The sequence below is a fragment of the Anopheles marshallii genome, chromosome 3 (assembly GCF_943734725.1).
Source record: "Anopheles marshallii chromosome 3, idAnoMarsDA_429_01, whole genome shotgun sequence".
Classification (NCBI taxonomy): domain Eukaryota; kingdom Metazoa; phylum Arthropoda; class Insecta; order Diptera; family Culicidae; genus Anopheles; species Anopheles marshallii.
Window position 1 is genome coordinate 38,392,439 of NC_071327.1, and position 255,320 is coordinate 38,647,758.

Genomic DNA, 255,320 nt, shown 5'->3' on the forward strand with positions numbered 1-255,320 from the left:
TTATCATACCTGTTCGATATCAGTATTGAACCTACTTATCAATTGGAGCTTCTGCCGCACGTTAGGTCGGGAAATGCTTCGCACACCCTTTTCCTCACCCTAAGCCCCTCACTCTACTGGATAGTGACAGTTTGGTGAAAAGAAGACGAAGAAGCAAATCTTAATCACACACACACACACACACACATACAACCTTCGTGTGGATGAGCCTGCTGGACACTGTCAGTTGTCTTTTTTTTGCACCCTCTTGGTAATTTGCTAATGATCATCGAACGTGACTAGCGCTGAACGGGCCAACGCCGTTGCAAAAGGTGCAATGGAAATAATTCCGAAGCAATACGCTGGATGTGGATTCCCCGTTGACCGCTATCGCATCGGTTGCGCGTAAAAGAAAACTGAAACAGCAAACAAAAACACCGAAAAGGCGAAAAACAAACTATTAACTGTTAGTGATTACATTGCAACGCGAACGCTGTCGTAACCACTTCGTACCACCACACCTCGCGATCAGTTCGTTCGGAAGTGAGTGGTTGTTGCTGGCGAACGGATCGGGATGACGTTACCTGTCCATGTGTCCCTGGTCCTGCCGGCTACTCATGGAGAGCCTCGATGGGCTCTCCAACGTACTCCCCATTCCGTAGTGCTACACCAAAGCTACACGCAAACACAACCCTCAATGACGCGGTGATAAGATAAACGGGGTTGCGCTGATAAACGGGATCTGGTGCTGCATGGTGCTACTAAAATCGTTCTACCTATTCTCATTTGTGCCAGGTTGATGCAGTACTGTTAGAAAGTGGACGGTGTGGTCATCAAACGTGGTGCTAGTGGCTTGGGGTTCAGGTGCAAACGCGCCATAAAGGTGGCCGGTTAGGGGTCGATTAGTTTAGCGATACGGTGCTGTGTAGTTTTTTCGTATACTTGTTTGCGAATACCGGCAGCACGACCAGCAAACATCGTGTCCAGCAACCAACAACCTAAAAGGAAACGTAAAATTGTCGAGACCTCCAAAAAAAAAACGTTATGCGCATGACATCATCCACATCCGCTTGGTGTCAGTGAATTCCAACGTGCGTCTTTCAAAATGACCAATCTCGCCCGGTATCATCCGCAGCAGGGAAACGGGTTTGGATCCGGTTGCTCCATCCACGACTATCCAGAGCATCTGAATCCATTCTACGAAGATGAAAATCATAAGCGGTTACGCTTTCTGGATCGTAAAACCCATCGGCGCGGCAGCTTGTCCAGTTTGCGCGATGGTCTCCGCGAGTTGTGGTAAGTGTGTGTTTGTGGGCGAGGTAATCGCGAGGAGTTCCAATGGGACCGTTGCCACTGTGGCATCCTCTAATTAGCTTATTTATTGTCGTTGAATGAGAATGGTAATTCGGCTGTGGTTATGGAACAAGACATTCCAAGTTGCTATTCACATTCGCACACCTACGTAGCATACGTTCTGTCTTTCACTCGTTCTGTTTCAATTCTGTCCACGCTCCGAATTACATCATCACGAGCTACGAAAAGACACTCGAACGCAAATGGTGAAGTGATAGAAATGAGTTTTTTTACTCTGAGTCTGTTTTTTACGGAGTCTGTTAGCGCAAAACACCGAATAATCGTATCGTTATTAAGCGCCAAATGCTACTATAATAATAGCACGCACTAGGATTTCTACTTGCAACTGATTTTCTTCAAGGGCGCAGTCTTGGAAGCTTACTGCTTTCGACTTCCATAGCACTATGAAAACATTCGAGAGTAGCTCTGCGGTTGATAATTGATGTTGATATGCTTACGTACAATACTTCCGCGAAAGTTGCTAAAACAATCGACACCAGTGTCACCTGAGCAGAAGCTAACATATAGGCGTGGTATACACCTTTTGCCAACCAATTTACACCTCGCTTGTTGTGTTGTGAATCAACCATGCCAGAATAATGCCAATGGTTTTGTTTTTTTTTTTTTGCTGTACCACAACTATGTGCTAACAGATGCTGCTGGCTTCTAAGGCGTAGTCTAGAAACCCCAGCATATTAATTACTTGCTGGCCCTGTCTGCACACCAGAGTTCCACGGTACACAATTAAATCATTATGCATCAATTGAAACGCCTGCACAAGATGAAACTGAGTCGCAAGTACACAATTAACCATATTGCTCCCCCATTTTCTGCTTAGTTTAGATCTATTCTCTCACAATGATCAACAATCGATCTTATGTAGGAGTGTAGACATTTACATACAAAGAAACATTGGCTTCCCCGTATGGTCTATGTAATGGGAGCAGGCTGAACCCCACCCATAAGCAGTTCTTAAGAGAAGATTGACATCACTGGGGGAGAGATCACTTCTAAATTTAGCGTTTCCCGAACCCGGTTCATTTTTGCACGCCGGCTTAAGTGGCCGCAAAATCTTGACTTTTACATTATTATTTCGAACGCTTTCATAGATAAGCGGAACGTGTTGAAGTGGGAGGTATTTGTACAATGTCTAATACACAATTGTTTATAATAATTCTGCTTTTCGAGGGCAAGAAGCAAAAATCGGAATATTTTTTCATCAATTTTGCTACCATAAATAATGCAAATGTTCGGCTTGATCTTCATACAGCACAGTTAAACTATCATTTTTTTAATCAGGAATGTAATTTAAGTGCATTTTAAAAGAATTGCACTTGCTCGCTCTCTTTGCCAATCGGCTTCGATGCAATGAGGACACATAAATCAACATTCGCATTGATGCACTGTACCGCCGGCACTTCCTCGTCGGGTTTATTAAGTGCCATTGAATGCTACTTTGCATAACCCTTGTCCATGTCAATTGTCGCATGACTTATGGACGATGATCCGACTCTTTGGACCAACTTGAATATATAATACAACCGAAAAATTGTATAAAATGTCATTCTATTCTAGTGTAAGAAAGTTGTTCACAATATTCATATATAACCGCGAAATCAACATTTGCGTTGTTTTCGTCATTGATAATTTTATAGGTCATTTTGAAAGCATCCCACCTTACTGCTACTTTGTGTGATAGTTAAACAAATTTTCTGTTCAGTTTGCCTACCGATCACCTAGATCCGGAGTCTCGGGTCTATCGCCTAGGGTCATAATACCCGTTCGGTACGGGTATGTGTGGCGTTTTACACTAATTGAAATGCGACCTCCATTCGGTTTACTTCGTACGACCGCACGTCATGGCGAGACAGAACTGCGTCAAGTTCACTTCATCTGACAATGCGGCATGTAAGAGGTTTGAAGGTCTACGGCGACAGGAACGTAAGCCACACCGAGCGCACCAGAGAACATTTTAATTGAACCGCATGTTGGACTGACCGACTAATTGAGATCGTTAGACCGCTTCGGTCCGGAGGCTATGGTGGTTTGAAGTTCAATAAATAACGTAGACAATCGGCTGTTAAACAAAGTCCATCAAGACATCGTCATCATTTCGCCCGATAAGAACGTCTTCTGCGTTTACAGTTGTCCTCAATCGATGCTACTAATGCTTACATCCGATGTTAATCTTCCTCGACAGGCAATTTTCATCAATTCGATTCGGAAAGAAACGTTCTTCGACGCTGGGAGTAAACAAAACTTCTGAAAGCCCTCCTCCGTTGAGAAGGGATGCGTATGAAGTCGACCCATACGCCGGAACAAGCGGATACCGTAACACTGTGAATGTTTCGGGTTATGGAACAACACGCGAAAGCCAATCGTACACCACAACACCTCTGTTTGTACGGCACACGCGTTACCGCAGCTCCTTACAAGATCAGCCAAAGGTACGCGGCCACTGTGTATGTAGCCGGACATCAAAATGCATTGCTGCATTGTCAGGCTCAACGTTCGCTTTGTTGATTTAACAACAATAATACTGATAACTTTAATTTGATCTCGCTCTCCCGCCACTCGTCTACACAGGACAACCACAACGCTGAAATTGGATTTACGAGGAACGATCGCTACCGAAGTACAATTCAAAATGGGTTCGCCACGTACAACTCTGGGATGGTAACGTCCACACCGAGAAAAAAGCAAGCTCCACCGAAACCGTACGGGTAAGCAGAGTCGTAAAACCGTTTCGCAAATGCAAGAAACAACAGCGGATCATTTCTCTTCTTTGCAGCACAACACCACGAGTTCCGCAACAGGAGTATAATAATATCAATCCTTTCGATGTAGATGTGGAGCCGGAGGGGGACACTTTGTCTACGGTTAGCGTGGATAGTAGTTACAGCAGCACTCTACGATCGCGCACATCTGGAACAAGAACTCGCAACAAACGACGAGCTCCTCCCCCTCCTCCGGTGACTGTGGTGAGTATCCGCATTTGATCCCTTACGGACGATTAAACAATTGTTCTTCAAACGTTTAATTGATCTCATACAGGCACCCGCAAACCGTATTGTTACTACACCCGAGGAACCATCTGTAGAAGACGTTCCAAACGAGGATCTCCGCAATCTAACCGCCGAAATTGAAAGCTTCGTGCGTATTTCATCGATAAACGGTGATGGTTCTGTAAAGGATACATCCGATGCGCGATCAAAGGTAAACGCAGAAACGACTGTGCATCAACAGCACGATGTAAATAATAATAGTGCCCATGCTGAGATTCCTACAACTATATCAACGATAGAGCGTGAAATTGTGGCCGAAAACCGTGATGTAGAGACAGTTGTCAAGGAATCGACGGAGGTTCAGAAATTAAACAACATAGAACAGCAAACCACACCGAAAGAATGCAATATTGCATTGGTGGACGAACCCAAACCTACCGTGGTACAACCTGGCACAGTGATTACGGTAGAAACTACTGTTGTATCTGATCCTATCGAAACGAATCCGACACCTTCGCCGAGGAAAAAGGTTGACAAAAATCAATCAGAGGTTTCCAGGAACCAGGAAGCAGTTTCTTGCCAAGCTGATGTCGATTTCGAAAATTTGGCCCTTCCAGAAACCCCTGTTCCCACACGAAGATCAAATCGGGAAAATCGTGAGAAGTACATTACCCAACATGTTACCACAGCGAACAAGTTGATACACGAAAAACCAACCGTACCCAAAAAACTTCCACCAACTACCGAGGAGGCAGATGACGAAGGGCCAACGACGACGATTATTGTGGATAATTTGCAGTACAAGCACAAGGTGGCTCCAATTCATACTGAGATTAGTAGCAAAATCGAAACGGCGCGTATGAAGATAAGTGAATCGACCGGCAACATACCAACGGTTGCGGGTGAAAACAGTAACAACGAAAGGCGTCGTTCGGTTCGAGATATTATCGAGTCCATCAATAAGAGCCAGAGTATGCTCAAGGTGAACCACGAACAGTCAACCAATAGTTTGCACGAGACACAATCGACCGACAGCATGGTGCGGAATATACATGAGCTTAACGAACGAGAAAAGGAGATTCAGAACTTGTTGCAGGACATTGATGCACGCCACGGTGCAAATAATGTTCAATCTGTTGATGCCCTTAGCGCAACCGCTTCAACCAGCGAACATGTAGTATCTCCAGGTCGCGGATCATACTATGATAACTTAACCGATGACAACATCAACGACAATCTGGATGAAAAAAACAACATGTATGCTGCATCGGGCTTTAGGATTAAGAAAAGCCCTACCAAAACGGTAATCATTGCGGAAGGGGATGATCAAGCGTTTCAGGATTGCATCAATTGGAATCCACTACCAAAACCTAGACGTAGCCATATATTGGTGGAAAACGGAGCAGATGTTGAGCAATCCGTAACGGTTCCTACCGCACCCTCCTAATGTGTGTAGCTAGTTCGTTTATCCGTTTTAACGTTGGTTTACTTTAGTGATTGGTACGCGTGCTCGTACTCTAGTGACGAAAGTAGAATACAATTCATGTTGTATGATTATTTATAAATTATCCCTAAACTTATGCTCCACGTGTTGAACACATTGCTTATTTAAAAAACTTTGAGAAATTTGGTCATTAGGTGCAATAGAAGTTATAGATTTTTAAACGGCAATAATTTGTATGTATTGTATGTTCAATATTTGATATAAATAGATCCTTCATCCTTTTTCTTATTTTCATTCACTTGCACAACATAAAAGATAATTTAACATCACTATAAATATCTATACTTCGAAGATTTCTTTCCTTATTATAAAAAACTGAATCATTTCTCTATGCGTTGCTATTAATTTTATTTACGCTACAATAACGTATGCAAATATGACAAACTGATAGCTGTACTTCGAAAAACAAAATAGGACCATCTATTGAAAAACTTAGGATTCCGATACAATGATGATTATAAATGCAATCGCTAGTTTAATTATAGTTTTGATGAAACAATACAACAAATACGCAAACAAACGCAAAAATGAATAGGATCCCGGAATGATCCTCTATAGATCATGATAGCTCATCTATAGATATAGATAAAAAAAAACTATAACCTCTGGCATGTTAAACGTTCACGCTTGAAGCATTCTACGATTCCATGTTTGGCTTGAAATTTTTCAATTCCGTTTCTAGATATTTACAAAATCGACTCAAATTTGTACGTACCGTAGAAACAGCAGGAAATCGGTCGCCGAGTTGACGCTTGTCTCGTTTCAGTTTCTCCCTCATGATGCGATCCAGTTGCTTACACTTCGCTATCATACCTAGTTCATGCATTATCGAATGCCAATCGTTGTCGACGAAAATGTCCATCATTGAATCGAGTGCCTCCGCCAAAACCCACACATCCGCTTCGTTGGCGCAAGTGGTCAGCACGAAATCGATGATCACCTTCACATGCGACTCCGGCAACAAACATCCCAAAATTCCCAGCATTCGCAGCCAGTTTGCACGTATCTCTATATCTTCACATTCGGTCACACCGTTCAACATAAGCTGCAAATCAGTTTCGGTCATTTGCTGGAATAGTTCCGGGCTCTTGCGTAGATGCTCCAGTGCGGCACGCATCAATGATGTCGATGCTTCCAGCAACTTCCCGTTGCGCTGTCCCTGAAACACTTGCTGGCCTAAATCGATCCAAACATTGTAAACGGCAGCAGGTCCACCGAGATCATCCGTAGAGATGTTGTTGCACAGATTGTGAAGGCACAGCATGGCCGAAATACGGAGTGCATCCAGTTTCTTCAAGGTGTTCTGTTCCGACTCGACCAACATTTGGTACACATTCTCGGCGACCGGTTGCGCTTTCTGCCATAGCTTTTCAACCAACGCAAGCGACTTGATGGCTTCCAACACTTCCACAGATATTTTGTCCGTATTTTCGACGCTTTCATTCAATCCGTTCGTATCGTAATCGTATACGCTCTCCGCATCTGAACCTCCATTATTATCGTTGTCGTTGTTTTCGCTCTGCCAGTCGTCTTCCGAAGAGCAAATGTTTGTCAGTATTTCAGCCACTATTCGTTGCGCTTGCAGCAACCTTCCCACGTCACGTACTTCCACCTCTCCTTCGGTGGGCAAATCAGCCTTTCGGCGACGCTGATGAGACTGGGCCTCGGTTTCATCGTCAAAAACAACGTCATCAGTTACTTCTAAATCCACCAAATCTTTCTGCTGCTCTAATGGTAACATACTGGTTAAGTTACCTAGCGCCGATCGATGGTTCGTCTCAAGTGTTTTGGAAACACATATCAAAACTTTACTCGTATGACTGCTCAACAGTACAGGAACATTACCGATGATGCCTGCAGCGAGGGCACGCAGCATTAATGTTGCATTGTCCACAACCTGAATTGTAAGCAGTGATAATAATTCCGAACTATGGTTGGCTAGTACGCGCCAGGATGAAGCATTATCTTCAGAAACCACCAGAAGACATTGGGCTACTGCAATCGCTGTAGATTCGAAAAATTTAGAGTAAATAATAGTTCTCATACATGAGATTAGTGTAGTGCCATACTTACCAATCTCTTGCCCATATACGTTATAATCCAGGAAAGTTACAAAATTCTCCAGCAACTGGGACTGATTGAACGCATTCAACGCATCGGAAGTACTTTCACACAAATTCCACAGCAGATTCACTGCATGCAAAAATGTGTCCGAATGCTCATCCATTTGATTCTGCAAATTCTTGTCGAAGGTGGGTGTCCACTGCCCATTGCTTGGGAAGCGGATCAGCAAGGCCAGTAGCGGCGTCAACACGTCCTGATCCACCATGAATTCGCATAGCTCCACACTGATCACCGACAAATTCCGCAATGCCCCAGCAGTGGCATGGCGTACGCTCTGATCCGGATCCACCAACAGGGACGCAGCTATCCGAATCACATTGTTCCGCACCAGTTCGCCTACGTTGGCCTCTCCCTGACAGATGGTGGCTAATGATTGCAAACCACAGATTTTTTCCTCGACAACGGCTGATTCCAACTGCTCAACGATGGCTTCCACTGGAGTGCCGGATTTTGCGCTTTCTGCCAACCCTTGTTCAATCAACTCGTTCACGTCCATCAACCCGGTGGGGTTGGTTTTATTCCGGTGTAATTTCAATTTCTTGGCTTTCCCCATTTTGCAAATTATTTGGAAACAGGGAGCGAGTGCCGGACCACCACGCGCAACAAACGACACGAAAACAATCACACGTGCTTATGTCAACTGTCAACGTAACGGCAGTGTTGCCAAAGCAAACGAATGTTCGATTCACACTGGTCGCGAAGCATATCGTACTTGGCCATTTTATGCAGTACCAAACACACTCGCCATGTGCTTTTATGCTATGTGCCATGTGTTTGTTCTGTTTGGATTTGCTATTTACATAAATTTTCATCCAATCTCACGATGTGCAAGGAATTAATCAAAAACAAATTGTGGAATCCATCAAATTCAAATCTTTTATATTTTATTTGCTAAAAGCGAACAAAAGTAATACGCCCTAGCCGTTCCACTTGAATGAAAAAAAACAAGCAAGATAAAAGTAAAAAGTTTTTGGTAATCCATTTTTTAATCTCCTTTTTTTCTAAATGAGTGTCTAAATTTATATGAAATATCTTCTTCATCAGCACAAAAACCTCAGTGGTCTGGGCCTGCTATTTCTGGCTTTTTTTGACTCTATTTACCCGTAGCCGGATAGTCATCTGTCGTGTGAAGCCCGGCGCCGCAATCAATACACCATAGGTAGCCCCTTTTTTGTATGAAGTATATGAACTCGTAATAATAATAATAACTACATATTACTTTTAATGACTAAAACATTCACTCTCAAAATATTTCAAGATAAAATAAGCTATGAAACATTATTGAATGCCTTAAGTTCACCAACAGAAAACATAAAAATCTATGTGATACTTTCATGATAAGTGATATCTTTGTTTTTCCATGATGATCTTTAGCTTTATTTCATTTAGTAAAAAAAACAACACTACAACACAACAACTGTACTACTGCATTCACCCTTTTATTAACATTATGATATATTCAACAACATCTCGTGATAGTGCATGGATAATATCCAACTAAATTTAAACCTTTCAATAACAAGTAACAATGTATACCCTAGTTCGCATACATGCAATAGATCCTAACCTCACGATCAACAATCCATGGCTGTATACGATTTTTGCACTTTGATCTTGAGGGCACTACATGCTTTATTATGTTAACTTATCGACTTTCTTGATTGATAGCGCATGGACGCCCTTTGAAAGATATACTTCCCCCGCTGTTGCCATGCAGATTTTCTAGCTCAAACGCATATTCAACAATACTATAATCGCCAGTTTTTGTTTTGTACATACAGGCTCATTTCAAAACACACGTTTTCGCTTAGAATAACAGCAGTACATCGTACATTTTTTTTTTTGAAAGCACAGGGTGTTATTTTGCATGGGTGGTACTATATCCTAAACTGTCTGGCGTATATGATTGTTATTTGTTAATTCCTTTATGGCTTTTGAAGATGCTTTTGAAGATGAAGATGATCCTTCATTCGCAAACGCATCTTGTGCACAATCTTCTGTAATTGATAGCATTGATACACGATATAAATATTGCTGGTACTTTGTCTCATTTTACGTATGTTTGTATCTGTATTCGCGTTTATGATAATTACGCCCAATACTAAGGTCTCCACGATACACGATCGCAATCCATTTCACTGGCGAAAAGGTAAGAGACCTAAATCGAGGACTTCCTGTGGTAGTTCTACGTTTACCCTTTTGCCTACACTGATTGCGACGGGCGATTGAATCTAATTTAAAACATGATTACCATAAGCGAACCTCGAACGGTGCGTTGACGCGCTTCACACTAGTTGGGTCGGTCACGGATCGACCTGGTTCGAATCATTTACACATTTATGCTGCTACTTCTGTAGTGTTTGTGATAAATTTAACAATCGCATTTGTCCGAATTTGATTTTTTTAGTAGCTATCAACTTCACGCAGCTGACGGTTGCCTAGCTCCAGCGGCGGACGGAAATTATTAATCACCTTGCCGTATTCGAACTGCTTGTTAAGCGTTTCATCACATGGACACTCCTCGGCAGCATCGTAGCAGCGCATTTCGCGGAACAGCTCCAGCTGCTCGTGCGAAACTTCGATCGGTTCCTTGAACAGAATCCAGGTGACAGATTCCGAGCACGGAGGTGTGGTCAGAGATCCCAAGTAGGTCCAGTAAGCTTTGCCCTCCGGTAACAACCGTGCCGGATCAAGTGGCTTGTTTAGTGTAACCTGAGGAAGAAATAAACAAAATAATGATGGATATATTACAAAATAGTTTTCAATAGTTTACATAATAGGTTCGACAACGATTAGCAAAATATTATAGTTATTATTATTTAAAATTTTCGTTCAACGGACTACGGACTCGTTCAACATCTAATTGAATAAATAAAATATTATCCTAACTTGTTCTGTTTGTATATCCAACAACTATCGTATTTTTTTAACTTAAAATAATGGTGTAATAGTGGTATATATTGAAATAATAATGAATCGATTGCATCATTACTAGAAAAATATTCAAACAGCATTAATTTATTCAATAATACATAAATTTCACATCATTATGAAGGCATCCGATACATCTATCAATGCACTTTTTCGATTAATCCGTCTGGAACGTTCCTTGTTCCAGTTGGTCGGGCAACAACACCTCGATCAAGTGATCCCCACCATCAATGATTCATTCTGCTTCCCCACACGCTTCAGACGTGTTGACGCTGGAGAATCTCATCTCATTCAAACTGATCGCGACGGGTTCACGGACAGTCATCCGCGTTGAACAAATTATGTGAAGCACAAATTGAGCCCCAGCTTGGTGGCTGGTCGCATTCGTACAGTGCACCTTTTTTGTTGCTGCACTAATCCTCCCCTCGGGCAATGGTGCCGGTGGAAATCAGAAACACTCTCATTTCCTGCCTCAAGGTTACCGACATGGGACAGAATAATTCGAATCACGGCCCTAGATGGAGATATGCATGTAGTTACGGTATGAATCAGAACGTTAACTGTTGTTTACGGGCTGTTAGCGTCAATGTCGGTCGTGTAACTTCAATTTATTACAGTAGGTAATATGATTGATTACTTTCGAAAGTTTAAAGTTTTTAAATTAATTTAATTAATTGTGACTTGAACGTTTCATTGAACCTACAGGGAAGCGTCTTCTAAATTGAACCTTATCGGACTTGCAGTATAAATCAATACCTTCATTATCACTTAAGCAACACTTAAATCGCTTAATTCATAACCGCTCATCCGTCAACGCCTAATATCCGGATACAAGCAGAAGCAACGTTCATATGGTTCCCTTCCCGATGAACAATACATCTTCACCTTGTCTCATTGAAGAAGAGCTGTTGATCAACACTTGAACAAACAAGGATCAAGTTTACTATCCGTCTTGTAAATAGCTTGATTGTCCCGAGCCACACTCGAGGCGATGCGCGTCAGTGTACGTATATTGCTCCACTACTTGACCTATCTGGTTGGAAATAATCAGATAACCCCCGGTTCCGCACCTGAGATCGACCAAGACCAAGCCAACGATGCATATGTGCTCCACATACACCGCTTGCTAGGACCAGCCAGACAAACAAGCTTGTTCAACGATGACCTATGAAGGAGAAAAGCGGAAAACATAACCTGTCCATCATGCAGTAAGCAGCGAGCAGTACAATCGCTCGTTGTTTACTGAACCCTCGTCACTTATCGCACGTGAAGCCACTAACACCCTTTCGGAACGGCAGGGGTAAGAATGCGTAGCAATGTTTGAACGGCGTTGGGTCACCGCACTACGATTAAATGACGAAGTGCATCGTTCTTAGTTTGATTGAACGAGCAGTCCCATTGTCGCTGGCGAACAAACGAATACGCTGCGCTGTGGATTGTTTCTGTAAACAAACAAGTAGAAACAATTTAACTAAAACATTTCAACCCTTGTGGTCTCCCCGTACATGGACGGATGGAATGCTCGCCGGATGCAGTCTGATTGCAGTACGGTTGGATTACATTTTCTAGAATTGTATCACGTAACAACACCTTTAATGTAATGTGAATATTTTATCCCAACCACCACCTCCCACCGGTTGGTCAATGCGTGTGCATTGTGTCGGTGTCTGCACATAGGGCATGCATAGAGATTCTACAAATAGTCGCACATCCGCCGTCCGATACTTACGCGATCGCCCTTGTGAGTGATGAACGGAAGCAAACGAGCGATAATATCCAGCTCCGGGTGCGGCTTGCCAACCTATGAATGCATAAAAAGATAGTCTATTAGTTCATTGCTGTGGCCTTTTTTTTGCTTAGTATTTAGCGCTGAATTGCGTTTCATCTTGAATGTAATCTGACGCGTTCGACGACATTCCGCCACCGGAAGAGTGTTTGCTAGGTTTTGCTGGTAATAGAATACGAAAAACCTTGGGTATTTTTATAAACAAAACTTATCAGTTTTAAATCAGTTTTAAAAATACAGTCCTCTTGCAAAATAAAGAACCATACCACACATTTAAACGATCAGTTACATTTTTACACGATAAAAAGCGAGTAGAAAATATGTTCTTCCAATCAATAACATTGAAAGCATCAAGTAGAAATAACGATTTTGAACGTATGAATCACATTATTAAAAATCACATTATTATTTTAATTTGCTTAAATCTTCAGGAAGAGGTCAACAATGTAGGATAATCTACAAAATCAAGTCATTCTTTAACCTTTTTTTTTATTCAATATGGACGGCCAAGCCGTATTGCTATTCTTTAACCTTTAATCGTTGATGAAAATTGATAAAATTGCATGGATCCTTCAAGTAGCAAATGGAATATATGCATTATTTATTTATGTCTTTTTTGCATAATTTGAAATATATGCAAACGAATGTAATAATTATTTAACAGGTATCACTCGACGATTTATTTATCACTCGCTAAGCTTTATCTAAACTTTTAATATCGGGTTAGATTAAATGTAAAGAACCAATCAAGACTTCCGATTCAATTTGTTATTCTTTACAAACTACCGTACAAACTATCATTCAAACATCCCCGTCTGGCTATAATGATTTTTCATGCAAATATCTAACCGAAGCAAGTACAACGATCAGGTTGAGATTGCTACGCGAGATTGATCTTGATCGTAGACAAGGTGAGATATAATCATCGTACAAAGTTTCTCTCATTTTCTTCGACACGCAACGATGAATTTGTGCTAAGGGCGCGATACTTGCCACGTCCGAAGGGTTAATTTCAGTCATACCAATAATTGAAGGGAATCTCGTAAGAGAGTGCATAGAATGGAAACTTTACGCGGCGCTTAGCAAACTAGTACACCGATACCGTAGGCCTGCAATCGGTCTATGAACGCAAAGAAAAGGAGATTTGTCGTTCCACTCAACAAACCACACCGTAACCAATTCGCATAAAGAAATCGATTCTTGTTTGCTGCTCAATGTTACCTAACTGATGAAGTCCACAAGCGAAGTACAAATTAGATTAGACCGTTTCGTAAGTACACTGAGTAGAAATCTTATTCGCTCCGGTGACACAAAACCGTCGGAAAGGAATATTCTTGCATTTTATAAACAAGTGCAGTAAAACAATAGGCTTAATTTCCACATACCTTCAAAAACACACCCAACACCGCCAAACCATCGGGATGGCCAGCGGCTTCGGCGAAGCTCTTGTACTTGCTCTGGTTCCAATGGACCAGGTGCAGCTCACCGGCAAACGATTCTCCATCAACCGTATGCTCCGATCCGCGCGAGTCCGAACATCCCCAGTGACAGTGGAACTGTTCCAGTATGAACTGCTCCTTGTTGAGCGGTCCTCCGGTCAGCAATGAGCCCTTGCCGTTCACATCCACTCGCCAGCAGTATCCAGGATTGACCAGACTGCGCGTGTTCTCTGGCACGTACGTCCAGCGCAACGGATTCTCCTGCAGATCACCCGAGTTTTGGGTTTTGGTGGTAACGATATCGACCGGTGACTGGCGTTGTCCGCGAGCCTGCGGAAACATTTCCGGCCATTTCTGTGGTCCTGCGGAGTGTAGAAAGAGATGCGGACAAAACGTGTAAACAATTTGTGTAATAGCTCTAATGTATAGCGTATGTGCAACAGGAGCAAAGTGTTGATTAATTTTGGTTCGTTTATTTATTGACGAGGTCATTCATCATGTTTCGTTCATCAATTGTCCAACAAATTGAGTTTGCTTTAACAGAAAAGAGATAAGAGCGAAGCAAATAAAGTACTTATAGCGTTATAACGATAATGACCGCTATTCGTGTGCCATAATGCGTGTGTGTAATCACAAAAAAGGGATGATTTTTTTCTGACATCCCGCCCAATCACTTAGTTGCTGCGACATCGTTGAACAATATTGTTTTCAATCTCAATAATTGCTGTTCCTACAGTCCAATCAACTACACTAATTACTAACGCTAAAGTTCTGGTATCAGTTCTAGCGGCTAAAGTTCTGCTAGAACTAGGTCTGGTAGTCTTTTTGTAGGAAAACAACGCTAAACTAATTTTCTTTAGTGGTTGTATAGGAATATAAGCACTTGGGCACGATTTTGCTTACAATTCCGAGAATAGAAATCTCAAAGCATACCGCTGGAGGCCTATTGGAACGCATAACCCAGTATATTACCGATAAACAATTAAGTGCAACCGATCACGATGCATCTGGGGAAGCAAAAATTCGTTGACCGACCAATACAACATCTACCCTGACATCGTGACCGACTGTACACGGAATGCATCACAAAGAGAAGATGGGATAAGATGACACTGAATTACCGTATGCTTATGGAGACACTTTATGCCTTTTGTAACCAATGGAAGCTGTTTCTTAGAGGGATTTTTTTTCTCTTTCGCGCTTTTGAACGACCACTTGAGTGGCCTTAATTTGAGCCGGATTTAACTCTCGGCCTCGCGCTTTGTTCTACGGAGTGGCAAAATGAATGCCACTTACCAACGTTCTGCTACTAACGGAAATTTTTACCCTTACTGACTTTACCATGAATGATGCAATAAAGCATGATAAGAGAGCAGCACAGCGTAATAACTTGCCACTTTATAGCATGTATTAATTTTAACATGCACTCACAGTTAACTTCACAAAATCATTTCATTTCTCTTCTACATTTCATTTCAACAAACTTACTGTTAACAATACTTCGCGAACAGAAAATCCCTCTACTGCCGTAGACTCGTTTCGTTGACTTATTCTATTATTTTCAACTATTTATTTGCTTTCCTCTCAGCAATCATGGCATCCGATCAAAGAAATTTCACATTCGCGTTTTGTGATGAAAGGCGATGATGACTATGTTTTGATCCTCCGTCACTGAACGATGTGATTAATCTTTCCACACAGTTTGAGACGTGATATTGAGGTTTCCTGTGATCAATGAAGCCAACGTAAAAAAAAACCGCGACCTACTCGCTTCACTAGAAGCTGACGTCAATCAAATATTGTGAAGTCAAACGGTTCACTTGATCTGTGTGAGCCACTTACAACTGCCATGCAATTATTGTCGAGGCGATCTCTGCTCACTTAAGACAGGCGTTATTGGTATGAAAGAAAAAAAAAAAAAGACATCGCGTTACGTTAGGTTTGCCACTGCCAGTGTTCGTGACAGTGCAGATTAAATCGAATTTAACCAATTTATTTGACGCGCTGGATAATAGCTAAAGCTACCCTTTTGCTAGCCGAAGAAACTCGAAACGAAAACGAAGAAACTAACTCACTGTGAGTTATAATTAGTGATTTTTGAATTTAATTGATATATGACAGGTTTTAAAACCAATTAACCAAACCCTGATTCTTCATTACTGTTTGTATTTAATTTGTTTATGTTACTTACAGTGACATCTCTATATTGAAGGTGACAACGAGCCTACATGTATTCTGATTGAATATATGTATGTATTGAAATTGATCGTGTTAAACATGTGAATGAGAAAAATAACGCATAAGTTCAAAAGACGTCTTCAGAAAATCAACTTCAACATGATGACATCAATCAATATGGCATCATCCCAGGCATGAGGCGCCTCCAAGAAATATTTATTGCCAGGTAGCTTTAAAATTTTCAAGATCTCCGATTAACTGTGTTGGGATAAGAGCACTCACAGCAATGCGCACGTATTCGAATAAACAATCTTAAACTTTACAGTATAGGAATTTATTTCCAATGCAACGGAATATTAATCTCGTATAATCCATACAGTTTTGCAATTATTAATTCGACACTTGAACATAACACTCTATCGAGAGTACACTTTTAAGCAAATGTCCGGCACGCTCCAGACGCTGTATTTCTTGATTTCTCAACAACTTTGAGCTGTCTAGTTTTTACTCTGCCTCTGTTCGCTCCCTCACTCAACTTGCTGTACAACATTCTTATCACGTGTATTCGCGTAGTGCATTGTAAATGTCACAAGACCGCTTAATCAGCCGCGACAGTCCCGTGAGTAATGGCCGTACAATTTCCAACCGTGGGCGATAGTGTTTGAGGATCGTTAAAACCGTCCCGTTCTACCTAATAATTTTCATTTACCAAGCACATCGTATATCACTCGGAGATGGACACTGTAATTTTGTAGGATTGGCATAGGACTGGGTACGTGGTGGTTGGGGAAAAGTGTACAGCACAAGCAAACTACAAATGCGTCACGGGTTTATCATTTGGGAGCTATTTGGATGATTACCATCATACGTGTAAGGCAATCAGAAGCATTGTTATGATGCTACAAAAAATAACTTGCTTGCGCATTACGGTAGATAGGAGTAAACACTTGAAATTTGCTGGATAGGTCAGAAAAAGATAAACGGAGGTGCAAAAAAAAAACGATTATTTTGACAATTTTATTTTTTAAAGTGACGCTTTTTTACTGTAATATTGTTGAAAATTTGTCGGTTGCACAAAGGAAGTAATAAAAATCTCGTCTCATATGTGACCATAATTTTAGAGTGGAATAATTACTTAATAATAACTTTATTACCCATTAAAACTTGCCCCACTGGAACAAACCGATGCGTCGAGACAACAATAAGGTCTGAAATAGAGCCACCGCGCGGTGTGCAAAAATAAATGACCTTTTGCTCTATTGTGAACAGGCCAACGTCACCATTAAAGCCCAAAACTGCTCGTACGCTTCCTCGATCTTTCGATTTTAGACATCGGCTCTGGTCGTCAAAACATATCTTCCCCCAAACGACACAACTGCCCAAGAGCACGTGCTGCAAAGTGTGGTACAAATCATCAACGAGATAGTGATGGAAGCGCGTTTGGAAGGGGAAACACACGGGTTTACGATAGAGAACAGCAGAAAAGCACCGCCCGTCTCTAATAGCAAGTGCTGTGCCTGGTGGTCCATGGAATTTCTTATCACGTGACTAAGCGCGACAAACCGGTCTGTCGCGTTGCACGATCGTTGCCGAAACCGGCGCTGGGAGTTTTACGGGTGCGGAATTTACGCGAACCGGTTTTAGTTACCTTTTTGCATCAGCGTCACCGATCGTTTCCATGGCAGTGACTTTACAATATCCCTTGCCCGGTACGAGATCCTCCAATGGAGCGAGCAGACATCGTTCGTTTTTGTTTATATTTTCTTCAGTTCCTCGTACCGGTTCCGCAGTGTAGAAGATCGCACACACACAGTTTTACGTCCGGCTAACGGCGGATCTGCAGCATCCGACGTTCAAGAGTGATCGTATAAGGGTGCAAGGATGATCTCCATACCGATCCATTCACACAAACACGAACTAAAGCTGCTAAAGGGAGCCCAGCTGAAAGTATTGGCTGAGTGGCGTTAATTGAAGCAATTAGAAAGTTTAAGGCCGCGTACTGATTGATTGAGCCTGCTGCGGATCATAGCTTCGTACGTGCCAAGATGTGCCATTTGAAGAAAGTTTTCCGTTGGAAGCTGCAAGTTAATTGAAGCCCTAAGCAGGGAAAAGGTAAACATTATTTTCAGACCGTTCGCAAAAGTAAACATACTGTTTGTTAAGCTTTTATCCAAAAGATCAGTCGTATACTGTTAGGCGAGTAAAAAACTCTCTGCAAACTGTCTGCAAATGTTATTTATTTCGAAACGACATCACGACAGCCTAGTGCAGGCAACGGGGGTTCTGCAAAACATTATCTTGATGCAGTAGAGTAGAAAGAGCCTGACCAGCGTTAATTGCAACTTGTTTTACCATATACACCATTTCTGTTCATAAGAACAATATATAACTGAAATACACTCTCCCTATAACGTGGGTTTACAAAAAAATTGTAATACGTATCTAAAACGGCAGTTAGCTTAGAAACTATTAGCCTCTGAAAAGAGGAGTATAGAAGAAGAGGAGTATAGCCTGGATTGCTTAATTTGCTATGATGATAGTAAAACGTATTTTTGAAAACACTTCCACAAATGTCTTCAAAAATGCCCAATAAAAAGTCAATGATTATCGAAAAAATAGTACAATTTAAAAAGTAGATTTTGCGTTGTAAGCTTTAACAACTTTTAAAATTAAAATGGTATTATCCTATTACAAGTTGCGTTAGTTAGTAGCACCCGCCAATACCCAACCGATACGTAATATGCTTTAGATCATATAAAATACTCAAATTGAAAAATAAGAACAAAACCTCCCACATACATTTACTTACGGTTACATAAGTGCTGACCTTTGCGATAGCATGCACATTGTTTTAAAATTGGTTTGTATCTGCCGAGATACATGCACCCTCATCACCATATTAATCGATCGTATCTCAGTGGGAACAATTTATTGTTATTGTTTTCATCGACCACCAAACAATAACCTCCCAAATCGTTTTAGCAAGACGCTGATGATCGAGAACACTCTGCCCAAATCATCATCGCACCATCTATACCACGTGATAGCAAAAAGAAAAAGCGTGAAACATCGTTCCAATGCTATCACAACGCCCAATGTCGAAACGTTCGATTGTCTTCGTATTCGCAATCGCTACGAAATTCAGCTTCCAATCGCATGATCACTGTGGACAGAACGCGTTCGCAACACGCTTCAACCAATTATACCAATCAACATCCGGCCGGTTGAAACAAGTTCTGTGCGGGCACTAGATGGGTGGAACGATTGAGAAAGATTTAAATTGTTTGATGTCAAATTGACAGTCTTGTTTGTGTTCAATTGGATGCAGTTTTTGGATTGCGTTATCAATCCAATTATTATCAGCAGTATTTGTTGTCTGCTTTGATAAACGTGTTTTGACTGGCAAATTACACGACGAATTGCAGAAATACACCCCCATGTGTTATTATTTGAGGATCCTCGCATCCATCTTCAAAATTTGCCACGATATCTTCAAACATAGATCGACAGTTGACAGTTATATCGCGATACTGAAACAAAAGAATTTCAGCTAAAAATAGCTTTTTCACGTAATTAAAAAAACGAGTATTACACAACAAACGTGAAAATATTGTTCATATTTACATTAAATATTGTCATGCATTCTATTTTGGCGTTAACATGCCGCTTGCCAATAAAGAAGACACTATTTACCATCCATCATGCTCAACTCGTCGTAGTAAATTCAATGCTCAGCGTGTCAATGGAAGTTTCGAGACACATAACGCAAACAACATCAAAAACGTGCAAACACTCCACTCGTGTCGCACTGAATTCCGTTTATCATACGGTGTTCGTTCATATTTCGGTAAAAAAACCTTGTGCACTTCCGCTAAACAAAACCAAAACAACCGTTGACGCAGGCCTCGTATGCTTCTACTTTTGGAAAATTGGGAAGCATGGTTTATGGCATCACTGATAACAGGTGTGTGATTGATTTAATGACCCTTGCTTGATAACTGTGGCACCATGCCGTCGAGGCCATTTCTCACGCGGTTTCCACTGGCGATTCCGACAACAATGTGATCTCTGATAGTGATGCATCACACAAGATCTATAATCGGAAGGCATTGAAGGATCACAAAGCAAGTCATGTAGATCGTGGTAACATCCTTGCGCTGTTCGGATTATAGGGAACATATAAAGAGCATTCCTAGTTTTTTTTTTTAATATTCCAATGTAGTTTCCTCGTGACTTACCATTCGTTTGTGTATATCCCCATGAGACGGACATGTCGACAAGTTTTGTTCGGTTTCCCTCACTACTACATAAACAGCAACAGAAGCACAACAAACACGCTCCTTCACTGCACTTGGACGTTGGTAACTATTAATTCTCTTCCGTTTTACGGAACAATTGTGCACAAATACAATAATGCGTTGGAATACCACTCCTACAAAAAATCAACTACTGGTATCCGTTGTTATCAACAATCCAAAACCACTGTCCAGCACAGTACGCGTATTCGATCGTGCGTATCGACCCGCCAGCCACGCAGTAATTTCACCGACTTAACGAAAAACTGGACAACATCAACAAATTCCAGCTGACACGAATACTTTCCGTCCACTGCCAGTAACGAACAAGTGAAACCAGCGGAATGGATCGACGGATGGTACTGATTATAGCGCAACGACGCGGCACAACACAACCTGCTCGTCCAATTGGCACTTGCGGAATGAATGTTTGAATGAACGACCACGACGTCGGGGGCCACTATTCATCTGGAGAAGGCGCTCCAGTGCGTCACCCATATATATGCACGGCCAGCAACAACCGAACCGCACCACTACACCGAGCCCTCGAAGACGCACGTTGCATCTCTCGTGTGGTGGGCCACGGCTCATGGCTGCGACGAATGCGGAAAATTAATGAAAACTCACGCAACGAACGAACCGCGATTCGCTCTCTCCTTCTCTCTCTTCTCTTTCCTTTTTTACCCCTTCTTGGACTAGCGATCGTTGTTGATCACGTGTGATCACTGGAAGTTTTCTTTTCAGAGTGTTGATATGTACATTACTGCAATTCACATTTTCACTACCAATTGCAACTGTTGTACAGCATTCTATTGCCACCTGGTAATGATTGTCACCGTTCGTACCGTCGGTGTTTGGGCGGTAATTGAAAAACACATTTGTCGTCTTTTCTCTGGTTACAGTGAGGGAACCTTACTCGGCAGCGAAAAACAGTAATTATCTTTCAAATTACCTGTCTATAGAACAGATTGCATTGCATTGCATTGCAGATTGCAAAAATTCTCCACCATAATTATTCGACGTATTACCAACCCTTACGATTTAATTGTATAACTTTGGTAATAAAAAACAAGATTCTTCATATTTTTAGAATCGTTCACTTCATTTTACTGTTTACGATTCCTTTAAATCCATGTGTTGAAAGAAATTAACATAATTGAAATAAAAACCATGATCGTACGGTTTCAGCTTTTACGACCCATTTGCTGCGTATTCTCCGAATGTAAACATTCCAGTTCAACCTATAAAGGAGACGTTAAATTGGCCATAAAATTTGCCGATTAAGTGACTGCCGAAACTGTTCCAGTGGTGTTCAAAAAGAAATAAATATACCAATTTAAACACAACAGCTATTCATTTACACATGCCCAATTGTGATGTATTCATTTTGGCTCAAGAAGCATGTGAAATAAAAAAGAAACAAAAGATTTTGTGTCAAACAAAATGTTAAAGTAAACTGATAATCTACATAAAAGTGTATCAATAATCTAGAACATACTTACAATAAATCTATCAGTACTTTTCCATACAATACCTCTGATACGAAGCACAGAAACACATACAACATATGACTGTTCTTTCGTAGTTAAGCTGCTGATAACGATATCTACGGCAACGTTATTGATGGCGCTCGGCCATTGATAAATCCCTATAATCCTTCAATCACTCGAAAACAATCCAAAAACAATAATTACTATTAATCGTCGATTTAAAATGACTGTTCACACTGTTCTGGTCATGTGATAAATTGAGAGTTTACGTTATCTATTTGATACATTTTCAAACAGGGTTCTTTGTAGCTGTATTGTGCTGACAATAGATTTCACAATTTTTATCAAAGCTCAAAGGTGTCTGACTACCTGTATGATAACTGATGTCGTATGTTGCTTAATCCACTAATCTATTATAATCGTTTCAAGCGTTCAAGATTACCCAAAGTAGTCATAAATTTAAAAACTTGAAATACTATTCCGTTTTATGGTTTTTGATTCACAAATTTATCAAGGGTATACTTTTTGAATGAACAACAATTAAAGATCAAACTCGACGGAACTTTTAAGCCTTTTCAACAGAAATCGGCTAATGTAGCAACATCTCAAATATTTGTTGACTTATGTAAGCTCTGTAACAGTTCTTTTAAAGTTAGCTAGATAATGAGTTCCGCCATTATTCTAAATGCTACAGATGGTAGTGTGATGGTGAAAATTATCCTCAATAATGAAAAAATAAAAAATTAGCTCAATAATGATAGGGCTATATCAAGAAATAAATAATGTTATGCACAAATAAACAAGACATACAAAAACTATCTGCATTGTATGCGCATTATCTCGTTCAACCTCAATTTTATCAGTTAGATCGGGCAGTGCGCTGTTACAACGTTATCTCGGAACATGTTCAGTATTCACCTCGTCAAACAATTTTTATTGTTTGACATATTGCGTGGTAGAAACATGTTTGCAACACACTTCAAAGATGCTCACAAGATAATTTGGACCACCCATGAAAACAATTTATCACTGAGAATATGCGCTATGAAGACCGCTTGCCTATTTGAACGATTACAGAACAGAAATGAAGATATCACAATACCAACAACCTCTGCAATACTTGATGCTTCATGTTAATCAAATGTGTTACCTTTCCTTCCCATTCTCAATGTTATATTTACCGATGCGATACTTGTGACTGTTGATAGTAATAATGGATGATTGATTGACTGACTTTTCATTATCATATGCGTCCTAATTCTTAGCTTTTATACAGACTGACACTCTGAAGGCTGCAATTTCTAGCAAGATGATGAATGTATGCGACATAAATGCAACAGTATGTAACAATATGCTGATTCCAATGATGATCTCAATCGTCAGTTTCCGGTCTAATACAGAGGTGGCCGATGATCGAATTTTATCTACATAGGTCTGCGCTGCTAGAATAACCTTTAATTGGGCTAGATGATAATGATAAATTTTGAGGAAGGTGATACAGATCTTTATTGCACAGAACATTGTTAAGAAAGAAAAATAAATAAGGTGTTGTCTATTTGCGCTAGAAGCATTAATAGTTCAATCTGGTTATTTGTGATTGGTGACTAGATTAATGACGTAGTTGGACATTCCTTGTTACAAGATACGATGACAAAACAAACAATGACATAAGTCGGGCACGTTTCATCCTTTAGTTGGACGGGGGTTGAAAGGCATTGTGTATGTATAACGTCACTGATAACAGGTGCGTGATTGATTTAATGACCCTTGGTTGATAACTGTGCCATCATGCTGTGGAGGGCATTTCGCACGCGGTCTCCACTACCGATTCCGACAAAAGTCAGATTCAACTGATAGTGATGCATCACACGAGATCTATGAAGGAGAGCGATCGCAGTATCAAGAAAGCTGATTCGTTGATTGTAATAACGTCCTTACACATTAGAACCCCCTGGATCTCCTACATAAACGCACAGGTCAGGTCCAGCGATCACACACAGAGCACTGAGGTTGTCTTCTTAACATCTATTAGTTTTCACGAGACTTACCATTCGTTTGTGTGTATCCCCATGAGACGGACATGTCGACAAGCTTTGATCGGTTTGCCTCTTTTCTATACAAACACAGCAGCAACGCGGGAATCGTCACACCGTAACAACAAACTGCTTTCAACGAAACAACAAACACGTTGCTACTCAGCACATGTACGCAGCTAGCTACAAGCTCTCTTTCTGATTCTCTTTCGTTTTACGGAACAATTGTGCACAAATACAATAATGCGTTGGAATGCCACTCCTCCAACTAGCCACCTTCTGTTATCCGCTGTTAACAACAGTCCCAACAACACTGTTCAACACTACATGCGTATTCGATCGTGCGTATCGACCCGCCAGCCACGCAGTAATTTCACCGACTTAACGAAAAACTGGACAACATCAACAAATTCCAGCTGACACGAATTCTTTCCGTCCACTGCCAGTAACGAACAAGTGAAACCAGCGGAATGGATCGACGGATGGTACTGATTATAGCGCAACGACGCGGCACAACACAACCTGCTCGTCCAATTGGCACTTGCGGAATGAATGTTTGAATGAACGACCACGACGTCGGGGGCCACTATTCATCTGGAGAAGGCGCTCCAGTGCGTCACCCATATATATGCACAGCCAGCAACAACCGAACCGCACCACTACACCGAGCCCTCAAAGACGCACGTTGCATCTCTCGTGTGGTGGGCCACGGCTCATGGCTGCGACGAATGCGGAAAATTAATGAAAACTCACGCAACGAACGAACCGCGATTCGCTCTCTCCTTCTCTCCGTCGCCCTCCTTTCTTTTACTCTCGTGTCGACAAGTGATCGTTGTTGATCAAGTGCGACCATTGGAAGTTTCGAGTTGAGTGTATTGGTGTAGTGCAAACTGCGTTTTTTGTTTACACTACCAACTGTTACTGTTATACGACGTTCTATTACCAACTGGAAAGAATTACTTAAGAAAGAGTTAACTTAAGAATTAACGTTTTTTTATTTGTTTTGTTTCGGCAACTGTTGAGTAGACTTTTCGGACCATTGTTCGGAAAATTCTCCATCTTCTGACTAAAATTCCTCAGATTTGATGATCTGAACCGAACAGATACAACGTATACGTGATCAATTTATAAACAAAAGACAGCTAATTTTGTTGATGGTTGCCGAAAAGTTTTCTGGGAAAAGTGTGTGTGGAACATTTGATGATGCGGGTTTCTTTATTAGAAGCAATAACTATCGTCATTTGCTAAATATTGCTTGACCAAGAGAGAACTATTTTTTTTTTATTGCTACCAAGAGAGAACTAATTGATCGCATTTATTAATAAACATTTATAGCCACGTTTCTTTACGTTAGTTAAACGGTTTTATCTTTGACTAAAATCTTTAGGGCTATTGCCTATATCGACGTTACGGTGTTTATATCGCACAATAGCCATAAATACATCCCATCCAGACCATTCATGATTGATTTGATCATGAAACAATTTATTTTTTATCAACACGTTATAGATTGTAACTGTACACGAACCAAGATAGGGAGGGCAGTTGGTCACATCGAATGAGTTGTCTGCAAAATGGTTGGTGGCTGAGGGCTAGTATTTTATTCTGAAAACTTATCAGGACGCATTGACGGAACAACTAGCAAGAGCAACACCAAACATAAACAACTATGACGTACAATATGTATCTTTCTGTTACGTTTGATCTATCGTCGGCCGTGACTGGTTCGATCTGATTAGTACCTGTAGGCAAAAGAATTCATCCGTATGTTGTTATCATTTACAACCGCACTGTTTCATTCCTAAATTTACACGTTCACCAAAACATCGGTATGATTTGTTTAACATTAGTTTCTAAGTGAATTATCATGTTTTGGTGCGCTAGAATATCTTAAACAAACACAAATATCACGTTTTCATTTGATGGTAACCTCCAGAGAGATGTTATAGACAAATTCTTTGGAAGATTTGAAGTCACAAAAAAGATGATTTATGATTATTTTAAGATGAAAGATGATTTATGCATTTCTTTTGATCAGTTTCAGAAGTTTTGGAATTTTGAAAATTAAAAAAGTGAAAATCAATATGTCTTAATATGAATGAATAAATCAAATAAACATAAACAACAACAAAAAATGCTTTAAAGTATGTATTTTTGTTACTTTCTTGGATTTCCTATTGCAGAGATTTTAGTGATTATGGAACTGAAAGAATATACATAATGCAAAAAGGTAACACTGAGTGCACATAATGCAGGGCAGTATTTATCATAGTGATTACTTATTTATTCGGCTATAATTAATTTGTTCAACTGAAGTAAAAATGAAGTAAAACAACTATTAAAATCTATTATTTAAAAACTGTAGTTACAATCCTTCTACGGACTGGTTTGTTTGACTCCTGACATTGCCTGACAAATCCAAATAATCCTGATCAACCCACTGATCGTCATTTGGAAGTTGCTCTGGTTTTAAGGTCCATGTACCGGTCAATGGTGTGGTATTTTTATCCAGAGAGAGATAGTTTAATATTGCACTATTAAGGAAGTGGGTATCCAGCGGCAACGCGTTCCCAGCTACCGGTATGTCGTCGGTAATAGTCCAAATAGATATTTTGGAAGTTTTGAAGTTCTGCAAGTGTGTAAAATTAAAGGCAATAGTATCATTTATCTTATGTACTGTGTGTAGTTACTTACCTCCGGCAAACAGTGATGCTGCTGGCAGTAGTACTTCGTTCCCATTTCCTGGTGACACAACGTCCCGTCGGGAAAGTATGAATCGACACCTAAATCATTCAGATCGAAACGAGGCGCGTAATATGCGTCGTTGTCGGCCCGTTTGCAGTAGATAGCACAGCTCATCCACAAACGCTTTGAATCGTACGGACCCTGAATACCACGACCTTCGGGATCCAGACGAGGGAGCAATTGGCTGAACTCTCTGCATCGTCGATTGGCGTAGAACTGAACCGGTTCGCGGTTCAAATTGCAAAGCTTCCCATCGTCACAAATCGCAATATCCAGAGCGACACCTTCGCAACCTTGATCGGTATTCACCGGTGCAGGATTATCACAGTGGCGGGTTCGTCGCTTGTATCCTTTCGATTGCTCCAAGCAGCCAGAAACACACTCTTCATCCTTCCATTCGCTCCATCCACCTGGAACAATGTAGGATGGTTTTTTCTTTTGTTTCAAGCAAATACCCCCTATACACCACTAACAAAGAAGATCATGAAAGTAAGAAAATAAGAGGGGATTAATAAAACAATGTTTAAATAATTTGTGTTCCTATTTATGTAGTAGTTAATTGATTTATGTAGTAGTTAAGTTAATTAACATCTTCAAATATGTTTCGCCAACAAGACTCTTCGCTTTAATAATTACTCAAATTTATAATTGTCTTAGCTGTTCTGAACACTTTACTTCGAAGAATGCTACAACGACCCCTGCTTCTTTGTATCATCCCAAAAGTATGCAATGCGCATTACACGCAAAATATTCAGAACAGTTCATTGGTACAAAAAATGCTTGAAGTTGGAATTGTTGTAAATTATCAAAAAAATTCCTTACCCATAACCGAATAAAAATATTACCTTATTGTCCCCACAATCAGTACCTTCCAGTGCTGGACCAGCAAAATAAAATCCAGTTCGATGAGGAGTGCGGCACCTTAAGTTCTGGCAAATTGCTGACAATTCAGAAGACGCAAGGATGGCATCCATATCGCTAGACAAAACACATCACTGTAATGCTGTAACCACTGTAATGGAACGCGACACAAAACTTACGTCAGAAGCACCTCACACTGTTTCTTAGCGGTCCAGGCCTGTCCTGGGTGATCGTAGTATTTCGTGGTATCATATTCTGTAGCTACTTTCGAATCCGTTTCGAACAGACAGCCAGCCCAACTGGAAAAAGTTATAACAAATTACAGTCAGGTATTTCCAGAATTCTATCATTTTCATATAATTACTTTAATTGTGAGATCACATCGGCACTACACGTAGACCACGTGGTTTCTCCCTGTGTTCCTCTTGAGGGAGACATTACAAATCCATCCTTTGGGCATCTATTGCCTATGGAGTCATGGTGCATTCCTAGACTAAATGGTGTCATTATTATTTCATTATTGAATTATTGATTTTCATGAAATCATTATTTGCATCACAACAATTGTATCATCTTGCAATCTTACTTGTGACCGATCTCGTGAGCTGCGATAAAGATGGATGTAAAGCCGGATGAAGGATACGGTTTGCCGAATACATTCCGCGCACCGAACTCCGCAATGACGCATGAGTACTCACTTAAACACACTCCACCGACCGTTGCCAGGCCCATGGTTCCTCCGTTACGTCGACCGTTTTCGATCGCGTAGAAATCCAACCCGGACAGGTACAATGCCATATCCCATCGGCCCCGGTTTAAGCTGTCCTGATAGGAACAGAACGAATCTAGCAGCAAATTTCGTTCCCCGTTGTAGTGTGGCATAGCAGAAGGTTGGGTACGCATGAGTTCAAGGTACACTAGCGCAATATCAATGCCTTGTCCTAGTGACGGATGATGATACAGCGCCTGGATGCCGTTGATGTACGCCAGCAGAAAGTCTCGCAACTGTGCATCGTTGTAGTTGAAGTAGGGCGCAAATGTTTTGTAGGCTGCTTCGTCAAAAAATACCGCCAGTTCTATCACTGGTTTGCCACTTCGGGACAGAGCGCTTCGATTGCGACCATCTCTGGCGTCCAGTTCTTCCAGCTCGGATGAGGAATAATTCATTTGTCCTAGTGTATCACCCAGCAGATGAATTTCGGAGTGTGTACGACGGCGAACGAGCTCATACGACACATCGGAGGAAGCTGTTGGAAGCTGAAGAGCTTTGATCAAATGTGGTCTTCGCACATATGATGACGGCGGCAAGGATAGTATATGATGATCCAAAGGAAGGATTTCTAGTGGCCCAGTTGTGTGAAATATTACACCCGCCTAAAAAGGAATATGAATAGTAAATGATAAGTTATAATCATTATCACTACGAGAAAGTGATTTTTTTTAAATAAAATGAATTTAACTAAAATAAGAGGAAATTATAGATTCACAACTTTAATTTATAGTCAAACTTGCAGCAGTAGAAGACAATACAAATTTGTAACGTGCTATGCATTATTGGTGCAGATATTTTCGACTAATTTTCCATCTTTTCCCTCGATTTTGTGCTATAAACTAACTCAGCAGTCAAATTTCCAAAAGCCGCGTATATAACAATCCGTATATAACATATACGTATATAACAAAATTTGTAACGTGCTATGCATTATTGGTGCAGATATTTTCGACTAATTTTCCATCTTTTCCCTCGATTTTGTGCTATAAACTAACTCAGCAGTCAAATTTCCAAAAGCCGCGTATATGACAATCCTGTAAATCACATCCTTTAAATGAAATCATCTTAAGCGTCTGGCGCTTTGTACTTACAAATTGATTGTCCCCCTTGCTCGAAAGAGCAGCCGTGTAGTTTTCATCATTATGCACAAAATGCTCGACGGTCTCTGGTTGATCCTTATTCAGCACTTTCGTGACACGTCCCTGCTCCGTTGAGTACACAGTCATCGGCGTAGTTAGCACCTTGTTCGGTCTAAGGTGTAGCACGAACGATTCATTCCGAAAGGGGAAACTTAAATCGAAGTCATTCACGTTCACCACGCCGTCCGGACGAACCAACTCAAGATTCACCACCTCATAGTAAGGCCAATCACTTTCCCTCTCACTGCCAAAATATTTTATACGTTCCACGCGCGAAAGTCCATCCTCGAACAGCTGTTTCATTTGTTGATCATGAGATTGAACAGCGATCGCATTAATTATCAGAACGACAACAATTCCACCGATGCACTGCGTTCGCCCCATGTTTTGCGTGGTTTACTAGCTTACGATCACTTCACAATCACGTCACACCAAACTACCGATCCGTTAGCTACCGGCGCCTGATCCCAACTGCAGGAGAAATTCTGCCCTTCCGAAGGTTTTAAATGGATTTCGGGTGGAATTTGGCATTCTGCTTGAGTGACGCAATTATACGGCTATCGTTACAACTTCCCAGCCGAGATGGCGAATGAGATCAGTGGCACAGATGCATGGTGTGGAATCGGACAGGAACGACAACGCGACAACTACACTGCGGTAGAAATTAAATGACAAAAATAAAAAAAAAACCCGCACGCACTGCTGCCACTCAACCGCGTAGCAAAACGGATGTCGTCCGAAGGAAGAGGATGGTGCGACGGGTGAAAAGGTGACTGCAATTGCGAGTACCGTGGAATGGATGTTTGCCGAAGGTATTCAAATTCAGCTCGCGATGCGGGTACCAAGCAGCGGGTGCACGTTGGTGCGAGTTGTCGGGAAGTTCTGGAGCCACCGTGCAGCTTCGATTTATCGTAATTGCATCCATTTGTATGACACGCGCTTTTGTGCGCCGGATGGTTGTGAGTGGTGTGTCAAGTGCAGTGTGTTTTTGATCCATGGCTTTTTCCGGCGCATGGATCCTTGACCTGGCAATTATCTAATTAGCAGAAGATAAAAAAAACTACTGCGGCAGTCGAATTGTCGTGTAGCATACTGGTTTACTATGTTTGTATCATTTCGTTACTGTAACCGTAAATTTATGTTGCATTCCACCATTGACGATCATGGTTGATCTAGTTGTTCAATCGGAGTATGTTGATGGGGTATCATATAAAGTGCATTATTTGTTGGAATTTGAATAACTTGCACAATATGAGTTACGAAATCCAATAATAATGACACAAACATGCAGGCTGGAATAACAATGGAGCATGCAGTGAACAGTATGTAGCTATGAGCATATTAGGGACATCAAACTAGGACGAACAACAGTAATCCCACGGAAAAAATCCTTTTCTTGTTTCCAAGTTTAATTTTAACGGTTAACGGATACAAAATATCAAAACTACATGTACAAAATATAAAAATGTTATAAAGAAATATACAACAAAATGTAAACTGTGCAAATGTTCTACAAAACTATAAGAAATAACAAAATATATTTGAAAAAATAAAGATAATCTTTATAAATTTTTACCTTCTTTTACCTATCACAATACTAATTAATGAGTAATTTAATAACAACTGTGAGTAATTTAGGGGCGTCAAACTAGGACCAACCAGGACAGTAATCACACGGGAAATAATTTTTCTTGTCTCCAAGGTTAACTTTAACGGTTAACGGAAACAAAATATTAAAACTACACGTACACAATATAAAAATGTTACAAAAAAAGATTCAACAAAATGTAAAATGTACAAATGTTAAAAAAAACTGTAAGGAATAATAAAATATATTTGCAAAAATAAAGATAAATTTTTTGAATTTTTCTTTCCAAATTATTTCGCCTATCACAATACTAATGAATGAGTCATTTATTTTTTTTACGTAATCACACTGAAAATCATTTTATTTGGTTAACTTTAAATGATCAACGAAACTCCTAGATGACGGGCTGTGATCTATCAAAACATAACTTACTCATGTTTATGAAAACCAACTCTGATGTTTAGTGATGATTTTAGCTCTGATGCTTTCTTCGGTCAGTAGATTCCCAATTTATTGATATTGAACAAGTAGAAATGAGAAAAGAATTATGTCTCTGCATGCAGAATTTAATTTTTTAATTGCAAATATCAAAAATACGTTACAATTCATTATTATAATAATTATTTTCATAACATTTTATTGTAATTCTTAAAATAAACACATAAATATTAATTTTGAATGTGCTTTATAACGTATAAATAAGTATTCGACCCCTTAATACAACATATAAATGATATTTTAGAGGATTCTCGAGGTACGCGGATTTCTCTGGAACGCATTAACCGAGTGTTGACCAGGTATTGACTGTATTTATAACAGTTTACAGCATTCAGTTTAGAATGTTACATCCCAGAATAAACCGTTTGATGCAACAGATACCAATTAAGGGATATTCCTTTTCGCACGAATTACCCAATGCCTCGCATGGTGTTCTGTACAAATAATTTGTCTTTGTCAAGATTGCAGCCTTAAATAGGGATATAAACTGAACGCATCCTATTGTAACCAATTGCTTTTCAGCACTTCATCAACGAAAGATCTCTAAGATGTTTTGTGTGGAAAGGGAAAGTGTTTGCACAAACAGTAATTAACACTGGGTAACGACTCCTTGCGAAATAAAGCGGATCGGATCTCGATCTTTCGCTTCAGTCCTATCGCCTCTTTGTCTGAAGCGTACGTAGCGGAAATATGATGTTCGCCAATGGAAATGAATCGCGATAGCAGTATTATTATTTTCTTTCATTTCTTCATCATCCCATGACAACTCAGTCGCACCCTTTTCTGCATTCAAATGCATTCGCTTCTTTGTTTGGCGGATATTCGCAACGCATGGATTTCTTTGCCCGAGCATCGCACTCCAGTTCAACAGCAGATCTGCAAAAGAGTCGCCTGTTCTTCCAACCCTGCCCCGCAGCAAGTAGTCTCCTTCTTGCGCGTCACGAACATTCCTCTCACATGTTTAATAGAACTGCAACCGGCAGAATGAGCGACCGTGCCCTCGCGACATACGATCGCGGTTAGCATATTTTTCAACGTCTGTTTCATTCCAAACCATAAACAAAACGCTACTGCCGCCTAATCGCACGCTGCTCACACCACTAACACCATCATCATCGACACTCGGGACCGTTTTCGTCGGTGGGATTTGGGAACTCCTGCTCACTGGAAGCCGCCCGCTGGTTGTAGGGGATATAAATAAATGTGTGACAAATGTATGTTTATGGTTAATTGAAGCATGCCACTCCGAGGCTCACGGCAAGAACCAGACAACATAACGACAGAGCGCAGCTATCTCGCATTTCTTCATCCTGCTTCTGTCTGTTCTCATGTTCTTGACGTGAAACGATGAAGATCAGCCCGCCCGACCGATCGAAGCTTCTTAACACCGCGCTCTTTATGACGCGCTCGGGGTTTGATTCTTGTGCTTTATGGTGTACGACTGAACGGCTTGGGTAAACAGTGCGTTAGCTTGTGGCTTAGTTTCAATTCAAATGTGCCTGCGTACGGATCGCACGCGTCCAATCACACGATCCTGGTTTACTGGGCTAGTTTTGCATCGTATCGAATCGCGTTTAATAGGTAGTAGACATAATGGATGACGATTACACGTCGGTCGAAGATTATCTTAGCAACGAAGTGTTCACAACGCATACGAACGATTACGAAGATCTCCTGAGCAACACATCATTTTCGGAGGTAACTGTTCGAGATCCCGTCGAGCTGATAGTACTGTACGCCTTTAATACGGTGATCGTGGCGGCGGGAATTGTTCTTAATCTCGTACTCATAAAAGGCATTGTCGGCGCCAAAGCTAGTGGTAAGCACGCTTAATCACAAAGCATAAATAAACCGCTTACGTTGATTACACAGCCTAATCATCATTACCCGTGCGGTGTCTTCCTTCAGGGGCGCTCTGTTTTGTACTACAGATAGCGCTTGTCGATGTGTTGACTCTACTCGCAAGCAACTGGGAAATGTACTACACACTTCGGCAGACGTGGATTTTTACGAGCGAGCACTGCACATTATACAGTGGACTTGAGTCGTTCACCAGCATCGCGATCGTTTACTTCATCGTTGGACTGAATTTCCACTCCATCTCCTCATACAATCTGGCAGTAAACGTGGCCAAAAATGCACTGACCACACCGGACGCCGAAAGTGCAACCGAATCGCTGACAGAGGAAAACAGTTACGAAGTAGCAACCGACACAATCTCCCAGAAACGATCCTTAACGATCGACTACCGGTACAAGAAACGGCGCATCTGCGTACGGTTTCCGATTCTGCTCGTGTGGTTCATAGCAGCATCCGAATCATTACCACTGTTCCTGTTTGCCGATATCCTAGCGATCACACCAATGAGTGCCGGACAGCAGCCCAAACAGTATTGCACGGAACTGACCAACGGAATGGTTAATCACCACATCGTCAGCTTCTTGGTCATCGTCATTCGCATCATCTTACCGACCGTTGCACTGGTGATAACACTCATCCAGGCGGTGGTCAAGTTTTACAGAGGCAAACATTTCACCCAACCAGACGAGATTGAGGAAAATGTGGCATTTGCGCTGAAAGTATCGATCTTTCTCTCACTGTCCTATATCATATTTTCTCTACAGCGGTTATTCGGATCTGTTTTACAGGAAATTCTGTTACAGCCTGGTGTAGTACCAAAGTATCCGGGTTTTGGTCCAAGCCTTAGCCTAGCACTAATCGTACTTCACTATTCAGCTTCATTTATTCGACCGTTGGTAGTAATAGTAATGTGCAAGCAAAAGAACAATAATGTCGACATCATTTTTACATGCCAAATCAGATCAAACCAGGATGGAACGGACTAAAAGAAAAGTCGGTAATGTAAGACTCAACAAAACGCTCGATCTAGGATCAAATCTCTTCAGAGTCAGAGATCAGATGGGTCATTCAAATCGATTACCATTCATAAGGTATAGCACACCTATAGAGGAGATTGAAAATTTCAAAACCGGAGTGGTAAAGTTAATTTTTGAATTCTTTTGAGATTGAAGAGGATTGTGTTGAGGGTACTGTGTAGAGTTAATGCAGTACACAACTTAACAGGCAAAGTATTTGTAAGAAATCAAGTGTGTTTCGTGTATAATTCATTTCTTTAATTTTACAGTCTACAGTATCTAGTCAAATATAAATACAACAAGAACGATTATAAAATGAACAGAAATTGTTAAGAAACAATAGTACTATTTTGGAATCTACATTAGGATTACTTCATAAAGAATTAACATACGAAATGTTTTGCTTACAAGCAGAAATTATGCATTCTAAAGCAAAGTCATATATCGTTGTTCGTTTTAGTAGTAAAATTAACAAATAATAGTACATAACATTGGGGCGGCCCGGTGGCATGATGGTAGCGGCGCCGGTCTTCACACGAACGGACTGGACCAAAATCCCATCCGGGCCAATCCCCCGTAGCAAGGACTGAGCCATAAGTCGATACGGCCAGGCCGTTCTAACGAAAAAAAAAAAATAAATAAATAAAGTACATAACATTATCAAAATTGTAGTATCGATGTTTCCAACCGTAGTAATGCGACAAGCCTTGGGACATGCGCCAGCACATTCGAGTGAGATCAAAACGTTGAGATCGAAAATGAATTCTGCACCATTAGCATATCAACAGCGTCAACGCGTTAGAAGCATCGACGCAGTTGAATCGCCAGCCCGCCCGCGAAGCCTCCCCCGCTACGATTGAACGAAATTAAAAGAATAGTATATACCCGGCATTCCGAACGATCGGTTGTGTCTCCTTTCCTTTCCATCCTTTTTTAAAGTGAGAAGACCCGTTTGTAACTTCAATAGCTACCGATTTTTATAATAGCAAAGACACAAACCAGTACACCATCCTGCTTTTCCTGTTTCTTGTTTCCTGTTCTTGTTTCCTACATTTCGCATAGGTCCTTTTTGTTTCTAGTTTACTCACGGTGTAGAACATGTCAACACAGCCAAAGCAAACTTACAATTGCAAAACAATTACTTTACAATCATTATCAACAAGCAACAACAAACAATAAAGGTATAATTAAACCTTTAATTCTGTAATACTTTCCGTCTCTGGTCATCAAATACCAAAACTTAAACTTACATCGGTAATAACTTAAAAAAATTAAACAAAGTATGTTATTTATTATAAAAACGAAAATTACTAGCACACGTAATAAATACATGTGTTTGCTATTGGTATAATTTTTTGCTAACCAAAATTACTGCTAGAATTCTACGAAATTAAATTCAAAATATTTTCGAGCTGAACCGGTTCGATTGTTGCTTGGGAAGCGAAATGTCTACCCGAATCGGTAATCGCGGATTTTCTGCCTTCAACAGCTGTCAAACGCTGAACTGTCAAAATAGTTCTTACCAAAACGAAAAAAAACAACAATGGAAAGCCGTAACGAAATGCACATTTGTTTCGCCTGATTTTGCTTGTTTTAAAACGAAAAACAAGCTAGCCAGTGTCTTATTTCGGTTCACAAATGTCGTGAGTAAGTGTAGCATTTAACAGTGAAGTGAATGTGCGTGATAGTGCTTTGTGTGTGTGAGAGAGTGACGAAAAGCGTTTACCATAGAAGAACTCGCGGTGCATCAAAATGAATGAAGAAATTTTAAAAGAGATGGTGAAAGCCGAAATTCCTCCATTAAATGATATTCTGGAATGGTTTCTACAGTACTTTAAGGTAAGTGCCCCATGATTTTCCTTTGGCTATTGATCAAATTGTTAAAGGGGTTTGTGCATCGCAAAAAACGTAAACAAACGTTGTTTTGACAGCTAAAAACGCATGCGTTATTTTGAGTTGGGCACAGATCGTTTTACAGTACTGGTCGTTATAATATGTTTCTTTGGAAGCAGATAATTTTTTTGTGTAAACCTCCAATATTTCGTTAAATGCTTTGAGTCAGGAAGGCTAAATTTATCGCAGTACATTTTATGCGGGATCTGGCAATTAGGAATAATACTGATATTCCGTTATCAGTTTTACCGGTCGAAATGATTCAATGCAACTTTTAACCAAAAATCTGTCACAAGGCGAAAATTAGCTAAGTTTTCTGCCATTTTTTATCGGACAACAATCATAGAAAATATATTATACAGTTTATGAAAAAACAGACAAAATGTTGCAATCTTTGCAAATGAGTAAAATTAAACACACTATCTCAAGGAAAACCTCCATCAACTCAAAGCCGCTTTCCAACACGGTTTTTCTGAATCGGACGGCTAAAACACATCCAATGTATTTCGCCAGACAGCCGCCTGGCCGACCGGCGACGAATTATTGTTTTACATTGTTTAGTTGCCACAGTGTGGAAACGTGAGCGCATTCGAACTCAACAATCCGTACCGGGCATTCCGTGGGAGAAAAGCGCACAAGTTTCGATTCTCCATCCGGCAAACTCGTCGCTTCGCTCGCGGAAGAGCAGATGCTCCGGATATCTTTTTTTTTCTGTGTGCTCCGTTTCGGACCAAATGCTGGATGGTTGCAGCGAAGGAGAAATGATTACCATCAGCGTGCCCGCGTACCGCCCATGCTTGCCATGCCCAGGTTCCCGGTGCTCCGGAGCGCTTTTGCTTTTATTATGCATACTGCCCGGCGATCGTGTCTACCGATTGCAAGGACGCATGTGCAATGGCGCGCATGGCCGGCGTTTTGTCTGTCCGCTGTTGGTAGTGTGCAGGCCGCTGCACAGACAAAGCGCGACGGAGATGCAACGGAAAACACCACCAACACCAGCAAATGCCAGCACCATCACAGCGCGCAGCACAGTCTGGGCCGGGCCAGCCAGAATACCCGATACCCAGACGGTGATGGTAACGTTTCTACACCGCCAGCATCGTCGTCAAGCGTGCTCTGGGGTGCATTCGCGCGATTGCAAAACCCCAACCCACGACGAACAACTGGTTCTGGCGAAATGGCACTACGACGAAGGTCGGTTGTGTTTTGCATCGATGATAGCACCGACGCTGATCATCCCCCAAAAAACGATGCAAGATGAAAGCATTTGTGCGGTGCATAAAACCCAAGGTGGAGAGGTTCGCTTTTGCTCAACATTCGTTTGGTGACCGGGGGTTTTTCGTTCCTTTTTTTCGTTCACCTGCAGACGATCGGGTTGCAGGCAGCTTGCAAACCGATTACCGGTCCACGGATCGATTGGTTGATCCTTTGTCAAATAGCGTTCTTTCCTGCGATGCAAGCGGAGGGCATTAAACGAACGGACATCATCATAAAAAGCGTGCATCTAACGTGGCAAACGATTGTGTATGAGAAATAAGAAAGAGCTCCACCAAACTCTCGGCTGATTTGACGAGGCGGTTTCGCTATGGAGCGAACGGCGAGAACCGGAACGATGAAGTATTCCCGCACAAACGCGACACACTAGCAGGGTGGTCGCGCACTGCTCCGTTGCTGCTGGGCGACGTGACGTGATGCACATGCATTTTGTATCGTCATCCATTTGCGCGCGTCGGTACCGGGTTCGGGCTGTAGCTGCAGACGGTCGACATCGACTGAAGGCCATCGCTTGTGCTGGAAACTGAAACAATCAACAATGTTTGTAGGTTAGACTGGCACTGGTGCCGCTTGCAAATTTGCAATAGTTGCGCTACGCGCCCGGCGAGTAAGACGCAAAGGTGCACTGTACTTATTATGCTTATGGCTGCAAATGCACTCAAACAATCAAATCAAACTGTCGCCTCTGTAATTGTCCCGTTCCAGTTGTTTTTTCATCGCTGCAGGTAATCAAATTTTAGCCCACAATTACGTTCCTGTTTTGAATTTCATCAAAAAACATCAATCATTTGAAATGCTATTAGTTTGCTATGCAGCAAGTAACTGGAAAATCCTTGAGACTCCCTCGCTCTCGTCTACATTCCCAGTTATATATTCCACACCTGGAACCTTGAGCGGGGGACCCGGGAACTTCACAGTGGATTTCACTTTTGCCGATGGGTCTCTCCCTGCAACACATGCATAGTCTCTTTCTCTCTCTCTCTCTCTCTCTCTCTCTCTCTCTCTCTCTTTCTCTCTCTCGCTTCATTTTTCAATTTCCCTGGTACGCGACGGTGGCGTTTCAACATCGAAACCTTCCGGTCAGCAAAATTTTATGTGAGTCACATCGACGAAACACCGGATTCATGGTGGACGCCATCATCATCAGAACGAACTTCCCTTCCCCGACTCCATTGACACATACCGGGCAACCGGAAGTGATTTATCGATCATCAGCAACGTTGTTTGTTTCGGCGTGCTGCGATGCAGTACCATCGTCCACCCACACCCCACGCGGTAATGGGACACTTGGACATTACCCTGCACTGCACATTACGCATTATGCATGCAAAAATGCAAAACAATCTTCTTCTGCTGCGACGCTGAGTGGGAATTAATACCCATGCCCGTGGTGCGACTCCCGCCGGAAACCGACTGCAACCGAGAATGTTGTCTTCCGTGAAGGTGATTTCGATTGGTTATGGTCGGTTGCGCAAAGTATAGTGCAGACAGGCTAGTACCGGCGCAAAGGGGAAGAAGAAGAAATGTGTCGGCAGACACCGGCTCGGCCAAAGACGACGGCGACTAGCGTTCTTTTAAGGGGGTTAGCCCGGGGATCGCTCTGGATGGAAAATTACTATGCCATCCCCGACCCGCAATGGTGCTGCTTGGTCGTAAAGCAATAATGCTTTCCATGAAGCAACCAACTGATGACTGAAGTCCTTGAAATAAATTAACGTTTCGCCAATTCGTTCCATTGCTTCATGTGCAACGGTCACTGTGATGCATCCTTAACCGTCCGCTGTACTATGGTTTAATGCTTTAGTGCACTGCACAAATCATGTACGGTGGTATTGATGGGTTACATCGGTTACATGTGATATGTTAAACAGCTCAACAAATCTGTACAAGCATAAAAGCATGTTGTTGTGTTTTTTTTCACATTCTCATTTTCACATAAAAAGTTTGTACTTCGGTTGAATGTGTTCAGTTGTGTTATGGTTGTCAGACATAAGGTAACATAAGGTTATAATGTAACAGGCTCTGCTGAACCTTTTCATTTGTTTTGAGATCATTTATTGTGATGATATTTTCTTGAGCATAAATTAAATTTTCCATGCAACTTCAACGCATTTACCTCAATGGCAAAGTTATTTATCTTCTGGGTTAGCTTATTTTCTGTAAACAACATCATGGGGCCCTTTCCTATTTTTCGCTGAAAATTTCCGATATGAAAATCAAGCCTGGTTTTGGGTGTGTTGACGCACGAGAATCACCACCCTCGGTCGCGTTTAGTCGAAAACCAGAAATGAAAAATGCTCACAGTATCATAACTTTGCTGCTAAATATCCTCTGCAGTAATTAACAACCGTTGACGACGATATTCTGGCGCAGTTTTGAAACGACGATTCGATTTCAACTTCTGCTTGCTAGCTTGGTTGTGTTACAGTCGCAGCAGCTGTGGCCCGTTTTTTCCTGCGGCTAAATATAAGGATATTCGCGAAAGCCACCCTCGCTATTCTCGCACCCCAAATTGTTGATGGATACTGCTGTATTGCTCATCAAACATCACAGGACGATTCAGCCTAATGCTTCGTTCGTTCCTTCATCTGCTATCTCGCTCGCTTTCATTCGGCCGGGACACCCGTGTGCCATGGCACACGTTCAGTGTCTACCCTTATCGAAATTGCCGTTGCTATAACCGCTGTCAAATCACCCGGCCCAGGAGCGGGAAAGGAAAGGTTATTCACCTCAGTATCCAGGCCCAAAAGTACTCTCTCCCCACTAGAACCGGCCGTATCAGCCCCGACCGCGACCGGTGTGAGCAAACCCCCCAAAAAATGTGTGTGTCTGCTTTTCGTAAAAGTTTCGGAAAATTTCCACCACCTTCCAACGCTCGCTGATGCGGAGTGCGTCTGTTTGGCCGGGGCTGCTTGCCGGTTAGCTATTAGCTGGCCAAGAAAGCACCCTCGTTCGGTTAGTACATGCTGTCACCGTTATGGCGCCCATTTTGGACGAGGTTTTTCCGACGGGTTTTCCACTCAATAAGCCACCCCTAATCGAATGGCGGAGCAGACGACGAACCTTAACAACAAGCGGCAACACCACAACTACACTGTTACACGTCACCAGGCCGGGGGCCTGGTAGTAGTGGGATGAAGGTGGAAAACTGTACATAAGTGTGTATGTACTGCACAGTGTTCTGATTTTCCCTGCCAAGTTGTGTCGTGCCAGTCATATCCGGCCAGTCAGCGGAAGATCCCAAAAGGGGACGCAACGGAAAGACTTAAAATGTAATATAGAGGAGGCTTGTCGGACAGTAACGTAGAACGACCGAACGAGCGCCGGGTTCGTTTCGCGTTTTGGCGTTTGTGCGAAGGTTTTCTTCTGTCTTGCCTTCTTCGCGTCATTTTCATTCATCAAATTTTTGAAACACAAACGTACCAACATACTGAAGGGGACCGGCTCACACAAGAACGCACCACAGGTTAGGGCGTCCCGCGTGAACCGAAGGAAAAACGTTTTCGCTACAACTTTTGCTCATCAACCCCATGTTCTTTGCCGGCAAATAGCGCTGTTCCTTGCGGCACGGTGACACATTGGGCTCCCCAGTTGTTTCGGAAACAGTGTTTATTGCTTTTGCTAAACCTCCCGGTATGACTCATTGGAGGCGTACACGATATCGGTACACCAGGAGCAACAGAGGTGAGACGGAAAGAACGGAAAATATATTCACCATGTTTTAGAAGCACTCGTCGAGGTTGACGGTGCCGTTGGGCCGGTATCCGTTTTTTTTTATCCTTTTCCATCCCGACCCGGTTGTTGCGACACTGTGGTTGGGTGCCTTATTGAAGAATCCTGTGAAAATGTGTTTTTATTTTCAACGAGACCTACCATCCATCTCGGTTCGGGTTGGGCGATTTGCCCACCCACCGCTTCATTCGTCCGCAACGGTGTTAATGTATTGCTCTCGTTGTCCGAGGATTAAACCGATGGTGCCGAACTAACCGTACCGGCGAAAATCTGTAAACGGTAGCTTACGGATATGCTTCAGACAGCTGGATAAATGGGCACATTATGATTAAAATCAGGCTGCTTTCATCCCACGGTTATTGCTTTTCTGTTGTCTTTTCTCTTTTTTTTTTTTGGTACATATTAATCAATTCAGTATGTGTGTGTGTGTATGTGTGGTTATGCAGTGTGGAAGGTGACGCACCTGAAATATGAGTGGTTTGTCTTACAGCTGCAGGATATTTTCGGAACGTTTCCGAACGTTCACGCAGAAGTTTGCCCAAAGCCATCTTTTGGGTTTCAAAAATGTTGATGAGTGTTAATGATGTTTATTCAGTGTATTAAAAGAGGCTTTTGCTTACAGTGAGGGGATGATGATAATGAACCGGTGTCAACATTTGCTATCAAGGCATTTAAACATTTTTAAGTTGCTGATTTTTCTAGGATGCCGATCCATGTTCTAGATATTAAACTTTAACCTGCACAATAGAGTAATTCTTAAAGGTGAAAATGTTATTTTTCACACAAAATGAATATTCAAGTTAAAATATTTTAAGAAATAGGCCTATAATAGATGAATAATAGATGTAATCTTGGCATTCTGCAATGGTCTGTCGCAAGAAACGAACGATACCAAATTCCATTTGAATTTCCTCCTTCTGTGTGCAGCTACGGGTAAATGACAATCAAATGAAAGGTCCTAAGAGGTTGTTGTGCACCGAAGCGGTAAGAGATTTAATTATTGATTCTTTCGTATAGTAAGCACAATAATTTAATGTTAGTTTAGTTTACAAATTTGTTAAGTGGAGTTTTTCAGTTTACAGTTCGAAATTTAAATTTACAGAATTTGTCGGGGACCTACGAACCGATTTACTGGAAATTTTCGTATTACTTCAAAATATTCTACAATTTTTGAAATCCAATAAGTTTGACGAAACTTCACTAGGAACCGCAAACTTGGATTTTTATTTTATTTTTTTGGTATAGTTACTCGCAGTATTTTCGCAAAATGAGATTGTGGGATTCTTATACATAAAGCCATAACTTTCGGATAAATAAATTACAGTATTGACCAGTCTACATTTTAGACGCTAAGCCTAAATTATAGTTTTAATTATAATTAATAGTAATGAAAATTGTCAAAATTGTGTGTGTGTGTGCGAGTGTAATAATCCAAAACATAAGTGTTATAGGAAAAAAAATATTATTTTCAATCTTTCATATGCGGAAAATAAAAGATTTTTGTTCAATGGCGTGGTCCCTTGTAATACAGGTTGTTAAATATTTAATTATAAAGCGAGCGAAAAATAATAAATTTTACGTATTCTTTGAAGAGTATACTTTTAACTGAAAACACGTCTCCTCCAATTTATTTGCTAGTTTTCTTGTTGAAAATTCCAGAATCCCTAGCCGCTTCTAAGTGTATATTCTCCTTCCAGAAGTGTATAATTTTTTTTTTCTTACAATTGAGGTGTGATTCGTTAACGTATTTGGTATCAAAAATAGAGATTGTAAAACGTGAACTACTTTTTTTTACCTACTTTTTCATCAGCAAACCGTGTTTGTTTTGATGACTAGCATTATTCCCTGACTAACAGAACACCGTGCCGCTTTGTTCATGGTGCAAGCAGCACAAGGAAAAGTGCATCTCTACTGGAATCATTGTCATGTTCATCCCTAGATAGGGTCAAAGTACCATTAAACTAAAGCGAAACCATTTCAGTCTTGGCTGATCCGGGCTGTGCTCACAAACAAGCCTTGTTTTACGCCGGCTGGGGTCACGCAATGGTCATTTAAGCTGGGAGTGCGGCAACTAACTAATGCGAATGCAAAAGGCGACGTCCATCACCATCAGCTCGCAGACGACGGTACGACCAACCGCACTGCACTGTCTCCGCGACATCAACACCCAACACCACACCACAAAAACTGTGCTTGCGAACTGCAGTAAAATCTAAAGCAAACCTCGGAAACATAAAATTGAGCAAGAGTAAATTGGGTGTAGAATCCGGCGGGTTGAGAGTATAAGCGCGGAAAGGCAGAAAGAAGAACAGAACAGTCCATGCTACTGCTAATCAACGGAAGTGGCCCGTCAGTCGCGTTTCGCGTTATTCTGCGCGGGGTCCCTGACTCGCCGGCAACGCCAAAAGACGCATTTCCAAGAACTGGCAAGATTAATGTGTGCCGCTCACAATTTTTGCCCACAGGATGGCAATCTGGGAAGAAGAAGATGCCGCCACAACATGTTTCCTCCCCGGGGGCTATGCGAAATATGCGGCAGGACGACGAGCCCCGTGCTGCACAGTGTGCCCCTTGTATCGTTCGGCCAGTGGCGTTACGATCGTTGTTCGTTCGCCCATTCGCATCGTTCGGTTCTTCGACGAAATCGCACATCAAATGTTTCTCGTGCGATGCGATGCACCGTTCTGTGCGAAGGAAGTGGAAGTAAACAGTGAGAAACAGACAGACTGCGAACAGTCAACGCGCCGTGCAAGTGCAATGTACCCACAGAGGACGGTATGCCGCTCGATGAAGTGCGACCGATCGAACGGCGAACGGTCCCGGCTCGCGCTTCTAGATCAGAATTGTCGGTGCTGCCTTATACTGCTCGTGAAACACGTCCAAAACGCATTTCAACATTATAATTCGAAGTTGTTAAATTTTGGAAGTTCGAAGGCATCTTAAAATAAGTACGGTCTTCATAATGGAGTATCGCTTATCATTGGGTCTGAAACACTGCGAATTTTGGTACCTGCGAGCATATCTATAGTTCTGCGTAAGAAGACGCACGACTTAGTCGATATTTGAACTCAAACCGAGCATGTTGCTTTACCTAGATGGCTGTGAATGGCTATTTGGAATGGCGATAGGATCACTATTTGACTGATCCTGCCTTTGTCTAGTAGTCTGGTATAAAAGCAGGCTTGTCGTTACTAGATCTTTAAGTTTCAAAAGGGGTACATCAATAAGCTTTGATGTGCATTGAGTTTGATACGATTCTGAAATGTTGTGCTTATTACATAATACATCGTATTTTAATGTAATAATTTGTGGCAAGAAGATTAAATCCTTTCAGTTTCAAAAAAAATGTCCCCCATCTCTTATCTCATCATCTTCCCATCTCGGGTTACAGTAGATTGCAGTAAAGAAATAATTGATTACATATTGTGTGTGTTCATTAATCCTAACCCATTCACGTTACTACACCGATCTACACCAGCTTTGCGGTGAAGGATTCGGTGTTCGATCAATCGACGGACTTAGAATTTCGTGTTACTCTGGTGCAGTTGCTACGCGCTCATTTAGCATTTCCGATTGCAGCTACAGAGCTTATGAATAACAAAAAACATCCACCAGGCAGTGTTCAGAATAGCACATATCGATTCAATTCTTTCCTTTGTTTTGAGTTACAAGCTCCCCGGCCGTTGCACAGCGAAAGAAAAACAAAGAAAACGCACACTAGAACCGGTTTATAGCAGACTGTGGTACGCCTGGAATTCCTTCTTTTCCCCAAGATGTCTGTGCGTTTGGAGGACCGTTTTGCGGCAGCGAAACACACCGACGGAGAAGACGGTGGTAAACACGTAAAAGGATAAAATCTCTGTACCATGAATGGAACTCGTGGGAGTGCAATGGCACTTGGTTGACTAAGTTGGTTGGTTGGCTAAGAAACAAAGCACACTAATGATGACAACGACGACAATCCTTGCCGGTCGTGATGTTCAAACAGGCTGAATGCAAGCGAACCCATGAACATATCGCGAATGTCGGAGTGCTAGTGTAAATTCACCAAAGCCCGTTCGTGCATCAGCTCCCTCTTAATACGTATGTGTGTGTTTGATATTTTCGTAAGGTTTACCTTTGGTTCTTTCAAGTTCAAATTGCACTCAAAGCAAAGCTGTGGTTGCTGCGGGCTTTGAACCGGCAACTTCAGAATGAAAGATCCAACGCTGAGCAATCCTGTGCGCTTGACCTTCTGCGGGAAAGGATCGTCTACCGAAAGCCTTTGTTCGCCTACCTGCAAAGATTAACAAAACCGGCAATCTGTTTCTTCATCGCCGTCCTGTGTGATGCTGGATGTTCGGAAATATTTAACATATTTCTCACAAATTCACTATGTACCTGCGTTCACTGTTTCACTGAACTAATCCATCTGATACGTGCAACGTTTTTGTTACAAACTTATATCCACAAAGGAAACGATTCGCAAATTCAACATGAAATCAAAATTCAAACTTAATTTATTTGAACCATTTCGTTATTTATACACGAACTGATTGGAAAACGGAACCGGCTTTGAATGCCGCACTACTGATTCATCGATAAAGATCGTGTGAGTGTCCGCTTTTCTTCCGACCTCCAGGTTTGAGAGATATGGATGTCATAAAAGTATGACATTTTAACGAGTATTATGTCATTTTCAATGCACAGTCCATTCATGAGTTGTACAAAACTATCTGCAATGAGATTGGTGAAATGAAAGACCTTAATAATTCTGATTCTGGGCCTTGATCCAAGAATCTATCACTGTTCATTCCATTGTTTTATTTAAATAAAAAGTTACATTAGTGAATCGGTTGCATATGTATATTACAATTTAATGACGGTTTGGAAATAAACCTGTCTTTCTAATCTTTCACTAAAAGTTCCGTACGACATAATGGCTTTTCAATAACACTGGTGGCATTTTGAAAGTTTTGCACAGAGCTGGGGAACATGTTTTACAACGGTTTAGTTGCCATGGTTTATGCATTATCATCCTTTAGTAATCCGTTCCACTTCTCCGATCCAGTAAAAAAAAAAATGAGCACAGAATCGGAAAATAAGATGGTTGATGAATTTCAGGAGGCTTCTAGCCACCTTTTACACGTCAGGAAGTGTGTGTGTGCTTTGAATGTTTGGTTTATTTTTTGGCTTTACTATCGTCATCCTTCGTGGTAGGTACATTTATGGGTCGGTGTCCTGTGCGCGTGTGTGTGTGTATGGGTTTATTTTTTTAAGCGCTACCTCAAAGAACTTTTAACCCACTCCCATTTACCTGTTTATCGTTTTTACGAGATGCTACCACCATCCAGCCAGCCTTCCGAGAGTATGGTTTTAAATTTTAAATAATACATTTATACGTTCCTCCGCACACTTTTACGCCCCTTAAGCAGTTGGTGGGGAGTATTTTGCGGACACCAGCAGCCAGTAAAACACAGGAAATATGATCCTTTTTATCGGTCGACCGAAGCGGTGAACTGTCAACTCATGGCTTTTTGAGAGAAAATATACGCAAAAAAATGAAAACGGTCGTCGCTCTTTTTGATCACCTTATCGGATGTTTCGTTCTGAAGCGTTAAGCGTGAAACATAGCACAGCGCTGAGCAACCTCTTGATCCTTCAGCAAAAACTGGAGAATATACAACTACAAAAAAAAACATTGCAAAGATATTCCAAACCCCAGCGACGTGATTGGTACTGGTATAGTTCTCTACCTGAGCGACGTTATACCGATTTCTGGGTGGTCATAAATATCCTGCACCCTAATTAGACCAATAAATCCTTGCTAGTGACCTGAGGATTGCTAATGTATTGTTCAGTTTCAATGTTCAGGTCGCCCAGAACGGATGACAGGTTTTTCCTACCATTCGAGGAAATGATGAAATCGTGTCAAAGAGTTTAACATATAATAGGGATCTTTGATTGGTGCAATTGTACTGACGAATTGTACTGAAACAAAGTTGTTCTAAGAATCATAAAAAAGCAATGCAAGGATGCAAAATGAAATTCCAATAAACAAGAAATCTAAAAAAAAAACACATTTTAACACACTTAACACATCATTTAACCTGGATAGTTAGATAGCCAGTCTTGTAACAGCTACAAATTATTGCGATCGCTGCGATCGGAACTGCGCGTTGCAGCTCGCTTTGCAGATGGTGCCGTTTTGTTCACTTTGTTCCATTTCGGTTGATAATTTGGGCCTTCCTTTTTGTACCACTGCTGTCCGCAACAAAGGATTGTGGCTGCATTCTGTTGCAAAGCCTTGTTCGGTCCGCATGTGAGATCGTTAAAATTGTGCTTTTTTCTCGTTTTTATGTCGATGGTTTTGTTTCTCTTTTGCTGGATTAGTGTGTGCTTGGCCAAAATTAACCAAATCTCCACGGTCGTTGCGATCCTTTGGAGCTTATAGCACGGCACCAAACACTGCACAATCGATCGCCATGATCGGTGCGCCAAGACCTGGGTAGCAGCACGAACTCGCTTCGTCTCCGGCGGCAGATGGTACCCATTTTTGAGATCGGATATTGCGGGATTGTAGACGGTCCTTCCCGAAAAAATAAAAAAAAATAAATGAACCACTATAACGAGTGGCGATGGTGGTATCATTTAACATTTTGTTTTTATGTATTTTTTTCCTTACTGCATTATTATTTTTGCTGCTCTCTATCATCCACCGCTTTTGGGCCCGCTGGAGTTTGCCCACTTCTTGGAAGTAATATTTGCTCTGGCTCGCTTCTGTCTATCAAAATACCTACTACAAACCCCCGGAACGAAAAACTAAAACCCAAAATGTTCATCTCCTCCAGACAAAGGCCGGGCACATTGTTTCGCCTTGCTCGGCTTAGGTTTCAACTTCCAAATGGTTGTTTTTTTTTTGTTTTCGGTTTGTCTCGTTTCTCAACCCAACGCAGGATACGGCTTCATTTCGTCCGCTGCACCGATGACGATGGATTGTTCTACGCTCTAAAAAGGTTTCCTTAAGATCAGCTTCGATACCAAGTCTCCTTTCGTGTGTGTCGGTGTGTGATTGATACATCCTTTTTTTTCCTTGCACACGGTAGAACATTTTGTTAGGTTTGAGTGTCGCTGTGCTGAAAAATGTACCTGTATCTTCCACCTGATTGAAGTTCGTTAAATTCCCGCTATGAAGTTTCGCTACGGGATAGGTACGAAAGGATGTGTCGAATTTCTTTTACGATTACCGTTGCTGTAAAACTTTCGTTTCTATTATCATGGAGCTTTCATCGCATTTCTAACTTCTAATTCATCCATTCCTAATCTTAAGCAACGTTCGCAGCATAGCTGGACGCAAGTAGCACTGAACTAATATCCTAAAATATAAAACCGTTTGGCTAGAATTACCTTCCAGTTACCATGTTTGGGAATACGACTAACTTGAACAAAAATTCAGGGGCATTAAATGTTCGCGCAGTGACTTTACGAATGGCATGGGGTATTGTTCTTCGGATTGCTGGGCGTGCAGGAGGTTTGGGCGTTCTCTGGCTATGTATTTTTTGTCCTTTCATGCGTAGACGCACATATTGGGCTCAGGATAAGAGTTGTATAAAAAGGGTCCTATGTGATTCGTCAACGTCATAAGCTAGAACGAGAACTTTTGAACGTGCAATAAAGATAGCATTCAAACGGGGGAACACTCATATGTCGGTTTATCTTCTAGTACCAACCATACTGTAATCATAAGGTTTAATTGATAAGTTTGTAGCATTTAACAGCGAAGGTCACAGCTGTGTTTACATTCGCCCAAGAGAATGACGAAAGACGAGCATTGACAAGGGTTGCTACAACATGAAACTAAGTTAGAAGTCATAGCCTGTTTTTTAAGTTACCTAACGAGGAGAAGGTCAGTATTTTTGACGGTTTTAAATTTATATGAAATATGTATGCATGCCGGTTGTCATAAAACAAAAAACTGTAATGAATCATTTGGTAGTAACTAGTGCTGACTGAGTCCCTTCTGCGCAGGACCGACTTTCCAGTTACGGGTAAATAAAGTCACAGAAATCCAGAAATGGCAGGCCTCTTGAGGTTGTTGTGCCGATAAATAAAAAGAAGTGTTGAGTGAATGGGACTCATATGTAAGAATCTCAAATTATTCTGCATGAATGACATTAATGTATTCTCATCCATTCATTATTGTTCAAGGAATCAAAATTTTAAGCATTTTGAAAAATCATTCATGATTCTTGATTCCTTAAATTCGTGGGTATTTAAAATATAATGATTCTTTGCAGAATCATGAGCCTTTGAGAAACCGGGAAGTTATGAGATTTTATTAATCGTCGAGGAAATTACGAAATATTAAAAGAAAATATTATAAATCTTAAAGGACTCATGAATCCTTTAAGAGTATTCTCATGCTTTGAGTGATTCCTTATTGAAGATACATCTAAATAACATTTAACATTTGGAACACATCAATTTTGTTTTTTTTTTTTATAATTTTTAGTGTTTCAAATCTTAAATTTATTTTCTTAAATAAAAATAATTACGTTTCAAAAATAAATAACAAATTTACCGTTTGAAAGGCGTCTATTCGAAATGTAAGATAACCTTCACCAAAGCCTGTTTGGGACTTATCAATCCGCTTCCCTTAACGAACGCACCCCTTTTCGAAGAGGTGACCGATCATTATGCTGCTTGTGCACCCTCTAGATTCCCTTTTCCGATTGCGCAAGAACTAGAACGCACATACACGACGAATGGGACACCCTGCGTACGGAGCCAACCACGCCGGCAGGGGAGAAGCGTTTGTCGCCGCACGCAGCATAAAAGCGAATGCAAACGGCAGATGTGCACTTGAGCAGTAAAGGCAGGCTGGCAGGCAAACCAGACCCCGCAAGCATAAAAGCCACGATTCGATGGTAGCAGCAGGCAGACACCGAATGGGCCCGCTCGTTTGTCGTTTTGTTGATCGGCATGCTCGAGGTGCACCCATACATCGATGAGTGTGGTTCCCTACATTGCTCGTTGGCCAGAGTGAAGCATAGAGCGTCGCCAAAAATCCAACCATCGCGCCAGCGGTCTGTTCCCGTTCCCTATCTGAATCACTCTCATTCTCTCCTGTTCCGTGTTCCTTCTTCTATTATCATGGTGTTTTTTTTCTCTTCATTTAATAACTCAGAATGAAGCAGGGGGTGCCCCGGTATAGGGTCATATGTTTCTGCGCCCGAATACGAAGCGGAACAGTTCTGTGGACACACATTTGCGTTAGATTATGCGGTGGCCATCAATCATATGCGTATTTTGCGTTGGACTGTGAATGCATGCGATAATGTGAAACTTTGCCGTGGACCAGCGGCAGTAGCAGCAGTAGGCGAAACACAATTGATATTGGATGTCTACTGGATGGGCGACAGCACTCGACATGGTGAAGGATTTACGTGTCATTAACGCTTGGCATCAATTGGTGCCATTTTTTTTCTGTTCTCACTAGCGCCCTGCACGAATCATTTACGCCAGTAGCACAGCAGGAAGGCAATGTTGCTTTAGGGACATGTAGAGCAGCTGATGATGTTGTACATTTGCATGTATACAGTGCTGTATCCAGACCGATCCGATCTGTCAATATATATTTCCGAAACAATCGCCATACAGTTATGTTTCATTATTTCTGGCAAGCTTTAATGATTTGGTTTCATCCCCTTTACACATGTAACTGAACATGAAGAAATACAAATTACGTAAATATTCGCTTTTCCTTTTCGATGCGTCTGCGTCGCTACTAAACGTAGTGCAACTTAGTTTGTGCCATATCGCTACTCAGCTGAAGTAATGGGATAATTTAAATTCTAACGAATTGACGCAAACGCTTATTGCGACTCACTTCGCTAGCACACGACATGACGATAGGGATAATACGCACTACATTCCTGAAAGTTCATTGTCTCTCCAGGTGGTGAACAATTTCGCTTATCCTTCGTTCGTGATGGTTTGTTGGTCGTTCATGTGCTGTTTTCCCATATGTGTGTTACCTTTATTTTTTAGTTCTGTTTTTGGTTTAGCATGTAATTTCGTTTTGTTTTGCTCTTTAACATCCAACGCGCTTGGACGGTCTTTGCACCCGCAAGATGACTAACACATAAGTCCATTCTCGCGGTCCTGCTCGCCGTATGGCCAACCGGTGACTGTGATGCGGACTGTTGTGCTATTGATACACACCGAGTTTTGCGGTTCGCTACCGCATTTCCATTCCTTTGCTCAATGGTCTTTCAAGTCTTTCGTTTAGCCGTATCATGATGGTGGTGTAACTGTTGGTTTCGTTTGCTCCAGCTTTCATTTCTACTTATCCCGAGCTGTTTGGTGTTTATTCTTCTACTGGGCAAAACTACCGGATTGAGCAGTAACTGGAATGATTGTAATGATTGTAATGCTTTTGGCCTAAAAGGCTTGGGTGTTGAGACTTTAATTTATTTTGCATTAAAATTGAATAAATGTTGCAAAAATTTACGGTTGGTATATTATTTATTATTTTTATTTTAGAGGACTAGTAGGGTTGGCATTGAACTTTATGTTTACCCTTTATTCTTGGGTTTACTTACACTCTACGTTTCTTCACTGTACTTCACTGTTGTACCTTATACCGACCATACACCCATGCTATATTCCGGTGGATTATCAATGCTTAAGACCCGTGGTGATGTGATGTTACAACCGCGAGAACAACTACCGACCAAAGACATCGCGGTCCGGCGAACGAAGATATGAAGCGGACAGAACCAAAGCTGTTCGTGCCACCAACAGCCACGACCAACGACCGCAATGAAGAGCGTAAAATTACGAAGATGTATTGCGGGCAAAGGCTCAACAGCAAACCCGGTATGGTGCGGGAGCAAGACAGACAGAGCCCTGGTGGAGAGCCCTGGCCCGGGCCCGGGTGGGAGTCTGGCTTTTTTTTATTACCTTTTTACGGGAAAAGAAGAACTGGAAGATCGATGAGCTTTCCCAGGGTCAAGAGTCGATGGTTGGCATGTGGACGATGGAATGTTTTCATTGCGTCAAAATGGATTTCGAAAAACACCCAGCAACTCATGTGCAAACAGGGAATTCGCAGTGTGCGGAAGCCCATTCGAAGCTTAATCGCTTTTGCAAATTCCATTATGATGGCTTGAATTCTGCATATTGTCAAAACACGATTTATCTTATCATTTAATTGTCAAAATCGAGCGTTTCTTTCTTCAATCAATGTTTGAGTGTATTGTTTTCAATGGGATCACTTGTTTTTAAGTGGAAGATTTAACAAAACTTCAAGATTTGCCTTTAACGACGCTTTAGACATCATTAAGAAATTTTGTTCAAATCAAGCACGATTCTTCAACATATGGCATACAAGTTATGCAAAGCAACATTTTACCACCAAAATTGTAATTGGTGAAACAATTCTGGGCAATGTGCCTTTGCGCAATTCGTATAGCGAGGCAGTTGTGTTGGTGTACGGTTTTGACTGTGTGCCGCCTGCGCGTGTTCGTTGTGTCGTTTGCTCGGTTTGTCTGACTTGTTTTCTGATCCCCCTTTATGTTGTGCCGGCCGGTATGTGGATTGCTTTTGTTGTCTGTAACGGAAGTAGCGCATGCAGACACAAACAAAAACGTTCAAAAATCTGCGCACATTAAAAATCGGCATCGCGAAAAATGAGCAAAACCAAACCGGGTATCGTACCCGGCACAAAGTGCTGGTGATGTCTAATGCTACGGAGGATATTCTGGAAGGAATATGTTTTATTCAACTGATGGAGACTATTGAGCGTATTTCAAATTCTACCAATAACACAACATTGCAATGGTGAATTAAGCCGGAAAAAATATGTTAAAACTGATTGTAGTTTTATTGGAAAATGTATAAAAACAACTCAAATCAAAATGTCCTCATAAATACAGTTATTAAACGAATAATTTATGCATTTAAAATAATGTGCTGACCTTTCATAAGAATTGTACAATCGGTTGGTGTGATGCAGCCGAGGGCGTGTCTGATCGGTTGCTAGTGTCAGCAAACTGCTACCATCCTCGGTGACGGTGACTCACATCAGTGCACCTCGTCCCCGGTAGATGGAGTTTGGAGGGACTGCAGCATCTCTATCCCGGAAACTGGAGACCATGTGGTCGCCATACCCACAGCATCTGCGACAAAAACACACACTCACTCACAGTCGCGCGTCAAGCGTAGACGGTTGTGCCGAACAAAGAGCTCGTATCGGTGATGCTGCAGCAGCATAGCCGGCATCCATCGCGTGGATCTCGGCGTGGGTATCTATCTGAATGGACTTTTTTTTTCGGGTGGAAAGACTGCGAGTCGATTCTCCGTCCGCCTGGCAACCAGGACTTATTGCCAGCCAGCCAGACGACGGCTCGATGGAAGGGTTGTGGCGATCAAAGCAAGGTGAAGGAGCGAATGGAAAGTGCATGGATGGGATGTATTATTTTGCTGCCGTTCCGAAACCAAAACGAAATGGCCAGTATGTTTGTTGTTGCAGACTGAACAGCCAAAACCATGGCCAGACGATAACAAATGTTCATCCGATCGATCGAACGATGAAAGAGTTATGTTTCGCAGTCAATATTTATAAAGGAAATAGTGCACATTTGCTCAGCACTTGCTTCAGCTTTATTGGGGAAATTATTCTTAGCATGTGCAGAAAGAATTGGGTTGTTTTAGGAATTTTCGAAGCAATTCTAAGCTATTGATAAATAGCGATTTGAACATTTGTCTCAGTTTGGTTTGGTCTTTTTTAAATGGAATTCACTTCCAGTCAGCTGGTAGTCTCGAGAATGTCCCATTATGAAGCATGCATAGTCGTACATTTAAAAACAAAGCAAGTTTCCATGGAGCAATGTCTTGAACCGAACTGTTCCAGCCCATATGCTATCCAGTGCTAGGGAAAATGTGCATCAACGTTTCCCCCTTGCTAAAAGATCACGCATTATATGGTGCACTCCCATTCTAGCCGTATGCTATTTGTCTCGCTTTCCCCCTCGAACTCACGTAGATGCAAACAAAACTACGTGAAAACGTATTCCTTCCTTGGCGACGCCTCGACAAACGACAGTGCACACAAGCGTGTCTAGAGTTTTCCATTGCTTCTAATTTCTTCCCCATTGCAATAAAGAGGCGCGTGGTCCCGGTCCCAGACCAACAGTGGCGCACTGTACATAGCAGTAGGGAAATGGAAAACCTCACCGGGAAACCGGGAGCTAACCTTCAACCGGATGGCCGCTTCTGCAAACCCCGGGTGAGGCCAACACACAGCAGCCATGCACGCATACCAGCTACGATGTGAAATGCATTTTACGGTAGTTTTGAATGTGTGCGTTGCGGTGTTCGCTCTCCCTTTCGTATAAAGCAGCATAAATCGGTCTGCCTGTGGCCGGGGATTCGAATAAGAAATTCTTCAGTGCTGCTCCTGCTGCTGATCAAATTGAACCATTGAAACGCATACACACAAACGTTGCTACAGGACAGGGAGTGTTTCACAAAACGATCCTTACCTCCGGTTCAGACGGGGACGCTTGTATCGAGACGACACACAATGGCATTACTCAATCGAGAGAAGGAAATAAAATATCGAGCATATTTTTGAAGGGAAACAGAACATGGTAGAGTTGAAAACATCGATTAAACAATTATACATCGTCACTTTTTTCACCGTAGCAAAAGTTTTTTTGTTATAGCGGAAAGTATACCGGATGTCGTTTGGAAAAAAAAACACCGGAACCCATCCTTGCTGCCGCTGTTGAGGCACAGACAGAAGTGCAGCAGACTAAAGGGAAGGGCCGAGAACATAGTTAAAATACACAGGCAAATGCAGTAGGTAATAAATGTAATGCAAGTTCATAGAGTTTCTAATTACAAACACATTGAAAGGGGATGTTTCTTCTCCAAACGAATTTGTACAAAACTTTACAAACGAACTTACACACGCACACACCGACACACCCTCGCCCATGAGCATAGTTTGCCAAAGAAAATTGGAAGCATGATGAGCACTAGAGAGGAAAAGTAAAAGAGAAGCAATGAAAACGACAACCACAAAGCGAAGAAACGGGGCATAAAAACATAGAAGAGTGGAAAGGGAAACGGCTAACGCAACTGGAACGATCATAATACACACGGTAACGAGAAAGAATCAAAACACTTAAGAACAGGATGAGAAAATCGAAGAAGACACACCGAAGTAAACAAAGACCGTACGTAGGGCTGAAGGAGAAAAAGAAAATCCGAAACGTTAACACCATACAGCAGCAAAGATGAAAAGAGAAAGATAAAGAATATTTCGATCGAAGGCGAAAGCAAGCGAAAATGGTGTAGGAAAAAGGACTGCGCAAGACATTGCCCGGTAAAGAAGCAATAAAGCAACCAAGAAATGGTTTGTCGTGCGCAACGCAATAACCTTATGCACGATCGAGAACACCACAGGTGTGTTCCAAGAGAGGGAGGGGGTGGAGGGAGGATGTTATTCCAAGGGGCAGGTACAGAAGGAACGCATTTTCTCCGCAACGACTCTGGCCACTGTACCAGCCAGTGCACCACAGTGAAGTTGAGAACAACAAGAGAATTATCGTACGATACTGGTGTTTATGTAGCACTGTTACCTGGTTACATGCGGCCGTAATTCTTCCGCGCTGTATGGTAAGAAGCGTAGGCTCTATTTTATTGCTTGCATCGTTGAAATTTGTCCTTTATCGGCATAGCACATCTTGACTTTGTTCTGCCGCAAGACGCTGTTTTATTGACTCCAGTTGTACCATACAGAGAGGAGTACTTTTTCGCACCCTTGCAGATGCGTTAATTTGTGTAAAAATGAACGAAACAGCAACAGAAACGCTGCAACCGCGTTCTATTCGTTTCATCTAATCCCGCACCAAACGGGGTGGAAAAATGTTATGCAGCATAAGAGGTAAAGACAGCAGGCAAACACAACTTCCTCTCATTCGGCTTTGCTGCGTGCTGTAGAAAGTAGTGCACGGTTTGTTTTTGTTTAGATCTAGAAGTTTCGTTTTCTTTGTTTTCGTTTTTCATCTGCATGCTGCCCTCTTTTCCGGCGGGTATACGGGAGGCGGCGTTCCAAGAACAGTGCAATGCACAAGAACTGTTCTATTTTCTACCATCGTTCAAGCACTGTGGGTTTGTACTCTCTATAGGGGGTGCAAATTCAAGACGTTACAAATGTGATGAGCATTCTTTGTTTCAAAACCTGAATCGTCGGAATCGTCTATATTGATATTATCTTATTTATTAGTTAAATCAACATAAAAGACAGTGTGCAGCGCTTAGTTTCGGCGATTTGTTAAAATCAGGTCCTCAACCCAAAAAATGGCATTACCTGACACGAAACGTGCTAGGACTCGGGCAACCCATGATTGAGTTTCGTCGTAAATGTCGATAAAACCCTAGCAATATTCGTCCAGGAGCTAGAGATCAACATTAAAACAGTTTTAAACCTTTTGGACCAAATTTCAATCTCGAAAGCAGCATGTTTTATTAGTTGCCGCTCACCAATTGGCATTAAATATACAAAATAACTCGAATTTCCATATGCGATGTTTTGACCAAACAGCATAAAACCGCCCTGGTTCTTAAACGGATTATCGCTGCAGATGAGTAATGGGTGAAATAAGTCAATATTGTATGAAAACGCACATGATGGAAGTGCAGTAAAGTAGCTTGATCCAGAACTAACGGCTTACAAGATTCTACTATGTATTTGGTGGGACTGGAAGTGAACGTGTTATTATGAGTGGCTTCCGCTATTGTCAAACACAAAATTCACATCTCTGCTATTAATAAAAGGACCGTTTGAAGCTAGCGTTTGACCAAAAACTATCAGAATTGGCCATTAGAAGAAGTATTTTTTATTCCAACGCGATTCTCACTCGCAGAGTTGGGTTGAGATGCTTTCAGGCATCTACTCTGTAATCCATGTATATAAATATCACATTGCTATTTAACGACATTAATATAATGAACATTCGCATAACAAAAATTGAACCGGTTTTTTAAAGTTCGTACATGTTCAATTTGTATATTAATTACCCTGTTGGCCCTGTTATGTAATAATAACAATACATAGCCCAGGCTTCATTAGCCTTCGTCAATGCCCTACAATTGATTCTGATACCGTTAGAGCTTCCCGAGAAAGTATTTATAAATCGAGAAAGGACATTTAAATGTGTATCCTAATTTGATTTTCTCACATACACTTGAGTATAGTGTCGAACCTAACGGCTGTTTGGTGAAAAGGAGCTATAGGATCGATACTGTTGCTTGAAAAGGATACGCTGGCGAAGCGTCTTTCTTCGGCTTCTTCGCTTATTTCTTCCTCTGTGGGTTTCCTGTCCCTACGTAACGCTTTTTTCACATTCTTCATTTTCATTTACCATCATCAAACACTTGAAACTGTTCACCCTGGGTGAGTGACGCGACCGTGTCCTTATCGGGTCGGCTCTTCCTAAAGCGGGTTTTTTCCCATTTCAGATTCCTTTTTGCTTTTGTCGTTGAATCCTCCGTGCTTCGTATTTCACATCCTGGCAGGGGCTCTGTTGTGCATACACACGCACACTATTGCACACGTTTCCGGGACGGATTCGGCATGCCAGTGAGTCCATTTTGCCTGAGTCCTAGCACGTTTCGTGTCAGGTAATGCCATTTCGTTTGTGTTGTTTTTATTCCTACGTCTCGGTTGGCTGTCTCTGTATCGAATCTTTACAGCTCAGTGAAGGATAAGATGGGTGGTAAATTTAGCTCAAATTTGTTTACTATTCCCACATAAACGATGCATATTTTGAGAATTAGCACATGTGAAATTGGACACACACTCTGTTAGAATCGGAAAGGTTTCTGTATAAGTTTATAAAGGATACTCAGTAAGTTATCAGTCATCATATAAACAGTATCCTGAAGGATCTGCTAAGCTGTTCCAGAAGGTAATGCCTTTATGGTCATGATATATTTCTTATCGTAACTGCATGTATCGGGCGGAATTAGTGAATGTATGATAATTTTAAACTATGTATGGTAGTTCTTAAATGTCCCCAATATAAAATTAAATAACTACATTCTGTTATATTTCATCCAAAGTTGCTTTTACCAATCGTATACACTGTTTGATCAACATCATTCGACATGTGAATCGCATTAAAAGACGTTAATGTTATTGCCTCTTATCAAGAGATTAATTCTAACCGTATCCAATATGTCACCGTGTCTTGATGGCAGAAGCAGTGTTAAAAGCTCCCACCTTCGAACCGGCACCATCTCCGTTGTTGTGTTGTCGGAGCCACAGATATCGTTCCAACGCCGTAACGCTGGTATCGGTACGTGCAACAAACGTGCATCTTGGTGGTGCTAAAGAACAATTCGCTCACTCGTTCGCGAGCTTGAACTCTCTGTCAAGTTCTTCTGCCCTCAAGGCGAACTGTTCCGGGTGCCGGGTGCCAGGTTGTGGACGATTGAAGTTCACTGAACCCGAGCCCCGGTCCGAAGACGTAGCATCGAGCATCCATTCGAAAGGCGACCAGCAACAGCAGCGGCAATTCCCGACCATGCTGTGGAGGGTTTTCCCTGCAACACCACGGCGCAACGGTGTAGCACATGATGCTGCGCGGTCCGGGAAGAATCCAAGGATCGAAGGGGGACAGATGATGGCATGGGGGTGGAGTTTTTGCCATGCGAATTGTTCTTTGTCTGGACGCACTAACACATGCTTCGGTCGGTCTCTCAGTCTCTGGCGTTCCTACGGTTCGTTCGGTTCTTCCCCACATCGTCGTGGTCGTCGTCGTCGTCGCCGACGTCGTTCTCGACTTGTTCGTTGTGGGGTTCGATTCGTTTCATCCCCCGTTTATACTGCCATTTTGCTCTACCCAACCATCAGCGCCAGCATCCAGACCGCTTCCTGGAAGCGTACAGAACGCGCGATCCTGTAGCATGAACGATTTTAGAAGTCTTGCCGCGCTGCTTACCATTCCCGTACCGTCGAACCGCACAACAGAGGTTCATTTCGAGAGCAGCTAAAAAAAAACCATCCATATCGAGCAAACGTGAGGAAAAATGTATCGAATGAAACGTTTGGGGAAAGAGAACGTACGGTGAATAAATGTGGTGGAGAGTGGAGGATATTCTTCGGCGAAAATCGTGATTCGTTCAAATGGAATACTGCTTTAGTTGCGAGGGGAAAGGCCCCGGTCAGTATGATGAAGACAACTACCAGAGACAGCAAGGCAGAAGGTGGAGGTCCTGCTGTCTGCTGCGTGAAAGGAATGTCTTCCCGGTCGAGACCTCGAAATGTCGGTATCAACTGGTTGAAAATGGCCACAGTTCTGCCGCATCCTCCACCGTATAGTTGAAGGATGTAGAATACACGATGATGGTCAGTATAGGGTCGTCTATTTGCCACGAATCCTGAACTGAATTCAAACCCCAAACACAGTCGCAGGACTGAATTGGATCTGAAAGATGCTGATGATGATCATTTTGTCCTTCTAGACAGGAGAATGATTCCTTTTTTTCCTTCAATCGTGCTTTCCTGCGTCATCGCTAATCGGTGGAGACAAAGCAAAATGTTAGGCCTGTGGAGCTGCCTCATCTACGCCGGCAGTGATTGGTGTGATGTGACACCGCATACGAAAGCAGCTTATTTTTCCATTTGGCTTAATGAATTAGCTGAGCTCGTTTGTAACCATTGGCCATCATTCTTTCGTCGATGTGGCGGTTTCCTTTGCGTGGAGAAATTGTTTTTGAAAGAACCTTTGGCAATGCTACGACAGCAGTTCATCATTGGCACGTTAGTCGCAAATAATAAGGGTGTCTGATGAAATGAAGTCACATGATTTTTATTATTTTGGTTTTGTTACAGCAAAATAAAAACCTCAGCAACAATGCTGCGATTCATAAAGACATTGTTCGTTCTTGGAATTTCCAAGAAAAAATAATTTCAAATTGACGTCTTTTATGTGCATTTTGCGCTCACTGATTCTATTTATTGCACGAATGCCGGTATACAGAAGTATATTTATAGAAGTAAAAGGAATACATCAAAAGTAAAATGATTATAAACAGATTGTAATTTTAACAACCCCAAACTATTATTTTAGTAATCCCATTAGCAGAATAGCTTCTGGTGAATCCATCTAACTACAAATCATTAATGGATGTCGGAACTGGAGGTGCTTTAAAATTATCCTACGAAACCATCGCTCTCTGTTCCTACACAATGATTTCATTTTCGAACGTTGATCTGTCGCACAACAGATGTTTTCATGCTTTTGTGTATAGTTAATGCTGATGGTTGAGCATTAAACTGCACGATGAGACGTCCATTTTCGAATGGAAACTGTACTGGGGTTTTGTTTTTTCCGTATTTTTTGTATTCGATTTGCTTGTAGCCATGATCGAACTGGACCCGATGTTTAATATTCCTTTCCACGAACGAACGTGCGGTGCTGCCACAGGACACGCAGATGGCGGTATGGTGTACATCAGCTTTGGCTTTGACTTATGAAAGATGTTGCCTTCTCGGTGCGACGGCAATAACAACAGCAGCAGCAGAGGCAGCTGAATTTATATCGACAGCCTCACGGCAGCTTGTAGCAAACGAGAAAGCGGTGGCATAAAGGAACGAACGTTTTTAATGATACCATCCCAAAAATACATTCCGTGTCAAACTCACTCACTTACACTAGCGCACACACACACGTGCCCACGCTCCGACACGCTCTGTCCAATAATAATAACAACACGTGCCTCAAGATGGCACCGACAGATGCTGCGCTCAAGGATATGGTAGGATCTACGCGTGAACCACCGACCAGAAACACAGTGGTGGCTATAGCGAGCTATAGCGAACTAAGCTCGGGAGTTGTGCGGGTGATGGAGCTTGAGTATTCATCAAGTCCGACGGTATTGAGGCAAGGGGATGGTAGTGCCATTTGGTATCATTGGGTATGTGTTTTAAGAGCTAAATTTTATCATAAGGATAAAAACACATGTCTCTGGGTCAATGGAACCGCCGAATGTGTTGTACATTTTCGGAACCATGATCGTACTATACGCCTCAATGATGATGTAAGATCACTGTAGGACCAACAATTGAGAGCTAGATGATAGTTGTGCAAGCATGGAAGATGGTAAGATTCTATGGTCGATACCATTACAGGTACGTAATGTTTGTTTGGTAAAGTATAGTTCTGTCAACAACTTGTAACACTTTTCACGACCAAATTTGCACTTGTATAATTTAGTTGAATATATTTCGATGAAAATAGAAAACTTTGCTCTTCTGAATGAAAGCTTTTCTGTGATGTAAGAATACCAAATTCTTACTATAGGTCTGTGTCTCGTCAAATGTTGGAAGTATCCCGTTCCTGCAAGGTTAGAAGTACTGCTGAAAATAAACGCGACTAAATGAGTAACTGACGTTTAATTAATGAAATTGAATTGCTTATCGTCTCTCTGTCTGGCATTTCGTAACTGTCCAACTACGAGATAGCCATTACTACCCACTGCTACTGTCGGCATGGTACCATTTGGAGCTCAGTAATGCCGAGAATGTGATTATCGTTTAAAGCTGTCAAGGCTTTTTAATCATGTAACACGAAACAAGTTGAACGAAACAACTCGATTTACGCTTGCATTTCACTGAGCTGACACCAGGTACTAAAACGATTCCCGCTAAGGGCAGCGTGACAAGAAAGTGATTTCATTGTTGGAGAGTTGAGATTTTTAAGGCATATCGAGCGATTAGTGTTATTGTTGTTGAACGCAACCTAACATCTGTTTGCTATGCTTACTAAATTGATTACATCAAATCCAACTTCACGTTTATCATATTCGGCAAAAATAACTAAAAATGCTGACTTCGCCAGAAGTAGTATCATTTTCGTTATGTTTCCTATTTGTATGATAACAGGACGAAGAAAAAAATAATAGAAAATAGATAGCAGAACAAGTCGGCCGTCATGAGGCATTTTCGGTGTGTTGATGCGCGCCGTTTAGTGGCAATTTCTGCGTGTGTTGCTAAGATACCGTGACATATGTTTTGAGCGACAGAAGATTTGACAGCTTTTGTTTGTAGGTTTACCGAAACACGGAGATGAGAGGGAGTTGACCGACCACAGACCACCACCGAGCGGCGTATTGGATCGCGGAGCATACAGGCAATCAACGTATCGTATTTTCCATATGTTAATATCAGTGTGGTGTATCAGTAGATAGCAAAAGAACGGAGGTCTCATCAAAAGAGTCATTCGTTCCTTTCTTGGTGTATTTTGAACATTTCGAATGATAGCTAACGGTTTACAGGGGTTGGGTTTTGCAGTTTGCCTGCGCTCTGCTCGCTCCCTATCTGATGTATCGAGTTAAAAAATAACTTATGTATGTATAATTTCGTACACACGCACATTTACACGCACACGTTCAAAAAATGGCCGCATATACAATCAAACATTCACCCTCTGCCATCGCCATCAGGCGGTGAATAGCGCCAGGTTTACGGAAAGGGGTGCAAAATTCGTCCTGTTCGGAAAACTCGGCACTCTTCTCATTCGGTAGGGATTTTACAGGGACTATTGAAGGGGATGTAGCATGATCCTGGCCCAAAGGGTGGTTCTTGGTATTGGTGTCTGATCCTGAACGACGCAGCCGGCGGCCGAGAGGGGTAGCGCATAATCCATTCGGAATGAATAATGTATTCCCCCAAACCAATAGCGGGCTCAAACCAAGGGTTTGAGCATGGTTTTAACCGTTGTTGTTCGTGGTAGTTGGTTGTCATGGAGGTAGAATGCAGATGTACGCGTGTATTTGTGCGTGGGGCTGCTTCTGCGATTTTCATTTTGCCGGTTTGTTGAATGTTTTTCAATTTTTTTTTTGCTCAACTCAAAGCCTTAGAACTCATTGATCCTTGATTTTCCACCCATCTCTACCCCAGCGGATTCGGTTGAAGATTTCGTATGCCACAATTGCCACACTGTGTGCCAAAAGCGTTTCATTGAGCTCGTATATCGTGCCAAGACGGAACAGAGCGCGTGAATGAAAGAGATAACAGCAAGGCGACTTCGGTGCCGACGAATTGTGTTTTGTTTTGTTTTTCTTTTCTTTTTCCGTTTTGTTTGTTTGTTTTGTGGGGGCGAGAAGAATGAAAAAAAGGAATATGGTTCCCCCGGAAGAGAATGAATGGTGAATTATCAAGGGTGGAACGTCGATTGTGTATGTCATGTTTGGGTGAAGGAAGAGCGAAATTAAAGGGAGTTTATTTTTCATTCGTTTTTTTAGTTATTAAAAACTATAAAGCAAAGAAAATTATTTTGCAATAAAAGGAGAAGTGTTGTAAGTATTTACGAACAGTTGGATTTTCTATCATTTAATAGTTGTTGGCTTATATTTTGTATGGTCAGGGCGAGAAAATATACATATAGAACAAAAACCATAATGAATATTAAAATGGTTTGAAAAAAATTTCCACACACCCAGCCGCTCGGATACACGCGCGGCAAGAGTAAAAGATGCGTGAAAAGTTCGTGAGGAGGAGACCAGACGAGCCAGAAGTATTTTATTTCGGAAATTCTTTGTTTAACTGCGTCTGCTGGAAATGTTTTTGAACCCTAGCGCGTATACGCTGGTGTTGGTGATGCAAACGTACACGCACACATCCCCAAACGGTCTTGCTCAGTAAACACCGTACGGGGCTATAAACAAACAAATTCAACACCAACACTAACAGCATCTACTACGCATGCCCACAGCACGAACGATGGCGCTAACAAACACAGCTGCCCGCATCGCGTTGTTCGAAGGGATGCCGGCTTGGGATGCGCGTGGACGACGTTGTTGGACGTATGGAAAGAGAAGAAAACAACAGTGGAACAAGAAAAACACGCGTAGAGGAAATTTGTTTGCCCTGTAAATGTTTCATTCGTACGGTGCGGTAAACGAAAGACATTGCGTAGGACATATCTTTCCTGACGTTTCCATTGAACATAAAATGTAAAGTTAACAAAACTTGCATTTCAAAAACATGCTGGAAACGCGTTCGATTGATGCCAAACCGGGCGTATAAACGCAATGAAGCGGCGATGGCGTTTGGTAGTGTTGGAGGTGTGCGTGCATGTGTGCTCGGGCGTACTAGTGTTCATGAAATAAGCGTACAGAATCGCGCTTAAGGCTCATTTACACGCCTTGATGCGTGTAAAATTTTTGTCATTTTTGGTTGGAGAAAGAATTGGTTACGACCAAACAGATACATTTTTTGCACGCATTACACATTGCAACAGTTTGATAAGTTTCATGATACTTTAATTTGATGTTTTAAATGTCTGAATGTTGCTGGTTGAGCGAAAGTGTAACCGCACATTCAGCCGTCTGGGAGAGCGTCGATGAGAGCGCGTACCCACATATATGTTCGGTTGTGTTGGTGAAGAGCTGAAACCGTTCGATGGTTTGAGCGCGTTTCTCAGATACTTCGGTTCCAAACGGTTGTCCACTTTTCAACACCGTCACTCAGTTTTGAGAGCCCGTCGAGCTAAGAGCAAGAGTGAGTTTTCGCTGCGTGCGTGTGCGGTTCAAGGAAACAGGTCCAGCTAGGAAGCGCCTGCTGAGCATGTTTCTTGCAAATAATTTTTGCTTTGTTGGACTTTATTGTATCGCCTTTTGAATCTGCCGTTTGCTTATCCGTCGATATCGTTTTCCGTGTGGGATAAATTGCCGACGATGATGACGTTATCATTCCGGATTTCATGCGTGTGCTGCAAAAGGAATAGTTGTGCAGAATTAGTTGTGTCTGTGGACAAGGACGCAGTGTGTGAAATGATGAACAAAGGTGCATGTGTGATAACGTGCGGAAGTATTAGTTTCTCTGGGCAAACGGAGACCGGATCAGTGGCCGTCGTGAACCTTATCAATTATTAAAAAAAGGCATGCTAGTGCAAAAGACCGCAATGAGGACAATTTTGCTGTCGGAACACCACCATACTCCACATTCGCGAATATTAGGCGCATATTTGCGTTCGATAAAAAGTACCAGGACAGTATCTGGACTTACAACATCTCTGATCTCTGTCTGGCCTGGTATCAAATTGTTTTAGTGACCTGTTAGACCTTTGAATCTCCACCGCAATACCTACGGTCAAGCCATATGTTTCGAGCACCATTTTTCAATCTTCTTCTGCCTGTTCGGCAACGCACCACTCTTCTCCATCATAATATGGTCACCTTGGGTGAGGTAAAACAAAGAGACACACACTGCTTTCGTTTGGCAGGGCCTGAATTTGCCGCATCGTCCGCGTACTGAAATATCCTTGAAAAAGAGCGCAACAGGAAGCGAAACAGAGTGGGAAATTTGAAGCGCAGCCGCTCGGTTTTGTAGTATTTGTTGCTGGAAAAACGGCCAGACGTAGGGTGAGAGCGAGATGGATAGAGATAGATAGGTGCCGATATAAATTTCCGCCCTATGATTGCAGTGCAAGACGCAGTTTTCTTGTGTGTATAAATGGGTACGAATATACCGCCTATAGAATGTTTTGTGTTTGATAACAAAAAAGTATGCTTACAGTTAAAAGTTATTCAAGCATTGGTTAAACATTGTTCATAATAAGGATCTAAGTGTATTAAATACATGGTAGAATATTAATTTAAGTTAGTATCTTTTCTAAAAGTACAGAAAAATACTAGCAATACTAGTGATTCACAAGCACAGTTGTCCAGTGAATTATAAGGGACATTCAAAAGTGTATTAGTTGGCGAGCCCTAAACTTTAAATATGAAAACTGTTTATTAGTATCTTTTCGTGAGTGTTATTCGAGATGGACTTTGGACGTAGAATTAAAACTTTTGTTAGAAATGGTGCGCTCCATTTTTAGTGCAGTTTCTATTTAATATTTTTTCCTGGTGTATTTATTTATGACTGCCATACCTATTTTAAAGGTTTTGCTTTCCATCTCAATCATTTCGCACTCAATGACCCATTAAGTATACCAACGATACTATATGGTGCCATTGTTACAAAACGAAACAATGAAATATTCACGTGTGCTAACTTTCATTTTGTTTTAGAGTATTGATTAGAAATAAACGACAAACAAAACAAACAGCTATGACTTAATGCAACATGCTTTGAATGTGACAAGCCAAGCAGTGGTAAAAGAACGTGCAAGTTACATTTGTGATAAAGTGCGATAAAAGTAATGCTTCATTGCTGACCAAGTGTGTGTATGTGTATATGTGCAAAGCATTAAGCGAAACCAACAAAAAGTTAACGTGATGGAATAATTCAAACACCCCCTCCCGTGGCAAGAAAGTGAGATTCGCAGCGAAAGCAGCAGGAATCATTACGCACCATCTCAATTACGCATCGAATCTCAACATCTAGAACGGGAAAACGGCAAGAAAGGTTGAGACACATTCACGTACTTCTCCAAAAGCGCCCAACCAAAAAAACCAACAAAAAAAAAACAACCCTCGATCGTTGTCAAGGTGATATATGGTACTGGATGATTTTTGGACGCGTGTACTAATGCGCTTGTAAGTTACACGTGCGTGAATGTAAGTGCTGTGTGTGGGTGCTCTATGTTGATTATCTATTCGCAAGGAACAATTTAGTAAAGAGCCGCAGGAAGTAGCGAATTGTTCGTTGGAATTATCCTTGCTGCTGTTTCATTGAAGTCTCGATTGTGTGCGTGTGTTTGTGTAAAATATTGTGTGTCCTGAGAGTGTATGTTGGGAGTGCCGAGTGCAAAATTGAATTTGATGTGCAAAAAGGTTGATAAAATTTGATAGAGTGAATCGTTACGAAGCACAATTTTAACCGGCATTTTGACGATGGGTGTGTAAACGCCAGGAATAATACAAGCGCACTCCAGCAGTGCGATACGGCCAGGCAATACAATTTGTGTCAGTGAACAGTGACAGAAAACCACCGCATAAGAAAACTCCCGGCACGTGTAAACTAGTTAACGAACCAGCAAGTGTGAATATCTAATGATTGTTGCAATATGGCCACATCACCCACACCATCCTTAGACTCATTACCGGGTGCATCGAATTCAATCGGTTCGTTTGGTGAACCGGCGGATTATTTGTCCGATTCGCCGCTAACCACGCTGAGCGGTGGCTCGGGTACGACGGGATCCTCTCCACCGGCTAGCGATTCCGCAATCTGTGACGATTTCGCGACCTCGTCCAGTCTTGAGTCCGCCCAGTCGAACAACGGCTCGTCCGAGTCGCTGTTTCCACGCTGCACCGGCTGCAAAAGCAAGCAATCGGATGCGGTGGCCAAATGCATGGACTGCGATAACTTCCTGTGCGCCAACTGCGTCACTGCACATCAGTTTATGCACTGCTTCGACGGTCACTCGGTGTATCGCATTACAGGTGCGGGAAGTGTTGGTGGTGGAGGGAACACGTTCGGGTCGATTGGATCCCTTGCGAATGGAACCATGGCAACGGCCAACACGGTCACTACGACTGCTCCAGCCACACCGACGCTGGGCGGATTGCTGGGAGGTTGCTTTGAATTGCCAAGTCCGCTAACCAGCGGCCTTCTGGGCGGTGGATCGGTCGGTGCAACGAAAATGCTACAGGTTGGAAGCTTTGAATCTACCCATCCGCGACTCAGCTCGCTCAATCTGACCATCAAGGACGATGCCAGCAGTCTGGTGAAATCAATCATGAATAACGTGATCACACCTCCGACATCGAACGGTACCGGTGCGCCCGGCAGTGGCAGTAACATCGGCAATGGAAACGGCAACAGCAGCAGTAACAGCAGCACCAGCAGTAGTAGCAGCAGCAGCACTAGCAGCAGCAGCAACGGTGGCAATGGCAACAGTCTGCTGAATCAGGTCAACAGTCAGCTTTCGGGCGTAATGCAGCAATCCACCGGTTTGGGATCAGATTTGCTGCTCTCGAATGGGCTCGGTGGTGGAGGTCTTGGCAGTTTGCTAAGCAACGGCAATGTTGGTACCGGCCTCGGAGGTGGTGGGCTGCTTGGTGGAAGCAACAAACCGAACTATTTCTGCAAGCGCCATACGAGCGAACTGCTCAAGTTCTTCTGCCGCACCTGCAGCGTGCCGGTGTGCAAGGAATGCATGCTGGACCACCCAAATGGTTTGCACGAATGCGAGCACAACAGTGACACTACGCCGAAACAGATCGAAAGTTTACTGCACACCGTGTCGGAAGTTCGCGCCAAAGCTCAGGATTTGCGCTCACTGATCAAGAATGTGGAACACATCAACCAGCGCATCCAGGTACAGTATCACAAGGCCCAGAACGAGATTGAAGACACGCATCAGTTCTATCGCTCAATGGTAGATGAGCGTAAAGCCGAACTGCAGAAGGAACTGGAGAACTTTTACAACGCGAAAACGGTCTCCCAGTCGGAGCTGCTGAATCGTAGTCAGGATCACGTCGACAAGATGTTGCAGAGTTGCGAATTCGTCGAACGGCTGACAAAATGTGCCGGCCCATCGGAAACGATCATGCTACGCAAGTTCATGGAGAACAAGCTGATGCTCTTCCCGGCCATCACGCACGATCTGCAGGCATCGTACGAGCTAGAATTTGTATCTAACTACCAAGCGATACAGATTGGGGTCCGCAACACCTACGGTTATATTCGCTCGAATGTGGATCTGAGCGTTGTCACGACAAAGCAACCACCCATAGCGCGCCCAACGTCCACCACCAATGGAGGATCTCTTCTTGGGGGCACCGGTAATCGTAGCGTCAGCCCGTCAAACAGTAGCACTGGCAGTCTGAACTTAATGTCTCATCATCACATCAGGGGTGGTGACAGTATCATGAACGGTGGCAATGGTGGCGGAGGACCCCATCTGCTCGATCACCATTCGCACCAGCGCCATCAGCAGCATCAGCAACATCAGCAACAGCATCAGCAGCGCTCGTTCGGCAGTTCGTTGGTGAATGGCGGTGGACATGGTGTCAATGGTGGATTGTCTACATCTCCACTGAGCGGTGCCAGCATGGTTAACGGTTTATCGACGGCCTTCGACACCGCGAACCTGATCACTAAACGGTTCAATAGCGCCAACAGTCTTGGTCCATTCGTTGGTGAGCCTTCGATCGGTCAGCCTATTGGTAATGCGTACGAGAAGTGGAGCAACGGTGGTACGGCGGATCTGTTCAACAACCTCGCTGACCAATACACGATCCCACTGAACCCCATTGGCGGAGGCGGAGGTGGTGGCGGTGGAGGAGGCGGCGGTGGTAACGGTAACTCCGGTGCTGGTGGCCAAGGAGATCCTTCCACAGCCATGATCGACCTGACTGCGAAGCTGATGTCAAGTTCAATGTTCCCACCGAAGAGTCAAATTAAGCGTCAGAAGATGATCTACCACTGTAAGTTCGGTGAATTCGGTGTAATGGAGGGCCAGTTCACGGAACCGAGTGGAGTGGCAGTAAATGCACAGAACGACATCATCGTCGCGGACACTAACAATCATCGGATACAGATCTTCGATAAGGAGGGACGCTTCAAGTTCCAATTCGGGGAGTGCGGCAAGCGGGATGGCCAGTTGCTCTACCCGAATCGAGTGGCCGTCGTGCGTAATTCCGGCGACATTATCGTAACCGAGCGTTCACCAACGCACCAAATACAAATCTACAACCAGTACGGACAGTTTGTGCGCAAGTTCGGTGCCAACATTCTGCAGCATCCGCGCGGTGTCACTGTGGACAGTAAGGGTCGCATCGTGGTCGTCGAGTGCAAGGTGATGCGTGTCATCATTTTCGACCAGTCCGGCAACGTTCTGCAGAAATTCGGCTGCAGCAAACATCTCGAGTTCCCGAACGGGGTCGTTGTCAACGACAAGCAGGAGATCTTCATCAGCGACAATCGAGCGCACTGCGTCAAGGTGTTCAACTACGAGGGCCAGTTCCTGCGACAGATCGGTGGCGAGGGCGTTACCAACTACCCGATCGGTGTGGGCATTAATGCCAGCGGCGAAATTCTTATCGCGGACAATCACAACAACTTCAACCTGACCATCTTCACCCAAGATGGGCAGTTGGTATCGGCCATGGAGAGTAAGGTGAAGCACGCGCAGTGTTTCGATGTGGCCCTTATGGACGACGGTAGCGTGGTGCTAGCGAGCAAGGACTATCGGCTATACATCTACCGGTATGTTCAGGTACCTCCGATTGGACTGTAAATGCACTCGCGCCGGTAAACTCAACGCAGACATCTTCCACGACGGCCTCCGCAAGAAATAGCGTGCTGCAGAATTCCTGAGGCATTTATCTGACAAACACGCGCGTCAAGGGTGGGGAAACACAAGATGAATGTAACTGTATGTCGCTGTATGTGTTGTTTTGTACTAGCCGTAAGACAAGTTTGATATTTAACAAGCAAACACACACACACACAAACTCCTCTACCGACACCACTCTGGCGCTGCTGTGTCCTGGTCGGAGACCATCTGTAGCGCGCTGTCCTCGTACTGTACAAGCGGAATGATGTTTGAATTGAAAAACCCACGACATGTTTTGTGATAGTGCGTTAACTACTGAAACTGTGCTGGTTGTCTTATCGGAGCCAGTGCCACAAGCGAGAAATGGTCATGTTTTTACATATTAGTGTAAAACATAAACAACAACAAGAAAGTGCAAGGTTTAAGGTGTCCGTCAATAGGAAGCGCTCAATATCGTCTGCGTAGCGGGACAAGCGGGACAAGACAACAGATTAAACGGCAATTGTGTAACGTTTGACAGCGACAAGGATGTGGGGTGAAAAACTGGCTAAAATTTGCATGCATGTATATGAGTATATATATGCTAGTTTATATATATGTACGTATCAATGTATGTGAGCAGGCGTGCGCGTGCTTGTGTATTTTGAAGCTATCGAGTTCAACACTATGCTCAGAAGGATATGCATCGAACAATCAGACTTGTACTGAATCAAACAGGTAAGCCTAAATGATGTATATAGGGCAAGCTTTATCAAATTGATGCGTTAGCTTTGCTAGCTTTGTAAGAAAACTTAAAACATTATGTAAATAAGTAAAGCTAGTTTTGAATGTTTGAATTTTATCATTAAAGTAATTAGCTGCATTTTGAATGTTTTTATTTTTTTATACAAGATAAGCGGATGCGAAGTTGTATGTTTGCTAGCTAATATATGAATATCTCATTGAAAGCAAAGCGTCAATATTGAAAGCAAATGCCGCCAGAAGTTTCGACCTTTCCAAAAACACAATAATTAACAAATTTTTCTCAATTCTCGCTTTGGTAAAATTTCAGATCTCCAAAAAACAAAACAGTCAACTGCAAACGAAAAGATTGTGTTAGTATCGTTAAACTTAAGAATCTTTGTCAAATGTAGAAAAAAGTTAGTTGACGGATGTGGGCGCAGTTACATTGATGAGCGAGCATAAATCGACGAATTGGGGAAGAAGTACCAAGATGGCAGATAGCAAGAGCATGCACGAGGTAATACTGGTCATCATGCGCTTCCTAAAATTTGCAAGATTGTTGTTGACATATCGAATTTAGCACAAAACTAGTGTGCCAGCTGTGCTGCTACTATACTACGATAAAATAGCACACGAACACGTACAGACACGCATACACATACCCCACACGCAGGGCGCATATACGATTGAGAAGAAACAGCGAATTGACCTACAACATGCCGGCGAGACACAGCGTCTGTTCTTCGCGTCCACGATCCTTAGGTGCACTCGCACTAAGGATCTTCGTGCAACATGTGCGTCGGAGCTGCGGATACGATCAACAAAAGAAGCTGGTTGCGATTGTACGTAGTATTCGTCAAGTAAGATGTTTGTTTGACCTGTTGATAAGATCCCACCCAGGTTCAAATGTAGTAGATAATGTGTTTTTTAATTGCGCTGTAAATCTAAGTTTTTGTTTGTTTTTTTTTTTTTGTGACTATTTTTATGTTTATTATTATTGCATAATTATTATGTTAACTCTGCGACAAACAAAACAAGGAAAAAAAAATATTCGAACACTACTTGTAAAGTTTTGCGCGAGGTAAACAGGTTGCTGGTTACCTTTTGCAACGTCATAACGAAGTTAAAACGGAAACAACTCTGTACACGTCATGGGGTTATGGCTTTTTTAAACAGTGAAAACGTGGCGAACATAATCGCCTGAAAAAAACCGAGATATCGAAATGTGAGACTGACTGGATCAAATTTGCAATAGGGGCAACTTTGATTACAGTTCCACGAGAAGAGAGTCGCAACTAAGCTACTATAAATTTGACTGAATCGCTTTGCGTAGAAAACTATTGTTGAAATGTTTTAGTCCTTGCTTAATATTATAATGGTTAGTCTTTAATTTTACGTGTTCCGTATACGTGTTCTTTTATCTGTAACATTCGTAAACAAAATAATCACCGCTCGAAAGAATTGGACAAACTTCCGCATCGTTTTGATCAGACGGGCTCTTCCGACTTTAGGAGGGACTAGCTCTCAATGGTGCTGAGAGAATACATGTTTAAGGAATAGCGCAAATGAAATGTGTTGTTTTTTCGCAAAACGTTTTAAAACGCATCCATGCAAGAGTCAACGGATTGAATCGACACAATTAAACACTGACACTGGCGATCAATCTTAAACTCAGCGTAATCTTTAAGCAGATCGAAATAGAAAAATAGTATGATTTGTTTCTGTCCGGTAACACAGTCCGGAGTAAAGATGCTCTCTCGATTTTCCTGAGCAAAACTACTTAAAACAAAGACAACAAATTACCAAAATTGCTTCTAGAAATTATTATTCCAACGAGGCGGTGGTCTCTACCTCCTTGCACGATTCTCTTATTCTGAGTGGTTCAGCAACCTTTGCCGGTTCGGGCCTGAGGCCCCAATAGGCTTTTATATGTCTTAAGTATTGTATTACCCCATCCGTCGTATGGGCGGGCCACAGTTCCGTCATGCATTACTGTTTATGCTATTTAACATCGGCACTGCTCGGTGTATTTTTAAACATTTTTGTTATGTGAAGTACTTTAGCTCTGTTCTTGAGTTTTTTTTTGTTCCATTTCGATATAACTTTTAGCACCAATTATTTCAATTGCTGCTAGTTTACTATCGGATAACATCAATCAGGTATTAAAACAAAACTCAATAATGAAATTTGTTCGAAAGGTACCGTCACTGTAAGTCATTTGCTCATCAATGTCCCTTCCCGGAATGAATCACAACTAAACAAATTGGTTGCTTAAATATACTAGAAAAAAAGAAAACTAAAAAAACACGGTAAACTAGCTGAAAACGGTGGATCAACATAAATTTCTTAACTCAACGTTAGTAGGTATATTTAAAATGAAATATTTAGATAAATTGTTACATCAGTGTTTCCTTTCAAATAAGCAATCAACGAAACGCTGGCATGAAGATTCAGACGGCACGGAACCTTTACTTCTAGCGGTTTCTTGGTTATCTTTTCCTAATTGCAACGAACGAGTACACTAATAGAATGCAATATGCTCTTTACCAACAATCGGACCGCCTGGTCGTCAGGATCCTTTCGTTGGTATGAAAACCCGCTCTACACGATGGACAGGGATCAAAGAATTGCGCTGCCCAAATCCGTGCATATTCCTATTTGTTTGTAGTTGATCATACTATTAGCTCTATATGTTGCATTGTTTTATCCCATTCTAAGTCTATTATTTATAAAACGTTTGCTCTTTATAGCTCTCTTTTTTTATTGTATTTGGTCCCATCCGAATGCGTTTTTTTTTGTTTCAAATAATTTGTGTGCTCTCTGTAATTTGTGACCCATTCACGCATGATGCAGTTTTATAAAAAAAATGCTTTACGTTCGTTGCCTATTGCCCAAAGTACGCGTACGGTAGACTGAGTACAGATTCAGTCTGGTTTGCAACGAACAACTCTAATCAGTAGTTTTATGACGGAATCCTATCAGCATTGAACAGCTCTGTTTAAAAAAATAGTAAACAATAGTACCAAGACATAGGGTCGGTCGGTCTTAGGAAAGGCGGTGGCGAAGATGGAATAAGCCAAATATGGCAAAATTCGTAGCTTTTTTTTTAATGGAAAGCTACCCACGGCGAATAACAAAACGCTCGACCGCTCCTCATATACAGTGCAGTATTAAGATATGTTTTATCTTGCGTTTCAAGAGTTTTCGTGTAATCAATTTTCTGTTGTATTTTGTTTGTGTATTAGGACAAAGAATAGGACCACATACGCTTGTCGATGATCGTTTGTTACATTATTTTTAAAAAACCCATTTTCGTGTGCTTAACGTAAGAGTTCAGTATTTTTATACACATTAAACATCTAGTTATTTAGCGTAAGATGTTCCATATCCATTTCCGTGTTTTATTATTATTATAATTATTATAACATTTAAGTCATGTCCGTTCAGGTGTGAGCTAAATGTGTGTTTTTTTGTAATTTGTCTCTGCCGTAGAGCCGTAGAGTATTTTTCCTAGTTTACATTAGCATTTCAACTGTATTATTTTTTTACCGAACCAGACGTCTACTTACTGCATTTAAAACGGGATGATTCGATGTGCGTCATCGAAGCTATTTGCCCGGTTTTTTAAGCTCTAGTATTAGTTATATTACAGAAGTTTGTTGGTTATGTTGATCTTTGTGTTGTTAAATTATAATGCTTAAGTTTTTGTGTTTGATGAGTTTGCTTAATTAAATGTGGAAAGATCGAGAAGTAAATATTGACATGCAGTTGAATATCCCAGGCTCGATTATGTGCAACATATATGGATTGCAAACAGCAATAGATCACGCTTGCCAGATAAATATTTAATGAACATCGGCTGAAACAATGTTTTATTACGTGCAGGCGATCAAAAACCTTTCCATCCAGCCGAAGGGATCCGTTCGTGCCGTACGTGCATACTAATAGTGCTCCTAGAACTATGCTCTTTGTGCACGCTTCTGGTGCAATCGACTGAAACTGTTGATAATGAAAGGGAACAAGGACTACAGTTTTTATATATACACACACACAACAAAAAAAGCGTACATCAGAAAGGTAAACACTGATGCGCGATTCTTTCGAACTTGTTTCGCTGTTTCGTGCCCGACTCGCATCTCGCAATGACGTTTTTTATTACACATAGACCGAAAACCGGAAATCTACTGTTAGGAAGTTATAATGATTATTATTATTTTTTTAAGCATATCTTTTTTGATGATTTATAAAGATAATTTAAAAAGTAAATAAAAGTGTTGTTTAGTCAAATTTCATCTTTGGTTTTGTTTTATTTATTTACCTTATTTATTCTTGTGCATACAACAATTACTAACATTTCTTTATGCATCTAACAAACTAACTAATTGACTAACTCATCCTCAAAAACACATCTGGGTTTCGTGCCAAACAGATGTAATTTTCATTATTATTTAATGTTTTTATGCAAACCACCGTCACATGAAGATCGATAACTTACCAACGACTCCACTATTGTAACAACAAACATGTTTTATTAATTGCTTTTTACTGCTACAAGCTTTCTTTCTGTTTTTATTAGCTACATGCATGCTTATTAGTGGTAGTTGATAATATGCCGTCAGAATGGGGTACAAGCAATGTAACAATAATTTATTTCTCTAAAACCATAATGCACTAACTACTCGCCCGGTGTATGCATAAGGAAAAGATGACACTAGAAACCAGCAAAGGCGTTGTGAAGATGTTACCGCAATCGAAAAACAAGAAAACCGATAAGTCTGCTACACGGGAATCGTCGTCGTCGGTTTTCCTATCGATACCATAATGCCAGTGTGTAATTGCAAGGAGCTAAATTAAAAAGTATTACTATATTCTTTGTGGTCGTATTTATTCATACCATAATTGTATTGCGCTGTGCTTGCTCTTGTCCATGTATAAAAAATGCAACAATAACAACAACAAAAAAACACTAATTTGTTCTATTATGCTATTTTTGCTGAACGTTTAGATTGAATTCTCTTATTATCTCCTAGAGACATGATCGTACTATACAATATAGAGGCAAATGCTTTCACGCCAGTATGTTCTGTAACATAATTTTACGCAGCAAACGATAGTTTACCTAAGACATTAAAAGAAATGAAAAAAAAAAACCAAGGGATGCAAATACTCTACTAAAAGACTGTCATTCTTTGTATGTTTGAAGAATTTAGCAATTAGAACTGTACGAGTTATGAGAACTTACTTATTTTTGGGTGGGATAAACAGCATTACTTGTTGTACGGGAAATAATAAATATCTGCTGGATGAGGCGGATGTTTGAAAAGTTGTTCCAAGATGTAATATTTTGGAAACATATACACTTACTAACATAGAAAAACAAACCCCCCTAGCAACACGCAGTCGAACGAATTGCATAGATGAACCGGGTGTGTGTATTCATCTATGCCAACCTTGGGATTGAATGAATGTCGCAGATTAGAGATCCTGTTAAAGAGTAACAGTACAGTACAGGGACCGTACACAGAGTGAAAAGAAAACAAAACAAAAACACAGTTAAAAGCAGCTTGCAGGAGAATCCCTCTTTGTCATCAAGAACGATTTCAATGCGCACACAAACCACAACACAATTGCAATCGAATTTACGCAAAACACGCACATGGTTCCCAATTGCGTTGTGTGTTAGGGCAAAAAAAGATAAGGGAATCATTGCGAATATGTTTCTTGGGCGCAGGGAGTGTAGACAGAGAGCGGTATGATAAGAGTATTGATCGTGCTGCTATCACAGTTTACGAAGTCGTTGTAAGGTGTCTAACTAGAAGGCAGTGTGTATTGCCATGGCTAAAAGGTTACGGTGACCGATTTGGAAAGATCGTAGTGTTAAGTAAACGAGAAATGTCAGTTTCTTTGCAGTAAATCACATAAATGACAGAGGCGCCACATAATTGCAGTATTTCAGCATAACATGAAACAGCGCATAACGATATAAAACAGAAACTTTCGAAAACATTTTACGTCCTTCGCCGGGGAACAACAACATGGAATATTGAAGAAGAAAAGAGAGAAACAAGCACACATTCTACAGTCTGATAAAGTAGGTGCCAGCGGACTCAGATAGGGTCAGCAGTACACACGAGTGCGACCAACATTGACGATCATGAACCGTGGGTACATGACAAACAGAGAAATTATTTGCAAATATGACAACAACAAAAGAAAAACTGTACGTTAGAATGCTAAACATGCCAAATATCTGTAACTATTACTATTCTAGTAGTTACTCGTGAAAGTTAAAGGAGAAAAAGAGGGGAGGAAAAAACACAAACTAAACATAATCACAATCATAACAATTTTCTCGTTTTATGGATGAACGGTATTACGAATATTATTATTATTATTATTATTATTATTCCTATTGCTATTATAATTGTACTTATTATTGATAATGAATATTATGAACCGGACATGTGTTGTGTAAGCCGGTGGCTGATGTAAAAGCAAGGTTTGTTCGTCTTTTTACGACAAAAAAAAATAGAAAACCCACGACACTTGTATGTGAGAGAGGGGTAGAGTTACTGTTAAAAACCCAAAGTAAACTGATGACACCTTGAAAAAATATAAAGTAGAAAAGAAAGACGAAAAAAAAAAATCGCAGATGAAACTACATTATAAGACAGCAAGTAAGACCAGCTAGTGGGAAGTTTGTTTGATAACGCATTTAGTAGGAATATTTTCCAGTGTTTACTATTTTACTCGTCAAGGAAATCAGTGCGCAAAGAAGGTTGAAAGACTAAAGGGTGAAAACAGTCACACCGACTGAGTCTGCCGGAGCGAGGTGTCTACCGGAGGGAATAGTTTGTTTTGAGAATGTAAAACATTAACTAATCTAGTCTTATCGCCATCCATATGAATATCGCCAGTATGGTTTTTTAGGTAGTAGTGTCATTATCATTATATCGTAACCATTCTTTGTCATCTTGAGCATGCAGTAATCATCATCATCATCATCTCATGCCCATCTTTACCATGCCACCAAATAAAATCGCACATTGTCAACATTTGTAAGCTCGCGCCTCATTGCTAGTATATCATCATCATCTTCATCATCATACATACCACACACACACACATACCACACTCGCACACATCTATCACAGGATTGATTTGTTCTTCCCGTTAAAATGCGTATTGTGCATCGAGACGATTCCAACTTCATACATATAACTCCTAGCCATCACACCACTCATAAATCATCGTTCCGATCACATAAATGTTGCACTTGTTTTTTTGTCGAATGAATAATTGTTACGGAAGTTGCTACTTTCCACGGGTAGTGGGGCGATGTCGGAAACATGAAGGATGTGTGTGGTAACCAAAGACTTTCCTGTTAAAAGTTGCAGTAAGGAGCACACAATTTAGCCCTGCGTCTTCAACCAGTCGGAAAAAAGAACATATTCATTCGCGAACCAGTCGTTGGGGTCGGTTTGGAGGTAAAAGGAAAAACAAATTGTTGATGTAGTTAGGTTTCTTTCGAATAATTCTTAACATGCTGTTTGGATGTTAAATTAACGTAACCACCTGCCCGTTGTCTTTCTCCAGTACTATAATGTTTCATTCAAGAAAGCACAAAAGCCCCGGCAAAATATTTTTTTGGTTTTAATTCTACTGAATTTTGCACAGTGACCTTTTTGCAAATAGACAGCAGTATTAACCATTAAGTTTGTTCCGTTCAACTGTATCTTCCGGTCGGGGACATCGAATGAAAAATCGTAATTAAAACAATGTTCAACCAATTATACCGTGGAAAATGTCAATGATAGAACTGCGAAGGAAGCGTTAAAAGACGTGTTCCATTCGAACGTGCATGGTATACAGTAGTAGCATTACGACATGCTCTTAAGGTTTGATTTTGTGAAACGTCTCCATCCAGCCGCCACAAGAAAAGTAATGTTATACGCTTGATACATGGGATCTAGCTTTGGACCGTCATGTACGTTAGCTTATTTTGTTGCTGCTATCACAGCTATATACCCAATTGTGTGGATGCAATAAGCCCAAGCGGATTGGAAGCGAACCATCGTTTCAAAGCCCCAATCCTGTAACATGTTTGTTCAGTAGTCGGTAGAGAGACAAATCGTTGGTAAGCCGTAATGAGATGATAAGCACACGAAACAATCACATTATTAAAAGAAAAATGCAGTATAGAGACAGTATGTAACCTATCCAAAAAGATGTAGTAAGGAATGTTTTCCTATGTTTTTTGTTTTGTTTTATTTGTTTGCGTAAAAGGCTGAACAAATTAAGAAAAAAATCAATAATACATGTGCAAACAATACGAAGCCAATGATCGTTGAAAGGATCGTTTATGGGATGAGGTGTTTTTAGTTTAGCAAAACTCTGTCTGGTTTTATTGGACGGCAGGAGTGAGTTGTACGAAGTTGCGATAGAAACAAGCACATTTGGGGTTAGTACTCATGGCACAACTATAACTGTTCCTAAGGTGGCAGCCATTTGGCGGGATTGTGAATATGAACGCTGTGGGAATGTGAAGAAGAAACCAACATTATACTAAAGAAGTAAACAACATATAAAACATTATATGATATATACAACGTACATATATTTTTGTATTCAAGATTTCAAAAAAAAAGCAACATGGAACGAAAACATTATAGGATGGGGTAAACTTTGTGCGCAGATCTAGAAACCTCTCCTCATCTCTGTCTATTGCATATAAAAGCCAAAACTAGAATTTTCAAACAAAGAAAAAAAAACACACACACGCAGATAACAATAACGAACAGAAGACAAAAAGAAACTCGCAAATGTGGAAACATAAGTTCTTTTTTTACATCAGTAGTTAAATGCTTGGTGCATTAAGGTGAACAGCGTAGAATTGTGAACAATATTTAACTAAAACCAGGCGCATACAATGGACATGAGAAGGAAAAGCCAAAATGGGAATCAGAAATGTTTGTATGATAATTTTTATTGGTTATACAGCAATTTATATTGTTTTACACAAAATCGTCGAGTGTTGAGGATATTCGTAACAAGGGGGTGATGAAAATAGACACACATACACACACACTCCAACATTGAGTTATCGGTGTTAAACTGTTGTATAAATGACCATGTAGAAAATTCTATTGAATGCCATCCAACAGACGGTTGAAAACACGGATTCGCCCGCAACAGAACCCTGGATGATACAGCGATAGTGTCTTTGGCCCTGTTTTTTCGCTCACCCCACAGATACACCGTTTGATTGAGTTAAAATCGATCAACTCACATAGATTGGGAGGGTGGGACAAAGCAAATAAAATGATTGCTCTGATAACTTATTTAGGGAATTTAACTACTTGACTAAGTGCTAAAGTGTAAGGCATTCCACCAGTTAAAACCACAAACATGATACTCTCGAGAGTGGACGGCTGTAAAGTAAGATAGTAGGCAGGCAGGCAAACAATCTATCATATTCTAACAAGAACGCTAGGGAAACATACACGATCGTACACCAAATGCACACATTCTGAGGTTGAGTTAATGTTTATTTGGAATAAATCAGAAATACTCGGCACCTCATAACTGTGCGTCTCGTTAGTTTCGTGCCTCACCATGAAATATGAGCACATGCACTGTATCCTTCCAACATGCGATTATTTAAGTGCACTTTTTTGCCTCCCCGGCATCTTCGTTGGGGGCACCAACAGCAGACATGCGTGTGTGCGCGAGCTTTCGGTTTCATCTAGCCGAGTTTTAGCGGTAGACACGCAGGCAGGCTGTCAGGCCATGGCCCCAGACTTGCTCTCGTAACATTATGTAATTGCGAATTGCATGAGCCTCCGTTGCCCAGCATAAGCGAGAGAAGAGACCCAGTTCCAGGCGAAAGAAAGCACAGACATTTCTTCGATATATGTGTCATGATATCACTTTCCTCTTTCTCAAATTTTCTCGTCTCGCCTTTCGCCTGATTTCCGTGGTGTTTTTTTTTCGGGTGAAGACGGAGAAGAAGAAACACTCGGCAGTGCTGAGGGGTTTCCTGCCACAGCACCACCACCCTGCGATACTCGAGGTTCGTCGCTTGGTACCCTATGCGCGAAACGATAAGTTTATAGTACACACAGTTGATGGACGGAATTCAATTATCGGTACCGTCGTGGAAATTGTTTGCTATTCTGTCAGAAAATAAATATCTCGCATGTGTAGTGGTGCCACCCTTGTTCCGATCTGCTATCTCAATGGCGCATAGTCAGTGGTATTTGACAGAGTTAGAATCTCTATGGGGGGTTAAGATTGTGCTTCACTTATCAATCCTCACACGACGAACGCGCTTCAATGTGTTCTTGTGTTTTCTCTTTGATAACTTTTTTCGCTTTCTTTCGCTGATGTTCGAAGCAGAACGTAAAACCTCTTTCCGCCTCATCATCATCTTAGCGCAGCTGAGATAGATTGAAAAGAGGTATTGGGGCCAAACGAGCGAAGGGAGCTGCGGTATCTGCAACAAGTTAAACTACATTTCGTTTCACCACCTTCCTGATATCCTCCCCTCCCTGGCAAATCATAACCCAACACCCACGGTCAGCTCATCATCATCCATCCATCCCCCAAGTAGGGGTTGCGAGCTGGAGGTGGACTATTCTGTCTGTTTGAGGGGGTTTTCTTTCTCTCTCCTTTTCGATGTTCCTTTTCTTCACGTAATGCTCGCACACCTCGCAGCACACTGTTACTGTTGACCACATTTCACTTTCTTCCCGATTGCTTTCTTCGCTTTTGGGTCCTTCCGTAGACTATACGTTTGTTTACTTTGGGTTTTCAATTTATTCTACCTTTAGGTTCTGTTCTTCTGCTCTAAGCGTCTGAACTTGGTATTTCGCCGTTTAGATGGACGTTTTTTTCTCTTTGGATCTTGGAAATTGGACACTCTCCATGGAAATGGTTGGGAGAACGCAAAGGGGTTAAATAAGGCAGCATACAAAACGACATCCGAATGCGTGTCAGCCTCAGCTCTAGTGAGTTTTTAGGCCAAAATGATTGAAATTTTATTTTATTCATTTGTTTTTTATTGTAAAATTTATTTCGAACGACTTCTTCGAGCGTCCTATATTTCCTACGAAAGGGCGTTTAGGTCGCGGTTCGCCCACCAGCACCAACCAAAAGTTGTTGCAATGTGCGATATAAGTGTAAAATTTCCGCATCAGCAAAAGGGCGTTGTGTCGCGCACCCAGTTGGCCTTCTTAGCCTTTTCCGCATGGTCCATTCTTTTCGCGTCCGTTCGAACAGTATGCGTTCGGCACCATGGCCAGGGCTTTCATGATCGCTTCTAACGGGTAACGTTAGACTCCTTGTGTGTGTGTGTTTTTCCACCATTACCAGCACCTCTCCCGAATGCACGGTTTGCCAGTTTGTTGATGAAACCGAAATCTGTTACCAAGGCGTGTAACAGGCGGCGAATCTTTTTTTGCCTTTCCGTGTTGTGGCCATTCTTTGTGTATGACCGATGCTTTGAAAAAAAAAAAAAACAGTACATATTACGTACACGAGTTGCCAAACAGCAAACTGCCTGGGTACGTATGACTGTCGTCCATTTGGATTATTATTTGCACACGAGACACACCTCCCCGTCTTGCAGTGCTCCAACAACCTCACGTCTTATGCGCCATGGATCGCGGGGGCGCCTTAAGCTCTGTCGTATGAAGTTGCACTTGGAACTGTTGTTGCGTGGTTGCATTTGGCATATCAATTTAAAGGAAAAGCAATAACAAATAAATAAACCAAATCGTGTTTCATGCCAGGGTTTTGGTTTTGTCGCAAACGAGAACATTGGGAGAGAGAACGAGAGAGAGGGAGAGAGATTTTTTTTCCTCATAAAATTTCTTTACCAACTCATATGCTGGCTCTTGGGTAGTTATTTTGCGATCATGTGCGATCATGTAAGTTTTTTAGTGAAATAATCGGATACGTCTGATTCAAGCGCGTTGTGCTCTTTCGGTTTTCAAACTTTCAAACAAATTTTTAAAGTGTGACAACAGAATGACACCCCCGAAAGGTAGCTGAATATGAATGAAATGTGATCAATAGTGTACATATAAAAATGCGAACATAGTGTTAGCATAAATATGTTGGCCAAACCCGTTCCTGCAAGTTTTCATTGATAGAGAAAAAGCATCAACAACAAAAACTTGAGACCGATCAGCTGGTTCAGATCCGTTTCGGCTTTGGAGCAACGTTGGGAAAAGAACTTGTGGAAGATCCAAGTAAACCGGTTTTTAAACACGAAACATGTTAATAAAGTTGATTGTGCGTGTGTGCGTTCGTGAACGTTTCCGGACGCTACAAGAAGCTCGTGCCGGATGTTATATCCAAGCATAAGTAACATATTATACGATATTTAGAGTTTTGGGATAGCATGTGAATTTGACCGTCGATCGGACAATGTCTGCCCGATTAGGAAGAAAACCAAACCTTAACTGTGTCAACACAGTACGTTACGTGAACTTGAACTACCCGGTTTACATTCGTACGTTCGTTGCGCGCGCATTTTGCACACGCGCGCACTCACCCCTTACACCGCAGCTCGATATTTCCGCTTCGCGCGGTTTTTTCGCGCGCTTTTGTGTGTACGGGCGGTTTTTTTTTTTTTTGTCTTGCTTCTCTCCACATCTGCCAAGCTGTGTCGCACTGTATGCGTGTGCTTAGAGCGGCACTAACCGCACCACACGGTGTGCCGTTCGTGTTGCCCTATTCACAGCGTGTGAGAGTGACTGCGGCCGCACGTTCACGGGAACACGCTGTCAACCATAAGCGGTGTGCGTGTGGCAGCTCCATAGTGTTCATGATCCACCGAACGGCGTACCACCGGCGTCCTCATGGTCACCCGGTTTCGTTTGTTGTCACCTTGCCATATACGCGCATCTCGTCGAAATGCGACTGACCGGAATCGGCCCTGGGTCGCATGGGTTGCGCTTTTGTTACGAACTTGCTACCGGGGACAGTTGGAGGCAAGACTTCCAATTCTTGTCATCCCGTCTACCGGGAGTCTGTCGCTATTTCGAATTACGTTTTTGTTTTTACTGTTTGAGTAATACCCCCGGACAGAGTCGTCCAGTGTTTCTGTGGCAAACATTCAACGCGCACCTTATTAATTGCATAAATACACATACACATACCCATCTGGCTAGATGGAATCATTCACCTTCGATCGGTACACGCGCGTGTCGCTGACCTGCATCAAGTCTGGTGACCGCGTACATAGAGACCACGCTATGCACCCTTTTCTCTCGCGCATCCGCGTCACCGCGTGCGCGAAGTTCATTCTGGTTCGCTTGTTCGGCGGACGGGGAGGACTGTTTGGTGATTCTTGGTGATTTTTTTTTATTGCCCCCCATCCGACGCATCCGATGCGGAAGAGTGATCACAGTTTGAATGGTCAGGGACCGGAGTGTTTTGGGGGGAGTGTGTACGATACCCGATGGGGGTTAAAGAGGCGAGGGACATGGGAGGTCCGTTTAAGAGTACACGTTTGGAATTATTTTCCCATCGCTAGCGGCGGACCAGTGTAGGAGAGTGAGTGATCGCGGCTTCTAAGATCACAGTGAACTTCTCTCTTTTCTCTCTCTCTCTCTCTCTCTCTTCCTCTCTTTATCTCTCTCTCTCTCTCTCTTTCTTTATATCTTTGGTACGCACTAACCATGCGGTTCTGCGTACGATACGATCAAACTTCGGAATGGGAGGCAGAATGGACCAGAACCAGAATAATCCATAACAGAGATCATCGCACTGTGTGAAATCGAAATGAAAGGAAGCAGCGTGTTTTATCCTCACCATCCCCCTGTTCTACGCATTCTCCGGCACCGGCCACATATTTTGAACGAACCCAAACACACACACGCAGCCACACTCCGTGGTGTGTGAGCTAGTTGGATTACATGTTGCTAGCTCTAGCAACACCATCACCATATCCCCTTCCAGTACGCTCCATCACATTCGTTCCAGGCAAGTTGATTTGATTCACCCTTCCTTTCTGAACGACTCTTCGCATATTTCCTTTTTATGTGGCTAACGACTTTACCAGCCCATTTGGCCGCAAGCGCAGGTCTTCTTGCCCGGTGCGGTCATCGAGAACTTCATGCGCATGGGAAGCGATGGAGCGATGGAGGAGGTTTGCTTGTTGATCGTCCGCCCGGGTGCTGCTGTGTGGAGCGAGAATGATCGAGTGTAAATTTTTGATGGAATACATTCCTCGAGGGTTGTTCTCCCTTTCCAACGCCCCCTCCCGTCCAGTGGTTTGTTGTATCCGCTTTCGCTTGAACCTCCATTTTGAGCACGATCGTGACGAAAGAAATGAAGATGAGTTTTATGGCTTGGCAGTAGGCGAATGAGTGGAGGTAAAGAACGCCACCGTGTTTGGGACTGATGGCAACAAACCGACTTTTTGATTTACGGGAAGTATCGTTCTGAATGTGAAGAATATTAATTTCTTTGGGAGTTACGATTTTTGCCAGCCAATATCATTGGCTTTCTCCTGGCACTAGTAGGGCAACGCCTGAGCGAGGGAATTTGGAAATCTAATTTCGCTTTCACAGAAGTTTTAATCGCAGTACTACTTCCTGTCTTAGTTTGCAGAAGGTCGCATACCGAGATTTAAGTGTGGGCTGGGACGTATGTCGGGAGGAAACCTATTCTCACCCCGCTCCCACGGTAGGCAGACGAGAAATACATATACCCTGTTGTGTATAAAAGGGATAGAATGCACACACCAAATAAGAAAAAAAACTGTCTAACATCGCGATGTACTTACCACATGGGATGGAATATTTTCTATTTTTGGCCATATCTTGGTGCTAATGCTGCGCGACACAGCCAGCCGACCGCCGCGACGAACTAAAGTCGAAGAAACACACATTCACACTTGCCTTGTCTGCTCTCGTATGATGATTTGGATAAACTTATACTGCATGCTGCGGTGTTTATTGCTTTGCGATCAAACAATGTTGAGTTGGGTCGTACATTGGGTGCAATGGATTGACATAACGGAGCGAAACAGTGTTGCCAGCTGCATTATCGTCAATGTAATTCCTCCAAACAGAAGACAGTATATCTTGCAACGCCCTAAGCATTGCACCAGGCTGCTAATCAAAACACACACTACACATAGCTACACTTAATGGAAGAAATCAAACGAAACTCACAACACCAACACCAAATCATCGCGCACATCATTTCTTGATGAGTAAAAACAAAACAAATGGTATGTTTCTCGCGTTGCTTTTATCAGGTGACTCTTATAGGCGTATAGTTGAAAACACATTTTGAAGATATTAAAATTCTACCAGAAAACAACACCAGTCACGAGGGGAAAGGAGGACGATGGCGATTAGCCGTATAATTATTAGGGAATCTGGCGTGTCGCTGATGTGCCAGAAACGCGAGGGAGCAAACGCAAATGGAATGCAAAACACTGAAATAAATCAACAATGTAATTCCGATGGTCAATTATATTTACTCTAGTAACGTTTTAAAATAAAATTCCATAATCCGTGAAACATTGAGGTGAAAGGTGTTAGGGAGAGTCTAAATAACAGGAGATCCATTGGAACTCTCGCTGCAACTGGACGTTCGCTGGGAGTATGGGCTAGAATTAATCGATCGGATCTTTAACTATTAGATGCGTTGATCCGCACAGGCGTGTATACACATACAATTCGATTTACCGATTGTTCGTTGACAGAATCTTGACTAGCGGGGTTCTTCTTTTAAGGGATAACCTGTAATGTGAACTCTTAATCTAGACAAATCCGCATGATACTCTTGGCTTGATACCACTCATGACGTCGTGTGCTCGCAGAGTTCTTCGCCGATGACAAGTGCGAGCCGGTCACACGTACTGCTTAACATATTTAGTGTTGAAACCAAAATGTCATACAGATCCCATACAAAAGTCATACAAACACTCACACACACACACACACACGCAGTAGAGGATTGATGAAGTTCCGCTTACAATTTTAATCGAACATAACATGGTAGGAGTCAAACTTTCGGAACGAACTTGTCACGTTAGGGACATACATTCTGCATTCTAACATTATACAATCAATCAATAACTCTGTGTAAAATAGCATTGTTAAATTTTGAAACAAACCCAAAAAAATCGAAAAATATAAGCTGGTAAAATAAAATACATATCTTGTGGATCACTTGTTGAACATTTACATTCATGTTGTTACTAAAAGAAGAAACCAAAAAAAATAAATAATGAAAATCATTGATGGAAAAAATACAAGTAGTGCAGTGTAGTAGTAGAGCAGTGAAGAGGTCTTGTAGTGGAACAATTGGAAAACCGAACGCTGGTTAACTCCGTGTGCTAGTAACGGGCAAATTAAGGCAAACGAGTAAAAAAATGGCCGACAAGATGTTATGCTTTTGTTTACAAATGCGAACTCATCATCGATTGTTGTTGTTGTTTGAAAGTAATGCATAATAACATTCGTACAGGTCAGATGTAACCCCCTAGAGCAGTTGTACAGCACTGTACCAAACCTAATCTTATGTTCATCGGGATGAGCGAAAGGTTAGACAGGGTGGCTATCAAATGCAATGCTGGAAGATGATGGTCCACATGATCACTCCAATAATAATTGGCCACAATCGGTATCGTACTGATTTACATGCAATGTAGATAGATATGTAGCATTGTTTATGGTTTGTTTCTAAACGGGTCTCGAACGTCATTTAGTATGTTTTGTATTGGGTTTTCAGTACATGGTGTTGAAATTACATTTTTGGATTAAGGTTGTAAACAGAGAACATGACCACGAGTAAAAATCGCAACTCCCGAACAACTAAAGGGAACTCTTGCAAACAGAAAACCACCTTTTTAAGATTGAAAACTTACCCCGCCAATGAACGACTTAACGCACACACGCAGGGAGAAGAAGTAGTGTATATAGAGTGAACACAAAACTGAATGATATAAAACATGACGCAAAACCAATTCTCAACCATTATGCAAAACCCAGAAAGTTATACACGATGCATTTCAAATGATCCATGTGACTTCCGTTTTCTATTCTTCCACCAAGAGACGATACAATTATCAATACAAACATATTCTCGAACCGTAACGTTGCAAAAATATTCAATATTCGATTCACATAACAAACGATGCGGAATCATTGTGTTGAACGCAGAACGCGATTGATGAGACCGGTGCGTGTTGGGTGGCCGTGCGTACATATGGAATGCAGAACGTTTGACAAGCTACTAACCGAAGTCGATTTAAGCATTTTATAGCATATTGTGAAGAATTCAACATTCAATCTTTCTCTACTCTCACTAGCAAAGAACCAGTAAAGAAGATACACGGCAATAAGGGAAAAGGGAAAGAGATCTACACACAACTATTGCATTTCGAGCGCGATACCGCGAACGGTCAGTAAACATCAAAAAGACATGTTACACACTGTCATTTAACGGAAATGGGTGTTTGAATTGATATTGACTCTGAACGAATTGTTACAAACATGTATTTACCTAATAATATTAAACACTATTGACTAGAACTTCTCGTCTGGGAACAATTTTTTAAAACAATGGCAACAAAATTTAAAAAAAAAACACAAGCAAAAAAAAAAGGAAAAGCGGTGAAAAATAATCAACCGAAAATATGGAATTAATTGAGAGAACATTGAAAGCAAAACGTGTAATTTAACTGAAAAAATCCAAACAATGTTATCTGGTAATATTGCAGAATATGAATGTAGGAAGCCAATCAGTTTTGAGACAATTGGAAGCACTTGGAATAACAGCGTACTTGCACGAAGTATGGTATGCGGAAAGGGTTACAGCGGTTTTGGATTGTTTCACTATGTTAAGCACTCCTTGCTTCGGCGGTGAATTCTTGAGCTGCTCAGCCCAGCTACTTAGAAGTTTAGGGAATTTTGTAGGTCTTTCCAAAAAAAAAAACAAAAACCGTTGATCAATGTTTTAGTGAAGGTTAAACAGAAAGAGGTGAGAGGTATAAAACATCTCATTCGATTTGCTTATTGTGGCAGCTGATAGTAATGAAGTCGTCGCCATCCATTCTAATCACGCAGTAGTACGGAGAGTGGAAAATCGGTTATTGTAGAGGTATGAGAGAGGGTACATTTTTAATTCTCCAATAATAGACTTACAGCATAGACAGTAGATGGACGATACGTGCTCATCTAGCTAACACCTCTTGCGAATTAAACTCTTCTAGTGTGAGATCACATTTGTAGCATTAATGCACAGTTTGCTAGCATATTTCGAGCATTAAGTTTTTGTCTGCTTTTCCTGGCCAGGTTTATGCATGTGTGAAGATGAAAGTGAATGCAATGTTTCGTAGCCCTCGTAGTGTTGAATCGCGCGTGTTTTTCTTATGCTTCCTGTGAAGCACACTGCAATGTGTAAGGGCCAGGAGTGTTGACGCTGGTTTAAGTACGATTTTGTCCGTCATATGGCATGTGTCTTTTGGAGCTGATTAAAAGATTAAAAAAAACACTACATGAGTGCCCTCTCGCGAAACAAAACGCAGCATATGATAAAGTACAGAAACGTACAGTGAAGCTCTTTTCGTAAATATTCATAAGTGTGTTGCAAAGGAAGAGAAAAAAAAATACTGTCAATTACTAAACACATGTATTGATGTCCAACAGTGGTGTAGGGAATTAATGTAGGTCCTAATATTTAACATATAACTATGTATGTACACACACAGCACATAATATCAAACCATTCAATAACCACTTCTACATGCCATGTTACTGTACACGGAATGAATCGATGCCAGTACAAGAGGACAAGACTATTTTTTTATTGTATGGTACGAAAAGTTCCAAAAACTTTTCGAGTATAAGCCGAACCAAAAAATCGGCAAATCAAAAATGGATTTCTGTTTGGCTGCATTTTTTTTATACTGCCAAGATCGTTACCGATCTTCAGTGGATCGATCAATCATCAAACCCGTTCAAAATGGGGTCGTTCTTTGAAAGAATGGGTTTTTTTTTTGTGTTTGTTGCTCATTCATGCATTTGCATGTCTGATGTGTAGAAAAAAGTGTTTCTGAAAACTTTACACACTCAAAAGCATTAACGTTTATCCGTACTAAAATACGGGACAGGATTGTTAAGCAATTATAACGCGGAAATGATGTGATGTTAATATTGGAAAAGAAAAATGCAAACTTTCCGGTGCAATAGGTACAGGAGACGAAAATCCCAGCACCATTATGCCATTCGCTGCATCGTCCTTGCTGCATCGACATTTTCGCGCTATTTCCCTTAGCAGTACGAACATTTTGTACGACACAACTATTTCACATTGAGACGAAAAAGGAACATGATACGTAACGATATAATACAAATATGATAGCTTGAATTTTTACTGCGCTTACAATGCATGCTGCTAAACAAACATCAAACATTATTACTATTTATTAGACGTATAGGTTGCTTGCCAGATTCATTAACTACGCTCATTCTACTCTTTCTCTCATGACGATGAGAACACAAAATGGACCAATTCAAATTTTCAATTAATCGGTTCCAACGCACACATGTTATGTGCACGGTAGTGAGCTGGATTCTTTTTGGCATTTATGTTATCAAACTGGAAAAGCAAAAAAAGGGGCGAAAAAAGAAAAATAAACATGCAATTGGCACCAAACGGAGGGCTTAACGGAGGTGCCTAGTGTTGAATTGAACTTACGTAGTGAAAATACCGTGTTGTCGTAGAGAATAAAACGAAGAAGGAGCGTCATTTAAAACAGAAACACAACCCGCTGGCGATGCTGGCTCACAGCGTAGCCACTCATTATTGGGCTCTCAAACAAAAAAAAAGGGTACGGTTAAAGCAGAATTAATACAGAATTAAACACACACACACGCTATGAATAGTGCAATGGACAAATACAGATGGAGGCGCCGAGTGGCCGAATGGATCAATCCGGAGAAGCGGAACACTCTTTCAAATCAAGAATAATCATCAACTGCAACAATAATAAGTAAACTATAACGATTAACTAAATCAATAACAAAAAATCGTATAAGAAAATCAACACTGTTACTTGATCTTTTTACACAGTCTCGGAATGTTTGAAGGTTTTTAGTGATTAACGAAGCTCTTAGTAATCGTAGTGAGAGAATGTGTGCATAGATGATAAATGTAAGCCAAACTTGATCGCTAATGTGTTATTAACTGGTGAGGAAAGATGTTTTCACGGGTTGAGATGCGCAGGACGATGATGCTGGGAAAAAAACGTGAAGATGAATGAAGGATGATGAGGATGATGATGATTATTGTGACGTTGGACGCAAGGCAACGTGTGTGAGGCATAACATTCTAAACAATACCGGTAAGCAAGAATATTAACAAAAAATGGTATGAAGCGGGAGTGCAACAGAGGCATATATGCTAAAACCTAATTGCTGCTGAACTATGGGAATCAATTATTTATCGCACGCTGCACAACTGTAAAGGATCAATTGGGTTGTGGTAAAGGGATCTTGGGATTAGCTGCGCCATCTATCATGGCGCGACCAAAATCGACTATGAATGCAATCGGAAGCGAAAAGAAACACGAAACGATAAACAAAAAAACATGTTACAAATCTTTTTATACTGTTGACTATTTTCTGTGTGCTCTCGCATAATCGCTATACAATCAGCAGCAGTCAAAAAGGGAAAAGATAAAACGCATACATTGTGGGATGATGCAATGGTAAAGTTACTAAAGCCAGCACACGCAGGCAAGTGGTGAAGCGAGAAATGCTACTAAGCTGGACGGCAATTGTGATGAAACTTACTGTCAGTAATGTAATGGTCCACCAAAACATCAACGAACTATAAGCGCTGAGTGTGTGCGTGTTACCACATATGTCCTGCTTATTGTTTTTTTCTTCATTCCTTCTATGTGTTCATCTAACTTGATAACATTGTACTGAATAAATTAAACAAACATTTGTTAAACTCCTTCGCATCACCAGTAACGTGTGTGATTCAATTGGAATTATGTTTCTGGAACAGACCAAAAACAAACGAAAGTTGAAAACTCAACAATATTAAACAGTTTTATAAACAGTAAACTATTCTCCGTCGCATAAAATGGCGGTTGAGGTGCTTTTTATCGTTAACCGTTTTCAATATTCGCAGCTATTCGAACTGGGCGTATGAGACACCTTCCAGAGCACTGAATTTCGTATTGAAGTAGGGACTGTTTTGTTAATGGTTGTTCTTGAATAAAACAATTGCATGTGTGTTATTCTTGTTAATCTTCTGAAATCTGGGCGAGATTTTCCTGTTTTCATGAACTAACATTTTAACACACTATTTGTTCCACATTTCTAACAAAACAACCCCGTCAAATGTTATTGTTTTGCTGAAACATTAACAACCGAACTGTGAGTGAGTGTGTTTTTATTTGATACACTTTGCAAACACTTCTTACAGACGCGACTGGCGTGGTCTGAATAACGTTACCTTTCATTCGTTTGTGACTAGAAAATAGTATCCTAACCGTTGCAATTGTTTTGTTTTTTTTTTTTTAAATCAATTATGAGCAAATCCAATACTCCATTTCATTAGTTCCCATTTAACAATTTCCCCCACTCAACAGTGAGAGACATATTGGTACGGAAATGGTTTCAATCGTCCTTTTAGCTAGACTGCTCTCTGTCAGTATGACACCAGTATAGTACTGCACAAACAAATTAAAAAGTGAATAAAAGCATAATAAGATGATAAGGTTGTGTACTGAAAAAAAAACAGAAAATGACCAGATAATGATTTGTGACAGAACGATTCGGCGTAATCGGAACGAATGAATAACGGTTGAGAATGCACAGGAAGGGATTAGCTGGTGTTTAACCACAATGTAGTGTGTACTATCTTTAATGTGTGAATCCGTCTTTTGAGCATTGTTAAAACGAACGAGCAAGGTAGCAGGTTTGGAGAGCATCGGTTATAATCCATAACGCAGCCATTACAGGGTCTGCATTACGGCGTGTAGTGTGTGTTGGGAGTGCCGAAGGATAACAGTATGAATGACGTTAAGTATCCTCTCTTCCTTTGGCAACTGGCGTGTATAATGGCATAGGTTTAAATGTGTGTTAGTATGTACAGCGAGAAGTTCATCTGGGTGTTTATGCCGGAGATGCTTTACCTTCCGGAGGGGGCACGATCGACAAGAGATAAATTCTTTTCCAATTGTTCTTTAATCGTTCGTAAGATTAGTTAAGGGTAACCCCGGCCAGACGTTCCCTTAGTCGGTCGGAACTGTTTCAACACGAAGGATGTAACACAAGGCTTCTATTACTATTTGTGACTGATTATTGAAATATCTTTATAAGATACGTTTTACTACCTACTCGTACATTCTTGATAAGCAAAGGTTTTTGTTCCGTTTTTTCAACCTTTCAAATGTCAACTGTTCAAGCAAATGCAGTTCCTTTAGTTATTCATCCTGTCTTCAACATTTCCGTTTGTATCGAACTATTAGTCGATTAGTATTGTCCCGTATTATCGATTATTATTAATACCGAAGGGAAGGAACCGGTGATAGTGAGCACAGTTGTGTAAGGTTTTAATACTTATGATGCTAGTTACTACTACACCATTTGCTATAGCACACCACCTGGTCAGTCTGAGAGATCAATTCTTACGAAAATAAAGCGATTCATACTTTATGTGAACTAGTCATGTTCTTTTTTTAAAAAAAGGAAAATCTATCGTTTTGTTGAACAGTAGTTCTTAAATAACAAGTAGCAATTAAAGAATGATGTGCTGAAAATCTCGAGTAGCAAATATTATCTGCACTCCCCATCGAACGGGAAACGATAGTAATGTCACCTATTTAATTTTGATTCACTTCTACTTACTATTATGATTGTTATGTTTAAACAGTTTTTTCAAGCAAAGGAATAATGTTGCCGTAGAGAAAGATACAACTGAAAGTGAAACGGAACTGAACGTTCGGCAGAAAATGAATCGAAATGAAAGTGGAAATCGTAAGGATGAGGCCTCTTGGCCAACGAAAAAAAAAGATGCACTTACATCACTTGCAATCAGTAATAGTAAGATTTTCCACAAGTCAGAAAATGGTCAGGTGGTAAGCAAAAAGGGAACGCATTTTAGTGGAAAGCATATAAAATATGTGCGAGCTGGAGGGAAATCGATTCATTTTTGTACTGCAACTATAATCTACCTACTGAATGAGATGAAAGGATTATCCTTTTTTACATAGAATCGTACGCATTATTTGTATTATCCTGTATGACAATTTCACAAATAAATAATTTATTCTTAAAATGTTCGTGTTTTATTTTGCGCGCACAACTTCTCGTAAAATCCGAAACCGAAAATAGAGTATGCATTGTAAGTATTTATTTACGATATTGCATGGTATTGATTGGTAATGTATGGTGATTGAGCGAAACGCAACTGATAAATAATTTAACGATCAAAGAAAAAAGGTATGCTGGAACTAACAATGCTCCGGACATACCAGCATGTATAAACATACACATGTACCGATCATTATAACGATATTGACTATTACTACTTTGAATTTACACATCCATCGTATGGAGATAATGAGCCCATCTCCGCTAGATCCAGGGTATTTAACAACTTTTTCGAGTATTATGATTTTCACGAAAATAAAACGATTTCATTTCAGAAATATTTACATTTTTGGAGTAGAATATCTTCTAAATGTAATTTGTAACTTACGTCTTGCTAAGTCGACTAACGGCCGATTTGCGCTGTTTTTATCTCAGTGTACATGTAGACATGATGCAATTCCTAATTAAAGAATATTTTGCTTCGACAGAAAATGAACTCTGAATAACTTAAGATACTTAATATGTCCTAGTTTGATTATTAGTTTTCCGACTTTTATCAGATTATTAGAACCCATAATCTTTGTCTAAAATATCATTTCAACATCAATTACTTAACTTTCCAACGCTATAATCACTTAGAGGCTTTGGCCTCCTTAGTCAATATATTAATTAAATTTTTCTGCCAAACGCCTCTACAACTTTAATCCACTTCAATTGAGTCTACCATATTTTATCTGTCTACGTAGATAAAGATATCAGATATTCTTCATTGTGCTTCCAGGCATACGAAGCCAAAAATCATTTTGTGTCAAACCATCTACACTCCAGTCAAGAGGTTTTCGTCAACATTGGAAAGGATTAATGTCTCAGAGGCGTAAGTCAGAGCTATTCCCAGCACTTACTTACTAGTCAGGCACTACAGCCGCTTCGCGATCTTGGCCTACTGCAGGAGACCTCTTAACCGAACACTGTCGAGCGCCTGACCATCTTCCTCTCGAATGTTAGCAGGGCCGCTGTAATTGCCACCATCAACTTGGTTTTTGCCTAATTCAAGCATTCCCAGTACAGAATCAACCTTTATGACATGGATTTTGAGTGGAGAAGATTGATCAAACTTTAAAATGATCGGATGCCCTCCATCTCAATATCAACGTTCTTTCCAGTTGATCCCTGCTAGGTTAAACATTGGAACGATTCCGGAGTGATCTTCTATAAATATATGACACCTAAATAAATCTAAAGTTGATAACAACTGGTCAAAACTCTCATCTACTATGCAAGATAGCGGCGATCTAACGTATCAGTAATCATAAGTATCTGCAAGAGCTGGCAATCCTCAAAGTTTCAATCCCGGAAGAGAGTAGATGTATGTTTGTAGATGTTGAGAGTATGCAGACGAGACCTTTTCCTTGATGAAAACTTGTAATGTTAGTGAAAGTCCTTGCAAGGTTTTAAAATAGTGTGCGATTATTTAAAAAACCCGGCACTTTCAAAAGCCAAAAACTTGACCAAATAATGACTGCAAGCCGTCAAGAGAGCCTTATCCTTGTTATTCGCATCCACCCGACATGGGGAAATGTTTGGGTCCAGCGATATTCGTACGTCATCAAGTTACACTGCAGCTTTTGCTGGTGTACCGTTAACGTAAAAAAAGCGAAAGGGAGAACAACACGCTGGCACAGAATGGGAGGTACCTGCAATTGAACATAGAAAACGATGGTAAAACAAAACACTGTGATTGTTTGTGTTGTTACTGCCAATGCCTAATGGCTACGGTATGTTGCGTATATGTACGCCAACCAAAACCCCAATGTCCGTGTGTCCAGGCGGGTATGTGCACGATCGAGTGTGGGTGGTTGGCTGGCCGTGTTGGTTGGTTGATTACGCCTTACATTACGAAATTTGCACCGAAATGGATTACCGGTTTTGGGTTGAAGACCAAGCGCGAACCAAACGTGTGTGAAGTTGGCGAGCTGGAAAAAAGGAGTGACTGCCGTGCGGTGTGCTGCTGCTGTTGGTCATTGAAACGATTTTCCGATACTACCGTGTGGCATACGGGCGAGCTAATCGGACCGAAAAGTGTGGCCCACTCTGCACACACACACACATACACACGCGGCACAATAGTGATCGAACTGAAGGTTTCACTGTGTGGCTGTGTCCGATCGATTGGTTTGCTCGGCTGAGGAACACGATACGCACGTGATGATCGTGCCGTTAATTCGTACTCTGTGAGCTATTAATTTTTCGGAACACGTTCCCTTCTTTTCGCCTCGTTCGGTGGCTTTCCAAAAAGGCTGTGGACCTTGAAGTACAAACCTGGGTAAGACAAACGAATTCGCACGCTGCGGAAGTGGCAGTGTTGAATTTTGGAAGCGCCCTTCTCGATTGAACACGTGAGTGCAATCGGGCAATGATCAACTGCACAACAAAATTTGCATTTTTGGTGTCTACTGTTAAGCAGAAAAGCATTACATTTATGCAGTTCACCCACACGCAGAATGTCTTTACAATTGATGCGTCGTGTATTGACCGGTTGTGCAAAAATGCATCACGGATGACCGATGGATGTGTTGATGGAATGAATGAATAAAGTATTACATTTATCGAGCGCAATCGGTTACGATTGTTTACTCTCTCCAGGGCAGTAAGTAAAATGCACAAAAAGAACGAGGAAGTAAGAAAAAACGCACATATCTAGAGCAACCACGGGGGTTCGTAAGGCCGATCGTAATTTAGGTATAGCTTAATAGACAGCCTTATTTTGATTTTCCTTTTTCACGTTCGTTGCATTCTTAAACCGGGTTTTCGCAACCGAAAGAAGTTGTCGAAGTCTTCGTGATTCGTTAGTTTCTAGCATTGTGTAATGTACCCAACTGGCCGCCCTGCAAAAGCACGCTACTGTCCGATGGTTTCTTGTTTTGTTCCCTAACCAGAGCACTTCTGGACATGACCGTCGACGAGGCGGCAACCCGAAGGTGATACTACCGTGTCGTTTGTCGCTTGCCAATGGACACGCAGCGGTATGTTTTCGTTAACTAAGCAACTACCGTGGGTGCAATTGTTGTGCATATCTGCTTATGGTGCTCAGCGGGCCGGCGATAAGAAACCATTTTTCCTTGCGATTTTACATGCACCGTACCGTACACGGTGTGTGGTTACTCGTTTGCTGGTAAATGTTTGAAAACACCGCAAATGCTACGTAATGCTGCTCACATCCGCATAAGGTATTTTTTTAGAAGCGATAGGTGTGCTTTGGATCGTGTAATTGGATACATGAATGATTAGCTTGTACTACAAGCACGTCGTGTTTATAATGATTTTTCGGTATCATAATTTCTCAATCCAGTAGAATACATCACAATAGTGAAAAAATTCATTCAGTCGAATTTTCGCTAGCTAAATATTGTGTTTATTGATGCCTCAACTACCGCAAATGAGATGTGATTATGAAAGCATAATCAACCCACTCATGCGGTATTTCACTTATGTAAAATTAAACAAATATTTCACACCCTGTCCACCTCAAGTGCGAAAAACTGCTAGACGTAACATGAGCAGTAGCGAGAATCCACCACGTTGTTTGTCTGTTTCTACGAAACAGCGAAAGTAATTAAATTCCCTTTGTTACCTTCCCGAGCACCGTGTGTTACAAACGACTCGCGAGTAAAACGTGCTAAACGAGATGGCACAACATAAGCCTGCGAGCAGAAAAAGGAAGGAACTTTGTTTTCTACCGAAAGCTGCAGCACGCCAAGCTCTATATGGAATAATGGAGACGCGAAACAGATTGTACGTAAATGAAACGTAAGTAGAGTGGGGCCGCCATCGAGACCTTGATCTTCAACCGTGCCGGGCTCTTGACCGTTTAAGCAGCGAGCAAAAAGGCTTTTTGCCAAGATTCGCCAGTTCATCTCACGTGGGGGCACCTAAAGGGGAAGGGCATTGAACTGTTGAAACGTACGAAAGAGACAACGGTGGAACCATCGACAGTAAAAAAAAAACACAAAATTCTACAACACTACGAACAACGAACATGGAGAAGCGAAGAGAAGGGCAAGTATCTTCCAAAGCTGCGCATGGATTACCATGGCTGGGAACTAAACGAGAACCATGGCGTATTTGTGTGTCCTGGTGTTTGTACGTGTGTGTGTGGATTTGAGCGGAAGTTGTCTGAACAAAACGATCACCGCACGTACCGCTTGGAAGAATGCGTATAGTGAGAACAAGACGAGTCCGCGATGAACAGAACAGAAAAAAGCGTGGTAGCCTAGCAGGTGGTAGCGGTGAGTCACGGATTTCCGTTCCACGAGCCGAATAAGGGGCCATCGAACTAGGCGTCCACTATGCGATTGTCCGAATAGTCTAGAAAGGGTCGTGCGATAAGCCAGAGGATCGAAGATCGTTGAGTTTGATTAATTGCGAATATTAACTACAGGATGTGTGGAGTGTCCTTAGAAGAGTGGTCAGAGCGAATGAAAAAATAAGCATTATCACGTAATATTCCAATGGCCAAATGTTCACAGCACCCGTTTGCCCCACCGAGCATGGTTAACTAGACGAATGCTTCACGATCACCCCACCATTAAAACCTGCCCTGTAGCTAGGCAGGATATCACCGACAGGAAACCATATTTAGCCGCCGGACGGTGATGCCGCCCGTAACCATTTTACAGACAATCGACTTCCTCCGAATGAATTTTTGGAGGTTAATGTCAGTTCAAGGTTTTTTCGTTTTTCAGTTGCTAGATTCGCATATATCCTCTTTTTTGGAGGAACAAGCAGCGGCGCGGTTGTTGGTATGGGGTTTTGCCACTAGAAACCACAATTATTAGAAGGTGGAGGATCCCATCGAATGTAGATGTTTAGTATGCGGCACCCCTATTGCTATGCATGACGCCTTCCTTCCACCTGTCGTCGTATTATCATGATCAGAGTATCAACGCACGCGTGGAAAGGTGTTTGCTTTCGGTTTCATGCTGGTCATGCTACCGTGCCACATTATTGTCTTGCAATAGCTGAGGTGTTGAGCTGTTGTTTCCACTCAATTTTAATGCGTTGTGGTCGGTTATGCACGTAGTTAAATTTGATAAAAATCCTTAGAAAAATACTAAATGTATTGTTTAACACGCATAATTCTATCTGCACGTAGAACAACTTTGAAAATAATCGACATATATCTGGTTGATGATTATTACTTAACAAATAAATAAAATGCTTCTTTTTTAAAGCAACTAGAACCACAGTTTGGATGGTTGGTACATTAAAGCTGTCACTTCTTCCTGCAAATTATCTGCTTATTTGTTGAAGAAATTCCCAATTCTAATATACAAGGACAAATATATCGACATTTGGTAACAACAGTCGTACACTTTTTTGCTAAACGAAGGTCTCGGGCGACCATTGCGTCGTCTGTCTCGCGCATATGTGTCAACGATCAAGTTCCGCGACAAGCACTTTTTTGCAAGACCATCACCCATCCGCCGTCAACATCCTGAGAAAGGGAGGTCGTTCGGTTAGTTACCGGCTTTCGGTCAATGGAACTCACTCGTACGCGAATTCCATCGCATGGCAGAGGCGGCCGGTTCTAGGAAAGGGAAGTCCATGAAATTTCAAGTTGAAAGCCAAACACCCTTACCAAACACGCTTACACGCCGGGAAAAAGGTTGAGAAAAAGTAATACAAAGCAAAATTATTGCTAAAACACCTCTCGATCGGGGGGTTGAATTGACCATTTGCTCGGCGTGCCGGTGTGTGTTGGGCTATATCACCCTAACCGGGTCCGGTTTCCGTCATTGCCGATCGACGGTGATGGCTCTCGACGGTTGATCTTGATCTTCAGCCGTATGTCAATGAACGCACCAATTCGTGCGAATTCGATGCTGGGCCGAAGGTAATCGTGATCGAAATGAGGTATAAGCCAATAAACCCGTCAGGGGTACCTGCGTACACGGCAACGTGCCGCCATCAAGGGTGAGGCAGCAGATTTTGCTGTAAAGCACAGCACAAAAAGAAAAATTAGTGCTGGGAAACTTTTGCACATCGTGCATATGATCTTTTAACAGCGATGTTTCATGCTTCTCGCCGGCAGTCATTTACATAGTCTCTAATGTTCTATTTCCTATCTTTCTTTTCGTTTTGGGGTTCTCGTTTTTTTCTTCTATCTGTGGACGAAATAGAAACATCAAGCTCATCATCAACGCTCTCTGGAGGCTTTTGCCAGCTATTTCATCAGCTTCATCCGTGCGCAAACTGAGGAGTAAGTATTACCCAGTCATTCTTTTTAAATTTGTTCTTCTACGCCGCAAAACAGTGGTTAATTATTCAGCAATATAGCATTTATACACATTGTACTATTCAAATAGTTTCAAAATGGACAACAGATAATTCGCGGTAAAATGAGTTAAAGAAAAACATCACAATGGAAGCGTAATATGTAAATGAGTTATCTTCATTCATGAGCACCCTCACCCTGGTTGAGAATGCATCCAGTGCCATTGAAGGGGGTGGCATTAAGCATGTATAAAAAGGAAAGTTCTTTGGCCTCTGCTGCTATGCGTTCTCTTTTCTATACTGCTAGCGCAAATCAAGCATTCGTCTCGCTCGCCCAGAAGTGCCACGAACTTGAACTTGGCTGATCGTACAGAATTCACAATGAATTGCGAGCCTCCGTCAATAGCCTCACCAAATTCACACTCTTGCTATAGCGCTGGATTGATGGGCCAATGGAAAACCACAAACACACTCATATAAGTATAAAAGTGCAGTAGCATTAGTCGCTCCAGTGGTACCTGCAACGGTGATGTCTAACGTGCCGCGCTGCGCCAAAGTTTATCCGACAATAGTTCCATCCGCTAACTCTCTTCCATCGCAAGCCTTTCATGGTGACCCTGACCATGATGGGAGGGCAGGCATCGACTATAACGAGAGCGGTCATTCTCCCATCGAAGGTTAGGCGCGCTTTGCCCGTTACATATTCCACCGAATTGATGCCGATGTTTAGTACCATTCGTTAACCCAGCCTGTTTCGTTGCGGCGTGGCCAGCAGAACGTTCAACAGAACGTTGACTTTTTAAACTGCTGCTAATGTTTCGCCGCGGTCACGGTTCACGCAGCAAAATCTTTTGTTCTACATCCCTGCATACACGTGAGAGCTTTTTACACGCTTGGTTCATTCGACGAATGGTTCTCGGGTAAGCTATGTATCGGTGTATTTTTTTGCCCTTTTGGTATTCGATATTTTAATTCTGTTTTAACTCTACATACATACGTCAGTTGTTTTCAAAACTATAGATTTCGTACAACTGCACTTGTTATCCTTGATGGCGATGAGATTTCGATGATTGAAATGAGCAATAAATATCAAGATTACAAATAGTATAAAGAGTCGACCAAGCGCGCAAATTTGCAAAAAACTTGCAAGTCATACACAAAATTTCTCAAAATGTTTTCAAACTTACTAAATTATGTAATTCATGTATCTCAAATTCGCGTAGTTCGAGTGTCGCGTAACACGAGAAAAGACTGTTAAATTATTTTAAAAATAAGTTATAAAATAGTTTTTAGTTCCGGTCTAATCATGATATCAATAAATTCCTTGATTCTTTAATAGCGTCGAAAAATGAACGCCGAAAGATGGACAAATATTGTAGCTAATGATGGGTAAATTCATCCTCTGCTGCTATAGTTTCAGCAATAAAGTTAAATTTTTTTAAAACGTCAACGAAAATTTAGTTGTTTTTCTATTATATTATTAAAATAAAAATTATTAAAAACCAGTATGAGCTCCGACATATAAATCTCGCTATATTAAAGAAGTGATGGTTTTATAATTTTGTAAAGCACTGTAAATTAACAGTCAGAGCATGATCATGCAGCACACATGATAAGGGTGTACAGTTGAAGTTGGCTTGGTGGCTTAGCAATTTCAATCACGATTTCATCATTTATAAGCAATACGGCATTCTTCATTTAAAAAAACATGAAAAAATCACTTTAATTTTTGTGAGTTGTTTATATTTAACGCAAAATTTCAGCTCTCTCTTGTGCTCCAATCGCTTTGCTCAAACCACAGCAGCAGTCACTACAGCAAAACAGTGTGGTAATTGTAACCCGAATGTAGCAATTACCCAATCCCTTTTAGTGCAAAAAATACCCTAGATCCCGACAGGAAACAGTATTTTCCGCGTGTGGTTCGAGCGTTCGTTTTCATTTGCCAAATTGATATCCGGCTTCACAATGAGAAAGCTCGTCCGCCCCCTTGGCAACAGGCAGAACAAAAGCACACATTGAAACTGACACGCACCCCGTCACGATCAATCGATAACGAGGAGAAAAAGCTGATCTTGCCTATAAGGCGGACCATCGTTCTTTGCATCCGCCGTTCATCGACTCCAACGATGTGCGCGAATCGCGAGTCCTCCCCTGGGGATGGATAGTGGGCCATGCAGAGGAAGAAGGTGTGAGAAAAAGCTACGGCGAACGAACGAGCACAAGAACAACGATAATGAAGGCAACACCGATGGGAATGCGTGTCCCGAACGTAGAACTAACCGGAAAGCGGGGAGGAGAACGATGGCGGAAGTTGACAGGGAGTAGCGAATGTGGTGTGTGTTGGTGGCCGTAATGGGCAGGCGGCGAACGGATGGGGCCACCCTGTCATATGCTGAAGAGCTTTTGCTCGACCTTGAACTTTCTTGAGCGCACTGGTGCGCGAACCATTTCTATTTTAAGCTGCATGATTAACCGAAGAAGACGAAGAAGCGTATCGTATCGAAACAAATAGAAAGAAGCATGCAGCAACAGATACGCACCAATACATAGCAAAAACAGCAATAACTTTTTCACCTGTGCCGCCGACAGCACACCTGACGGATGATATGTGTGTGGTGCGTTGATCGATTGCGGAAGTCTCGTTGCCTAGCGAGAGTGGCTAGGCTCGGCGTTGAGTTTAATTGCACAATAGGCCAGCGCCATTGCTTGATGTCATTATCTTTGACCTAATCTTAATGAGTTCGTTATGTTTCTTGTTTCTGCTTTAAATTTTATGCTTTGTTGTATTCTGTATGTGCCGGCTTGCCGTGAGAATGGACGCATTAATCAGCATAGTTTGTGATGCGCTACGAATGATATTTAAATTCTCATGCCGTCACAAGAGCTTTGCTAGGGGGCAATCGGTTTTAAGGAAGGTATGATAAGTTTTTATTTGTCCCCCTGAAATTTTCCTGAAACATTTCAAGCAAAAACTTTTTTTTTTTTGAACCAATCTATTCTTCTTCTTCTTCTTTGGCCCGCTCTTATTGTTGAGCACGTCGTGCTGACATGGCCTGGTCAGCAATATGTTTCCAGGAGACTCGATCCAGGGCTGCCGCTCTCCATCCTCTGCTGCACCCGATCTCCGACAGGTTCTGCTCCACCTGATCCAGCCAACGGGCTCGCTGCGCTCCTCTGCGTCTCGTGCCGAACGGGTCGCCGACGAGGATCTTTTTGGTGGGGCACGAGTCCGGCATCCTCATGACGTGCCCCAACCAGCGTATCCTTCCGGCCTTCGCCACCGTGAGGATGTTAGGTCCCCCAAACAGCTCAGCAAGCTCGTATGTCCCGAGTTTCCAATCGTTAGTCCGTTTTCGTAACGTAGGTCGGTCATCGTTTGGTCCAATCGGTATGTTATATTGATGGCTGTTCGTTGCGGTAATACAGGGGGTGGCTTGCAAGGCCTCTCCCCCCGCCACCTGTCTCGTCGGTGGGCCGACGCACCCTAGCTGTTTAACGTCCCGTAGGATGCCAGGACAAGGGGGATGCCTGTTTGACCAGGCTTCCCCCTCCCCTTCTCAAATTTAGCCAGCTTTTCCCACCTCCCAAGGGGTTGGGTTTCCCCGTATACCCAAGCTCGGCTATAGGATAGAGACTGTTACCGTTCTGTACGACGGGGACGTATTTGAGTAAGAGTAGGGGCAGGAGATCCTATGTAACCTTCGAGAGGTGTCGGATCCTGTCCCGTACCGGAGGTGTATTGCTACACAACGTCAACAGAACCAATCTATTAACATTGTTTTATGTGTGTGCCATTAAATAAATTTAAAAAAATATTATTGTAAAAAATCTTATACCTCAAGCAACAAATAATTTGGATAGGATATTTTCATTGAACTTAAATTAAAGAAATGGAAAATATTCACTATAACAGGCATCGAATGTATTATTAGGGAATTATAAATATCTATTATTCGGGTTTTAAAATGTGTCAACGAAAAATAACTGATGATACATGAATCATAAATAAGGTATCGCAAAGGTTAGCCCAAGAAAAAAAAAGATAAGTCAACTTTTTACATTACATGCGAATAAATAAATAACTGTCATTTAAGTATGACGTAGTGATCTAACTTTCCTGCATAATACTAAATATTTGCTATACTACTTACTTGAGTTTTACACGTAGCAACACCATTTGCTATTACAACACTAATTGCTATTCCATCCCATTCTACGCTTAATCAAATGATATATTTTGTTTTTGTTTGTATTGTTTCTTTCATGACCCGTTTTTGCTCCATATTTTGCTCCAGTTCATCGCAAATAGCCCCACCAAGATGCGACACGCCGAGAAAGGTATCGGCTGGTAACGTGCTCCAGTGTAATCCGTCCGCCCAGCTACGGAAACTGTCAATCAGCGACGGCTCTTGTTACCCAACGTCCGGTATCCCAGGCGATGCAACACCGACCGTCGAAGGTCATCCCATAAATAGAGCCAGCGAACTTGACACCACCGGAACGCCGGAACATTTGATAGCACGGCAGCTCTTCGACCAGCACGGTGGTCTACCGGGTGTGTGTGAGACCAACAGAAAATCGACAACCGATTTTCGGATATTGGAGAATTTAGCACCAGACGATAGCGAACTAAAGGGTGCAACTGGTTATTCCACTCCGAAACGGTTCCCACCACAATCTGGTGCAGCAGACGGACCATTTACCCCGGGCATTAACGAAAATCAAGCCTTATCACGCTGCAGGAACACCAATGAAACTGTTTACGCAACGCCTCCTCGCAGCAATAATGTTTCACGGAGCAGTGCGGGGAATATGTTACTTTCCTTTACCAGTACTCCGATCGCCGGTAGCCGTGGGAAAACAACGGCCCAACACGGATCATCACGCAACGGAAGTCTGGAGGTCTCGTGTCCATCACCCAACACGCTCGGTAACGGATCACAACGTCAAGACGCTAGCGGATTAAGCGATGGTAGCGGCCGCCGTAGCAAAACAAGCTTACCTTGTCTTGGTGACTATATCGTAGCGCAGACGACGAAACCGCATCGAAATCGTCGGTCACCGTTCGCGGGCAATAACAGCGGCGGTAATAATGAACCTACTGGCCTAAATTCACCCAGTGTACTCAAAAGTCCCATGTTTCTGGATGATGAGTTTCCGCAGCTAAACGTGACTCCGAACAAGGACCCCCAAACACCCGTTGGCGATGATGGACTAAATGTCAGGAAGCGTGTTTCGCTCAACACCAAAACGTCCTTCAACGAATCGCTGGACGGTGCTCTGCCCGGTGGTAGCAGTGGGAAAAAGTCGGGCACTCAAAGAAGACGCATTGCACCGACTACCGTCAGCAGGACAGTTTCGGGACGACATGATTTTAACTCATCATCATTTCGCTCGGAAAACAATCTCATATCAATCGAGAGTCACGAAGACGCTAGCCACGATCCTCGCGGAATGCTGCGCCATTTGAAGGACGAGATTCGAAGCGATTTCCTACAGGCAGAAAAAGCAGAGATGCAAAGAAACGTACGGGCGAAGCAATCTCTGCACAGTTCTTTTAATCATTCCGAGAAATTGCATCCTTCTTTGGATGGTGTCACGGATAAGATCGATGACCTCGTTCCAATGGATGATAAAAAGGAAGAAAAGGATGTGTCAACAATGATATTGGTGATCGAATTCGATAAAGTTACGCAAAAACTAATCATCGATCGGTTGGTCACTATATATGCGCTACTGATGGATCTTAACCTGGTGCCAAATATGTTGAACGAGCTAGCTTACCTTATCAACTTGGTGAGCACGGAACGGTACATTGTATCACAAAGAAACCCCGAAACCACATCCGCCGTCACCGACAATAATGCCTCGACGGAACTCTTTAACGTTCTGCGAAGCCCACACAACTGTGTCTACTTTGCAACGGAGGTGCTTTACCACCAACGAACGCTGCTGGCACTGCTCGATTGCACCTCGCTACGGGTGGTGGTAGAGAATGAGCATCTGGGGGTACTGCATCCGACGTTGAGCGGTTTCCTGCGAGACATGCTGGCGCAAAAGATGAAACTTGAGAACCCTTTCATCAATCAGGCTTCCAGTGGTGGTGATCCGCTGCTAAACAATAGCATCAACAACGTGTTCTACCAGCAAGAGAACGACACAAAGGATCACTTTCCTTCGTCGAAAGAATTTAGCGCTTTCAACAAGCAGCGAGATTTATTCTATGCTGCCCTAAGGTACGTTATGCAATAATTCTTTAATAGTGAATTAAGAATTTTAAATATTTGTCCATTTTCCATATGCTTCCAGAGTCTGGGAAACCGAACATCTAAATCCGGCGTGGGAATTTGAGGTAAAGCTTGGCTCGAAAGTGCGAGCAATGTTGGACATTTTAAATCATCCCATCAATATGTCTCACCTGGCTAAACTGTTTAGTGCTCAGCTGATAATATCGTTTAACTTTGATGTAAGTATAGGACAGTGACCCTTGGCAGGTTGGCTGCTGGAACGTGAAAGATAAACGCCTACATTAAACCATCCGTCTGTTCTTCTGTTTTCCACTTTCAGAACTCTGCCAGCGAGCTTCAGATGGCGCTACCAAACATCGACTTGACAAAGCTATCAAAGCTGCGCCAACGGCTGGTAGGGCCAAGCATTTTCTCCACACAGTATCTTTTCCCCGGAAGCCAGATGTTTTTTCGGGACTTTATTGTGGCTAGTGAAAACCATCAGATATTCATTGAGCAGCTAAAAGCGGTTCTCATCCACGAGCTGCTGCAGATGAATGGGTCAACGTACGAAATATTCAGCATATGCGGTGTGGAAAATACGACCCGTTCGGAATACGTGGTAAGCTGTCTTGGTTGGAAAAATGAGTCTAAAAGGTGGAAATGTCATAAAACACTGACACTTATGGGGCGGTACGGTAAACTGAAGGGACGAATTCATTATTGCTCCACGACTATGCTGGGGTGACTCTTACGACCGTACTCGCTCTGAATCGAGGGAGTTTCTGGCAAATATTGATAAAACTTTGTTATCGCCCCACTGTGTTGGCGCGGTATTCGAGTAGCTAATGATTATGCCTATGAAATTTGAACGATTTATACGATTTTTTGTACTTAAGCAAAGTGCGACATTTTATTAAAAAAAAAAAAAACAGATGTTATGTTATGGGTTATGTTAACAAATGTTAACAATGTGTAATGTTTGAAGAAAAATATATTTATCGTATCCAGCGGCGAAACAAATTGCCACACAATAGACGTACGATTTTGTAAAGTTCTTTTTTATTGTATGTGGTACAATAATTTTGAAGCAGAATGCATAACCCATGTGTGCGATTTGTAATTAGTTTGAAATTCGCTCAATTATATGCTGTAAATCTATGCCTTCGTAAGCATTTTAATTTACCCATTGGCTATCAAGCTGTGCACCATCGACGTGTAGCACGACCAGAGTTACCATGCGCTGACAAACGGTGAGCAATATTATCAAATCATGGAAACCAGCCCTTCGAGCGGTGTGGTGAATTAATATCAGTGTGTGTTTGTGTGCGTGCGTATGTATCAGTACGCCGCATCAAAAACGGATCGATAACCATCCGCCTGTTGGTTCTCGCACTCAACCCGATTCAGCGCGGTCGAGACATCGGTAGTTAGCGCGTACATTCTGAACACCCGCATTGGAAAAGGCGGAAATAGAACGCCCGGATTTTACCAGTACGCCCTGTTTGTCGACAACCATGATAGAGTTCCATGTGGCTGTCTCCGATTACAGCTTCACCGTTTTCCCTCCCTGGAGGAAAGGTGGTACCGACCAGAGAAGTTCAGTGAACTCTGACTATGGCTAGGGTTTTATGATGCCGTATAATGGGGATGTTTTTCTGTATGTTTCGCATATATTTGTGGAAAATTCTACCTGCTAATTCTCATATATATTTACTCATACACTTATATGCATTGTTCGATTCGAAAAACACATAGAGTACAGCATCAATAATGGTCAAGAGGAAAAATATTATCCAAACATATCATAAACAACCATGCGCCTCCATCAGTTGGTAGCGAAAATTTTTAATTACTTTCTAACTGCATTACTTCCTCAATATTTAGCACAACTCAAACACCGGCAAGCACTTGGCATAACTTCCCTTACTAGACAAACTTCAAAACTTTATCCACTAATTGCGACTGAACATGTATTCTTTTTCTCCCCCGTGTGTTTTTTTTTGCAGGTTCGCCCAGAAACAATCGCCACGATGCGCGTACTGGCAAAATTTATCGGCTTCATAATCACGCGTCCGTTCCAGTACGAAGGAGGCCGAAACACGATAGTGGAAAATCGTCAAATCGAGCTGCGTAATATGGTGAGCATTTTGTTGGTTCAATTATTTATGACCAGTGCCTCCGTGGGAAGCCTAATGTGCTGGATTATTAGTGTTCAGCCACATGCCCACAACCACAGGTGGCATCGATTGTCCCCCGTAGGATGGACAGGATGCGGGGTAATTCAGCAGCAGCGATGGGTCTTTGATTCGAGCTGCTTAGTTCGCTCCATTCATGGATTCGGTGCGATAAAATCCATCGCCAACGACTGCCTGCTGGCTGGCGGTGCTTTATAGTCCATCCGTGCGAACTCATACCCACACGCACACAAAGACACATTAGCACATACAGCACCGGCATCGGTCGTGCCACTCATCGCGCGCAAGACATCGTTTTGTTTGGAGTGGTGGTGTGCTTAGTTCGCACCGCAGGATTCCCTGCTGGATTCGGCTACCTATAGGGTGACGAGGTAGTCTGTCTGGTACTGTCTGGTAATGGAATTTTCTCAATTTCCTCCCTTTGTCACTGGAGAATACAGCAAAATGCTTTGGTTGTACTGAACAGGGTGAAACTAAAGGAAACGTAGATTGTGTGGGAGAAGGAGATAAAGCGAGAGACGTTCGGCTAGTGTGAGAGGTCTACCAGAGGTGATAGTGATTGCGGCCTTGCAAGACCCGGGCGTGTGGGAAAACAAAGAAAATGCGTATCAAGCTACCATGCGCAGTAAGCACCATCCGAGATTGTTAGGCGAACGAGTGTCTGTGTGCGTGACGCTGTATCCTACCACAGAATACTCTCTTGTTCTTAGAAAGGAAAATCGAGGCACTAGAAAACCATGTCCACACCACAGTATCGACACACACTCGATTAGCGATTGCTCTCCTGAATGCTCTTGCTCCTTTTCCGGGTATGCCTGTTGTTTAGCTCAGTAGTGCAAAAAAAAACAAAGGTTGGAAAGCAGTGGTATACACCCTTGTCCCCGGCAGGCACTCTTGCAAAGTTAGTCTACTTGCCGGGACGCTATTGCTGCTGCTTGTTGCGCATAATCGCGTGGTGCTGGAGGTTTCCGTGTAGAACCACCGCCGTCCCCATATTACTCCTTTCTCCGTTTCGTTTGTTTTGAACGCGCCCTTTTCGAAGTTCCTAGGCAGCGGCAAATGTCCGCATGTTGCGTGTTGTTATTATCAAATTCCCGCTTTGTTGGTATTGGTAATGCCGGTATACAGAATGGCCGCTCCCATGTCACGCTAGGCGTTCTTCGTGGATGATTTCTCTTCGCCGGTTTTAATTTCGCTGCACGCGGTTAAACGCAACGCCTTCGAACGAGTCGCTGCGGTTCTCTTTGTTTGCTGCCGAAACAAATGAAGTGCGATGGTGAAATCACTAACGGAGGGCTCCGCACTTTTGTCGTGGCAACATTATTTGTATATTTTTCAATTTAAGATTAATATTATTAACATTTGAAAAATAATCGATTGTAAATCCAGCTTGCAAAATATGACCATCAAACCCAATGTTTCAATTATGCAGAGAAAGTTTCCCGTTTATACGTGCAAGCTAAGTTTTAAAAACGGTTCAAAGACAAGGCCACTCACTGTAGACCTTTATGTGGTTGGCAGTGTTTTTGCCTTCCATCTTCACAAAAGGTTGGCTTCCTTTATCCTTTAAAGATCACACACACGCGTCAAACCGCCTTGAATGATGGTGCCAGTGTGCGATTACCACCTTTTCAATTTAACTTTTAATCCTACCCACCCCGTACCAGTGCTCTAGGTGAGGCCGTCTTGTATGTTTGCGAGCCTGTTGTTGATCTTTTGTGGTTTAACAACAAAACAAACCCTGCCTGGAAATATGCAAAGAAAAAGGTATGAAAAAGTGAGTAGAAACAACGCAGATATGCTGACTTATGCTTGCTTATTGAAAATTGGTTCCTCTCTGAGGTTTATGGCTTGAAAATGTCAATGTCGGAAAAATGTCATTATTTCCACAGCTTATTGTTCAATTTTCTTACAATACTATAAAAAGACGTATTATTGTTGTATTGCAACATATGTCTGCAGAACAGTTTTTATTTCCATGCTAAATCCCTTCACGTACTTGCGTCTGATCCCTTTTGAAAATTGAAATCGGAAGACTATTGCATATAAAATCATCAAACCATTTGTATACCACCTTCCATTCTTGAAATGGGTTTTATCCCCACCATTCAAAATAAGTTCGTGGCGTGGAATGTTGTGCGTGCGATTTGATTGAACGCACAATAGCCTATTCGCAAGTGATAAGAACAACCGATCATACTGCAAGGCTAACGCCGATAAGCGCAAACAGGATGGAACTCACCCGCCAGGACACAACAAAATGTATGTGCCAAACAAAAAACAAAGGCCGACTTCCCGTTGATAGAAAAAGATAGAATCGTCGAACGGCGTGTTCCCTTTTTCCCATTTCCAATTCGTTCGTTCTAGGCGCATCCATCATCTCGAGTGATGGCTAAGGGGGTGGACATGTTTGTGTTTGTTTATCGGTGTCGGTGCGTCAGAGACCGAAAGGACATGGCGGAGGTCGGCGAGCGGGACCATGAAAGCTGTTGCATGTCTTACGAGGACCATTATCGTAAGAAGATACCATTACGGTAATTTTTCCGGGGACAACGGCACCCATCGTCGTTCTCCTGTTGCTTCCGGCACGGGTCGAGGATGCGGTAACAGCAGCACCCTTTGCCCCGAGCCTTATTATTCTTTGTGTGTTTGGGAGGCAGACTCACCGGATGCGCTCACAGAATTGGGATCAACTCTGCGAGCCCTTCCGAGGGGATTCGCTCCCTAGAAAGCTCCCCGCTGCGTGCTTTGTTGATGGTGCTTTTATTATTGGTGCGATTGTTGTTCTAATTTTGATACTTTCTGCTTCCTGTTTACTTCTTGGTTTTCATATCTTTCTCTATCTCTCTCGAGCGTTAGTGCCGTGATATCGATTAACTGCAAAAGATTTCACAAAGCGTTGGCCATCATCGTTCGTTGGACTGAGTAATTTTACTAATAGCGGAACAATTAGTTGTAATAAAATTGAAAGTGCGCATGTTTTCAACATGTTTGGTAACAATTTACAGTGTGTTCAAATTAGTTTAAAACATTTGTTTAGTTGCACCGTTGGTTTATATTTTCCACGAAAATGATTTTTTCCAATTGTACCAAATTTTAGCAATTAAATTATTACAATTTATAATTAATTTTACAATTCGTACCCGTACCCCTGTCATGTAATGGGTTAATGTACCAATCTGTGGATTCGTTAGGTAGCAAAATTTGTGCTAGTCTCATTGTTTTCAATGTAGACCTGGGCCGGCATCGGTTCCACACGTCGGAACCGAAACTAAATCCCATCTGGACCGTTTCCCCTTAGCAAGGACTGCCTATCCAGCTATGTGGTAAAATAAATAAATACAGACAGACCTTTTTCACGTCAAAAAAATATCAAATGTGTTCCAAATTATAGACTTATGTTAAATCTATACATAAAGAATAGATACTAAACACCATGTTACCTTTTTTTGTTATTTCAGCTATTGCCAACATTCGATGTGCAGCCCATACTGTTAAGATCGGTTGCTGAGCGCAAGCTTGTCATTACCGTTCCTTGGCTTGTGCAGTATCTTAGCATGTTGGATTTGGTGACACTGCGGTTGCGTTACTACGAAGAACTCTTCCGGGTGCTGCACGATATCTACAAAGCGACATCTGTGTGCGGTTTTGCAACAAATAGCGACTTATTCGCTATTCCCACGTCTAGGTTTATCGTTCGATCTTGTCTAGATTGGCTTTTCGACCAATCCAACATTCCGGAGGAATACTACAACTCATCGGAAATGTCGAGCAGCATCCTCAAGGAAACTCTCACCGACCAGCCAGTAACCAACGTTGCTGTAAAGCCAACCCAGAATAGCACCAGCAACATGAAGCCCATCGTTTTTAATCCATTGCTGGAAAATATACTCAGTGCTGCTTGTCCATTTTTGGCCGATTTCCGAGTGTCCGTAATGCCGTCGAAAGTGGAGAAAACCGTCTCTAGGACAGGGCGTTACCGGCATATTACCACACGTTATTCGGGGGTCTTAACACAACATCAATCAAGCATCGCAAACAAACTTGCAACCACGCTGGAAATTTCCTCGGCGAGTGCCGGACATAATCGTTCGAAACCATCTCACGGAAACGTGCAACAACGCTTGGTCGAAGGATTTCTGCAGTCACAAAGCCAGTCCTTGCGTCGTACCGTTGAGCTAATCGTGGACCGCTCTACTTCGGCTGTGATAAAAGATTTCCAAATGCTGTTTATTCTTCCAGAGAAAAAGGCAGTAAATGATCGTATTGGTGAGGTGAAGGCTGTCGAGTTGGAGAACACAAAGCGAACAATCGAAAACATTTGCGTTGAAGCACTAGATCGCATTAACAATGCCTGGGAGAGCCACGTGCCCAAAATGCTAAACAAACGAATCACGGTAAGTGCTGCTGCCCTTCAAGTGAACAGAAAGTGTGCTTTCGTTTCTAAGTTCTAAGGTTTGAACTGTTCTCTGATGGTTTGTTTTCCTTCTTGTCCTGCAGGAAGCATTTGATTCATTGCTCCCAGTGGAAACTCTTGATCCGGTACGCAAACTGTGTAAAAATATTACGCTAGAAAAGTGCCTTCAAAAATCTGGTGAATGGCGACAATCGTACATGTCTATCACGGGTGAGTGCTGGAAAGGAATTACTTCTAAGCAACGGAACAATATACATTTTTTTTCAATATTATCGTTTTTTTCAGGTCTGTTCTGTAAGGATGTGGAAAGTGAATCACTAAGTCTGATACACAAAGCACAGCATCAGCAACAAAAAACGCTTTCAACAAACGCTAACCAAACGGAGTTCTCTGTGGCGGAAAATTGCGCCATCATGCCCTCAACCTTTTATGTAAAACTGCAAATGCTCGTGTATCATGCTGCGTCCAGTCCGGAGCAAATCACCGCAGGCGAATTGAATGAATTCCTCGCACAAACTTATGATTTCCTCGAACAGCCCGGTCTCACCACGACACCGATGATGGATCGCATCCTGGCGTTCATGTTGCTCCAATTGGTTTTACTAATAAGTAATGCTTTTAAATCCCCAAGCACAACTCAGCTGGATCAGACTGTGTTATACTCAATGTTGCAATATTTCCATCCGCAGTAAAATCGCGCTGTGATTTGAGCGTACCTGAGCTTTTCCACCGTGCCGTCAAAATTTGGAAACATACAAAATTGACCCGATTCTGTTTACCACCCCCACCGGAATTGGACGAACCGCCAAGTGTGGAAAGTTTAACCCCACATGAGCGGTCCCTTGTGGATCCTGCAGAAATAGAACAGTACCGTCGCATACAGATGCAACGAGGTAGAACTTATTTTTCTCTGTAAAATTTCATTCTTTGTATTATTTTCTATTTTTGTATTGTACGTTATTTGTGTGTGTGTTTTTTTTTTTCGCAGATACAAATTACATATTTTCACATCTGGTTAGCAAGCGCTACATCCGCATGCTTGAGGTTAACGCTACACCTAAACCTCATTATGAACTGTACGCAGAGTTTATTACCGTTTTGCTTCAAGCGGATATCATCACAAAAGATTTGTTGAATGAACAATTCGTCACTTTATTCCACGAAGACTGGCCACAGGTAACAACATTATTATCACAAAATTATATTTATTTGATGTTTCAAACGATCTTGGAACAACGAAATACATGGTTGAGATTTTTATATCGGCTCAAAAACCTCAAGAGCTGTGTATATGCTTGCCATTTCTGGCTTTCTGTGACTTTATTTGCCTGCATCTGTATAGTCCTGTGTACAGAGGATTGGTCTGGATGAAATATTGGTCAGGTCCGATCGTGTGAAGACCGGCGACCCTACCATCATGCCACCGTACCGCCCCAAGATTTATGAGATTTATTGTTTATTTTACTTGTTTACTAATTGAGATTAATGTTTTATTCTATTTCTTTTGGTACAGTCTACCCTGGATAGTGTTTCGGTCGTTATCAATCGAGTACTGCAGAAGAACGGTCCGTCCGCAAGGCACGGTCACAGCATCGACGATTCAAATACGGAAATGTTCATGGAAATGTTGTCCGATATTGCCAGAGATATTACAGAATTTTGATATTCAAACTATTGCTCAAATTATATATGTTGTAACTTTTTCCACCAGACTACAGTACAGCACCGGTTCACTCAGCTAGTACTTAGCTGATATCAGATGTTGATACTCGAATTGTTTAATTTTATGTTTTATGTAGCTCGAATAAGGACAATGAATGGTGACGTAATAATAAAATGTAGTTACTTTTCACAAATCACGAGCGTTAAAAAGGGTAGCCTAAATATTACAATGTTCTTAATTCCTGAAATGTATTGTGTGTCTTAATTGTAACATTTACTTAAATGAAATATAATAATATTCGTATGAATACTGGTTTCTAACTAGGTGTTTCAAAATTACTTATGGGTGGGTTAGGAAGATGCGTACAATTTTGCCTAATTCGCCTTTTTTGCTTTTTTATCAGTAGATCTCGTGTCCTGAATTAGATCCATAGTGATCTAAAAATGGTTTTTAGTAGAGACAACAACCAATCAAAATTACACATCATCAATATCTCACTGTAGGTGGCGCTATGGATTACAGGGTGGGTATTTAATTAGATCATTTTTGCGTTTGAATTGTTCACTGTTGGAATTGGAACTGTTGTGGTTATCTTATTATATTTCTTAAAGTCTTTAATATTACAACTATGACAACAGAATCTAAATTTAATGATTAGTATAATTTTTTTAATTGTGCGTTTGCAACCTCAAACCGTCAACAGAGCTAATGGGAAAGAGATCGCTATTGGGGGTTGTATATTGATTTGTTGCACATTAACCATCTGGATAGCTGATTTCCAAAGCTAAAACTCTAGCTTGCAGACTGAAAAAATATAAATATATAAGCTACAGCGTGAATAGTTTATTATGTATTTAATACAATTATAACGGGCTGTATCATCGGTCATATATTCACTGCAAAGAGTACAAATTCCACAAAGCATTTCCTCCTTGTCTTTTGCCTTATCCCGGACATGCTCGTTAATATTGAGAAATTTAAGTAACACTTTTGCTCTCTTACAGCCCTGAAAACTTTGTACTATAAATTAACATAAATACAGTAAAAAAAACAATTAGAATAATCATATCTGAATAAAACTGTGCAAATTTATATTACAATATTATTTAAATCGTTGAAACAACTATGTAAGATTTTACAGTGAAATCCGATAATTTTGGATGATTTTGCTTTATTTTGATTAACAATTAAATCTTATCCAGTTATGCCATTTTACTGGTGAACTGGTGGAATCAAGTAGTGCCATCTGCTGGGAAGTAGTGAAACACACTAATTTTTTTATCCATCCTATTTTCAACATTCTCGCAACAAGCGAACGCAAATGTTTCGATCGGTTTGTCCCAATCATTTATACCGACAAGCAGAAGCGCGAAGAAGCACACACACTCAGCGGTGTAATGTGATAATGCCGTGTCTCTACAATCAAATGGCCAACAGACACGAACGATTAAAGAACATCAATGAAAGAAGCAACATGCAGCAAGAAATGCTTCCGTCTCTCATTCGGACAAGGTGAGAACAAATGTGAAACGTTGAAACGAAAGAAGAACGCCACCCTTCATAAGATGCTCTTCTCCCATCCGGGAGAACATCGATGCGAGATACGATCTAAGCGGGTACTGGACAACTTCACAGTTTGCTCTAGTCTGCCGGTTGCACCAGTGACTGAACGGTGTTCATCGGGTCCGGTTCGTTTTTTATCGCACCAAAACAACAAGCGCCCAGCATTTCATCGGCGTGTGTTCTAGGTGAAAATGAAAGCAATGCACTACGGTCGTGTCTCGTTGGCCCTGTGCATCACACTCGTTACGATCCAGTGGACCGGTGCCTATATTGTCGACCCCGGTCCGGTCGTGAAGGCTACTAAAGGTACGGTGCGTGTAGCGTGTATCGGTAGCTGGAAGTGTCCGTCTCAACCGTCTGGATGCCCTTCCGGGAGCCAATGACCTATCCTGCTATGGCGTGATGAGCTATAATGATGAATTGCTTTTCTTTTCGCTACGCACTGCGTTCTCGCACGCTGTCGTAACGTTGTCATTGCAGGAGAAATATGGCCCAAACCGAGGAACCAAACTACGACTCAAAAATATTACACCATCAAAACGGGATCATTTAGTTTCCAGGTAAATCAACAAACGTATGTAAACTAACATAGTGCTATAGAAAGCTAAAACACACAAACACACGAAGCAACGAGTCTTCTCGATCATACTGTTTGGTAAAATCCCCTCCTGAGTACTAAAAAATCGTTCCCGAACTCACCTACTTCATGTGCCAACCGATAAGAATCATTCCGAGCAGCTTAGCGCAAAGTACAGATTACCATGCTCAAGTGGGTTAGTTAGTCGTCTATTCCATCAAAACAGCCGTACGATCGTGTGTGTATGTGTGAAACACTATGTACTTATAAACTGCTGCCAAAAGAGGTGGGATTGACTTTAATTGCGTTCTGTAAACATCAGGCTAAGTTTTTCGAGAGCATCCACAATGCAGCGGTGTGAAATGTTAATACAGAGGTGATGAGCATCACGGTTCTTCCCCGCATGGTTCATTGACAGTAATTGAAACGAGAATTTGTATGTGAACATAGCAAATTGATTGTTGATAGATTATTTAAAAATAGCACTGATAGGGTATTAATAATCAAGTAGTTTCGTGTATTAACTGTTATCTCAATTTGAAATTAAACATAAGACAAGGCAGCAATACGCAAGTAACCTTATTCGACGACGTTTTCCATCGGACAATCGCATTTTGACAACACCATGTTTCCGTTTTCATGTCGCTGTCTGTGATCATACCAAATATTTTCTTAAATACCCATTTGTACATATTTCAGAAATTCCTACAGAGATTTGACTAGAAGATATGCTTAGAAGATTGTAAATAGTAGATGCTAGTTAATTTTCCTGGTTCTTATTGTAAATGTTTCATTCATTGTCATTCTGTATCTCTGGAGATCGGTACGTGTTAGATACACATTTCTTTTTTGAAAATTATTCTAGGCTAGAAATAGAACTTTCTCAACTGAAAAAAACTGAATTGAAAAAAATGTTTAGTAGCCAATAAATTGGAGAAAAATGATAACCGGACAACTGGTCCAGCTAGATCCTGGTCCTAGTTTTCGCCCTCTGTAAGAAATTTATTGTACTGAAAGCCAATTAGAAAACATGGAGTCAAGGACGGTTAATGTTTATATTTTATTTTGGATGTATTTGCGATTAATCGACATCTCTTATTGAAATGCAATATAATCTAAGGCATATTCCAAGAATTAAACAAGACTCTGCGGATCTATAATAACATTTGACAGAGCTCTTGCTCTCCAATTGCCATTGGAAGTTCCCCTTGTAAACTCCACTCCAAACTCCTTTTCGAATGATTTTGTTTGTTATAGTCCATGAATTTCAGTTGTGATTTGTTGAACAAAGCGCTAGATCGTTATCAAAAACTTGTACTTGCTATCGGCAACACTACTCGTCGAGCAATGGTCAACAGAGGCTACTCCTTCCAAGCGAACAATGCGTGGCGTGCGAACAACGATGGACATCGGTCGTGGCGGTCGGATTTAAACAGGGTTGTAAGTTGCTCGATATTCATATGTGAAGCAGCGACCTGTTAATACTATATTCTCTATCTCCAGGGATATGTTGAACAAGTCAAGGTGGATCTAAAGGCTCCCTGTGAAGCTTTACCATATCTTTCGATGGACGAGGAATGTAAGTCGATGCTCATTCTCGATTGACGTGAATGTTTAAGGTGTAGTTTTTTTAATGCTGATTTCTTACAGATACAATCATCATTGACGACTCTCAGGCACTTTTGTCCTCCTTTTCCGTCTGGGGAATGCTGCGCGCATTGGAATCTTTTTCGCAAATGGTTGCCCTTTCGGATGATGGCAGCATGGTACGTGTGTAGCCTATAAATGAATCCATATCAGACCGCACTCTTGGTTAAACTGCCTAATTGAACCGTTTATTGTAGTTACGCATTAATTTCACAACGATTTACGATGGTCCTCGCTTTTCGCACCGTGGCTTGCTCGTGGATACATCGCGCCACTTCATCGATACCTACACGCTGGTAAAAATTCTCGATGGCATGGCATACAACAAGCTAAACGTGTTTCACTGGCACATCGTGGACGATCATAGCTTCCCTTACGAAAGTCGAATTTTCCCAGAGCTAAGCCAGCAAGGTGCGTATCACCCGTCCATGGTGTACACCCAGGCGGACATTGCAATGATCATCGAGGAAGCAACACTGCGCGGTATACGCGTTATGCCAGAGTTTGACACTCCCGGGCACACCCGTTCGTGGGGTGTTTCGCATCCGGAACTGCTTACCGAGTGCTATGATCAGTACCATGGTAAGCTCGGACCGATGGATCCAACGCGAGAATCAACCTACACCTTCCTGTCCAATCTGTTTCGTGAAGTTATCGAAGTGTTTCCCGATCGTTACGTCCATCTCGGCGGAGACGAAGTTGGGTTCGAATGCTGGGCTAGCAATCCCAACATATTGGAGTACATGAAAGAGAACCGCCTCTACTCGTTCGAAATGCTGGAAGAAAAATTCATCCAGCGGATTGTCGATCAGATCGATGTGCTCAAACGCAGCTCCCTCGTGTGGCAGGAGGTTTACGTGAATGGAGTGCGACTCCCAAACGGAACGGTGGTACACGTTTGGACCGGCAATCGTCAGGATCTGTTAAACAAGGCAAGACTTCATTTACCGATACAGGAGCACACTAATAAATTGTTGTTTGTTCACTGCAGATCACTCGCGATGGGTTGCCTGCTCTGCTGTCCTCCTGCTGGTACCTGGATCATCTCAGCACTGGAGGCGATTGGCGCAAGTTTTACAACTGTGATCCGCACGATTTCATCGGCACGGGCCAGCAGAAATCGCTTGTTCTTGGTGGTGAAGCCTGCATGTGGTCCGAGGTGGTAAATGGGAACAATATTTTGCCCCGCATATTCCCACGCGTATCTGCTACTGCCGAAAAGCTTTGGTCGCCTGCTAGCGTTAACAATGCGGACGAGGCGGCTCACAGATTGGAAGAGCAAACATGCCGCATGAATCATCGTGGAATACCGGCCCAGCCACCGAACGGACCTGGGTTCTGCATTTGAAATACACGCCATAATATAGGGGATGTGTTTCATTAAAGTAAATCAATAAAAAATTGTTTTAAATAATGATCCAGAAATCATCAAGAAGGCAAATATGATAGGGTAAGCATTTTGTTTTTTGAAATAGACAAATAGCGCCATCTATCGAGAGGTGCATCGGTAAGTTTTTTCACAATCGATTCGGTGTGAAATATTTCAGAAAAGCTAGCTCAGACCCGGCTTAAACATTTTTAGTGTGCAAAAATGTTTATATGAGTAAAAAGGGTAGTTTAATTTTTAAGATAAAATATTTTCCCTAACTTATTTCATTTGGTTTGGGTTTAAAGATGCCGATAAGTGTCTAACAATATTATTTTAAAAGTAAATAGGATAAGAACATTGAAAGGCAGACTATAATCAACATCAATTCAGCTCACAAAATTCTAAGAAGATTAAATTTAAAAAAAAATCACTAGCATAATTGAGCAAATTACTTATATTGCACAACCTATTGGGGTGTCAAGATGGTAGCAGCACCGGTCTTCACAAGAACGGTCCGTTTGTGAATTCTGGACCACAATCCCATCCTGATCAATCCAGCGTACGCAGGACTACGGGTAAATAAAGTCACAGTAAGCCAGAAATGGCAGGCCTAGACCTCGTCAGGTTGTTGTGACGATAAAGAAGAAAGAAGAAGCACCTATTGGAGAGTGGTTTTAAATGCGATCTTTCATGTTCAAGCTCGTGGACCCTTAATCTAGGATGTTATTTACAATAGTTCGGAGAAATTTCCTTTTCCGTGATATGGTACCATATTCCTGGTGTGCTAGGTCGTGTAATTTACGCCATATTGAAAATTATTCACTCATACAAATATGTTTACTAAATAAATGTTGCTTGTATCATAATTTCTAATTGATTTTCTAATTCATATTTCTCAACATTAATGTGTTAGAGCTAAGTTCACCGGAGTAATGGTGTTGTTTATTCTCTAGAACACCAACAGATTTTGTTTTTCTAGCTACTCACTTATTTGTTTCAATCCAAGAAAATCAAGAACTCTTACAGCGATGTTTCACTGTATACAACTTTCAGATAGTTAGAACATTAAATCTCTTGCCAACAAACTATTTTGTTGCAAAAACTGAATAATTCATTTTAGAAAGTGTTAAACTTGTTGTCCCACACTATACCCTCCGTGTGTGTAAGTGCGCTTGTTTTTTCATCTTCCAACACTTGAAAGCTATGCTGCTACGAGACATTTCACTCCAGACAGCTCATCTAAACGATGGCTGAATGGTATGAATAGCCATACAAGCACAACATAAACAATGACGCAAACAATCGCCAGAGCACGATCGAATAACTTTCCAAACCTCTCCCAAAAGTTGGATTTCTCCTCTTGTTGCACCTGTGGAGAACATCTGATTAGGTAGGTACATTGAAAATTACGTCCGGGACTTACGTCTACGATGTAGTTCAGTTCCAGATAGTCAGCAGCCAGTAGCAGTTCAGCAACACGACTCTGCGAAAATGAGCCTGTTATGCGATCGATAAATGATCCTGTTGCAGGTACGTCGCTGTGCCGCATTCGAATCCAGCAGTTGAGTAAGGTGAAAAAAAGCAGCACAACACTCAGGACAGTGGAACATACCAAAAAGATCACTTAAACGTACCGAATTACATGAATAATATTTCACGAAGGTGTGGAATAATTGACGATGCACACTTACGGCAATCAGGTAGCGTATCACGGCTGGATGGGAGCGCCCACTCCAGTTGTTTTACGTAGCTAAAGTGAGAGAATGTTGACAAAGCGAGCAACACTTTCCTTTCGAAACTGGTCGATCGTAGCCAAACGATGTAAAGATTCAGCAATGCTAAAACTAATAACAGTGAATCGCATGCTTAGCTTTTCATCAGGAGCACAACGAGTACAACGCACAACACAAGTAACTCACCCAATATCGGCCCAACGACAGCCACATGCTCAAAACTAGCTCGTCTAATAAGCACCATTCCTACATTTAGAACGGGATAAATCATTTCATCTGCGGTTTGAACTGTCGACCGACCATTCTCGAGTGCAACAACAGCCCATTCTGGACTTTTGAATTCGTGATTTTTTCCGAGACAGACGTCTATTAAATGTATGTCGACCTCATCCATCGAGTGAGCCCACATCCCGTACCACATGTTGCACCGTACCGTATCGAATGGCCAGCGGGAGTAATCTGCGTCACATTTAGCGTTTATGGTACACACCGGTAAGCAAATCACCGTACCATTCATCGCAACGGAACACTTCGGGTTGGCACAATCGGGCAACTCCTCTGGATTGTAGAAGCTAAAAAGGAAACCGAATCGGGAAATCGTTCATAAGAAGTCGTCGAGCAACATTCCTTTCACCTTCCTGGTGGTGAAGCTTACGCACGACGAAAAATGCCGAAAGTCTGGTAACCAGATCTCGTCCGAATTGATCGCCAGACGCTCAATGCCGCTCCATTGCGTGCTGTTCCAACGGAGTAAATCGTCGGTCCATTGCTGTGAACGGGGGAAAATCCCAGCACCATATACCATGCGAGTTGAATAGTGTAAGAAGATATATTATACGTCACCTAAATTCGAGAAGCTCAATTGCAAATACGTGATCTTTAACAGAGCACGATCATCGTTCTGTTGCTTACCATATCCATCCATACGCCTAGATTAAGCAGGTCCGATTCTTTCTGCAAACGTAAAAAAGGAATATGAACCAGCAGGGTACGTCTTGGTGTGGGAATAAGCGTTGCGTACCAATTCATAAGTTAGCACGTGGAAAGACAAGGTAACGTTCACCGTCTGGTTGTAATCATGTCTTGGGCGCGTATCCACACGGTAGCCATTGCAAAGAAGTGAGCTTTTAAGGTTATTTTCTACGTTGAACGAATCTTTGCCGCATTCGAACGATGCTTGTCCGCCGAATTCGAAAAGTTACCCAAATGAAAAAGAGCAAACCAAAAAAAACAACACATACACTTTGAGCGTTAACAACGGAGAAGGATACACTTGCCGCCAGCCGAATGTCACGTACGAACACGCCTGGGAGCACAAAACACACACGGTACAATGGTAACAGTGACAGCGTGTAATACCTGCCGGTAGTACGTGATTTAACATCAATATGATCCATCCCAGCAGGAACACGATCCGAGATGTGACGAGACCGTGCCCAAACATCGTTGCGAACGAATGATCGATCGATTGACCCCGACCGGTTGACCACTCTAAATGGCGACTGACGCGCACTCTGTAACACAACCACTCTCGGTCGCACTCGAGATCAGTGCAACTGATTAGAATTAGCTGATTCGGTAGGCGTTAACCAGCCCAAATCCTCCTACCGGATGTAGCGTTTATTATCTTTAGGGAGCAAAGCAAACATACTGTATTCGTAAGGGCGTCCGTGTTGTGTGTTGTACTGCGCCCATTGAAATTATCAATGAAAATAAACCACTTTTTTCGCACCGGAAGGGATTGTTTTCTTTAAACGTTCTTATTTTTGTAATGTAATGTCAAATTCATAATAGTGCCGATACATTTATTTTCTACTAATAAATTATTATCATATTTAGGATGAGAAACCTACATATAACATTGATGTGATAAATATTTAAATTAATTGTTAGATTCATAAAGTACCTTTGGAATGAACTACACCCTTGCCCTTAACTCAATCCCTTAAAGTACTTAACTGATTGAGCAGTTTTGAATTTGTCAAATTTATTTTTTTATGCAGACTAATCTATTTTTTTACACAGGTTAAAGTTTTCTTCATTAGCGGCACAATAACCTCAAGAGATGTAGGCCTGCCAATTCTGGCTTTCTTTAATTCACCTTAGTCAGTCCTTTGTACGAGGGATTGGTACAAATGGAATTTGATCCCGGTAGTGCCGTGCAAAGACCGGCGTCGCTACCAATACACCACCCCACACCCACGCCCAATATTAAAGTAATAACGATTATTGTACAAAGTATTAAATTTCAACAATATGTGTAAATTATACATTTATTTCACTTAATTTAGTGCAAGAGTTTATGGAACTCTTTTTATATTACGAACAGAAATCCAACATGTATGAAATTTTGGTCTTATGTGGATGTGGAATATACAGAAGCTGCCCACATCTATGCCACTGGTGAACCTACCGTTGATGAACTCGTGGCGTTGGCCAATAGTTTTGGATGGAGAAACGAAAACAGTAACATCGAAGGGATTCTTTTAGAACACATGAAAGACTCTGTCGTTAAAGATCTTATGGAGTCACTGATTTACGACATACGGTCATAGATAAACCTTTTCATCATCCGCAGATATTGATAAAGATGAAGAAGAGACACTACTACTATGAATACTATGGTATACTATAGTATGTCTAAAATTCACTCATTAAAACAGGTTATAACTGTTAATAACCACCATCAAAATATATAATTTATAACGACAGGGAATACTTTAAGAGTGTAAATCTCTGAATTTCGTGGTAAGAGGATTGGTAAGTTATTACTATTATATCTCCATTCGTTCAGTGAACACTCAGTGATGAGTACAAGTAGAATCACGACATAGCATAGTTATAGTATCAATTAGTTTAGAATTTAATCAAATTCATATTATACTCCACTAAAGAACTACGCAAAGAGCACCAAATGCAATAGTTTTCAATGAATATGAGACTTCAATGAACTATGATGGTAGAAAAAAACAATGTTCTCGTCATTTGTGGACGCTATTTCGAGAAAGTCCACCAACCAGGAATTAAAGTTTGACATTATGCGAATCAAGCCAATTTTCGAACGAGTTCGATATTACTTTGTTTGCTTTGTTTTTTGCAGTCTGAAGTCACAGCCTAAAGACAATACTAAACCGAATAAATTGCAGATAATTAGGTAAACTGATCATTTAAATATGATCACAAAAAGATAGATCTTTCCTGCGATTGGATGATTGAAAAGCGGTCTATCAATTAACCCCATACGAGATTACCACTTCATTTGAATCGCAACTAAATCAGCAATACCCGTTCTGCAACGCCATCTCCAGTGGCCATTAGCCTGCTGTTCGTGGAAAGGTTATGACACTGTTTGCAGAGTGCCGAGAACGTAACGAGCGCTTTACTGCTGGGTAATAAAATCAGGTACTGCACCGGTCGGACACGTTTGAAGGGTGGGAAACTGCATACGGTTCCGATGGTCGTTGATAGTTGTAAGCGTGGGAATGAATGAAGTTCGGTAAGGATTTTCCCGAACACCCCGACGGCTCGGTGCCGTGGAGCAAGTTGTTTCTCACGTTTCTGTGCCTCGGAACCGGCGGGACAAAGTGGAACGTACAATTTATGCAAAGTAGCATCCTGACGGGAAACCTGTACTCGCAGAGATGCTGCCGACATTACCTGACCAAGGACTGTTTGGTATGGTTTGGGCGATAATACCTCTTCAAATATGGCGAACACATGGTGTCAACAACAGTTTATGTTGTCTATGCGTCAGAGACAAACGGCCAAGTGCCGGTTTTTGTTCTGTTTTATTGTATTGCTGTGAGATTAGTCAACGATTTTTGGCAAACGTCAGTTAAGAAGCTTAACCAAGGAGTTAAATCCTGCATTTTGCATGTGATGCAGCTAGTGTCCATCATTTTCACTATTAGAACTCTACGCACATTGCAACGTAAACCTTCAACTTGCAACGCCCAAAAATATTCTGCCAATAAACGGCACGCATGCGAATCCAAGGATGCAGCCGGTTCCAAATGCATGGGAAAACGATCTCCATTCTCCAAACGAGTTTCCATTTCCTTTCGTCCATCGTTGTTTGTCTGTTTTTCTTTCCCTTTTGTGCCGTATGCACCGCCCATATTTTACACCATAACTGATAGTTTTGCATTTTCACCTGCACCAGTCTGTTCCACTGTTCCAGACCTGAGTTCTGCCCGGCGGACAATCAGCAAACGCAATTGCAGTTGGGCTATTGGTTGGGCAAGGTGCAAACACGGTGCCGAAGTGATTGCAGTACTTTCCCGGGTCGGTTTACACTACGGACAAACAATCTTCCGGACGTGCCTGATCAGAACAAACCGTACCGGTGGTAGCGCTTTCATTCCTCATTAGCACCACATCCACCAGCAAGATGAAAGTCTTACGGAAGCCGTGCTCCGATGCCAATCAAAACATATTGGGTAGGTAGCTTTAGATGGGCAACTTAATTTGAACAGTTCGCGTCTTGGGCACGTAACGATCGTTGTACGTGGGAAGTTTAGCTTGACAAGCGAACGGATCGAAGCAGGAGCGAAAGAGAATTGGATGCAGTGATGTAAAGATGCGCTGTTTGGAACAGACAGAAACAAATGTACACCTGGTGAAGAATGGCGTAAGGGTGGCCGAAACAGGACGGCACGATCAATAGAGCAGGATCGATCGAAGAGTGTGAATTGACGGAAGCACAAGAAAAATGGATGCTGTTAGCTTCAACAAAGCAGCATCACTTCGCGGAAGCTTTGTTCGTTCAATTGATTAGTGTGTGGTGCTGAACGACGCATAAAAGGAGGATAAATCTTAATTTTGCCTCAAAGTAGCTGCAAAAGATCTTCCTGTAATCGATATAGTCCGAAGTGGTAGTGGTAACTTCTTCACCGTTTAATTACTTCTGCCATCAGCTCCATCGCATCCGCAATGTCAGTTTAATCTACAACTCTAACCATTCCATTAGGTTTGTCCGCTCGTTGTGCCATGAAGGAGAAAAGTAAGAATGCTGCCCGTTCGCGTCGTAACAAAGAAAATGTGGAGTTTTTGGAGCTCGCGAAGCTGTTACCATTGCCCAGTGCCATCACGTCTCAGCTGGATAAAGCGTCAATTATACGGCTCACCACGTCGTACCTGAAAATGCGACAAATCTTTCCCGAAGGTGAGAATCCTACTAGTCAGCAGGGCAGTGGTAGAAACGGTGTTCTTTCTTCGATAGCAAATAAAAGTCCCTTTCGTTCTAGGGCTGGGAACTGCATGGGGATCCGAGCGCAACCATCATCCAAATACAACGCGAGACACCAGCATTAAGGAGCTTGGCTCACATTTGCTTCAGACGTTGGATGGTTTCATCTTTGTGGTTGCACCAGATGGAAAGATCACATACATCTCGGAGACGGCATCAGTACATCTCGGGCTTAGCCAGGTGGAGCTCACTGGGAACTCGATCTATGAGTACATCCATGCGTACGATCAGGAAGAAATGGCGACCATCTTAGCGTTACAGCAAGCATATCCCGGTTCGCAAATAAACGTTCCTCGCAATTTTCCTGTTGCTACTACCATGTACAACAACCACACAGCTGGGACGCTTGGGGATGCAGCATCTCAACCATCATCCGTTGGGTTTGTCAACAGCACTCCTGTGTGTAGCGACACCTTGTCATTAGCATCGACACCGGTGACATTTGGCACGCAATACCAAGCGTCTCCGGATCCACGATCGCCACAATACGAACCTACTGAACTAACTTCATCGCAGAACCATCACCAACCGAATCATCGACACAGCTTCAGTCAGCAGCAGCGATCGTATGTCATCGAAATGGAACGCACCTTCTTTCTCCGGATGCGTTGCGTGCTTGCTAAACGTAATGCAGGACTCACTTGTTCCGGCTATAAGGTACATGTTGAGAGGATCTCCCATGATGCGATATGGCTCATGAGCTAACGATTTGTTTGCGTTCTCTCCACATTTTGTAGGTTATCCACTGTTCCGGCTATTTAAAAGCACGTGTCTTTCCTCACGAATCACCCAATACCCCAGGACATTGTTGCATTCAAAATCTCGGTCTTGTTGCCGTTGGGCACTCGCTGTCTCCTTCTGCTGCTACCGAAATCAAACTACATCGAAACATGTTCATGTTCCGATCGAGCTTAGATCTGAAGTTGATCTTTCTTGATGCAAAGTGAGTTGCATTTACATGTTAACAGGTACATTACACCAAATGCTAATGTTTTGTCTTATTTGTTCTCCAGAGTGTCACAACTCACTGGATATGAGCCGCAAGACCTGATTGAAAATACTCTTTACGCGTACATCCATGCGGCGGACGTGGCCCATATAAGGCAGGCCCATCAGACGCGTAAGTTTACCTACCGCTTTGAAGCCCTTCAAGAAATTTACCTCAGATGTATTTGCAGTTTTACAAAAAGGCCAAACGATAACAAAATACTATCGATTTCTGACCAAGGGAGGAGGATGGCGATGGGTTCAATCATATGCCACGATCGTACATAATACACGGTCCTCTCGACCACACTGCGTCGTTAGTGTCAACTACGTTCTTAGGTACGGTTTCAATTTTGTACCAAATTAGTATTTCCAATGGGATTTTAAAAACATCGTACTATTTGTCTTTTTTTCAGTGATTTTGAGGTGCAAAATCTTCGACTGGACGATAATCAGGAATTAAAATCGACGATAAGGCCTCATATTGAGCTGGTTAATCTATCCTCAACCTCACTGTTCAATGCCACAACTACTCATGATCATCCAGTATTATCGCAAGAAAATGGGACTGAAAAAAGACAACATATATCTCAGCACTTATCAAACCACAACGAACCTGTACGAACGACACAGCAGCCGGAACCATTCGCAACCGGTATTGAAACCAGCAAAGAAATTGACCACTTTCTTCAATTCCATCATACTCTCGATTCGAACGAGAGCATGATCGGTGAGCTGAACGGCAGTGGAAATGAAGATTCCTTCCTTCCGAACGATCTCTGTTACGATCAGTCATCTCACTTCACATCCCAAACACAGCTAAGCTACCCATTCGACGATGCACAGTCCTTTCCGGCATCGAGCGACTTTCTGGATCCATTTTACGAGCAACTCTACTCGACCTACGATACGCATCCACCCGATCGAGAGTTGATTCTTCGCTCGTGTTCCGTCAGTACGAGCGGGTCAGATACAACGTAGCGAGTGGTTGGTCGAAGTGCGAGTGTCGCCCTGAAACAACAATTTCATACCAGTGATTCATTCATCCACAATCCAGTGCGATCTTTTGACAACTTATGTCCGTTATCGTCCTTTGTACAGTAATGAGCACATACAGTTAAGCTGTATTTTCTTAATACAATTTTTCAGTGAAGATTATTAGTATTCGAACAGTTTAATATGTGTTTTAAAGGTACTTTAACTTTACACTGATGCAAAACTGATGTTAGTTAGAAGTAAAAAAAAGCCTTTCGCGAGATATAGTTGGAAAAATAAAGTACTCAATATTCAACAGAAAAAAGCCCCTACTTGTTCTTAACTATAGCACTAAAGAGTTTATGTATCTAGAACTAGCCCTAGTTTCATATGCTTCCATATGCTTTTTATCGTTGGAAATTTGCTTGCTTTTAATTTTAATTTTTCCTTGTCCGATTCTATGATGAGACCCAATTAACTATGAGGGACCTCACAATGTCCAGTGGGCAACTGCAACTGTCCTTCCTCCGACCGAAGTACGATTGACGTCTTTTCGCATCGAAACAGCTCTTTGAATATGTTTTATAGCTTTACTAAGAATCGAGCTATTATCTCACACTATCATAATGGACCTCAATTCTAATAGTTCGTAGCTCACAGCATGAATGGGCGTTTTCGTGATTTAATTATAAATAGGGCGAAGCTGTCGTGAATTGCCCATACCAGAATCGAACGGATTTCATTGCGCAAGTATCGTAAAGATTGTCACTTTTTTACATATTCAATAACCGTGCCGTATAGGTTAATTCACGCGTGTGACTAGTAAAACATGTTTAAAGACATCTTTCTTCTTTATGCAATAACTTTGTGTGTGATTCTGCAAGCGAATAGCGTCGGTAAGCGTTTTATCGATTTCTTTTACAATCGCATTGTATACAGTTTACTCATCGACGAGTTTCCCATTATCAGCGACAATCAATTGTGATGGCGAATCTTCATCCATAAAGGAAAAACTTCTGCAGAAGCTGTTATGTTCGGATTATGACAAAACACAACGTCCCGTCAAAAATCATCAAACTGCAGTGAATGTATCGATTTCTATATATATGAAGGAATACTACGTGGTAAGATCGCGAAATGATATTGCTTAGTTCATTGAGCTGCAAAATCGCGTGCTAAGTTGAAAATACCAACTGTGTGAAACGATTTATATTGTGCGTTCGATATTTATTCCCTCCCAGATTGAAAGAGAACCATCAATTATATTGTCCATTTGGTTGACGATCAGTTGGAAGGACGAATTTCTCACCTGGGACAGAGCGGAATATGGTATGGAGATGGTGAACATCGACTCCAGTGAATTATGGCGTCCAACTATCGAGGTAACAAGAAAGTATGTAAATAAGTGAAAACAACACTTACGGAACAGTAACTCAGTTAGTTTATTAATATCATTCTACCACCAGTAAAAGAGCTGGCAGTCGCCAAGAATCCTGCAATGATCATAAATGTGAAGTGAAACATAATGGCAGTGTTTCGTGCTTGACACCATGCACCTATGAGGCCCACTGTACCAGTACCAAAGTAGACTGGCCGTTCGATGTATTGTCATGTGCAGTGTATTTCAGTAGCTGGCTGGAATATTCGACACAACTAAACCTCACAGCGGAATCAAACGTATCGAGAGAATATCTTAAAGAAGATATGACTTGGAACATACTGTCTACCGAAACAATGTCGCATATTGATGCACATAATGAAAGTTTTCCAATGATTGAATTCATAACTACTTTAGAAAGACATATGGGCATTTATTCTGCCATCATGACACCTGGGTTCAGTAAGTATCGAACGAAGAATTCAACTAAACATGTAGCTCTTTAATTTGTTCTTATTTATTCCCGTTGTGTGAATCCACATAGTGGTAGTAGCAGTTAGTGTAGCAGTTCTATGGATAGATAGTACCAGCTCTGATAGACTGCACATTCTTTCGGCAACGTGTTTGGGCCACTACATCTTCCTGGAATACATATACTGGCATATGCAGTACAACAACAAAGATGTTCCCAATATACGTAGGCTGCTCTATCATATCATTGCAATTCTACAAAGCACATGTCTCATACATTTCTTTATATCTAATCTTTCTAACATCATCCTCAGTGCTTTTCTTCCGTGACTCGCTGCTTATCAACGTGCTGATGTTAATTTTCACCATCGTTTTGAGACACACTGTACCCAGAAAGAGCAGCTCAGAGCGATTGATGGACAGGCTAGCGCTAAGGGCAGCTTCTACTAGTTTGGGTCGCATATTGCTACAAGCTGATCTCATGGTCGACCCGAAAGGATCACGACCATTGGAGGAAGGCCAAACAGAACCCGAAAACACCCGACACGCAGAAAACGGTACAAACGGAGATACAATTCATCTAGTTGTTGATGGATATGACAACAATAATGCACCTAATGCAATAGTTGTGAGTACGGAACAACACCGAACCAATTTAGGGATCATCTTCGTGGATCGGATAATGCTATTGTGCTGTATGATTTGTTATGCCTTAATGCTTTTCAATTTGATACCGAAAAAAATGTTATAGTACAACATTTGAATTCATTTTCGCACCAATGTTTTGTTGCCCTAATGTAAATGTGATTAAACTAAATCGTAACATTTTCATTTAAAAACCAAGTCAATGGACTTTTAGCTCTCAACAGTGTTAGAAACAGAATGATGACAAAACAAATATCAATGATGTTAAGTTTTCCGCAGTTGTTAGAGCAAGTTGCTCCAAATCAAAGTGCTGCAAAGTCACATTGAACTTGGTACTCATTGCTCTGATTGGTTTATATTAATCATAACGTGAGGTGGATCTAATGACAAATACACGCTTCTGGTGTCAAGATACTCTTCTTGGAGCAAAGATATTTTAAAAGCGCCTATCGTTGTAGAGTTTTTGTCGTTCCTTTAAGTAGCCCGTTTACAACGCCTCAAGACGTCGAACGCCTCAAAATGTGCCAAGAGGTAGTGCACGCTTTACGTTAGTAGCTGATATCTGTCAACGTATGGAAATTTCACTTTACACATTTCGGATAAATTTACGGTTAATAGCTTAAATGCCTTGTAATACGACTAAGAGCCGTTATAATTATAATAAATAAATAAATAAAACAAATAAATAACAAATAAATGCATCTTAGAGAGTTTTACATCTTTAAGCATCTCCGGAAGGAAATGTGTTTCTTTGTTGAGAATCAAGACGATGTAAAGAGATATGCAGATTGCATATACCATCAAACGCGTACATGTTTGCTGGGTTTTCAACAAACTTAACGTTCTAAATTCATCACGGATACTTAGTGTTAGTAGATAATTATAATCTATTTAAACTTAACGAGCATAAACAGTAAACTATTAAGAAGAGCATAGAGAACTAATCATTAAGTCAATGAGAAGCAAAAATCATCGTCTTAGTAATGACTACGTATCCATGCCATCCCCGAGGAATAGGCTACGCCATTGAAAAAATACCGATGCAACAATTCGCCTTTTAACTAACGCTGTATTTCTTACACAATTCTCAATTCTTACTTTTAACTCTGTGTTTTCAATTTGTTGGTCTTTTCCATATTTGTGGAACCTTTAACCTTGAAGAATTGAGCCTTACATTCAATTGTTTGGGCAAATGATTGAGCCTTACATTACGACTTTCTTGACCTTGACGAACCTAGAAGTGAACGCTAAAGTTACGTTTTGCTGCTGTCATACCTAAAACAGGCACCCCATACAATTTCCAGCAAGCAACTCTCCGTAGTTGAAGCTATGAATGACGTTTTTCGCATCGATAAAGCTGCTTCCGGCTTGAAGACACTTTATAGCTTTACTAAGAATTGAGCTATTATCGCACACTATCATAATGGACCTCAATTCTAATAGTTCGTAGCTCACAGCATTAATGGGCGTTTTCGTGATTTAATTATAAATAGGACGAAGCTGTCGTGATTTGCTAAACAGAATCGAACAAATTTCACTGCGCAAGTATCGTAAAGATTGTCACTTTTTTACACATTCAATAACCGTGCCGTATAGGTTAATTCACGCGTGTGACTAGTAAAACATGTTTAAAGACATCTTTCTTCTTTATGCATTAACTTTGTGTGTTATTCTGCAAGCGAATAGCGTCGGTAAGCGTTTTATGTTGTTTATGTCGATTTCTTTTACAATCGCATTGTATACGGTTTACTCATCGACGCGTTTCCCATTATCAGCGACAATCAATTGTGATGGCGAATCTTCATCCATAAAGGAAAAACTTCTGCAGAAGCTGTTATGTTCGGATTATGACAAAACACAACGTCCCGTCAAAAATCATCAAACTGCAGTGAATGTATCGATGTCTGTTCATATAAAAGAGTATTACGTCGTAAGTTCGATAGTTGATGTAGTGAAGCTTATTGAATTACTAAAGTGAAAAATACGACGGATGCTAACGTCCTATATGTACTCCTTCCAAGTACGATAGCGATTTTCTTATTCTGTCCGTTTGGATGACGATCAGTTGGAAGGACGAATTTCTCACCTGGAACAAAGCGGATTATGATATGGAGAAGGTGAACATCGATTCCAATGAATTATGGCGTCCAACTATCGAAACAACTGGAACGTATGTAGCCAACTTTTACAGCGGATACATGGGAGAATTGTGATACATTTAGTCTTTTACTATTTCTCTATTACCAGCAATAATGCTGGCGTTCTCGATAAATCCTGCTATGGTCATACATGTGAAGTGATACATAATGGCAGTGTTACATGTGTTTCAAAATGCCATTATGAGGCTCACTGTACCGGTACGTACGCAGACTGGCCGTTTGATGTGTTGAATTGTACGATGCATTTCAGTAGCTGGTTGGAATATACGACTCAGTTAAACCTCACAGCGGAAACAAAAGTATGGGAGGATGGAGCAAAAGATGATAAAAGATGGAAATTAATGTCTGCCGAAACAGTATCACGGAATGATATATATCATGAAAGCTTTCCGATGATTAAATTCATAACTACTTTAGAAAGACATATGGGTGTTTATACTGCCATCATGACACCTGGGTTCAGTAAGTAACGGACGAAGTATTCAACCAAACGTGTATTTCTTTTAATTTGTTCTTATTCATTCCCGTTGTGTGGATCTACTCAGTGATGGTGGCAGTTAGTTTAGCAGTGCTACTGATTGATAGTACCAGCTCTGATAGACTGCATATTCTTACTGCCACGTGTTTGGGCCACTATATTTTTCTGCAGTTCATGTACTGGCATTTGGCATACATCAGCAGAGATGTACCCAATATACGTAAGCTGTTCTATCATATCATTGCATTTCTTCGTAGAACATGTCTCATACATTTCTTTGATTCCTTCTAACATCATCCTTAGTGCTTTTCTTCCGCGACTCGCTGCTTATCAACGTGCTGATGTTAATTTTCACCATCGTTTTGAGACACACTGTACCCAGAAAGAGCAGCTCAGAGCGATTGATGGACAGGCTAGCGCTAAGGGCAGCTTCTACTAGTTTGGGTCGCATATTGCTACAAGCTGATCTTATAGTCGACCCGAAAGGATCACGACCATTGGAGGAAAGCCAAACGGAACCCGAAAACACCCGACACGCAGAAAACGGTACAAACGGTGATACAATTCATCTAGTTGTTGATGGTTGTGACAATAATGCAATAGTTGTGAGTACGGAACAACACCGAACCAATTTAGGGATCATCTTCGTGGATCGGATAATGCTATTGTGCTGTATGATTTGTTATGCCTTAATGCTTTTCAATTTGATTCCGAAAAAAATGTTATAGTACATCGGTACAACATGTGAACTCATGTGTGCACCAATGTTTTGTTGTAATTGCATAAAAAAGTTTATTTAACCTCATTGTTTCATTAGCATATGAAAACCCACATATTACTGCTTTTTTACAAGGTTGTTTTCAGTCATTGAACAATTAGCGAAAACTGTCAAATTCTTTGAGAAATGTGTATGTGGAATTCTTTCGTTTCTTTTGCCAAATTGAATGGAAAATATTTTGTATGAACATCAATTTTTCATACAGTTTAACAGGTTTTTGTTACCGCAAATCAGTAGCAAAATGTATTCTTTTCGTTTTTTTTCGTACGGGTTAAGATATGCGCCAGAATAATGGCAGCAAATTGGTCAATTAGACTAAACAATTTAGCCTCAAGTCTGTGGTAGATCAACCGAGAGGCTGATACGACGATTACAAGCTGCACAGTAAATTAAATACATCAAAAAAACTGATTTTCTTCCGTTTTTTTTTTCTTTATGACACTATAAACTGAGATAAATATTATTCATCTGTTATACGAAAGTAGTTTTTTTAAGTTGGACAAAACTGCAGAATTTTGAGTATTCCGCATGGAAAGAGACAGCGTTATGAGGATAAATGGGGCTGGGATGATGACGTTGAGTTCTATGGTAAACATCCCATGATTAACTTTAAGTAAAGTGACATCCATTCTGAATGACAACAAGTACTTTCACAGCATGTCGGTCAAACCTAATTAAATACACTGCGTGTCATAGCTATATGGGCATCTTTTAAAATTTTACTTTAAGTCCTCAAGAGATAGAAACATTGTTAAAATAACTTGCTTAAAATTAATTTTACGTTTTAACACATTATTTCCTTTTTTCAAGTGTAAGAGATATTGCGAAAAAGGAATTTTAGCGCTTAATGTTACTTCATAGACCCCTAAAGACCGAAAACCCTAAATGTTGGCTTTGAAAATCTAAAAAATAATACCAAACTCTTATTCAAGCTAAATATTTGTTGTCAATTTTTTAAAAGTGTACTTAACTTAAATGTTATAATGTGTATTATCATATAAAGTTCATCACATTTTCCAAAATTTTTCCTCAAGTGTTAAAAAATTATCAGTTTTTTCACTCATTTTTTTTACGATCAGGCCATAGAACGGCCTGGCCGTATTGCTTATAACTAAAGGTAACTTAATCTAAGATACAATTCACATTCGTTTGAAGTTCGTTTTTCTTCTCCAAACAGTAAAAGGTCACCTTATCCCGGGAGTACTCGGCCGTCCTTTATATATTTATATTCCTTTTGAAAATATAATTCAAGTGATGTATAGATGTCGTAAGCAAATATGTTGAAATGAGTACAGTAGCCTCATAAACTTGCACAACTAGCGATGCAAAAGCGATGCGTACAGGCAAAAAAGGCACAAATTAACTAACTAACGGCTACTACAACGATTTTTTAGAGGAACCAAAACACTTTATTCGGTTGAAGCACTTTAGGCTTCATGACATGCAATCTTGGACATTTGAGTAGAGTTAAGTATATTGTTTTTAAAATTGTAAAAAATTTTCATAGTCATTTTTTTCAGTCATTCAAAACATAAATACATTGTTTTTCTAGCTGTCCACGTAGCAAAGTACTTCAACAGAATGGATTTTACTATTTTCATCATATACTCAACTGCCTTTACAATTTCAAATAAAAAGGTGAAAGGTGACACAAGTGACAGAAAATGACGATTTAGACAATTGACCATAAATGTAACATCATCAATTGAGCAATAATGTCCTTGCTGAATTGTAATTAAGCCTCAAAAGCTCTGGCTGCTCAGAAACAGAATGTGGATTTGTGGGCAAGTTATCGCTGATACAAATTGTGGGCGTACTACTTTTATCAATATAGCAAAGTATTCCAATGAGCTGAATGTCCATCGATCTAAGAGGGACGCCTCAGTTGTATGTTCAGTACAGAACAGTGCACATTTCAGAACGACGTAACGTTGAAACATATAATAGACGAGGACACCACGTTGAAAATGTTGAACGTTAAACAGTGTTATGCAGTATTTCTTTTGATTCTGTGTTTTAAATATGGCGGTAAGGAAAATTATTTGAGTGTAAGGTAAAACACACAGCGCACAGTGACAAGCTTCCAATGTTTAAATTTATAGCCACAATCAATTGTGAGGCTTCTGGAAGTAACACGGAAGCTAAGCTCCTCAAGAATCTGTTCTGTCCCAATTATGACAAAAGCGAACGACCCGTGAAGGATCATAACACGGCAGTCAATGTTACAATGGTTATGCATGTTCAGAACTACGATGTGGTATGTTAATTCTTTATTTGAAAAACATCATCAAAACAGATCAACTTAACGACCGATCATTTTCTTTTTTAAAACAAACAAGGATGAAGGAAGATCAACACTATACCTATATGTGTGGATGGCCAACTCCTGGAAGGATGAGTATCTGACCTGGGAGCAAAGTGAGTACGGGATTAATAAATTAATCATCGAATCAAGTGAGATATGGCGTCCAACGTTTGTTGCATTTCACAAGTAAGTGAGTAGCGAGAAAGAAATTTAACTTGATTTTTCAATAACCAACTCTATCTTCATTGCAAGTTTGAAAAGTGGCAATGGCGATAGCGCTTGTGCAAATCATCGATGTGAGCTGAAGCCTTCCGGAACGGTGTTGTGTGTTCCTCCGTGCCAGTATGAGGCTCTCTGCGTTAGCAACACCGTTAACTGGCCGTTCGATAATCTCAAATGCACAATGTTCCTGGGCGCTTGGCTGGAAGATGTGAATCAAGTCAACATCAGCCGAAAATCCAACATAACGACAGGAGACATTGAGATGTCGCATGCTGAATGGAAGATCAAATCCGCAGTTATATTACACATCTTCTTGCCAGACAACACTAGCTATCCATCGTTGGAGTACATCATAACATTGGAACGCCATATTGCTATCTATGGTGCTATTCTAACACCTGGATTCCGTAAGCTACCAGCACAATTGCTGTCACTGTTCGCAAGGTTTAATACAATGTTGGAGCGTGTGTGTTTTTTCAACTTTTCAGTATTGATCATAATTAATTTGGCAGTGCTTTGGATGAACAGCGGTAGCACTGAGCGGTTTTATATCCTGTGTGCAACTTGTATGGGTCACTTTACGTACATGAACTATCTGTACTGGCGTGTGCCGTACCACGGAGAAAACGTACCCAAAATGCGTAAATATCACATGTTGCTTTTTACAAATATTATTCTTCTCACTTCTCACTTACATGAGCTTCTTATTCATTTGCAGTAATCTTCTTCCGCGATTCGCTGATAATCAACGCACTGATGTTAATTTTCACAATCATTTTGAGACACACTGCGCCAAAGGATGATAAATCGGAACGGTTTGTCGATAAAATAGCCTTCAAAATAGCTTCTACGAGCTTGGGAAAAGTGTTTCTTCAAACGGACACCCTGCAAACAGGCATAACCGAAGAAGGAAATGGAGATACAGAGAATTCTACCACGTCGAGATCAGATAACGTTGATGGTGAAACTGTGAATCTAGTTACTGATGTGCCAGATAGACATGCACCAACTACCCGGGTAGGATGTGCAGAACTGCACCGTACCAGAGTTACCAACGTTTTTATGGATAGGATATTGTTTATATGTTTTGTTTTGTGTTACGCATGCATGATATTCGGCCTTCTTCCCAAGGAAAATATATAAATTAATTTCAAACGCCACTGTACGCGATCCAATAAAAAAAAAACAAGTAACAAGAAGGAATTGATTCTTCCGTTATCCGTTCAAATTATCGGTAGATTACCTCCAAGGGTCTGCGCCAAGGAGATGGACTAACTTGACTATTCTTCAACCTAGCGCTAGATAAGGCCATCCGCGACTCGGAGGTAGAAACTTCGGGGACCATATTCTATAAGTCAATCCAGATCATGGCATACGCTAATGACATGGTATATCGATTTAAGGCAAATTATGGCTGAGGTTAAACCGTTTGTAAACGTTCTTCCCGCACATTTCTTACCAGCGGGTATTGAGATACACTCGCGTCACTGTAAACGTGCTTACCTGCACAGTTCTTACCAACGGGTAACGGGGAACACTCGCGCCACACTTTCCGGTGTCTTGATCAGTTACGCTGGCATCGTACGATCGGACGAAAGAACTTCGATCGTTAGGGTGGTTCGTCAGAACTCTACTGTTGGAGACATTGAGGCCTTACCTTGGGTAGGGGGACACTCAAAGCTCTTGAAATGAGAAGACGTAAGGTTTGGTTGAGTAATATCTAGCTCAGACGGTCCAAACGATTCTGTCTGTTCTGAGCTGAGGCATTTTTAGTTATACTCATTTTTACATTTTGGTTTTACTCTATTTGTTAAACTATGTGAACGGAAATGACCTAAATATAATTGCTGATTATTTATTGTGCAATAATTGCTCAAAGTTGGCGTTGAGTTCACGCGGGTTTGTAAGAATGCTTACTTTGCTTAACACATCACCTGAGAGTTCTTCGGCGCATCATATTGCTTATGTTTTCTTTTGCGCTGGTCACTAGCTCCGCGCAATTGCTGAATTTGTTATTTCTTTCAGGGGTTTGTTATACATGGGTCACTGTCCCAGACCGGGTTGTTGTTATGTTGGTTTAAAATGTACTATGGTATATCGTTTGATGTGAGGTGGTCAAAATCTTTTCTGTATCCAAATGTAAGCTGTTTAGTATTTATGCTACACGTTCATTGCATTCATTCCGGAATCCCGTTTAGTTGAAAATGATGCTTTCGACCAATATGGTATTCCATATTGGCAATATGGTTTGAACAACTACCAATGGCTGAATAATGGCTTGAACAACTTTTAAGCAATTGTCAATTGACTTGCTTCGGGTGATGCAAATACCTTGCTCGATTTTGACTCGGCGTCGAAGCGGTTAACTTACAAACGAGTAAGTGCTTGAAATATGTCAATTATTTTGTCTTGTCTTTTTGTGCAAATGTTGTATAAAAAAAAAAAAACAAATCATCTTCTCATTCTTGTCGATGATAGGAAACATTATTGAAAACAGAATTATATTGTCATCATGCAGTTAGTTACTGCTGTTGCATTATGGTGAAAAAAGTAATATATTGATGATGAATGAGGATTGTTGCTAAAACATAACTCAAGAAAGAGAGGCTACTGTACGTTCTTGCTTCAAATAATAGTCGACGACAGATCAGGTTGAGAATATCATGTTTCTTCAATGTAATATCACAAAAATAAAAAAAAGATACTCGTATCCATTTTCGTACCGTTTTAGTCGCTGAACATAGATCGTAGATCGTAGAGTATTGTACGAATATATGAACATATATACGAATACATGCGAAAATAACGGTACCGCATACGCACTCGGTACAGTGTGGTACAGTACCGCACAAAATAGGTGTTGTAAACAAAACGTGTTTACACCGACCGTCGCTGTCACTGCGGCTCCTTATGTCGACTGATCGACCAGGCCGTCAAGGATTATGTGTATGAACCTTGATAGTCGTCGGGTTTGCGATCGGCATAAGTGAGAATCGTGGTGAGTTAGTAAACGTGGAGAGAGAGAGAGAGAGAGCGACCTTATAATAACGGCGACAACGAACACGAACGGCATTCACTTGTAAAATAGGAGAAGGAATAAAGGGACTAATTTTTTGGTTCCCGTGAGCGTCCCTAATTAAATCTTTTCGATTCCTTTTTTTTACAATAGGCAAAGATGTCGCATAGAGTTATTGTTATTGTACCAACAATACTCAGATGCCGGTCAAATTCAGATGCCAAGGAAAACGCGTATAAATGTTCGATCTTACATAAGGCCAGTATTGCTTTTATGTAGGCCAGTAGTGTTGAGGCAGGTATGAAGCAAAATGGCACACAACGCTGAGCTTCTTTCGTTTCAGGTGTTGAATATGATTTGGACATTCGATCTCTTTGAATAGAACATGATTCAACACTGACTAGTGGCCCTTGCAATCAATCGATTGATATGAACGTTTGCACGGTGGGCGGAGTAGGCGACCACCTAGGGACTCGAAAAAAGTTGTAATGCTGAAAAAAGTATGTAGATTATATGTAGGCATGGTAGAGAGGTCCTGAATTTTGAACAGAGATCCTTCCAAAGGAACCTCCGCTCTCCTGTGTAGCAACTAAGATCAACGCACAACTTTAAAGTAACCCCCCACCCCTCTTTCTCTCACAACAAGCGCCCTCAATAATCCTTCCGGTAATGGTCTGGTCGTACTGTTGGATTGATTTCGAACCCCACAAGATAATTCCAAGAAACAATCCGCGCCGCCTGGTCAGAACTGTAGCAAAAACCGATAAAAAGTGTATGTTAGTCTTTGGTTAACATTTTTATGCTGGCGATTGATTGTCTCTCTGTGTGGGATCAATCCACCGTTTGAGGTTGGGATCTAAATAGTAATGCTCATCGTTTCTCAGCGCTGTAAGGAGAGTGGAGGTCTTCCATAAAATTTCATCCATAAACAGTCGGAAGGAAATATTTTTCCAAAACCTCCAAGCGCTGCTACTGAGTGATTCAGCATATTCGATTCGGATTTCGTTTGATGTTAGGGAAACATTCGTCAACACGAGAGTTTTGTTTTGCTTTCGTCTTCAATTGGTGTTCGATAAGATTGAAACGTTCCATTTGAACCATTTGAGATTGGGTAACATTGTTAATGTATTTAAACATTCTTCATTTTCTATGTGATTTTTACTCACACCCTCATAACTTCGGCCCAACTGTGTTATTACACGAGCGGCAGGCATTTTTCTGTTAAAGCATGATATTGGCAGATAGAATCCAAAATCAAGTGACAGAGTTTTCCCCCATGTAATAGCCCTTTATTGTTCATTCCTAGCTCCCTCTCCTCCCCCCTCTCCAGTCATACGATTTTTGGTTATATTTTTTGTTACCCTAAGGTAGTTTATAAGCACAGGTGACCTGTTTAAAAAATTGAAATTGAAATAGTACCTGCGTAAAGATGTGGAATGAATCCTCTGGCCATGCCATCCGGCGAGATCAATGTGGACTCGAGAGCAAACCATCGGTTGAACGAATGTCAAAGATTTGAGTGGTGATCTATTTCAAGATCTATCTTCAATGAGGATTGAAAGCTGAAGGATAATGACTAGTACGGCCAATCTCGTTAGGATGCATATCCATATCCCGTTCATTGTGTCATATCTTTATATATCTGTATATATTTCCTGTTCCTTGCGTGGAACATCTTCTTTGGCAGATTATTGATGTATTTCATGATTCTAAGGAGGAAGGAATCTAGCGCAATACTTCTAGTACTAAACATTTACTGCGGAATGTTATAGAACGGTAAGCTACTCGAGAAGTGTCAGCATTTTGTACTGCGAGTAAACCATCATATGTGTGAGTCGCACACACCACGCACATTCCTTATCACCTAACACCCATACATACATAAGTTAGATTACAATTAGGCTAGGTTAGGATAGGATAATAAATTAGAGAGCAGTTACAAATCTGAACTCAAAGTGAAACGTCTACTTCTTTGAATCCGAACGTTAACTTGCATAATCTAAGAAGATCGGCGCAAAACGTGCGGACGGCAAAGTGCTTGTGGCGTCCAAGGCAAATAGCCAGGACACAGAGAAGCGCCATCTAGGGTTAAATAGGGAAAACGAACAAAATTGTTAATTGGACAACATATGGTGCAAGACAGCTACCGTGTGCGAAAAAGAACAATAAGATCCTTGTTTGTAGGAGAATCACCAAGACTAGAACAAAGGATAGAGGAACGAAAGAATAGGCGAACAAACGAAAAACAGACAGGATCAAACACGAATTATAAGGAGACAGGCAAGTTCAAGACATGGCCAGCACAGTATAAAAGCGGTGGCATGTCCGAACGAAAAGTAGTTATCGTTTCCCCGTCAACCGACGAACATCTCGCTGCAACCCCAAGGAGGACCGAAGAGTGGCTAAGTCCCAACAAAGAAGGAAGGAGGAATAAAAGAAGGGCTCCGAACAACGGAAAAACCCCCTAAATGCTAATACGCACAGTATCTAATCATGCAGAGCTAATCCACGATCAAAAAGTTGGGTTAAAACCAATGTGTATTAATTTACAAGGTGAATTTTTATCGCTTTGCCTGGGAACCATTTTGGTGGACATCTGTCAGACTTTGTTCACAAAATCATATGGATTGCAAATTCCAAACAGAACAGTTCCACCAAAGCACTAGGTGTACAGTGTTTCTCAAGCCGGTTAAAAGTTTCAAACTAAGGTTTCCAATTTGTAAAAAAACGTTTTCCGAAAGTAGAACCTGTTTTCTCTAGCTCCGAAATTGAAGTTCTTTGTCTTGATTTATCAATCCATGCATGAAAAGATGCGAATAACTCAAAGAAACTTTATGAAGCTCCTAGGCATAAGTTTAGCATTTAGAATGAATATGAGAAACACTAGACCACGACCAGACCTATTACTGCTCTCCTTCACTTCCACCAGGAAGTGGATTTTTCTGGCGTGAAATCCACAATTATACTGTAAGTATACTGCAATGCTGAATTAATTTCTGCAACTATTTCAGATCTTACTTTAAAACTAATAATTGTTATAAATTTGTGGCGACCAGAGCGTCCTGGTTAGCCAAGACACGCAAAAGCGCCACCTAGGAAAAATGGGGGGTACTAAACAAATTGATAGTTGGGAAGTCGTCAGGGCAACCATGAGAACAATAAGTTCCTTGTTTTTAGGTTGGCCGAAACAAGAGACAGGGATTTACGGAACGATTATTCACGGAACATACAACACAAAAGAACACCCCAACACATACGAGGTAACAAGAGAACAAAAATTGGCATAAAGACGGCACCTGAATGCTATTCCTGATCGACTCAATAGTTTGAATATTGATACGTTTTTTAAATATATCTGTAACATGTAGGTTTGACACCCTTGATTAATAACACGACATGGGAGGCGAGCTAAAGATATAATTAGGTTTAAAGATAAATAAAGTACGATAAAAAACTGAAAATAGGGCGGAATCGAGAGGGTGGGAGAAAAATCGCGAGAACGAGAAAACGATACGTGCACGGGTGAAAAATAGAAACGAGGAACTAACCGTCCCACAAGCGCAAAAGTATGATCAGTCTTATGGTTTCTTCCAAAAAACAACAATGACCGAAAAGTAAAATAAAACCAAAATTTTAACACCAATCACGACAGTAGACATGGAAATATGAACTGGAACAGAATCTACATTCAAGATTCGCATTTTAATAATTCCTTTCATGTAGCAAGATTGAGTGTAAATTTGTCGATTGGGCTATCTATGACAACATGAGCAGTTGTGTAGACGCGCCTTAACCAGTTTGGTCGTCCCAATGACGTGTTTTGACAGGAAAGATTCGTTCATGAACAAAAAACTGCCATTTTCTGAACGTGTTCAGTTGAAGCTTGTGTGAAATGAGAGTCTGTATAAAAAGCTTTTTAAATGGTGACTTCGTTTTTCGTGTATGTTCTAAGTAGTTCTATATGCTAAATGTTTTGTGAGCAATAAAAGTTGTGAATAATGTGCATATAATTCAGTGTAAAATGAGATAAACAGCTTCTGATATGCTGAGCATTTAGTAACGCGTTTGTGTGCTGATGAAAATATCGTGTGGCTCTAAATCGTATGTCTTATCTCTGCTCGCCCAAAAATATATTTATACAATGATTTTGACTTTTATATTTCTACATCCATCTTTTATGTTGAACAGCACTTTATACAAAAATGGATCCCGAAATCTTCAATGCACCGTGGGCCAACTAAAACCGGCAAATGTGTAATTTGTGACTCTTACTTATCACTCGACTTTGGGAGATACCGACGGTTACTGCATGGCCGTATTACCCAAAAATGAGTGAGGGTTATACCAAAAACCAAGTAAGCTTTGACTTCGGCCCTACGGTAACTATTGCGATTTTTACCACGGCGTTGAACGAGTACACGTAGCATTGAATCGACATTTTCCATGCTATCACTCACTTATCCTGTACCTGTTGTGTTAATTCCCAAAACCACTTCAATATTATTAGCACATAATCCTCCAGGCGACGGTTGTAAGCCGGCCGTAAACAGTTCAGAACACTACTGCCCCAAGCCGCGAGGCGACTTTTCTGCGATAGAAGTTATTACTGGTGATATCTGCGATACGATTAAACTTTTACTCAGAATAATCATGTATTATATAACCGAAGAAAATGTAGAATTGAAACATTTTCAAGTTAAAGTTAAAAATGCTCCATGTAAGTTTACTGGATATTCTAACAATTTTAATTCCTCTTCCCTACATCTTTTGGGTACTGTGAAACAATTTTATATGATCATCTTTACCACCAGTCGAGTTCTATCGGTTGCATACCGGACTATGAAATCGTTAGATTGCCGTTTCATAGAGTGATTTACTGTTTTAAGAACGAACTCTTGTTCTGGTTGTGGAAAAATTATGGAAATTTTGAATGGTTAAAATCGAAATGAGAATGTTATTTGCGAGTATTATATTGCATGTCGGGCGGGTATATCCCGGGTGGGTTCGTTAGAGTGATAGTACTTTTAAAAACTAAAATGATTGCAATCTTGCTTCAATTCCAGTCTGTAGAATGACTATGATAATTATGATTTACGGAAAGTTACCTAACACTATTTTTTGTGTGTGTGACAATGTAACAATGTAACACATTAAAAGATCTGTAATATTATTATTTAGACTATAATATTATTTGCGACTTGGTGTATAGCCTAATCGGTAGGGATTGTGTAATCATTAGTCCATGGACTTATAATTCTAATTTAAATATTTTACAGCACTCGAATCGCAAACTGAAGAAGCAACCGGTATTAAGGGCAAACGACAACCACAGAGCGTTGTACGCAAAAAGGAACTGTTGCAGCATTACATCTGAAGGAGACAAATGATCTAAACGTTCAATGCATAATAAAGCAACTATCACAGGTAAGTTCTCTTTTAGTCATAGCATACATTTAGTTCTCCTTTTTAATATTACTAGTTTTTGATTTACAGATTCACCTGTGATTCCAATAGCTCCTTACGCTACATTTGTTATTGATTAAGTCATTATTCGTGTTTGTGTTCGTGTTACTACTTATACAAACAGTGAAAAGATGACAGTGAACAAAGAAAAAAAAACAAAAAAAACAAAAAAAAAGAAAAGAAAACAGTGAAAAAAGTGACTAATTGTCACGACGTACAACGTATGTATTACAAGTTTCAAATGGTGGGTGAGGTAAGTGTTAAAAATACATTAAAAAAAAAGCTTAAACGTTCTAACCTTTATATTTTATATCTCTCCACAACGCTTTGATCATAAGAACCTGAGCAACCGATCTAACAAACTGAGTAAGTTTTTTCTGGTTAACATTTGTTATTATGGTGGTAATTCATAATTATTATTGCGTGATTATATTACGACTTACAAAACACATTCAATAGTTATGGTCTACCTCTTCTTCTTTATCGGCCCCACAACCTTAAACGGTCTAGGCCTGCCATTTCTGGCTTTCTGTGATTTTATTTACCCGTAGCTGATCAGTCTTACGTATGGTGATTGGTCCGATTTACCACTGCTACTCATGCCACCGGGCCGCCCCAATGTCCTACTAACATAGCAAAAAATAACGCATAACTATTTGAAACAATACAATGGTATGTTTTGCTAATTAAACTTTAGTTTTGATGAGACGTACCGATTCCTGTTCCAAAACCTTCACATTTCATTGCAACAAAACAAAATAATTGAAAACGCTTAAATAGCTCGCTAAATAGCAACCCAGTATTATTGCACTCACCCATGTGTTAAACAACACACACACACGAACACGATACAAAGTGTAATAACTCATGATTATCATGAGTAAGTATGTGTTGCACAGTGTTGTAATTGTTTATTAAATAATATTTCCTGTCCGCCACGCAGGCTCAACGAGAGCACCAGGTTATTTATTTTTTTATAGATAATTTCTCTGCCTTAAGGCTACACAAATGATTACTTATAACCTATATCCGTATGCAAAAAAGAAGAATCATTATCTAACTAACTAACAACTGAAGAAGAGTTTCTGAAACCTTCAACTAATACTACCTAGTGCTGCCAGAAAAATTGGGGAAAGGTTAAGAAGAATGAAAAAGATGTGATTGGAAAACGGGTAAGGATAAGTGATAAAATGATAAGTGAGTCGAATAAATGGGATGTGGAGTTGAATTGTAACAAGTCGCGAAGCAAAGGATCATTACGGTCTATTGCTGTACGCCTTTTAGGAATAATCAGTAGGGGACGAATGCGAAGGGAACGAGTACCAACTTACAAAATTTAATCACGGAACAGGGAACCAATGAAAGAAGATTGCGAGGAGGTGCGGCGGTTATCAAGAGAATTCAAATTCAAGACATCTGGATTCGTGGTAAGGTAGTGCAGATAAAATATCCCAAAGAGGATTGTAGAGGAGAGGATTCGAGAAATCACATGCCACCCACTTCATAAAACCAAGCGCGCTCCATGCTACGCCGATTACACGATAAATGTGATAACAGAAGGTGAGACCAGTATCGAATCATACTTCCCAAGTCCTTGATAAGAGAAACTCACACAGACATTATTAAGAAAGTAGGAATACACAATAGGAGATCGAGAACGTGTGAACGAAATGACATTACACTTATTCGAACAAAAAGTAAAAGAATTACTAGTACACCAGGAGGAGAACAGATCATGGATGTTTTGGAGACAAATACAGTCAGCATTAGAAGAAATACGAAGTAATATTTTTAAATCATCGGCGTAACACAGAAAACCGTTGGGACTGAAAACATGATTGACGTCATTGATAAACAAAATAAATAACAACGGATTAAGGACACTGTCTTGTGGTACACCAGATTCAGATCTGAAAGACTCAGAACGATAGATTTAAATTTGACACAGTAAGAAGACTTTCACAGACTTTCACAAATGAAAAAGATTTAAGCCAGGTATATTGTTGAACCCACGATCCGACAATTTATTAAGGAGTGAGGAATACGATATATGATCAAAAGCAGATTTTAAGTCTGCATATATAGAATGAACTTGAGGAGGGGAACAAACACACAGAACTACATTTTTTTTTAAACCGGACCGAGCGCAAGCGAAGTTTTGAGTTTACTAAGAGAAGCCAGAACTGCGTCATGATTAACAAACGATACATTGCTGAAAGGCGAGTGGGTTGATGGACCGAAGCCAGACTATTGAGGCGACAAACGTCAACAAGCCGGTGCAGAGAAGTTACTGGAGAAATTCTTAGAACAAAAGTTAGCAAATGTCGACATCATTATCTGCTGAGACAGAGCCTAAGGACACAACTGAAGCAGTAGGGGAGGACTAGCGACGTTTTTTAACATAAACTCAGAAAGATTGGGAATGATTACAGAAGCGAAATTGTAAATGATCAAGGTAACTAGAATATCTAGCTTTATTGTATGTACTATACGCCTTAGCTGCGTATTCTATTTATTGTTTTATTTTTTTACGTCTAATGTATGCCGCTAGGGGTTACACAATATATTTTTAAAACTGGGCAAGGAGGAAAAAATAGGTGAAAAGCTCGTGAAGTGCTCGTCGAACGAGAGACACTCATCGAGCAAAACCCCAAGATCTATGACGGTGGATTCTCTGCTTATCTGGGTGCCGCTTTAGGTGTAATCACATGATAACCGACCCACAGAATGCATATCGAAAGACACAGCGCAACATTTAGGGGGACAGAACACCAACCCATTATTTAAACACCAATCAGAGAAATAACTCAAAGAGCGTTGGAGAGTTCGACAGTCGGAAGACGATGTTGCAAGGAAAAATATGTTTAAGTCAACAGCGAAAAGAAGGTGTCCATCATTCGCATGAACATTCATGCAGTTATTGATAAAAAAGGATAAAAAAGATGGAAAGGAACACCAGACAATCCCACGACTGATGAAAAAAGTGAGTTCTCCAATCTGATCGAATAGGATCTATTCGCAAAAAAGGACTTCATCTAGCACAGAATTGGTCTACCAAAATCAAGTTCCTCTAGTTTTGCCAAAAATGAAACATGAGGCAAACTATTAAAAGCTGCCTTCTTCCTCTTCTTCTGCCTTAAGCTCTGCCTTAAAAGCTGCCTTAAACTCAGTATATATCGTGTCCATTTGACGTTTACCAACAATGGCCGGAATCATACTCTAAGTCAGTTTTTTTGTATGCGTTTTGACGTTTCCAGGCTTATCCACTTACAGCTCGCCATACAAATGACAAGCCAAGTGAAACCTACGAAAGAAGGATTAGATTGTTTGATGATGATAGCAACTATCACAGGCTCGACAAATTTCAAGAACAAAGCGAAAACCATGCTGGTGCGGAGAAATGTACTTAGGTACCTCAGGAAGGATGAAGGATTGGACGAGGGATTTACACTGGATTCACTCCAACACGATGTTTTCTGCCGCCTGCAGAATCCTTTAGTAAGCATCCGCTACGTAGGAGAGCCGTAAACCAATGATGTCTATGTCATCAGCGTATGCCAGGATTTGGATTGACTTATATCGTTTTTGATGATGTCTCATTTTGTACAACAAAGAATGTGCATAAGATTTTGTTTTCGCAACGAATTTTCTGCATTCAAGCCAATGTGACAGTTGTTTTATTGAAATGGACACTTTATCTTGAACGGCTAAACTTGTGTTCAAGTCGTGGACTGTTGTGTTGTTCAAACTGAGCATTGTGTTGAAGATGGTAACGCTTATTTTCTACACTGTGAAACCCAGTAACGTTCAAATGTTTAAGTCGTTCTAAATTGCACTCTTCTTTAGCTACACGTATTGTCGACTGATTATCCTCATAATATATACCAGCATTATACAAGTCACATCCTATATCGGTCAGTACTCTTTCCAACCAAATTCCTTGGCATACTGCCTTCGTCAGAGAAATCATTTCTGCTTCTGTGGATGATAAAGCTATTGTTGACTGTTTCCTATTCAGCCACCTAACAGTAGCTCCGTATACCTTAACAATGTATCCTGAAAACGATTTCCTACCAATCTTGTTATTCGCCAAGCCTGCATCCGCATATACTTTCAAGATTTCATTTTCCTTATGTCTGTTATATACCTATTTATAATTCAAAGTTCCTCTAATGTACCTCAAAATTCGTTTTATATGCACCCAATGCTCTTCATTAGGTTTGCTTTGAAGTTGGCTGAAATAAATCAATGCGGCACATAAATCAGGACGTAATGTTAATGCAACGTATATTAAACAACTTATCAATTCACATTCAATTCGTTTAGCTGCAAAAGCTGCATTACACTATACCCACTTCGGGAAAGCCGCGACAAAATCTTACGTTCTTTTGGCTCACAGGCTTTACGGTTCTCGTTATTCGACATTTTGTTACTGTCACTGTTGTGAATGATTGCGTCCCGCGATGAGTGGTAATAATGTAACGATAATGTATGTAATGTAATAATGTAATAATGTAACTTCTTTTGTTTTTATTCAACAAAGACGGCCAGGCCGTATTGCTTACAACTCAGCTCAGGTAGTTTAATCTTAGATTCAATTCACATTCGTATGAAGACATTTCCTTCTCCAAACAGCGAAAGGTCACCTTATCCCGGGTTTACTTGGCAGTGTTGCTGCGTGATATTCCGTCATCCAGTAGAGTGGTCCATTTTCTTGCGAAGGTCTGGATCGTCATTTGGGTTGTATCGCCTTTCTTTGACCATGTTATCTCCTTCTGCCAGATTTTGGCAAGTCGTTCTGGTGGTTCTGCAGCGGTCGACTTGCTTTATCGTACCCACAACTTACACGCTTCAAACTCATTCTTACTTTCATCTGAAGTGGAGATACTTCTTTCATTGTGGCGTCTTGGAGATCTTATCACTTAGTCTTGCCAAAACCTTCTGATCTTAAAACTAATTTTTTGATTCTTTTATACATTTTTTGGAGCTCGAGCGAGCAGATCTCAAGTACCCGGAGATGATCCGTTTTCATTTTTTTGTTTCTCTAACGTAAGTAGCGTGAACGCTACACTACTCCCCCTCTATTTAGCGGAGCGTAAAATGAACACTTTTCTCTACGTTTTCCATGTAATACGCGGGTTTCACCCTATCGATAGAAATGGCTTTCCATTTTTGTCAATCACAAAATGTTTCCTTAGCTTCTTGGCTACATCATACGGTCCTTCGTAAGGAGGTTCGAGGCCAGCTCTAACCCTGTCTACTCTTATGTATACTTCTTCACACGTTTCGAAGTTCTTGTTTACGTAGGCCTTATTGTTAGACTGGCGTGGTGATGTAGGAGAAATGTTACTGAATATATTTTTAACCGCGTTACGTAATTTGAAGAATCGGGAATAGGTGTTAAAGATGGTGCTAGTAAATCCGCCGGTAACCGCAAACTCTGTCCGTAAACTAACTCCGATGGAGTGCATTTAAGGTCTTCTTTTAATGTTACTCTTATCCCTAAAAGTACTAATGGTAACTTTTCAGACCAGCGTTCCGAGGTGTCGTTTGCCATAAGTGAGCCTTTGAGTTGTCTATGAAAACGTTCTACTAATCCGTTCGACTGCGGGTGATACGCAGTAGTTGATATGTGGTGACTTCCTAATAACTTAGCTAGTTCAGCAAATAATTTTGACTGAAACTGTCTACCTCTATCAGTAGTAATGTTTACGGGACATCCATATCGGGATATATACTGTTGTACTAGCGTTTTAGTTACCGTCTCAGCGGTTATATCGGCTATCGGAAATGCTTCCGGCCACCTAGTATACCTATCGATTACGGTCAATATGTAAGTCATATTGTCTAAGAGAGGAAGTGGTCCTACTATATCGATATGTATATGATCGAATCTGCCCGATGGAAGGTCAAACTGAGACAAAGGTGTGTGAGTGTGCCTGTAGATTTTAGCTTTCTGGCAACTATTGCAAGCTTTAGTCTAATTGTTTATGTTTTTGTTCATACCAGGCCAAAAATATTTCGATGAAATGAGTTTCTTGGTCGCTCTGATTCCGGGGTGAGAGACATGGTGTTGTTCCTTGAACAATGAAAATCTGTATGGTTCTGCAATGTAAGGGCGATTGACTCCTGTAGACGTTTCGAATTATATTCCTTGATTCTCTACTAGCAATTGGTTCAATCTGAATTTGGAATTTTCAAATTGATGTTTTAAAAGTTTTTTCAATTCGAGATCATTATTTTGACTGATAACCAGTGAACTGTAATCTAATATGCAGATTTCGCTAGTTTCACCTATGCGTGATAGGGTATCCGCTACGACGTTATTCTCGCCTTTTATATAACGTATGTTAAAGATGAATTGGGCAATGTAATAGCCGTAGTGAGTGGGTTATGATCGGTTAAGATGAAAAAATCCCTTCCTTTAACGAAGTACCGAAAATGTTTGATAGCTAAGTAAATTGCTAGTAACTCCTTATCAAATGTAGAATATTTTTGTTGTGCTTCTGTTAGTTGTTTAGAGAAAAATGCTAATGGTTCCCAAGTGCCATCATTATATTGCTGTAATACAGCTCCGACTACTACGTATGAAGCATACGTTGTAATATTGTAATCAGCGTTGTGTTTGGATGGTTGAGCAAGGTGGCTTGAGCAATACTAGCTTTCAATTTTTGGAACGCTATTTCGCATTCCGGAGACCAATCTCAAGAGTTTGATTTTAATTTGGAATGGATGGCAATGTGTTTGTGCAGCGGTTTCATTATCTCGGCAATTCGTGGAATAAACCGGTGGTAATAATTTACCATCCCCACGAAACGTTGTAGCTGCTTTAGGGATGTTGGTTGAGGAAAATTATTAATCGCGTCAACTTTATCCTTAGTCGAGGTAATACCCTTGCCTGGATATGATGCCCTAAAAATTCGAGCTGTGGTACTCCGAATACGCATTTGGAATGTTTGAGTTTAACATCGTTTTCCGTTAATCATTTCAAGACCTCTCTCACATGCATAATGTGTTGTTCTTGAGAAGTGCTGCCTATTAAGATGTCATCGATGTAAACAAACACATAATCCAAATCTTGAAAAATTGAGTTAACAAAGCGTTGGAAAGTTGGTCCCGCATTTTTAAGACCAAAAAGCATTCTTAGAAATTCAAAGAGACCGAAAGGCGTTGTTATTGCAGTTTTATACACGTCTTCCGGGGCTATGAGAATTAGATGACATGCTTTGATAATGTCTAGTTTAGAAAAGTATGAACAATTGTGAAGATTCATAGCAAAATTTTGGATATAAGGAATGGGATAGCGGTCAGGAATTGTAACTGCATTCATCTGACGATAATCCCCACATGGCCTCCAAGCATTGGGGTAGATCATTACAAAAGTTAGAAAGCTTAAGCTTTAAGCCTGTATCTGCCAAATAATCCAGGTACGGGGCTGTATCATTCTGAACAGATTCGTAAAGGACATACCATTTTGACATAAAAAATGACACAAGGGATCATTTTTGTGAAACTACAATTTGAGAAAAATCGATTTAAGTTAAGTAATTTGATTTTAATTTCAATGTATTTGAAATAATATACAAGTCTGATTATCAAAATAATCCTTTTTCTGTTGTTTTTGTTAAAAAAAAAAAATGATTACATTTTTCGCACAAGGGAAACATGGCCTAACCTGGCTCAGACCATCTAGCAAAATTCTTTGTTTTGACATTTGTCGAGTTTGGTTTTTGGGTACTTGGGTACTTTCATTGAGAAACCAATCTAATCCTTCTTTCCTAGGCTTAACTTGGCTTGCCATTTGTATGGCGAGCTGTAAGCGGATAAGCCTGGAAACGTCAAAACGCATACAAAAAACTGGCTTAGACCGTGATCTACCCCAATGCGATACTCTCTGGTTTCTTTGCGCATTAATTATAAGATCACGTGAATTCGCCTGTGGTTGATGTCACTATGTTGAAACAAATTGTGACAAATTTTAAGTTCATAAGCGTCAGGACAACAAATTCCGCTACTGTGCGCTGTTAATAATTGAATGGTTTATAAAGGAAAGGTCAAAATCATGCAATTGTGCGCAGGAAGTTAAAGAAATCTAAGCGAATGTATTGAAAAATGATCCCTCTGCTGTCCTATATCATTTTAACAAAACACTCGCTTTACTACATAGTTTACGAGTGTCAGCTCTCCTGTTGTTGTTATAGTTCATACCCGAACTAGTTGTCGGATTGTCGTTCAATGCCGTTTGTACATTGCCCGCTTGCCGTGGAGAATTTGGGGCTCCAGATTTGAGTCATTCAGAGTGGTATCTGCTATTACTACAACTGGTTCACTCGTCGGGGGCTCTGGGGGCTCCAGATTTGAGACATTCAGACTGATATCTGCTATTAGTACAACTGGTTCTCTCGTCGACAGGCTGAGTGGCGGTTCCGTGGACGGCTGCGACAGATCGACCATTTCCCACGGAGACTTGTTTTCGTCAAACATTATGCCGGGCACCTCCAGCGGTACAATCTGCCGCTCCGTCTGCAATAGGTAGAACTTGCAAGGGGAGGATTGGTGGTATCTATCCAGTGAATTGACGCCGAAGATTCTGAGCCATATTCCATCAACCAGCAGTCCGCGCATGTCCGATTCCGCCACGAGCACACGGTGGCAGTAAATGAATTTGCGTAACAGGAGACAGGTTTCCCGCTTAATTCGAGGTATACGAGCGTACATGCGACCATGTACAGTTATGGCATTCTCCCGTATTTTAGACAAAAATCTGGCGCGGTGATCGACAATGCGCGCTTGTGGAAGTTGATATGCGACCCATCATCCAGTGTTGTCCGGGCTCCGCCAAGCACCAACCAGCCGCCAAGGTAACTGGTCTCCCGGTGCCGCCAGACTCCGAGCAACAAGAATGCTCGCCGATTGTCGCCGCTCTACGGTGTCTTCACCGACAGGATTCGCGCTTCGCAGCGACTGCCTTCCAGCTAGTTGCCCCAAGCTTGCGGGGGCCTATGCGGACGGAAGGTGAACCCTGCCAAATGTTGAACACAGCAGGTCGAAACGCTCGGAACGAGCCCCTTGGTTGCGAAGGAGATGAGAGTGACCACCGCCTGAACGCCTACTAGTGTCCAACCAAAATTACCTCGGGTAGGGTTTCGGTTGGATTAGAAGGCTTGCGAGGAATGCGAACGATTTCGGAAAAAATAATTCTCTGCACTCAATTTCTCCTTGCTACTGATTTATGATTTATTTTCCAATCCATAGTCATCATTTTCATACATTTTTTTTTTAGCGATGTTTAACTTTCCGTTAAGTAAAAACATGTCCCTTCCGCTTCCTTAAGCCGCAAAAATAATTAACCTCAAAGCTCCGGGAAATTCAGGATTTGAACTTTCTTAATTCTGGATACTAAGCTTGCTCGCTGCTGTTGTGCCTACGCACCTCCGATACACTCAGCTCGCTCAGAAGCGCATAGTAGATGCGTGAGTAATCACGCCTCTTAGTATCTACGCTTGCTTTCTACCACTCACGCATCCTTTCATACGGTTACTTTTGCGATCGCGCATCGACATCCACGCTTGTCACTCACGTAGTTAAGCCACGCCCCGTATGAGTGGCGCACTTAAAACTTAGCCTGAGCGACATCCAGAATAATCGTGAGGTCGCCACTTGACGGCTTATCTAACTTCAGCATAAATCGATTCCAAAAAGAATCCATAGCAATCAGACAACTTATCCGTGTTGTCTTTTTTCCATCAGGAAATAACCGTAGCCGGAATCTGCGAAATTATTGCTCTCCAAAAATGTTGCTGCACAGAAAGTTGCTTCACACGCACACACGCACGCTTCCAGAATGGTTCACAAAGGACACACAGTGGATCCAGCCTCAAGGTTCGAACGCTTGCACAAAAGTTTGAACCTTAATTCGTCTGGTATGTATAGGCGATTGGTACCAGTTGAACCTTCAAAATATAATTCTCGATTATTAATGAAATTTTTTTCTAATGTATACTTTGAGTTAGAAGGTTGGTTTTGAAATAAGTATTTTAGTTCCTTATCCAATCCTTGCAATGTGGCCAGAGTGTTATAATCGAACGCTTCCACACTGTTGGTGTCTCCAATTGTTGACATCGTGTTCGCGACGATGTTGCTTTGTCCCTTCAGGTACCTAATGTCAGTAGTGAACTGAGCTATATAACAGGTTGGCTGATAAGTCCCCGGTCTAACAAAGAAAAACAAATTTTTTTTGTCAAAATTCGTTTTTATTATTCAACATAGTTCCCTTCAAGAGCGATACAACGATTATAACGACCTTCCAATTTTTTGATACCATTTTGGTAGTACTCCTTCGGTTTTGCCTCAAAATAGGCCTCAGTTTCGGCGACCACCTCTTCATTGCAGCCAAAATTTTTTCCCTGCGAGCATCCTTTTGAGGTCTGAGAACAAGAAAAAGTCGCTGGGGGCAAGATCTGGAGAATACGGTGGGTGGGGAAGCAATTCGAAGCCCAATTCATGAATTTTTGCCATCGTTCTCGATGACTTGTGGCACGGTGCGTAGTCTTGGTGGAACAACACTTTTTTCTTCTTCATATGGGGCCGTTTTGTCGCGATTTCGACCTTCAAACGCTCCAATAACGCCATATAATAGTCACTGTTGATGGTTTTTCCCTTCTCAAGATAATCGATAAAAATTATTCCATGCGCATCCCAAAAAACAGAGGCCATTACTTTGCCAGCGGACTTTTGAGTCTTTCCACGCTTCGGAGCCGGTTCGCCGGTCGCTGTCCACTGAGCCGACTGTCGATTGGACTCAGGAGTGTAGTGATGGAGCCATGTTTCATCCATTGTCACATATCGACGCAAAAACTCGGGTGTATTACGAGTTAACAGCTGCAAACACCGCTCAGAATCATCAACACGTTGGTGTTTTTGGTCAAATGTGAGCTCGCGCGGCACCCATTTTGCACAGAGCTTCCGCATATCCAAATATTGATGAATGATATGACCAACACGTTCCTTTGATATTTTTAAGGCCTCTGCTATCTCGATCAAATTCATTTTACGGTCATTCAAAATCATTTTGTGTATTTTTTTGATGTTTTCGTCGGTAACCACCTCTTTCGGGCGTCCACTGCGTTCACCGTCCTCCGTGCTCATTTCACCACGCTTGAATTTTGCATACCAATCAATTATTGTTGATTTCCCTGGGGCAGAGTCCGGAAACTCATTATCAAGCCAAGTTTTTGCTTCCACTGTATTTTCCCCTTCAGAAAACAGTATTTTATCAAAACACGATAACAGGATTTTTCACAATAACAAAAGTTGCTTGACAAAAGACGCTCTGTCTCACAAACTAATTGACATACAGACGTCAAATTTTGACACGAATCATTTGAAGGTTGGTAAAACCCCCCGATCGACGAACTAACACTAGAATCGGTTAAATCTAAACTCCTCGCAGAATCCGAAAAAAGGAAAGAATACATTTTAAAGCAATCCGATTTAGTAGCAGTTACTGTCGGAGAGACAAAAACTGATAAAAATTTGCTTTTGGAGCAAACCAAATCGCAAAACGACACACCGGTTTTCGTGAGAAGGGGCCGAAAGAAGGCTCCTGAAGCTGAAGAATCGATTTAAAGCAAGACTAGTAGCTAAAGGTTTTGATCAAAGATACGGTTGGGACTACGAAGAAATGTCAGCACCCGTAGCGATGTTACCAACACTACGCACATTATTGGCCATAGCTGGACATAAGAAATTATTAGTGAAGCACTTCGACATAAAAACTGCGTTTCTACACGGGAAATTAGAAGAGGTAGTCTACATGCGGCAACCCGGAGATTTTATATCATCCGGACAGGAGGAGCTTGTATGCAAATTACGGAAGAGCATGTATGGACTTAAACAGGCTGCAAACGTACGGCACAAAACTATGAAGAACATTCTGAACAGTGGCGGATCTAACGGTTGGCGGAGTAGGCGGCCGCCTAGGGTCCCGGAAAAGGTAGGAAAAGTAGGAAAAGTGCATAAAGTATTCTAGAAATGGGACCGACGAGCGCCGTTTAACCTTCTTTGTAGGCTTGTAGCTTGTTGGCCGAATTGAAACACAAGGGGCCTCTGGAGAGATTGGAATGCAACCCCCATCCCCCTTAAATAGTTATACAATATGCACAGGACCAAACCCCCCCACACCCCCCCTCCCCTCCGTTACTGAATTCTGAATACTGGGCCCCAACGGTCAATCAATTCGCCGAGGGCCTCCAAAGGGATTGATACGCCACTGCACGGTAGCTACTCTTATTATGCCGTCCTTTCCCGGGTGCAGCTTAATCACGCGTGCTAAAGGCCATCGTGTGGATTGTTTTCGTCTCTAATTAAAACGAGTGTTCCTATTTCGAGTTTGTTATCAATTCCTTTCATCCACTTAGATCGTATCTGAAACAGCTGCAAGTACTCGCAATGCCATCGATTCCAAAAATGTTTCTTTAGTTGCTGTACTTATTGCCAGTGGTTAAGACAGTTTGCTGATATAGTTGTGGAAACAGTAACCGGTACATTCTTCAAATGAGACCCGATCAGGAAATGATCAGGTGTCAAGGCGTTGACATCGGAAGGATCGTCGGTAAGATGGGTGAGAGGGCGGGAATTAAGGCAGCATTCAATTTCCGCTAGTAGTGTTGTCATGTCCTCAAATGACAGAACTGATGATCCGATCACATCTACCAAATGCGTCTTCGTGGACTTCACTGCTGCTTCCCACAATCCTCCAAAGTGTGGTGCACGAGGGGGGATGAATTTCCAAAATATGCCGTGTTCCAACGTCCATGAGGTGATCGTTTTTAAGTGATGTTCTGAGTGTAGCATCTGACCCAAGGGAAGCAATTGGACCTTTTCCATACAAAATCAGAAAGTGCTCGCTCTAACAGCTATTTCGCTCCTGCTTGCACTCTCGCCGAATCGAACCCCCCCTCGAAAGCTCTCTCAATCGGAGCGATATTTCTCATGCTGTTCGCTTCTTCGAAGTCGTTCCTTCTCGGTCGCGCCCGTTGCAGGCACACAGTCCACTGTTGCAAAAATGCTTCGTTTTTAACCTCACTTTTTGAACATGAATTCACGTTGCGCGTAGAGATTCTTAGCAAAAAACTCATTTTAAACATTGCAGAGCTGTTTTGTTCGCTCAATGCACGCATGTATTTCGCTCATAGTGAGATTCTCAACATATTTTAATATCCATAACACTATCCCAGAGGATGTTTGGTACTTTACCGGTCATTCTACTAGTACAATTATGGTTACTGAAATCTATTGTAGATTCACGTGTGATGTTTTGTGGTTTGTTTGTTATTTGTCTGGTCATATGTTGTGACGAACTAGTTTTGTTTGTCATGATGATTGTAAATATGCCATCCGTGCAATTGTAACGGTAAATGCTACAACAGGATCGAACAACAGGATAAGCAACGCACGAGTTCCTTGCCACATGAGTTTGATTCCAGTCATGTTTCTTCTGTTGTGGCTCAGATTCAGATTGTGTTCACGTTATCAGCTAATTTGTTAGGCAACTGCTATCGAAGTTATGTTCGAACTGTTAGCAACAGTTGAAGATGACAATCGAAATCAAAGTGATCCCTCCGTTCTTTCTGGAGGTTGAAGGTAGTGATGGGAAATGATCCCAAAGTTGGAATCGAATCGTGTAAATTTACACGATACCGGGATCGGATGGGATCGAATGATCCCTGATCTCTAGTGGAATGGTTGGCGGGGGGGAGGGGGGGAGAGAGAGCTTTTTCCATGCAACGATGATCCCGGATCGCTAGGGATCACAATCCCCATACAAGGCATCACCTTTTCCATGCAACGATGATCCCGGATCGCTAGCGCATTCAAAAGTGATATTCAACAGTGATCCCGGATCATTTGATCCCATATTATAGGATTGAATCAGATTTTTCAAGCCTGGATCGGCCCTCTAGCTTCTCATCACTAGTTGAAGGACTCATCTTGTTCTGCTCAGGTCAATCGGATGTGCGCAAATAGGCAGCTCTCTCAAGCAGTGACTGAAGGTTTGGGTCTGTTTGAGGATAACATTTTACAGAGAAAAAAGATTCCTCCAAACAGCGCTCACAAGCGATGAACATAACTGTTTACTCCCTAACCTCAGACGGATGATTTATCCACCACGATCTATCCAACACGTAGAGACAGTTGGTCGCCAAGGCAAAAGACTATCCATAGACTGATACTGACTTTTTAATCGGACTTTGCATTGCTAGCAAGACGGCGTAAAAATGGTTCATAGACTTGTAGCGCTACATGAAAAGCTACAGGCTTTTGTAAACATTACGCTTTCCTGCAGTACGGGGAGGTCATCCTTTTTAAATCAGTCAATTTTTCATCGGTAGGACGTTACCGATGGATTGATAGGATCACTATTTAGCTGAATCTTATTCCATGCAGAACAGATCCATCAAGCTATCTATGCAAAATATGAAAACATGTTTAAAACTACTAAATCCTTCTGTGCCAATGAAAGGTACACCAACATGCTCCTGTCTATGCCCCTCACCCACAATCACCTCCTGTTATGATTTCACGAAAGGAAAGAAAATGAACATGGTATGTCATCATACACCTAAAGGCTTCATGACAACAACAAAAAACATTGGTTCTAGTAAGACCGAACATACACGCTTTTTCCTCAGCTATGCAATCTGATAAACCGGAGAGAAATTAATTTTTGAATTTTCCAACTGGAAAATAGTTGCAACTTTTTATTGCACTACCACAATCGCAACGAAAAGCTTCCAAAAAATTTTGCCACTCCCCCTGACAAATTTCGCGATAGGTCCAATCTGCTTCCTTTGGAGTATAAACGGGACCTATTTGATACCCGGGACCTTGGATGATACCCAAGCGGTCTTTTTGCAGCCAATTCGGAATAAAACGGGACCTTTTTAGGACGTCATAAATAGGTCCCGTTTATACTCCAAAGGAAGCAGATTGGACCTGTCGCAAAATTTGTCAGGGGAGTGGCAAAAATTTTGGAAGCTTTTAGAGCTTTCGCCGGTTGTACGTTGGTGTTAGTGTATGAAAACAGCCGGGCCAAAAATTTAACGAACCTTATTTTCCCCTACCTACACTTGGCCAAAAGCACAAAAAAAATCGCACATGCTCTCATGCTCTCAGCCGGTGGCGGTGCACACGCTCGCGCGCTGCCTAGGCTATTTTTTTGGGGCTTAGGTGGTATGCGCGATGCATTTTTCTGTCTCGCCTACTACCACCACACACCGCTGCATATTTGGCAGACGCTCGTTTTGCCATATGATTTCTCTGTTGATGTGTCGGGTGTATTTGATATTTGCGTTGCGCGTTGTCATGCCAACTGCCAACCGCCAACCGTCGCATGTGTGTAGGGGAGAGTGATCGAAGTAAGGTAAGTGGTGGTGCGCTTGTGTCGTGGTTAGCACAAATCGCCTGCAGCGTCAGAACAAGTGTGAAGTGATTACTGCCAGCTCTCGCCTCAGGTCTGTATTTTACTAAGGAAGTGAAGGAAGAGAAAACGGAATTGAACTTCGATTGTAAGACGTGTAACTTACCTCGTGTGTTTGCGGTGCCCGTGTAAAGACGATGCTACGGCGATAGCGCGCGCTAACGTTGCTACCAAGCACATTTTGTTCTACGCATAGCGCATTGAACTTAATGCCGGTCAGTGACGCATCGATCAGCTGCGATGCTGTGATGATGTTAGTGCGTGGATGCTGAACGCATTATAGTGTTGTGCAAATTTTTCGTGCCTGCAGTGAAATTGTTGTGGTGTTTTTTGTTGCCGGTATTTTCATTTTTTTCTTTTTTAGTGTTTCGTGTGTTTTTCTATTGTTGTGTGCATTGTTGTGTGTGTGTTTGATATGGAAGGCCAAATTGTTTACGTAAACGGCGCCTTCGTCAGTGTCCCCGGTACTGTCTACTCGTTCCGAAGCGGGGACAATGGGCAGTACATTACTACACCCACCTGGTAAGAATATCAGTGCTTGCTAATGTAGCTTAGTAAAATGTAAAGAAAACAAACTAAGACGCATTTTCGACTTTTTAGCTCGTGATACCCCGACCTCTTTCCCCGGAAGACGTTGCTGTGACTGTAGTGAGTTGCTGCGGCAAGCCCAGCAAAGGATTTGCGACCTGGAGCAAGAGAACGCGTATTTGAAAACACGCATAGACGTACGATTGGACGCGTTAACGCGAGATACTGCTCGCCAAAGACAGGCGATGGAGGAATTTTTGGCGGCAACACAGCCGCGCGAAGGGTTTGTTCGGCGGCCGGAGTTTGAGTTTTCATCGCTAGAAACGGAGGCACAGCTGGAGGATTTCGATCAAGGCCTGCAGGCAGATTCGGAGTATAGGGAAAAGGTAGAGCAATTTTTACGCCAGCAAATTCCTCGCGCAGACGTCAACAATCGTCTGCATCAGGCGATCGATTTGCTGTTCAGCAAACCTTTTTTTGCTCAAATATCATGGATTGGTGGCGATAGGTCAGAGGAACGCAAGATACAATTGAATAAGTTCACGAATGTTTTGCAACTATTCAGAACCGTAGGAGGTAACGATTCGCTACTACCAACAGCACAGTATGTGGCAGAATATTTGAAACTTAAATTGAAGCACGCAAAGGCTCGTATGCATATACCTGCAACAAAAATAGCAAGTAGCCATTAACGACCTAGATTTACCTAGCGATGTTTAATTTAAGAAAATTTCTATATTAGCTATTTTTAATCATTGACAATTTAATTTTTTTATTACTATTTTTTTACTATTTAATTTCTATTTTTACATTGACACATACCGGCCTTGTTATTTTTGTTGCAGGTGCATGCATACAAATTCTGCCACATATTTTGCTGTTAGTGAACAGCGTTTCGTGCCTCCCACCTGTTCAAATAATTGTAAAGCGTAATCGCACTTGTTTGATTGTGTTTTGCGTTACCCTTCGTTTTGCTGGCACCAGTGTTTGCTGCACACCAAATTGATCAATTGATGGACGATTTTTACTTCTGCGCGAGTATAATGCTGTGCCTCAGCCTTTTTCTTTTGCCCCGGATCTGGCCTTCTGTCCTTGTGTGTTCTGTAGCCTTTCTTCCGTTTCTAGCGCCGTGCTAATTCAGTGCCGTCCGAAAATTCCTCCAAAAGCCTGTCGGTGTACAGCTTCTCCTCGCTTGGTCCTCGCTTCTCTTGCTTCTCAGTGTTGTTTTCTTGCGTTGGGCTTGTTCAGTCAGACGGGGGAGGGGGAAGGGGTAGTGGTAGCACAAAAAAATGCCAATACCAAAGATCTAAAGACCAGAACAAACAAACCAAAACAAAAAAAACACAACGACACACGATAACAAGCAGATCACTAACCAAAGGAAAAAAAACAAAGACGACACGAAGCACGCTTCACGATATTAGGCATTAATGATAAAAAGCTATGTGATATAGCAATGATGTGATATAGTAATAATGTGATATAGCAATAAGTAATAGAGATGTTGCGGTACGATAGCAAAACAAAGACGACACGAAGCACGCTTCACGATATTAGGCATTAGTGATAAAAAACTATGTGATATAGTAATAATGTGATATAGCAATAAGCGATAGAGATGATGTGATAAGACCAAAGAATAACATACCAAACATGGAACCTGTAAATGTAAATGTGAACGCTGTAAATTCGTTAATATACTTCAGCTTGGATGGGCACTTGAACAAACAACAAATGCATTTTTTTTATTTGTTCCCGTTTCAGATATCACAATCACAGAGGCAGTTTTACTGTGTTATATCACAATGTAATGTCACAATGTAGCGACAGATGAATGGTACGATGCATCGCTCTCGAGGTAATGTAAGTGTGTACATGTGTGTGCGCAAGGATGACATGAATGGTGTGCAGGAAGCACGTAATACGCTATCGCTCTTTCCGACACTGCGGTTCACCGTCCACTACCAGACCGAAGGCTGACTGAACTGACCCTTCAGTCTCAGTCGTCCCGAAACGTGTGTAACAGTGGCACCAACGTAAACTCCTGCCTACTCCTGCTCGCGGTTACCACTAACTTACACACGATCTCGTCCGTCGAACACTGCAGGTCAGCATCGCTCGACAGGTCACGGATGCATCCTCTGTAGATGAGCATATCGTTCGAGTCCATAGGCGTGTCAAATGCTGGCATTTTCCGGCATAGTCTATGTCCCCTCACGAGCACTTTCCCTACATCAGCATCCGTGCCGTCCGCGGCAGACTGCAGCTTGCCGATGCTGCCGTCCGCAGTCAGAAACCATGCATTTCCCCAGCCTGTCTGCAAAGTGAGTCGCGGACGCACAAACACTTTGGTGTTGAACTTGGACACCTGCGAGGGATAGGTGATGGTTTGCTCCGGTGGCTTTGGCATGCCGAAGTTTTCAAACTCCGAGATCCGATTGACCGCCTGCTCCAGGTTTTTCCAACCGCTGCGAAGCAAACGCTTCAAATGCTGGAGTTCGTTTTCGAACCGGTATGTCGAAATGGCAGATAATGACCCGAAACGAACCACTTCATCGTGCACATGCATCAAATTGTGGACATTACTGGTCATATAACCAACCCCATATACCGTTTCGTAATCCTTCACGAATTGCTCCATCATTTGTTCCGCAAGTGGCCACTTTGCTCTGTGCGCTTTGGCAGAGAGCAATGTCGTGGCACAAAACAGCAACATAAAGTGTTGGTACTCTGCAGGGGAAATATGCCGTTCCAACACTATGAAGGAACTGTAGTGAAAGAAGAAGGCATATTCCGATCCCTTCCAGAAGCCCGCATACTTTATGTGCCGTGGCTTGCGATGCAATTCGCAGGGCTGGGCCGTCTGTTGCAGGGCAGAAGAAATCATATCTCTTTGGGAACTTGTCCACTTCGTATTGCTAAGCTTACCATCGCGCCATCCCATCACAAACCGCCTGCAGTTGCCCAGCTCCAAAATATGAAGCCGGTCTCCGACAGGAACGTTTTCCACGATGTCGAAATCGGCGAGCTCGGTTAGCGGCGTTGCGTGTTTGCGGTGTCCCGGTGGCTCATTAACCCGGAAGCCGGCATCCGTGCGTTTCGGTTCATGGCCAAAAGGAAACACCATCGGTTTCCTTTGCTGATTATATTCGCCCTTGACTGTGCATTTTTGGCAGCTCCAGTATCCGGTGTGCCCAGAAACGCCTGATGGAAATAAAAAAAAAAATATGAAATTAATAATAATTTCAGCACTCAGCAACCCACCACCACCGGTGTAAGATGTTGCATCGCAATTTTCCTTACCTTTGATGAACGCTCTGGCGGGAGTGTCGGCGACAATGGCACGAACCTGAACAGTGATATGCTTTCCGCAGAGAAGTATACCATCCCGTATCAGGCCGTTCAGTTCATCGACCACCGGGCGCAGGTATTGCTCAACACTAATGGGCTTCGTGATCCCACAATATATCGCAGCAGTCATAACTGGAGCTGCCGGCAACTCATCAATGGCAAACATCACGGGCCAAAACTGTAGTGCCCCGCTCCTGTGGAGCGGCAATCCATCAACGGACAACGTGATGGTGAAGTGTCGAACTGTTGCCGGTGGAGCCTCTAGACTAAAATACATAAGAACAAAGAAACACAAACACGTACCCAGGATTAGACCCGAGCACACGGCATATGGTTGATCATCATTGTACTTACCGAAAATAGCTGAATAACGTCTTTTCAAACCCGTTATACCAGTAATGTCCACCGCCAAGTTCTATAATTTCACTCGACGCGTTCCGTTTGGTTCGCAGCAAGGTTTTGGCGGTGCCGGGCACTTTCACACCTACCTTCCTGAATAGCTGCAACACCTGTTCGCATATGAAGCAAGATGTATTAGGCTGAAGAAAATGTGCTATGAAAAAGGCTAACCATACCATGTTGATGGATCGATGCGTGGCGTTATTCGATAGCGCCCAGTAACGTATGCCATCCTCGATCGACATCGAGTGAAACGTCCGCTCGTGGGACCCTTCCTCGTCGCTGTCGTCGGAAAAGCTCCCTGTGTTGTCCAGAACGACCGATATCCTTTCGGAATCGTCCAGATCTTCCGGTCCCTCCGACAATGGTTGCGCCGGATCCAGCGGAAGCGTATCGACCGGATTCACCGTATCTACCGGTTCAACCGAATTCACCGATCCAGGCGATTCATCAAACGCTTCGATGGGAACTAAAAAAGCGGAACCGTTATTTCACACGAAACTTTCACACACAACACTACAACTTGCCATTCCAGCTAGGGCCGGCTTGCGGGTCAGTTTGTTCGGCCGCGTCTCCTTTTAGAAATTTTGCCGCCCGTTTGTAAAAACCACCGGTACGACGCTCGCGGTTCAAATCACTCATGATGATGTGTACAGGTGTAAAAACTGTGTCGCACTTTAAAACTGTAATCACTTCGGATGCAAACAGGGTTGATAGCTTCGTAATGTTTTGTGTATGTTGTCTGTGTGTTGTGTTTGTCAAATAGTTGGATAAGTGATAGACGTGCCGCTACCGTTCGTTGCTATAATGGCCTCGTTGAAATTAATTGTAATAATAATAAAATAAAGTAAATTCATAACAATAATAAACATGATAAACAAAATCTTTATTAAAGCCTTAATGACATGTAGAAATGACTGCAAACGTAATATTGAAACACGAACATTTCTTCTTCACATCGTGCCCGTATAGGAATTGGCGCTGTATTTTCATAGCAACAGTACTACTAGTAGCGCGCTTGCAATACCATCAAGTTGCACACATCGAAAATCATTGCAAATATTTGCTGCTTCATACGGTGACTTTTTGACAAAGGAAATACGCATGTGTGTGTGCGAAACATCAACTAACGAGCACGACCGAGAAGGAACAACTTCGAAGAAGCGAACAGCACGAGAAATTCGCTCCGATCGAGAGAGCTTTCGTGGGGGGTTTCGATTCGGCGGGAGTGCAAGCAGGAGCGAAATAGCTGTTAGAGCGAGCACTTTCTGATTTTGTATGGAAAAGGTCCAATTGCTCCCCTTGGGTTTTGCACCGGGCGGAAGAATGTCAAAGTTTTTGACACAACCTGCCCATTTGAAAGGTTCGGAGTTCGGAACAAATGACGGAAGAGGGCGCCACCGTCTGTGGGGATAAAAAGGGTTGCATTGCGATCGAGGCCTATTCCTGTTGCAGACCACATCAATAACGCAGTAATAAATTTTGGTTATAACTTAAGTTATAACTTACGAAGTTATAGCAGTTTGCAGTTTTTGCCTCAATTGCGGAATGCAGAAAATATGACAACGATTTGTTTTAATCACCAGTTGTCATCGATCCATAATAAATAATCGATCATGGATTGTTGGGGACAATCTTACGGTAGGTGGCGCTACGGTTCTGCTCCGAAACCCGAACGAGAGCGATATAACTAGCCAAGAGATGGGTTCAGGTCTATTGTTTGCTACCCGTTAGCAGGACTCGAAATAGATCTGACAGCTGAGTGGTTAAAGAATCATCTCCAAAATCTTGCTGTTGACTGACTGGTTTATTGGACACTATGGATAGTCACCACCCATGGTGTTGCTACATAAGCGATATTTAGATTTGACATGGTTGAATCTGCCTTGTTGCTTAGATACCAAAACTAATCATGTCTTTTTTTCCTAACGCATAGTGCTTATTTTCATGCCTAGATGGCGCTAGCTGCCTCGGTTTTATTGCCTACCATCTTGACGTTCTATCTATCCTAAACATTCTGCCACCTTAAAATTGTTATATAACTAATTGCCTAGTAATAGCTGTTCCCTTAATAGTTATCACGGTAGCAGTGGCGGATCTAACGGTTGGCGGAGTAGGCGGCCGCCGTGCAAGGGGCCCCGGAAAATATACTGTTTAGTAGGAAAAGTGCATAAAGTATCCTAGAAATGGGACCGACGAGCGCCGTTTAAACCTTCTTCGTAGGCTTGTGGGGCCCCCGAATTGAAAGACAAGGGGCCTCTGGAGAAATTGGAATGCAGTTCTGGAGAACTGCTCTCTTTGAGGATATCGTCTATGAAGACGTAGACAAATATTAAGTAATGGAAAATTGAATCCATAAATCTTTGGAAAGTGGCACCAGCATTTCTAAGCCCAAACGGCATTCTTAAAAACTCGTATAAACCAAAAGGAGTTGTTATTGCCGCTTTGTGCACGTCTCCTGGAGCTATTGGTATAAAGCCACGAGGCCACGAGCGATGAGGATTCCCTCAAAACTCTAAACATTGAATGAATTGAGTTTTGAGGAAAACCTGGCTCATCTACAGAAGCCTCCAAAAATTTTTGAGACTTTTTTTTACAGATTCGGCCAGTCAGCAGCTCAAAATGTAAACAAAACCTGTTGTATCTGCCGATGGTATGGCGAAAGAATAATGGTTTATTTTTTTATACAAGTACACTTTTTGCGTACTATTATGAATGTAACTACATTCTGAAATTGTTTTATGCGTAATTATGATTGTACAAGCACAATGTTTTGGCGTACGGTATGATGTTTTTATGTCTCCGCAACGTACATTTTGGAACAATGTGTGACAAAAGTTGTGAACATGTTTTATAATTGAATTGATACTTTTCAACTGCAATATGATTGATCGCTCAAGCTCCTGTAATTATGAAAAGGATTATTTGGTTTTTAATTAACAAACCACAATTTTTTTGACCATATCTTCCATAAAATTGAAACAAAAATACAGTAGAAACAAAAAATAAAAATACATGAAATGCATATTTACATTTTACTCGCCAATTTTTCAATCGCCAAGGGCGCCAATCGGTATCATTCTTTGCAACCATGTGTAACGGTGAGGACGCAGGTGATGAAGATTGTTGACAAATCCCTAGTTCCATCATATGCAGAAATTCGGAAAGGGCAGCATTATGTCGAACTGGATCTAATCTTCTAGGCTTGGAAACTGGTAGCTGACCTTTGGTATGAATATGGTGAACTATGTTGTGCCTTACAGGTTTGTTGTAATTAGGAAACTCTGTCAAAGATGGGAAATTATCCAAAAGGTTTGAGAAACTACTATTAATGACAAATAGTTTCGGCGCAAAATCGGCGCCTATGATTGGGTGGTTAACAGCTGCAAGAATGAAGGTATGAGGAAATACGCGACGAAGAACTAATAAGACCTGAAGCAGCTTAACACCGTTAACAGCAATGGATGATCCGTTGGCGGCGATAAGGCTATCACTGGATTTCGTCATTTTTCCGAAATCGTTGTTAGAAATGACAGATACTTCTGCACCACTGTCAATCAGAATGGTTAACAATGGTTATGTTGTCGAAAACAAAAAGACGACAAGTTTCTAGGGAACCACACTCAGACCCTGCCACATCTGGTAACCCTACTCGTTTTTTGACACTTTTTGTTTAAAATTGCATGAGGGAACACACTTTGTAGCTGCGTTACCGAAACGTGTATGGTACCCATTTATGACCACATTTGAGGTTAGGAGACTTTGATCGATTTCGACCACGAGTAACATTACGATCACGACAACCCGACCGACCGACGCAATCGCGGACAATGTGACAAATTTTAAGTTCATAAGCGTCAGGACAACAAATTCCGCTACCGTGCGCTGTTAATAATTGAATGGTTTATAAAGGAAAGGTCAAAATCATGCAATTGTGCGCATGAAGTTAAAGAAATCTAAGCGAATGTATTGAAAAATGAACCCTCTGTTGTCCTATACCATTTTAACAAAACACTCGCTTTACTACATAGTTTGCGAGTGTCAGCTCTCCTGTTGTTGTTATAGTTCATACCCGAACTAGTTGTCGGATTGTCGTTCAATGCCGTTTGTACATTGCCCGCTTGCCGTGGAGAATTTGGGGCTCCAGGTTTGAGTCATTCAGAGTGATATCTGCTATTACTACAACTGGTTCACTCGTCGGGGGCTCTGGGGGCTCCAGATTTGAGACATTCAGACTGATATCTGCTATTAGTACAACTGGTTCTCTCGTCGACAGGCTGAGTGGCGGTTCCGTGGACGGCTGCGACAGATCGATCATTTCCCACGGAGACTTGTTTTCGTCAAACATTATGCCGGGCACCTCCAGCGGTACAATCTGCCGCTCCGTCTGCAATAGGTAGAACTTGCAAGGGGAGGATTGGTGGTATCTATCCAGTGAATTGACGCCGAAGAATCTGAGCCATATTCCATCAACCAGCAGTCCGGGCATGTCCGATTCCGCCACGAGCACACGGTGGCAGTAAATGAATTTGTGTAACAGGAGACAGGTTTCCCGCTTAATTCGAGGTATACGAGCGTACATGCGACCATGTACAGTTATGGCATTCTCCCGTATTTTAGACAAAAATCTGGCGCGGTGATCGACAATGCGCGCTTGTGGAAGTTGATATGCGACCCATCATCCAGTGTTGTCCGGGCTCCGCCAAGCACCAACCAGCCGCCAAGGTAACTGGTCTCCCGGTGCCGCCAGACTCCGAGCAACAAGAATGCTCGCCGATTGTCGCCGCTCTACGGTGTCTTCACCGACAGGATTCGCGCTTCGCAGCGACTGCCTTCCAGCTAGTTGCCCCAAGCTTGCGGGGGCCTATGCGGACGGAAGGTTAACCCTGCCAAATGTTGAACACAGCAGGTCGAAACGCTCGGAACGAGCCCCTTGGTTGCGAAGGAGATGAGAGTGACCACCGCCTGAACGCCTACTAGTGTCCAACCAAAATTACCTCGGGTAGGGTTTCGATTGGATTAGAAGGCTTGCGAGGAATGCGAACGATTTCGGTAAAAATATTTCTCTGCACTCAATTTCTCCTTGCTACTGATTTATGATTTATTTTCCAATCCATAGTCATCATTTTCATACATTTTTTTTTAGCGATGTTTAACTTTCCGTTAAGTAAAAACGTGTCCCTTCCGCTTCCTTAAGCCGCAAAAATAATTAACCTCAAAGCTCCGGGAAATTCAGGATTTGAACTTCCTTAATTCTGGATACTAAGCTTGCTCGCTGCTGTTGTGCCTACGCACCTCCGATACACTCAGCTCGCTCAGAAGCGCATAGTAAATGCGTGAGTAATCACGCCTCTTAGTATCTACGCTTGCTTTCTACCACTCACGCATCCTTTCATACGGTTACTTTTGCGATCGCGCATCGACATCCACGCTTGTCACTCACGTAGTTAAGCCACGCCCCGTATGCGTGGCGCACTTAAATCTTAGCCTGAGCGACATCCAGAATAATCGTGAGGTCGCCACTTGACGGCTTATCTAACTTCAGCATAAATCGATTCCAAAAAGAATCCATAGCAATCAGACAACTTATCCGTGTTGTCTTTTTTCCATCAGGAAATAACCGTAGCCGGAATCTGCGAAATTATTGCTCTCCAAAAATGTTGCTGCACATAAGTTGCTTCACACGCACACACGCACGCTTCCAGAATGGTTCACAAAGGACACACAGTGGATCCAGCCTCAAGGTTCGAACGCTTGCAGAAAAGTTTGAACCTTAATTCGTCTGGTATGTATAGGCGATTGGTACCAGTTGAACCTTCAAAATATAATTCTCGATTATTAATGAAATTTTTTTCTAATCTATACTTTGAGTTAGAATGTTGGTTTTGAAATAAGTATTTTAGTTCCTTATCCATTCCTTGCAATGTGGCCAGAGTGTTATAATCGAACGCTTCCACACTGTTGGTGTCTCCAATTGTTGACATCGTGTTCGCGACGATGTTGCTTTGTCCCTTCAGGTACCTAATGTCAGTAGTGAACTGAGCTATATAATTCATGGGTCTGGATTGGCGTGGAGACTTTTCAGATTTTGTGGTAAAAGCAGTTGTGAGGGGCTTATGGTCTGTTAGGACAGAGAATTCTCTCCCTTCGACGAAGTACCGGAAGTGTTTTATAGGTAAGTAAATTCAGTGGCGGATCTAACGGTTGGCGGAGTAGGCGGCCGCCTAGGGCCCCGCCGTGCAAGGGGCTTCGGAAAAAACTGTTTAGTAGGAAAAGTGCATAAAGTATCCTAGAAAAGGGACCGACGAGCGCCGTTCCCTCCTTCGTAGGCTTGTGGGGCCCTCGAATTGAAACACAAGGGGCCTCTGGAGAAATTGGAATGCAACCCCCACCTCCCGCCCCCCCCTTAAATAGTTATACAATATGCACAGCTCTCCCCCCGTTACTGAATTCTAAATACTGGGCCCAAACGGTACACGTACGCCGAACGGCCAACCCGGAACAATCGTTTATACATTTCACTGGTTTTGAAAGAAACACTAAAACCACAAAGTAGGGATCGATCGCGAACATTTGCTCCTGGTCACAGCACCAAATGTTAGCGTTCGATCCCTACGTTGTGTTTTTAGTGTTTCTTTCAAAACCAGTGAAATGTATAAATGATTGTTCCGGGTTGGCCGTTCGGCGTACGTGTCGCTCTATTTGGTGGTTGGTTGTACAATGGTGGTAATTCACGCATCCGAAATAGCCGTAGCACTAGCGCAGCCAAAATTAAGCTAACGCTGCCTTAGTGAAAATACTCATACATCAAACAGGTGCGCGGACAGTCAACAAAAAAACGTCACATCAAAATAAACAGTGTGACGTGCAAAGCGTAAACAACCTCCTTGTTAGAAGTATTGGTGAAGCGCGAATGTCACTAACACAATCAAGATAGAAATAAAGTATAGTTAGTTTGTGCGAAGCCGTCAACCAAGTAGGTTCAGTGTTTTCCTTCTTTCTTGCTATCGATACCTCCACTCGATTTAGCCAACAGGTTATGGGCCCACGCAGTAGCTTAAATAGAAACATCTTTTGTTAAAGCAAATAGATAAACTCTTAATACATAGACTACTCGTTCAGAACGAACGAAAGAAGCTATAAGATGGAGACGACTAAATTGCCACTACAAAAACTTTCTAATTCAAACTACCAGACATGGAAGTTCAAGATGGAAATGTTTCTACAGCGGGAAGAAATTTGGTATGTAATCAGTGATCCCAAGCCAGCAGACCCAAAGAAAGAATGGACAAAGGCGGATTCAAAAGCGCGTGCCACAATTGGCCTATACGTCGAAGATGACCAAATCGGTCTCATACGCGATTGTAAAAGTGCAAAAGAATCATGGGATGCACTGCAGAAATACCATGATAAAGCATCCAACATCTACTTGCTAAAACGATTGACACGTCTCGAACTAGCTGAAGGAGGAAGCATGGAACAACACCTCCACACATACACAGATCTTATTCAGAGGATCAACGGTACTGGTTAACCAATACCAAAAAGGTGGCAGACAGCGATGTTATTATGTTCCTTGTAGGATTCGTATGAAACCTTAGCTACAGTTATAGAACAAGGTCCGATCGACGAACTAACACTAGAATTGGTTAAATCTAAACTCCTCGCAGAATCCGAAAAAAGGAAAGAATTCATTTTAAAGCAATCCGATTTAGTAGCAGTTACTGTCGGAGAGACAAAAACTGATAAAAATTTGCTTTTGGAGCAAACCAAATCGCAAAACGACACACCGGTTTTCGTGAGAAGGGGCCGAAAGAAGGCTCCTGAAGCTGAAGAATCGATTTAAAGCAAGACTAGTAGCTAAAGGTTTTGATCAAAGATACGGTTGGGACTACGAAGAAATATCAGCACCCGTAGCGATGTTACCAACACTAAGCACATTATTAGCCATAGCTGGACATAAGAAATTATTAGTGAAGCACTTCGACATAAAGCCTGCGTTTCTACACGGGAAATTAGAAGAGGTAGTCTACATGCGGCAACCCGAAGGTTTTATATCATCCGAACAGGAGGAGCTTGTATGCAAGTTACGGAAGAGCATGTATGGACTTAAACAGGCTGCAAACGTACGGCACAAAACTATGAAGAACATTCTGAATGAATTAGGATCCAAGCAGGTGAGTGCAGATACTTGTTTATTTCAAAAAGACACAGAAGAATAAGAAAGAGTGTTTTTACTGATCTACGTAGATGACAGACTCGTAGTATCAAAGCATCGTAATGAAATAACGGAGATCGAAGAAGCGTTACGTAATAAGCTTTCTATAACTACATATGATATATGTTATGGGATATGTTAAATGGTTCTTTTGAATTCGAATCCGGAAAGATAAAGACGGTTTCTATACACTATCGCAAAGTCATTTTATTGAAGACATCATAAAACGTTTTGGAATGGAAGCAGCTAAAGGATCTAAACATCCTATGGACACAAACTATTTCAAAATTCAAAATGATAGCGAAAAACTGAAAGACAACGTCGAATACCATAAATTAATTGGATGCCTGCTATACTTAGCAACCCACACGAGGCTCGATATATCAGCAGCTGTCGGAATACTAAGCAGACATGTTAAAGATCCGAACGCAACAGATTGGCAAGAAGCAAAGAGAACAGTACGATACTTAATTTCAACAATCGACTACCGACTAAGGCTTGGTAATAACGGAACCAAATTAGACCTGGTTGGATACTGCGACGCCGACTGGGCTGGAGTCGAATAATTTCGGACTGGGCGGAATTATTCGCTTCGTATTGGTAATATAAAACCATCGTTTGTTTTATCTTCGATAGGGTGACAGACACTGACACCCTTGTGGTTAAAATTAAGGAGCCAGTGCTCGTAGTCAATAACGCGTCTATACTTGGAGAAAAAATCTCTACCTTATATTCCATCTGCGCCAATGTCTAAATCTTTTGGTATCAGATGGAATTGGTGATTGACAGCCGTCTCACCAAAGTGTACAGATGTATAGGTAGTTGCCAAAGTATCTATAGAATGAGTGGTAATACCAGTATAATTAATTTTATTTTGTGCGAATACTTAATTTTATTTACTTTAAACAGAGAAACGTCTGCTCCAGTGTCTACGATAAGATGGCTGTACTCATCTGTAAACATTTCTAATCTGACTTTTATAACGTTATTAGCATTTAAGTTGATAGCTAAGATTGGCAATCGGTAGGCTGTGGGTCTTCTTCTAAAAAACGTTTCCTGTTCAGTGGCTTGAGTAGTGTATACCCTACTATTGTTTCAATTCGTGTTTCTGGAAAATCGTTTGTAACGGTTATTGTAATTGTTATTATAATTGTTGTTGTTATTGTACCGCTGAAATCTAGTGTTTGTTTGCCTGTTTGGTATAAAGTTTCCTCTATTTTGTGGGCGATTGTACGTATTGCGTTCATACTGATATCAATTGTCAAAGGAACGGTTTGGGTTATGAAAATTTATTTTAAATGAAAGTACTTGCTGGGTTGAGTTGTGCATTCTAGTGATGGGAAAAACGGCTCCGGAGTCGGAGCCGGTTCCGGCCGGCTCCAGAAAAAATCGGAGCCGGCTCCGGAGCCGGTTCCGGACTAACGGCTCCGGAGCCGGCTCCGACTTCAGCCCGGAGCCGGCTCCGGATCAACGGTTCCGGAGCCGGCTCCGAACCAACGACTCCGGAGCCGGTTCCGAACCAACGGCTCCGAACCAACGGCTCCGGAGCCGGCTCCGAACCTACGGCTACGGAGTCGGTTTGTTGAACGTACAGATTTGATATCAATTATTTTCTCTCTTATGGCCTTGTTTACATTTTGCACTTTCAGACGCTTTTTGTAGCCGCGCTTTATTTTGACGGGTAAATTGGCTATCGCACATTGAGCGTGGATCGTCATTGTCTGGTTCTTAATTTATTTGAAAAATTAGTAAAATTATATGATACATAGTAAATAATATGCAATATGAGCAGGGAAAATCCATGTTATTATTATTTTTTTTTATTCATAACGTACGGCCTGGCCGTATTGCTTACCCATGTTATTATTATACTAAAATTTTAATTATATACATTTGTTTAAATTACAATTTAGCATAAAAAATCATTTTGATTCTTCTATTTGTTATCTTGTTTTGTCTTTGTTATCCAATGTGCAAAACATCCTGAGATTCAGCAAAAAACTGCTGTAGGTTGGTGTTTAGGTGTGCGTTATGAATTTTGGCTGCGCTATAGACAGAAAGTGCATTGGTCGATCCGAATTCATTTTTCCCTGCCGTGGTAAAATGTATCAAATCGGATTTGAGTACAGTAGTTCAAAATGTAATCGGGGCTAATCTGGTCAGGATGTAGGCTTTGTTAAATTGTAAAGAACAAAGCAAGGAACAATTAACAGTGCAGTTTTCACAAAAGAATGCCTTGAGAAGCGTCTCTTTATTTTTGGCCTGATCTAGAATCCAGACAGTACGCTCGAATCGTATCGTGGTGGTACCGAGTCGACGAGGTTAATTTTGTGACTTTATGTATATTTATTAACACACCAAATTCACCACAACTTCGCCCTGCTCATATTTCATGGATGTATCATATAATTTTACTAATTTTGAGATGTTTTTTCATCCAAAGAAATTATGAACCAGACAATTACGATCCACGCTCAATGTGCGATAACCAATTTACCCGTCAAAATAAAGCGCGGCTACAAAAAGCGTCTGAAAGTGCAAAATGTAAACAAGGCCATAAGAGAGAAAATAATTGATATCAAATCTGTACGTTCAACAAACTGACTCCGTAGCCGTAGGTTCAGAGCCAGCTTCGGAGCCGTTGGTTCGGAACCGGCTCCGGAGTCGTTGGTTCGGAACCGGCTCCGGAGCCGTTGTTTCGGAACCGGCTCCGGAGCCGTTGGTCCGGAGCCGGCTCCGGAGCCGTTGGTCCGGAACCGGCTCCGGGCTGAAATCGGAGCCGGCTCCGGAGCCGTTGGTTCGGAACCGGCTCCGGAGCCGTGGGTGCGCTCCGGAGCGCACATCACTAGTGCATTCTCTCGGTTTCTAGTATCTTATCTGTTGCGTCTAGTATAGAAGTACATTGTCCTGCTTGCAATATGATTTTTGTTTCCGTGAGTTTAACTTTATCGATAAGTGTTTCTTTTCCACGTTTGGCTGCCATATCGTTTGCCACCTGCTCAGGTATATTTTGTTTGATGTACATTATTTTTAACTTTGTACTCAGTTTTTCAACTTCTTCGCATAGGCCTTTAGTATCTGTATGGCGGATCGCTTTTAAATCTACTATGACCTTGTCAGGGATTATTTTCTCCTGGCACCGTAATTGTACATTATTTATAAGTGTTTCAAAGTCAGTGATGTTTGGTGCTAAACCTAATTGAGCTTTTCCTGTTAAACGTGTTTTAAGAAACTCTACCAAGATTTGCTTCGTGTCTTTTGGATAAAGCTTTTTCAGTAATTTAGCTGAACCCAGGAAATTTTCAAGATTGTCGGCATTGCCATCATATAGGTGGACCAACGTCGCAGCAGTTTTAATATCAAACTCCTCCATTTGTCTTGGTTGCCAACGACGTAATGCAATGCTAATCTTAGCTAGTGTTTTAAATTTAAATTGTACTTTATTCTGTAGTTGGAACTGTATGTATGAATGAATGTTGGTGTAGCTATTATTTGCTGATTTGTGAATAGTTTCTAATTCCACTGGAATCTCTGATGATTTTGCTTTTGCTACTAAAGTTTTTAATTTCCCAAACGCGTCATTGGCAGCAATACCATAATGTTCAATCAAGCATATATGAAACTTCTTATGACCCGGTCTTAGCTTTTCTTCTATTTGTTACAATCTTTTTAAATGCTGTTTAATTTTTGGTAGCATTTAAAGGAGCATGTAGAGAGGAGGGTAGAGGATGTAGTAAGGAGGGCTCAAAGTGATTATTCTTGAAAACATATGACTGATAGTGACTATTTTGTGTTACTATTAAATGCACATTTTAACAAAATTTTGGTAGTACAATCGCATTAGGAGATAAAAATTAATTGAGCAATTACATTTATGAAACCTTCTACGCCTTTGTTTAGTATACGCATTTTCTACTGTACAATAATTCACATAATATCCTACATTAATGCGAGTGGGGGGAATTCGCTCGAGTATCGTTGTTTCATATCGTATCTCTGCTGCTGTAGTCGCCGACTGCTCTCATTGCGTATTGCTCATTCCGTTTGCCGCTCTTATACGTTAACTGCTATCGAAGTACAATTCTGCTCTCATGCTGCCGGCTAACACTTCTCGTCGTCCACTGTCGATGATGCTAACGATACTGCACACTTCTACCTAATACTATCGTCTTCCAATTCTAGTACTGCTTACTTCTCTTGCCGTCTTGCTGTGTCCTGCCGTGGACTGCTGATGATACTAGCGATTCGCACACTACACTTTAATTTGATGTTCTTTGCGACACGCACTTTTACGTTGTCTGTTTCACCTCGGTTCTCACTGCGATAGTGTATCGCTCACTATTTGGCGTGGTAGGCCGTTCTCGTACCGATCGTATCTCTTGCTCTCGCTCTTCACACACAAGCGATTCTCAGCTGTCGCTACGTCCTGCTTCGATGTGATCCTCGGTCGTTACTCTACACATCGGTCACTGCACTTTTATACGCACTTCCTAGTATCGTTTTAACGCAGCCACTAAATTACACACGATACTGTTAGATTATTTTTTCTGGATATCCATAATCGTTGGGTTGTGGCTCGTTGCGTACATCCTTTGGGAGATCAGATTTTTTTTTATCGTTCGGGGATATTTACCGAAGGTTATTTCTTTTTAGCACAGATTCGCGTCGTCGTTGGATTTCATGATCACGGTCGCCATGTGATATTACGTATTAAAGCTAAACTAAAAGAGTCGCCAGTTTAGCTTTTCACTTGTATTCTTTTATATTTCACGATTTTACTAGCGCAGCGTTTTCCCTTAGTATGTTTCTCGGGCAGCGTTTCCCCTTAGTACGATAAAATCAATCTGGCCTTAGCTTTATCCTAAACCGCTATTTATATCAATTACTTAACCATCTAATCCTAGCTTACCTTATACCTCGTACTTCCTATGTAGCTTCTAATGTAAATTTATCCTATCCTTATCTTTAACTATTTATTTATCCTATTTCTAACCTATGCTGCTTTTCTTCTACCAATCACAACTGCTTTGTTCCAAGTATATATTACCATAGTTCTGCTATAATAATTCTATAATCCTAATTTTCGTAATTCTACTATAATTCTACTATAATATACCTTTATTTTATTTAACTACTGATATTATGATTGCCTAATGTGCAGGCGCCACACAATCAAGATAGAAATAAAGTATAGTTAGTTTGTGCGAAGCCATCAACCAAGTAGGTTCAGTGTTTTCCTTCTTCCTTGCTCTCGATACCTCCACTCGATTTATCCAACAGGTTATGGGCCCAGGCAGTAGCTTAAATAGAAATATCATTTGTTAAAGCAAATAGATAAACTCTTAATACATAGACTACTCGTTCAGAACGAACGAAAGAAGCTATACGATGGAGACGACTAAATTGCCACTACAAAAACTTTCTAATTCAAACTATCAGACATGGAAGTTCAAGATGGAAATGTTTCTACAGCGGGAAGAAATTTGGAATGTAATCAGTGATCGCAAGCCAGCAGACCCAAAGAAAGAATGGACAAAGGCGGATGCAAAAGCGAGTGCTACAATTAGCCTATACGTCGAAGATGACCAAATCGGTCTCATACGCGATTGTAAAAGTGCAAAAGAATCATGGGATGCACTGCAGAAATACCATGATAAAGCATCCGACATCTACTTGCTAAAACGATTGACACGCCTCGAACTAGCTGAAGGAGGAAGCATGGAACAACACCTCCACGCTTACACAGATCTTATTCAGAGGATCAACGACAGAGGATTCAGAGGATTGGTGAACCAGTACTCACCAATACCAAAAAGGTGGCAGACAGCGATGTTATTATGTTCCTTGCCAGATTCGTATGAAACCTTAGCTGCAGTTATAGAACAAGGTCCGATCGACGAACTAACACTAGAATCGGTTAAATCTAAACTCCTCGCTGAATCCGAAAAAAGGAAAGAATTCATTTTAAAGCAATCCGATTTAGTAGCAGTTACTGTCGGAGAGACAAAAACTGATAAAAATTTGCTTTTGGAGCAAACCAAATCGCAAAACGACACACCGGTTTTCGTGAGAAGGGGCCGAAAGAAGGCTCCTGAAGCTGAAGAATCGATTTAAAGCAAGACTAGTAGCTAAAGGTTTTGATCAAAGATACGGTTGGGACTACGAAGAAATATCAGCACCCGTAGCGATGTTACCAACACTAAGCACATTATTAGCCATAGCTGGACATAAGAAATTATTAGTGAAGCACTTCGACATAAAGCCTGCGTTTCTACACGGGAAATTAGAAGAGGTAGTCTACATGCGGCAACCCGAAGGTTTTATATCATCCGAACAGGAGGAGCTTGTATGCAAATTACGGAAGAGCATGTATGGACTTAAACAGGCTGCAAACGTACGGCACAAAACTATGAAGAACATTCTGAATGAATTAGGATCCAAGCAGGTGAGTGCAGATACTTGTTTATTTCAAAAAGACACAGAAGAATAAGAAAGAGTGTTTTTACTGATCTACGTAGATGACAGACTCGCAGTATCAAAGCATCGTAATGAAATAACGGAGATCGAAGAAGCGTTACGTAATAAGCTTTCTATAACTACATATGATATATGTTATGGGATATGTTAAATGGTTCTTTTGAATTCGAATCCGGAAAGATAAAGACGGTTTCTATACACTATCGCAAAGTCATTTTATTGAAGACATCATAAAACGTTTTGGAATGGAAGCAGCTAAAGGATCTAAACATCCTATGGACACAAACTATTTCAAAATTCAAAATGATAGCGAAAAACTGAAAGACAACGTCGAATACCATAAATTAATTGGATGCCTGCTATACTTAGCAACCCACACGAGGCTCGATATATCAGCAGCTGTCGGAATACTAAGCAGACATGTTAAAGATCCGAACGCAACAGATTGGCAAGAAGCAAAGAGAACAGTACGATACTTAATTTCAACAATCGACTACCGACTAAGGCTTGGTAATAACGGAACCAAATTAGACCTGGTTGGATACTGCGACGCCGACTGGGCTGGAGTCGAATAATTTCGGACTGGGCGGAATTATTCGCTTCGTATTGGTAATATAAAACCATCGTTTGTTTTATCTTCGATAGGGTGACAGACACTGACACCCTTGTGGTTAAAATTAAGGAGCCAGTGCTCGTAGTCAATAACGCGTCTATACTTGGAGAAAAAATCTCTACCTTATATTCCATCTGCGCCAATGTCTAAATCTTTTGGTATCAGATGGAATTGGTGATTGACAGCCGTCTCACCAAAGTGTACAGATGTATAGGTAGTTGCCAAAGTATCTATAGAATGAGTGGTAATACCAGTATAATTAATTTTATTTTGTGCGAATACTTAATTTTATTTACTTTAAACAGAGAAACGTCTGCTCCAGTGTCTACGATAAGATGGCTGTACTCATCTGTAAACATTTCTAATCTGACTTTTATAACGTTATTAGCATTTAAGTTGATAGCTAAGATTGGCAATCGGTAGGCTGTGGGTCTTCTTCTAAAAAACGTTTCCTGTTCAGTGGCTTGAGTAGTGTATACCCTACTATTGTTTCAATTCGTGTTTCTGGAAAATCGTTTGTAACTGTTATTGTAATTGTTATTATAATTGTTGTTGTTATTGTACCGCTGAAATCTAGTATTTGTTTGCCTGTTTGGTATAAAGTTTCCTCTATTTTGTGGGCGATTGTACGTATTGCGTTCATACTGATATCAATTGTCAAAGGAACGGTTTGGGTTATGAAAATTTATTTTAAATGAAAGTACTTGCTGGGTTGAGTTGTGCATTCTAGTGATGGGAAAAACGGCTCCGGAGTCGGAGCCGGTTCCGGCCGGCTCCAGAAAAAATCGGAGCCGGCTCCGGAGCCGGTTCCGGACTAACGGCTCCGGAGCCGGCTCCGACTTCAGCCCGGAGCCGGCTCCGGATCAACGGTTCCGGAGCCGGCTCCGAACCAACGACTCCGGAGCCGGTTCCGAACCAACGGCTCCGAACCAACGGCTCCGGAGCCGGCTCCGAACCTACGGCTACGGAGTCGGTTTGTTGAATGTACAGATTTGATATCAATTATTTTCTCTCTTATGGCCTTGTTTACATTTTGCACTTTCAGACGCTTTTTGTAGCCGCGCTTTATTTTGACGGGTAAATTGGCTATCGCACATTGAGCGTGGATCGTCATTGTCTGGTTCTTAATTTATTTGAAAAATTAGTAAAATTATATGATACATAGTAAATAATATGCAATATGAGCAGGGAAAATCCATGTTATTATTATTTTTTTTTATTCATAACGTACGGCCTGGCCGTATTGCTTACCCATGTTATTATTATACTAAAATTTTAATTATATACATTTGTTTAAATTACAATTTAGCATAAAAAATCATTTTGATTCTTCTATTTGTTATCTTGTTTTGTCTTTGTTATCCAATGTGCAAAACATCCTGAGATTCAGCAAAAAACTGCTGTAGGTTGGTGTTTAGGTGTGCGTTATGAATTTTGGCTGCGCTATAGACAGAAAGTGCATTGGTCGATCCGAATTCATTTTTCCCTGCCGTGGTAAAATGTATCAAATCGGATTTGAGTACAGTAGTTCAAAATGTAATCGGGGCTAATCTGGTCAGGATGTAGGCTTTGTTAAATTGTAAAGAACAAAGCAAGGAACAATTAACAGTGCAGTTTTCACAAAAGAATGCCTTGAGAAGCGTCTCTTTATTTTTGGCCTGATCTAGAATCCAGACAGTACGCTCGAATCGTATCGTGGTGGTACCGAGTCGACGGGGTTAATTTTGTGACTTTATGTATATTTATTAACACACCAAATTCACCACAACTTCGCCCTGCTCATATTGCATGGATGTATCATATAATTTTACTAATTTTGAGATGTTTTTTCATCCAAAGAAATTATGAACCAGACAATTACGATCCACGCTCAATGTGCGATAACCAATTTACCCGTCAAAATAAAGCGCGGCTACAAAAAGCGTCTGAAAGTGCAAAATGTAAACAAGGCCATAAGAGAGAAAATAATTGATATCAAATCTGTACGTTCAACAAACTGACTCCGTAGCCGTAGGTTCAGAGCCAGCTTCGGAGCCGTTGGTTCGGAACCGGCTCCGGAGTCGTTGGTTCGGAACCGGCTCCGGAGCCGTTGTTTCGGAACCGGCTCCGGAGCCGTTGGTCCGGAGCCGGCTCCGGAGCCGTTGGTCCGGAACCGGCTCCGGGCTGAAATCGGAGCCGGCTCCGGAGCCGTTGGTTCGGAACCGGCTCCGGAGCCGTGGGTGCGCTCCGGAGCGCACATCACTAGTGCATTCTCTCGGTTTCTAGTATCTTCTCTGTTGCGTCTAGTATAGAAGTATATTGTCCTGCTTGCAATATGATTTTTGTTTCCGTGAGTTTAACTTTATCGATAAGTGTTTCTTTTCCACGTTTGGCTGCCATATCGTTTGCCACCTGCTCAGGTATATTTTGTTTGATGTACATTATTTTTAACTTTGTACTCAGTTTTTCAACTTCTTCGCATAGGCCTTTAGTATCTGTATGGCGGATCGCTTTTAAATCTACTATGACCTTGTCAGGGATTATTTTCTCCTGGCACCGTAATTGTACATTATTTATAAGTGTTTCAAAGTCAGTGATGTTTGGTGCTAAACCTAATTGAGCTTTTCCTGTTAAACGTGTTTTAAGAAACTCTACCAAGATTTGCTTCGTGTCTTTTGGATAAAGCTTTTTCAGTAATTTAGCTGAACCCAGGAAATTTTCAAGATTGTCGGCATTGCCATCATATAGGTGGACCAACGTCGCAGCAGTTTTAATATCAAACTCCTCCATTTGTCTTGGATGCCAACGACGTAATGCAATGCTAATCTTAGCTAGTGTTTTAAATTTAAATTGTACTTTATTCTGTAGTTGGAACTGTATGTATGAATGAATGTTGGTGTAGCTATTATTTGCTGATTTGTGAATAGTTTCTAATTCCACTGGAATCTCTGATGATTTTGCTTTTGCTACTAAAGTTTTTAATTTCCCAAACGCGTCATTGGCAGCAATACCATAATGTTCAATCAAGCATATATGAAACTTCTTATGACCCGGTCTTAGCTTTTCTTCTATTTGTTACAATCTTTTTAAATGCTGTTTAATTTTTGGTAGCATTTAAAGGAGCATGTAGAACGTAAGGAGGGCTCAAAGTGATTATTCTTGAAAACATATGATTGATAGTGACTATTTTGTGTTACTATTAAATGCACATTTTAACAAAATTTTGGTAGTACAATCGCATTAGGAGATAAAAATTAATTGAGCAATTACATTTATGAAACCTTCTACGCCTTTGTTTAGTATACGCATTTTCTACTGTACAATAATTCACATAATATCCTACATTAATGCGAGTGGGGGGAATTCGCTCGAGTATCGTTGTTTCATATCGTATCTCTGCTGCTGTAGTCGCCGACTGCTCTCATTGCGTATTGCTCATTCCGTTTGCCGCTCTTATACGTTAACTGCTATCGAAGTACAATTCTGCTCTCATGCTGCCGGCTAACACTTCTCGTCGTCCACTGTCGATGATGCTAACGATACTGCACACTTCTACCTAATACTATCGTCTTCCAATTCTAGTACTGCTTACTTCTCTTGCCGTCTTGCTGTGTCCTGCCGTGGACTGCTGATGATACTAGCGATTCGCACACTACACTTTAATTTGATGTTCTTTGCGACACGCACTTTTACGTTGTCTGTTTCACCTCGGTTCTCACTGCGATAGTGTATCGCTCACTATTTGGCGTGGTAGGCCGTTCTCGTACCGATCGTATCTCTTGCTCTCGCTCTTCACACACAAGCGATTCTCAGCTGTCGCTACGTCCTGCTTCGATGTGATCCTCGGTCGTTACTCTACACATCGGTCACTGCACTTTTATACGCACTTCCTAGTATCGTTTTAACGCAGCCACTAAATTACACACGATACTGTTAGATTATTTTTTCTGGATATCCATAATCGTTGGGTTGTGGCTCGTTGCGTACATCCTTTGGGAGATCAGATTTTTTTTTATCGTTCGGGGATATTTACCGAAGGTTATTTCTTTTTAGCACAGATTCGCGTCGTCGTTGGATTTCATGATCACGGTCGCCATGTGATATTACGTATTAAAGCTAAACTAAAAGAGTCGCCAGTTTAGCTTTTCACTTGTATTCTTTTATATTTCACGATTTTACTAGCGCAGCGTTTTCCCTTAGTATGTTTCTCGGGCAGCGTTTCCCCTTAGTACGATAAAATCAATCTGGCCTTAGCTTTATCCTAAACCGCTATTTATATCAATTACTTAACCATCTAATCCTAGCTTACCTTATACCTCGTACTTCCTATGTAGCTTCTAATGTAAATTTATCCTATCCTTATCTTTAACTATTTATTTATCCTATTTCTAACCTATGCTGCTTTTCTTCTACCAATCACAACTGCTTTGTTCCAAGTATATATTACCATAGTTCTGCTATAATAATTCTATAATCCTAATTTTCGTAATTCTACTATAATTCTACTATAATATACCTTTATTTTATTTAACTACTGATATTATGATTGCCTAATGTGCAGGCGCCACACAATCAAGATAGAAATAAAGTATAGTTAGTTTGTGCGAAGCCATCAACCAAGTAGGTTCAGTGTTTTCCTTCTTCCTTGCTCTCGATACCTCCACTCGATTTATCCAACAGGTTATGGGCCCAGGCAGTAGCTTAAATAGAAATATCATTTGTTAAAGCAAATAGATAATCTCTTAATACATAGACTACTCGTTCAGAACGAACGAAAGAAGCTATACGATGGAGACGACTAAATTGCCACTACAAAAACTTTCTAATTCAAACTATCAGACATGGAAGTTCAAGATGGAAATGTTTCTACAGCGGGAAGAAATTTGGAATGTAATCAGTGATCGCAAGCCAGCAGACCCAAAGAAAGAATGGACAAAGGCAGATGCAAAAGCGAGTGCTACAATTAGCCTATACGTCGAAGATGACCAAATCGGTCTCATACGCGATTGTAAAAGTGCAAAAGAATCATGGGATGCACTGCAGAAATACCATGATAAAGCATCCGACATCTACTTGCTAAAACGATTGACACGCCTCGAACTAGCTGAAGGAGGAAGCATGGAACAACACCTCCACGCTTACACAGATCTTATTCAGAGGATCAACGACAGAGGATTCAGAGGATTGGTGAACCAGTACTCACCAATACCAAAAAGGTGGCAGACAGCGATGTTATTATGTTCCTTGCCAGATTCGTATGAAACCTTAGTTCGTCGATCGGACCTTGTTCTATAACTGCAGCTAACACTAGAATCGGTTAAATCTAAACTCCTCGCTGAATCCGAAAAAAGGAAAGAATTCATTTTAAAGCAATCCGATTTAGTAGCAGTTACTGTCGGAGAGACAAAAACTGATAAAAATTTGCTTTTGGAGCAAACCAAATCGCAAAACGACACACCGGTTTTCGTGAGAAGGGGCCGAAAGAAGGCTCCTGAAGCTGAAGAATCGATTTAAAGCAAGACTAGTAGCTAAAGGTTTTGATCAAAGATACGGTTGGGACTACGAAGAAATATCAGCACCCGTAGCGATGTTACCAACACTAAGCACATTATTAGCCATAGCTGGACATAAGAAATTATTAGTGAAGCACTTCGACATAAAGCCTGCGTTTCTACACGGGAAATTAGAAGAGGTAGTCTACATGCGGCAACCCGAAGGTTTTATATCATCCGAACAGGAGGAGCTTGTATGCAAATTACGGAAGAGCATGTATGGACTTAAACAGGCTGCAAACGTACGGCACAAAACTATGAAGAACATTCTGAACAGTGGCGGATCTAACGGTTGGCGGAGTAGGCGGCCGCCTAGGGTCCCGGAAAAGGTAGGAAAAGTAGGAAAAGTGCATAAAGTATTCTAGAAATGGGACCGACGAGCGCCGTTTAACCTTCTTTGTAGGCTTGTAGCTTGTTGGCCGAATTGAAACACAAGGGGCCTCTGGAGAGATTGGAATGCAACCCCCATCCCCCTTAAATAGTTATACAATATGCACAGGACCAAACCCCCCCCCACACCCCCCCTCCCCTCCGTTACTGAATTCTGAATACTGGGCCCCAACGGTCAATCAATCCGCCGAGGGCCTCCAAGGGGATTGATACGCCACTGCACGGTAGCTACTCTTATTATGCCGTCCTTTCCCGGGTGCAGCTTAATCACGCGTGCTAAAGGCCATCGTGTGGATTGTTTTCGTCTCTAATTAAAACGAGTGTTCCTATTTCGAGTTTGTTATCAATCCCTTTCATCCACTTAGATCGTATCTGAAACAGCTGCAAGTACTCGCAATGCCATCGATTCCAAAAATGTTTCTTTAGTTGCTGTACTTATTGCCAGTGGTTAAGACAGTTTGCTGATATAGTTGTGGAAACAGTAACCGGTACATTCTTCAAATGAGACCCGATCAGGAAATGATCAGGTGTCAAGGCGTTGACATCGGAAGGATCGTCGGTAAGATGGGTGAGAGGGCGGGAATTAAGGCAGCATTCAATTTCCGCTAGTAGTGTTGTCATGTCCTCAAATGACAGAACTGATGATCCGATCACATCTACCAAATGCGTCTTCGTGGACTTCACTGCTGGTTCCCACAATCCTCCAAAGTGTGGTGCACGAGGGGGGATGAATTTCCAAAATATGCCGTGTTCCAACGTCCATGAGGTGATCGTCTTTAAGTGATGTTCTGAGTGTAGCATCTGATATACTTCGTTGAGCTGGTTGCATGCTTCCTTGAAATTGGTTGCATTATCCGAATAAATTTCAGATGGTAATCCACGACGTGCCACAAAACGGCGTACCCAAGCGGTCTTTTCGAAGCCATTTCGGAATAAAACGGGACCTTTTTAGAACGTCCTAAAAAGGTCCCGTTTATACTCCAAAGGAAGCAAATTGGACCTGACGCGAAATTTGTCAGGGGGAGTGGCAAAAATTTTTGAAGCTTTTCGTTGCGATTGTGGTAGTGCACTAAAAAGTTGCAACTATTTTCCAGTTGGAAATTTCAAAAATTAATGTCTCTCCTGTCTATGCTCTCTATCTTTGCTCTGCTCTATCTAGTGCATTTCGCCTATCTGTGCTAGCGCGCTCGTTACTACTGTTTTTTCTAGCACGTTTCGGCGCAGGTGGAAGTACGTGTGGAGTGTAGAGGAGTGTGGCAGATGTTTTTTCCTTCGTGATCAGCTGTTGGGAGAACGAGTAGAGAACTTAACTTATGTTTACAATTTACCTCAAGTCGCCGTCGAATCGATGTTGCCACGGAATCCTAGCCAGAGGGTACACAACCGCGTCGAGTTTTGTTTTATGTAGTCAGTGCGTCGAGTGTTGTGTGTGTATGCAACTTTGGTGAAAATACATTTCGGTCATTTGACCAAATGTGTCATGATGCGCAGTAGGCTCTAATGCGCTAAGCAAAAAATAAGTATGATGCGCATTGAAGATGCAAATATTTCAATGATGCAATGATTTTAGAAGGTTGTGTTCAGTAAGTATTCAGTCAGTGTTTGAGAACAATCCCTTTGATTTGTTATTGTCCTACGGTTGAAGCAATGACAATCGAACATTCGTCTTCCCTCTTAACATTTTCAACATTTTAGTTGATACAATAAACAGTACTAGAAACAGGTTTTGAATGTCATCTTGCAGATAGGTACTGCAGTTGCATCATGGTGTAAGGAAGTAAACTATTGACGATATTTGATGTCGAATCATCATTCAGGAAAAAGAGACTACTGCAGGTTTAACATGGTTTCTTTCCATTTTACTCCGAATGATATTCGATGACCGATCTGGCTTGTAGCAATTTGCGTACCGTGTTAGTCGTTATTGGTTGAGTCTGAAACTAACGTGTGAAAATGTATATGCGTGCGCACGAAGATAACGGTACTCATGCGCATAACGTACAGTACAGCACAAAGAAGGTCAAGATGGATCATGGAGTTAGTTTTCGCAGATGTTAACAAATCGTATATCGAGAGTAAACTATTACTGGGGTAGATCATCCCAAAAGTTAGAAAGCTTAAGCTTTAAGCCTGTATCTGCCAAATAATACAGGTACCGGGCTGTATCATTCTGTACAGATTCGTAAAGGACATAGCATTTTGACATAAAGAATGTCACAAGGGATCAGTTTTGTAAACTACAATTTGAGGAAAATCGATTTAAGTTTAGTAATTTAATTTTAATTTGAATGCAATGAAATAATATACAAGCCTGATTATTAAAATAATCTTTTTTAGCTGTTTTCGTTAAAAAAAATTTGTTTACCTTTTTCGCACACGGGAAACATGGCCTAACCTGGCTCAGACCAGCTAGCAAAATTCTTTGTTTTGACATTTGTCGGTTTTGGGTACTTGGGTACTTTCAATGAGAAACCAATCTAATCCTTCTTTCCTAGGCTTAACTTGGCATGCCATTTGTATGGCGAGCTGTAAGCGGATAAGCCTGGAAACGTCAAAACGCATACAAAAAACTGGTTTAGAACGTGTTACTTACCCCAATGTTAGCATATGTAAACTTCCGTCCTCCGGTGAACAGTGTGGGATTCACCTAGTCCGCTGGCTTCCAAAGGAAAGGAACCAACATCTGGTGCGACCTCGCTAAACCACTCCTCGACCTGATCCACCCAAGTTCACGTGCCTGTCAGGACGTGTGCAGTGATTGCGCGTCTTCGTCGTGTGCCGGTAGTGCTGTTGTATCTACAAGAAAAAATAATGAGAAAAAAACTGATTAGTTTTGCTATTGCTGCATCTCCGTCATGAGGGATGGGCCCGATAGTAACCGTGTTGTTGTCCGCCTTCGCTGTTGTCGCCGTCGCCGTACAGTTGGTAGGATGTCCTCTACCATACACTGTTCGCTGGGCACCTCGCGCAAAAAAAGAAAAAAAACAAAGAATTAGTCAAAATTTCCCTATTGCTCCCCCACGGCGTCCAGCAAGGCAACAAACACATCTTCATTGCATCTACGGAAATGATGCTCAGCAAAATATTTTCCCAATTTTTTGCTATGTTTGTCCCTTTTGTTTTTAGAAACGCCTTCAACCATCGCCATACGTTCTCAATCCGTTGAGTGTTGATGTGAGCATTCAACGGATTAAGAAAGTTTATGGAATGGTTGACCGTGGCGTGGGGAAAACCGATAGCTCCCAGCTCATTGTAGCCGGGCCAGCAATCGGTTATAACAGTGGTTCCGGCTTCCACGTGCCGAACCACTACTCCGTTCAATGTTGCCAACGAACGGTTGGCAACCCGCTGCAAAAAAATGTCCCCCGTCTCCCGGCATATGTCCCCCACTAGCCATTGCGTAGGCGAGGTATTTACTCGTCCGACGTTGTACTTCCGACGAGAGATCGCCGTTTCGTCGATCTCCACTGTCATGCCGGGGCCTCCAATTTTGGCGCTCGTGCATTCGAACGTTTCCCACAGAAACGTTCGAAGTGCGTCGTACCTACCATAACACTACGGTATTATGGTTGAGGCCGATTTCCCGCGCACAACGAGTAGCTTCGGCGTTACTCGCAAACTCATAAATACCTCGCATCGGAGCTGCCAGTTGGGCTAGTGAGGCTTTATGCTTGTAAAATATGGACCCAGCTCGAACGCTGTTGGTCCCCCCACACGTACGGACTTACATACGTACCTAAAACCGTCGATGGATTTGTACCGGTTCAGCCGCATGTGTCCTCCGCACCGCGGACATATTGGCTGGGGCTGCAAAAGCGCCCGCTGCTGCAACCACTGAATCCCGGCCAGGTTGTCGCGAAATATATCTTCGATCGCTGCCGAATTATGCGCCATCTGAAAAATAATGTGGGAAGAACTTTGGTAAAATTATTAACACTTCCTATGACGTCAGATAATGCTTCAGGATGGAAAAGGTGCTTAAGGTCAAGATGTACATACAGTTCTAAAATGATGCCAGTTTTGCAAACTAATTAGGCTGCAATTAATATCATATGTGCTACAAATTGTGTGGTTTATTGCACGTTGTGGATAATAATTACGAGTTTCTGAATATAATACATTGCAGATAATGAAAAAATTAAACTTGTTGATTTCATTAAATGCTTGGTAATTAGTACATCGCCGAAATCCTATTGGAATACGCTAGACCCCGTGGACAAAATTGTTGGATGGATGGAAATGAACACTTTACGATGAAAATGAACATCATCATCATTTCGCAGATTTGATGAAATGCGATGAAAGGTCCATTCGTAAAATACGAATTTCTGATACTATCGTTAAACCGTGTGATAAATCTTGTTGTCCCTTATCGGCACAACATCAACACCACCAACCCATGATGTTCATTTCCATCCATCCAACAATTGTGTTGTGATGTTGATGTTGTGCCGATAAGGGACAACAAGATTTATCACACGGTTTAACGATAGTATCAGAAATTCGTATTTTACGAATGGACCTTTCATCGCATTTCATCAAATCTGCGAAATGATGATGATGTTCATTTTCATCGTAAAGTGTTCATTTCCATCCATCCAACAATTTTGTCCACGGGGTCTAGCGTATTCCAATAGGATTTCGGCGATGTACTAATTACCAAGCATTTAATGAAATCAACAGGTTTAATTTTTTCATTATCTGCAATGTATTATATTCAGAAACTCGTAATTATTATCCACAACGTGAAATAAACCACACAATTTGTAGCACATATGATATTAATTGCAGCCTAATTAGTTTGCAAAACTGGCATCATTTTATAACTGTATGTACATCTTGACCTTAAGCACCTTCTCAATCCAGAAGCATTATCTGACGTCATAGGAAGTGTTAATAATTTTACCAAAGTTCTTCCCACATTATTTTTCAGATGGCGCATAACTCGGCAGCGATCGAAGATATATTTCGCGACAACCTGGCCGGGATTCAGTGGTTGCAGCAGCGGGCGCTTTTGCAGCCCCAGACGATATGTCCGCGGTGCGAAGGAGACATGCGGCTGAACCGTTACAAATCCATCGACGGTTTAAGGTACGTATGTAAGTCCATACGTGTGGGGGGACCAACAGCGTTCGAGCTGGGTCCATATTTTACAAGCATAAAGCCTCACTAGCCCAACTGGCAGCTTCGATGCGAGGTATTTATGAGTTTGCGAGTAACGCCGAAGCTACTCGTTGTGCGCGGGAAATCGGCCTCAACCATAATACCGTAGTGTTATGGTAGGTACGACGCACTTCGAACGTTTCTGTGGGAAACGTTCGAATGCACGAGCGCCAAAATTGGAGGCCCCGGCATGACAGTGGAGATCGACGAAACGGCGATCTCTCGTCGGAAGTACAACGTCGGACGAGTAAATACCTCGCCTACGCAATGGCTAGTGGGGGACATATGCCGGGAGACGGGGGACATTTTTTTGCAGCGGGTTGCCAACCGTTCGTTGGCAACATTGAACGGAGTAGTGGTTCGGCACGTGGAAGCCGGAACCACTGTTATAACCGATTGCTGGCCCGGCTACAATGAGCTGGGAGCTATCGGTTTCCCCCACGCCACGGTCAACCATTCCATAAACTTTCTTAATCCGTTGAATGCTCACATCAACACTCAACGGATTGAGAACGTATGGCGATGGTTGAAGGCGTTCCTAAAAACAAAAGGGACAAACATAGCAAAAAATTGGGAAAATATTTTGCTGAGCATCATTTCCGTAGATGCAATGAAGATGTGTTTGTTGCCTTGCTGGACGCCGTGGGGGAGCAATAGGGAAATTTTGACTAATTCTTTGTTTTTTTTCTTTTTTTGCGCGAGGTGCCCAGCGAACAGTGTATGGTAGAGGACATCCTACCAACTGTACGGCGACGGCGACAACAGCGAAGGCGGACAACAACACGGTTACTATCGGGCCCATCCCTCATGACGGAGATGCAGCAATAGCAAAACTAATCAGTTTTTTTCTCATTATTTTTTCTTGTAGATACAACAGCACTACCGGCACACGACGAAGACGCGCAATCACTGCACACGTCCTGACAGGCACGTGAACTTGGGTGGATCAGGTCGAGGAGTGGTTTAGCGAGGTCGCACCAGATGTTGGTTCCTTTCCTTTGGAAGCCAGCGGACTAGGTGAATCCCGCACTGTTCACCGGAGGATGGAGGTTTACATATGCTAACATTGCTGGCAGCCGTATCCACCCACCACGTGTTCGCCTTTTAAAGGCTCTCTCCTCATTACCAAAAAAAAAAAAACATTTACAGCCGCTAACTTTCATCAATATTCATCGTATACTAATAATGTTTTGTACTTCTTTTACATCTATTCTTTTATACATCACTTAAGGAAGATCATTACAGGATCAGGATACAATTAGCAAATAATTACACAAATCACCAGCCAGAGAAGCAGCAAGTGTCCCAGGATGAACGCTTAATATACTAATTAATGTGAAACATAAACCCCCCAAGATATTTTAAATTTCATGATGAATTATTTTCATAGGGAATCTCGAAGGAATATTTCTGGTTATCTGTTTCAGAGGAATTCTTTCCCAAACGACCAATGTACAGCAACTTTTGTTGAACTAATATTCGCCATGTAGTATCGTTTTAGCTCCGGTTTTTCGGCATTACCAAGTCGATTGATCATCCAGGAAGCGAACACAACTCCGACCCCGAAGCTAGGACAGTAAATCGGATGGTAAACAGTACCCTCCGGGAGCGACCTATGCGGCTGGGCCGCCGCACTATTTCATCAGAGAAATAGTATGCGCACGCATTGCTTCACTTATTTTCTTTCGATCCGAAGCCCGATTTATCGGCTCTTTGAGCAAATAGGAAGATTAAATATAAACGGTTGAATTGAAACCAATTTTCAAATATTATTTTTATTCTTTTTCCGTGTAACAGACGACTTCCCTTGCTCGCTTTTCAGCAAAGATGACGATTAGAACTTGGTTGATTGTAGAAGCGAATTGTGCTTTAATGATTATCCTAAATTACGTAGCATGGGTTAAAAAGTGTACAACATGAATAAAAAAAAAGAAAAAAATAGCCATACATTATCTTACCTATAAAACAAACGGTGCTAATAATGTACAAAAATAATGCAGGAAGCGGGTAACCGAAATATAACCTCACTGCTCAATAACAACTTAATTGCAAAAGTAAACAAATCCCGTATGAGAATTGTAAACAATGCATTCCCACTTTGATCCGTTCAGAGTGCGATGGCCCTAACCGCCAAAGTGACAGTCCAAGTCCCAACAAGCAATCGGGGTGAATTTCGAGTGAATTTTGAACTCTGGTCCGTCAGCGGCCCGATGGAAGTCATTATATGGCGAGATCCTGAGGGGTCTCATTCATGCACACAGTGGTCCTTCCCCAAATAATGTATTAAAATTATTTTTTTTAATTATTGTAATTTAATAATTTTTATTTTTCATAAAAAAAATTAATTAACAGTTTTTCTTATTTTAAGGTTAGTTTTATAATCATTACATAGAACAATTAATTTGAATAACGATTTTGTTAATAATTTTTTTTTTCATATCAATCAATAAATTTAATAATGTTAATTTAGAAAATTATTTTCTTCTGTCCATAATTTAGCTATTAGCAAATATTGTTATTTGTTAGATTAGTGGATAATTTTGTGGATTTGGAAGCCGTGTTGGTAGCTTCAAAGATCCTCGATGATCGGAATATGAGCAGCGAGAAGTTGGTTCCGTCAACATGATGGATGGCGGCAGCAATAGATTTGTCCCAACACTTGTAATCGCTGTTTAATCACTCGGTCGTACCACAAGCGCTAGCTTTGCTGGCTTTTCATACAGGCTGTCGTACTACTACTTTGCAATCGGTGTCACACAAAATCACCTACAATAAACGAAAGACAAAATGGGGTGAAGAAAGTGCTTGTACAATCTCGTCTAGCATGAATCAGAAGAGGTAAATGGTAGCTTTTATTTACATTACCTGTTTTGGTAAAGTTGTAAATTCCAAAAGAGTAAAAAGACCCGCGTTGCTTGAGTCATCTTTTCTAGCGCATGTACCGACGAAAATCGCGCCGTATGTAATCCTACGTGGCAAGTGGTCCTTGCCTCATTCGCCCTTCCTTTCAATGATTGTGCACATGTACACTGAAATGAAAACAATAAAAAAAACATATGCAAGTTCATCATCTTTAGCAACACTTTGGATACGTCATATACCTACATTCGTCGACACCCTTACTATCGTGGCATGGCGTTTGTTATCCTGCGATATTAACTGACATGACCACATCGATATTCATCGGCATCGCTTTGGACAGCAACATATCACCACATAGTGTCCCCGAAACCACGCAAGTATCGGAACAGGCATCACGATAGTTCGCCGGCATCACGCCGGTACTGGAAGCAGCTGTCGCTTTCCTTTTTTGTTCATGTCCCTAGTACCTAAAAAATGATAACAATCACTCGTCGGCCAACCAAAACGTTAATACATATCACTGAAACGTATTACAAGCTTGAAATCGCATGTGAGGTTGCATGCATCCTGGTGAGCGGACTAGGAATGGATGTCTGGAAGCAAACGTTGCGCATAGATCATCAATGGATGTGGCTGCCGCTCCGTATAACATATGGACAGAGATGGTCCAAAGATGCATGCGCTTGGTAATCACACGTTACACTAGGACCAGGCAAAAACGGTGAACAGAACGTACGGGATGGAACAGAAAGCAGGAGCAATACTTACCTGCACTTAACAGATTGAAAACCTGTTATTCTCCGCCTTATTTCCGATCGGAAACAGTTTCCTGCATCGCACACGCGATTGATAATCGCACTTTAATCTGTTTCACTAAAATCAATCGCATAAACTACACGTTTTACAATTTAAAATATAACCACGAAACAATACCGCAAACATTTGATACTGCGCTGCAAAAACCAAAACAAAATGGTTGACAGCTGAGAGGGTCAGCGTTTACGAAGAAGGTGAATGAAAAAAACGATGAGTGAGCTAGAGCAAACGTTCATCCCGGTCGCAGTTTTGCCCAACGCCTTCACTCGTCGCATGCTGTTCCACAATCCGCATACCACTTCCCCATGCAGCGCCCAGACCTTATCGGGCTGAGAACCCAAAAGTTCACTCGAAATGACTTCGAATTCCGGTTGGGGTGTCAAACGGATGCCTGTAGACTCTATTTCGGGTTTTTACCAAAAGATTTAATTAGGGACGCTCACGCGAACCAAAAAATTAGTCCCTTTATTCCTTCTCGTATTTTACATGTGAATGCCGTTCGTGTTCGTTGTCGCCGTTTTTATAAGGTCGCTCTCTCTCTCCACGTTTACTAACTCACCACGATTCTCACTTATGCCGATCGCAAACCCGACGACTATCAAGGTTCATACACATAATCCTTGACGGCCTGGTCGATCAGTCGACATAAGGAGCCGCAGTGACAGCGACGGTCGATGTAAACACGTTTTGTTTACAACAGTTCCCAAATACATGAAAGTGAATTTTGATTCGAACTTGAAGTTATGTTACTTGCCCCATCACCCTGTGGTGAAACAATCTAGCACCAGTACAAAGGTTCGTCCAGTATTTGATGGGTCAGCGAAAATGACAACTGGGTTTACATTAAACGAATGTTTGCTGAACGAACCAGTTTTACAAGATACAATATTTAATTTGCCCCTAAGATTCAGAACGCATGCTTTAGCGCTAATCGCAGATATAGAAAAAATGTACTTGTAAGGCAGAGTACATCAAGACCATACACCACTACAACGAATTGTCTGGCGATTTTCTGAACAAGATGAAATAAAACACTATGAGCTGCAGCGAGTCACTTTTGGATTGACGCCGTCGTCAATCTTAGCAACACGGGTTCTATTTCAACTAGCAGCGGATGAAGGCGGTCATTTTCCGTTGGGTAAAAGGGCTCTGCAGGAATGCTTCTATGTCGACGACTATCTTGGTGGAGCCAGCAACGAGAACGAAGCTGTTCAATTGGTGAGCGATGTAACGCGCGCGGCCATCATCAAGAAAACTGACAGTAGGCGAACTGTCAGAAGAGGGGAAATGTCGCGACACGAGGAAAAACACCAGAAGAAGCGCGGCAGAGTAGTGGTAAAGAAGTATCGGAGAAGGAACGACTGAAGAATTTTATTCCCGCGCTACGCGATGTGAATTAATAAAGAAAACGAATTGAAATAATTTGGTTTTAATTATCCAACGTGTAAGTGAAGATCAAAATATCAGACTGAAACCTCCGAATTACCACAAGCGAATTAACGGATTTGCTAAAAAAGGGAGGTTTCAATTTGAGAAAATGGAACTACAATGTAACTTCAATTCTGCGGAACGTAAACCCAAAGGACAAAGACAGTTCCCATTTGATAAACATTGGGGCTGCAGATCAAGTAATGGCGCTAGGCGTTTGCTGGAATCCTGAATCTGATGAGCCTAGGAATCGCGATACAACTGGATGAATACCTGCCAATTAAACATCCCTCGAGAAGAACGGTTTTTTCGGCAATAGCGAAGCTGTTTGATCCTTTAGGTATGATAGCTCCAGTTGTTGCATGGGCTAAAATCATGATGCAACGTTTGTGGATTGCTACAAAGGATTAGGATGATCCGATCCCGCAAGAGATGGCCGATCAATGGAACTTGTTTGAGAAACAACTATGTGACATAAGCCAAATAAGAGTGCCGAGGTATGTACTATGTTCCAATACAAGAAAAACTCAAATACGTTGTTTTGCAGATGCATCAGAGGCTGCCTACGGGGCATGCGTTTACCTTCGTGTGGAAAGTCAAGATGGTAGGGTCAAAGTGACTCTACTTGCTCTACTAAAGTAACACCACTGAAGAAATTGAGCCTGCCGCGTTTGGAGTTATGCGCTGCTGTGATGGCATCAAAATTATGGAAGATCATATGCGACGCGTTGAAGGAACGGCCAGAAGACAGCTTTTCTTGGAGTGATTCCACTATCGTGCTCAATTGGTTGAAGGCTCCGTCGTACACTTGGGCTACCTTCGTCAGCAACAGAGTAGCTACGGTACAAGATTTGACAAAAGGACACTTTTAGCAACACGTGAAGGGTACTGAGAACCCTGCAGATATATTGTCGAGAGGAGCATTACTCAATCAACTTCCTAAGGAATGGTTCAGTGGTCCAACTTGGTTTCAAATGACAACTCCACATGGTTTTTTCCAGAAAATTCCTCTCATATCGATGAAACGCAACTAGAACGAAAGCGACAAGTTCTATTATCTGTGGTAAATGCTGCCGAACATCCGATATTAAATAAATATTCCTCGTACTGTACTCGTACTCCTCGAAATGTGGCACAGTGACAGCGTATTGTATTCAATTTTTTCGACGGTCCAACAAAAACCCAACCGCAACAGGGCCTATTACCTGCAAGGAATTCAATAAAGCTATTCGTCGTTTGGTAACCAGCCTCCAAAGTATCGAATTTCCTGTCGAGGTGCTGGAATTAACTAAAAACGGAGAACTTCATAGCAAATCAAGGTTGAAAAAACTACGACCGTTCATGGACAATGAAGGTGTTATGCGAATTGGAGGACGCTTGTCGCAGGCATCAATACGATACAACACTAACCATCCAATGATTCTACCAGACAAATGTACCTTCACGAAAATGATCGTCAAGGCATATCATGATATGTCACTGCATGGGGGTCCTCGACTTACTCTAGCAACCATGAGGCAGGATTCTTGGCCTATCAATGGGAAAACACTAGCAAATTTTATACACAAAAATTGCGTTGTGTGTTTCAAAGCCAATCCTAGACCAATCGTGCAACCAGTTGGACAACTACCGCAAAAAAGAGTAACACCAGCACGACCTTTTCGAACAACGGGGATAGACTACTGTGGTCCTGTCTATCTTAAACCAGTTCATCGGTGAGCAGCTGCACGGAAAGCATACATAGCAGTTTTCGTTTGTTTTTGTACCAAGGCGGTACATCTTGAATTAGTGGAAGATATGACAACATCGGCTTTTGGGCTGCATTTCGGCGATTTATATCGCGGCGTGGATATCCTACTGATGTTTGTACGGATAATGGTTTAAATCTTCGTGGAGCTCAGCATGAGCTAGTGGAGCTATTTAGATTATTGAGGACAGATTCTTTCAGAACAACCGTACGGGAGGATACCTTAAAAAACGGAATCAGTTGGTATTTCATACCTCCGAAGGCTCCGAATTTTGGAGGATTGTGGGAAGCGGCCGTGAAATCGGTAAAAAGGACTCTTAACAAGCTATTCGTATCTCAGAGGTTATCTTTTGCGAACATGTTTACCGTGTTAACTCAAATTGCAGCTCAATTAAATTCGCGCCCACTAACACCTTTGTTAGAGGATCCAGAAGAACTTAATGTATTGACGCCTGGTCATTTCTTGATAGGAGAGCCTCTATTAAATTTCCCGGACGCGAATAATCTTGCTATTGCGGAAAATCGATAGAAGCATTTCGAAAAATTGCAACAACTGGTACAGCGCCATTGGCAACAATGGCGAAAGGAATATTTGAGCGAGTTACATAATATAAATCAGAAATTGCATTGCGCTAGAAAGGTGGAAATAGGGAAGGTAGTGATGATGAAAGACGATGTACCGCCAAATGAATGGTGTCTAGGCAGAATAGTAGGAATACATCCTGGTCGTGATGGGATTGTTAGAGTAGCAATCGTAAGAACTTCCAAGGGAGAGTATGAACGGCCCATATCTCGTATATGTGTATTGCCGATGGAAAGAGACGACATATAGGAGGAATAATTAGAAATTATTTCAAGGCGGCCGGTATGTACGGTTCCAATTTATTTAGTTTTGAATTTCTAACGGTTGAAATATTTGTTTATGATCCACTTTAAATCCATATGACAAATTCTTTCGAACATCGAAAAGTGCGATCATCCATGACAGGAACAGGTCGAAGAGAGTAAAAGGCCGAATATGGAATCAGTTGAACAAGAGACATGGAAAGGAGAACATGTAATTCGCTCAAGAAATAAAGCATTAATAAAGTTCACAACGTAGGGCAAATAAAAGTCTTATTTTTTGCAAACAAGTGTTTTGGAAGAAAAGAAACAAAATTACTAAACATAAATGATGTACAATCTATTTGTACTGATGGATTACTGGGTAAAGATTTCCTAAACCATAGATGCATTGTTGATTATGTTAATTGGTTAATACATTTCTCAACTGATAATAGAATGATTTCACATCCTATAGAAGATAATTGTTCGCTACAGCTCAGGTGATTGAGCTTGTAGTGTACATAGCGCCATCTGTGTGTCAAACGCAGGTATCAAACGCATATAAAAACGCACACTCACACATCGATAATGTTGATTAGAAAACGTAAGTTAGAGATGAGATAAGGTATCGGATCGGATGCACCGATCTGCTAGGACACTCACATTCCTGACCTGGAGCGATACACTACGGAACCGAATAAATTGTATAAGTATCGACACAACCAACAAGTGGTGACCCCGACGTGATCGGTACAAGTAAAATACAAAAGTGAACCGTTTTCATCGCCGGCACATGAACGAGTGCAACGCACCTTTATTCTATTCCGGGTGTTAATAAAAGAGCACAAACAATACCCGTGGGTACAAGCAGTAAAGACGGATAGTGAGACATGTGTGTGAAAGGGTGTATAACGTGAGTGCAATGTGAAAGCCGTCCGTAAAAAAATCGCGAATACACGTCGGACGGACGCTACCACGAGGTCCGGCCATCGCGAATACACGTCGGATTGACGCTACCACGAGGTCCGGCCATCGCGAATACACGTCGGATTGACGCTACCACGAGGTCCGGCCATCGCGAATACACGTCGGATTGACGCTACCACGAGGTCCGGCCATCGCGAATACACGTCGGATTGACGCAACCACGAGGTCCGGCCATCGCGAATACACGTCGGATTGACGCTACCACGAGGTCCGGCCATCGCGAATACACGTCGGATTGACGCAACCACGAGGTCCGGCCATCGCGAATACACGTCGGACGGACGCTACTACGAGGTCCAGCCATCGCGAATACGTCGGAAGGACACACCCACAAGTATTCGGTCATTCCTCGGATATTCGTCGGATGGGCGAAAATCACGATCACCGCCGTCGCAGAGATACGTTGGACGGACGTAGCCTAGCGGGACAACAACCACGAGGTCTGGCTATCGCGAAAATACGTCGGACGGACGTAGTCACGCGAACGATCGTCGCAAATATACGTCGCACGGACGTTGGCACACGGGACCGCCATCGCAAAAACTCGTCGGATGGACGTTGCCATCCCGATCGGCTATCGCAAACATTCGTGGGGCGGACGTTACCACGCGGGACGGCCATCGCATTAATTCCGCAGCTAAGCAATTTTAATTTTTTTCACTTATCCTTAAAACATTTTTTTCCCTTGTCATTTTTTTCTTTTTCTCAAAATATTTAACACTCTTATTAGCAAGGGTTAGTTAGGTTTATTACTTCCATTCACATTCACACAATGAAAGATTCTCAATTAATCCTTCAATTATTAGATAATTAGATTATAAGATACAGTAAGAGTAGGTTTTATTTCAGTGAAGTGTGCATTTTGATTTCCGTTTGAAAATTTTTTTTATTCTCGTTATGACTGAAGAAAGTAGTAAAACTTCTGTAGCCGTCAGTGGGGAAACATCCAAAGCGCCGGGCGCTGGATGTTATGATGCATTTAAATCGTCTAACCCTCCACCAGCGATTGAAAAAATTTCAACAAAGCTTCCAGAATTCTGGGAGGATGCTCCGGACGTTTGGTTTGCCCAGGCAGAGGCGGAGTTTGAGGTTTCAAAAATTGTTCGAGAAAGAACGAAATACTCATATTTGTTGGGTGCCTTGCCTAAACAAATATTGGTGAAAGTGATTGACATTATTAAAAGTCCCGACACAGAACTGCCATATACCACTCTTAAAAATCACATCCTAAATAGAGTGACACAGAGTGAAGAAGCAAGATTAACCAAATTGCTTTATCATGTAGAAATTGGCGACAGAAAACCATCCGATTTATTTCGCCATATGGTGCAGTTAGCGGGAAATTCAGAGATGGTAGGATCAGCTCTCATACAGAAACTATGGAAATCAAGATTGCCAAAAGCAATTGAAACAACACTGATCGCAGTTGATACCAAAGAGCAAGAAGAACAACTGAGGATCGCGGATAGATTGTGGGAATGTTCCCAGTCTGGAGATGTGTCCGAAGTAAAAAATAGGGCTACCTCCGAAAACAATTCTGAAAATTCTACAGCTATTCTTAGAGCCGAGATCCGTGAACTTCGAGAGGCGGTAAAAAGACTAACAACCAGAGAACGAGGTAGAAGTACGTCACGATTTCATGATAATCGAACTAGGACACAGTCTAAACCTCCTCGGTCAAATTCACGGCCACGCATGTGTTGGTATCATTTCAGATTTGGTAAAGATGCCGAAAAGTGCACAGAACCGTGCACATTCAACAATGAAAATAAAAAAAACTAACCAACTCGCAGGAACTAGCGGATGTTCCGCGAGATCATGTTAACTTCTCGCCACGACTATTCGTCGAGGATGAAACGTCGAAGTTAACATTCCTGGTAGACACAGGAGCTGACGTGTCAGTTATTCCGCACACCTTGATAGGAAAAGCATTGCACAAAACTGAGGCATTGCTCACGGCAGCCAACGGAAGTTCCATCGCAACATATGGCACAATGCTGCTAAGAGTGAGCCTCGGACTACGACGTGTTTTCAACCATATTTTTATGGTAGCAGCAGTTAATCGCCCTATACTGGGAGCTGACTTTTTGTTTCGAAACGACTTATTGGTAGACCTTAAACGTCGCCGTCTAGTAGATTCATCCACTCAAATAACGGCGAGAGGTACAATTGCACAAGTCGATACGCCGACACCAAAACACTTTTCACATAAACAAACAGATTTCACAAAGGTATTGGAAGAATTTCCATCCTTACTTAAACCTCCCGATTATAACGAACCGGTCCGCCATTCGGTACAGCATTACATAGAAACCAAAGGAACCCTTCCTTTTGCGAAACCTCGGCGCCTAGACCCAAAGAAACTGAAGATCGCACAGGCAGAATTCCAACAAATGTTGGAACTAGGGATATGCCGTGTGTCATCATCTCCTGTTTCATCGCCACTACACATGGTGCCTAAACCAGATCAGGATTGGCGACCGTGTGGTGACTATCGGCGACTCAATGCAATCACTACTCCGGATCGCTATCCGATACCCCACGTTCAGGACTTTACAATGAACCTGAATGGTTGCAAATTTTTCTCAAAGCTGGACATCATCAGAGCATACCACCTGATTCCGGTTGCCGAAGAGGACATCCACAAAACGGCTATAACTACACCGTTTGGATTGTTCGAATTTGTTAGGATGCCTTTCGGGCTTAGGAACGCTGGACAGACTTTTCAACGTTTCATGAACACTATCTTCAGGGACCTAGAGTTCGTTTTTATCTATATAGACGACATTCTAATTGCCAGTCCATCAAAAGAAGAACATATGGAACATCTTCGGATAGTATTAAAACGTCTATCCACAAACGGAGTGAAAATAAAATCTAGTAAGTGCAGTCTCGGAGTAAACGAGATAGATTTTCTCAGCCACCGCATAACAGCTGAGGGAATCACTCCATGTCCGGGCAAGGTAATTGCAATTCGAAATTTTCCTACTCCGAATTCAGTTAAACAAGCTCAACGTATAGTCGGAATGGTGAACTATTACCATCGGTTTATTAAGAATGTTTCAGGAAAACTGCGTCCTATTCATCAACTAATAGCTGAGCACAGCAACAAGAAAAAGAAAAAGGATTTCGTATGGTCAGATGAATGCGAGCAAGCATTGCAATCAATAAAAAGCGACTTAGAAACCACAACATTGTTGGCCCATCCCAACAGTGATGCTGAGCTATCGGTCACAACGGATGCCTCAAACTATGCTGTGGGAGCAGTTTTGGAACAAACAGCTGATGGAAAAAGAGTGCCTTTAGCGTTTTTTTCAAAAACATTAACGCCAACGGAAACAAGGTACTCGACATTCGATCGCGAACTACTTGCGATAGTTCTTGCCATTAAACAATTTAAACATTTCCTTGAAGGACGCATTTTTACGGTATTTACGGATCATAAACCGTTGACTTCTGCTCTAACTTCAAAAACTGAGAAGTCACCGCGCCAAAGCCGGCAGCTAGATTTTATTTCTCAATACACTGCCGATATTCGGTACATTGCGGGGGATAGCAACGTAATAGCCGACGCGCTTTCGCGGATAGGAGAGACAGAAGCAATCACAAATACCTACGGAAATTTTTCGAAGGAGCAGGAAAAAGATGAGCAATTAGTGAAACTTATGAATAACACAGAAGACAAGAACACAAAATTCAGATTAGAACGACTAACCTTGCATAACACAGACTTAGTGTTCGAGTCTTCAACGGGGACTAACCGATTGTATGTTCCATCAACTCTTAGGAGACAAACTTTCGAGAGCCTCCATAATTTGGCACATCCGGGCATACGCGCCTCACGCAAGCTAGTAACGGATAGATTTTTCTGGCCGTCTATGAAAAAAGACATTGGAAATTGGACACGTTGCTGTCAAGGATGCCAAAAAGCTAAAGTAGTTCGACACATAAAATTTCCAATCGAAGAATTTAAAACAACAAAGGGAAGATTCGAGCATATACACATGGACCTCGTTGGACCATTGCCGCCGTCAGAAAACATGACATACCTGCTTACCATAGTCGATAGATTCACAAGGTGGCCAGAGTGTTACCCAATAAACGACATAACCGCATCTACAGTAGCTAGGAAATTCGTTGACGAATACATGTCACGTTTTGGCTGCCCAGCAGTTATTACCACCGACAGAGGAAGGCAATTCACATCGAAGCTATTCGACGAATTAACTCGTATATTGGGAGTACACCATATAAAAACAACGGCATACCACCCTCAATCTAACGGGATGGTAGAGCGTTTCCACCGACATCTGAAGGAAGCACTAAAGGCAAATGGAAATACCACACATTGGACGAAATGCTTGCCTTTGATTCTTTTAGGGATTAGAGTAGCTTTCAAAGAGGACCTTAAAGGTACACCAGCCGAAATGGTTTACGGCCAAAACCTTAGGTTACCTTCAGAAATATTTATCCCTTCTAAAGATGGAAACTTCACAGATCACACCGAATTCATTAAAGATTTGAAAGAGAGTTTCAAATCAATACAACCGAAGGCTCCAAGACATGATAATCAATCCAGGTTTTACGTTCCAAAGTCCATAGAGGATTGCAGACAGGTTTATGTACGGGTAGATAAAGTAAGAACAGGATTAACTGCACCATACGAGGGACCATATGATGTGATACGACGATTTCGAAAATATTACATCGTGAAAATCAATGAAAAAAATGAATCTATTTCTGTCGACCGCCTTAAACCAGCTTTCGAATCTGTAGAAAACTCAAACAACGCAACGCCACAAACCTCGGGTACGAAGGGTAATTCCAGAAAAAAGACAGTACGTTTCAGAGAATAACAAGAGTCCGCGTTTCGCGTTTGACTGCCTCATTCAAATCGTGACTGAGTCACTGGGGGAGGGTCATGTAGTGTACATAGCGCCATCTGTGTGTCAAACGCAGGTATCAAACGCATATAAAAACGCACACTCACACATCGATAATGTTGATTAGAAAACGTAAGTTAGAGATGAGATAAGGTATCGGATCGGATGCACCGATCTGCTAGGACACTCACATTCCTGACCTGGAGCGATACACTACGGAACCGAATAAATTGTATAAGTATCGACACAACCAACAAGCTCTTTGGGCAGATATCGGGAGAGTGAGCGCAACGTGTGAATCAAAACAACTAACACACTCACACTAGCGCCGTTCGCAAACCATCTCGACCAATCCCGAACGCTAGGATAATACCCGATGATCATCGGTATCATCATTGCGCGCGTAACTGACGCTACATTTTTTCTGTTTCAAGATCCTTCTGGAACATTCTTTTGTAGTTGCGCGACATCCTTTTGATGTATATAAACGGACCAAAACCCTCAACAAGTTCAGTTGGATCCGACCCGGCAAAGGGTTAAGTAAATAAAGTGTTACCCTCTAAAATATTCTACAAAAAGAAAACCTTCCTTTGAGGCATCCCTGCGCCTCTACAATAATGTTAACGGAAATATTAGTTTACCAAAAAGAAGTGAAGTAGTTAGAACAATTTTCATCCCAAATTTAACAGAAGATTCAATGATTTTATCACAAGCATTACAACCAGGAATGTTTTGTAGAAACACAATTGTATCTAAGAAAAATCAATATGTCAAATTTATTAACACCACAAATAAAGATGTTTCACTCAAAGCAAAATCTTTTAAACCAAATTTGGAACCGCTTAAAAATTATGAACAATTATTCTTCAAATCAAACTAAAGTAAAGAAAGTATTCAAAACAAAATTCAAATAGAAAAACTTTCACAAAAGGAGCAAAACGAATTGGAAAATCTTATAAATGGATTCTCGGAAATATTTTTGTTAGAGGATAAACCGGTTTATACTCATGAAATGTCTTTAAAAGATATCCAATAAGATCCTTCTTATATTCCAAATTATAAACAGATACATTCACAAACAGAAGAAATACAATTATTCCGGTCACTGTAAGGGCATAAAATAACAGATAAAGGGATTTTACCTGACTGTTGTGTTCCTTATGTAAAACTACTTTATTTTTAATACTTCTCAATCTTCCATCTCTTCCGGCTCTTCCATCAGCCGTTGGAAGATTGTTGGAGCAGAGGCAACACCATATATTAAACGGGTAGGGCGAAATAATCCCCGATGGGTACTTAATGTAAGCAAACCCCTGTCTTCTAGATGAACTTCAAGTAGAAGATATGCCTGGGATAGGTCGAGTTTGGAAAAAGTTTCGATCCTGCAACCGTGGCGAACAATTCTTCAACTGTTGGTAGTGGATGATCATCAATCATCAAATGTGGGTTTAGTGTTATTTTGTAGTCCCCGCACATACGTACTTTTCGCCCAGCCTTTTTGACTGCAACTACAGGAGTTGCTCATTCTGCATGATCTACCTTTTCCCGTATTCCATCTTGTACAAACTTGTCGATTTCTTTATCAACTGCATCACGCAATGCAAATGGTACTTGTCTAGTTTTAATGTACGATAATGTACGAATGTACTCGTATATGGGTTTCGCATTCTTTTTAATTGTTGGAGAAGCTTGTGTGTCTTTTATGTTATCCATAGTTTCATTAAAAACTGTAGGAAATTTTTCGAGTACATTATTTAACTCACTAGAAGCAACTGGGCTCTTACTATCGCAGTGGGAAACAAAATGTGTGCCGGATCTAAAAACACGATTGAACATTTGGTTACATGCAACGGTAACTGGAGCTCCTTATTTTTGTTTGTGATTGCAACCATTACTTTTCCTAACACGCCAATATCGTTATCGTAATAACTCCTAAGCCTTATGTTTGCCGGGAAAATTTTCAATTCTTTGAAATATTTGTTTTTGTCCTGAATATCAATGAGTGTGACGGGAGATCCAGTGTCGACTTCGAAATTCAATGCCCTCTGAGTAACCCTCAGACTCGGCCAGAACTTACCAGTATTTCCCTCGCTCAGGTGAAAAACTCCTTTAATGGGCAGGCGACACTTCCAAATGATGCGTATTTTCAGGCTTGTTTTTGTCTTTGGACAAACACACTTTTCGCAGATGACCCTTTTTCTTACAGCCATTGCAGACGGTGATATTGTGCTTACACTTATCCGCCATGTGATCAGGATCTCCGCATCGGAAACATGTCTTGCGTTGTGCATTATGTTTAATGGTATGCAGTCCACCATTCTTTTGAGTAGTCGATGATGGGTACTTCTTCTTAGTTTTCTTTGTACCGTGTTCAATGTGCTGTGCTTCATTTCTACGGAATCGGTGCATTTCATCAGTGCCACGATTGGACATTTCCATGCTGGAAGCAATTTCTTTTGTCCTTACTAACGTTAGATCGCGAACCTCCAGCAACCGCGACTGTATTAAACGATTCCGGATTTCAAATACGAACGGATTACGTGATTAGGTGACTGCCAAAATTGCATGTTTGCGATAATTTCTCCAATTCCATCAAATAAGCGCTTAATGTTTCTTGCTCCATTTGCTCCATTTGAAATTTTCAAGAATTTCCAAAGGTGTAGGGTTGAAATGGTTTTTCAGCAAGTCCACTATCTCATCAAACGATTTTGTATGCGGTGGAGCATTTTGCAACTTATTCTAAAGAACATCGTATGTAGGACCACCCATGTAATGTAGCAGATGATCCCGTTTGTCCTCTTCCGCAATGTTATTGATGCGAAAATAAATTTGTAGACGTTCCAGCCATCGATCGAAATTGGATTTACTAGCATCGAATGGCTCAAATACGCACAACGTCGGCATCATTTTAGCAGCAACAGGAACCATGGAATGCACAGCAATAGTAGAACCAATAATTTTGCCAGTAGTAGTTCCAGCAACAGCAGTAGTTCCGGCAACAGCAGTAGTTCCGATAGCAGCAGTAGCACTGGTAGAAGCAGTAGTTTCGGCAGCAGCAGTAGCACCGGTAGAAGCAGTTTTACCGGTGTTATTCGCCATTCGATACAGAAACGTAACGTAGCCGGTTTCTTCTGTATTTAGCGTATTTTCGAACTATCATCGTCGCCAAACTGTTGTATTTCTTAAGTGAAACTACTTTATTTTTAATACTTCTCAATTCCGAGTGCTTCCTACTTCCTAAAAGGAATTTTTACGTTATTCGAAATTACCCAATTCTTAATAATGCTTATGAAGCAACGTCTTGTTACATTTTGTAATTATTATCGTAAATTTGTAATTGTGCTAAAATAGCTGAACCAAGTAATAATTTAATAAAAAAAGGACGTAAAAATTGAATGGACGCAAGAATGTCAGGAATCTGTCGATCAATTAAAACAAAACTTGCTTTCACCCACTGTTTTACAATATCCAGATTTAACAAAACAAACAATTGTAGTTTATAATTACTACAGACGCATCCGATTTGGCATGCGGTGCAGTACTGGCTCAATTCACAAATGGTAATGATTTGCCAATTGCTTTCGCTGGTAAGCATTTCAAAAACCAGGGGGAAAAATAAACCGATTATAGATAAAGAACTTACAGCTATACATTAGGCAATTAATTATTTTAAACGCTATGTATGTAAAGGAGTAGTAGTTTTCGGATCTGGATGATGAAATAACGACAACTGGACAACGAACGTCTTGCTGCCGCTACGTGATCGCAACTTTTTCTTTTATTACCCAAATTCCACGTTTTATAATCCATCGTCACATCGTTGCTTCTCTTTCTCCTACTCTCGCTCACTCACTGTACAGCGGTTCCAATACAGCGGTACACCTGTCAAAAATTTCGCCTTACATTCGGCCTTTCCTGACGCCTTGTTTATAGTCCCCTACAAGGCCATATTTTTCTCTCCTTCATCTTCATCAATTATTTTTGTTAATTCATCCAATTTTCCGTTTCGCATTTCAACCCCAAACATTAACCTGAATGGTGTTTTCTTAGTTGACGAATTAACATGCGCATTCACAGCACGTTGCACTTGCGTAACCCATTTGAACCACTTCGCTGTTTCTTTCGCAGAGAGTTTAGCAAGTGTTGTCAGAACTGTTCTGTTAACTCGTTCTGCCTGTCCATTACCGCGAGGTACACCCGTCGTGCAAACTACATGCTCAGTTCCGCTAGTTTTCATATGTTCCGCAAAGAGTAATGAAGTGAAAGCTGTCCCTCTATCACTAACTATTCGCTCTGGATTTCTGAATATGGTGGACCAACATTCTAATTTCTTAACTGTTTCCTCAGCACTTGTTGTTTTTGTGGGATACAACCACACAAATTTCGAAAATGCGTCGACTATGGTTAGAACATATTTGTATCTTTTGTTAGTCGCATCCATTGGCCCTACATGATCTACGTGCAACGTCTGCAACGGTCTATCTCCCTTTTCGATAGGGTGTAAATATCCTTCTTTGAGCCCTACTTTTTTGTTGTAAATAATGCATCTCACGCAGTTATCAATAATTCGTCTGGTTTTCTGTTCTACATGAGGTATCCAGTAATTTTGTTTTAGGCTGTGTATAGTTTTCTGTACACCAAAATGCCCATTGTTATGCTCATTCACAATTAGTTCTCTTTCCATTCCTTTTGGAATTACTATCAAATCAATTCCTTCAGCTGTATGATACAATAGACCTCCTTTGAGCTTATATGATCCATATGGTTGATTCGCAAGTATTTCGCATACCGCTTTTATCATCTCATCTTTTCTTTGCCCATCTCGTATTTGCGCTGTTACTTCGCTCCCTACGATCATTACACGCAGCGGATAGCGACTTAAACAGTCAACATGTTTGAGCCTGGTCCCAGATCTGTGTTCTGTCTCAAAAGAAAAATCTTGCAAGTAAACTACCCACGGTAACACTTCTCGTGGAACTTCCAGTTTCTGAAGCGTTTGCTTAAACGCACTACAATCCGTTACCAGCTTAAACTGAACACCTAGTAAGTAATGACGAAACTTCTTGATCGCAAGATACACCGCCTTAGCTTCCAAAACATAACTGTGTTTTCGTGCCTCTGCATCCGTTGTCTTCTTGCTCCAGAAGAATACAGGGTGAAACTTACCATCGTAGCGTTGAAGCAAAACAGCACCATATCCTTCTTTCGATGCGTCAGTGTGGAGCTCTGTTTCCGCTTCTCTCTGGTACAGCCGCAACACCGGTTCACTTGCCAGTACCTGCTTTAGTTGCTCGAACGCATCCAACTCTTGTTTCTCCATTTTAAACTCCACGCCGTTACGCAACAGATTGGTGAGTGGACGCGCAATCTGTGCGTAGTTATTCACAAACTTCCGAAAAACAAAGTTCACAAAACGCATAAACACTTGAAGTTTTTGCAAAACATCGTCGATTATTCGAATCGGGAATCCATCCTTTAGAATCATACTGTTCAGTTTCCCAAAATCTACACACACACAATTGCTACCATCCTTTTTCTTCACTACGACCACACGACTAGCAAAGTCCGAGGATGAATTTCGTACAATTCCTTTCACTCTCCATTCTTCCACCTGTTCGTCCACCGCTTTTTCTTCTGGGTATGCCAATCGGCTTGGTGAGTGTCGAAAAGGAATCATACGCTCGTTGGGCACTATTGTTAATTTCACCGGACTCTCTGGACAATTGTCTTCACACCGCGTTTCCTCGTATTGGTTCACCACACTAGCGATTTCTTCACGAAATTTAGGTGGAACCGTTATTTGGTCCGTTTCACACACAAACACGTCACTATCACGCTCCTCTTCCTTATTCTTTTTGGGGCGTATTTCTATCCCGTGTTGTGTTATGGTAGCGTCCATCACTTTCAACGCCTCTCTCCCAAGCACTGCGTTATAGCTCATGCTGCAAGTGGGAACAATGTAAAATTCAATTTCCGGATAATCGTCGTTATTGATTGTCACTTTCGATTTCACTGTGCCCAAAGCTGCGGTTCGCTTTCCTCCGAATCCGTTAAACCACATTTCGGTGGGTGTGACGCTCAAACAACCGATAGCCTTTTGAGCACCTTCTGACAAGAGGTTATACTGGCTTCCGGTGTCAAAAAGAGTGATCAACTCTTTTTCTACGATCTTCATGGTGACCGTTCCTCCTTTATCACCACTGATTAGGTTCGCGTTCCCCGAAGCACTAGATTTTTCACTGCACTCCCTAGCACGGTGGCCTGGCTTGCCGCACCCAAAACACACAGGTCCATCTGCTTTGTTCGGACAATCTTTTGCGAAATGCCCCGTTTTTCCGCATTTACGGCATTTCACACTAACAGTTGGCGTCTGTTGTTTGTTTCCTTCTGGGTTCTTAGCAGTACCCGGTCGTTTCGATTGCTGTTCTCGGATCAGCGCGGTCAATTTTTCATACGTTTTTATTTGACTTTTCAGCTCTTTTACAGTTTTCGTACCGATCAAACACGCTTTGTTTGAAGGTTTATCGTCAATTCCCTGCACTACATACTCACATAGGGATTCTTCGTCAACATGTCCCTTTTTGCCTAATTCACACATAGCGTAAATATACTCGGCGTATGTTTCTTCCGCCTTTTTCTTTCGTTTACGCAACGATTCGTGAACACTTGCGCTGGACACCTTTTCTTCAAATTCGTCTACGAGCGCACACTTCAGTTCATCCCACGAACAAACTTCTGGGATGCTTTTCACAAAAGCCTTGGCTGCGCCTACCAGGACGCGCTTGGCGTAGACCAGCTTGTGCAGGTCGCGCCATTTGAACAGTTTGCTACTCGTTTCAAACTCAACAACCCACGCGCTCACGTCTTCCGTTCCGGAAAAAGTAGGCAAATAGTCCTGCACATCTTTGAAGGAGATGGACACGCCCCGGGCCTCACGATCTACGTTCTCATGCGCCGTCATGCTGGACCCTGCTATCGCATCCAAATAATCACACATCCCAGTGGTGTCTTGACCTGCCCCTTCACTACGCTCTATTATCCTGCCTGCTAGCTCTTCCTTCGTGCCGCTTGTGCCTAGTCCCAAGGACTCACACCTTTTTACCAAGCCGGTACGAGTAAACTGCTCCACTAATTCTTCTACACTTGATGGGATATCCATCGTATCCAATACGCACTATTGTCTGATAACCACCGATACGCACCACTGTTCGATAACTCCCGATATGCACCACTATCTGATATGCACCGATACGCGCAACTATCCGATAGGCACTACTATCCTATTGTTATCCACAAGGCACCGCTATTCTTCTGCTATCCAATAGGAATCGATACGATCTTCTGTCCTATAGGACTCTTATCCCACTTCTGACACCAAATGTAAAGGAGTAGTAGTTTTCGGATCTGGATGATGAAATAACGACAACTGGACAACGAACGTCTTGCTGCCGCTACGTGATCGCAACTTTTTCTTTTATTACCCAAATTCCACGTTTTATAATCCATCGTCACATCGTTGCTTCTCTTTCTCCTACTCTCGCTCACTCACTGTACAGCGGTTCCAATACAGCGGTACACCTGTCAAAAATTTCGCCTTACATGTATATGGAAAAAAGTTTATCATAAAAACAGACCATAGACCTTTAGCATACCTATTTGGTATGAAGAATCCTACTTCTAAACTTACTAGAATGAGAAAAGATTTAGAAGAATTTGATTTTGAAGCAGAATATTTAGCATGTAAAGCTAATGTAGCAGCGGACGCGCTGTCTACAATAATTATTAATTTAAATGATAGTGAAACAATTGCTAAAGAAAGGACTGATCATCCTGTGATGTGGATCACAGACAATCCGTCGTAATCCGACAAAAATATGCACACAAAAGCATAAAAACAACGTTGAAATTCGATTATACATTCCTACGCATAATAAAGCGCTATACAAAACTCCATTTTTTTAAGCGTTTATTAAAAACAACTTACATCCTAGTTAACAAAATGAAGAGGTAACACGAAAGGATGACGTATCAATGACGTATATGACCAAAGCTAACAACGGTGGGACGAATGGCGGAATCGCTGTAGGGAGCGACGGGTCCTGCGAACACGGCGGAGCTGGCCCGATCCTCCAGGTCCATCTACAGTCGTTGACCGACCAACCGCCTAAAGTCTTCACAGTTAGCCACACGCAGTAGTTGGATGGCAAAGGAGGTGGTCACAAATACACCCCCGGCAGTCGAACGCTGACGTTGTCACATCCCGGATGGACACGTCTTGTAGTCAACAAGTGGTAGTTGGCTGGTGTATTCTGTGGCAAGTGTACTATCGGTGTTAGAGGCACCGTAGTATGCGCCCGTTGTAGGGGAACGCCATGTGGGCAATCCCGCCACTGCAGCATAGACTCGTGTGGTAGGTATTAGAGATGAGAATAATCACTCTTTTCAATGATTTGAATCGGAGTCAAAGAGTGGGCTTAAAGATTTGAAACCGTTACTCACTCTTTTGAGATTCATTAAAAAATATTACACTGCATTTATGTTTTTACCACTCTTTTGCGTTTATACTCACTCTTACTCTCTGTGCCGACTAGAAACTCACTCAGGAGTGAGTAAAAGAGTATTATCACTCTTTGGATTATAATCACTCTGTAAGAGTGAGTAAAAGAGTATTATCACTCTTTTGGGATTGTAAGCACCGAGGATGAGTGAGAAAACGTGTTTTATCCCTCTCTTTGGATTTTATTCATCGCCCGCCAGGGGACTTCGGGTTAGTGAGAGTGAGTAAAAATGCATTGTCCCTCTTGTTGGATTGTAAACATTGAGTAAAAAAGGAAGAGAGTAAAATTGAGTGACAATGTTTCATCGTTCGTTTTGGATTGAGATCGATGAATAGGAGTGAGTAAAAGTGTTTGATCACTCCTTTTGGATTGAAATAAATCTGTAGGTGTGATTAATAATTATATATTTTTAATATATAATTTGTTTTAATATCAACATATTTGGTGTACATTTATTTTTTCGCTGGATTTGCTAATAATATCCATCAAGATGGTTAAAATAAAATGTCATACAAATTGTTTTTTACCGAGGACTGTTAAGTGTTTACAAGTTTGCATTCCTCGTTAAATTCATAACGAATTGGGATACGGCTCTTATTTCCGGTTTTCGGTATCAAGGTGATCGAAAAAAAAATCTTGCTGTCTCTCGGTCCCCCTATATGACCGATTGCACCAATTGTTTTCTTTCTTTATAATAAACCATGAAAAGATTTTAAATATCATATTTTTTACATAACAACATCATTTATTAGTTCAAATAAAGCATAAACAGAGATCTCTTGTAATCCATATAACATATTCGTGTACAATAATTCGTATATGCCTTAATTATAATTTTGATATAAACAGTATTTGAAGATTTAACGCCTGGCCGTTCCTACACTAATTAAAAAAAACAGAAATAAACAATTAAAATAAAGATTCACTTCTATATCTTAAGTGCCATAGTTTTGCTGAAGAAACAGAATTTCTTGCAGTCTTTTGGGAGCTAACCTGTTGCGTTTTTCGGTGTATATTTGGCCCGCCTTTGAAAATATACGTTCACATGGAACCGAAGACGCTTGTATGCAGAAAATTGATTCTACTATTAAGTGTAGTTTTGGATAATTGGACGCTTCTCTTTTCCACCAAAGAATAGGATCGTTTTCGAATGCTAGTCGTGGTGCTCTTAAATATCTTTCCAGTTCTGCAACTGCGGTATCTGTAGCATCATACCGTTCTTCGCTTTCGTCAATGGTTTTAAGAAAGTCGTAGAATATGGAATCCGAACCTACAGTACTCATTGCTGTAGAAGCAGATGTTGTTTCAGGGTACAAAGTTAGCAGTTCGGTTAGTAAATCATCGTATGCAGCTTGAAATACTTCTGGTTCGTTTTGAAGTGCATGTTTTTTCATGCGTGGGTCAAGAATCATTGCTTTTGTTATCAGTCTGTCACTTTTCATATGCTCGAACCGTGATTGTAAACCCTTAATTAGATGTGCCACCAGAAGTTTCACTTCCTCTTCTAAATTTTCTGTACGCGTCTGATATTCTTTAGCTTGTTTTAGTAACACTCTCATAAGCAACCCCATCTTGGATAAGGTTACTGACTTTTCTGCTGATACGTGTTTTGTAGCTTCTTCAAAGAATTTGAGTATCCCTATGGATTGTTTCAAGATTACCCAATCCTTGCCTACCAAATCGAATTTTATGTTGAATGTGTCTTTGCAAACACCGAGAGCTACTTTGTTCATTAAAAATCGTTCTATCATAACGTAAGTGGAGTTCCACCGTGTGGCCACATCTTGCTTCAATTTTAGTTCAGGCATTTTAAAGCTGCTCTGAACCTCGGCTAGTTTTCGTGTTGCAGCTGGACTTTTTTTGAAATACTTCACAATCCGTTTAACTTCATCCACAGTTTGCTTGATTGTGTCATTAATTGCACTTTGTACAATTAAATTTAGCGAATGTGCAAAACAAGGAATATGGTTTATTTTGAGCCCGTTAACTGCTGTCTTCATATTGGCTGCATTATCAGTTGTAATTGAATTTTTTTTTTCATTTAATTTGAATTTCTTCAAGATATCGTCTATCCATTGACCAATTTCAGACCCTGTATGCTTGGCGGAGAACTCGGAACACTCTAGCAAATATGAAGATAGCTCAAAACTTTCATTTATAAAGTGTGCAGTAAGTGCGTAAAAGCTAGTGTTGTTTATGTTACTCCAGCCGTCTGCTGTTAGCGAAACAGATTTTGAAACACTCAGCTTTGCTGTCACTGTATCCAAAACTTCTTTATATACGCTAGGGAGCAATGCATGCGTAACAGTTTTTCGGCTAGGCAGGGTATACTGTTTGTTTAAGGCGCTTAAAAAATCTCTAAAATATTTGCTATCCACTAACGAAAAAGGACAGCTGTCCTTGCACAGTGCGAATAGTAGTAATTTGTCCAGATTTCTTTTGCTTTCATTAGATATAGGGCGGTTTGGCGTGAAAAATGTTTCGATGGTATTTTTAACTGAGCTTATAGCGCTGGCTGTTTCTGCTAAAGGTTGAATAGTTTGCGAGGTAGCACCTTCGTCCGTATTGGCTGGTGACGAGTCAACTGCATTTGACCGATTACGAGGTACTGATGGATGAAGATTTTGCAGATGTCGAGTTAAGTTGGATGTAGATCGGTTTTTTATATGTAATTCCCTATGGCAGTATCGGCATTTAGCTATTGTTCCGTCTGTTATGCTGGTGAAATGATTCCACACTTGACTGCTACTACCGATTCGAGGCATTTTTTTGTCAAAAATAGCAACAACCTGGAAAGAACAACGGTATTATTATACATAGTTTGTATAAAATTGAGTCGAACGCATCCAATTAAAACATTTACGTAATACACCACTATATTTTTAACTTTCATTCGTAAGTTAAGGTTTTTTAAAGTCGATAAATTATGCGAAACTTGTAAAGCGTGTGATTTGATCAAAACCTCTACTAATATTATGTTGCACGAAAAAATAAAAAATAAATATTTTTTTTATTAACGGAGTATATATAAGTTCGCTTTTCTGATTTTGGTAGAACTAACTTTTGGTTCGCAAGAACATCAATTTCAACTTTTGCATTGGTCTATCTATTAACAGAGCAACAAATTAAATCAAATTAAATTTTCATTCAATTAAGAAGGCAATCATTTTTCGCTGATGATCTTAATTCGTTAAATTAAATTTGATTTCGAAAAACAGTTAATTCAAAATTTTCAAATTCGATATTCAATTATGCGAGGTTCCAACTCAACTATGACGATTATAAACTCATCACGGGTTCTGCCAAAAAATTTAAGCGCCAGAAGAACATGCGCCATTGGATGTGAAGATAGGAATTGACGAATTATTGGAGTGTGGTTTTAATTTGAGGAAACTATTATATTGTTTTAACAAACTCGTGTTGTGTGTCTTTAAAAGCAGGTAAATGTGAAGAAAAAATCTTGTTCTCTGTGTTTTTTTATAATTTAAAACTCTATTTTTTTTAAATTATGTCTTCCGGAACATACATTGCGAAAACCATTCAATGGTATCTGTCTGTTAAAATACATTTGTGTTGAGGCCTTTTTATTTTACCACAATTTCGTTCCGTGAGTGCGATGAACTAACGGAATAATGTTCTAAGAATTCAAAACACGCTGTTTTCTGTTGCTCTGTTAATAGATAGACCAATGCAAAAGTTGAAATTGATGTTCTTGCGAACCAAAAGTTAGTTCTACCAAAATCAGAAAAGCGAACTTATATATACTCCGTTAATAAAAAAAATATTTATTTTTTATTTTTTCGTGCAACATAATATTAGTAGAGGTTTTGATCAAATCACACGCTTTACAAGTTTCGCATAATTTATCGACTTTAAAAAACCTTAACTTACGAATGAAAGTTAAAAATATAGTGGTGTATTACGTAAATGTTTTAATTGGATGCGTTCGACTCAATTTTATACAAACTATGTATAATAATACCGTTGTTCTTTCCAGGTTGTTGCTATTTTTGACAAAAAAATGCCTCGAATCGGTAGTAGCAGTCAAGTGTGGAATCATTTCACCAGCATAACAGACGGAACAATAGCTAAATGCCGATACTGCCATAGGGAATTACATATAAAAAACCGATCTACATCCAACTTAACTCGACATCTGCAAAATCTTCATCCATCAGTACCTCGTAATCGGTCAAATGCAGTTGACTCGTCACCAGCCAATACGGACGAAGGTGCTACCTCGCAAACTATTCAACCTTTAGCAGAAACAGCCAGCGCTATAAGCTCAGTTAAAAATACCATCGAAACATTTTTCACGCCAAACCGCCCTATATCTAATGAAAGCAAAAGAAATCTGGACAAATTACTACTATTCGCACTGTGCAAGGACAGCTGTCCTTTTTCGTTAGTGGATAGCAAATATTTTAGAGATTTTTTAAGCGCCTTAAACAAACAGTATACCCTGCCTAGCCGAAAAACTGTTACGCATGCATTGCTCCCTAGCGTATATAAAGAAGTTTTGGATACAGTGACAGCAAAGCTGAGTGTTTCAAAATCTGTTTCGCTAACAGCAGACGGCTGGAGTAACATAAACAACACTAGCTTTTACGCACTTACTGCACACTTTATAAATGAAAGTTTTGAGCTATCTTCATATTTGCTAGAGTGTTCCGAGTTCTCCGCCAAGCATACAGGGTCTGAAATTGGTCAATGGATAGACGATATCTTGAAGAAATTCAAATTAAATGAAAAAAAAATTTCAATTACAACTGATAATGCAGCCAATATGAAGACAGCAGTTAACGGGCTCAAAATAAACCATATTCCTTGTTTTGCACATTCGCTAAATTTAATTGTACAAAGTGCAATTAATGACACAATCAAGCAAACTGTGGATGAAGTTAAACGGATTGTGAAGTATTTCAAAAAAAGTCCAGCTGCAACACGAAAACTAGCCGAGGTTCAGAGCAGCTTTAAAATGCCTGAACTAAAATTGAAGCAAGATGTGGCCACACGGTGGAACTCCACTTACGTTATGATAGAACGATTTTTAATGAACAAAGTAGCTCTCGGTGTTTGCAAAGACACATTCAACATAAAATTCGATTTGGTAGGCAAGGATTGGGTAATCTTGAAACAATCCATAGGGATACTCAAATTCTTTGAAGAAGCTACAAAACACGTATCAGCAGAAAAGTCAGTAACCTTATCCAAGATGGGGTTGCTTATGAGAGTGTTACTAAAACAAGCTAAAGAATATCAGACGCGTACAGAAAATTTAGAAGAGGAAGTGAAACTTCTGGTGGCACATCTAATTAAGGGTTTACAATCACGGTTCGAGCATATGAAAAGTGACAGACTGATAACAAAAGCAATGATTCTTGACCCACGCATGAAAAAACATGCACTTCAAAACGAACCAGAAGTATTTCAAGCTGCATACGATGATTTACTAACCGAACTGCTAACTTTGTACCCTGAAACAACATCTGCTTCTACAGCAATGAGTACTGTAGGTTCGGATTCCATATTCTACGACTTTCTTAAAACCATTGACGAAAGCGAAGAACGGTATGATGCTACAGATACCGCAGTTGCAGAACTGGAAAGATATTTAAGAGCACCACGACTAGCATTCGAAAACGATCCTATTCTTTGGTGGAAAAGAGAAGCGTCCAATTATCCAAAACTACACTTAATAGTAGAATCAATTTTCTGCATACAAGCGTCTTCGGTTCCATGTGAACGTATATTTTCAAAGGCGGGCCAAATATACACCGAAAAACGCAACAGGTTAGCTCCCAAAAGACTGCAAGAAATTCTGTTTCTTCAGCAAAACTATGGCACTTAAGATATAGAAGTGAATCTTTATTTTAATTGTTTATTTCTGTTTTTTTTAATTAGTGTAGGAACGGCCAGGCGTTAAATCTTCAAATACTGTTTATATCAAAATTATAATTAAGGCATATACGAATTATTGTACACGAATATGTTATATGGATTACAAGAGATCTCTGTTTATGCTTTATTTGAACTAATAAATGATGTTGTTATGTAAAAAATATGATATTTAAAATCTTTTCATGGTTTATTATAAAGAAAGAAAACAATTGGTGCAATCGGTCATATAGGGGGACCGAGAGACAGCAAGATTTTTTTTTCGATCACCTTGATACCGAAAACCGGAAATAAGAGCCGTATCCCAATTCGTTATGAATTTAACGAGGAATGCAAACTTGTAAACACTTAACAGTCCTCGGTAAAAAACAATTTGTATGACATTTTATTTTAACCATCTTGATGGATATTATTAGCAAATCCAGCGAAAAAATAAATGTACACCAAATATGTTGATATTAAAACAAATTATATATTAAAAATATATAATTATTAATCACACCTACAGATTTATTTCAATCCAAAAGGAGTGATCAAACACTTTTACTCACTCCTATTCATCGATCTCAATCCAAAACGAACGATGAAACATTGTCACTCAATTTTACTCTCTTCCTTTTTTACTCAATGTTTACAATCCAACAAGAGGGACAATGCATTTTTACTCACTCTCACTAACCCGAAGTCCCCTGGCGGGCGATGAATAAAATCCAAAGAGAGGGATAAAACACGTTTTCTCACTCATCCTCGGTGCTTACAATCCCAAAAGAGTGATAATACTCTTTTACTCACTCTTACAGAGTGATTATAATCCAAAGAGTGATAATACTCTTTTACTCACTCTTACAGAGTGATTATAATCCAAAGAGTGATAATACTCTTTTACTCACTCCTGAGTGAGTTTCTAGTCGGCACAGAGAGTAAGAGTGAGTATAAACGCAAAAGAGTGGTTAAAGGAGTCATAAAAACTCTTCGTGCTGATTTATATTCATTCACTCTCTCGAAGGTTTCAAATCACTCACTCACTCTTACTCAGCTTGCACATCTCTAGTAGGTATGTTGAAGCATGACTTTGAGGCCATGGGGTTCGACAGCCCCCAACCTCTAGTCTATACGTGGATCTTATCGTACCAAACACGAGGGGAGTAGGTTGACGCACTGATAGTTGCCTTGCGTAATTGTCCTTGCTAATATCGTGATCATCTCGAATGCCTGACATCTGTCAGGCATCATCGTGTCACCGTGCGGCGCCATGTGTGGGGGTTTTGTCATCTTCGTAGAAAGTAAACAAATGTACCCAAGCAGGCCTATCGCTGACGTAATGTCTTAACGGACCAACCGGCATAGGTCCTGAGGCCTGAGGAGTTTTTAGTCCGTAGGCGCTCCGGCGAATCGGGCAGTTCCCTGGGTGTGGTGCCCCTGCATTCGAGCAGACGTCCACTGGACGTGGGTTCTCTATGAAGATTCTCCCCTCCGACAAACTAAAAGAAAGAAGTGTCCATTATGTTCATATGCATGTGTGTGTCCGATTTGAGGAGGAGAGGATAGCTGTTGATGAGAAAATAGTAAGCATTAGTTGATGAAAATTCTTAAACGCTTGTGCTTGTTTGTATATTCTATTAAATAGTTATTGTGCAAATGGCACTACGGACTAAAAAAGTTAGTATTCTAGACAGTTGCTGGCCTAACATTTTAAAAACATGAGTTGAGATTAATTTCCTACGTCTTGTGCTTCCTTTTTAAAGACTTTTCAAGAACGCTTGGAAAGTGGCCCTAGGACAGCACGTCTTCCGGTACAATTAATTGCAGGAAAACGCATAATACTACCGAAAGTGTTGAAAAATAATGCAGCGGAAATTGTCACCGAAGGCAAGATTCTAGTGGTGCATCCGCTTCCAATAGTACGCGGGTACGAATTGACCCATAGTATTGTATCGGTGCGCGATGTTCCACAAGCACCAAAAATACATTTTCAATCAGTCATTGGTCCTCCGAAAATGAAGCTAAGACCTTCGACAATAAGTTCACCACCATCGTCTTTCGGCGCAGTGGCTGGTTGGTGCATGGTTGGTGCGAATGCCGTTCACATTGAATGCCGGACACCGTAGCCATCATCTTCCGGCGTAGTGGCAGCACCACCCTTGCCGGGTGTAAAGGCCGGCCAAATCGAACGCCCGACGCCAGAGCCATCATCTTTCATTGGGCAACCGGGAAGAATTGATAATAGTGAAGCGATTTTGAGGGAGATGTTCCGTCAACTTTTTGAGCACGCTATTCAATCTGGTTATTTCAATCGCTAGGTCAGATGCCGTATGAAAAAGATGTAAAAATATTTTTCATGAAAAAAATTAACCATGCGAAACGTCGGCAATATACAAAAAATCTGCGAGCTGCAGCCCCACGTGCTGCGATAAATACGGACACAATGCCATAAATCGAATAAAGAAAGAAGCAATAGAACTATCTAACATCAAATAACATCTACTTATTTTTTATACTACATCCTGGATGGGCCTTGGCCTGCTTTGACTGACTTACCTTGAATTTTATTCACCCGTAGCATAATAGTCAGACTTCCGCAGAGGGTAATGTTGATTAATTTTGATGTCGGTTCTGCAGTGGCAGTAATGGCACTGCAAATTCTTAGTCAGGTAAAGTATAATTATAAAATTTTGGAAAAGATAACAAACCACTGAAAAGAAACGTAAAACTTTTACCAATGATGTTATTTTAGCACCTTATACATGTTCATATACATAACGCGCCTGGTTGAAAGATGTAAGGCAGTATAGGAGTAGAAAGCACTTAAACTGACCCTTCAATATGGATCTTGTAATGGATGATTTACTTAAATGCTACTGTTTAAAAAGTATTCCAAGTTGTGATACACAGATTTTAGTTTGTTGTCTACAGTAATATTAGTACAGTAATATTTCCTGGATATATTCTTATTTTATTCTGGAACGAATGGTATGTCGGGTGGTTAATTCGCACTTCTGATGGTGTGCACTAATTGGAGTGAATCTCGTTTCACCATTTGGGTCCATTTGTATGGCCACTGGCTTGTAAAAAGATACTGCAGGGATCGAACTCGGTTACGGTTGCATCAATATTATTAATGTTACCCTGACATATGACATATGACATATATTAGCAGAAGAATACGAGTATATGAAACATTCTTGTGTTTCCAATATCTTTTGGCCAGAAATTTTTACAGAAGAAGTTACCATCGCTGCCGAACAATATTTAATATCTTTGTACTCTGTGGAAAGAAACCAACTGATACGAAATTTTTTCTGTAATATGTAATCCTTCATATGCAGGGTAATATTATCATTGTTACCGCTGGTAATATAACAAACAAAATTTTCATTTTCATCCGAAGCGTTAAAAAGTTCCAATTCGGACAGCCGATTTCGAACTTGCTCTAGGTTTCTCCAACCACTTCGAACAAGGCGCTTCATATGCTGAAGTGCATTTTCAAATGAATAAGCCGTTATTGTAGAGAGTGGGCCGAATTGCTGAACCTCCTACGTGTAACAAGTTGTGAATTGCTACTTACATAACCCTCCCCGTATATTTTTGCATAGTCGGTAACAAATTATTCCATCATTTGACCAGCCACATTCCAATGATTTTTATATGCATTGGACGAAAATAATGTAACTGCGCAGAAATAAAGCATGAAGTGGTCATATTGCACTAGACTAATTTTGTCTCTCAAAACGACAAAACCAGCATAATGCAGGAAAGAATTGTACTCAGATGCTTTCCAATACTTTAAATCATCCAACTTGCGAAGCTTGCGATGGATCTCCGAAGGCAAAGCGATGCTTTCCAAATGGTTAGAGATATCATTAATCTCCTCAGTCACCCATTTTGTTGCCCCCCAGAAACGAAACGTCCACTCGTACAGCATCCTTCGCATGCCTCCTAAATCAATAGCGTGTACACGGTCTGCAATGAGGACTTGTTTCACCGTATCAAAGTCGTTTAAATTAAGTAGAGGCGTAGGCTCTAAATGATGGAATCCAGCATCGGTCCTCAACGAGCCGCGGATGGTGGGAAAACAAACCGTTCGGGACGTTGGATGACTGTAACCCACTACCGTACACTTCAAACAACCATGTTTTCCACCATGCCCTTGCACACCTTGTAAAGAAAGGATAGAATTATTGGTTTAGAAATTTCTTAAATATTCTTTTTTGTACGAGCGGTCAGGTTGATCGACTTGTTTCACCACGTAGCCAGATATTCAGTCTTTGCTACGGAGGAACGGCCCGAATGGAATTTTGTATCAATCATGTGATGTGGGATCGATGGATCTAACTGTTTGAAGCAAGGGCATTTTCAGGCGAAATGCTGGTCCCGAGTGCGGTGCCATTTTTGTAACCGAAAGCATCATGCTCTTTTGCACGGTGACACTCATACTGAAGAAATTCCCTCTTCGTCTCGTGAAGAAATTCCATCAGCCAGTGGCATTCAAGATGCAGTGGCGAACGTGTCAGCGGACAAAAGGTGCACATCTGTGTTATTGTCAACGGCTATAGTGAATGTGAGCGCATGGAGAAATAATTGGTTGCTAGCAAGAGCATTAATTGACAGAGGATCCCAGCTGAACCTGATGACTAAGGGCCTTGCGGCACAGTGACATTCGAGTAGTTCGAGCAGTTCAGACGTGTCTTCCATGTGCTCCACAAACAAGGCGTAAAAAATTGTGCAAAAATACCTCGGAGAGGGCTTATTCCAGTTACAATCGTGTTATGAAGCGTGAATTTAAGTGTTTCCAGCAAAGAAAGAAAAATATATTTTTTTTAAATATTTTCTTGCACATTTTCGTGTGAATTCCGGGACAGTCCGCTGCTGGCGTCCTCCCTTGAGGGGGAGTAAAACCAGCTAAAAGCGCGGACCACATGATGGCGACAAACCGTACTCTCCGCCCAAGGGGTACGTCGACGGACACCAGACCGTCGTTGGCACCGGCGGTGTTGTTGCGAAAAATATCGCCTGATCAGACTAAGGCCACGAGTGCTGCTTCACACACGAGCAGTACTGGCTCGGTCGCGGCAACGACGGGGGTCACAACGGAGCGGCTCATCGAGCTCTTGGAGGACCAGCTGAGTCTACTACGGTTGCAACTAGCGGAGCAGGCGGAGCAGTTCCGCAAAGATCTCGCGGCGATGCTGGAGAGCCATCGCCAAGAGGTGCTGCTCCTGCGAGAGGAGAACAGGAAGGAGCGCGAGATGGTCGCTGGCCTGCTGGCGCAATTGGTTACGGTGCAGCAACCGCAGCAGCAGCAACAGCAGCAGCATCAACAGGGAGCAGGTGCGGTGACGGCTACGGTGGTGCCGTCTCCGGACCAGGAAGGCGGCTCCTGGGCCGAGGTGGTGCGCCGTAAGCCGGCACGCCAGCAGCCGGTCCAGCAGCAGCAGCGACGTCCGCAGCAGCCGCAACAGCGGATCAGCGAGCGAGGGGCTGGACAGCAGTGGCAAACAAAGGGTCGGCTGATGAACCAGCAACAGCAGCGTCAGCAGCGACCCCCGAAGGAGTCGACGACGAAGAAATCGCGAAAGCGGCCCGATACGATCGAGGTGATCCCGGCCGAGGGGGTAAGTTACCTTGATATGTACCGCATCATTAGAACAAGCGCGCATCTCGAGGGTGCACAGGAGAAGATCCGTGTGGGCAAGCGTACGCCCAAGGACACTCTGCGGCTGACATTTCGCCAGCCAATGCTCGGGGGCGGATCGTTCGAAGGCCTACATCCGGTGTGGCGCGGAAGGCCACAAGGCAGCGAGTTGCACCGGCGCTGTACGGTGCATAAAGTGTGGCGGCCCGCACCCGATTGCCTCCGCCTTGTGCACTGCTGTCAACCGTCGATGATGGACATATTGCAGATTAACATCGGCAAGAGCAGGAGCGCCCAAGATCTGGCGCTTCAGTGCATGAGGGAGGAGAGAGCGGACGTGCTGCTCATTACAGAGCTCTACGCAGTGCCGGCCAATAACGGCAACTGGGTGACCGACGAGGGGCTGAAGGCCGCTATCGTCACCAGGGGCCAACGTTTCCCCATTCAGCGGGTCAAGAGTGTACAACATCCGGGAATAGTGGCGGCCGAAGTAGCAGGCATCGTCGTGATATGCTGCTACATCCCGCCATCGATTGGCCTCCCGGAATTCGAGTTGCAGATGGATCGGCTGGAGGTGCTGGCACGAGGACATCCGCACGTGCTTCTCGCCGGAGACTTTAACGCGTGGCACGGAGCCTGGGGGAGCGAGCGTGCCAACCTGAAGGGTGAGGCGCTCCTCCAGACGGCGTTGAGTCTCGGCCTGGAGGTGCTAAACCGCGGCGAGGAACCGACATTCATCGGCAACGGGGTGGCCCGACCGAGCAGAGTGCGGCGAGCAAGGCGCGATGCTTCGACGAGTGGCTGCAGGCCCTGGCCGCAGCTGAGACGGGACAGTGGTTCCGGCAGGTCCTTCTGCGGTTCCGAGGCGGCTGGACGGCGCGAGAGCGAGACCCAGCGGTACTGCAACGAGTCGTCGAGGAGCTGTTTCCAGAGCATCTGCCGGTCGAGTGGCCGGACGCGCCGACCTCGGAGGTGGAAACGTCGAGTCATCAAATCAACTGTGCGGAGATCCAGGCGATCGCGAGAGAGCTGGATCCCCGGAAGGCTCCAGGGTTGGATGGCCTGCTGAACGCCGCTGTGACGGCCGCCATCCGGTTGCATCCAGAGCCCTTCGTGGGAGTGTTTCAGCGATGCTTCGACACGGCCAGCATTCCACGGGACTGGAAGAGGCAGAAGCTGGTGCTGCTGCCGAAGCCGGATAACCCGCCGAGAGACGCGTCGTCTTGTCGCCCGGTGTGCCTCATCAGCAACGTGGCGAAGGTGTTCGAGCGAACGGTGCTGGATCAGCTCAACGAGCACCTGGAGAACCCGGAGTCGCCTCGGCTCGCCGACAACCAGTTCGGGTTTCGCAAACAGCGAAGCACTTTGCAGGCGATCCAACTGGTGGTGGATGCAGGGCGTCGAGCAATGTCCTTTGGAAGGACGAATCAGAGGGACAAGCGCTGCCTGCTCGTCGTAGCGCTGGACGTGAGGAACGCGTTCAACACCGCCAGTTGGCAGGCGATCGCGATGGCCCTGCGTGAGAAGGAAGTCCCAGCGCAGCTGCAGCTTCTTCTCCGGGACTATTTCTGCGATAGGGAGTTGGTGTACGACACCTCCGACGGACCTGTGACACGCCGGGTCACGGCAGGCGTTCCACAGGGGTCAATCCTTGGCCCGACTCTGTGGAACGTCATGTACGACGGAGTGTTGCGGATCCGGCTCCCTAAAGGGGCCAGCATAGTAGGCTTCGCGGACGACATCGCGGTACTTGCAGAGGGCTGCACACCCGAGGCGTCGGCGGCCGTGGCAGAAGCAGCGATAGAGGTGGTGACGGCGTGGCTGCACGAACGGCACTTGCAGTTGGCCGCATACAAGACCGAGGCGATTCTGGTTTCCAGCTTGTGGCGAGGGCGCCTGGAGGTCCCAGTGCGAGTAGGTGACGTGACCTGCATATCGAAGCGGTCGATACGCTACCTGGGGGTGCAGATCCACGAGAAGCTCTCGTGGAAACCGCACGTGGAAGCAGCCGTGGACAAGGCCCTCCGTGCGGTGGCTGTGGTCACCTCGGCGATGAGGAACCACAGTGGCCCCCAGGTGGCTAAGCGGCGATTGCTGGCAGGAGTAGCGGAGTCGGTCATCAGATATGCCTCGCCCATCTGGGCCGAGGCAACGGATCTGCAGTGGTGCCGGAGGAGACTCGCCCAGGTGCAGAAACCGTTGGCGCGCGGAGTATCCAGCTCGTTCCGCTCGGTCTCTTGCGAAGTGGCAGTGGTGCTGGCCAGCCTCATCCCGTACAGGCTGCTGATTGAGGAGGATGCGAGGTGCCATCGCAGACTTGCCAGCAGGAAGCAGCAGCAGGAAGGAAGTACGGGCACAGGAGCGTGAAGCCACGATGGCAGAGTGGCAGAGCACGTGGGATCGAGCGGCAGCAACACCATCGGCCAGCCGCTATCTGGCATGGGCGCACAGGATGATTCCCGACGTGCACCGATGGACGGGACGGAAGCACGGAAAGGTGGACTTCCACCTTTCGCAGGTACTTACCGGACACGGATTCTTCCGGGAGTACCTGCACGTCTGCGGATTTGCTTCCTCGCCGGATTGTCCACGGTGCGACGGGTCGGTCGAGTCAGTGGCCCATGTCATGTTCGAGTGCCCCGTGTTCGAGGACATCAGGAGGGAGCTGCTGGGCTTCGGGACGTCCGAGTCGGTCCAGCAGGAAAACATGGCTGCGAAGTTGCTGGAGAGTCCGGAGTGGTGGGATCGGATTCAACGTGCCGCGAAGACGATCACCACGGTTCTCCAACAACTATGGCGTGACGAAGAAGCCCTGGCCAGCGGGAGGACGGAAGCGGCTTATGCAGAGGAAGACGAAGTGGGCCTCGACAGCGTGGCGGCACTCTTCGGAGAGGAGGTGGTGGAGGCCACACTCCTGGACGTCACACGCCGCGTCAACGAGACCCGCGCAGCACGTCATCGGTCTGCTCGTAACCGACGGCTTCGCGGACGAGCGGAGGATCGGGCGAGAGTGCGGCTGGCTGCGGACGTGGCAGCAGCATTGGCAGCCCGTGACGATGAGGTGCTGTGAGCGGTAGTGGAGGCGGAACGGGCCGGTCTAGCTCCACCACCGATACCACCACGGCGAAGGGGCGGTGCTGACTCCGAGGAGACGCGAAGACTCCGTCATGAGCGGCGGATCTTCATACAGCGGGCTTGGAGGGCTCGCGTTCGAGAGGAGGGTCCGGCGACGTTACGTCGCAGGCGAACCCGACCAACGGAGGCCGACCTCATCCGGTCGCGGAGAAATCGGCGTGAGAACGAGAGACAGCGGAGAGCTTCCGCGGCAGGTCGGCGTAGGTCGTCGGCAACAGAGGCCGCGGCCAGCGAAGAAGAGTGGTCCGGCCGCTAGTAACAGGAAAATGGGCGGGCAGGGAAATAAATGAAAGAATGGAAACGAGTTATTTGAAACGTGAAGAGTCATGCGGCCTCGGTAGGAGAAACCCCCGCCAGCAGAAGAAAACGCAACACCTGATGTACAAATATTTGAAGACTCCGAGGAGCGAATAAAAACTTTAGGCATAGCGTGGCTTCGGATCAACTATATATCGATTCCAACAGTCCGATGAACAATAAGTGTTGGTCCCGCCGAAAGGTGTACTCATTAATAGCGTGCATAATCGATCCATTGGGTCTAGTTGCTCCAGTAACGGCGTGGGCAAAAATCAACATACAGATGCTGTGGTTGTCAACTAACGATTGGGATTACGACATACCAGCTTTTATGCAAGATAGATGGAATGCAATTCAGTCGCAACTAGTGTTATTAAAGGAATTGAAGTTCTCTCGCAAAGCTGTTGTTGTGCCTAACTCCATTGCTATTCAGATGCATTGTGTTTCGGACGCGTCCGAGGCTGCTGACGGGGCGTAAGGTGATGGTAGAACTATGCGCAGCTAAGTCCCGTCCAGCGCCGCTCAAAAGAATAAGTTAAGCTCGGTTGCAGCTTTGCGAGGAGTTGCTTGCGTCAAGATTGCAGAAAGTGGTACGCGACGCATTAAACCTAGCAGATGTGGAAATCCTAATGTGAACGGATGCTACAATCGTCCTACATTGGCTGCGAGCGCCTTCCTATTCTTGGGCAACGTACGTCGCTAATAGAGTCTCCGAGATACAGGATTTGACGCATGGTTATCCCTGGATGCACGTGAAAGGAATCGATAATCCTGGATGGTGGCCGCCTGAATCGCGCTAATGCACTGCAGGGCAGCATCAAATTCCCGCTAGCGCTACCCAAGAAGTCTTGCGTTACACGACTTAAAGCGGAATACTACCACCGATTAATGCTTCATGGCGGACCAAGTGCAACACTAAACACACTCAGAAGAGAATTTTGGACGGTACAAGGTCAATCTTTAGTCAACAATGTTTGCAGAACTTGTCCGGTATGCTACAAGATGAAACCGGTATTAATTCAACAACCGCCCGGACAGATGCCTGTGGCTCGAGTGACGCCTCCTCGCACGTTCTCGATAGTTGGTGTAGGTTTCTGCGGACCAATTTATTTGAAGCCAGTACAACGGAGAGCCGCTGCGGAAAAGACATACATCTGCATTTTTGTGTATTTTTCGGTGAAAGTAGTTCACATTGAATTAGTGGAATCCTTATCTATCTTATCCTTATCGTTTGCGTCAAGACGAGGATTGCCGAGCGAAGTCTATTTCGACAATGGTCTTAACTTTCAAGGGGCCTGTAAAGTGATAGCTGACCTTTATGCGATGCTGGGCTAGAATGATACGGCTAGTGATGGGCGCTCCGGAGCGCACCCACGGTTCCGAACCGGTTCGGGCTCCGAAAATTCGGAACCAGCTCCGGCAAAACCGGAACCATCCGGAGCCGGTAGAAGCCGTCCGGAGCCGTCCGGAGCCGTCCGGAGCCGGCCGGAATCGGAGTCGGTCGGAATCCTCCAGATTCATGAATCTCGAGGATTCATGAATCCTCAGAGATTCATGAATCCCTCCGGAAACGCAATTTTAAACTTTTTTTAAATTATTTTTTCGTCCGATATAACAAATTTTATACAGATGAAGTTATTATTAATACTGCTAGCATTAACGCTGACTTGCTTCAACTAATGGAGCTGAATTTTTGGCCAGTGACCTTTGCGTTGCCCTTAGAGTAATCTCAACGAGCTAATACGTTTTTGGAAACTAAAAATATATCAATAGTTTAAAGAATAAATATAATTAAATAAATCTTCGTTTCATTGCAAAGAAAATTGACATATGCGCTCTTTTATCTGCTGCCTTGATCTCGTGGCACTACTCTACCCACACCACATACCGTACTAAGTTTCTGTTATTCGGAATCCCTTCAACATAGGTGAAGGACGGCGCAGTACATTTTTGTACATTAGCTTCGTAAATCCGCGGGTTAATAATTAGGGTTTACGAGATTACTTGGCGACTGCGGAGCTTTTTCCTGAGTAACACCATAGAAGCAAAAGAATCTTAGTTAAGAACTCAACACTGTGGTTGTGAACGAACGCGTTTAAACCAAGTTTTGTGAGTTGGACTAATCTAAGCAGGTAGCGAAAAATTAATCATTACCTAAAACATATTTTAAAAAGCAAGCCACGCGATCTGAGTAAAGTGAAAGCTATATTAAAAGATAACGTGAAAAACTAAAGTTGCAAATAGTCTAGGTGAGCTACATTTATTTGTTACGTGCCATTAAGGAGAATAATTTAAATTCTAATTACTTTACTACATTTTTAGTCATGGATGCCAGTACAAGCTATGCACTACCGCGTACATTTAAAACAACGAGTGATGAAGATAGGCAGCGCATCATAGCCGCCTATGAAAATGGTACATCACCAGCATCCATAAGTAATATGTTGGATGTAAAGAAGAGCACTGTTTACGGAATCATCAAAAGTTACAAGGAGACGTGGCAGATAGCATCGAAGAAGCGTGGCGATAATCGTGCCAAACTGTTGTCGAGTGACGCCGTGGACAGTATTCGAGCCTGGATTGACGAAGATTGCACGGTGACGCTTAAAGCCCTGGCCGAAAAAATGTTCCAGCAATACGGTGTACGCGTCGGCGTTTCAACGGTTGCCAAGGAAGTGAAGTTCAAAATGAGTCAAAGAATTCCGGAACGGCGTAACACAACCATAACCATTGACGAGAGAACAGCATATGCCATCCGATTTTATGACATCGCTCGTGAGATTCCTGCGAATGGACTAGTGTATTTGGATGAAATGGGATTGAGCATGAGTATGCGAACATCCAAAGGACGATCAAGGAGAGGAACACCAGCTACAGTTGTCGTTCTCCAACTGCGTACCAGAAATATTTCCATAATATGTGCCATGAACGCATCTGGTATTGTCCACTACTAATCCTACGATCGTGCAGTTAATCGAGAGCTGTTCACCGACTTCATCATAGAACTTAAACGTATTAAAGGTATTTTGCGAGGAACGGAAATCAACAGTAGCTACTTCATAATGGATAATGTCGCGTTTCACAAATCCAATTCTGTGATAGCAACGACACAAAATGATCACGATCAAGCAATTTATTTGCCTCCCTATTCGCCCTTTTTAAACCCCATAGAAAAAAGTTTAGCCAGTGGAAAAATTATGTTAAAAGAGCTAATCCAAATAACCCGGAAGAATTATTAGAAGCTATTAGAAACGGAGCCCAATATGTAACCGCACAGGATTGCGAAGGATATGTAAGAAACATGTGGCATTACATGTCACGCTGCATAAGAGGAGAGGTTATTTTAGATTAGGTGCAGATATGTATAGTTTAGCTTGTATTAAATTAGTTTATATATCTAAATACGTTCGTTTGACGATTCGTTAAAGATGATACTCCACTTTCTTTTATACTTTTACGCTAGGGTTAAGGATAATTGATTTAATACATTATTCATTTAGCCTGTGTAAATACGTTCGTTCGACGATTCGTTACAGACGATAAAATTAAATATCAGTTCTACAAGAATTGATTTTACTACAGAGCATGGCCACCAAATGCAAACCTTGCTAGTTGACCTAATAAAAGTACAATTACATTACACAGATTGCAATTTTAGCGTTTTGATTCTTTCACATACTTTACACAAGCTACATAGCTCACCACCACTCATAAAATGGCGGTTCGACGGTTTATGGCGAGACGCGGATCACGCGCGAAATTATCAGTAACCAGGCCACCAATTTCGGCGCAGCGCGTGAGCTACTAGCAGCTATGAAGGACGTCGACGATGAATCACTGATGGAAAGGTTTTTGAGCCCGACAACGAAATGGATCTTCAACCCGCCAGCTGCACCTCATTTTGGTGGTTGTTGGGAGTGTCAGGGCCAGTCTGTTCAGAGGACGCTAAGCAGTCTGAATCTACCGAAGCTACGCGCAGCTGTTATCAACACTAAAGGAAATAGAACTTATTATCAAATGCAGGCCGTTGATGTACCTACCGTTAAAAGACGAAATGGACTCCCCAATAACGCCAAACCACCTTCTGTTGGGTAGCTCGGAAGGAGTTAAACCAGGAGCCTTCCTTGACGATTCACCGGCAGCCGTGAGACCGACGTGGGGCGCGGCTCAACGCGACGCCCAGCTATTTTGGAAGAGGTGGATCCAAGACTACTTGCCCATGCTAACCCGTCGAACTAAGTTGTTCGAGCCTGTAAAACCGATTGCGGTCGGCGATATCGTGTTGATCGTAGATGGGAACCTGCCTCGCAGCATTTGGCCGAAAGGACGTGTGATTGCAGTGGTCAGGGCTAGTGACGGTCAGGTAAGGCGTGCGACAATACAAACCTATACCGGTACCATCGAGCGACCCGCAACTAAAATCGCAGTATTAGATGTGAACCCGCGGAAGGAATAAGGACTTAGCAAACAATCAGAAAAGACAGTGGCCGGAATCATACTCTAAGCCAGGTTTTTTTTTTTGTATGCGTTTTAACGTTTCCAGGCTTATCTGCTTGCAGCTCGCCATACAAATGGCATGCCAAGTTAAGCCTAGGAAAGAAGGATTAGATTGGTTTCCCAATGAAAGTACCAATTACCCAAAACCCAAGCTCGACAAATGTCAAAACAAAGAATTTTTCGAACTGGTCTGAGCCAGGTTAGCCCATGTTTCCCGTGTGCGAAAAATGTAAACAATTTTTTTTAACAAAAACAACCGAAATAGGATTAATAAGACCTGTATATTATTTCAAATGAATTGAAATTAAAATAAAATTTCTAAACTTTTTTTTCGATTATTTTCAAATTGTAGTTTACAAAATTGATCCCTTGTGTCGAATCTGTACAAAATGATACAGCCCGGTACCTGTATTATTTGACAGATACAGGCTTAACTTAAGCTTTCTAACTAAGAGTATAGTCTGCCCCAGTACTCAGTGCCCGGTAAACCCTTGTGCAAATCGGTCGCATCTCCGTTACAACATTGAGAAGATTTTCCTTTTTTGTCCCGATAGTAAAAAATAAAAAAAACAGTTAGTAAATTATACACTTTAGCGCCAATTACAATAATTTCAATGTTGTGAATAGTAACAGGAAAAGTGAAATAAGAGCGATTGAAGAATTTTAGAGCGTAATGGGGGTCGATGTCCCGGGGGAATGTGGGACCTTCGGGTCTTATTTCAATATTTTAGGGGATCCACTCAACAAGAACAAAAAAAGAAGAAGAAAAACCAGAGGTGAGAGAATTAATAAGTTTCAATGACCCGGCCAATGTAGAAGAAGTGTTCATGGTAGTGGAAAGTAACACAAAAGGGAAAACCCTTGCCAGCTACAATCCCTTCCTGTTTGTGAAGGCAACGGAGGTAGCGATTGGAGATGGGTCGCTGGAAACGACCCTACTGAGGGACGGTAAAATTTTGATCTGCGTCAAAAACCAAAGGGAACCCTGAATACCAGTAAAGGAGTGATACGATGTGATGCCTGCACTTTCTTAACAGACAGGGAACTTCTAGAGGGGCTACAGTCTCAAAACGTCAAGGCTGTGTGTATTATAAAAAGGAAAGGAAAAAATGGAGAACCGATCAACACAAGAACTGCCATTATCACATTTAAATCCATAGTGCTTCCCAGGATTATAGAAGTAGGATATTACACCGAAAGAGTGGAACTATATATACCAAATCCAATGTGTTGCATAAATTGTATACGCTTTGGACACACTAAAAGTAGATGTTCGAGAGAAAAAACATGTGGAAATTGCGGAGAAAAATACCACGAAAATGCGAAAACCAAACAAAATGTATTGCGTGTGGCGAAAACCACTCATCTCTCGACAAAGAATGCCCTGTAGGGAAAGATGAAGTAGAAATTAAAAAGATTCAAACTGAAGAAATAGTAACAATGAGAGAGGCCAGAAGAAGAAGAAGAAGAGATACCCCGCACATACATTACAGAAAATGTAGCTAAGGTAGTAACAGGATAAACAACACCAACAATCAAAAACTCTGAAAAAAGGAAACTAGTCACTAGCGAAGAAGAAGGAAATACCAAAAAAAAAAACCAACGAAATGAATCAAACCAAAAACACAGATACAAATACTATAATCTAAATCGCAAATACTACCGAAATACTTGAAAAAAGTACAGAAAGACTCAACGAACACGGAAACCTAACAAACCAACAAATATTCAGTGAGGAAGAAATATACTTAATCGACACAGAAGTATACGAAATAGAAACCACGAATAGAGAAATATCCCCATACCCAAAGAAATTATAATATAACAATTCAAACTAACGAAAAGAGATAAAAAAATAAGATAACCAAACAGACCAAACACAAAAAAAAATAGAAAAATTGATAGTTTAAAAATACTCCAAACGAATATTCTATTCAACACGACAAAAACTACTAAATAGCATGCCTTCAAGAATCCTGGTTGAAGACAGACAAAAAAATAACAATCCCAGGTTTCAACAAGATTAGAATAGACCGCAGCGATGGCTATGGAGGAACATGTATATTAATCAATAAAAAAATCACATATCAGAAAATCTTATAATACAAAATCTTATAATGTAATTATCAATATACATAGCATCACAAACCTCAGTACAAAAAACTAAAACTACAATAACAAAAATTACACACAACACAAAAAGGTCATAATTGCAGGAGACTTTAACGCCCACCACACTTACTGGGGAGACGAACAAACAGATAAAAAAGAAGAAACCATATTAGAAGAAATAGACAATTCAAATTTAATCGTACTAAAAAATAACACCTTCACATACACCACAGATATCAACAAAAGACAAACATCGATAGATCTAACCATTACATCCAGCGACATACACACAGATACTCAAAAACTAATAAAAGTCAATCACATAGGAGCCAGCAACCACAGAACAATAGAAATCACAATACGAAACCAAAAAAAACTCTACCAAAAACACCACACCATAATCAACAAACATAAAGTAAAAAAAAAAAACATAAACAATATAACAGCAACCGACATACAGAACATTAAACAACTCACAAAAAAGTCCTAAAAAATCATAAAAGATAGTAAACAGTAAATAAAAAACACACCCAAATCTTGGTGGAATTATGAAATAAAAACAGCATATGAAACTAGAAACAGAGCAAGGAATAAATTTAATCAGACAAGAAACATGGAAAACGCCATAGAGCTCAAAAACCAACAGCAATCCTCAGACTTAAAATAAACCTAGCAAAAAAACAACAGATAGAAAAATTCATGGAAGAAATCAACAATAACACAAACACCCAAGAATTATGGAAACTAGTTGGTAAATTGAACAACAGCAACACAACTAATAGGGAATCCAACTTAATCCACAACGAAGAAAAACAGGCAAAAATATGTATAAAACTAAACATCACGCAAAACAAATACTCCAAAGTCAGAATTCAATTATACACAAACTATCAAATAAACGATGAATTATTAAACATAGATATATGGAACAAAATCCTGAGCCGAAAAAAAAATTACTGCCCCTGGAACTATGAAATGTTAAGGAACATAAATAAGGAAACCCTAGAAAAAAAATCATAACGGATGGAAACAAAATGTGGCAAAAAGGAAAAATAAGCGACGAATTAAATAAAATCTAAATTATAGCAATTCCCAAACCAAACAAAAACACAGACGACCCAAACAACTAAACAACTAAGACCCTAATAATTACAATAAGAAAAATACTGAACACCGCAGTTTTATTAAAACTAACCCAATTCATAGAAAACAACAGCATCCTCCCAGAAAAATCTTTTGGATTAAGAAACAAGAGAACAATCAACCAATGCATAAACTACCTCAACAACCAAGTTAGACACAACCAAAAACAAAACAGAATGATCGGAGCAGTTTTCATAGACCCAGAAAAGGCATATAACCAAGTACACACAAAAACACTGATAGAAAAATTAATAGCGAGCAACATACCACAACTAATAATACAATGGGTGTGTTGACACGACATAACAAACAAACAAGAAACATAACAAACGATAAAGGAGATAGAATGACAGTTGCACAAAATCGATCAAGAGTGATCAATTTCCGCTTGATCGAGTATCGATACCGCACCGAAAAACACGGCGCGTCGATGACAGGGTTCGGCACGGGTAAAGAGTCAACGGTCAGCGTTCGGCGGTCAAGGATTCGGACGAATCGGAACACCCGAAGCCAAAATAATCAAATAAGGAACGAAAAGCAGACACGATTTTAGGGACGACTCACGGACAATTAGAACCCGAGGATTAGTAGCGATCAAGATCCCGAAGCGAGAGTGCGAAATTTGTAAAAAGTTGTCCTAGGTCTAGGACCAAATAAACTTAATAAACTTTAGTAACTAAATAAAACATTTTGAAGATCGCTGCAACAAAGCTTTTTACAAATCGCAAAGGTTTACATAAGTAAAGCTTTTAAGTTAAAAAAAAATGTTTCGTTTGTTGAAATCGAGCAAATCTAGCGCGAACTAAATGCCGAAACCGAAGTCCGACTGCTGCGGCTGTACTCACGCTAATGCGGTAGCCGATATGGTGCGATGTGACCATTGTTTTAAGTGGTGTCATTACGATTGTGCTGGTGTTTCAGATTAAGTTAAGAAAGTTAAGTGGGTATGCGAGTTGTGTGCTAGCGGTAAAAAGGGTGAGGCAGCTGAAGTGATAAGCCACGAACCCAGTGGAAAATCGAGCAGAAATCCTCATGGAAAGACCCTTTCGCAAGAAGGCGAATCATCCAGGCCGTACCACGATAATACCCGAACAACTCCTTCGGAGCCAGCAAAGGAAATCGAAGAAGCCAAGCAGAGAGCCTCGCCTCGCGTGAAAAGCAAGCGTTCGAAATTGCGTCGAAGAGATCGGCGAAGGAAAAGAAAAGTGCAATGGCGCCCAGTGTGATCGAAAGCAAGGGCAGTCGGAGTGCCAAGAAAAGAAAAGAAGACCGTGGATCCGTTGCTCGTAGTGGTAAAAAAAGCAATAGTTCTACGGCTACAGCGTTGAAGCTTGAGCGCATGGAAAGGAAACAGGACCTATAAAGTGGCCGCGCTCCAAGCGGAGTTCGATGCTAAGATAGCAAAATTGCGTTTGAACCATGCAACAGTGCGACGTCGAATCGAAGACGATAGTGACATCGGGGCGAACACCGTAGCGGCCGCTCACACGGTCAAACAGCTAAGTTTACCGATAAAAAAGTTTAGACTCACTGATCACTGATTAAGAATTTAAAATACTTCCAGGGTCTGCCAGCCATGCTGTATCGAGATGCAGTTCCACGGATGCTGATTGGGCTGCAAGACGTAGCTTTGTTGAAACCGTCAGAAGTACGTTCAGGCAACGAAGGAGGTCTGGCCTAGAGATGTGCACGATGAGTAAGAGTGAGTGAGTGATTTGAAACCTTCGACAGAGTGAATGAGTATGAATCAGCACAAGGAGTTTTTATGACTCCTTTAACCACTCTTTTGCGTTTATACTCACTCTCACTCTCTGTGCCGACTAGAAACTCACTCAGGAGTGAGTAAAACTGTTTTATCACTCTTTGCATAATAATTACTCTGTAAGAGTGACTAAACGTGTATTATTACTCTTTTTGGATTGTAAACACTGAAGATAAGTGAGCAAACGTGTTTTATCACTTTCTTTGAATTGTATTCATTGCCCGGTTAGGGGATGTCGGGTTAGAAAAAGTGAGTAAAAAAGCATTATCTCTCTTGTTGGATTGTAAACATTGAGTAAAACAGGGAGAGAGTAAAAGATTGTGACTATGTTTTATTATCCGTTTTGGGTTGAGATCGATGAAAAGGAGTGAGTAAAAGTGTTTTATCACTCGGTTTTTCGGATCAAAATGAACGAAAAAAAGTTCTTGTTGTCCCTCCGAATCAACCATTGCATCCAATTGTTTCCTTTCTTCATAATAAACCATTTTCAATGAAAGAATAATAAACACTAAAATAAAACACTTCTTTTATTTTCTTCCTGTTTTACTCAATGTTTAAAATCCAACAAGAGAAACAACACATTTTACTCATTCTTACTAACCCTAAACCCCTGGCAGACGGTGAATAAAATCCAAAGAAAATGATAAAAACACGTTTGCTCAATCAGTCAGTGTTTAAAATCCCAAAAGAGTGATAATATTATTTTACTCACTCGTACAGAGTGATTATAATCCAAAGGGTGATTAAATAGTTTTACCCACTCTTACAGAGTGATTATAATGCAAAGAGTGGTAAAACAGGTTTACTCACTCCTGAGCGAATTTTTAGTCGGCACAGAGAGTGAGAATGAGTATAAACGCAAAAGAGTGGTTAAAACATTAGGCAGTGTAATATTTTTTAATGAATCTTAAAAGAGTGAGTAAAGGTTTCAAATCTTTAAACCCACTCTTTGACTTTGATTCAAATCATTGAAAAGAGTGATTATTCTCATCTCTAGTTCGGACCGCAAATTTCTCGCTTTTTTTTTGTTAAACCTCACCTCTGCTGTTTAGTCGCAGTTTGTTTGAGCTCTGTCTGTTGACCGTTTTCGATATCTCGATATCCGCGTCCAGTTTGTGATTCTGTGAATACAATACACATTTGAGCAGCTTTCTGTAACAGTTTTGGACTCACCCAGTGCCTCCTGTACCCGTTTTTTTGACAACAAAGTTTGGTTCATACACTGAATTGATGCTTGTTCACTGTCCTCTTAAATACATCAGTGTTTGTGATCGCATTAACTATGGCTGTATCCTGTCCTTCGTGTTCGTCACCTGTAATCGACGATGTGTATAAGTGTGATGGTGTATGCAACGCGTCTTACCATGCTGGTTGTATCGACATCAATGATGGTGCTTTGGCGGAACTTTTACGCCCGAATTCGCAAACCTTTGGTTGTGCCGCAGCTGTATGTACCTGCGATGTACCAGCAAATCGACATCGCTGGATTTAGCTCGCGATATTGATGAAGTTGTTACCATGTTTTGTGATGTTACCGTTGCGGCATTAACTTTATGTTGGCCTCTCCTAAGGTTCCGTCCTTATCCCCCGTAGTCAAATAGATCGTTGCGAGTTTTAAAATCGGACAAAAAACGTAAACTTCGTCTATACCATCGCAACCGTAATCCTTATTATTTGCGCCTTTATAAATATGCGGCAAGCGCTTACCGTGTTCATAATCGTTGGCTTCACAATGCTTATGTAACACGAATTCAAGATCGTTTTTCTTCTCACCCGAGGACATTCTGGCGTTACTGCAAGTCCCAAGTTAACCCTTTCCTTTTTCCTACCCTTATTTCCTTGGATGATGTGTCGGCGTGTACTCCTGCTGAGCAAAGTAATCTGCTGGCCAAGCATTTTTCGAGTGTTTTTGTCACCGCTGGTAACAATTCTTTGTCTATCTCTGAATGCCTCTCCTATACCCCTGTTGATGTCATTCCGTCCTGTGATGTGGTTATCAATGAGGAAGTAGTTCTCTCGGCTATTTCTAAGTTGAAACCCTCGTTCTCTCCTGGTCCCGATAGTATCCCCTCCTCTATGATTAAGAAGTGTAAGCATGTGTTTGCACCGCTTTTGAATCGTATTTTTAAACGCTCGTTCCTGTTAGGTTCCTTTGCTGCTTTGTGGAAATTTGCATGGTTGGTTCCGGTGCATAAAAAGGAAGATAGGGGCGATGCACGTAACTATCGTGGTGCCTCCCTGCTTTGTGCTCCATCCAAGATTTTCGAATATGTTGTACTTTTCTCAGTCCTTCCTTGTGTGTCTAACTACATTTCTCCTCATCAGCATGGCTTTATGCCGAAAAGTTCCTCCTCCTCCAACCTCATGGCCCTTGTCGCCTCAGTGTACGAGAACATCTCCGTTGGCCATCAAGTAGACACTGTCTACACCGACTTTAAAGCACCATTTGACAGTATTCCAATTAATCTTTTACTTGCCAAACTGAATAAACTGGGCCTCGGGAATCCTGTTCTGTCCTGGTTAAGTTCCTATCTCCATGGTAGAACTTACAAAGTTAGAATTCAGGACTCCTTTTCTGACTTATTCTTCGGATCGTCTGGTTTTCCTCAGGGCAGTGTACTGAGTCCCCTGCTCTTCCTGTTGTTTATCAATGACTGTGTTAATGTGCTTCCCTCTGGTGGTGTCCTTATGTATGCCGATGACCTCAAAATATTCCTCCCTGTTACCTCGTCTTCTGATTGTCGCCGTCTTCAAAATTTCCTTAATTGCTTTTCCGCTTGGTGTTGTGCAAATTGTTTATTACTCTGTCCACAAAAATGTGACGTGATCTCGTTTGGTCGTTCTACCAGCATGTTCTATAAACCAACATTACCTTTGACGAAATACAATTTGTGAAATCGTCATTTATCGTGTTTCATCCATCAAGGATCTCGGAGTGTGGCTTGACATGAAGTCTGCGGCAATCCCCTCCTATCCTCATCGCTGTCGCTTATTAGGCTTTGAATCCCTACAATCCCGGCATTCCAATTTCCACGCGATTTTCATCGCTGGACTTTTGTCCAACACTATTGATGCTCCTTCCCTTCTTTCACGCATTTCACTATATGCTCCTTCCAGTTCCCTGCGTGTTAGACCTCCTCTCTATCTTCCAACCAGGCTCACGCGTTATGGCCAGAATGACCCTTTCCTTAGAGCGCAAGTTGCATTTAACAACTCTCAGCATCTGTTTGACTATCATGTCCCGTTATCACTCCGTTATTTTTCGTACCCGTCTTCGTGATCTCCCTCCCTTATCCTTCCCTTAGTGTTGGTTATTAAGTCACATTGTTTAGCCTCTAAGGCAGACTTATGTTTTTAATAAATAATAAATAATAATAATAAATTTTGTCAGTTCTAGGTTCTAGAGCTAGTTCGGTTCGTTAGCTGAGAGAATAGTAATAGTAGACCAATACACTTAAGTGCGTAAACCGGTTCGAAATGCCAGTAAGCAGAACATCCACCATCAAGGTGGACTTCTCCAACTTCCCAACTAAACCGCCGCCGGGAGAGGTGATCGATTTTATCACCACAAAACTTGGGTTTAGCCCGGATCTTCTGAATAGAATCCATCTACGCACTTCCGCAACATGCGCGCATGTGGAAGTTAAGGATCCAAACATAGCTTTGGACATCGTCGAGAAGCACGACGGTAGGCATGAAATGTCATGCCAAGGTAAAATGTATCCCATTGCTATTTCAATGGATGATGGATCTACTATAGTAAAGATACATGACGCATCAGTGTACGTTACAAACACTGACATTGCCGAGTATATGGGCAACTACGGTCAGGTAATCTCTGTAACGGAAGGTGTATGGAGCAAAGCTTTTACATGTGCTGGTCTGTCGAACGGATTTCGGTATGTAAGAATTATTATTAAAAAGCCGATACCATCATAAATACACATCAATGTATTTATGATGCTCACCACGTAGAGGGCAACAACCTACGTGCCGTAGATGTGATAATGCAGTTCATCACGGTATGACCTGCGTGCAAAGCAGGAAGCTTACCGCTCAAAAAACGAGCGTAAATGAGCGCTTGAACACGTATGCTTACATCGCTTCTGCAGATAATAGAAAGAGTGTGATCGAGCATGGAGATAAAAGCACACGAAACAATGAATCAGTAGACCCAGCAATGCAGAAAAATAATACCAACGAACTATCTCTACCGGGTCCTTCGAAGCCAAAAAACGACCAGGTGCCGAACACAGCAACGCAGCTAACCAACACTACAACAATAAACAATGACGCAACTACTTCTCCATACCGACGCAAAAATACGACAAATACAAGACCGTCTCGCTCCTTATCAGCAAAACGCCAAACGGATAAAAAACTCACGGATTACGTAAGTATAGTAACAAAACAGGGAGAACGCGATATACGTATTCTCAGGACTCAGACCTAGAGAGCAGGAAAGGAAAGCGTGAGAGCTCATAATACTTTAGAATTATTAACAAGTTAAATACAAACCTTAGCAGATTCAAATGTCAGTCCACGCAAATAGTTTTAGTGTGCGCATCGCGACACTAAATTAACAACACGCAATTATATCAATTATCGCACGTATTATCAACAAAACTAAATTAGACTCACTGCACAACACCATACGAATGCTAGACATTGACATCATTTGTCTACAAGAAATTAAAAGCAAAGATTTCGAGCTCCATGGCTTTGACAGCAATTTGCATAAAAAAAGGAATCAAACACTCACACATAGAAAAAAGCCTAGATGGGAGATTAATCACTGTCATGATCAATAACAAAGTCAAATTAGTCAATCTTTATGCCCCTTCTGGAACACAAAACAGACAAAACCGTGATAACTTCTTTACGTAAACACTGGCATACTATTTAAGACATAGTCCAGAACACACAAGTATAGCAGGGGATTTCAACTGCGTCACTAACCCTAGCGATGCTACAGGTTCCTCTAACTTGAGTAGTTGTCTAAAAACAAACAATACAACATTTAAATGTTGATGATACTTGGACGTTATTGAACAATCACACGGATTACACCTACATAACCAGTAACAACGCCTCTCGTTTAGACAGAATTTACGTCTCCAAAAATCTTAAGCAAAACTTTCGTACCGTAAACATACAAAGCGTTGCAATAAGCGATCATAGAGCGTATGTTATTATAATTGCAATACCTCTTAAAAAACAAAAACTTTGGTCACTACGGAAACATCTTTTCACCGCCGAAAATATAGAACAATTCACAATTAATTGGGCTAAATGGACAAGGCAAAAAAAAAATTATCGTTCATGGTTAGTTTGGTGGCTAGAATATGCTAAGCCTAGCATAATACGTTTTTTTAAGTGCAAAAACAATGAACATTACAAATCCTTCAACTACACATACCATTCACTTCTCTCACAGCTAAACCAAGCATACAATAATCTATTACAACATCCACAAGAACTAGCCAACATAAATAGGATCAAGGCAGAAATACTTAACTTACAAAAGAAATTTACGAATAATTATATTAAAACCAGTTCCTCCTACATACCAGGTGAACATATTTCAACATTTCATCTTAACGAACGTGCAAAGAAACGGACATAAATAACCAAATTAAAGACAAAGAATGAAATTATCGAGAATGAACACGATATTCAAAAGTATATAGAAGATCATTTTAAATAACTATTCACCGCTGAAACTCTCCCATCAACTCATATTTTTCAACTTCCATCACAATACCAAGTGACTGTGTAATAAACAAGAACAGCATGAATGAAATAAGTACTGAAGAAATCTACCTAGCTCTTAAAAATTCAAACAATAATCGCAGTCCAGGCATCGATGGCCTACCAAAAGAGTTTTATGAATATACCTTCGACATAATTCACAAAGAATTAAACCTCATAATGAATGACATAATACAAAAACCCATCCCAGGCAAATTAACAGAAGGAATAATTGTTCTAACTAAAAAAAATAACTAGGACGAGAGCAACATTGATTCATTTCGACCAATTTCTCTATTAAATACCGACTATAAACTTTACAATCGCATCATGAAACACAGAATAACAAACATAGTAGAAACACACAGAATAATACCTTCTTGTCAAAAATGTTGTAACAATGGCAAGAATATTTTCCAAACAATACATTCAGTTAAGAATAAAATTATGGATCTCAAACATAAAAACAAGACAGGAAAACTCATCTCTTTTGACTTATGAAAAGAGTTTGATAGAGTTAACCACAATTTTTTTTATGCAACAATGGAAAACTTTGGTTTCAATCCCCATCTTATAGAAAACATCCGTAAACTCAATGCTACAGCCACCTCAAGACTTTACATCAACGGAACACTATCAGAGTGTATCCCATTTAACTGTTCTGTCCGACAAGGAGATCCCCTTGCAATACATCTTTTTGTTATTTACATATCTCCCTTACTGAACAATCTTCAAACAATTTGCAATAACCATTACAACCTAATAAACGCGTATGCGGATGATATTTCAATCATAACTACTTCTGTTGAACAAATCAACGGTCCGATTGAAATTAGGAAAACTAGGAATCCGAATTGAATTGAATTGAATTGAATTGAATAGAAAACCGAATTGAAGAAATTAAAAATTAGTTTAATGCTTTCAGTGTGCTATCAGGAATAAAACTGAATTTAAACAAATCACAAGTACTTGACGTCCGAATAGTTTCCCACAAGACTCGTATTAAAATAGCATGGCTCCATACCTCTGAAAAAATCAAGCTGTTGGGAATTATATTTATGAATTCTATGAGATTAACCATGAAACAAAATTGGGATGTAACAACTCATAAATTTGGACACATTATCTGGCAACATAAGAGTAAAGATCTAACTATTCATCAAAAAACAATAGTGTCCAATACATTCATTACATCTAAACTTTGGTTTATTGATTCAATCATCTCGATAACCTCGTTCCATCTAGGGAAAATATTAAGATCTCTTAGTATATTCATGCGACCAAAACAAGATCTACGATTTAGTCTGGACCAATTGGCTCACCCAAAAGCACAGGGAGGCTTAAATTTACTGAACCCAAGAATTTAATTAAATACGTTGCTTATAAATAGACACTGGATAGAAAGAGATTATATGCCCTTTACAAAAACACTAACTGAAAACATAGGTAACCCACCATATTTGCTTAATATTGGGGAGTGAGCTGTCAGTCGAACTGATTACACGTGAAAACGGTGCTCCGTGTTGTAATGGAAAAAAACATAGTAAAAATAGCTCCAAATGTCGTGAAATTACTCATCAGCGGCTTGTGAGACCATTTTCCATCGAATCATTGAAAGCCGCAAGGAAATCGGTGAAGATTTCAGTGAAAAAAGTGGAAAAAAACATTTCCCCATACATTTTGTATGGGGACTTTTCGATTGGGAGAAGTCCCACAAGTGACTATTGAAACCCCATAAAAGTGCGTAAAAACAGTCATCTGTGTCATTTTCATCGACCAACGACACGTTAAGGTGGTTTAATTGACAACAAAAACAAAAAAAAAGCTATCAAAGTAGTGAGACAAAAGCGCGTAACGATCGGTGTTGGGTGTGTCGTGTTGTGTGGTTGTGCACAAACGACTTGTGTTTACACTTGTGTGACATCACATGGAACAGTTGACAGTTGACAGAGTTGACACCATCCGCGAGTGTTCAGCCATCAGCGCCATCTGTTGAAAAACGGCGTTTTTAAAAAAAATCCGACTGCAAAACGATGGAGGGTAGAAGCTTGCGGTCAAAACTGTGCGCGACAGACGAGAAAGCGACGCCACTGACACGGCTTTCCACAATCCCTGAGCCGAAGGTGGCGTCGACGCGGGCGTTATCGACGAGCAAGCCAGGGACAAGCACACAGACCAGCATGGAGCTGAAGAAATTGCTGGAAGAGGCGTCAAAAGCGAACGAGGAGTTGCGAGGCATGGTGAGCTACATGCGGGAGGAGATGGGGCTTCTGCGTCTACAGATGGAGACTGCCGCAAAGAACGCGCAGCAGAAGCTGCAAGCTGCGCGGGAAGATGCGAAGTACCGGGAGGCGATTGCCCGGGAAGACGCATCCCAATTGCGTGCTGAGCTGCAGCGTGAGCGTCAGAGCCTGCAAGAGTTGTTGGCGCAAACGCTCGATTGCAGAGGCAACCAGCAGCAGCAACAGCAGCATCAACAGCAACAGCAACAGCAGCAGCAGCAACAGAAGCAGCAGCAGCAACAAGAGCAGCAGCAAAAGCAGCAGAAAGGCGGACGGCAACGGGATTTAGTAGTGTCGGCTGCCACGCCTTATGTCCAGGATGGCGGCTCCTGGGCAGAGGTAGTGCGCCGAAAGTCGCGAAGCCTTCGCCCGGAAGAATGGCAGCAACAACATCAAGTGCGGCCACAGCAGCATCAGCAGCATCAACGGCCACAACAATACCGGCAGCCGTCACGGTCAGGGCCACAGCAACATCAGCAGTCCGGTCAGTGGCCAACGTTGCCGCAGCAGCAGAGCATTGAGAAACGTCGTCCAGCCAAAAAGCGGCCGGACGAAATCGTGGTGGTACCATCGGCGGGAAGCAGCTTCCGGGCTATGTACGAGGCGGTGCGAACAAGCCCGATATTACAGGAGCATCAGCGTCAGATCGGCGTGGGCAAACGTACGCCGAAGGATAACCTGCGGCTGCCGTTGGGCCGGGACGTAGATAGCGCTGCACTTTGCGCAAAGGTGCAGGAGGCGCTCGGCAACAAGGGTACGGCCAAGGTCGTCACCGAGATGATGGAGATCATCGTCTCAAACATTGATCAAATGGCAGAGGAGGACGATATAAGCAAAGCCATGCAGATCCAGCTGGAGAAGCCGAAAGTGGCCGCTACTATCTCGGTGTGGGAGCGCCGGGATGGCACAAAACGCGCCAGAGTGCGTCTACCACGTGCCGATGCCGAACACCTGGTGGGAAAGCGGCTTATGTTGAGCTACACGTCGTGTACGGTGCGTGCTGCTCCGAAGACTTCACTAGACTTGAAGCGCTGCTTCCGGTGCCTTGAACGCGGACATATGGCAGCCGCGTGCCAAGGAATAGATCGCTCAAGATTGTGCATTCGATGCGGTGCCAGCGACCATAAGGCGGCCGCATGTACGAATGAAATCAAGTGTATGCTGTGCGGTGGAGGTCACCGAATCGCGGCAGGCCTGTGCGGTGTGCAACGTTCATCGCAGTGATGCAAATCCTCCAAATTAACGTCAACAGGAGCAGAAATGCGCAGGATTTAGCACTCAACACGATGCGGACGGAGCGAGCAGACGTTTTGCTTATGCAGGAAATCTATAGCGTACCAAAAAACAACGGCAATTGGGCAACGGACCGTGACCTAAAGGTGGCAATCGTTGTAAGTTCAGAGACCTTCCCGATTCAGAGGGTCCTTTGCCAATCTCTGTCAGGACTAGTAGCCGCCTTGGTAAACGGAATCGCGATCATTTGCGCATATGTATCGCCCTCGGTTGGAGTCAGCGAGTTTGAGGAGATACTGGAGAGGATTGACGTGATGGCTCGTGGTCACCAGCGTGTGGTCCTCGCCGGAGACTTCAATGCGTGGCACAGCGCCTGGGGTAGCTCGCGTATTAACGTGAAGGGGGAGCTCCTGCTCCAGATGGTCATCGGTTTGGGGTTGGAAATCCTTAACAGCGGAACGGCCCCCACGTTCACAGGAAGCGGCGTTGCTCGTCCAAGCATTGTGGACGTGAGCTACGCGAGCCCCGAGATTGCCGGGCAGTGGACTTCTTCAGATCTTGAAAGTCGCTGGAGGATCCTGAGCCGGTATTCTTACAGTGATCATGTTTATATTCGGTATGCTGTAGGGGTGGCTCAGCGGCGTCAAATGAGACACCAGCAGCAACGTCAGCAGCTGTCATCTGTGCGAGATGCTGGCACTCGGTGGCGGACGCGCCAGTTCTGCCCTCGACTTTTCGTGCTCGCGCTTGAGGCGACCCAGTTCGCTGATAGGGTCACCAACGCCGAGAGTCTGGAGGAGGTGCTGTCGCTGGCTTGTGACGGTATAATGTCGCGAGTATACCCGTCGCAAGGCCACTCCGGGAAGCCCGCGTACTGGTGGACACCGGACATTGAGCTACAGATCGAGAACTGTCGTCTGGCCAGGGAGCGTTTTGATGCCACCACTGACGCCGCAGGTGAGGAGTACCTCCAAGTGAGGACGGCACTCGCGGCAGAAATCAAACGCAGCAAGAACCAGCACTTTGCGGACATGTTGCAGGCCCTGGCAGATGATGAGACCGGACAGTGGTTTCGACAGGTGCTCGGCAGGCTGCGGGGCAGCAGGACGGCGCAAGAGCGGGATCCGATAGTGCTGCAGGGTATCGTGGCCACCTTGTTCCCGGACCACCAACCTGTGGATTGGTCAGAGCTCGTCGTTGAGGAGGACAATCGCGAGGAGGAGCACGTGAGACCGGTCAGCACGCAGGAGCTCTTGGACATCGCGAGTGGACTGCATCCCAGGAAGGCTCCAGGTCTGGATGGGCTGCCGAATGCCGCTTTGACGGTGGCCATTCAGAAGCATCCGGAGACGTTTTGTGCGGTGTTTCAGGAGTGTCTCGATTCGGGGCGTTTCCCGAAGGAGTGGAAGCAGCAAAAGTTGGCTCTTATGCCAAAACCGGGAAAGCCGCCGGGGCTGCCAACTTCCGTCCGGAAAGGTGTTCGAGCGGGTTATATTGAACCGCATCATTGACGTCCTGGAGGATCCGGAGGAACCGAAGCTGGCGGACAACCAGTACGGTTTTCGTAGGGGCCGTTCGACGGTGCAGGCTATCCAGCAGGTGGTGGACGCGGGACGTCGCGCAATGGCGTTCGGCCGAACAAACGACCGGGACAAGCGCTGCCTCCTGGTCGTTGCGCTTGACGTCCGCAACGCATTTAACACCGCCAGCTGGCAGTCGATTGCGGAGGCACTTCGCGATAAGGGAGTTCCGGTGAAACTGAGGCGTCTCCTGCAAGACTACTTCACCAACCGAAAGCTCGTGTACGACACCACAGACGGACCCATCACACGTCAAGTAACGGCGGGCGTTCCACAGGGGTCCATCCTGGGCCCCACGCTGTGGAACGTCATGTATGACGGCGTGCTTCGGGTTGAGCTTCCGGAAGGAGCAAGCATCATCGGCTTCGCGGATGACATAGCGGTACTTGCCGAGGGCTGCACTCCTGAGGAAGCCGCATCGGTTATTGAGGAAGCGGTAGACAACGTAGCGGCATGGATGAGCCGCCACCATCTACAACTGGCGCCGGAGAAAACGGAGGGTGTCCTCATCTCCAGTCTTCGTCGAGGTCGGCTGGAGGTCCCGTTCCGTGTTGGTGACACCGTTTGCCGGACACAGCAGTCGATACGGTACCTCGGGGTTCGACTCCACGACCATCTGTCGTGGAAACCACACGTTGAGACGGCGACGTCGAAAGCCCTCCGTGTGGTTGGTGTGGTGACCTCGGTCATGAGGAACCACAGTGGTCCCCAGGTGGCGAAACGTCGACTGATGGCAGCAGTTGCGGAGTCGATCGTACGCTATGCAGCCCCTGTCTGGTCGGGAGCAACGGAGTTCCAGTGGTGCCGACGGAAGCTGGCCCAAGTGCAGAAGCCGCTCGCACGGGGCGTCACCAGCTCCTTCGTTTCAGTGGCGTACGAGACCGGCGTCGTATTGGCAGGCCTCTTGCCGTACAGATTGCTGATACGAGAAGACGCAAGGTGCTACAGGAGCCTCCTAGCTGCCCCTGGCACCAGCAGAAAGGAGGTTCGAGTGTCGGAGCGCCTGGCCTCGATACAGGAGTGGCAGCGGTCGTGGGACCTGGCGGCAGAAGCATCTACGGCCAGTCGATACATGAAATGGGCCCATCGGATGATTCCCGACCTGCACCAGTGGGTGGGACGGCGACATGGAGAGGTGGATTTCCACCTCTCACAGATTCTCACGGGACACGGATTCTTCTGTGAGTATCTACAGGCAGCGTCTCATGCACGAACACGAGCGAATCGTGTGCGAGCGGCTCGAGGACGAAAATCTCGACAACGCGCGGCAGCTCGAGCCGATATCCGGTTGGCGACAGCAGTTGCGGAAGCAGAGCGAGCACGAGAGGACGAAGTGCTCCGGGCGGCAGCTGAAGCCGAGGCAGCTGGAACGGCACCCCCTCCCATTCCACGTCGGAATCGAGGGCGTCTTCCGTCTCCAGGCACCATTCGACAGAGGTACGATCGCCGAATCTTCATGCAGCGGGCTTGGCGGGAACGGATACGTTCCGGGACGATTCCACCAGTCCCTCCCGGTCGGAGCCGAAGAAGCCGGGCGCCGCCTTCGGAGGCTGACATCATCAGGCGTCGCATTCGAAAACGAGAAATGGAGCAGGCGCGTAAACGAGCTGCCAGGGGGGTTACAGTCTCGAACCAAGGTCTACGCGAGCCCTTGACAGCAAGTGACGAAGCGTCCATCTCAGAAGCGACTACCTCTGGTCGTTAGTATGCGCAGATACGGGAAAAGGTGACACAGGGGTGTAAGCATTTAACACAAATGATGCGTTAATGCGATTACAGTTAATACGAAATTTAAATGTAATGTTGCGGAGACACATAACCCCTGTCACCCAGCCCCTGAGGGGAACGGGGACAGGACAAGGGGAACGGGAATATAATAAGGTACAATAAATATTCCTGAATTGTTAAAAAAAAATATTTGCTTAATATTCCAACTAGAGATGAGAATAATCACTCTTTTCAATTATTTGAATCGGAGTCAAAGAGTGGGTTTAAAGATTTGAAACCTTTACTCACTCTTTTGAGATTCATTAAAAAATATTACACTGCATTTATGTTTTTATCACTCTTTTGCGTTTATACTCACTCTTACTCTCTGTGCCGACTAGAAACTCACTCAAGAGTGAGTAAAACTGTTTTATCACTCTTTGGATTATAATCACTCTGTAAGAGTGAGTAAAAGAGTATTATCACTCTTTGGATTATAATCACTCTGTAAGAGTGAGTAAAAGAGTATTATCACTCTTTTGGGATTTTATACACTGAGAATGATGAGCAAACGTGTTTTATCATTTTCTTTGGATTTTATTCATCGCCCGCCAGAGGATCTCCTGTCGTTTCCTGGACGTTTTTTCACTCATCCTCGGTGCTTACAATCCCGAAAGAGTGATGATACTCTTTTACTCACTCTTACAGAGTGATTATAATCCAAAGAGTGATAATACTCTTTTACTCACTCTTACAGAGTGATTATAATCCAAAGAGTGATAAAACAGTTTTACTCACTCCTGAGTGAGTTTCTAGTCGGCACAGAGAGTGAGAGTGAGTATAAACAAAAGAGTGGTTAAAGGAGTCATAAAAACTCTTCGTGCTGATTTATATTCATTCACTCTCTCGAAGGTTTCAAATCACTCATTCACTCTTACTCAGCGTGCACATCTCTAATTCCAACCACCTATCCATGTGTTAAACAGATAGCTAAAGAACTAGCTTACACACCTTTTTCATACAAACAGGAATCTACTGATAAGAAGCTATACAAGATTGCCTTAAAAAACTACCACTGCCTAATAGGGTCATCAAGGAACCAAACATAAAGTGGCCTAATATTTGGCGTAACATAAATAGTAACAGTTTGTCCTCAAATGAAAAAAGCAAATATTATGCTTTAGTTAATAACAAAATCCTTACAGAGAAAAATTACATCAATGGAAAATAACAAGTAATTCTGAATGAGAATATTGGGGAAAATTAGAAACCCTGAAACACAAAACAATACAATGTCAAAGGGTAGAGCCATTATTTAGAATAATGAAGAATATAATGAACGAGAACAATCTTCAATGTCCCTCTTTTGAAGATCTGTCGAGACCAGCATTACTACACACAACCAAAAAAATAGGATTAAAATAATGAAAATCTTCATAAGATATGTAGAACTGGTAACTACGGAGAGCGGTATGCTGCAGATGAGTCTAGATACCCTCAGGCTATACTTAGTTTAAATTGGTGTAAATATGTGTGATGTATAATGTACAATATATAATAAATATAAGCTTATAGGGTAAAATAAAAAACCAACATGTGCCCTTGGCGATATACAATTTGTGGAATCGGCATAAATCGTGTTCCATCCATCAAGGATCTCGGAGTGTGGCTTGACACAAAACTAACGTTTAACGTTCATTTGGAGTTTGTTTTTGGCAAAGCTAACCGTAACCGTAACCGTTGTGGCTCATTACTCGTTTTTCGTCAAATGTCCGTGATCCTTTATGTTTGAAGGCTTTGTATTGTTGCTGGGTGCGTTCGATCCTCGAATATGCTTGCGTTGTTTGGTCACCGTCTGGAGTTACAGCGATTGCTAGGTTTGAGCGGGTTCAGCGCAAATTCACTCGTCTTGCCACTCGTCGGTTCCTTTCGGGTTACCAGTCTGCGGCAATCCCCTCCTATCCTCATCGCTGTCGCTTATTAGGCTTTGAATCCCTACAATCCCGGCATTCCAATTTCCACGCGATTTTCATCGCTGGACTTTTGTCCAACACTATTGATGCTCCTTCCCTTCTTTCACGCATTTCACTATATGCTCCTTCCCGTTCCCTGCGTGTTAGACCTCCTCTCTATCTTCCAACCAGGCTCACGCGTTATGGCCAGAATTCCAAAATTCTGCTTGAATTCGCTTTCCTTGAAGCGCAAGTTGCATTTAACAACTCTCAGCATCTGTTTGACTATCATGTCACGTTATCAATTTTTCGTACCCGCCTTCGTGATCTCCCTCCCTTATCCTTCCCTTAGTGTTGGTTATTAAGTCACATTGTTTAACCTCTAAGGCAGACTTATATTTTTAATAAATAATAAATAATAATTAATTTAACACCAACACTCTTCGCGGCACCCGAACGGCCAAAATCACTCAATTAGAGCGAGAGGAAACGATGAAAAAACGAGAGGTCAATATAAAATCATCGATTTTTATCACTTGGGCCTCGCACAACAAATCGAGAAACTAACCGGGCATTCTAAACAGCACAGTCATTGGTGAGACGTCAACGCGAGAGGTTGTGTTTTTTCGGTGCAGAAATACCACTCCCTAGTTTTGTGTTTCAGTGTGCTAGTTCTTGTGAGTTTGTAGCGTCAGTGTATTGGTGTACGGCTGAGATTCATTTCGGTGCCTACACATAACTGTAAATACAACGGTGCAGTGCCTGACCTGTTCGAACAGGAATAACAATGCTGGGGACACCAGCTTCTGCTGGTTTCCCCCCGCTCATCGGGAGGGAGAAAAGAGATAGGACTCTCCCAGAATACATGGACAAAAATAACGAATTCGGGGAAAAACGGTATTTGGTTCTACGGTCTCTGGAGGGCAAACCGCTCCCCAAAAACCCGTGGATCTTAAGTGACACAATAAAACGTGCCAAAGGTAAAGTCGAAAGTGGCCATGCGATTGACGCACACACATACATGATCGAAACACGATCAGAAAAAACATTTCATGATCTGCAAAAAGTGAGCGCGCTTGTGACCGGCGAAAAAATAGCAATTGAACCTCATGCTACCCTCAACTCAGTGAAGTTCGTTTTCTCATGTAGCTCGATATCTGATATGTCCACTGATGAAATTAAAAAGAACCTGGAAATTGACAACATTACCGACATCTACCGCTTCAAAAAACTGTCAAATGGGCAATCATTACCAACAAATTCCTATGTAGTCACAATGCAAGCTGTTAAGATACCAGAATACATTTTCATCGGAATGGAACGTGTTCAGACACGTATCTACTATCCACGTCCAATGCGCTGCAATAACTGTCTAAAATTCGGCCACACAAAAAAATTCTGTAAAAGCAATCAGGCGTGCTCAAACTGTGGAGGAGATTTCCACGAAACTTGCACAGAAATTACCACTTGCATAAAT

At 41.9% G+C, this 255,320-nt stretch overlaps 13 protein-coding genes and 1 pseudogene across 13 annotated transcripts; 9 read left to right on the forward strand and 5 right to left on the reverse strand.

The window, feature by feature from the left end:
* The first annotated feature begins 1,084 nt into the window (after positions 1–1,084).
* On the forward strand, positions 1,085–5,784 carry LOC128714549 (uncharacterized). The gene is made up of 5 exons (XM_053809424.1): positions 1,085–1,275; positions 3,533–3,779; positions 3,919–4,055; positions 4,124–4,313; positions 4,387–5,784. The coding sequence occupies exons 1-5, from the start codon at positions 1,085–1,087 to the stop codon at positions 5,782–5,784; spliced, it is 2,163 nt and encodes a 720-aa protein (XP_053665399.1).
* Positions 5,785–6,478: 694 nt separating this feature from the next.
* On the reverse strand, positions 6,479–8,518 carry LOC128714314 (HEAT repeat-containing protein 3). Its single transcript, XM_053809190.1, has 2 exons — positions 7,915–8,518; positions 6,479–7,845 (listed from the first exon to the last, which is right to left on the reverse strand). Exons 1-2 carry the CDS (start codon positions 8,516–8,518, stop codon positions 6,479–6,481), a joined length of 1,971 nt encoding a protein of 656 aa, XP_053665165.1.
* A 1,850-nt stretch (positions 8,519–10,368) lies between these two features.
* On the reverse strand, positions 10,369–20,571 carry LOC128711227 (carbonic anhydrase). Its single transcript, XM_053806094.1, has 4 exons — positions 20,538–20,571; positions 14,068–14,483; positions 12,626–12,697; positions 10,369–10,677 (listed from the first exon to the last, which is right to left on the reverse strand). The coding sequence occupies exons 1-4, from the start codon at positions 20,569–20,571 to the stop codon at positions 10,369–10,371; spliced, it is 831 nt and encodes a 276-aa protein (XP_053662069.1).
* A 5,911-nt stretch (positions 20,572–26,482) lies between these two features.
* LOC128714756 (A disintegrin and metalloproteinase with thrombospondin motifs adt-2-like) lies at positions 26,483–30,018 on the reverse strand. Its single transcript, XM_053809637.1, has 7 exons — positions 29,587–30,018; positions 28,310–29,097; positions 28,088–28,216; positions 27,903–28,022; positions 27,708–27,840; positions 26,812–27,330; positions 26,483–26,746 (listed from the first exon to the last, which is right to left on the reverse strand). Exons 1-7 carry the CDS (start codon positions 30,016–30,018, stop codon positions 26,483–26,485), a joined length of 2,385 nt encoding a protein of 794 aa, XP_053665612.1.
* A 3,295-nt stretch (positions 30,019–33,313) lies between these two features.
* Positions 33,314–34,566, forward strand: LOC128715057 (uncharacterized). Its single transcript, XM_053809939.1, has 2 exons — positions 33,314–33,539; positions 33,629–34,566. The coding sequence occupies exons 1-2, from the start codon at positions 33,314–33,316 to the stop codon at positions 34,564–34,566; spliced, it is 1,164 nt and encodes a 387-aa protein (XP_053665914.1).
* A 1,782-nt stretch (positions 34,567–36,348) lies between these two features.
* On the forward strand, positions 36,349–115,591 carry LOC128716018 (protein disks lost). Its single transcript, XM_053810942.1, has 12 exons — positions 36,349–36,435; positions 100,993–101,072; positions 105,382–107,322; positions 107,396–107,552; positions 107,654–107,935; positions 109,323–109,454; positions 112,973–113,908; positions 114,012–114,138; positions 114,214–114,537; positions 114,618–114,821; positions 114,917–115,104; positions 115,442–115,591. Exons 1-12 carry the CDS (start codon positions 36,349–36,351, stop codon positions 115,589–115,591), a joined length of 4,608 nt encoding a protein of 1,535 aa, XP_053666917.1.
* Positions 67,512–70,691, forward strand: LOC128716020 (brain tumor protein). The gene has a single exon (XM_053810943.1). The coding sequence runs from the start codon at positions 67,512–67,514 to the stop codon at positions 70,689–70,691; it is 3,180 nt and encodes a 1,059-aa protein (XP_053666918.1).
* A 1,754-nt stretch (positions 115,592–117,345) lies between the features above and the next one.
* LOC128711539 (beta-hexosaminidase subunit beta-like) lies at positions 117,346–120,726 on the forward strand. Its single transcript, XM_053806419.1, has 7 exons — positions 117,346–117,460; positions 117,635–117,714; positions 118,989–119,171; positions 119,235–119,310; positions 119,382–119,497; positions 119,576–120,310; positions 120,370–120,726. The coding sequence occupies exons 1-7, from the start codon at positions 117,346–117,348 to the stop codon at positions 120,724–120,726; spliced, it is 1,662 nt and encodes a 553-aa protein (XP_053662394.1).
* Positions 120,727–121,948: 1,222 nt separating this feature from the next.
* Positions 121,949–123,924, reverse strand: LOC128711666 (neuronal acetylcholine receptor subunit beta-3-like). Its single transcript, XM_053806549.1, has 8 exons — positions 123,813–123,924; positions 123,502–123,656; positions 123,393–123,434; positions 123,140–123,249; positions 122,667–123,052; positions 122,439–122,591; positions 122,171–122,370; positions 121,949–122,116 (listed from the first exon to the last, which is right to left on the reverse strand). Exons 1-8 carry the CDS (start codon positions 123,922–123,924, stop codon positions 121,949–121,951), a joined length of 1,326 nt encoding a protein of 441 aa, XP_053662524.1.
* A 3,533-nt stretch (positions 123,925–127,457) lies between these two features.
* LOC128712567 (protein single-minded-like) lies at positions 127,458–129,696 on the forward strand. The gene is made up of 8 exons (XM_053807460.1): positions 127,458–127,644; positions 127,727–127,992; positions 128,087–128,131; positions 128,245–128,385; positions 128,466–128,671; positions 128,742–128,848; positions 128,907–129,054; positions 129,132–129,696. The coding sequence occupies exons 1-8, from the start codon at positions 127,470–127,472 to the stop codon at positions 129,694–129,696; spliced, it is 1,653 nt and encodes a 550-aa protein (XP_053663435.1). The 5' UTR covers positions 127,458–127,469.
* Positions 129,697–130,519: 823 nt separating this feature from the next.
* Positions 130,520–132,290, forward strand: LOC128711782 (neuronal acetylcholine receptor subunit beta-3-like). Its single transcript, XM_053806669.1, has 6 exons — positions 130,520–130,586; positions 130,660–130,814; positions 130,932–131,083; positions 131,157–131,530; positions 131,613–131,765; positions 131,854–132,290. Exons 1-6 carry the CDS (start codon positions 130,520–130,522, stop codon positions 132,288–132,290), a joined length of 1,338 nt encoding a protein of 445 aa, XP_053662644.1.
* Positions 132,291–133,808: 1,518 nt separating this feature from the next.
* On the forward strand, positions 133,809–135,549 carry LOC128711783 (neuronal acetylcholine receptor subunit beta-3-like). Its single transcript, XM_053806670.1, has 6 exons — positions 133,809–133,875; positions 133,960–134,114; positions 134,206–134,354; positions 134,432–134,805; positions 134,889–135,041; positions 135,125–135,549. Exons 1-6 carry the CDS (start codon positions 133,809–133,811, stop codon positions 135,547–135,549), a joined length of 1,323 nt encoding a protein of 440 aa, XP_053662645.1.
* A 2,017-nt stretch (positions 135,550–137,566) lies between these two features.
* LOC128711680 (acetylcholine receptor subunit alpha-like) lies at positions 137,567–139,269 on the forward strand. Its single transcript, XM_053806562.1, has 6 exons — positions 137,567–137,627; positions 137,702–137,856; positions 137,939–138,090; positions 138,157–138,533; positions 138,615–138,767; positions 138,845–139,269. Exons 1-6 carry the CDS (start codon positions 137,567–137,569, stop codon positions 139,267–139,269), a joined length of 1,323 nt encoding a protein of 440 aa, XP_053662537.1.
* Positions 139,270–223,743: 84,474 nt separating this feature from the next.
* Positions 223,744–225,289, reverse strand: LOC128712568 (uncharacterized; annotated as a pseudogene).
* Between the last annotated feature and the right edge of the window lie 30,031 nt (positions 225,290–255,320).

Excerpts from the sequence above, each read along its gene's own strand:
- LOC128714549 (XM_053809424.1), top strand. The coding sequence starts at position 1,085 with ATGACCAATCTCGCCCGGTATCATCCGCAGCAGGGAAACGGGTTTGGA. Across the intron at positions 1,276-3,532 it reads GATGGTCTCCGCGAGTTGTG|GCAATTTTCATCAATTCGAT; the intron begins GTAAGTGTGTGT and ends CTTCCTCGACAG. Across the intron at positions 4,056-4,123 it reads GCTCCACCGAAACCGTACGG|CACAACACCACGAGTTCCGC; the intron begins GTAAGCAGAGTC and ends TCTTCTTTGCAG.
- LOC128714314 (XM_053809190.1), bottom strand. The coding sequence starts at position 8,518 with ATGGGGAAAGCCAAGAAATTGAAATTACACCGGAATAAAACCAACCCC. Across the intron at positions 7,846-7,914 it reads CGTATATGGGCAAGAGATTG|CGATTGCAGTAGCCCAATGT; the intron begins GTAAGTATGGCA and ends TCGAATCTACAG.
- LOC128711227 (XM_053806094.1), bottom strand. The coding sequence starts at position 20,571 with ATGTCCGTCTCATGGGGATATACACAAACGAATG. Across the intron at positions 14,484-20,537 it reads GGGATATACACAAACGAATG|GACCACAGAAATGGCCGGAA; the intron begins GTAAGTCACGAG and ends TACACTCCGCAG. Across the intron at positions 12,698-14,067 it reads TGTTGGGTGTGTTTTTGAAG|GTTGGCAAGCCGCACCCGGA; the intron begins GTATGTGGAAAT and ends ATGCATTCATAG.
- LOC128714756 (XM_053809637.1), bottom strand. The coding sequence starts at position 30,018 with ATGGGGCGAACGCAGTGCATCGGTGGAATTGTTGTCGTTCTGATAATT. Across the intron at positions 27,841-27,902 it reads CAGTGTGAGGTGCTTCTGAC|CGATATGGATGCCATCCTTG; the intron begins GTAAGTTTTGTG and ends TGTTTTGTCTAG. Across the intron at positions 27,331-27,707 it reads CTGATTGTGGGGACAATAAG|TGGTGTATAGGGGGTATTTG; the intron begins GTAATATTTTTA and ends CTTCTTTGTTAG.
- LOC128715057 (XM_053809939.1), top strand. The coding sequence starts at position 33,314 with ATGGATGACGATTACACGTCGGTCGAAGATTATCTTAGCAACGAAGTG. Across the intron at positions 33,540-33,628 it reads TGTCGGCGCCAAAGCTAGTG|GGGCGCTCTGTTTTGTACTA; the intron begins GTAAGCACGCTT and ends GTCTTCCTTCAG.
- LOC128716018 (XM_053810942.1), top strand. The coding sequence starts at position 36,349 with ATGAATGAAGAAATTTTAAAAGAGATGGTGAAAGCCGAAATTCCTCCA. Across the intron at positions 107,323-107,395 it reads TTATTCTATGCTGCCCTAAG|AGTCTGGGAAACCGAACATC; the intron begins GTACGTTATGCA and ends ATATGCTTCCAG. Across the intron at positions 107,553-107,653 it reads TAATATCGTTTAACTTTGAT|AACTCTGCCAGCGAGCTTCA; the intron begins GTAAGTATAGGA and ends TTCCACTTTCAG.
- LOC128716020 (XM_053810943.1), top strand. The coding sequence starts at position 67,512 with ATGGCCACATCACCCACACCATCCTTAGACTCATTACCGGGTGCATCG.
- LOC128711539 (XM_053806419.1), top strand. The coding sequence starts at position 117,346 with ATGAAAGCAATGCACTACGGTCGTGTCTCGTTGGCCCTGTGCATCACA. Across the intron at positions 117,461-117,634 it reads GGTCGTGAAGGCTACTAAAG|GAGAAATATGGCCCAAACCG; the intron begins GTACGGTGCGTG and ends TTGTCATTGCAG. Across the intron at positions 119,172-119,234 it reads GGTCGGATTTAAACAGGGTT|GGATATGTTGAACAAGTCAA; the intron begins GTAAGTTGCTCG and ends CTCTATCTCCAG.
- LOC128711666 (XM_053806549.1), bottom strand. The coding sequence starts at position 123,924 with ATGTTTGGGCACGGTCTCGTCACATCTCGGATCGTGTTCCTGCTGGGA. Across the intron at positions 123,435-123,501 it reads ACGTGCTAACTTATGAATTG|AAAGAATCGGACCTGCTTAA; the intron begins GTACGCAACGCT and ends TTACGTTTGCAG. Across the intron at positions 122,117-122,170 it reads AACTGAACTACATCGTAGAC|GTGCAACAAGAGGAGAAATC; the intron begins GTAAGTCCCGGA and ends TGTTCTCCACAG.
- LOC128712567 (XM_053807460.1), top strand. The coding sequence starts at position 127,470 with ATGAAGGAGAAAAGTAAGAATGCTGCCCGTTCGCGTCGTAACAAAGAA. Across the intron at positions 128,386-128,465 it reads TCACTTGTTCCGGCTATAAG|GTTATCCACTGTTCCGGCTA; the intron begins GTACATGTTGAG and ends CACATTTTGTAG. Across the intron at positions 128,672-128,741 it reads TTGATCTTTCTTGATGCAAA|AGTGTCACAACTCACTGGAT; the intron begins GTGAGTTGCATT and ends TTTGTTCTCCAG.
- LOC128711782 (XM_053806669.1), top strand. The coding sequence starts at position 130,520 with ATGTTTAAAGACATCTTTCTTCTTTATGCAATAACTTTGTGTGTGATT. Across the intron at positions 130,815-130,931 it reads ATATGAAGGAATACTACGTG|ATTGAAAGAGAACCATCAAT; the intron begins GTAAGATCGCGA and ends ATTCCCTCCCAG. Across the intron at positions 131,084-131,156 it reads ACTATCGAGGTAACAAGAAA|TAAAAGAGCTGGCAGTCGCC; the intron begins GTATGTAAATAA and ends TTCTACCACCAG.
- LOC128711783 (XM_053806670.1), top strand. The coding sequence starts at position 133,809 with ATGTTTAAAGACATCTTTCTTCTTTATGCATTAACTTTGTGTGTTATT. Across the intron at positions 134,115-134,205 it reads ATATAAAAGAGTATTACGTC|TACGATAGCGATTTTCTTAT; the intron begins GTAAGTTCGATA and ends ACTCCTTCCAAG. Across the intron at positions 135,042-135,124 it reads CAGAGATGTACCCAATATAC|TGCTTTTCTTCCGCGACTCG; the intron begins GTAAGCTGTTCT and ends CATCATCCTTAG.
- LOC128711680 (XM_053806562.1), top strand. The coding sequence starts at position 137,567 with ATGTTGAACGTTAAACAGTGTTATGCAGTATTTCTTTTGATTCTGTGT. Across the intron at positions 138,534-138,614 it reads TATTCTAACACCTGGATTCC|TATTGATCATAATTAATTTG; the intron begins GTAAGCTACCAG and ends TCAACTTTTCAG. Across the intron at positions 138,768-138,844 it reads AGAAAACGTACCCAAAATGC|TAATCTTCTTCCGCGATTCG; the intron begins GTAAATATCACA and ends ATTCATTTGCAG.